General features: G+C 42.3%; 1 protein-coding gene and 1 pseudogene across 1 annotated transcript; one reads left to right on the top strand and one right to left on the bottom strand.

Annotated features, from left to right (window-relative positions):
• Positions 1 to 144,073: 144,073 nt before the first annotated feature.
• On the bottom strand, positions 144,074 to 145,019 carry LOC148018852 (uncharacterized; annotated as a pseudogene).
• Positions 145,020 to 156,607: 11,588 nt separating this feature from the next.
• Positions 156,608 to 281,296, top strand: LOC148018851 (putative transferase At1g60990, chloroplastic). Its single transcript, XM_087701267.1, has 13 exons — positions 156,608 to 156,640; positions 160,749 to 161,007; positions 213,926 to 214,095; positions 215,662 to 215,695; positions 215,942 to 216,015; positions 216,124 to 216,189; positions 216,338 to 216,402; positions 254,182 to 254,269; positions 254,366 to 254,431; positions 254,509 to 254,674; positions 277,665 to 277,748; positions 278,033 to 278,160; positions 280,876 to 281,296. The coding sequence occupies exons 1-13, from the start codon at positions 156,608 to 156,610 to the stop codon at positions 281,032 to 281,034; spliced, it is 1,392 nt and encodes a 463-aa protein (XP_087557393.1). The 3' UTR covers positions 281,035 to 281,296.
• The last annotated feature ends 7,062 nt before the right edge of the window (positions 281,297 to 288,358 follow it).

Below are 288,358 nucleotides of genomic sequence, written 5' to 3'. Positions count from 1 at the left end.
CTGAATCCTCATTGGGATGAATTTTTACTGGGATCAGGCCCCTAGAGCAGCCCTGGCCGGAGGATCGCATCTGGGGGTCTGAATTTGCATTGGGATGAATTTTTACTGGGATCAGGTCTCCTAAAGAATCCTTGGCCAGAGACAAATCTGTAGATTCATGCCCCCAGATGATGCAAGCCTCCGGTCAGGGCTACTCTGGGGGTCGATCTCAACAAAAATTCATCCCAATGGTCCCGATGCCCTAGAGGCACTACTGGTAAATTTTCATGTGAATTTGTTGTATATATCTTTAGCATAATCCATGCATAGTGAGTCTAACACTGAACTCCTGTGATGCGGGACATTGTCTATATAGATGAATTTTCATCTAGACAAGGTGGCCGATCTGGTAGCCAAGGAAGCATGCAGGACTCGGCATTGAAGGAGTATATCGGTCAGCTTATGAGTGACATTATTATATTTCATAAGACATCCTCTCTTGTTTTTGCTGTGAGGACTTCCTGAAGTTGAGGGCACTAATGAAGGTTGGGCCCTTCAAGACCATCCCCAACGAGCTCTAGCTTAGAGAAAGTAGTGTTGCTTCGACATTCAAAGCTCCTCTACTTATTCTCTAAAACTAGGTCTAGGCCACTTTTTTCCATGGTGGCATGTGGCATGGTTGATGGTGTTCAAGACCCCAATGTCATTATGCAGGACCTACTAGGGCAAAATGTATTGCTGCCTATGATCAAGAATAGCTTTGACCATGGGGAGTGTAGCTCAAAGAAGCCTAGGAGAGAGTAGATATACTTAAATTTTCCAAATGATATCTCATCACCAATGTAATGCACTTTGTAATCTTCTCTTGAAGTAATGAAAATTGATATTTCTTGGATTTGCATACAATCTAGTTTGTCATGCTCATCGTTTATTATTATTATTTACTTGAATGTTACATTTATTTATCAGATTTATACGCAACACAATTCTTACCCTAAATTTAATACATAGTGCTTTATCGAGTTCATGCGTAACATGTATTCACTCAAACACGTGTAACGATAACTCAAATACATAAATAAAACAAATAACAAGTGAATAAATAAAAATAAGACGTGCCAAAAAATCTGTATTCATATTCATAACATTTTACATGGCATCCATTACAACCAGGGTTTTACAAAATCTCTTTGGAAGCTTGTAGTGGGAGCTCACGCTCAACCGCCAAGACCCACGGATCACTTATTGCTTCAAGCGTTTCAAGCGAGCTCTAATGGCTATCTCTCACCTAGCCGATGCGCCGTCGATCCTACGAGTGTAGTGAGCTTACCTTGATGCCGATGTGAGTAGCCTTCTCCCTCGCACACCTCGGTAGCTCCACGATTCTTGATGCTAGCTCAAGCATCCTCAAGCCTCCTCCATCTCCAAGCTCCATCCTCCATAGCCGCACGCGCGAGAAAGAGAAGAGAAGAGAAGAGAAGAGAAGAGAAGAAGAGAAGAGGAGATGGTGAAGAGCTTCACCCTCTTGATCCCTCACTCCCACACACTCACTCCCTCACACTCTCACACTCCCTCTCTCAAGAGCACACACAAGCAAGAAGAAGAGAAGAAGAGAAGAAGAAGAGAGCTCTTGTTAGCCACACACTAAAGAATGAGCTTCCGTTCACTTTTTGAACTTTATATACAAGCCCTAAAATCCCATGGGCACCCATCCCCTTTTTTACATGACCGGCCATTGTGGCAAGGTCCTTTTTCCATTTCCCTCTTCTAGCCTTATGCCTCTAGCCTATGCCCGGTCTAATATTTTACAATTGGCACAGGAGGGAGCCTGGAGCTCTTTTACAAGAGTCTTCCAAGTTTTTTGAGGCGCCTTTCATTTAAAATTGCGCCTTTGGTCTCGGCTTAGCTTTTAGAGGTCACCTGCGTATCTTTGCTCTTCTTCCATGCTTTTTCCGCTTTTTTCTTCATTTTCCGCCATTTTTCGCCATCTCGACTTGGGGTTAACAAAGCTACATTCCATATATGTTTTAATAGTACACCCCTATCATTGTTGAACTTCATAATGATTATCCTTCCATCGCTAGAAGAACCTCACTATCCAAAAATCCCTATTGATGATGGTGACTCTCCTTGCATGCATTGTTACATAAACCAAGTCTCCGAACAAGTCGATGAGTTAAGCTTTGGCAGCTTCCTGTAGTGCAAGGAGGGCTTCGACAGTCCACTGATTGGGTTGTTGCAAGCATGATCCATTTGGGAAGTGCCTCCTATTGTTCTTAATCAGTATGCCATCCATAATCTTGCGCACTAGCTTCTGGAATGGAGCCTTTGGCATCAAGAGGTGTGTGGTCTTCTGGTAATGGTGGATCTCCCGAAGAGCCAATGTACCTCACCTCCATGACACTTGTGATGTTGGTGTGGTGGTGGTGGTGGTGGAGTTGGGGGAGATGGCCTATGCATGGGATTTCTAGGGGGTGTCTCCGGGCCTTGCTTGCTTGGTGTGTCCCATGTCTTCTAGGAGAGAAAACTCAAAACTCAAAAGTGAAATATGTAAAATGAGGTGAAACTTTAAACTTATAGCAAAACTTTTTAAAAACCCATAAACTTAAATTATTGTATCCAGGCTTTGGAAAAATATGACCAATGATCTTATTAACGTGAAATTTTAACATGTGGACTCCTCTAGGACAGATCAACTACTTAAAAAAAAGGTATCATCAGAAGTCTCTAGGCCACCTGTTTCGAGACTGCAACTTCTAGGGCCCTGAATCCCTAGATTTAAGGATCTCGGACGTGAGCCTTCAGATAGTATCTCAAAGGCTTCTAATGGGGCCAATTTTTTAATATCCATGAGTTTTTATGATGCCTAATATGTGAGTGAATTTTCACCAAATTTTGATTCATAAAATTGATGGTTCAAGCATTTTCTGAAAATGCATTAACTAGATTATACTTCATTGATAATAGAAAAACTCACCATCGAGTGTGTGCAATTGCATATAAAATGTGTTGCCAACCAAACTACATGAAATATTGAAAACTTAAAAATTCACAAAAAATAAGTCATGGGTCAAATGGAATATCGCATATCGGATATAGTGTTACCAAACCGCTAAATATAGTAAAGATATAGTGCATCAGCCCATGTACAACGGATCACTGATGTATACGTGATTGCACATTGAATTTATCCTCAACAAAAATACTTTCAAAATTAGAAACTTGGAAATACGCACAATGAAAATCATGGAAAAATAGAATATCAAATATCGGATTTGGCATTATGAAACGATGAAATACACGGTAGATAGTGCATCACACCAAGTACAACTAGAGCTAGGCAAAATTTAGCTCCATTTTGCAGGCCACTGCTACCAAATACTTGAAGGTCTACTGGAAAGATAACCCAAAACTAAACTCCTTACAATCTACAATCAAACTTGAGCTAAAAACATAGATCTAGTTACAAGATAGCTTCTCAAAGCATATTGTTGACATTAAGGTTAAAAGCATCCTTGTTGTTGCGGATCCTATGAACAAGAACCATATCTATAGGGTTAATAATGATATGTCGGGCATGAATGGCTAAAATTTGACAATCACTCATTAGATCAATCAAGTAACTTTTAGCTGCTTCTTGGAGAGCAAGCAAGGCTTGGCTTGACCATCACCCCACATTCCTTGCATGGTTTCTTGAAAAGAACTTGTGATGATGCCCTACTTGTATATCTTGCAGTATTTCTCGCACCAACCTAGAGAATGGTGCTTTAGGAATAATCAAGGAATTTCCTTATCTCATGTAGCACAGTTGTGCTTGGTCTCCATCTTCACTTCTTATGCATTGGAGGATGTGTATTACACCAGCTAGAGCAATAGTGGGAGGTGGAGCAATTGGAGCATATGGACCACCATTTCTGGACAATGGCAAACCATCATTATTGATCACACTAGGGCCACCATTGTTGGACATAGTAGCGCCACCATTATTAGCTGCAGTAGGGCCACTGTTGTTGGCTACTAGAGGATCTTTGTCACTCACAGTATGCTCACTAGATTTGAAAGAGTGTTTAGCTCTTGCTCTTGTAGGCATCTTCTTGAGAGGAAGCTTGGAACATGCCATGGTTGTGAATTTGATGAAGGATAGAAAGGTGGAGGGTAGAGTGAAGAGTAATGGGAAAAAATGAAAGGAGAGACTTGACTTAAGTATGGAACTTTTAAACTTGCTATGTGCAAATGAAATTTAAAAGTATCATTTCATTTCATTTCTCCACCCCATTTCTACCTCTCTCTGTCTCCTACCACCTCCCTCATGCCCCTCTCTGTCTAGGCCACTGAATGTTCCACCATTTGGAATTTTCATATCTTTGTGTTAGGATTTCGAAATCGACTTTTCATAATTAAAAGCCATAGTTCAAAATCGAGTTTGAAAAACATAGTGATAAACCTTCAAAATTTTAAACAAATTTGCAAGTTATCTCATGTTAAAGATAGCAGTATTGATGTGTCATATCCTTAGTACTTGTGCTCTCTCTTGGACTCTAAATGCATCAAAAGTATTATTTTTATCTAGGTCTCCATTTCTTGCCATCTCTCTCTTAGGTTGCCAACCATTCTGCATCGCATTGTCTAGTTGTGTTGTTTTCATATCTTGCTTTTCTCACTTCATATATTGGCCTACTTATAAATTTTTCTTGAGAGATTTTGGACTTCTTTTCTTTTTCCTCGTGTCGTATCTCTAATCTCCTATATCACCATTGTAATAATTGCCTCATAGAATTGGAATCATTGATGCCACCTCCATGATCAGTTGCCTTTTGAAAAGTATAGCAATCTTGCCAATAAGATCATTCCATGCCTTGAGTTGATCATACTGCCAAACTTCCTTGATTTGCAAAGTATGGACCATGTGCTTCAAGTATATGTTGCACAAGATGAGAGATTAGAAACACAAACTAATTCAATATGATGATATTTCTTTGTAATGGTGACAATACTGAACATGTAGTGCGTTATGTTGTTTATAGTCCATGCCTCCACCATGGACTTATGAAATTTAGCAGCTGTGTCTTTAAATGTATTGGCATCACCATCCCTAAACCTCAACTTTTGTAAGAGAGCCATTAATCTATCTATGTGTCCACCCCTTTGCCTTTACAATCCTCGTTCGTCCCCCATTGCTCCAATCCAAAACATCAAGGTGCAACTTTTTCCATGCTTCATACTTCTTTGGTTGTTTTACAAGTATATTGTCTTCCTCATCTCGAGGTGGAAAATTTAACTTCCTAGCCTTGGGTCTGCCAAAGCATGGTTACAAGGGATATTTCCACTCTTTCACGGTCCTTTTTTATTTCTACTTGGCCCTCATGCAATCCAACTTCAGAGAGGTCTTGTTCTATCTTCTTACATGTAACATCAGCTTCTCACAGAGCTACATCTTGTATGGAAAGCATATATATTCATATACTAGCTTCTCAATTATTCTAACCAAACAATGCAATGTGCAAAAGTGAATCTTTATTAGTGGTAATTCCAAAATAGGGCACCAGTTTGGATCCACTAGAATTAGCATTCCATTTCTCATGACTTTTTGATCACGTGTTGGAGCACCTTGATGCCCTACCTTAGCAAGCCATTCTTCCTTTCCATCTTTCTCTCTCTTCCTGGTTTGCATGTAGTATATGCACAAAAATTTCGCATTCGCTGCATTTAATAAACCAAACATAGACTTCAATGTTTTTAAATCACCCTTGCAAGATGCCATTCAACTTGATAGTCCCCAAACCCCTCGATGAGAAAAATTGCTCCATTATTTTGCTATTGAATAACACTGGGTATATTATTGAGGTTAAAAAATACTTTAAGTACTTCATGGTCCTCCTTTGGTACTTCAAATGTTGCAAGCCACCATATTTCATTCTCTGATTATACACTAAAGTATAAAGGATGGTTTTCATCGATGTTGGGATCCAATGCTCGATTCATAAGTGTTATACTCACACGTTCAAGTTTTTGCCCCTTAATAATCTCACTCTCATCAAGTTTGAGGAGAAGCCTCTACATTCTTCCATAGACATATTGTAGAACTTGACCATAGCAATCTGAACCCTACATATATCCAATACAAAGTTGTTGGATGCATTCAATACAAATGCAACTTCTTTGGAACCATACTTCAATATGTGTGTATTTTCCAGATGCATTAGCTCACCAATTAGTTCTAAAACTTTCTTATTTAGTTGTTTTTGAGCCTTCTTCACGTGAAATGGTTTTGGTAGAGGCATTACTCGCTTAGTTTTGAAGACTTGCTTAAAACCTGTATCCAATTGTTGATAGAGCATACTATATGAGTTAGAACTCATTCCCACTTTGTCACATAATCCCTGAGCTTCTGTAGTAATAAACAAGTTGCTCGCATCCCTAAGATGTTCACTTGTGACACTATCTACAATGTCCTTGAATTAATGATCTTCCAATGTATTTTTTACCATATCCTTGCTTAGGAATTTGGAAATAGTATCATTCTCTGCATGAGGGAACATATTTCTCATTGTAACAGATTCCGTCTATGATATTGTCCACTTCCTTTGGTTAATTGATGAATTGGTTTAACTAATTGGATGTGTTGACGTGCTTCTTTGGTTTTTAAAGTGGGCCCAATCTCCAAAGTTTTTGTGAGCTTCCTCTTTATGTTTCAATTCTCCTTCTCCAAGTCCATAACTTTAGATTGTAACTCCATATTATGCACGTGTGTAGCATGCATAGCATCTTCAATGACAAACATTTCTTATTGTAGGATCTGGTTCTCCCTATCCTTCTCAGTCAATAATCTATCATTTTCCATCAAAGACTGCATATTCCCTTGTAATCTTGTCTCCATATTTGTCAAGGCTTGATGAACCCCTGCTAATCCTTGTGTGATAAGTATGCATGTATCGATACAATCCTTCATTTTCTTCACAAATAAACTTTACAAATGATGTAAGCCCTTCAAATTGTGGTGGCCTTTGAGTGACTGGATTGTGTGGATAAATGCACTCATCAACCCAAAGGTCCACATTTTTTTCCCCTGTATTTCTTTCTTGTTGCATCATGTATCTTATTGCATCATCCCTTTCCATAGTTCTTTTGAACATTGGTGTATATTCATCCTCCAATTGAAAGTGAATATCTCTCTTTCTCTTGGTACATCTTGCACCTACATCCCGCAAAGAAAAATATATGCCAATTTAAACTTTGATTAACATTCAAGTCACATAATTACACCCCTTTGATTCACTATATCTGTGTTATTTTTTACCAAGTTGGATCTTGTCTCTTTCTCTTGATTTCAGTCATGATAGGCCCTAAGTAACCCCTAATCTACCGGTAATCTTAGCTTTTAATCTATCTCTAATTAGCATCTAATCTTATATTCTATTCTATCCAAAATATTCTCTCTCTCTCTCTCTCTCTCTCTCTCTCTCTCTCTCTCTCTCTCTCTCTCTCTCTCTCTCAACAAGAATTTATTTTATATCATTTTTTAACTTTCGCTCTTTTAAGAAGCAAAAATGAGAATGATTCTAATATATTTTCATGTTGAGAAGTCATGAGGGTATTAAAGGGTCGCATATTAACAATTGGCTCCATTTTTAGAGAAAATAGAATTGTATTTTTTTAGTTATGATGATTTTGAAAAAAAGTGATCTTACTCTACAGTTTGGGAATAAAATAATAGGTGAAATCTATTGAAAATACAAATATGAGATTTGCTTGATTGTAGAAGATCTCTTATTATAATATTATTTTGGAATCTCTTTTTAGAGAGAGAGAGCTGAGAGAAACCCTTTAAGGGGCAAAAAAGAGAGTCCATATTTCTCCTAATGTACATTGCATGTGATTGGAGAACATGCTAAAGGAGGAGACCTGATAAGGAGAAGCACAATGGAAACACATGGACAGGACACTATTTAGTTGAATGCTCAACTATACAAGCAAAAATATGTGAGGCATATTGTTCTAGGATGAAACTTGGAGTAGAGGAAGAGAGCATGAATGAGTGTATGTATTGTCCAAAGCAATTGCGAGTCAACAAAGCTACATAACCAACCAACTACTTGGTATCTCAGATAAGGACAAACATGAAGTGACGAGCTTTCTTAAAGTAAGCCCATAATATGTCAACCTTATGGCATGGACTGTTCAAGTATTAAGGGAGAAAGACAGATATAGGGGCAAAACAGTGAGAGCAATATACTCTCATATTCTCTTCATTATTCCATAACTCTTACTCTAACTGAGTAACACAAAGTAAAATGTACTACAACCTAAGTCAAGTAGTGTAAAGAGACTTAGTCTAACTATACTAGCTAAGTCTCACCGACTTTATTACACGTAGATGTCATCCAGCTAATCTATTGGATAGAGTCAGTAGAAGTAATTAGGAGACTAAGAAGCTTATATATCTCAACACTCCCCCTCAAGCTCAAGGCACTTCATGTATGCCAAGAAAAGATCTAAAATGAGTGAATTTATCTCTACCAAGTGATTTGGTATAATTATTTGCCACTTGATCTTTAGTCTTCAGTCTTCACATGAATGAGGTTGATCCTACCTCCAAGCACCATTTCCTTGATGAAACGGTAATGTACCTCTAAGTGCTTTGACCTGGCATGATAACTAGATTCTTTCCAAGAGCACACTGCTCATGTTATCACAATATAGCTTGATTGGTTTATCTACACGAATCCCCAAGTCATCCATCAACTTAACTAGCCAAGCAACCTCACATGTAGCTAATGTTGTACCCCTGTATTTTTCTTCTGTACTTTGAAAGAGCCATAGTAGGTTGTTTATTACTACTCCAACTAACCATGCTACTTTCAAGACCAAATGCATATCCACTGGTTGATCTCCTATCATACACACAAGCAGCCCAATCTACATCACCATAACCTGTAATCTCAATAATCTTACAATGCTCATAGAATAGCCCATAAGACAATGTACCCTTCACATACCTCAAAATCTATCTCACAACATCTAGGTGAGGTTTCCTTGGCTGCTGCATAAAATGGCTGATCAGACCAACTACATAACTCAAGTCTAGTCTAGTGATAGTCAAATAGATCAGACTGCCAACCATCTGTCTATACATAGTCATGTTCTCTATCACATTTCTTGTACCATGACCTAGCTTTAAATTCTACTCTAGTGGTGTATCCATGGGTTTGCATTCCAGCATGCCATACTTCTCCAACATATTCTATGCATATTGTTTCTGTACCATATCCCATGAGGTGTACATATAACTTCAATCCCTAAGAAAATTTTTAGCTCTCCCAAGCATGTAGTCTCAACTTCTTTCTACAACATAGCTTCTATGTCATCAATGCATTGTATATCATCACCTGTGATCACCAAATCACCCACATAGAGCACCAAAATCACATATTCCATGCTCATGGAGCTTGCTTTAAGATATACAATGCCTTCTTCAATCTGCATACATAGGATGGATAATCAAGATGCACATAGCCCTCTGACTAATCCATATGAACCTCTTCTGTTGAGAATAGAGAATGATGCCTGATAGAGGCTGTGGATGTGTGCCCAAGAGAGGCTTGGACATAAGTGGCTTTGTATGGAAGATAGACATATGATGTATGCTCTTCCATACAAAGCCACTTATGATGTATGCTCTAAGAAGAGATGACAAAATCCCATAAGCACAGTGAGGTACGGTGGTACTATCCAAAAAGCTATATAAGCATGTCCTTGACACTCATTTCAAAAATATAGTACAATCATTATGTGTCACTCAAGATTGTGTTTATGAGTCCAAGTTAATCAATCTTGGAACCTAATTCACTTGAGTTATAATTCTTTATCTCAATCATGTTTTATGTTTACAACTCTGTCTTCCATAGCTAGCATAGCTCTAGATCCGTGTTTCTCAACATGGTATCAGAGCCATGGCTGAGAAAGGTAGCTAGTGGTGTGATTGTTTCTTCTTTGCAAGCTCTACAATTTGCCACCTTCTTCATTATTCTCCTTCCACAAGTCCACTTCCATTCCAATCTCTCAAGATATTATTGAAAGGAGTAGAAGAAGGGTGCGACCATTGAAGGTCTGTTCAAGGTTCTTGGTAGTGTGTCCTTGAGGTTTGGCAAAAGGAAATTTGGCTCATCAAGCAGGGGGTTTTCTTGTTTAAAGAAGTAGGGGGTCAACTTTTTGGTCTAAGACAGAGAGAGAAGAGAAAGAAGAGGTGGTTCTAGGAAGAGCTCAAGCTCTAAATCTTAATGCATGGTAATGAAGTCTGAAGTAGCTTTGTAACAAATAGAGAAAAGAGAGGATACATGATATCTTCCAAGGTTTTGCGCATCTCTTGGGCTCGTAGCTTAGCAATATGCTTGTACAAAACTAACTCAGTTTCCTCTGTGGAAGCCTGGAGCAAAAGGCCGAGGCTAAGGATTCAACTCCGACAACAAAGATTGGATGACATGTCATTATTGTGGTAAGAGTGGCCATATAGCCAGTGAATGTTTCCACCGTAAAAGAGCACAACACATGTGCAAGATGATCACCACCAGAATTAGTTCATGAATGAAAGAGAAGAAGAAGAAGATGCTTCCACTATCAACAAAAAATTTGACAGATTATTTTGAAGAAATTATCTTTCCCTTAGTGGATTTTCTTTGTAAAACAAAACCCTTTTCAAAGATGTAAAGTTTCAAGCTTTAACTTGACTAGGCTGCCTATGAGCTAGTCTCCTAGACCATGTCATCATGTAGGGGGGGCAAAAGCCAGCAAGTGTAGGAACTCATCATTTGAGGGGGTTATTGAAAATAAAAAATGATGCCTGATAGAGGCTGGATGTGTGCCCAAAAGAGGCTTGCCCATAAGTGGCTTTGTATGAAAGATAGACATATGATGTATGCTCTAGGAAGAGATGACAGAATCCCATAAGCACATTGAGGTACAATGTTACTATCCAAAAAGCTATATAAGCATGTACTTGACACTCATTTCAAAAATATAGTACTATGAAATTGGGAGTTGGGTTGAACCTTAGGGAAGCCTGTAGTGTTGTCCCACACTTGAGGACCTAGTTTGTGTACAAGGGAGGTGTTGTAGGTGTGACTTAGGGAGATAAAGAATTCACTTCTTGAGCACAAACTCCTTAGGTGTATCCTTCCCTTCATGTGCCCTAAGTGTGAAGTGGGGGGACAGGAAGGTCTAGGGGGTTAACCAACGAGGCCATCGGATGCATCTAACTTGAGAACCCCTATTCCTGTCCTCCTTCATCTTTTCAAGTCGGCCTAGGATCTCCTGTACATAGTTGTCGTAGTTGGTCGTTGCCGGCATGGCTAATGGCATAGATGTTGTGGATGCTTCAACCTTAGACTTCTTTGGATCCTTTTTAGATTATGCATCCATGGCAATAGGTCTCTTTGTTCCTATTATTGGAGCTCTGCCCCACTAGGCATTGGGCCGAGCTGCTTCATCAAGCTTAGCAAGTAGTATTGCACCCATGCCACCACCTTGCTTTGGTCCACTCCCCCTTCTGAGGTCTCCTAGATGGTGACTTGCATGGCAATCATGGCCGATGGTGGTGGATTCATGGGGGCCTTTCTCTTACTTGGCACAATGAACTCTTGAACTCTTTCTTCTGTTACTATGCTGGAGATTGGGCTCATCACCTAGGCTTCTCCTTGTGAGCTCTTTGAGTCAGGGGCTTGCTCTACTGACAACTGCAAAGCTAGGGCCATTTGCTCAGCTTCTTGTCTTTTCAGTCTTTGCTCGTTTTCTGTTTTCTTTCTTCTTCGTTCTCTTCCTCCCTCCTTTAGGATTCTTCTTCTACCTTCTACAACTGTTCCTCCTCTTCTTCTTGCTTCTTCTTCTTGCTTGGCATTTTCAACAAGATTTTCTTATGCTCTCCCTCACTTGATGGGATTTAACCCTCCTTGCCTTGCTCACTCATAGTCCTTTCATTGGACTCCTCCTATGTGCTACTAAGCCACTCGAGGTTGAACTCCTTTCTTGAGGCTCACTCTACCTTCTCTTTTTGTGTCTTGCTCGCTTCTTTGTTTCCCGAATTTCTTGTTTTCGGAGATGTTGATGGGCTTTTTGAGATTGGGGAGAGGTGCCACTATTGGTTGGGAGATCTCTTGGAGTCTCCCCTACTTCATCTTCCCTTACCATCTCTCCCATGGCTTCTTGGATGATGGTGGTCAAGCACCCCCCCCCAAACCCTATGAAGGATGCTTTTGATGTAGGCATCTTTCGATCTGATTCGGTTGTGGTAGTTGGTGGCTCCCCTCCTATAGGTTTCTAGTTCAATGATAATGCATTGGCTGATGATTCAATCGTCTTGCAAAGATAGGCATTCAGGTTTACTTCATCTAGGGCCCTTGTGCAATACTTTCAAGCATCAGCATTAGAATCCAAGCCATGAGGGTATTGTATCGGTGGCTGGAAAATAGGGCATGCACCATCTTGGCTTGTAACTGGATGGTAGGGTTAGGGATGTTTGCTAGACTGATCCTATCATTGGTGTGCACCTTTGTCTTGAGCATCTTCAACATGCTATAAAAATCTCTTTTCAGTCTCTTTCCATGTGTGTTGCCCACCCCTAAGGCCTTCTCCACTATCTCGGGCTAAGCATAACTTCTATCCTTTTAGAGTAGCCTTCCTTCCTGATAGTTACCATGCCACTGCTCTTTCTTGTGTTGAAGGTTGTCAAGAATTCTGTGCACCTGTCATGGTTGATCTTCTAGCCCACCTTCTCTATGTATCTATGAAGATTGCACAGGTCGACTATTTGTCTCACCGCTCCTTCCATGTTTACCAGCTCTTCCAAATTGCTAATGTTGTGGTATTTTAGCTAGTTGTAGACTTATGTTTCAATGGTGAGTCGATACCTATTGTGCTCTTTCTTTGAGAATGGAAGTTGGCCTACCATCTCGAGTTCTTGTTATGGAACAACAGTTTACAATTCGCTCCTTTGAGAGTACTTTCTGCAAAAAAGAAAAAAGTTATAGATCAAACATTATGGAATGGTGCGATTGTTTCAGTAGGGAATGCAAACTTTTTATACTTCAAGCAATCCACACATTCCAAGCACGAATTTCATTCAAGTTTCCTTTATTCATCCTTTTCTGCTTTTAAAGATTTTTTGCTTTTGAAATTCCATTTGAAGTTTTAAGTTCAAGCCATGTTTTCTTTTTCATCTTATCCCCTCCCCAGGAATGATGAAAATCCTTCCTAGGATTGGAGGATAAAGGGTTAAGGGCATTTAAGTACATGCTTTTTGTGCTTTACTTTGTCATGAGCCAATCGTAGAAGTTTTGGTTGTTATACTCCAAGTAGACATGATGGCCATATCATGAGATCTAATGTCTGCGTACATCAAAACATCAGTTTGAGGAAGTCACCAGAGTTCATTTTGCTAGCAATGTATGCAATTCTTCCTTGGTCAGGGTTCAATTGAAATAGGGGTGGGACACAATATATTCCTCTAAAGGTCATTTGTGTGTGATGGCCAAGACTTTAAATGAGGTAGGAGCCACATTGGTAGGGTCCTACTTAGTAGTTTTATTTGCCGATATTGTTCAGAAATCATATCGGTATAATGCTTCATCATATCCTTAACTTCTCCAAGGACATTAGATGCACTCGACTCATAGCCTCGATCGTCAACCCATCGTTCCATTGGCCTAACAATTTGATTGGGCATTGGTTGTTGACTCACAGGAACAACATTAGGGTTCGGAACTTGGCCTCCAACATTTGGTGGAGCCAACTGACTTGCCATAGGCATAGTCACACTAGGAGGAGCTGGAAGCAAAGGTACATTTTGAACCATACTTCCTCTCCCATTAGGGTTAGTCATAGGCATCCCTTGACTTACCATTTGTCAATGGTAGATTGCCTCCAGGTACTAGACCCGCATTAAGGTTTATTCGAGAGGAGTAGGCCGTTTGTAATCGTGCTTCTACTCCTTCTGCCCGCGCAATGGCGGTGTCTATATCAGCCAAAGCCACACTGCTCAATTGTACCTGAATATTGAAATCCAATCCATGCAAGAAGTATTGCAATTGGCAGCCGCCGGCGGAATGGGAATGTAAGTTTGTAACTTACGAAACACTTCCTTAAGCTTCTTGGCATATGCGTTTACATTCTCGTGGGGATCTTGGCGCGTTACATTCAAGACATGCAACCAATATTGGCCACCTCTTTCAGGGGCATATTCTCCTCGGAAAGCTGCATAAAATTGGTCGATTGTGGTTATGGTTCCAGACTCTATGCTATGATACCATACCACAGCCCTTCCTTTTAATGTCATATTAAAGAACATGATAAGATGTCCCTCATCTTGGATGCGATAATTAAACATTAGTCTTTGGAATTCACAAATGTGAAACTCCGCATCTTCTTCAGCTAACCCATTAAGAATGGGCAAGGGAACTCCTAAAGCTGGCAAATCCGGCGTCCCTGTAGGAATTGCAATGGGTTGTGCCATGATGACAATCAGATTAGCAACGGGAGTTTGAACTGACGGAATCACACCCCCACTTGAAGTGGGTTGACTTGGTGGAAGAGAGGAAGAACTTACGCTTCCTCCTACATCATAAGGACTATGTGCAGCAGTTGGGTTACTAAGACCACTGCCTCTTATGCGTATCGGGCTACTCCTTTGAGAAGAATAACGACTTACGATCTCCAATTGCCGTCTAGCCCTCTCAGCACGTTCTGCTTTTTGTATTTCGTCTTGACGGTCCTTGTCAGAGGACATAAACCAACTTTCTTTTGGTTCCTAGGAATCCTAGATTCGAGAACCACCACTTATTGGCAGCTCGGCGGCAGATGCACCACTGATGGGACCTGAAATGGGTCGGCACTGGCTATGGCACTAGCCGGACCTCATGCTCATGATAGACAAACACACCCTCACGGCCTCGCAGACCAGGAGCGTCAATCTAATGCTAAAGGACAAACTGCCCTAAAGCCTAATTCATGCGTTTATAGTTTTATCGTTTTGTAGTCCAACGTTTCCCTTTTTCTAGACTCCTCAGAGGGAGAACCCATACACATTGGCAATGCCACGAACACATACATGGAGGCAACCTCTCGGTAGAAACACTGCGGCCCCACTGCAGCTCTTCTACATCGCAGGGATTAGCCCCCTGATGCGCTGCTCAACATATAAAACAATCGAACACGAACTCCTCTCTTTTATATTTCTCGTATTTCCAGGAGATATACCATGTGTCCTTACTTAACAGTCCCTTAGGAAACCGACCCTCTATCCTACAGCTGGGATAACCTTACGCTCTCAATCGTGGGTCAAAGTCCTAAGAAAACAATTGCTATGCAGTCCAAAAGCTTTTCCGTTGATACCATGAACTATGCATAGTGCATAATGTGAATGTTTTAGTACACACACAAAAGAAAATCAGCATTGTGCATCGTGCGAAACCAATCTTTTCATAATTTCCATGCTAACGTTTATATAATGAAACGAGGAGAGACACCGAGCCTTACGCTCATGCTGCCTTTCTCCTTTATTTTAAAACAACGTCCTATAGGCATGATGCAACACATAAAACAGATTTTAATTTATATTTCGATGCTCAACCTCCCCTCTCACCCTACCGTTTAATGTTTTGCATTCGTTGATAGGTGAAAGAGTCATTTTATGTGTATTTCCTTATAAAGGAAGCGATGAACACGGATGGAAACATAGAAATGAGGGTAAACCGAGGCCAACCTCGTGCTTTACCTTCATTATACATTGCACAAACACACATGTAATTTTTTGGAATTTTTCTTTTACCATTTCCTAAATTTTCCCCATTTAAAATCTATTTTTCACCATTTTTTGGTATTTTTCCTCTATTTTCTTCAACAAAAAATGACTAAAAATTAAGATTGATTGTGGGTTGTGGCCCTTAGGTTCCTTGACAGCAAAGTTTCATGGTTTTGTTGATATTATGTCTCATATTTCCCATTTATTTTGCAAAAAACCCCATTTTACCCCTTAAACGCATGTTTTACGGGTTTTATAACACTAATTTCAGCCATATCACTTATGATTTTCTAATTTTCAGATTGTAAACTATTGAAACTCATAGAAAAAAACATCATGATGCATAATCAGCCCATGGGAACAATGTTTCATCAACCAAATAGCATAAAAACTCATTTTTTCTTCATAAAAATTGAATTACCGCTTAGGCTCCATGTCTCGGGATCTTGGTTTTGATGCAGGACTACGGGTCAGCCCACATTCAATGTTCATCATTTTCACAATCAGCAATCTTCATGTTTACATCGATCCGGAAGCAATCCGGTTCCAACCGGACATGCTTTCCTTCACCATTCTTCATTTTCCTCTTGCACACAAGAATAGCCCCTTAGGGGAGAGAGAGGGAGGAGAGAGAAAGACTAGAATTAGAATTCTCCATTCAGGCCACCATTGGATGAGCAAAGGACGGTGATATGCTCAGCAGAGAGAGGGAAGATCGGGGGTAATGTCGATTGGGTGGGTTACTTACAGGCTAGAATCATGATCCATCTCCATATGGCGCAAATTTCGGTGCAAATATGGCGCCCTCTTCCTCACCCATCCCTCTTCATTCTCTCTCCACGTTTTGTTGCTAAGTTTCATATTGCATAAAATTTTTGGGCTCCCAAAGGTCACTAGTCATTTGGCCCAAATTTTGTCCACCTCTTGATATCTTGACCGGTTTCTTGGCCATTTCCCCGTCCGGGCTTCGATTTGAGTGCTGTAAATTTTTGCGTGTCCGGCTTGACATCCTGCATTGGTTGGCAACTCCTGATAACCCGCACGGCAGTCTGAAAAATTATCAAAAATCAACGAGTGTCGCTCGGGCGCCTTTTAAAAGTCGTATTTCACTTGGTGCTTAAAATCGGCCTAGCTGGAGCCGCCGTATTGATGTCAATTTCTTGAAGAAGCAGCAGAATCTGATAGGGAGTTGACGCCCTGAAGAAGGTGGTCCCTCAAGATTCAGTTGCAAGTGGCATGGCGGACAACATTTCCCTAGAAACTGTCCAAATGTTAAATGTGATATTTGTGGAAAGTTGGGTCATTTAGCCACTACTTGTTGGAGTAAGATTAGTTCCCTCCAACAAAGGAGTAAACAGCCAAGTCCAGCTAATCATAGAGCACAAGGTAATAACCTGCAGCAGCCAAATGATGGACCAAGACAAATACTGCAAAGGGGAAAGACCACTATAAAAGAGTTGCCACAGGGCAATGGAGTTAGCCTTATCGAGGCTGTACTCATCAATGATGCTGAAACCTCTACCCTAAGAGCCGTGACAAGAGGCCAAAAGGCTAAAGAGGGTGATAAAGATAATGTAAAACTGGTCGAGGGAAACCCTAAGCAAGGGGATAAGGGGACGCAGGTCCAGAATCCCAGCGTGGAAGGTGGACCTCTAAGGCCCATTGACAAAAAAGTCAATCCTAAGAACGATGAGGAAGTGCCAAGAAAGAAGGCAAGAGCTAAAAAAGAAGCACCAAAGCCGGTCCCGAGACCAAAAAAAATAATGGTGTGGCGAGAAAAGAGAGCTTTGGCTACCTATCATGATTTTGATTTAGCAAGTTCTTTTTGCGAAGTCAAACCAGATGTAAAACTTTTACAATTGATTAAATTATCTCCAGGAGTACGCAAGGAATTCAAAAAGATCCTGCGTATTGGGTATATTGTAGAACCTTTGGGCATAGCACGAGTAGGGGAAGATTGGTTTGATCATGCTGAAAAGAATTGCCCTAGGCTTCCAGCATATGTAGATGATGGAATATTAGTGGAACATGCTATTGTAGACACTGGATCCTCCATCAATATCATGAGTTCAGAGTTGATGGAGAGGTTGGGTCTAGGCATCCAAAAAGACAGCTCCACTCTTCTTAGAATGGTTGATGATAGTCTAAGACAACCAGAAGGTTGTGTTACTAGAGTCCATGTTACAGTCGCAAGTGTAGAATGCTTCTTGGACTTTAGGGTGATAAGATTTGCAGGACGTCCTAGCTATCGAGTTTTGCTAGGTAGGCCTTGGATCTTACGAACAGACTGTCAAGTCGATATACCCACCGGTCGAGTGGTTCTAGGTAGAGGTACTAATCGAGTAATAGTCGATGCTTACCTTGAGTCTCCTCAGAGTGAGAGAGATCCTTTATCCTCTACTGAATTAGAGACAGCAGATGATCCATCTAGTAGTGAGACATCATCCAGTGATGAATCTAAAGAGGGGTCCACTACAGAGGATATTTATCAGATAACTCTAAATGAGCCAATAGAGCCGCAAGATAGGATAAGAGATGCGGATGTGATTGAGTTGGACCTTGGCACGCCGAATGATTCACGGCCAATTAAATTAGGTTCCATGCTCAGTTCAACAGAAAGGGAGGACTATGTGTCCTTGATTCAAGAATTCCGTGACATCTTTGCTTGGAGTTATGATGAGCTGAGAGGCATTCCTCCCAGCCTGGCTGTTCGTACTATTCCTGTGAAAGAAGGCAGTCGTCCAGTGCGTCAGAAAGTAAGGCATATGCCTTTTGAATTGAGGGATAGGCTATTTGAGGAGTTGCAGAAGTTATGAAAATCTGATTTGATTTTCCCTGTACAACACACAGAATGGTGTTCACCAGTTGTTATCAGGAAGAAAAAAAATAACCAGATCCGACTATGTGTAGATTTTAGAGAGCTGAATAAGCAGACGGTTAAGGATTACTACCCGTTGCCATTTATTGAACAGATTTTGGATCAATTAGCGGGTAGGAAAATATATTCATTTATGGATTGCTTTACAGGATACAACCAGATGGCAATTGCAGAAGAGGACAAGTTGAAAAAAACTTTTATTACTGTCTTTGGTACTTTTGCGTACCATGTGATGGCCTTTAGTTTGTGCAATGCACCTGGATCATGGCAATGGACAGCAGCAAGACCTTTGGTGACATCTCCCCAGATGAGTTGAAAGTATTTATCAATGACTTGGGGGCAGCCACTGTAAGGGAAAGGATGTTGATTATCTTAAGAAAGTGCTTTGAGCGCTGCAGACAATTTTATATCGCTCTCAACCCACAGAAGTGTGTCTTTGGAGTGCCTTATGGGTTATTGTTGGGCCATGTGGTCAGTTCAGTAGGAATTGCAACTGACCCTAAAAAGATCAAGGTTATAGTTGCTATGAGTCCACCACGCACTCCGAAAGAGGTACATAGCTTTCTATCATCGATAGGGTACTATCGGAGGTTTATAAATGCCTTGGCAGAAAGGACGTTGCCATTAATGAATTTATTATCCTTTAGCTGTCTATTTGAATGGAGCGACCCTTGTAAGGTAGCTTTTAAGTATGTGAAACAGGAGCTAGTAAAAGCACCCATTTAAAAAGTACCTAAAAGAGGCGAGGTATTTTATATATTTTCAGCAGCCACCATGCTTAGTATCAGCTGCTGTTTAGCCCAAATCTTGGAGGAAAAGTGGTATCATTCGATAGCTTTTGCTAGTTGCAAATTGGGCATATCAGAAATTAACTACACCTACATGGAGAAGTTGTGCCTTGCGATGGTCTTTGGGACTAAGAAATTCAGGTACTACATCCTCTATGAGAAGGTAGTTTTCTATACAAAGGCAGAAGGGCTTAGATTGCTTATGAACAAGCTACAGCCACCTGATTGTTTGGCAAAGTGGTTAATCACTTTGCAGGAGTTCGATTATGAGATTAAGAGTAAGCCACCGAGGTTGCAGGGGATTGTGGAATGCCTTGTAGATTTTGGGGAGCCGAAAGAGACTTTGACTGAAGGAAGTGATATTGAAGAAATGTTTAAAATTAATACAGCTTCTATCCCATCTTGCTATGCTGCTATTACGCATTATCTATCAACAGGAGAGACTGGAGCTGGTTTATCAAAATCTGAAAAGAGAAAAATTAAGCAATAGGCTTTGAAGTTTTCCTTGATCGCAGGAACACTATATCGGCAGGGGGTTGATGATATCTACCGCTAATGTGTGATGCCTGACGAGGTTCCTTTTATCTTAGAAGAGTGCCACGATTCTGCATGTGGAGGGCACTTCCCGGGACGGTTGACGGCATAGAAAGCTTTAAGAGCTGGATATTGGTGGCTGTCCGTCTTCCAAGATTCCTTTGAGTATGTTAAGAGATGTAATACCTGTCAAAGACATGACAGCAGAGAGAATAGGAAACGCCCACTTACGCTTATCATGGCTATCCTTCCATTTGAGAAGTGGGGCATTGACTTTGTGGGTCCTATCACCCCGTCGTCTACTACCCAGAAGAGGTACATTATAGTAGCAACTGATTATTTCACAAAATGGTCAAAAGCGTGGGCGACGAGGTAGGACAATGCAAAAGAGACTGTAAGTTTCCTTTTAGAGCTGATTATCTGCCGTTTCGGTCCCCCGAAGGAATTAGTGTCGGACCTCGGAACTCATTTTTTGAATAAACTGATCAAAATCTTGACTGAAGCTTGGCAAATCAAGCATAATAAAACGACCCCTTATAATCCGCAAGCAAACGGGCAAGTCAAAAGTACTAATAAGTAGCTTGTGGGTATCTTGTCTAAGATAGTCTCTGAGAAGAAACGAGAATGGGACAAGAAGTTGTATGTGGCAGTATGGCCGTACAATACAACGTTCAAGCGAGCTACCGGCCATACTCCATTTAAATTAGTTTATGGAGAAGAGTATGTGTTACCCCTTGAAATCGAGTTGCCATGCAGAGCTTATTACACCAGGAGGTAGCTAAACGTCGGATGAAGCAGTTGCATGACCTTAAAGCAAAGAAGTATACCTTTAAAAAAGGGCAATTAGTTCTGTATTATGATGCACGTACGGAGTTGTTTCTAGGGAAGCTGGAACCAAGATGCGATGGCCCCTACAAGATTGTCAGGATAGGGAAAAATAGGTCTACGGCTCTACTACCTGATCTGCAGGGAGTAGAGTTTAAAAATAAGGTTAATCTTAATAAGATTAAACCTTATTATTTCTAAGTATGCTAACAGGGGGGAAATGCATTGCAAGTCCATGCTGGGGCTGATTTGAGACCTGCAAAAGAGCTTAAAGCTGGTTGATGGGTCGCTTAATTCCTTATTTGGAGCACCCATATCTGGAGCAGAGATACCATCAGGGAAACCTTATCTGGTGGAGCAAATGATACAAAGTGATTGAACAAGAAGACGGAACCTTTGTGTGGGAGATCAAAGTCTTCTGCCATCACTGCTTACGACTGTTGACAAGTATCCCTCTTGAGTTCAATGAAGGAGGTGGGATGGAGCCGTCAGTTCATCCTCTCAACATGTTAAACTTTGATTATCATAATTACGAATAGAGGAGTTCGTGATGGCAGGCTGTGTAAACCCATTGTGAACGTACATATTATATTTTGACGTAGCGTCCAGGGGCCCTAATAAAAAAGGGAGTGTTGGAGTAGTAATCCGAGATCCCCGATGTAGAGTTACAATGAAGTTAGCTGCTTATCTCGGGGTAGGATTCACTAACAATATGGCGGAGTATAAAGCCTTGATTATGGGATTGCATATTTCCAAACAAGGTGGTATTCAGCGGTTGTTAGTAAAAGGGGATTCCCAGTTGATCCTGAATCAGCTAGATGTGACATACACAGTGCAGAAACCCATTCTTTGTATGTATCATCAAACTGCGATGACCCTACTTGAGGAGTTTAGAGAGTGTCTTTTCAGCTGATTCCCTGTTAACTGGAATTAATTTGCGAATTCATTAGCAAATCTTGCTTATGAAGAAGACATTTTCTTTAACTGTGGTCCTAGTTTGGATATTGCTATCAATACTGAAACAGGACCCGGTCGCTTGTGGGGAATGTTATCAGAGCATGCAATATATGGTAGACGATGGTTGATATGGGTGATGCAAAGAGTAGCCGAGACCAATCTACCGTTGTTATCCTGGACCAATAGGCTGATTAGACAACATGTTATGCATACGCCTCTTGCTATATATGCAGGAGGGATGGGTCATAACCTTATGCATTTATTTTAGGGTTGCGAGCCCTATTTTTCCTCCTTGGAAAGGAGCATATTATTGTATATCTGTACTATTTCAGGGAGGGATGTGTAGATGCTATTCTGTTTTATCTCGTTAGACTAAGAGGACCAGTTTCGCGAGGTTTTGAATGTTCTATTTCATAAGGCCAAGAGGGCCGATCTAGTCATGTAGTTAAGTGATTTATTTCATTAGGCCAAGAGGGCAAGTTGTCTGTTTAGTACAGGTGCGCTTAATGGTTTCTTGTTTCAGTTCTTGTGCTAGACAGGTTCAAAGAAGAGCTTGGAAGGAGCCTTTGTTGCATGGGAGCTTCTCGTGGCCCTATCCAGGTGATATCTATCCTTTATGAGTATCGTCTTTTATGCTATATGTGTCTGTGTACTTGTTGGGGGATTTTCTTTTCTTATTGGGGACCGGGGTCCAAGGCATAAAGTCCCAGGTTTAGCTTAAGTATGCCTGAGGGAGGTCTGAGTAGTCGTTGGCCCCTGTGAAGACATTGCCAGACATCGAAAGATCTATTTTAGAAAGTAGTTCTAGTGACCCTGTTCTGCTAGCCTGCTAGGCAGCCGGTCTCGGAGTTCTTGTTAGTTGTGAGGCAGTTAGAGAAGCCTGCCGAAGAAAATAATGATAGAGAGAAGAATAAACCTTGAATATCTCAAAGAAAATAGATATATACAAAGGTTTGTAAAAAGGGGTTCTAACCCCTATCAAAGTAGAAAAGAAAAGAAAGGAAAAATCTATAAGCAGTTGCTCATCGCCTTGCGAAGGCCTGGTAGGTTAGTGGGGACGAGATGCCTTGTCTTCCTAGGGGTGGTGTCTTGCTGGAAAATAAGAGAACAAAGTAAGGAAGGTTGGAGCAAAAATAAAAGTGAGCATCAGAAAAGGATTAAGTGTCACCTTGCGAGGGCTTGGTAGGTTCTTGGGTACCGAGACAGGACCTGAGGCCGATGCCCTGTTCTCTTTGGGTCACTACGCTCAGCTCCCTCCTTTTTACATGCCCGAGTATGGAGATGTAAAACCCTAAAAGAAGAAATGTGCTGAAAGAAACTACTTCTTGCTCAGGCTATATGAGTCCTCGCCTAGTAGGAGCTCCTGGTTGTGTTGTCCTTAGTTAGGTAGGTAGTTCAGACTACCACTCAGGGTGACCTCTTTGATAGTTCTTTTTAGTTTGGCCATGTTGGAGCAGTTGGTTAGTGGCTAGCTTCGGACCTTTTCTTAGGTTATGCTAGACCTACTCCTTGTGGATGTCATGCCTTGGTTTTGTCAGGGGGTAGGGTGAGCATTATGCTATGTTTTAGTGTGTATCTATTTTCTATCAGCTTGATGCTTCCTTTGGTTGTTTTGTGCAGATCTATTGTGGGATTCGACGGGCTAAGTCGTCCTATCCCGTGGTCGCCAATGAGAGCGGAGTTTTAAGCCTGGGATGTGCCTGAAATTTGCCAAAAAATTCGGAATTTAGGGGAAAAATATTCCACATTGAAGGCGGTGGCTCCAGCTATCTAGGACGATTTTAAACACCAAGTGAAATACGACTTTTAAAAGGCGCCCGAGCGACACTCATTGATTTTTGATAATTTTTCAGACTGCCGTGCGGGTTATTAGGAGTTGCTAGCCAATGCGGGATGTCAAGCCGGATGCGTAAAAATTTACAGCACTCAAATCGGAGCCCGGACGGGGAAATGGCCAAGAAACCGGTCAAGATATCAAGAGGTGGACAAAATTTGGGCCAAATGACTAGTGACCTTTGGGAGCCCAAAAAATTTATGCAACATGAAACTTAGCAACAAAACGTGGAGAGAGAATGAAGAGGGATGGCGTGAGGAAGAGGGCACCATATTTGCGCCGAAATTTGCGCCATATGGAGATGGATCATGATTCCAGCCTGCAAGTAACCCACCCAATCGACATTACCCCCGATCTTCCCTCTCTCTACTGAGCATATCGCCGTCCTTCGCTCGTCCAATGGTGGCCTGAATGGAGAATTCTGATTCTAGTCTTTCTCTCTCCTCCCTCTCTCTCCCCTAAGGGGATGTTCTTGTGTGCAAGAGGAAAATGAAGAATGGTGAAGGAAAGCATGTCCGGTTGGAACCGGATTGCTTCCGGATCGATGTAGACATGAAGATTGTTGATTGTGAAGATGCTGGATACTGGACATTGAATGTGGGCTGACCCACAGTCCCGCATCAAAACCAAGATCCCGAGACATGGAGCCTAAGCGGTAATTCAATTTTTATGAATAAAAAATGAGTTTTTATGCTATTTGGTTGATGAAACATTGTTCCCATGGGTTGATCATGCATCATGATGTTGTTTTCTATGAGTTTCAATAGTTTCTAATCAGAAAATCAAAAAATCATAAGTGATATGACTGAAATTAGTGTTATAAAACCCGTAAAACATGCATTTAAGGGGTAAAATGGGATTTTTTGCAAAATAAATGGGAAATATGAGACATAATATCAACAAAACCATGAAACTTTGCTGTCAAGGAACCTAAGGGCCACAGCCCAACCACAATCAATCTTAATTTTTAGTCATTTTTTGTTGAAGAAAATAGAGGAAAAATACCAAAAAATGATGAATTTAAATGGGAAAAAATTAGAAAACGGTAAAAGAAAAATTCCATAAAATTACATGTGTGTTTGTGCAATGTATAATGAAGGTAAAGCACGAGGTTGGCCTCGGTTTACCCTTGTTTCTATGTTTCTGTCCGTGTTCATCACTTCCTTTATAAGGAAATACACATAAAATGACTCTTTCACCTATCAACGAATGCAAAACATTAAACGGTAGGGTGAGAGGGGAGGTTGAGCGTCGAAATATAAATTAAAATCTATTTTATGTGTTGAATCATGCCTATAGGACGTTGTTTTAAAATAAATGAGAAAGGTAGCATGAGCGTAAGGCTCGGTGTCTCTCCTCGTTTCAATATATAAACGTTAGCATGGAAATTATGAAAAGATTGGTTTCGCACAATGCACAATGCTGATTTTCCTTTGTGTGTGCACTAAACCATTCACATTATGCACTATGCATAGTTCATGGTATCAACAGAAAAGCTCTTGGACTGCATAGCAATTGTTTTCTTAGGACTTTGACCCACGATTGAGAGCGTAAGGTTATCCTAGCCATAGGATAGAGGATCGGTTTCCTAAGGGACTGTTAAGTGAGGACACATGGTATATCTCCTAGAAATACGAGAAATATAAAAGAGAGGAGTTCGTGTTTGATTGTTTTATATGTTGAGCAACGCATCAAGGGGCTAATCCCTGTGATGTAGGAGAGTTGCAGTGGGGCCGCGGTGTTTCTACCGAGAGGTTGCCTCCATGTATGTGTTCGTGGCATTGCCAATGTGTATGGGTTCTCCCTCTGAGGAGTCTAGAAAAAGGGAAACGTTGGACTACAAAACGATGAAACTATAAACGCATGAATTAGGCTTTAGGGTAGTTTGTCCTTTAGCATTAGATTGACGCTCCTAGTCCGCGAGGCCGTGAGGGTGTGTTTGTCTATCATGAGCATGAGGTCCGGCTAGTGCCATAGCCAGTGCCGGCCCATTTCAGGTCCCATCAGTGTTGGTCATGATTTGGCAGCCCTCTTGTTCCCATTGGAGATAGAGCATACCATTTTCACAGAAAGAAAGAGTCAGAGTCAGCTAACTTTGTTAGCTCTTCTAACTCGTGGCTTGTTGTAGAGACTTTGCTCCTATGATAGGATGTGATCAGCCATTGTGTGCAAGCTTGCTCTTGAGAGATCTCACTTTGTTAATCAATTCCTCGGCTACCTCAGGAATCTTGATGACAAACACAAACTCATAGTCCTCCCAAGTACATGGCAAGGAGCACACTTCCATTGCTAATGTCTCATTAAGGAGGCCTAAGTCTAACCGTTCATAGTTATTGGCTAGTGTGGTGAATGTGGCATCCAAATGTATGATGCAGGTAACTAAGTCATCCCCCATATTTGCAGCTAGATCTATGGCCAACGTAAGGATGGATCTCAACTTATAGTAGGGTCTGAGGCGGCTTGAGGGAGGTTGGGGTTTGGTTGAGCTGGATAGCTCAACTACTAATACCTGTCTCATGGGTGGTTCAATGGGGTGTCTGTCAGCCACTTGTGCAATAGATTGGTCTTGTGGCTTAGTTGATATGCTGATCTTCGCATGTGGGGCAGTTGAGACACTGGAAGTGTTAGGTTGAGATGTCCTAGGATCGTGTCCTAGGGTTGGTTGGTTGCAGCTTTGGTCAATAGGCTCGTTGAGGCTCTATGGATTTGGTGCTTTTTGATTCAATGGATTTCTCATTCCTACCTGGCTCATCGCTTTGTGGAGATGGGCTAGAGGGCTTGGATTGAGGGGCACATGTGCCATTCATAGTCTTAGGCAACCAAATCCAATCATTGCCTTCATACTAGCCTTAAGCACACGAGCATTCATCGTGGCTTGATTGTTCATCTGCTTTGATAGTGCCAGCTTTGCTTCTAGGCCTAGGATGTGATGTTCTATGGTCAGGGATTCATGAGGGTTGGATTTCTAGGCAATTGCGGTTGTTATTTGGGCACCCATTTGAGTTGCTGCTCAGTGGTCTTAGACGTGCCTCTTTTAGGTTGCAACCAATTTTTCTTGGTAGTAGGGTGGGAAAAGTTGTGACCCCCCTCCTTAGACCTTGCATTAGGTTACTCTACCAGTGGCATTGTAGGGTTATGTTGCCCTTGTTGAAAGCCATCACTATCCAAACATTGCCAATGGTGAGGTGAATGCACTGCAAGTCATAGTCGATATTGTAGTGTGCTTGTTTCTTAAATGTGCATCCTAGTAGTGATTCCTTACCAGGGGCGTTGGTGTTAGGCATCACATAGACGATCATAGATAGGCTTTCAGACTCAATAGAGACCATTATTTTACACTTTCCTAGCAGTGAGTAGGACTATCTCCCAAATGGGTTGAGTTTAGCGTTAGTAGGCTGAAGTTAGGGTAGACCAATTTGGGTCCAATTGTCATGTGTAAGGATATTACAGTCAGCTCCCTCATCAATAACTACGTCAAAGATGTGTATCTTTAGGGGGCAGTCATTGATATACATATGTAGGCAGGTTCTACCATTTCCTCATCCTCATCCTCTATCTCAGTGATGGTGGCTACTCTTACATTTATAGGGGATTGTAGCATTGGAGGCTCGTGGAGTGGATGTGTAGGTGTTAGTCAATTGCTAGAGCTCTTGACCATCATGCAGAGTGGTACTGATGGTGGGACCCTACTCTTTGGTGGTGGTTGAGATGATGTGAATTTTTTGGGACTCACTAGCTGCCCTGGCAGCCTACTTATAAACCTCCCCTTCATCTGAGAATGGCAGATCGAGGGTGGCTAGCACATGCATCCAATCTCACTCATCCTTGGGGCAAAGGATATACTTTATTAATGGCCCATAGGATTTGCTGTCTTGTGAGTCTCCTTTCAACATAGTAGAGATGGCATCTAGGTTGATCGTAGTGGTCTTCCAAGTACCCATCTCGACTCTTACAGCCTTTGATATGTTGCCTAAGAATATGAGACCTATTAAACTTCAAGCTCTACTTCTATGTCTTTGGTGTGAATGGTCCTATTGAGACCTTGGGTTGTAGTTCTTTTTTTTAGTTATGACTAATGCATATGAAAAAATACAAGGGGGTGTTAGCTCTCTGCTCAACACTGTTGGCTCCAACTACTCTCACACTTCAATCATGGTATCAGAGTGTGGTTTTGGCTTAGAGCAAGTATAACCAAGAGTTGAATATGGACTGTAGTAAATGGAAATCTCATGTAAGTGATATGTAGCTAAGATATCTTCTCATCAGGGCATGTGAAGCATTCAAGGGGTCCACAGTGTTAAGTGTTGAGCACCTAAGCACCAACTAGAGTAAACATGTGTACTCCTTGCATTCCTGATCAACGTGGAACAGCATGGACAGAAGTGTGGTTCAGTGTGGATAGTAGTGTGGAGTCAGAGATTGTGCTTATCTCTCCTGGCTGCTGACAGCATGGATAGCATTTGAATATTGCACTTATCTCTCTTGGTTGACAATGTGGGCACCTAGAACTAGTGTGGACTGCACCGTAGCTAGTCTGGAGTAGCAAGACATCAGCATGGACTGCATATATAGTGCACCTATTTTTTGTTCATAGCATGATCTGAATGTAGAGATAGAGCCAACACTGACCAAGGTCATGGATTGAAATGCATATGCTTCAAAGCTAAATCTGAGCTGGAGTATTCATGCCTGGAATGCTAAGTCAGTGGTTAAACTGTGAGCTGTAACAACATGCTTGCTTGAAGTTTATGAATCATTTTGAGGGCTGAATACCCTCTAAGTATACACTGTTTGCATCTCGGAGGTAGTACTTGTATTGTCTCCAATGTATGGGCAGCACTACTGTCAATAAATCAAGCTTCTCTTTGTCTGCAATGGGTATATGTGTCAATAGTTGGTTGGCATCATTGCAAGCCTATTAGAGCTCAATGGCTACAATTAAGGAGAGTGACATGATCAGAATCTGAAAGGTTCATCCATATTCAATGATTAATGCAAAAGAACTTGGAAGTTGAGCACAAATGTTGGCATTGAACTTGTCATGCAACTTATGTGGTTGAATATTTGGGCAAATAACTTGAAAGAATAGTTGCATGTCATATGCTGTGTAAAGAAGCTTGGATAGGTTGTTATTTTACTAGAAATAGCTCATTGTAGCATGTCTTGATGCTCATACATGCGTGAATGATGCTATATGATTATGCCTTGCTATTTGAGTTACTATGGGCACAAATTGTGAAATAAGTTTGTGTTGAATACTGTAATTTTCTGAAATTTTAGATTGCTGAAAGTTTTTTTAACATAAATATGGGAAGCTTGTGTTACTATTATGATCACAATGCTTAAGTGTTGATGTTCAACTAAGAGTTTACATGTTGAAACATGTTTGGACAAGTTTGGAAGCTTAGATAATGTGTATATTGTAGTGAATTTACTGCTGAAAACAGAGGACTGAAACTGTCCTAAACATACAGTGAGTAGAGTAACTGTTCTAAGCAGAGGGTGTGCTGAAAACTGTCATAAAAAGTTGCAGGTTGAAACTGAACTGTCAAAAAGGTTTGGTTTGTAGGTATCCAGGCAAGGTTTACACTATGGCAAATGCTGACAGGACAGACAATATTACCCAGATTGTGGGGGAGAAATTGGACAGCCATAACTATGCCATATGGAAGTTCCGCATGGAGAACTTCTTAATCGGGAAAGGATATTGGGAGCTGGTGACTAGAGTAGAAGCCAAACCTGAGCTCCCAGAGAGACCTACAGCTGATCAAAGATGACTACATCGAGCTTGGATAGAAAGAGCTCGCAAGGTGTTGCACTGGCTGTCATTATGTATATCAGATGCCATGGTAATGCAAATAATGAGCTGCAGCTGCGTGGGACATTTTGATCAGGTACTATGGCACCACTACAAGTGCCAGGAAGATATAGTTAAAGTAGAAATTTAACAACATAGAGAGAAAGGGCAGGTCCATACAAGACTATATGATAGAGATCAAGACCATTGCGGATCAGCGAGCATCTATTGGTACTCAGGTTGAAGATGAAGACATGGTTGCTGTGACTTTGAATGGCTTGGGTCTTGAGTATAATTCCTTTGATACTTCTGTGTCTATGCGGGCTGAAATGCCAGATTTCAACAAGTTCATTGCATTGCTTATCCATGAGGATGTTAAACTTGGCTTGCGTACAGGCTCTAGCGATACAAAAAGCAAGGATGCAATTTTGTATTCCAATCAACGTGGCCTTGATAGCCGTGGTAGAGACTATGGTTCTAATAGAGGAGGCCAGTAAAATGCATCCTATGGCAATAACAACCATCACGTATTGAATGCAAGAGGTGGTGGAAACCCTAGAGGCAGGGGGAGATCTAGCCCTAGAGGTAGACACATTAGTTTTCAACCAAGCATAGGGGCACTCTAGAGCATATTTGAGTGCCAATTTTCTCATCAACATTTGCCACTTGAACTCCTAGGTCCTATGATAATTTAATGAGAAAATATCTCAAATGATCCATAGCTAATTTGTTTACAAAACTGTGAGTGCCACCACTATCCAAAAGAATAAAAACATGTTTTCCACTTATGCTCCCTTGTATTTATAGCATGCTTGGACTCCTACATCCCATCCATGCATTCATAGAAATAGATCATAAGGAAATGGAATCATATGGGGGTATGGAGGAGCAATTTCACCTGATTCATGAGGCATGCATCTAGTCGAGTCAAAGGGAAAGTCATCCGAGGTGTCATGTAATATCTCTTAACCCATATCCTCATTATATTCCTCATGTTTGATGCCCCCGACCTATGCTACATGTATCTTGGATATCTAGATGCTATTCACTTGATGTATTGAGCTTGTTGCTTAGTCGGCATTTGATTTTTGCTTGAGTGGGAGCTATTTGGCTTTATGCATTGAGCCGCTTACTTGACATTGGATATTCTGTTTCGCGTTGGATTATAGTTGAGCTTGAGCTCCTTATAGTGAGACAGTGGGATCTTTGCTTCATGTCTATGCTCTATTCATGCTCTGTGTATGTAGTGGATGCCTAGTGGGCTGAATTGACATTTGTCTTTGGGTCAATACATACCTCTATTAAATCGTTGTCAATAATGCATACCATAACATATGAATCCTCATCTTCTTCATGCATATATTCCAAGACATTTATACAATTGAGCTTAGCCCTTTAATGAGCACATTTTGATGTATGATCCATGATTTATTTTTCCACATATAAAAAATGTAAGCTCTTTTCTTTATGATCTCTAAAGAGATCCACCAAGATGAGTTTTTGGTCTGCTTGCTTACCTTGGGCTTAAGTATTCTTTGGTCTATCTTTAGTTTGTTCTGTATTCCTTGCTTTCCTGAAACTTGTTGCTATTTTCAAGCATTAAATGGAGAATAACTAGGTATTTTAAGGTGGTTATACAACATGTTACTTCCCCATAAACACCTCCTCGAAGGTTTTGTCTGGGTACTACTCTTCGTTATCCGATGTTGGGTTGAAATCCAATCTCTTTCTTGTATTTTTGGGTATACCTTTCAGCCAACTCTATTGCTTGGAAAAGTGTAATAGGCTTTTCTACATCACACTAGCATGGATAAATTGGGTTCCAATCCATATATATACTTATGCAAGTTGATTCATGATTAGCACTTTCCACATACATTATCAAGTTGAGAAATTGGTGTGTGCAGTCTCTCATGGTTGGATAAGGTACATTACTTTTGTTGGTATCACCTCCTAGCCAACTACTTTGCCTCAAACAAAGAGACAAACACTTGCACAATGTGTGCCTTGTAAGTCCCCCCATCCATGGATAGGTTGATTTTCATGCTTTACATAGCACCACCAAGTATATGCAAAATTTTAGAGGGTTTATTATATGTATATCCTCCATATCACGTGCTCCTGGCAGTAGCAGCATCCATCTGACAATCCGAATAAGGATAAGGATTGTCATTACTGTGGGAAGTATGGGCATATTGCCAAGGACTGCTGGAAGAAGCAAGGCAATCAGAAGGGAAAAGAACATGGACATTTTGCTATGTCCAGTCAAGCTGATGATGCTTTAGGAGATAGATTGTTTGCCATGCAGTATGTGAAAGATAGGGCTGCTGAAAAATCCACTGGTGATGCAGCATGGTACATTGATTCAGGGGCATCGAACCACGTGACCCCTCACGGTGATTGGTTCACTGATATGGTAGCTGAAAGACATGGCTTTGTATGCACAGGTGATGACACGCATAAAGGCAAAGTGCCTCTTGTGGTTCATGATGGCAAAAAGAAAAATTTGCATGATGTACTACATGTCGCATTGATAACGAAGAACTTACTATTTGTCGACAGGAGCAAAACTTGCAAGTTAGATTTAATCAGCATGGTTGCTTTATTGAAGAGTTTGGAAATGGATGCAAGTTGATTGCTCGCGGTCACAGGAATGGCAGAATGTTTGCTCTTGATGCCACTTTGCCAGAGCTGAATTCACCTATGTTTGCCCATGGTTCTGGCACTGTCAGAGATTTGGAAATTTGGCATAAGAGAGTGGGACATGTGAATTTGTAGAGGCTGCAAATTATGCAGAAAAAATAGCTTGTTACAAGTTTACCCAAGTTCCAATACATAGACATTGGTCATGTATGCGATGCTTGCCAGTTTGGTAAGCAGTCGAGGTTGCCATTTGTTAGGCATGTAAAGCAGAGTACACGTCCATTGTAGTTAGTACACTCTGATGTCTGGGGGCCAGTCCATAATGCATCTATGGGAGGCTCAAAGTACTATGTGACACTCATTGATGATTACAATCGCTATACTTGGGTGTATATTCTACAGACAAAGGATGAGGTGTTTGCTATTTTTCAGCAGTTTAAAAAGCAGGTTGAAAAGGAATTTTACTACTATATCTCTTGCTTGAGATCAGACAGCGGTGGGGAGTATGTGTCAAATGAATTTGACAATTTTCTAGCTGAAAATGGCATATGTAGGCAGCTTACCTGTAGCTATACTCCACAGCACAATGGAGTGGCTGAACGTAAGAATAGGGTATTGATGGAAGCTATCGTGCCATGATGAACGAGAAGAAGATGCCGCTCTGTTATTGGGCTGAGACTATTATGATAGCCATGCATATCTTGAATCAGATTCCCACTACAGGTATTCATGAGATGACACCGTTTGAGAAGCTGTATGGCTATAATCCAAATGTAAGTCACATGGTTGTCTTGCTTATGTGCACATCCTAGATGAGAAAAGGAAGAAGCTGGATCCAAAAGTGCATAAGTGTGTTTTCATTGGATATTCGCAGGAGAAGAAGGCATACAAATGCTATGATCCCTCTACCAGGGAGACTTTGGTGAGCAGGGATGTTATCTTTGATGAGATGGCCTCTTGGAATATATCACCGGGTACAATGCCATCGGATATGCATTCTACTCATGTATCTACAGCTGATTTGCAGCAAAGTACTACTATGATAGGTCCTAGTGGTCAGACAGTATCTCCTTGGACAGGTAGATTGAGGAGCTCTGGCTCATCATCCACTGACACTGGTATGTCAGTGAGGGGGTGATATGATATCTTGGACAGCAAAGGAAAATAAAAAGCTATTGAGGATGCATATGGTATGATGACACCTGGTAGAATGACTTCTGGATATGAGTCTGTTGACACTTTAGACAATGAGCTTGGTATTCCGACTGTCTATACGCCTAGCATGAGGCAGAGCAGGTACAGTAGCAATGCACCACAACCTAGACGCTCGCAGAGGGTCAAATATCCTATTGACAAGTTGACGTATAGTGGCTACTCTACAAAGCATTATGCTTACATGACAAAAGTGATGGAGATCAAAGAACCAGGTAAACATGCTGAAGCAGTAAAAGATGAGACTCTGGTGTGCAGTTATGGATGAAGAAATGAATGCCTTGGCTAAAAATAAAACATAGGATCTTGTGCCATTTCCTGAAGGAAAAAAGACCATTGGCTATAAATGGGTCTACAAAATCAAATGCAAGTCGGATGGTAGTGTGGAAAGGTACAAAGCTAGGCTGGTTGCTAAGGGGTATGCCCAACAGTATGGACTTGATTATGAAGAAACATTCAGCCATGTTGCCAAGATGGCAACCATATGCACTATGATTGCTTTGGCTGCTATTAGAGGCTAGAAAGTATAGCAGATGGACATAAAGAATGCATTCCTCAATGGTGACTTGGCAGAGGATGTCTATATGGATCAGCCAAAAGGGTATGTACACCCTGATTTTCAACACTATGTATGTAGGCTGAAAAAAGCATTGTACGAGCTGAAGCGGGCTTCAAGAGCCTGGCATGCAAGGATCACTAACTACTTGTAGAGCTTGGGATTTGCTGTTGGTAGGGTTGATCACAGCCTATTTACGAAAAAGACAAACAATGGCTTGGTAGCACTGGTCATATATGTTGATGATTTGATAATCACTGGTAATGATGACTTGGGTATACATCATGTAATGAAGATGCTGAAAATAGAATTTGACATGAAAGACTTAGGTGATTTGAAGTATTTCTTGGGCATTGAGGTGGTCAGCTGAAAATAGTTTATGGCTGATGCAGAAGCACTATGCCATGAAAATGGTGAAGAAGTATGGCATGACTAAATGCAAACTACTGGATACACCTCTTGATCAGAATGTAAAGCTAGACATGAGCATTGGGGCTAAAGTTGAGGATGTAACTATGTAAATGCAGATGGTTGGCAGTTTGATTTACTTGACCATCACTAGGCCTGACGCGAGCTATGCTGTAGGACTCACAAGCTAATTTACACAAAAGCCCAGAAAGCCACACTTGGATGCAGTTAGATGCATTATGAGATATGTTAAGTCCATTGTAGATTATGGCTATTCTATGTGAGAGATAAGCCCTTGAAAATGGTTGGATACACAGATGCATATTGGGCAAGATGCTCATATGACCGTAGATCTACGAGTAGCTATACTTTCAGGTTTGGAAGCGAAATGATCAACTGGAGCAGCAAGAAGCAGTCTATGGTTGCTTTATCGAGTATTGAGGCAGAGTACAGGGGTGCTACATTGGCAACATGTGAGATTGCATGACTGCTCAAGCTTATGGCTGATTTGGACATACAGGTGGATGCTCCAGTGTTTTCGCTATGTGACAATCTTAGTAGTGTACTCCTGGCCATGAATCCAATATACCATGCCAAGACAAAAAACATTGAGATACATTACCACTTCATCAGAGAGATGGTTCTTGCAGGGAGAATTGATCTCATGCATGTGAAGACTGATGAACAGGTTGCAGATATCTTTACCAAGTCTGTGGGTAAAGATAAGTTCAATGTTTTCAGACAGTTGCTTGGTGTACACATGCTGTCTTGAGCTTGAGGGGGAGTGTTAGACTTCAAGCTCTACTTCTATGTCTTTGGTGTGAATGGTCCTATTGAGACCTTAGGTTCAGTAACTCTAGCTCCTATGTCTACAATTGTCTTCCTTGTAGCATCTCCTAATGCATTGACAGGCAAGACTACATGCATCCTTGTGTCTTCCCAAAAGGCATTTTGTACAAAGACTTAGGCACTAAGTTCAAGGTTAAGCTTGATATGTGTGTTACTACATCATGATCAGGAAAGTCAATTACTCCAAGCTCATCATATCATTCTACCCAGTGCTTCAATCCTATCCATAGCATCGGGGTTTGCCTAAGCAATTCTCCCAAAGGTAGGGTCACACGGGCTGATATCAACATTGTGAGCAAGTTACCAACTACCTGCTTTTTGTTAGGCTCTATACTCTTTTGCTAATGATCTTGGGTAGTCTACCTACATGTGCCATCTAAACTTTGTCTATGCAATGTTACATGGGGTGTGAATATGTCTCTTGATCTGAAATGAGTAGGCGAGACCGGCGTGCTCACATTAGAGAGCTCATTGATCTCATCTTTGATAATAGGTTCCACATCTTTTAGGTGCGCTTGGGCTTCTCTCACCCACTCCTTTACCTTATCAACCACTTCTAATTGATGCCTTGGATTGGGATATTCTCCAATCTTCGCACTTCCCTTTTCTATTATCTTAGGAGCAGATGTCTCCGATTTTGTGTCTGTGACGTGCTTCCCCTTTGGTAACATGGTGGCACTATTTGTCTTAAGCCTACCTAACCTCATCTCAACCTATTTTTTCTTTCTTTGTCTTTCCTATTGAAGCTAGATCAAGGTTTCTAGGTCTTGGTAATGAAATACTGGCCTACTTTGTATGCGCTCAAGTCATGACATTCAGTGAAATCGATGCCATCAAGTGTTTCAACTCTGAACAGTTCCAATGGTACAAATGGCATGATAGCCAACTAGTGGGTGGTTTCCACCTAGGGTACTCGTCATACAAGTGTGTGATCCACATTCATGGCATCTTAGGTCGGCCTTTTCTCAATTGTTTTACTCCCTTTTGGGGCATCATGATGAGATGTGTCCTAGGTGACTACATGTCCAACATGTAATGGGTTCTTGGTTCTGTCCTCCTAGACCTCTACCTCTTCCCTTGCTCAATGCCATCACTAGCACTACTTTGAAATCCATCAAGATGGGATTTCCCTCTTCATCATACAAGACATAAGGGTTCATGTATGTTTTGTCCTCGTTCAGCTCCTCTATGTAATGTATTGGAGCATCACTCGGTGGATGGGTCATCATGGGTCTAGGTGGTCTAGGTATCCCTATGAGGTTGATGTCCATCCTAGGGATAGTTGGCTTTGAATCATTGGGTGTTGGGAGAGCTAGTGGAGCCTCCCTTCCAAAAGTTTGTGGTCTATTCCCTAGGTAGTAAGGCTGATTGTATGGTTGTGAGTATGACAATCACCTTGGTAATCCGCAATGCATTGCATCATGGCCAAACCTACCATGGCACAAGGTTTGGATCTAGGATCTATGCACTTGGCCAGAAGGTGGTTTCCTCCACCATGCACACATTGCACATGAGGTTGTGTGGGCCTTCTCATCATCTCTTGAAGCCTAGCCAACTCTGGCTTCACGTTTGCCAGCTCTTGGCTCTCTGGTCAACACCCTTTCCCTTGTCTTGGGTGCTATGGTGGAATCTTTCACTATAATGGTCATAGCTCTTTCTGAGATTCTAGAGTCTGTGTTGTCTTGGGTTGTGGGTCTTGAGCTCCTCTCCTTGAGTAGGTCATCCAATCATATGGCTTCTTTGAAGACCCTAGCTAGCACATCCCTTTGCAAGGTTGAGTTGCTCACTAAGGCCTTGTAAAGCTCTTTGCTTCATATTCCACTTATGAACACAATGGAGACTACTCGTTCACTAGGTCGTTGTGCAGTCGAGATTATCTTAAAGAAACTTCATACATGGGTAATATAGTCTTGGATACCTTCACTCACACACTTCCTACCTATCTCAAGCGCCGGTTTGGGGAAAACCCTACTTCAATGCTTGATTTGGAGTGTGCAAGAACTCAAAGCTTGAATCCATTGATTTCGGCAGCAACAGAACCAAAATGTGAGAGCTTCTTGCTCGACTACCAAGTCTCATGGACTACTTAATGTTTCAAGCATTTCAAGCCAAGCGCAATGGCTGCCTCTCACATAGCCATGTGACGCTCTCACACATACGAGTGTAGTGAACTTATCTCCATGCTCGATTGAGTTTCTCGTCCTTCAAGCACTCCAGCAGCTCCATGATCCAAGGTGCAAGCTCAAGCAAGCACAATCCTTAAGCTCCAAGCTCCATGCTCCGTTGCTGCGTGTGAGACAAGAGAAAAGACAAGAATAATAAGAAGAGAGAAGAAGATGGAAGCTTCTCCACCACGGTCCCTCACCCTCACACACTCACTCCCTCACATTCCCTCTCTCAAGCACAAGCTCATGCAAGCAAGAAAAAGAAGAAGAAGAGGAGAGGAGAGATAGTTTAGCCACACACAAGAATGGGCTTCTTCATTCACTTTTTTCCTTTTATACAAAACCCTAAACCTAATCCCCTTTGGACACCCATCCCTTTTTTACATGCTCACCATTTTAGCCTAGGTCCTCTTTTCTTTTTCCCTTTATTTGCATTGTGCCTTCACCCATGCCCATCTACATTTATACATTGCAAAGGTGGGAGCTTGTGCTCTTTTACAAGGATTTAGAGTGTGCTTTCATATTTAAAATGTGTCTTTACTCTTTTGTGCTTGCACTCTACTTTTAAGGTTATCCTAGTGCTTTTGGCATTTTTCCTCCTATTTCTTCAAAGCCGGCCGGCCACCTTTTTCTAGTTTGCCCTACATCTTTTTAATTTTCTTTTTGCTTTCTTTGCACTAGGGTTGATAGTTCTCATCATTGATCCTAAAAATGATGAGCTAATTCCATCTAACTACCTTAGGGTCAACTTAATTGTAAAACGAGAGCACCTCATTGAAGCTCTCATTAATGAAGGAGCTGATTACAATATTTTCACCTATCATGCTTGGACTTGCATAGGACAACCTGAACTAATGTCCACAAACACCATACAATCTTTTAGGCAAATACAAGACCTTAATGACCTTAAACAATGAAAGTTTACCAGCTATGTTTTACATTCCTCCTAATTGAGAGGACGTCGGGAATGAGATCTTTCTTGGAAAGCCTTTCAAATGCATAACTAAGTGTGATGTTGACTATGTGATAGAATGGATACACTTGATTCTACCTAGAATCAAGATCATCATGATTTTTAGCAAAAGAAACTTTGCTATTACTCAATATTAGGGTAAGAAATCAGTTTTAACCCTAGGTTGAAACTTAATGGAAGAGAGTCATGAAGTTCTTAGAAAACTACTAGAAGCACAAGATTGAAAGCAAATGCCTCTTAGTGTGAAGTTTCCTAGTCCTAGTAAGAAATCCCAACCATCTCATAGCTCCCATCCTATTGCTATACTGCCAAACATAGAACCTCGTGCAAAAAGAAACAAAGATCCTGGGGATATCACCATGAACACTAACAAATATTAGCACAATTCCGCAAAGGGCCCCCAAAGCATTGCTATGTGCTCAAGGATGTTATGCAGGAAATCAATGGATCTGGTTACCCAAGCCACTTGCATCACCACCTCTATCATTCATAGCCTAAATGAAACAAGGAAAAATGCCTAAACTTAGACCATGGCCTAGGACAAAAGCCACTGCAGAAATTGAGCAAGCCAAGATAGAAACCAAGAAGCCAACCTTCACCCTAAGAGGTCTACCTTATAGAACATGTAAGATACCACGTGAGTTCAAAAGAAAGGGTATTATATTTAGTAAAATTTATAGTATTATATTTGCAAAAGGGATTTTTAAATTATACTTTAAAAAATCCATAATTTTAGTAATGTAAAAGGGGTCATTCTAAGGCCTTACGGTATGTAAAGAAAGGATATTTCTTAATATCCTTTGAATGCATGTTATATGGATGATTTCTTATATGTGGACTCCTTGAGAACCTTCACCTATTAGAAAAAGGAGAATCAGCCTAACATTGAGAAACAACCACTTACTATAGTTGTCAAACCAAATAAAAAGTTGATAATAACTCTTAATCCAACAACCACAAAAGGGGAAGCAAAGTGACCACTTCATGGTACTGCTCAAACTGCACATGACTGCCCAAGTGAGGAAAAAGTCACACCATCAACAAGCAATGAGCAACCACTAGAGACATCAAATTAGCCCACTTAGGAGTCCCAAGTCTCCTTAAAAAAAACTTTTCTTAAGAAAAAATAAGAAGCACAACAGTAGCAACCTTGTGCATCTGCTCAACCTATGCAAGGAAACCCACAGAAACCAGCCTAGGACACTATCACACCCAGCTAGGATAAAAATTGGACCAAGAAGTCAATCTCAACCAATGCAAGTAGCCAATTATTTGACTTAATTTCCACAATTTTCCAATGGGAATCTCAACAATCACAACCTTTGGCCATGAAAATGCCCTCACCCATACAAGAACAAGCCCTTGTAAGTCCACTCTTAGAAATTATGTTTCAAGAAACATCTTCATCAGCTCTAGAATCTCCCTACACACCTCAGGCCTATGCTCATAAAGAAAACTCTTGAGGAGATGGTGGTTGTTGAGCTAGTGCAACAAACTAATGAGCCAACAATGAAGTGTTTAGTTCAACTCGATGCAAAATTGACATCACTAACACGAGCATGCATTTGCACCAACGTTGAAAAACCAATGACCAAGCATGAACAGCTCTTAGAAAAGCAATTAAGATGGGATTAGTAGCAAACAAATTGCTCTCACTGCATGACCATTGTTGAGGAAATCATAGGTATACTAAAAGCCATAGCTAGAGACTTGCATCTAATTCCCTCCTTCTGTACCACCCTTTTGTGAGATGAACAAGGAAAAACTAGAAGTATTGGAGGAAAAGGGAAAAGGGCAAGGTGCCTTTGTACACAAATGGCATTCTAACCATAATCTACTAGCTAAAGTTGGCAAGTGACTAATGATCGTAACCGAGCATAGGAAAGCTCTTTGGACTTCCCAATATGACTCCACATATATAGCTCCTACATCCCTATAAGTGTTGACAATTATCCGTGATGAAGAACTTTCAGCCACCACCACCCAAAATCATCCCTTGTTCGATAAAATTCTTGTCGAAGAAGACCTATACATGGCTAATAGACCGGGAGTAGGAAGCATGGTGCTTGATGTCAATCCATAAGTTTTTCTCCTTACCCAAGACCCAACTATCCTAGACAGCTATGCTTTGCTTCAATACAATCCTAACTTCTTCAAGTGGTTTTATCTACGGTTGTGTGACATAAAACCTACTCTAGCTCCTATTTTTTCCCTAGTGCCATCCACTTCTTCATCCTATAGATCCAACCCAAGGATCCATACCTCCTAAAGGAACACTTAACAAAGGCTCTAAATGGGATGAATCGTGCCCTTAAAGACACATTCATAGGGAACCCAAAACACCTAAGAGCCCCTTAAACTCATGAATCCTTCTGAATAAAGCTAGGATCTAATACTGCACTTGCCCTTAACTATTACAACATCCAAACCCACTAAAACGACCTCTGTTAGAGCTTCCCTTACTCAACAACATCCTCACAAAAGAAGAGCCCCATGTTGTGAGCAGATTAAATTAAAGAGGGTGTCATAGTTGACATTGCTGCATATCTAACCCTAATGGAAAAATTGCCACAACTTCTTGACCATATACTACACTCTAATCTGATCTTGATTTTTATCAATGGCTCACACCTTGCCAAAGTAACCATGTACCATAAAAACTTGTATATTACAATTTTATACAAAATAACATTTATTTAAAAAATCCAAAAACATTAAAAAATCCATGCACACCATGCTATTAGTATCCCTCCAATACATGGAAGCATTGCAACATTTTTCATGTAGGGAGAGAGTAAGTAGAAGCAACTAATTATTAACAACACAAACATGTAAGTGATGTTAAACAATAATTTTACAAAAAATTTTAAAAATGTTAAGTCCTTGACTTCATATGCTCTCAATTTTTATCAAGTGAAGGTAGACACATAGGTAGCAAATGATATGCTTCAAGTAGCACAACGAAGCTACAAGTCAATGAAATGCTATTGCAAACCTTTGGGTGTCTTAGGAGAAATATTTGGAATCTTTTTGTAGATTCCTTTTAAAAATTCCTAAAATCAATACTATCGTGAAAATGTATATGTTTTTGAGTCATGGTTTTGGAAAATGATATAAAAAACCTTCATTCATGAAGATTGTTAGTTTTGTACAGTTTAAAAAGGAAGCTAATTTCAAGCTAATTTTAGATTTTTGTGCTTGAAAAGAACCTTCACTTTTATAAATGTGGTCCTAATTTGAGTTATTTTCACAAAATAAAATGTCAAACTTCTCTTCTTAACTATTGAATTCACTTTGTCATTTGCATTTTTATTGAAATGTTTAACCTATGATTTTACACTATCCATCAATTCTCTCAAAATTAAAAATTAAAAATTCCTAATAAAAACACACATATTACCGTTTGTTGAATGATCAAATTTGAAACTTTTTATGGTTGCTTGCTCATTCATGCATGCACACACACACACACACACTCTCTCTCTCTCTCTCTCTCTCTCTCTCTCTCTCTCTCTCTCTCTCTCTCTCTCTCTCTCTCTCTCTCTCTCTCTCTCTCTCTCTCTCTCTCTCTCTCTCTCTCTCTCTCTCTCTCTCTCTCTCTCTCTCTCTCTCTCTCTATACACACCAACAGGATTTTTGGGAAATGTATAGGCACACATTAGACATGAATAGATAATTTATTAATACTAATAAATAAGTTCACTACATGCTTGAAGTGATTAGCAAACAACCTTGATAATTGAACTATGGCTTTACTTTCCATCTTACCCAACACTTTCAATATGACTTGCCTTTTTGTATAACCATATCCCAAGAGACTTCTAAACTACTTCCCTTGAACATCTTTTTTGACTTTGCTTCCCAATTAGATTGAAGCACTACTATTTTAAACTTTTGGAGTACTACTACAAAGTTTAAAAATGCAAAACTTCATACTAATCAAATCACAGATGTTGGGGAACACTAGGTGAGGCATGATGTCTCCCTGGATATCAGCTACCAAGTAATCATATGAGAACACATAGTTGTTGGTTTCTCCATTTCCACATACATGATCTGTTAGCTCTCATTTCTTGAGTTTCAACTATGAAGATAGAACCCCTGTGACTACCCTCCAAGCAAAGATCTTTTCCTTCAATGGTAAACTTGAAGACCAAAGATTCCTCATCATCTCATGAAAGAGCCTGTGAGAGATAGTGATTCCCCATAATCTATTTGTTCTCTCAAATTCAAGGTTCTCATCATTGGGTCTCAACAAACTCAAGATCATGGAGTTTAGCGTCGTGCATAGAATTTTACCCCTTAGTGTCAATTGCTTGATAATGGGGCCTTGTATGGATATTTCTCCTCTCTAAAGGCTTCTAAGATGTACTTCTGCAACCTCCCATGCCAATTTACTTGTTCTATTGAAATGCTAGTTCCATTGGGTTGTCTAGAGGCCAAGATTTCGACCACTATTCTCCACCCAATGCTACACCTCCATGCATAATCTTTTTGCCAAGTATCTCCTATTGTGTCCCAACATTGCACCAACAAGAGGTGGCTTGAATGATCACATCCAAAAGAATTTATCTTTCTTAGCTATACTTGCCTTGCTAGGCTCCGAGGTTGTGGTTTTTAAGTATTTTTCTCTAATCACAAAATATTAGGTTAAACACATATTATATGTACTCCCTTGCAAATTTTGTATGCAACATCAATTTCAAATTAGCAAGACCAAAAAGTTATTTAGTTCAAAAATCTATCGTGACTTACAATTTTGATTTAATGAAGCTTTTAAAGTTTGAGTGTGTGCATGGTTTATTATCGTGGAGCCGTGGGAGGGAGAGGAGGAAGCAATAGCAACCGGAAGGGGGGGAGGGCTAGTAGCCTTGGCATCATTGTGAGGTAGCCCAATCCTAGGTTATGTCCTCTCGATGCTCTATGCCCCCAACCCACTAACACTACAATGAATCGCTGATATAAAGTCTGAGGTAGGACAATGAATCTTTAACTAGGTAACATCTCATGGACATGAACACCATAGCTAAATAATGAACATACTATGACAAAAGCCCAACATCACACGCACAAAAATATTAGGACAAGGATGGTCATGTGTCCTTTGGAGTGCTATTTGTCTTAAAATCCGATGCAATGCCATCCCATTTCTATATTTTTTTCACACCATTCCGATGCATTGCATCAAAACATCCACAAATTGTGTAAAATTTCAAATCTTTCTTTTCTTTTCTATAAATTTCTAATGGATTTGATGCAATGCATCAACCCTACAAAAAATAAAATAAAAGTTTAAAGTCCAGTTTTTCTTTTTGTTGCATGTCATAATGCTTCATTGGAATATTCTTAGTTTAATTAACTTTTATGTGGCACCCTCAATTGCAATTACATTCTAATTTTGATGCATTTCGTCTATTATCAAAAGTAGGTGTTTAGGAAAGATATATAAAAGTAGTGTTTAGGTAGTAGAACAAAGAACTAAAATTAAATTATTTACACTAGATCTCCAAGAGTACCACATAATAAAATATATGTAGCCGAGTTTGATTGAACAAATTGTATTGGCTAGTTTAAAAGCTAAGGCATTGTTTTCTATAAGATGATATAAAAGCAAAGAGATTTACCATTGTTTCACTTGTCAATTACATAGATGGGCCCAAAAATGCAACTATGGAATACTAAGCACTACATATAGGTGGTCTTGTCATTTAGATGTAGCCTTGGTAATCTGAGAAGGTGAATTTATAATATACATCAAAGTCCTACATGCAATTACCTTATGTGGTCCAACCTTACCATGATAAAATTTTATATCTTAAGTTTAACAAACCCATTTTCTATTGTAGTCCTCTCTTCCCTAAAATGTCATTTGAGTTACTTGCTCTTTATATATGCTTTATTAGAAGTATTTCCTAGCACCTTTGGTCTAATTATTCTAGTAACAGTACATTTTTAACCTATATTAGAGATAACTATGGCTAGATTAATCATACATTTATTATTGTACATTATGGCCTTGCCACTCCACATTCATGGGAAATAAATTTAGTAGAGCTTCCTTATTTGCAAATTATTGTCTTCTCAAAAAAATCTAGGATAGACCATTTTTTCCTAGAGTTTTTAAACTATTGAAGAGAACATTTCAAGTAACATAATTATGATTTCACACTCTTGAAGGCATTTACATTTTTATAGTAGAATTGAGCATGAGTCATTCATATAGAATCTATATATCCACATCCTTTTACAATGCAACCTTTTAGAAGTGGCTAATCACATGCTTATAAAAATATACATTAGTAAGGTTTAGGGTGTGCTTGAAAAGTACAATTAAAAAAGGTTTAGTATTTGCAAAAATCTTAAATTTTATGTTTTTTGTAAAATATTTATAGTTATTTTTTACTATTCTTAAAAAATTAGGTAGTTCTCAATCATTTTTTAGGGAATCTCCTTAGGCCCAAACATGCAAGTTAACCAAACGGTTTGGAATGGTGTTATGAGCTATGGAAGACCTAAAAGAAACAAGCAAGACTGAAGACTTCAATTTGTAGGATTCTCAACAAAATCCCATCGAACGTAAGAAGAATGTCAACACTAAGGAGCCAATTTTGTGGAACGAATCTCACCTGCTTTCTCAAGCTCTCTACCATTCCAACATGAAGAGCAACGACTACCTAAGAATTTCAACCATCTCTCAAGCTTCCAACTCTTCATTGGCAACAGGTTCTTCAGAGCTTCAAATAGAGACTGAAAGATTCCCGGGGAGGTATGTCATAAATATATATATGTATCATGTAGGTTTAATATAGGAGATTTTTTAAATATCATTTTTATAGATTTTTTACATATAGAAAGATCCCATATAAAGTAATTACTTACAGATTGAATAGAAAAGGGTTATGTTTTATTAAGGAAAATTTTACAAATAAGGATATTTATAAATGGGCCTTGAAGACATGTGATGTAGAGGGTATATATATATATAGTAAATTCCTCCGAGAAAGATTGAATAAATCCATTTCCTCAAGAGTAATCATTCTCTGTCTTTCGAGTCCAAAAATTTTTTCTATCTCTTTTGTAAGGCTAAAAGAATCATTATATGACATTGTTGTATTATTTAGAAGAGAGAGAGAGAGAGAGAAAATAAAATCAATATAAAAATGCACATACGCTCACTGCACTACGTCTAGGGGTTCTCAAATAAGGTACACTCGATGGCCTTGGTTGGCCGGCTCCATCCCTAATCCCCTAGCCCTTTTTTCCATTCCCCCATAATCACTCAAGGCATATAAAGGGTAGGACATACCTAGGAAGCATGCCTTGCTTACGGTTAGTAGACTTGTCACCTGGGTCACTTGCGTATTTCCTTATATATCCTTCTTCAACCTTAATCAAGGTATTCCACTTGGTTAATCTCTGAAATCTCTCAATAATCCACTTGCTTTAGCTTTTTCCACTTGTTGATGAGAGATTATGCCATACAACTACCATAGATGCTTATCCTCAAGCCATCCATCCAGGATACATCTTATCTAGCACATTAATGACATCTTTGAAATCTCCCTCAAGAACAATGTTAGCCACTAGCAACAATGTTGTTTTCATCTCTTCATCAACAACACAACTCTGAGGAACTAGAATGGTTGTCTTCTAGCTAAGTAATACCTATATATTCACATGTACTCACACAATATCTGTACCAAACCTATGCATACTTTGGGTCCTTAAGTGTGGGATAAGAAGATTCACATTGCCCCTTCGAGAGAGACTACACGAAATGTTTTTTCAAATTGCAGGTACACCTATATTTCCCACCTTTGACTCACCATGCGAGCTTACCAGGAGAATAATCAACATCGATATCCACCAAGAGAATCACATTAACTTTTGCAATTGCGACACATACTACCACTCCAACAAAAACTTACTTTACCATAAGAATCTTCAATTCCATCAATAGTTTGAAGCACTCCTCTAAGGATAGCACATGCTATCACTAGCATCTATGTCTTTGATGTAAGCTAAAGCATACCACCTGATGTAGAGTGCCATGGGATTGGCACTCATCTAGGAACGGGATAAAATGTTAACCGCAAGAAGTACGAAGCATAAAATATTCAACCAAGCACGAGAAGGAGCCTAAATTTTTGAAAATACTCTTTGGATTATTAGCCATAATATATTGTGCATGAAGCATAAGCATATTTTAATTGCCAAAAGGTCGCAACAATTGTATTGATTAATCATATAAATATACAAGCTAGGCATGATCCCATGGAAGTTGTAAGGATAACACATGCTCTCGTGGAAAAAATGCAAAGATTCTAGTTTATTATCACCATAGGAAAAGTATGTAACAAGAGATGACCTATCATGAGGTCTTAAAGTGGGCTAGATGCCTAAGAGGGATGGGAAAATCCTAACCCTAGAAATCATGTATAAAAGGAATGAGAATGAATAGAATAATCTATTCATGTATGTGTAAACTTTGTGCACCTTCCTTCCTACTTTCATTGTGAGAGAGTGAGTGAGAATGAGAGTGAGAGATTGAGAGCAAGAGACTAAGAGAGTGAGGGTGAAGGACCAAGGTAGTGAAGCTCTACTCATCTTCTCTCCAAGCACTCTCTCTTTCCATACCATGCTTCTCCTTCGCATGTGGAGATTGTAGACAGTTGAGAGTTGAAGGAGGACTCACTTGGATCATGGAGTGTGCAAAGTATATCCTATGTGTGATTGAAGGAAGGCCATGCCACTCACTACAAACAAATGCTTACATTTGTATGTAAGAGACTATGCAAGAGGTAGTTTTTGGATTCTCATGTGTTGAAGCTCTGAAGGAATAAGAGTGTGTCCAACATCCCACTACCTTGAGCTCGTGTAGCACAACACCAGTGAGATAGAATTTCCCCTTGCTTATGACTTTTCAAAAGGGAGGTATGTAAGAAATTCTTCATGACTTATCTATGCAGAATGCTTATGTAGTGCTGGATGCTACAACTTATGGACTACAAATAGAAAAGGCTAAAAAAGTAACAAAATCTTAAATTTGGACTCATGCCATGCAAACCGTGGATAAAGAAAAGATCCCTAAAATAGAGTTGAATAGTACCAAGAAAAAAATTTTAAAAAAAGACTAGATGGGATTCAACTGTGGACTCTTACTTAGTTTATACATATTTAGCAAAGGTGGAGAACACATATATTATTATTGAAGATAAGAGAAAAATAGAATATGAAAGTCTAGAGACTTTAGAGAGGGTTACTAGAGGGGGTGGCAAGACTAATTCGTAGTAGTCTACACCGTATGCTAAGACTATGTTAAAGCATCTCATGGAGGATGTTCAAAAAGAGAAAAATGAGAAAACATAGGATCAAATGCCAAAGGGGCAAATAACTAGGTTATAAGGTACTTTTTCATGTAGAAATTACCATAGATTTTAAGAAGATTTTTGGAAGAGTACATTTTGAATAGTAAAGTTGAATTTACTCTAAGGAAAATACTTGGAATCACCAAGATGGAGTTTCATGAGGATTTTCTCGCAGTAGTTTTTCCATTTTCTTGGTATTCCTCTTTGGGCTTCATATTTTTGGTGCACATTCAGGGAAAACTGCCATCAAGAAGCACCAGCTCCCTGAAGTGCGAGAGTATATGATGAAAGCAATGTTCCAAGTATAGATGAGGACAATATGCAGATAGAGGGGTTGATATTGCAAGGGATGGAGGTCGCCCAAAGCTTGGAGCATGTAGAGGAGGCAGAATCGGGTAACGATGATGGAAAGACAATAGGCCAAGAATTCTTTGAGAACAAGGTAGACTTATCCTTTTGTGGTGACCTTTCCATTGACCTTCTAGTGTATGCGGAGTTGTGTCAGGAGATTGACATGGGACCATAGGCTACATCATACTTGTAGCATTGGCCTACTCAATTTATTGATGAATCACTTACAAGGGTACTCTAGAATATGAATTTTAAGTAATATTATTTTTTTTAGAGTTATATTACCGTGCTTTGCTTGAATCTTTTACCGTGCTTTGCTTGAATCTTTTACCGTGCTTTGCTTGAATCTTTATATTGATTATGCTAACATCAATTTTTATCTATGTAGGTGATCTTTGTGGATATTTGGATAGCACGATGAGTGAAGGGATGAGCAACAATGAGCTGCAGGAGATCTTCACACGTACGTCTCCAGATCAGATGGCTTGATTCAGAGATATGGTGGACCAAGAGCTATCTCGGAAACCATCATGCCGTTTCTTAGATCTACTTTGGCACGCTTTAACGCTTTGGTTTCTAGTAGATGAGGTCGTCGCTCCACCAGACTTGGGCCGAACTGAGGGAGTGGTTCTAGGGAATGCTACAAATTCTCTAGGACATTGGAGACAACAGTGCGAGGCAACGAGCGCACGACTAGAGGCAAGAGTGGTCCATCGTCTTGGGAGTGGCAGCCAAAGGACTTATCTGGAGGACTTTGTAAGTTTTTCTTCTGTTCTTATAGCTTACTTTTTTGTAATATGGCTTGTACTGACAATCGTGTTTCTAACAGTTGTATTTTGTTTTCTTTGCACCACTCCATCCCACCGACCTAGAGACTCAATATGCAGAGAGACACGGTCTCATTGCATTGATCGATAGATTGTATGCATGCGGCGATCCAATAAGCCACTCATCTTTTTTGTCCATAGTTACTATTTTTAATTAAAATGCATTATTTTATGGTGAACTGATGTGTAGTTGTTTCTTTTTTTGGAAAGTCCATTCGATACTCCTTTGCGTCGGGATGAGCTTTTGGATGGCGAGGATCTATAGCTCGCGCTTGGATTCCTGGAGCACACGTCCTCTTCTTTTTTGGTCATGTGATTTATGTAGGCATTTTCTATGCACTATGTTATTAGTGTCATTTGTATCTTGCCATGATTCTATGAGGGTTTTCATTAAGCAATCTTATATTTATTTTATGTATCAGTCGTGTGAATTCAAGTACACTTTGCCACAAATCTATTTTTTCTCTGTAACTGCTATTAGCGTCACAAATTTACTGCAAGCATCGTAATTTGCATCGCAAATCATCACTATTGGATTTGCGACACCAATAACGATGCAGCTAGCAACACTAATAATGACGCCAATAGAGATGGTTCTATGGAGATGCTAATACCGACATGTTTAACGACGACGGGGGCAATTTTTTTGGTGAACATTTTCATCGCTTTAAACATTGGTATGAGTCCTGTATCTTGTAGTGCAAGAAGCTAAAAGAGGTCTTTCGCAAAAATTGCAAGCATCTATCCCTATCCCAGCAGTTGCCCAACTGCAATATTTTTTGCATGGGCTAGATTTTAATATTCAGGTGCAGTTGAGTAGTGTCACTTTTGCTGGATGTAGACATTGCCATTAGACAAGCACAAGAAATAGAATCCCAACTACAAGTAGCCTATGCCTCTCAAACTAATCTTAGTATGGGTCTAGTTTCAAGAAATAATCTGACATTGACCATTGGCAATGGAAGTCAAGGGATAGCTATGATTAACCCAAATGTGAGAGGAAGCATGGTCCAAAATGTTCCTTTATTGCCAGCTCCTCCCACTGTGACTATGCCAATGGCTAGTCAAATGGCTCCACCAAATGTTGAAGGCCAAGCATGAAACCCTAATGTTGTTCCTATGAGTCAGTAACCAATGCCCAATCAAATTGTTAGGCCAATGGAAAATGACGGATAGATAATCATGGCTATGAGTCAAGTGCATCGAATGTCCTTGGCAAAGTTAAGGATATGATGAAGCACTACACTGATATGATTTCCGAATAATATCGACAACAACATAATCTGATAGGAAGTAGATGCCATGAAGAGGATGCACCATCAAGATTTAGTTGTAAATGGTGTGGCGGCCAACACTACCCTAGAAATTGTCCAAATGTTAAATGCGATATTTGTGGGAAGTTCGGCCATTTAGCTGCCACCTGTTGGAGTAAGATTAACTATCTCCAGCAAGGTAGTAAGCATCCATGTCTTGTTAACCATCGTGCGCAAGGGAACAATCTTCAGCAAGATGACGGACCAAAACAAATACTTCAAAGAGGTAAGGCTACTATAGAGGAGTTGCCTAAGGGAACAATCTTCAGCAAGATGACGGACCAAAACAAATACTTCAAAGAGGTAAGGCTACTATAGAGGAGTTGCCTAGTGGCAATAGAATTAGTCTCATCAAGGCTCTACAGGTTAATGGCACTGAAGCTTGTAACCTACAGGCCATTATGAGAGGTCAAAAGGGTAGAGAAGGTGACAAAGATAATGTAAAACCTATCGATGGAAACCCTAAGAAAGATGACAAAGGGATGCAAGTTCTTAACCCCAACATGGAAGGGGGATCTTTAAAACCCATAGAGAGTAAAGTCAATACCAAGAAGGATAAAGAATTACCAAGGAGAAAGGCAAAAGCTAAGAAGGAAGCACCAAATCCAGTTCAACAACCAAAAGAGAGAATGGTATGGTGAGAGAAGAGAGCTCTAGCGAATTATCATGAATTCGATTTGGTAAGCTCTCTTTGTGAAGTTAAACCGGACATTAATCTATTACAGCTGATTAAGTTGTCTCCAAGAGTATGCGAGGAATTTTAAAAGATCCTACATACTAGATATATTGTGGAACTTCTGGGTATAGCGCAAGTAGGAGATGATTGGTGGGAGCATGCTAAAAACATTGCCCAAGGATTGTATCCTACGTTGATGGAATCCTAGTGGATCATGCTATCATAAATACAGGATCATCGGTCAACATCATGAGTTTAGAATTGATGGAAAGGCTGGGCTTAGCAATCCAAAAAGACACCTCCACAATTTTGTGAATTGTCTTATGAGAGTTTAAGGCAACCTAAAGGTTATATTACCAAAGCCCTTGTGACTGTTGCTAGTGTGGAATGCATTGTGGACTTTAAGCTTATTAGGTTTGTAGGATGGCCAAGCTATCAATTATTGTTAGGAAGGCCATAGATCTTGCAATCAGACTGTCAAGTGGATATACCTGCTGGTCAACTGATATTTGGTAGAGGTGCCAATCGTGTGGTAGTAGATGCATATCCTGAGTCTCCTCAAAGAGAGAGAGCTCCTCTATCCTCTACAAAATTAGAGACATTAGAAGATGTATTTTCCAATGAGACTTTGTCAAGCGATGAATCAAAAGAAGGGTCCACTATAGAGGACATCTACCAAATAAATCTGAATGAACCAATAGAGCCTCAAGATCAAATAAGAGATGCATTGAGCTGGATCTTGGTACACCAAATGATCTACAACCAATTAAATTAGGGTCCACCCTCAGTGGTGGAAGAAAGGGAGGACTATGTGTCCCTTATCCAAGAGTTTCACGACATCTTTGCTTGGAGTTATGATGAGCTCAGAGGCATTCCTCCCAGCCTAGCTATTCATACCATTCCTCTAAAGGAAGGTCTTCATCATGTGCATCAGAAAGTAAGGCATATGTCTTTTGAACTAAGGGATGGTTGTTTGAGGAGTTACAGAAATTGCAACAAGTTGGTTTGATCTTCCCTGTTCAGCATGTGGAATGGTGTTCACCTATTGTTATCAGGAAGAAGAAAAATAATCAAATTGGTCTTTGCGTAGACTTTAGAGAGTTGAATAAGTAGACAATTAAGGACTACTATCCATTGCCCTTTATTGATTAGATTTTGGACTAGTTAGCAGGTAGGGAAATATATTCATTCATGGATTGCTTTATGGGATACAACCAGATGGCAATCGCAAAAGAAGATAAGCTGAAAAAAACTTTCATTACTATCTTCCGTACCTTTGTATACCATGTGATGGCCTTTGGTTTATGCAATGTACCTGGTTCATGGCAACAAACATCAAACAAGACCTTTGGTGACATCTCCCTAGAGGAGTTGAAAGTATTTATCGATAACCTGAGGGCCGCCACCATAAGAGAAAGGCACTTGATTATTTTAAGAAAGTGTTTTGAGCATTGTATATAATTTTTCATAGCTCTTAACCCACGAAAGTGTGTCTTTGGGGTGCCTTATGGGCTATTGTTAGGTCATGTGGTCAGTTCAGTAGGGATCGCGGTGACTGACCCTGAAAAGATCAAGATCATAGTTGACATGAGTTTTCCGTGCACTCCAAAATAAGTACACATCTTTCTGTCATCTGTGGGGTACTTCCAGAGGTCCATAAATGCCCTAGAGGAAAGAAAATTGCCATTAACAAATCTATTATCCTTTAGCTGTCTATTTGAATGGAGTGACCCTTGTAAGGTAGCTTTTGATTATGTGAAATAGGAGCTAGTAAAAGCACCTAAAAGGGGTGAAGTATTCTATAAATTTTCAGCAGCCATCACGCATAGTATCAATTCTACTTATCCCAAATCTGGGAGGAAAAATGGTACCATCCAATCACTTTTGCTAGTCAAAAGTTGGGCATATAAAAAATCAACTATACCTACATGGAGAAGTTGTGCCTTGCAATGATGTTTGCAACAAAAAAATTCAAGCACTACATCCTCTATGAGAATGCATTTTTTTATAAAAAGGCGGAGGGGCTTAGATTTCTTATGAACAACTATAGCCGCCTGATCATTTAGCAAAGTGGTTAATCACTTTGCAGGAATTCGACTATGAGATTAGAAGTAAGCCACCGAAGCTATAGGGTATTGTGGAATGCCTTGAGGATTTCAGGGAGTTGAAAGAGACTTTAGTTGAAGAAAGTGAAATTGAGGAAATGTTTAAAATTGATATGGCCTCTATCCCATCTTGGTATGCTACTATCACGCATTACCTATCCACAGGAGAGGCTGGAGCTAGTTTATCAAAATCAAAAAAGAGAAGAATTAGACAACAGGCTTTGAAATTTTCGTTGATCACAAGAACACTATATCGACAGGGGGTTGATTATATCTATCGCCAATGTGTGATGCCTAACGAGGTTCCATTTGTTGGACGGTTGACAGCCCAAAAAGCTTTAAGAGCCGGATATTGGTGGCCATCCATTTTCCAAGATGCATTTGATTATGTTAATAGATGTGATACTTGTCAATGGCATGACTATAGGGAGAATAGGAAATGACCACTTACTCCGATTATGGCTATACTTCCCTTCAAGAAGTAAAGCATCGACTTTGTGGGTCCTATTACCCCGTCGTCTTCTACACAGAAGAGATACATCATCGTGGAAACTGACTATTTTACAAAGTGGTCAAAAGCACAAGTGACAAGGAAGGACGACACAAAAGAGACTGTTAGTTTCCTACTAGAGCAAATTATATGCAGATTTGGTCTGCCAAAAGAATTAGTATCAGACCATGGAACCCATTTCCTAAACAAGGTGACTGACGTGTGGCAAATTAAGCACAACAAGACAACTTCTTTATAACCCACATGCAAATGGGCAAGTTAAAAGTACTAACCCAAGTAGCTTGTGGGAATTCTATCAAAAATAGTGTCTGAAAAGAATACAGACTAGGATAAGAAATTATATGTGGCGGTGTAGGCATGTAACACGACGTTTAAACGAGCCACCAGCCACACCCTGTTCAAGCTAGTCTATGGGGAGGAGTGTGTTTTTCCCTTAGAGATTGAGTTTCCAACCATAAGATTTGCAGTCAAACATTCTTTGGGTGACGAAGATGCCTTTTTCGAGTGCTTTATGACTCTAGCCCACTTGGATGAGCTCAAATTGCAGAGTCTATTGCACCAGGAAGTAGCTAAGCATTGGATGAAGCAATTGCATGATTTAAAAGCAAAGAAATATAGCTTTAAGAAGGGACAATTAGTTCTATGTTATGATGCACGTAGAGAACTGCTTCCAGAAAAACTTGAGCCCAAATGTGACGGTCTCTACAAGATCGCAAGAATAGGGGAAAATAAGTCCACGGCATTACTCGCAGATCTTGAGGGAGTGGAATTCAAAAATAAGGTTAATCTCAATAAGATTAAACCTTATTATCTCTAAATGCACTAACAAAATAAATCCCTTGCTGGTCAATGATCAAAAACCTACAAGAGAAAATATTGGTTGATGGGCGGCCGATTCCTTATTTAGAACACCCATACTTTGAGCAAAGATATCATCAGGGAAAGCTTATCTAGTGGAGTAAAGGATATAAAGTGATTGAGAAAGAGGACGGCGGATCATTTTTCTGGGAAATCATATTCTTTTATCATAACTGCTTATGAATTTTGACAAGCATCCCTGTTATATTCAATGAAGAAGGTGGGATGGAGCCTTCAGTACATCCTCTCTGAATATGTTGAATTTTGATTATCATAATTACGAGTAGAGGTGATGATGGATAGCTGTGTGAACCCATTATGGATGTACACAATGTACTTTGATGGATCATCCTGGGGTCCCAACAAGAAAGGGAGTATAGGGGTAGTATTAGAGATCCCCGATGTAGAGTCGTGATGAAATTAGCTGTTTATCTCGGGGTTGGATTTACCAATAGCATGGCAGAATACAAATCTTTAATCATGGGCCTGAATATTGCTAAGGACGGTATCTGTCAGTTGTTAGTAAAGAGGGATTCCCAATTAGTATTGAACCAACTAAATGGGACTTACACAGTATGAAATCCCATTCTTTCTATGTATTATCACACTACCATGACCATGCTTGATGGGTTTGAGAGTGTGTCTTTTCAGCTGGTTCCACGATATTGGAATCAGTTTGCAAACTCGTTAGCAAACTTTGCATATGAAGAAGACATTTTATTCAACAGTGGTCCTAGTTTGGATATCTCTATTAATGATGAGATAGGACCTAGTCAATTATGCAGGTTTTTATCAAAACATGGCCTATATGGCAGGCAATGGTTAGTATAGGTGATGCAAAGAGTGGCCGAGACCTATTTGCCTTTGTTATCTTGGACCCATAGGTTGATCAGATGACACGTTATGTGTACACCCCTTGCTATTTATGCAAGAGGCATGGATCACAATTTGATGCATTTAGTTTAGGGCAAGATCCCTATTTCCTCCTTGGGATGGAGCATTTGGTTTTATATTAGCAAGATTTTACAAGGGGGGGATATATACAAGCTGTTTTGTTTGATACCATTAGGCCAAGAGGGTTGGTTCTTTTTCGGGTTAATACTTGATTTCCTTAGTCCAAGAGGGCCAATTTTTGTTGAGTTTAAATGTTTTATTTCTTTAGACCATGAGGGCCAGTTTTGTTAGGAGTGAACCGTGTTATTTCCTTAGGCCAAGAGGGCCATATGTATGTTTGGTATAGGTACATTTAATGGTTTTCTATTTTAGTGATTGCATCACACAAGTTGCCAAAGTCACTAGAGGGAGCCTTTGCTGCGGAGGAGCTTCTTGTGGCCATTCCAGGTGGTTCCGTCCTCTTTCTGAGTTTATCCCTTAAGTAGATAATGATATATGTGTATGTAGGGGTTACTTTCTTTTCATTTGTTGGGTATCGACAATCAATGCATGAAGTCCTAGGGTTTGGTTAGATATCTCTGGGGGCGATTTGAGTAGTTGTTCTTGAGACCCTGTCCTTCCTACTTGCTAGGCAGCTATCTTAGAAGTCCCTGCTAGTGTGAGGCAACAGCCTACACTTAAATATCAAGAGAAGAGCAAGTTTCGAATTTATCTAAAAATAAAAATTATAGAAGTGCATAAAAAGGGGGTTCTAACCCCTCAATAAGAAAAGGAAAAAAAAAGAAAAGGAAAAATTTTCCTACAAGCAGTTGATTATCACCTTACAGAGGCATGGCAGGTTTCTAGGGATGAGTAGACCCAGGGCCTGGGGCCGATGCCTTGTCTTCCTAGGGGTAGCAACTAGCTGTAAAGAAAGGAAGGTTGGAGTGAAAATAAAAGTGAGTGTTAGAAAAGGATTAAGTGTCACCTCGTGAGAGCTTGATAGGTTCTTGGGTACCCATTCAGGACTTGAGATCGATGCCATGTTCTCCTTGGGTCACTCTGTGCTTAGCTCCCTCCTTTTTACATGCTCGCGTATGAAACCTTGAATGGAAAATATGATGCCCATTCTATAGGAGTCCTCACCTAGTACGAGGTCTTGGTCCAGTTGTCCTCAATTAGGTGGATAGTTCAGACCACCAGTAGGATGACCTTTTTGATAGGCTTTTTAGCCAAACCTTGTTCAAGCACTTGGTTAGAGACTCGCTTTGGATTTCTATCAAATTATGCTGGGCCTATCCCTTATGGATTTTCCTACCTTGATTTTGTCAAGGGGTAGGGTGAGAGCTGTGGAATATTTTGTTGTGTATTTTTTGTATCATCTTGATGCTCTTTGTGGTTATGCATGTGCAGATCTGTTCTTGCGGGCTGAGTCACCCTATCCCATGGTCGCTAATGAGAGCTGGATTTTAGGAGCCAGCTTAAAGCATTTGAGACCTTTTTTGGAGCAAGAAGTGCTTGGGAAGCGCCAAAGACCAAATTTTCATGAAAAATCAAACAATGGCGGATGGCCAAGCTGGAGTTTCCTAGATGTATTTTGATGTTAGGAATCCAATGCAACTCTTGATTTGTCGATCGGAAGTCATTTCACCCCCCATTTAATCCCCATAGGGTTTGGCATTATAAAGTAACTACTGGATCCGAGAGCTGAAAGTGTGCGACAAAGGCCAAGTTTATAGATTTCGATGCTATGAAGCCGACTGTTCAGACGGATCTCGAATTCGAGTCCGTTTACCCATTCAAAATCGAAATATCCACTTGCGAGACAGTGTGAACACCAAAAAACCAAACTGATTAATTTTAAAGTTTTAACCTTAGGCTTAATAAAATCCTAAAACTAACAAAAATTTGACAAACAGTGTGGGGCACAAATTTTTTTACGCCCCTTCTAAATCTGCTAGCTACTGCTCTAATCTTGACCTGTTTGGAGAGAGAGAGATAGAGAGGAAGATTCTCGATTAGGTCATAGAGAAGAATGAGATGGCTATAAACTTTCCTATTTTAATGGAGGATTTCAAATTCTGATTTTTTAGTCTTTCTCTCCTCCCTCCTCTCTCCTCTTAGCATCTGTTCATACGCATCAATTCAAGAGATAAGGGGGAGGGTTGTGATGACGAATACGGAGCAAATGATGATGTTGGAGTGATGGAGGACATAGAACACACTAAGAGAGTGCGTCAACAGCAAAGAAAAAGCATCAATGGCCTCCCATCTACGAGATACGAGCCTCGGAATCATAGTTTCTATGCGTAAGTGACCGGTTCTTTTATTTTACAAAAAATAGTTGGAGAAAGTGTTTGATTTTGTTTGTTCTTGATTTCCCATGTTGCATTCTCTCTGAAATATGAAATAAAACTATAAAATATGATGATATAATAATTTTTTGCAAAACACGCAAAACCTGTAAGTTGCAGTTTTTATGAAAATAATAGAATTTGGGATTTTTGTTGAGTGTTTTGGGGTTATATGGGATAAAAAATAAATATAAAAATGATGCTGAGTGTCCTTCATTATTAAGAACTCATAATTTTGAAATATCTTATTTTTATGAAGAAATAAATGAGGATTGATAAGGAGAACTAGAAAAAATTTAGTTTTTACACCTTAAAAATTAGGAAAAAATACATTTTATGTCTTTGAGTGTATAACAAGGCTGGAGCATGAGGATCAAGCCTCACTCTGGCCACCTCTATATTATAGTGTATTTTTATCAATTTTTATATAGAAATTTACATAAAAATAAACCCTACACCTACTCAACAAAAGTAAAACCTAAATGGTAGAGGGGTGAGGGTTTGTAGAAGTGGTTAGTTTCTACAAATGATTCAATTCTGATTTTTTTTGTCTATGCATAACATATCGGACGGATTATCGTTTGAATTAAGGAGACTAGTAGCACGAGGAATCTCGGTGCTAGTATCTAGCAATGCCACAATTACGAGTACCTTGGAGTTCATTAAAGGATTGGTTTTGCACCTCACGTGGCTGGTTTTCTTTTATCATAAAGTGCTTGAGCACAATGATCATCCACATTTACGTTGAGCATGGCATGGTAACTCCTGGATACATAGTAATTGATTGCTAATTACATGACCTTCGCCGAAACCCAAGATGTAGGCTAGACGATCGAATCTTTAGAAAATTGTCAAGTGAGGAAATTTTATCTCCTGGATCGTTCGAAATATATAAGAGTGGAGATTGTTTGTATGTTCTTTATGTCAAAGCAGTGCATCGAGGGGCCAATCCTCTCGGTGTAGTAGAGTTGCAGTGGGACCATGGCATTTAGCCGCAGGGGTCCCTCCTTTATGTTTGTGTTACGTGGTATATTATACCAAGATGTGTGGGATCTGCCTCTCACGAGTAAGGAAGGGCAATTGTTGGACTAGGTTCTACTACAAATGCAATATCTATAGTAGCAATTAGGGCACTGTGTCCCTTAGGCACTCCTGCCGTGTGGGGTTGTCTTGTGAGAGTTACAGAGGCCCAGCTAGTGCCTATAGCCAGTGTTAGGCCCGTTTTAGATCCCAACATTTCTCAATGCTATCTTAGGGTCAAATATTAGTACTTTTAACTAAAACACTCTATTGACATATAATTTTTGAATGGAAAATCAAGTGCTTTTGAATAGACAAGACTAGGTGTGACAGTTTCACAAAAACATTAATGGAGCAATTTATGACACATTAGCCAATTTAGACTTTGACCATGTACACCTTCTTTACTTGTATTATTTGTTTTTTTTGAGTTTCTTTATGCTGCATATATGCACATGCACTTTTCATAATGCTAAAGAGGTGCTAGACCTCACCATTTGCTTGTGGCAATAGGTGGGTAAGCAAGTATTGTTTTATAATTGGGAAAATGGTGAGGCCATTGATGTACTTCACTTTCCAGCTCATCACAACTATGCGCTAGATGGCTTTGTCTATCCTACGGAGGTGCATAGGATTCCTACCAGGGTTGATGCAAAGAGATTGTTGTTTTTTTATAAGTGATTGTTATTGTTTATGGGGTGTAGTGGTTTGGCGTGGGCCAATCCAAAGGAGATGAGACATTACATGTATCTAGAGCTAAATGATGCCCTCTATAGGAAGCATTTTTTTAGCACAACATGTGGACCAGTATACCATGCTGAGAGGGAGAGTGTTTTTCTTGAGAGACTCTAGACATTTCATTTTGTTGCTACTCTTATATGTTTATTATGTACTTCATCATGTGACTATAGTTTTTCTTATGACTATGCCATGTGACTATGTAGTTATGTTGAGAATATGCCATGTTGGTTTAGTTTTCTTGATGTGTATTCATGTATTGGACACATGTAAGAAATAATTTTTCCCTAAATTGGTTGGTTATGTTGAAAGTATACCATGTTGGTTTTGATTTTGTGTTTTTTGGATAGCTTTGATCTAAATGCAAAGTGTCATACTCTTTTAATAATGGTGAAGAATTGTTAATCTCTTTTTGTATGCATGAAAATCATGAACTAGGATCTTTTCTATTTTGGTTGATCATGCTATGAATCTATTCATGAAATTCATGCATGACCTAGGATATTTCCATATGGGGATATGCTGTGTAGAGAGAGATATATATATATAGAATGGGTACATTGCACGAAAAAACTCGAAAAAAAATGATTAATTACAAAAGAACTAAAAGGAAAGCTTGCAGTAATAAAATCCCCCCTAGAAGCACTTACATAATCTGATCATAGCACCACTGATTCCTTAATTTTCTTTCTCCATATTACTCATCTCAGATCTGAAGTTGGCAGTCTAAGCATGAAGTTGCAATATTAGTCTTTCTCTCTCCTCCCTCCCTCCCCTCTTGAAGGCAACTCATGTGGGTATTCTTAAGAGAAGGCCAGAATGAAGACCACTTGTTGTCCACCTTGAATAGGATTCATGTGGAATTATGCGTTCATTGAGGACTGATGACCAACACTGTTTGGAAGCCAATGGTGGGTCTAATGGCTATCCAAAAATTCCATTCTTGAGACCCAAAATCTGAAAAATTGTGATAAGCCTCATTTTCATGGAAATTCAGATTCTTTTTTATAATTCATGGTGCAAATCTTGTTTATATGCAATGAAAATTTTCTTGAGGCTTGGTTGCAATGTCTGTTTGTACAGATGAGTTATTAATTTTTGAAACCTAAAATAGGTGTATTAAGAGAATAATTGGCATTTTCTTTTTAGGGAATTAAATCATGTTCATATAGGATAAAATTAAATATGATGATAGATTAGAGTGTGAATTAATTTCTTGACTAAGAAAAATTAAAATATGTAGCAATTTATGTAAAGAAAATTAAAAAATACTCAAAAATGTGATTTTAGGTTAAAGATAGGAAAAAAATACTTTGTGTATTTAAAAATGTATGAAAAATTAGAGATATGTTTGTGCAAGTATAATGGAGGTAAAGCATGAGGCCTCAGTTTAGCCCCGTTGTATGTTTTATGCATGTTTATTGCTTTCTAAATAAAAAAATATACATAAAATACCCGTTTAACCTACCCATCGAATGTAAAATCTTAGATGATAGGGGGAAGGGAATTGTGGGAGTTAAGCATCCTTTGAATTCCGATTTTATGTATCTTTTAGCATGCAAGATTCATTTGATCTAAGTCTTAAAAAGGCCAATAGCACGGGTTATTCGAGTGCTACCTTAGCAACGAAGCAATACTCTAGATTGGAAGCATGAAAGGGCTATTTGTGCACATCCACACTAATTAATTCATAAGTTTACTTGTCTTAGCACATACATCAATCACCTTGTATCCACACTTTCATATGTGGTATCAAGAGAATTATATTCTCGATGCATACCACTTGATTTTGAATGATTGACTACATTGAGTGTGGGGTTCCCTAAGCTGTAGGTCTAGTTTAATCGTTTCTTTGGGGATTGATGTGGTAAGGATTATCTTATCTCCTAGAATGTCTTATCAAAAGAGAGGACTATGTTGCATATGTGTTATATGTTGAAACGGTGCATCTTAGGGCTAATCCTTAGGGCATAAGAGAGCCATAGTGGAGTCACAATGATAAGCTAGTGAGGGGTGCTCCTTTTGTTAGTGTTACAAGATGCTAGGCATCGATATGTTTGGGTACTCTTTTTTCTTGGAGTTTGGAGGGCATCATGTTGGACTATAATTTAGAGATGGTATCTACAAACATGTTCTCTAGATAAATATGTTCATAATGTCTACACGCTCCTAGCCTCGTGAGGCCCTAGGGTCATTTTAGATGAGTGTAGGGGGCTCAACTACAACCCTAGAGCTAGTGTCAGAGGCCCATTTTTTATCTTGACACAGAATAACTCATAGTGCTATAAGTAGGATATATGCCTACTGAATTGATATACGGTTTCTCCTATCTTCCTAGCTTCCTTCCTACTGCCCATCTACATTTACAATTTGCAAGCGCTCTTTAAAAAAATCATGGTGCACCTTGCGCTCTTTTACAAAAGTATTGACTTGCACTTTTTCTTATGCATCTCTCCTTGATTTAGGAATTTTTCACACTTCTTGTGTTTCCCGATTTTTCTTGGCGTGCCTTTGTCCTCCATTCTACTTTTGCATTGGCCTTGTCTTCTACTTTAGATTTTCCACCTTGTTTGTCTCACGGTCAACATTACCCCCCTCCTAGTTGAGTGCCAGTCACATGGCACTTGCTGGGTGGTGAGTCGGATGGTGTTACTAGGGTAGCCAGGTGGATTTTTGAGTTTGTATACAAGGTGTGTTGGGGGGTGTGTTTGAGGGATTTATGGAACCGAAAGGCCCTTTGAGTTGGGAATGAACCCTAGTGTTGGAGGGATTTATAGACCTGTTGGAGGGATTTATGGAACTCAAATGCCCTGGAGTTTGGAATGAGCCCTGGTCTTTGTTTACCGTAGCACAGAGGAGCGGGAAAATGAAAAAAGGAGATAACCAAAAGGGCACAGGACAAAGGAAGGAAAAGGCGCCCCGGATGGAAGTCAGACCCTGAAAATTTTGAATGACGACCTCTCCAGAAGGCCTCAATGTCTCCTCGAGAAAAGAAAAGAGTAAAAGCGTACCAGTAATTGTGAAAGCGCTCTCGAATCTTGGTAAAAGAGTGCCAGCGCTCACTCCTGTGAAAATTGTATGCACTAGTTGGAAATGGGATAAGTTAGAACGGTGGGAAATAGGAAAAGAGGGCCTAGGCTAATGGCCGGCCATGTAAAAAGTGGGGATGACCACCCAAAAAGTAGGGCATGTATATAAAGTTCAAAAGTGAATGAGAAGATCATTCTTGTGTGTGGCCAAAGCTTCTTCTTCTTCTTCTATTTTTTCTTGCCTTCTTGCTTGTGCTTGAGTGAGGGATTGAGGGAGTGAGTGTGTGAGAGTGAGGGATCATGGAGAAGAAGCTCCCCATCTTCTCTGTTCATCTTCTCTTCTTCTCTTCTCTTCTCTTTTCTCATGCGGGTATGGAGGATGGAGCTTGACGGAGAGGGCTTGAGGTTGCTTGAGATTGCCACAAGGATCGTGGAGCTACAGGAGTGCAAGAGAGAGGAGGGAACTCGATCGAGCATCAAGGTAAGCCCACTATACCCATAAGGTAGGCATTACGCGTCGGCTATGTGAGAAGTAGCCATGGCCGCTCGGCTTGAAACACTTGATCAATAAGCGGTCCGTAGGTCTCGGGGTAGAGCTTTGTAGCTCCCCTTCATTTTGGTTCTGTTGCCGGGATCGACGGAATCGAGCCTCAAGCGCTGCACGCATCGAATCGAGCATAGAAGTAGGGTTTGTAGCCCGAACCGGTGCTCGAGATAGTTAGGAGATTTAGGAGGTTTTAATCCCTGGAGCAAGTAAGTATTTTGATTTGTTGTTGAATATTAGAGTAGGACCATCCATCTCCATCTCTGTTTTTGATTTTTGTTGCATTAGGTTAAGATTAGGATAGGAAAAATAAGGAAAATAGAAAGGGTTCTGCTGCTGCTAGAAACAGGGAAATAGGGGCACAAATTCAAATTTCTGGTTGGAAGAGTGTGAGGGATTAGCTTCTGAGGTTACAACAGGCTGGGATGGTGTAATAAGAGGCCCAGGGAACCAGGAAAGACCACATTTGACATTCTACTTTGTGAGAGAGAGTAAGTTTGAGAGCCAGGGAGAGAGAGAGAGAGAGAGAGAGCTGCAGGGAGATCCTTGGAGTGCCGTTCGATTCGAGCACCACAGTGATTCTAGGTATGTCTGGCATTTCCTTGTAGTGTTTTGCACCTATCTAGAAGGCACTGGATGATTCCATGGAGTAGGCACTGAGCTTGAGTCATCGCATGCAACCCGGGGGCTGTCGTCTACATAACACCAATAAAACCTGAAATTTTGCTGTCAAAGAACTTAAGGGCCACAGCCCATAATCAATCTTAATTTTTAGTCATTTTTATTGAAAATAATAAAGAAAAAATACCAAAAAATGGTGAAAAATGGGTTTTAAATGGGAGAAAATTAGGAAACGATAAAAGAAAAATTCCAGAAAATCACATAAGTGTTTGTGCAATGTATAATGAAGGTAGAGCATGAGGTTAGCCTCGGTTTACCCTCATTTCTATGTTTTTGTCCGTATTTATTGCTTTCTCTATAAAGAAATACACATAAAATGACTCTTACACCTATCAATGATTGCAAAACATTAAACGATAGGGTGAGAGGGGAGTTTGAGTATCAAAGTACAATCTTAAATCTGATTTATGTGTTGCATCATGATTATAGGACGTTGTTTTAAAATAAAGGAAAAGGCAGCATGAGCGTAAGGCTCGATGTCTCTCCTCGTTTCAATACATAAATGTTAGCATGGAAATCATGAAAAGATTGGTTGTGCACGATGCACAATGCTGATTTTCTATTGTTTCTGCACTAAACCATTCACATTATGAACTATGCATGGTTCATGGTATCGAAGGAAAATCTCCTGGATTGCATAGCAATTGTTTTCTTAGGAGTTTGACCCACGTTTGAGAGTGTGAGGTTATCCCTTGCCGTAGGGTAGAGGGTCGGTTTCCTAAGGGACTGTGAAGTGAGGAAGCATGGTATATCTCCTGGAAATACGAGAAATATAAAAGAGAGGAGTTTGTGTTTGTTTGTGTTATATGTTTAGCAGCGCATCAAAGGGCCAATCCCTGAGATGTAGGAGAGCTGCAGTGGGGCTCCGACTATTAGTCGGTGGAGTGCCTCCTATGTGTGTGTGACGAGGCGTTATGCCTAAGTACTTTGGGATCTCCCTCTGAGGAGTTTTAGGGAAATGTTGGACTATGAAATATAAACGCATGAATTAAGCTTTAGGGCAATTTGTCCTTCAGCCTTAGATTGATGCTCCTGGTCCGCGAGGCCGTGAGGATGTTTGTGTGTCATGAGCATGAGGTCCGGCTATTGCCATAGCCAGTGCCGGCCCATTTCAGGTCCCATCAGTGGTGTGTCTGCCGAGAGCCACTTATAAGTGGTGGCTTTCAGATCTAGGGTTTCTAGGGACCAAAAGGAAGTTGGTTTATGTCCTCTGACAAGGACCATCAAGCCGAAATCCAGAAAGCAGAACGTGCTGAGAGGGCTAGACGGCGGTTAGAGATTGTAAGCCGTTATTCTCCTCAAAGGAGTAGTCTAGTACGTATACGAAGCGGTGGTCTTAGTCATTTGACTACTCCATCTATTCCATTAGGTGCAGGAGGAAGCATAAGTTCTTCCTCTTCTCCACCAAGTTTACCCACTTCAAGTGGGGGGGTGAATTCACCCATTCAAGATCCTATTGCTAATCCGATTGTCACCATGGCACAGCCTATTGCGATTCCTGCAGGGACGCCGGATTTACCAGCCCATAGGAGTTCCCTTACTCATTTTTAATGGGTTAGCAGAAGAGGATGCAGAATTTCACATTTGTGAATTTCAGAGATTGATGTTCAATTATCGCATCCAGGACGAGGGACATCTCATGATGTTCTTCAATATGACGTTAAAAGGAAGGGTTGCCGTATGGTATCACAGCATAGAGTCTGGAACCATAACCACCATTGATCAATTTTATGTAGCTTTTCGAGTGGAATATGCCCCTGAAAGAGGTGGCCAATATTGGTTGCGGGTCTTGAATGTAACATGTCAAGATCCTCATGAGAATGTAAAAGCATATGCCAAGAAGTTGAAAGAAGTATTCTGTAAGTTGCAAACTTACATTCCCATTCCGCCGGGGCTGCCCAACTGCAATACTTTTTGCATGGGTTGGATTTTAATATCCAAGTACAATTGAGCAGTGTGGCCTTGGCAGATATAGACACCACTATTATGCGGGCAGAGGGAGTGGAAGCACGATTACAAACGGCCTACTCCTCTCGAATGAATGTTAATGGGGGTTTAGTACCTGGCGGCAATCCATCATTGACGAATGGAAGTCAAGGGATGCCTATGACTAATCCTATTGGGAGAGGGAGTATGGTTTCGAATGTACCTCTATTACCGGCTCCTCCCAGTGTGACTATGCCCATGGCAAGTCAGTTGGCTCCATCAAATGTTGGAGGCCAAGTTTCAAATTCTAATGTTGTTCCTGTGGGTCAACAGCCAATGCCAAATCAGATTGTTAGGCCAATGGAACGACGAGTTGACGATCGAGGCTACGAGTTGAGTGCATCTAATGTCCTTGGCGAAGTCAAGGATATGATGAAGCATTATACCGATATGATCTCCGAACAATATCGACAAATAGCCGTCGACGTTAATTTCTTGAAGAAGCAACAAAATTTGATAGGGAGTCAACGCCTTGAAGAGGGTGGACCCTCTAGATTCAGTTGTAAATGGTGTGGTGGACAGCACTTCCCCAGAAACTGTCCAAATGTGAAATGTGACATTTGTGGGAAGTCAGGCCATTTAGTTGCTACCTGTTGGAGTAAGATTAGTTCTCTCCAACAAGGGAGGAAACAACCGGGCCCAGTGAATCATAGAGCGCAAGGAAATAACTTGCAGCAGAATGATGCACCAAGGCAAATATTAAAGAGGGGAAAAAAAACTATAGAAGAGTTGCCACAAGGCAATGGAGTCAGCCTTATTGAGGCTGTACAAGTCAATGATGCCGAAACCTCTAACTTAAGAGCCGTGACAAGAGGCCAAAAGGCTAAAGAGGTTGATAAAGATAATGCAAAGCCGGTTGAGGGAAACCCTAAACAAGGGGATAAGGGGACGCAAGTCCAGAATTCTAGCATAGAAGGGGGACCGCTAAGGCCGGTTGATAGAAAAGGCGACCCTAAGAGGATGAGGCAGTGCCAAGAAAGAAGGCAAGAGCTAAGAAAGAAGCACCAAAACCAATCCAAAGACGACCAAAAGAGAGGATGTTTGGTGAGAAAAGAGAGCTTTGGCTACTTATCATGACTTTGATTTAGCAAGTTCTCTTTGCGAATTCAAACCAGATGTGAACCTCTTGCAATTGATCAAATTATCTCCAGGAGTATGCAAGGAATTTAAGAAGATCCTGCGTATCGGGTATATTGTGGAACCCCTGGGCATTGCACGAGTAGGGGAAGATTAGTTTGACCATGCTGAAAAGAACTGTCCTAGGGTTCCAGCATATATGGATGGAATATTAGTGGAACATGCCATTGTAAACATTGGATCCTCCGTCAATATCATTTCAGAGTTGATGGAGAGGTTGGGACTAGGTATCCAAAAAGACAGCTCCACCCTTCTGAGAATGGCTGATGATAGTCTAAGACAACCAGAAGGTTGCGTTACTAAGGTCCATGTTACAGTTGCGAGTGTAGAATGTTTCTTGGACTTTAGGGTGAAGATTTGCAGGACGTCCTAGCTATCAAGTCTTGCTAGGGAGGCCTTGGATCTTACGAACAGACTGTCAAGTTGATATACCCGCCAGTCAAGTGGTTCTAGTTAGAGGTGCTAATCGAGTAGTAGTCGATGCTTATCCTGAGTCTCCTCAAAGTGAGAGAGCTCCTTTATCTTCTACTGAATTAGAAACAGCAGATGATCCATCTGGTAGTGAGACATCATCTAGTGATGAATCTAAGGAGGGGTCCACTACAGAGGATATCTATCAGATAACTCTAAATGAGCCGATAGAGCCTCAAGATAGGATAAGAGATGCGGATGTGATTGAGTTAGACCTTGGCACGCCGAATGATTCGTGGCCAATTAAATTAGGTTCCATGCTCAGTTCAGTAGAAAGGGAGGACTATGTTCCTTGATTCAAGAATTCCGCGATATCTTTGCTTGGAGTTATGATGAGCTAAGAGGCATTCCTCCCAGCTTGGCTGTTCATACTATTCCTGTAAAAGAATGCAGTCGTCCTGTGCATCAGAAGGTAAGGCGTATGCCTTTTGAACTGAGGGACGGGTTGTTTGAGGAGTTACAGAAGCTAAGGAAAGATGGTTTGATCTTCCCTGTTCAACACACAGAATGGTGTTCACCAATTGTTATCAAGAAGAAGAAAAACAACCAGATCCAATTATGTATGGATTTTAGAGAGCTGAATAAGCAAACGGTTAAAGATTACTAACCCGTTGCCATTTATTGACCAGATTTTGGATCAATTAGCGGGTAGGGAAATATATTCATTCATGGATTGCTTTGCAGGATATAACCAGATGCCAATTGCAGAAGAGGACAAGTTGAAAACAAATTTTATTACTGTCTTTGGTACTTGATGATGGCAACGAACAGCAGACAAGACCTTTGGTGACATCTCCCCAGGTGAGTTGAAAGTATTTATTGATGACCTGGGGGTAGCCACTGTAAGGGAAAGGATGTTGATTATTTTGAGAAAGTGCTTTGAGCGCTGCAGACAATTTTGTATCGCTCTTAACCCACGGAAGTGTGTCTTTGGAGTGCCTTATGGGCTATTGCTAGGCCATGTGGTCAGTTCAGTAGGGATCGCAACTGACCCTGAAAAGATCAAGGTCATAGTTGCTATGAGTCCATCACGCACTCAGAAAGAGGTGCATAGTTTTCTGCCGTAGATAGGGTACTATCGGAGGTTTATAAATGCCTTGGCAGAAAGAATGTTGCCATTAATGAATTTATTATCCTTTAGCTGTTCATTTGAGTGGAGCGACCCTTGTAAGGTAGCTTTTGAAGATGTGAAACAAGAGCTAGTAAGAGCACCCATTTTAAAAGCACCTAAAAGAGGCAAGATGTTCTATATATTTTCAGCAGCCACTATGCATAGTATAAGCTGCTGTTTAGCCCAAATCTGGGAGGAAAAGTGGTATCACCCGATAGCTTTTGCTAGTCAATAATTGGGCATCCTATTAGGCCGACCTTGGATGCGCAACGTTAGAGTCATCGAAGACTGGGGTAACGACTTGATCTTCCTTGGCAATAGGACGGACGCCGTGAGAGTGGAGATGGGCATCTAGAAGACCTCACCAGTCGACTTAGATGCCATCTCTACTATGCTCAAGGGTAATGCTTGGGTCAAGAAGTCCTATGGGCCCTTGACTAAGTATACCCCATGCCCAAAGGACGAGCGGGATTGGATGCATGTCCTTGCTACAATCGACCTGCCATTCTCTCATCTCACGAGGCGTATGAGCAAGCCATCAAAACAATCGGCAAGGCTAACGACACACCCTCCGTACCAGTCTGCATGATGGTAGGAAGCCTTCAGGGGAAACCGAAGCCTGTCAACTTCCAAGTCCCAACCAACAAAAGGGAACTCCAGGAGATACTGGAATACCTAACGAACAAGCTAGCTGGCAACCTAGCTTCAAATTTCAAACCACTCCAGGATCTCTTAGATGAATCCAAGTGGCAATGGACCAGAGTGCATGGCTTAAACCTCATGTATAACTGGGCCGTGGTTCCTGACCAACGACCAGAGATATACCAAGCCTTAGGGAATGACAAGCAGTCTGATGAAGAGAATTCTAATTATGAATACGAAGACTACCAATCCTTGAGTGATGAAAGTGAGGGTGAGGTAGATACCGTGGAATATAACACTGAAGGACAAGAAATAGAGCAAATACGAGCAGACTCCAAGCGGCAGAAAAAGAGTAACTTCAGGATGGAGCGAGGAGTCATGCACATGGAATGGGATCGCGCCTGGTTGGAACACGTAGGAGCCATAGACCTTGAGTGAGCAGGGCTAGCCTAGCTTGGAACGACATCAGTGCTTAGGACTGAATCACCATCTGAACTGCGCTCACCAGGGGAGACCACCTCCTCTAGCGAAGACGGAGGATTCCACTCTGAATTGGAGGTTAGTTCAGATAGTGGCCCAGAAATCCCTAGGCTGCCCACAACCAGATGCACCAAGGGGGACCTACCCGTCCACCTAAGGCACAGAAGATTAAGGCAGGAAAAGGCAAAACAACCCAGGGATACACGAATGGAAGAACAGCGAAAACCGCATGACCTCCCTAAATGATTTACGAAATATAAAAAAGGGGATAGGGTAGTAGTCCTGTTAGGTGCCAAACGTGAAGCTCAGACAAGCGAACCAATTGAGGGACCAGCCAAGGTCAAGGAGGTGGACCTAGCCTAGGAAGGGGAAACACCCCGACCAGTCTTCATTGCCGATGACTTGACTAATGAAGAAGAAACGAGTCTTGTCGCTCTCTTGCGAGAGTACTCAGACGTGTTCGCCTGGTCCTTAGAAGAGCTTAAGGGGGTATATCCGAGTGTCATGACTCACAACATACCCTTGACGCCAGATGCAACGCCGGTCAAGCAGCGACGACCGTACCCTATGAATCCAAAACACGCTCATGCTATCAAAGAAGAGATCGATAAGCTGATGAGAGCAGGATTCATCTACGAAATCGAGCACACAGACTGGGTATCGCCCATAGTCATCCTGATGAAGAAGAATGGAAAAATCCGAGTATGCCTCAATTACAAAAAGGTGAACGCTGCTACCAAGAGGGACAATATCCGTTGCCATACACCGAGCACATGCTTGAGAGAGTGTTAAGCAAAGAAGCCTACAATTTTCTAGACGGCTTCTTAGGGTACAACCAGGTGCGAGTGCATCCTACGGACAAGCATAAGATGGCCTTCGCCACTGAGTGGGGGGTCTTTGCTTACATAGTCATACCCTTCGGGTTGACTAATGCCCCTGTCACTTTCCAACGCCTCATGTGCACCATCTTTAAGGACATGCTTCGCAAGGAGTTAGAAGTCTTTGTAGACAACCTCTGTGTCCACTCGACCTGGAACGAACACCTAGACAAACTCCGAGCAGTCTTTGAGCGATGTCGGTTATATCGTCTCCCCTTGAACCCCTTAAAGTGCCAGTTTTGGGTGAAGCATGAATGCATCCTAGGGAATGTGGTGTCAAAGAACGGCATTGCCACTGACTTCTCGAAGATCAGGGTCATTGTTGACCTTCCACCCCCAAACAACTACAAGGGAGTTCAATGCTTCCTAGGCCATACTGGATACTATCGGCGGTTTGTACTGAATTATGCGTTGATTGCCAAACCCCTATACAAGCTGCTTATTGTCTTCGAATGGACCGAAGCATGCCAACGAACATATGAAGAGTTGAAGAAGGCTCTAACCACAACACCAATCCTACGAGCCCCAGATTGGACCATTACTTTCCACGTGCATATTGATGCTTCTAAGTTTGCCATGGGGGCAGTGTTGGGCTAACCTGGAGAACACAAGTTAGACTATCCAATGAGCTTTGCTAGCAGACAACTCACTGAGACGAAAATTAATTACTCGACGACGGAAAGAGAGGGATTAGCCATGGTATTTTCTGTGAAGAAATTCCGGCATTATCTTTTGGCCACGCCCTTTACCTTCTTCGTGGACCATCAAGCCTTGCTCTATCTAGTAAACAAACCTTGTGCTACAGGACGCATAGCTCGATGGCTCCTTCTGCTTTTAGAATTCGACTTCTCCGTGGTGGTACGGAAGGGAAAACAACATTACATGGCTGATCACATGTCATGCATTCCCACTGGAGAAGCCGTTGGACAAGGTGTTGTTGATGAACTGCCCGACGCCCATCTGTTTAACCTTTCCAGCGAGAGAGATCTATTTAAGGCTGATCTAATGCCATATTGGGTAGATGACATAGTCCACGTGCTTGAGCATGGACTGCCTGACCGACCGATAGAAAAAGCCCGACTTAGGCAATTAATCCTTAAGATCCAGCTCTATCAGCTGATTGCAGGCCAACTCTATAGGCTGGGGCAAGACGGATTGTTGCGCAGATGCGTATGCGAATATGAGATGCATGATGTGCTCTCAAAAGCGCACGATAGCATTGCCGAAGGGCACTTTAGTGGAGACACAATAACACAAAAAGTGTTGCAGTCTCAATTGTGGTGGCCCACGCTTTTCCGCGACGCAACACGATTTGTCAAGCACTGTGACGAGTGCTAGTGGACGAAGGTCCCAATTTGCAAGAATCAAATGGAATTAACCCCATTTATTGCTCGACAACCCTTCGAAAAATGAAAAATTGATTTAATTGGACCCATCAGTCCTGCGGCACAGTATTCGCAGGCCAAGTACATCATTCTGGCCACGAATTACCTCACTAAATGGGGGGAAGCGAGAGCAACACGAAAAAACGACGCTAGAATGACTGCTAAGTTCTTATGGGAGCAGGTGATTTCATGATTCGGCTGCCCCATCGAACTGGTCAGTGATGACCAAGGCACGCACTTCATCAATGAAGTGATCGCGCATCTTCAGTCCACCTTCCTCATCATCCATTGCAAATCCTCGCCATACTACCCTCAGGCAAACAGCCAGGCCGAATCAACAAATAAGATTCTTGTCAATGTCCTAACCAAGGTTGTCTATGCTTCACGCAGGGACTGGGACAACAAGCTGATGGCAGCTTTGTGGGCTTACCGCACAGCTTATAAAACAGTTGTCGATCAAACCCTCTTTAGGCTAACATATGGAACAAAAGCGATTCTACCATTAGAATTCTTCATTCCTAGCCTGAGAATAGCGCTTCAAGAACGATGGGAAGGGAAGGAGGCATGGACACAACGCCTAGTTGAACTCGAACGCCTCTCGGAGACTCATCTTCTAGCCACCCATGCGTTGATCTATGAGAAAGCCCGACGCAAGAGCTGGTTTGACCAGCACGTCAAGCAGCGTGAGTTTGAACAGGGTGACTTAGTGCTCCTCTACTTAGTTAAGGGGCATAAGCAAAAAATAAAATTTAGAGGTCTTGGACCCTTCAAAGTTCGTGTAATCAGCCGAACAGGCAATGTCGAACTTGAGATCCTAGATGGTGAAGGGATAGGCTTCTTCAATGGCAGTCATGTCAAGAAGTACTACCCTCCTATGCACCCTTTGCATGAGCCACCGATGTTAGAACCGCCTGTCAATGTATGAGTAGCCACAATCACTGAAATCGATGACGAGGATGAGGAAGCCGTAGAACCCGCATACCTCCATATTACGGTCACGGTAAAAAAACATGCGCTTTCAATGCCTTGATCAACGAGGGAGCAGACTTCAATGTCTTAACCCACGATCATTGGACTCAACTTGGCAGACCACAACTTCAGCCGACTAATGCGAAATTAACCCCATATGGGGCCCATTCCTACGCACTACTCGGCAAGTGCAAAGCAACTGTTTCTATCGAGTGTGAGACTGTTCCAATGATTTTTTATGTGTTGCCAAATGCTAAAAACGCAGGCACAGAGTCACTGCTGGGGCAAACTTTCAAAAAGCAGAACCACTGCAATGTTGATTACGAGTCACAGTGCATCCACCTCGCAATAGGCAACATTCGCATTGTTACAGCTTTCAACAAGGGCTGCGCGATCTCATGCCGGGCCACAAAGCCACCGATAGAAACATATGTAGTCAAGTCTAAGGAGGGGGGTAGTGTGCGGCCGCCACTCCCCGAATTTCATAAACCACAACCCATAGCAACCAAAGCTAAGGCCCCACAGCCTCGCCTTCAATGGATGCCTAAACAGCCGCCTCAAAGTCGACGCTCCTACCCTCATAAGACCAGAAACTCTAAACCTAGGAGGCCCAAACGGAGTTACAGGAATAGACGCGTAATCAGTCAAAGATGGGTCCCCAAAGCCCTCTTGCACACATAAGGCTACTATGAGGGCAAGGCTTGGCTATGGATACCTAAGGCCCACACGGCCAAAGGCACCATGTTAACCCCAACACGAAGAAAGCAAAAGGAAGTGGAAAAGACGCAGGGCAAAGGCGGAAAAAAGGTAGCCCGACTGAAGAAAGAAAAGGAAAAAAGGCCAAAAGCGCAAGGGCAACTTTAAAAGTCCAAGGCAAAGGCAAAAGGGGAAAGGCGCATTTTAAAATAAAAAGGCGCACCCTGAAATCTTGTAAAAGAGCGCCGGGCTCTCACCCGTGCAATTTGTAAATGTAGATGGGCGGTGGAAAGGAAGCTAGGAAGGTAGAAGGACAATGGGAAAAAGGGCCTAGGCTACGGCCGGCCATGTAAAAAAGGGAAAAAGGGGATGACCGCCCAAAAGGGATTTAGGGCTTTGTATATAAAGTGGAAAAGTGAATGAGAAGCTCATTCTTGTGTGTGGCCAAAAGTAGCTCTCCTCTTCTTCTTCTTCTTCTTGTTCTTGCTTGCTTGAGCTTGTGCTTGAGAGAGGGAGTGTGAGAGTGTGAGGGAGTGAGTGTGTGAGGGTGAGGGACCGAGGAGGAGAAGCTCTCCATCTTCTCCTCTCTTCTTCTCTTCTCTTCTCTTCTCTTGTCTTGCTCGCGGTAATGGAGCTTGGAGCTTGGAGGTGGAGGAGGATTGAGCTTGCTTGAAGCTTGCGCTTGGATCGTGGAGCTACCGGAGTGTGCAGGAGAGGAGGTAACTCGAACGGCATCAAGGTAAGCTCACTACACCCGTAGATATGGATGGCGCGTCGGCTATGTGAGAGGTAGCCATTAGTGCTCGGCTTGGAACGCTTGAAACAATAAGCGGTCCGAGGGTCTTGGCGGTTGAGTGAAAGCTCCCACATTTTGGTTCCATTGCCGGGACCAACGGATTCAAGCCTTGAGCGCTTGCGCGCTTCGAATCGAGCATCAAAGTAAGGGTTTCCCTGAACTGGTGCTTGAGATAGGTAGGAAGCGAGGGGGTTGAAGATGGTATTCGATCTCCTTGGCAAGTAGGTTTTTGTTTTCTGAGATTTATGTTGTGGAATGGAGTAGTATAGGTATTTATTTTGTGATTTGGATGCATTTAGGATAGGAAAAAACAAAGAAAAGGAGGAAAAAAAGAAACAAACAGTAGGGTCCTCTGTTGCTGTATAACAGGCTAAAACAGGGAAATAGGGGCACAGATCCTTGGAGTGCCGTTCGATTCGAGCACCACAGTGGTTCCAGGCATGTCTGGCATTCCCTTGTAGTGTCTTGCACCTATCTGGAAGGCGCTGGACAATTCGGTATAGTGCACATCAGCCTAGAGGCATCACGTGCAACTCGCAGGCCGTCGGCCGCGTAGTCGGACCAGGTCGTCCGAGTCCCAGAATCGGACCAGACAGAATCGGACCACCCTGTCCGATCCGATTCCCAGAATCGGACTAGCTCGGAATCGGACGTGCCACGTGGCACTCGGACCAACCCGTCCGATTTTGAGAATCGGACGTTCGGACCAATCCGTCCGACTCGGACACTCAGACGAGTCCATAATCGGACCACTCACAATCGGACCAGACCGTCCGATTCCCAGAATCGGACCACCATGTCTGATCCGATTCCCAGAATCGGACCACTTGAAAATCGGTCCACTTTTTGATCCGAGTCCCAGAATCGGACGTGACCAAAATCGGACCACTGGTCCGATCGGACCCACCCAAAATCGGACGTCCGATTCTGATAATCAGACTCCTGAAAATCGGACATCTGAGAATCGGACCAAAAACTGTCAAAATCGGACAGGTATCCAGAACTCAAATTCCGACGCATCTAAACCTCGAAATTGACCCCAGAGGCTACGTAGAGCTGAAGGCACATCACAGATCCATAACCCGGCTAAAATTTAGAGCACGTAGTTCAAAATTTGGCTATACAAGGTCCTCCAAATTGCATATGGTGTCTACCGTAACGGCCCTGCGGGCCGGGGGGGACTGCCCCCCCCGGACCCCCGCAGAGGGGGCTCTGCCCCCTCCGCGCCTCCCCCAAGTAGGTTGGAGAGAAAACACGTGCCGTGACAGGTCCTCCAAATTGGACCCCAGTGTAGTAATGGCTCTACACGAGCATGGATTCTCACATGCAAAAGAGCAGCCAAAAGCCCATACCCGAACAGAGACAAACAGAGACCCTAGAACCTCAACGGGCCAATCTAGCCATCAAGGGCAAAAAGGCCACACCACGAGAACACAAAGACATTGTGTTCAAACCGTGCCTAGTCAAAGCGAAATGCAACATCAGCAAACTACAAAGGCCAAGATGACTAGACAGGACACTCTTGACGAGAGATGTACCTTGAATAGCACTGCACTGACGATCCAAGACAGCAGTGGAGAATCCACATCTGGTCGTGCAGTCGAGAACTCAAGGGCATCTGTCAGAAGGCTTAAATTTACAAGCCAGGACCCGGAAGATGAAGACATAGTACCACCTGCTTATCTTAGGGTCAAACTCACCGCAAAAAGAGAGCATACTATTGATGCTCTAATTGATGAAGGAGCAGATTTTAATATCTTGACCTATGAATCATGGACCCAACTAGGCCAACCAGAGCTCACACCGACTAGTGCAACTCTTCGCCCTTATGGGGGACACCCACAAGCACTCATAGGGAAGTGCAAAATCCTTGCAACAATTGAAACGGAAAGCTTGCCTATCCTATTTCATGTTCCTCCAAAAAGTGCTAGTTGCAGGAAAGAAACCCTCCTAGGAAGACCCTTCAAAAGGGTGACCAAGTGTGAGGCTAACTATGTAGCACAAAGGATACACCTGACATTACCGGGTGTGAGGATAGTCACCACCTTTAGCAAGGGTGACCTCATCGAACCTCAAGGGAAAGGCAAGGAAGGTGATGACATAACAGTCAAGCCTACAAACGAGGGCAAGGACTTGTTGAAAGAGTTGATACAAGCACAGGTCGAACAACGAGAACCAGTGAGTGAGGTCAGGCCTAAAACAAGAAGGTCAAGAGACAATGCCAAGGACGGGCTTTGGACTTACAAATATCGTAGAAGACCACGAAAGAAGCCCAAGCCTTATAGACGGAGGCGCCGATGGAGAGTCAGCACAACACCGCGATGGATATCCAAAGCGTTGCTACGTGCTCAAGGATACTACGCAGGTAACCAATGGATTTGGGTGCCCAAACTCCCTGCTAGGCCACCTCTATCAGAAGCCCAAACTATGTCCAAAGCAAAGAGGCGTAGGAGGAAAACTAAACGAACGGCCAAGTTCCAAACCAAACATATTGGAGTGATTGAGCCCATCACTACTGAAATCAAGAAACCAAACATGGCCTATCAAAAAGTAGATCCTCAGCCTAGTGTGCTTGACAAGCGGACATCAGATGCAGCCATTGAGCGTGCACAAAAATCATTAGTGTCCAAGGAGCCTTTGATTTCCCAAGGGGAGAACAAACATCATAGGCACAACATTGCTCAAGGCAAGGCTGATCACTCAACAAAGCAAATGGCACAATCATCTAGTAACCTCAAGCAGATCATTCAGCGAGTGCCCAGTCCACCCAAGAGTCCTAGATCTCTTATGCCCTCTTCTCCCAAACAGACACAGGAAGCACTACAGCAGTTGTCTAGGGCGACTGCTCAATTCCAATCTCTATCTCCATCTAAGCTTCCAACCGTCAAGGAGGTGGGACATGATGCCATCTGTAGCTCTCGACCCAAGGATACGCCTGCTGAGCCACCTAATGCGACTAGATCAGCTCATGTTCGATCTACACAAATGAGTGCTCAAAGGCTAACGAAGGACACAACCACTTCTGATCGCCCTAGGGACTTGACACCGCAATCCACCAAGGGTAGCCAGCCCACTAAACTAGCTGCTACTACTTCCAATCAGGGATCACAGCAGTCACAGCCCTCGGTCGTGACAATACCCTATGTGGAACGTGTCCTTAGAAGTTCACCTGTGGAGGAGGTGTCGCAACCGAATCCCTCGGCAACGCCAGCACTTTCAAAGTGCCTAAAGCCTAGAACGGAGGAGTTAAATGCAGGGGAGTTGGTTGAAAAGCTAGACTCTCCGAAAAGGGCGGCAGTTGTGCCCTCACAATCGGGCAAGGCTATTCAGCAAACCGTGGCTATGTCCCATAAGGACACACTAGAGAAGGGAAATGCTGAGGCCCGACCAAGCACATCAACGGTCGATATAGCCCAGGGTCCTGAGTCGTCGAGAGAGGCACCTTCATTGACCAAGAAAAAGAGGAGAAAGCATAGAAAACAGCAACAGTTGCAGGTGGTTGTGGACCCCAAGAACATTGAGATGAAGAGCGCCGAAGAGCAGATGAATAAAGCATCAAGTCCATCCACCAATGGACCCATTGATGCCTCTCCTAATAGCGGTGAAATCTCAGACACATCTGTGTATTCTGAGAAACCAAAGCAACCGTTGCCATCAACAGTTGCTTGCAACACTCTATCCACTGACAATAGAACTCACATTGATCAATCAAGAGTGGATACAATGCTGTCACAACAGGGTGACAAATCTATACCAGTCACATCCGAGAAAAACCAGGACGAAATAACAGCAAAACCTCAGGAGAAATGTGAGAACCCCAAGAGCACAAGGAATCCTAGCGTTGACCAATCTTGCTCATCTAGGCCTGAGCCCCCAGCCATGCTAAAGCCTAAGGAAACTCTTAGAACTTTGCATGAGATAGCAACCGAGCAAGCCCTCGCTGAACATGAGTTGGAGGCTAAGCTCAAAGTGGTTGCGCGTGTCTACGTCCTTGCAGACATGGGCACGATCCCCAAGGAGCAGCTTGGAGACTACTTGACCTTTCCTCTATCATGGGAAGAACAAGAACATCTTAACGGGCACTACGACAGGCTCCTGCATGAACAGATGCGACTCATCCCTGACGAGGAGGCTGATGAACTACGCTTAACCGTCACGTTCAATGAAGTGCTCTGCCGACCGAATCTCGTAGACCTAGAGCTACTGAAGCGACTGTCAGCAGGCCAGAGTCAATTTGAGCAGCGTTGGTGCGAAAGCCGCGTCGTAATGGCCGAACTAGGGGCTTAGATCATGACGGTCTCAGAAGAGCAATTGGCCAAATGGCGGTCTCAAAGAGACCCAACCTACGTGGCACCAACTTCCCTTCGAGTGCTCACTGACATTCGGGGTGCGGACTTGGCTGGGACTAGGCTACATGGCCCTTTGATTGATAAGGTTCTCACCGAAGAGGAGTTACATATTGCCAATAGACTCGGTCAAGGTTCCACGCTACTCGACGTGGCAAAATATCTATCAGTATTAAGTCAGCTGCCACGAATACTAGATGCGTGTGCCATGCTCCGGTACAACCCCGAGTTCTACACTTGGTTCTTATCCTCGTGAAGTGACATGGATTCATAGATATGTATATAAATAAACACTGATTTTTGTGTCACCTTGTAAAAACAATATCAACACACACAAGTAATGATAGTCAAGTGCAGGGAGAAGAGTTGGTTCTAACAGGCTAACCTCCTCAAGCCCTCTTCTCATCACACAATTACTTGTCATGTGCGCTTGATAAACCACACTAAAATCCCTTCCATGCGAACAATTGTACCCTGTATCAAGGTCTAACCCTTGGTTCACACCTTGCAGGTTTCCTTTTTTAGCGGAACGCATGGAGCATCATGGAGATTTGGCTTGCAAAGATGCTCTTCGCAAGAGACGGGAGCATGTGGCACGCGCCCCTCCACCAGAGCGCTATGTGCCCACCATCAAGAGGTATGCCAAGAAGCGGGGCCCTAAGCGACATTGCCCAGGGCGAAGGCCAAAGAACCCTCGAGTCAAGAAAGTCGAGACTCGAAACCTGCAACAGGCCGCAGCACTAGTGGATAATACGGGGCCTTGTGCGAAAATGTTCATATCCACTCACCGCAACACCCACAACTCCACAAACGAGCTACGGCAAAGCCACGCTGCCGAAAAGCACCCTTGCCAACTGCCCACATGGCATGGCCCACAAAACATTCCTGGACCACGCCCCCTTTCTGGGACAAGCTCTATAGTTGGCTCACGGCAGTCGTCACCTCAATTGTACCCACATCGCATGTGCCGCAAGGAGGGTTGCAATATCTCAAGTGTATCTCCCCCTTTCGCCAACTGCTTCTCTAACAACGAGGCTAGGGCACCATCATCATTGTACTAGTCATTTTTCTGAGCCTTCGAAGCTTGACAGTTTCCAACCCATTGAAAGGCTGATAGCCTCAACAGATTGTAATGGTTGTACTCAGGCAAAAAAAAAAAAAAAAAAAGAAGAAAAGAAAAGAAAAGAAAAGAAAAAAGAAATGAATGGAAAAATAAGAAGCACCCACAATCACAGCACAGCATCTAGGGGTCCTCAAAATTAGGTACGTCTGGTGATCTTGGTCGACCGGCTTCGTCCCTAGTCCCCTAGCCCCTTATACTCACCCACAATTGTTCAGGGCACATCAAGGGCAGGACATACCTGGGGAGCTTGTCTCGCCTAGGGTTAAACCTGTCACCCTGACCCACATGCACAATTTTCTTTTGCACTCTGCCTTCGTACCATTGCAATCAGTGGTGATAAGCATCGCATGATTGGCCATGAAAAGTACACCGTACTCATCAAGCGAGTCCAATAGTTTCCAGCTACTAGAAGTGCGGTGTCCTTGTATTTCATTATGCTACATCGTGCAGTCACAATGCAAAGGATGTCTCATATGCCTTCACGCGTACTCCTTCTCCACATGGACAACTTTGCTTCATCCACGAATTGTTATGAGAAACTAACCCACGGTCTTCTAACTATGTAATATCTAAGTATGCACGAGCACTTACATGATATCTGCACCACAGTATATGCACAGTTTGGGTCCTCAAGTGCAGGACAATACTCTCAGCTTGCTTAGAGTTCGACCTGTCTCCCAAACTAATCAAATATGTCTTGTGCACGATAAGAAGACTAGCACTACCCCTTAGGGAGAGATCACTCGAGAGGTTTTCAAATTGCAGGTATTGAAGCCTCCAACGAGATTTCAATCGCTCCTTCATCAACACCCAACTCTGAATGCTTATCCCTTACCATCCGACAAGACCGCAAAGAATCGTCATGTGCAGACTCCCCAACCAACCAACCCTCGTGTTGGCCATCAATGCAATCCCCAACACAGCATAGCCCTACCACCAACTCCAACAACCTTTCATCAGCCACCTTGGCCACCAACAGGCCCCCAGGACCTTCCCCCACACCACCACCAACACTCCTCCACGGAAACCACCGGCGTCCTTATCACCCATGTCTTCGGTGCATGCTACAGCCTGCTACCTACGACGGTGAGTGCCATGGGACTGGCACTCGTCTAGGAGGGGGGTAATGTTAACCCCAACACGAAGAAAGCTAAAGGAAGTGGAAAAGACGCAGGGCAAAGGCGGAAAAAAGGTAGCCCGACTGAAGAAAGAAAAGGAGAAAAGGCCAAAAGCGCAAGGGCAACCTTAAAAGTCGCAAAGGCAAAAGGGGAAAGGCGCATTTTAAAATAAAAAGGCGCACCCTGAAATCTTGTAAAAGAGCGCCGGGCTCTCACCCGTGCAATTTGTAAATGTAGATGGGCGGTGGAAAGGAAGCTAGGAAGGTAGAAGGACAATGGGAAAAAGGGCCTAGGCTACGGCCGGCCATGTAAAAAAGGGAAAAAGGGGATGACCGCCCAAAAGGGATTTAGGGCTTTGTATATAAAGTGGAAAAGTGAATGAGAAGCTCATTCTTGTGTGTGGCCAAAAGTAGCTCTCCTCTTCTTCTTCTTCTTCTTGTTCTTGCTTGCTTGAGCTTGTGCTTGAGAGAGGGAGTGTGAGAGTGTGAGGGAGTGAGTGTGTGAGGGTGAGGGACCGAGGAGGAGAAGCTCTCCATCTTCTCCTCTCTTCTTCTCTTCTCTTCTCTTCTCTTGTCTTTCTCGCAGTAATGGAGCTTGGAGCTTGGAGGTGGAGGAGGATTGAGCTTGCTTGAAGCTTGCACTTGGATCGTGGAGCTACCGGAGTGTGCGGGAGAGAAGGTAACTCGAACGGCATCAAGGTAAGCTCACTACACCCGTAGATATGGATGGCGCGTCGGCTATGTGAGAGGTAGCCATTAGTGCTCGGCTTGGAACGCTTAAAACAATAAGCGGTCCGAGGGTCTTGGTGGTTGAGTGAAAGCTCCCACACACCACTCGTATACTAGCCTCAAGCTTGATCATACCAAAAATCGTAAAACCTTAAAACCACAAGCCGCAAAGCTTCCCTGACCTGCAACCATCAAGTTCATCCACGCGTGAACCCAAGAGAGTCGCCCAAGCCTATCAACCCACGCGATAGCTACCGTCACAAGAGCCATCACCCGCCAGAGTCGATCTGCCTTCCCAAATCCATCCTGAAAGCAGCACGCCATCACTCAAGGCTGCTGCTAACCCAGCCATAGTCCCAGCGACCCAATCGCAAGCTCAAGAACACTCACAACTGCAACTTTTCGTTGCCAAAGGCTCAAGTCCTACCAAACCCCAACCAGCAGAGCAGGCCTTAAACCCTCTCATGAGAGGAAATCCTTTCTCACACTAGCAGCTGATTTAGCTTAAGAAACAAGGGATGACGTGGTGGATTGCATTAAGCGACTGGACGCCACTTTTGTGTCGCTAGCTCTGAGCTATGATCGCCTGGACTTAGGCCTATTGGACGAATCCTTCGCAACCGAAGTTCAAACGATGCCTTGTTCTTGGGAAATGTTTGAATTCGCATTCACAAAAGCCGCTACCTTCGCTGTTGAATTGCTCAACACTGAGATCTCCAAAGAGCAAGCAATCAAACAACGCCTCATCACGTCATATGATCAGTGAACCACTTCTGCCATCACTGACCAAGAAGTTGCAGAGCTGTCAAGACTTGCAGAGATGGAATCCCAGTTCTTAAGGCATTGGTACACTCTTAGGTTGCAATGGGAAGTCGAAGGATGCCGAATAATGACCAACGCTGAGCAGCGGTGCTATCAAAACAGCAGAGTACGACCCCACATATGTCGCGCCAACCTCATATCGAGTGTTAACCACTCTTCGGGGCCGTCCCATAGAAGAACACATCAAAGGACACCCCTACCTCAACCGCTTGTTGACCGAGGAAGAGTTACACATTGCTAGCTGAGTCAACTCTGGTGACTTCCTAACAGATGTTCTCACATACATCACCCAAGTGGGGATTAAACCCTCTGACCTGGACCACGAAGCTCATTTGGAATACAATCCCAATTTCTATACTTGGCTCCTTCACAAGTAACCCCTACACCCCCATGCCGAAAGCCCTTAACCTTCTGACCCTAAATCCTAGGAAGGATTCTTCTCAAGCTGGAAGGGGAGGGGGGTAAGGTGAATCAAATCAGAATCAGTAAATCAAATCAAAGTCAGTGAAGCACATAGACATATATTATGGAAAACGGATGGGGTAGGAAAAGGGCATGAAAATTTTGAAGTAAAGGGCAAAAAGTCAAAGTCTAAAAAGGAGAATCTACATTGGATCTTAATGAATCCATTCAAAAGCATAGAGTTTTTCTTTTTCAGCAAATTATTATGCCGCAAGCACTAATGAAAATTACGGTTTATGACAGGAACAAAAGATGTCGCAGCAAGACCGGGCCCACCGACTTCCGTTCACAGACGAGGAAAGAGAGCAATATCGCATCCACCTAGAAAACCGCGCCTTCAGCCAGCTTAAGTTTCGAACTGTCCGCAACATAGAAGTTGTGGTGGCTAGGGAGGAAGCAGCTAGGAGGGTGGTCGAGCAATGTAACCTCAGCAAGTACCTTGAAAAATTCTCACAGGAGCCGGACCACCTAAAATGTGTAGAGTTCCTCATATCATACGACCCAGACCAAGAATGCGGCACGGTGACGGTGGGTAGAGGAGAAAGTGCCAAGTAGGTGCAAGTCCATCTAGACCCAGCCTTGGTGGAGAAGGTGTTGGGATTGGAGCCAAACACGGAAAGAAAATAGAAGAGGGATGTCTATGCAATGCTGAAAATGAAGAAGGAGGAGGTGCTCACCAATGACGGCATCAGCATCCTAGACATCCCTGACGCAGAAGCTAGGCTGCAAGCAAAGCTAGTACATGTCCTCTTCTCCATCCCAGCACTACAACTCCCTGATGCATCGAATTAGCATGCCTGTGCTGGAGAACATAGCGGCCCACACTCTGGACGAAGTTGACTGGAATGGGTATGTACGAAAAACTATCGGCCAGGCAGCCAAAGCATTGGCCTTAGGAAGTGTGCCAACAAGTGGAGGGTCTCCAACCTCCAAGGCTACAGAGAGGAAGAAAGTTTCATCCAAGGCCTCTTACATCGGGTATGGAGGTGTCTGAATGGCGCTTATCCAGGAGGCTGTGAAGGAGGCATAGGAGGCAGAAGAGGGGGAGGGGGAAACACCCAACAGAGCACGTCCTCATCAACACCAGGAGAGGTCCAGTGATAGGACTGAGACCGAGGAAGAAGGGGAAGAATAGAAAAGCAAAACGCAGGTCAAGGAGACTGAGAAGAAGGCAGTGCAAAAGAAAAAGAAAAAGGATGACGAGGGCCGCAGGAAAGAGAAAGAGGACTTAGAGAAGGCCAAGAGAGAGTCCCTTAGGGAGGCCAAGGAGAGGGAAAAGAAGAAAAAACAGGAAGAAGAGAAGGAAAATGAGTAATTACAGAAGGCTAAGAAGGCATCAAAGCAGGAGGTAGAGGAGAGAAAAAGAAAGGAAAAGGAAGAAAAAGAGAAAAAGAAGGAAGAGCAGAGAAAAGCAGAAGAGAAAAGGCGAAGAAAGGCTGATGAAGAAGAGGAAGAATTAAGAAGGAAGAAGGAAGAAGGAAGAGGACCTGGCTGAAGCTACACGCCAGTCCATCGAACAACAATGCAGAGCCGATGAACTGGGGAGTTTGAATCCACATAGAGAAGAAAGGCCTGGGTCAAGCACACAGGTGCCAGAGATTGTGCCGCTCGCCGTCACTAAGGGCAAGGGCAAGGCCCCAATCCACCCAATTCCTACTCTATTGGTGCCTCCCACCGAGCCAACCACCATCACTCCCAGCATCCCCACCAATACTACAGACGTATCAAATCTTGTGGCATGGATACAGTATTTCATTAACAAGGAGATAGCCCAGGGGACGAGCAGCATTGAAACTACGGCTACAGGGCAAAAGCGACCGGCCACACAGACGTAGAGTCTAGGCAAGATCCTAAACGACAAAAGGTGGAGGCCTCAACAACACCCATCCAAACAACGATGACGCCGCCATCTAATTACAATGAATACGTCTCCGAGCTACTCTTGCAGTTGGAGAGAGCTAAGGAGGAACGCAAGGTAGTGGTGGCTGAGTTGGCAGCTGAGAAGGAATCAATAGCCACCTTCCAGCTTGACAAGACAAGGATGATAGCCATGCAACAAAGGGAGATCGCAGATCTCAAGCAGGAAATAAAGGCTAAGGATGACAGAGAAGAGCACTGGAGGCAACAGCTCGAGAATGAAACACAGGAGCTGGTGAAGATGCAAAGAGAACATAAGCTCTTGATAATGCAATATCAGGAGCTCATTACAAAAACTACTAAAGTTGAAGAGCTCATGGTTGAGCTCAACACTAGGGATGAGAAAAGAAAGCAAGACATGGAAGAGCAGCAAGAAGAGATTGAGCGCCTAACCAATCAGTTGAACTCTGAAAGAGAAGAACAAGAGAGGCTGATCAGGGAATTGGAGGACCAAGAGCAAAGGCTCATGATACTGACCCTGAAGCAAGGGGAGAGCATGGAGGAAATGAACAAGAAAGCAGAGGAGTGGGCGGTGCATAATGAAAAGAGGGTGACACTGGCACGGCGCCTTGCTCTGGTAGAAAAGAAAAAGATCATTGCAGAGAGCAAGGCAGAAGCCGCCCAAGTGGCCTTCAATGCCCAACAAAAAGCCTTCCTCGACACCATCAGGGACACTACCCGCTTAGAGGAGGGAGAGCCGTTGGAGGTGGCACAAAGAAAGCTCGGCATTGCACGTAGAGCCCTACACGCAGGACTACAAATGCCACCCCAACCTACAGAGGTTAGGCTGATCCTAGACGAGCAACAGAAGTATCTACTGTTGGCCGGCCTAACCCCCCAGGAAGAGGATGCCCTAGGATTTGAAGAGAGAGCACCACAGGGAAACCGGCAGGGGGAGGAAGCCGAACTCGAAGTCGATGTGAATAGATTCGCGGAAGATGTGATCCCACAACCCCCCTCACTGCACATTCAGGAATAGCAACCACTTGACCCGCCCCTAGATAGACAAGCCACGCTTAAGGAGCGACGGAAAAAATTGGTGAAAGAAGCCAGGAAAAGGCTACAAGCCAAGCTAGTCGTGCGGCCATCCGCATCCCTCCCACCATGCCCCGATGACCTCCCAACGCAATTCCATGCGGAGCTGGTGGTCTGGGAACAATAGGAAATCGAAAAGAACCCTTTCTCTTTCAACTTCCTTATGCCTAACAGCCTGAGAAGGGTCCTGCCGATCAAAGTAATGGAGGAGGTGATCGCGGCTGGCAGCCGACTAGGCCAAAAATGGCTGGATGACAGGGCAAAGACCCCTACTCTATGGGGCACGGAGGAAGCAGAATTTTGGCAAGACAAAGTGTACGAAGTGCCACACACCGTAAGGGGCTACAACTGCCAACCCCTCTGGAGAAGGCAAATATACAATACTAACATGCTCGCCTGGATCGCATTTTGCAACACCCTACCCTACGAGAGGAACGACCCCACATTCATGGCGTATCCTCATAGGGTAGGTGTGGATTTTGTCGCCACCCTCCATGGGAGGCATGGCTTCCCCGTCATCTACAATTCCAACGCCACCTCCTTCGAGGATGCTCTACTTTTTGATTTAGGAAGCCTAACTGACTCCATGATGCGCTTCCTTGTGGAATTCTCCTCTTGTCCTGATCTCACTTTCATAACTACGTGTAATTACCTTAGGCTCCTTAAGCTCCTACTCACGGCACCGCAGGAAAATGGCTTGCCTCCCCTCTTTTTTGATCCCAATGCTATTGATAGCTGCGCTATGGTACGCTTAATGATGAGAGCTAGTCTACTACCTTCCTTTTGCCTAGCTCTCCTAGAGGACATGAGTGATAGCCAATTCACTAGGTGTAATCACCCCTTCCTATCCATCACCTCTCTCCACGTCTGCATGAACCTGAAAGGGTACATGCAAAGCCATCAATTTTTGCGCAAATCCATCCGCCCTCCTTCCCCCCCTCATTCAGAAGATGAGAATTAGACTTGGCTGTCATACTCCTGATGTAATACTATCCCTAAATGTATCCCAAAAAAAAAAAAAAAGAAGAAAAGAAAAGAACAGAGGAAAAGAAAAGCACGAGCGCCATTCCACACTGAATGGATGGAAAAACTCACTTGCAGAACCACTTAGCACCACAAAAGCATGAACATTGCACCTAGGGGTCCTTAAGTTAGGCGTGTCCGGTGGCTTTGGTCGGCTAGCTCCGCTCCTAACCCCCTAGCCCTTTTTGCTCCCCCACTTCACGCTTAGGGCACATCAAGGGCAGGACACACCTAGGGAGGTAACACTCACCTATGGTTAGACCTGTCACCCTAAGCCACCGGCACCGTACCCCCTTGGCACAAATGGGGTCCTCAAGTATGGGACATCACCCACCTCCCCATTCCACTAGCACGAGCATAATGCACCAACACGCTGAGGAAGCACCCCCCTTAGGTAGAGCACTACACCTTCTCCTTCAGGCACCCCAAAAGTGCCAAACCACCAACTTTCGGAGGCCCTCATCAACCCATGACATCCCGTTAGCTGCTCCGACAAACATCATTCTTAAGCTTCCACAAGCTCCTGAGTTTACATGTGGCCCTCACCCTTACACCAACCCAGCGCCGAAGTGCCATGGGACTGGCACCCGTCTAGGAGGGGGTAATGTTAACCCCAAGTCGAGATGGTGGAAAAATGAAGAAAAAAGTAAAAGGAAGATGGAAAAAGAGCAAAGACATGCAGGCGGCCTCTAAAGATGAACCGAGGCAAAAAGCGCAACTTTAAATGAAAAGGTGCCTCAAAAAACTCGGAAAACTCTTGTAAAAGAGCGCCATGCTCCCTCCTATGCCAATTGTAAAATATTAGATGGGTGTGGGCTAGAGGCACAAGGCTAAAAGAGGGAAAGGGAAAAAGGACCTTGCCACAATGGCCGGTCATGTAAAAAAGGGATGGGTGCCCATGGGATTTTAGGGTTTGTATATATAAAGTTCAAAAAGTGAATGAGAGCTCATTCTTTGGTGTGTGGCAACAAAAGTCTTCTTCTTCTTCTCTCCTTCTCATCTTCTTGCTTGTGTGTGCTCTTGAGAGAGGGAGTGTGAGAGTGTGTGGGAGTGAGGGATCAAGAGGGTGAAGCTCTTCACCATCTCCTCTTCTCTTCTTCTCTTCACTTCTCTCTTCTTGCGCGTGCAGCTATGGAGGATGGAGCTTGGAGGTGGAGGAGGCTTGAGGATGCTTGAGCTTACATCTAGGATCGTGGAGCTACCAGTGTGTGTGAGAGAGGAGGCAACTCATATCGACATTAAGGTAAGCTCACTACACTCGTAGGATCGACGACGCATCGGCTAGGTGAGAGATAGCCATTAGAGCTCGCTTGAAACACTTGAAACAATAAGCAGTCTGTGGGTCTTGGTGGTTGAGCGAAAGCTCCCACAATGTGCATCAAGTATGTGTCTTTTGTAGACAAGCAAAAGACTTCACCTGTAGTATGCACATGCAAGTTATATGTTGAATTTTTTATTATAACAAGACATACACTATTGTATACCCTACTTTTACAGTCCTTTTTAGCCCAAAAAGATCCATAGAGACCTTCCTTTGATGCCACAAGTCCCTATCTATGATTGGGAGTGTATCAAAGAGTGAAAGCCTTCGGCCCCAAAGCTTCATGAATTCAAACAAGATAGATGAAGAAAGATCACTACTACTATAATTCCATGTTTTGACATGGTGGCCTACTTTGTTTTAGGCCATACCAACCATCACTTGGCTCTCACAAATCAAGCTTTGATGCTTCCTTCTTCTTCAGTTTTAGTTGCCTATAGTTATTGTCTTGCATGAAGAGTTTGTTGGAGCTTTTCCACATTAGAGATGATGCCTTGGTCAACACGCAATCTGTCCTGAATCATGCTCAAATTCTATGTTCTTTTCTCTCAATGACCGGCTAGAAATCAATCCATTTCTCCCTTTTTCTACTTACTCTTGGGCATGGTCACTATCTTGGACACTTTTGAACTTGTGCCATGGAAATTGGACATTGGATATTATCTTGGGCACTCACTTACTCTTGGTACCCTAGGTCACAACCCTGCAAAGTACATGGCCCCACTGACTTGACAGGTATAGAAAATCCTCTATTACTTATGTAAACACTGTCTTACGGTTGGAAAGTTTTTATGTATCCCAAACTTTCTACTATACAATCTTCAAGACATAATCAACCATCGTAATCAACCCTCATTTTTCCTACCAAACACTGGTCATGACACACAGAGTCCTCCTTTTCTTTGAGCTAAGCTTTTCAAGCAAGATAGAAAAACCAATCGATGCATCCCAAAGCACATGATATAGAGCAATTGTCAACTCTTGTTTATGCAAGTGAACATATGATTAATTGGATGAGATCATTGATGTTCACCTTTTTCCATGTGTGCATCATCCTTCCTTTGGTCCATCTTCATCTTCGTATAGATCTCCTTTTCTTTAGCAAGCATGTGTTAAGACTCTAGATTGATCCACCATGGGCATTGTTGCAACTCCCATCTGGATATTGTGTGCACAGGAGGGGGTACATACAAACCCCCTCATTTTTAGCCAAGAAAATCCATTGCCTAGCTCTTATAGGAATAGTTTCCATGTACCCCTATCCCTTCAAATAGTTGAAGTATCTACATCCACGTTCCCAAACAAAGCACCATAAGGAAAACCCTAAACCATATAAGTCCCACAACCACTAGCAAATACATAGACCAAGCACCTATACACAAGTCGCTCAGACACCATTTGGATCAAAGGCTTTGAGGTCCTCCCCCTTCTCTCTAGAAAAAAACATGGCCTCCAATGGGAATAGGAACCCCTACACTCAATCTTAATCTCCTCAAAGTAATCAACAATTGAGGATTTTTTGGGAAGGGGACAGTCTACCTAGAACATCAGTGAAATCTGCTAGCATATCCTTTGCCTTGACCAATATATGCTCAAGTATCCCTTATTGACAAAGCCAACATAAACATGAGAAATAGAAAAGTTTTAGCACTCAAGCAGCTCACAACTAGCCAAAACCAACATGATTGAACAAATGGTTAGAGCCAAATCAATGGCCAACGAAACATAGTACTTACTCTCGGAAAGTATGGTCACTTCGTGGCAGCCCTATCAAGTTCTTGGTGGCCTTTGTTTCCTCAAGAAATGAAATCTAGACAATTTGGTGGAAACAAACATATCAGTTAGAGCAATAAAATTCAGCTTCTCTAATGTAGCATAGCTTTCTAGACCCCACTTCAAAGCAAAGACATGCTCATGCCACACATTACAATGTTTAGGGTCCAAGATGTTAAGGATCCATATGAAGAATAAAAAACTTGTTGAGGAGATGCACTAACACTTGTATTAACTCATAAGTCCAACTAGGGGATCATGTACCTTTCCAACTCTATCACTGTATCTTGTGGCAAGCTCCCCTAGCTCCTTTTTCTCCAATGCACCCAATTGCTCATTTGAGATGCTTACTCTTGATACTTCAAGTTTGCGGTTGATAGCCTTAATATCTACAGTTGTAAGATCACAATGGTCAAACAAGATTCATGGATCAACATCACACTGACATACCATATTTAAATTCCAAATTCAACCAATAGAACACCATACCCACACCCTAGAGAAGCAAGCAACCCATCACTTACATTACATACAAGCTTTCCTAAGTGTCATCACATAAGCAGTTACCATGGAGCAGCTCCTCTTGAAAACTTCTTTATGAGGTGTGCAATAAGCTTCTGGTCCTTATCAGGGAGCTCCTTCATATACTTCTAGTGGTTTGCTAACAATAATCATCTCATCACAAAGTATGGGTGCCACAAGTGCATGTGTATTTAGGCTTTAAAAAATTACCTAACCATTATATTAATTGTTGAATTGCGTTGAAAAAAAGATAACAAATATAAAAATCTACTAGTTCTATCATTGGACACTAGACAAAAGCGCAATCTCACAGACCCTTGTGGGGTCAATGAGAATTGCTCTTGTATTCACAAAGCTCTCCACAATTGCAACCATCCAAGCAACGGTCATGTGATTCCCCACCTAGACATAAAACATATTTCTTGATAGAAAATGAAGCACATCCCTCCATTTGATCTCTTTCTCAAACTCTTCATTGATTTGATGCCAAATGGCATCCCATCACCCTGTTACATTGCCATCCACTATGGTCATTTTTCATTGATTTGATGCCAAATGTCATCCCAGCTCCCTCTTACATTGTCATCCGCTATGGTCATTTAATTAACACAAGTGCATTCTAAATCAATGAAAGCACCTTTTTCTAAAACATACTTCTCTTTGGAAAATGCAAACTTCAAACCTACAAATACAATCCCAAGGTGGTCACAAATCCAAATCAATGGGAAAACATTATTAAATCCAATATAAATGTAGACACAAACCTGAGGTATCATCTTGTAGCCCCCTAACATGAGCATAAGGAATCAACCTACATACTGTTATTGATGGGTAGTGAAAATAGCTCAATAATTGAATCTTTTTCATGTTCTCCCCTCTATCCATGTAAAGCTTAGCATCATTCGTCTCATCATCTATCAAGCCAACCTCAAGCTAGAACACATAAGGCATTATCTATAGGTTAGCTTTGAGTGGAGCACCTTCATCTTCATTATCATATGCCTCCTCATTTGCTTCATAGTTGATATGTTGGCTCTCATCCTCATTGCCCGAATCATGTGCTTTGGCATGCTATGCTGAGGCCTCCACCATACTGACTTGGTTAATTATCTCGTGTGATGAAGCCCAATCCTTCTCACTCTTACAACCAGGAGCTTGTTCGGCCTTGGGGGAGGGGTTGTAGCATTAACAAATCCATTACATGTGAAAAGGACTATGCCTAAAAAGGATTATAATCACGAACTCACCTAGGATGATGCCAAGCCCCTCTACGTTGATGACTAATCGATGACATAACTAGCCAAAAGGTGACTGACAAAAAACAACACAACTTAGTCAATTTGAGGTATTTTGGTGATCATCACAAGATACACAACTTTACAAAATGCACTCTTATACAAGCCAATCAATCAAATGCCTTTTCACCATGCCACAGTCAACACATCAACCAAAATAGTTTCAAAGCTAAATTGTAGGGGAAATGCTTTATGGCGCACAAAGAAATATCTACATGCGATAACCTTTCTAATCTGCAAACTCTCAAACACAATGAGAGCTTCATCTAGCTTTCTGCGCTTGCCACAAAAATCAATCAAGGAGTTCCCAATGTTCAACCCTCATTCTAGTCTACACCAAATGATGAAAGCATGTATCACACAGGCCCCCACTATAGATCCCAAAGTTCCACATGGCTTTAGTGGAGAAACTAGTGTGCCAAGGTAGGAAAGCATCAACTCAAACATGTGACCTTGTCAAGCAGTTATTGCATCACCATGCACAAAATTTCCCTTGATCTTTTATCACATCATTGCATTATGGAATGATTTGGGAAGAAACCATTATCCCACAAAGCACCAAATTAGCATTATAGACATTCCTTCAACATCCCAAACTCTTCATACATGTTTGATGGCATCATTGCATTACAGAATGACACACATGATTCAAAGGATTTGGTCCACCATGAAACTACTAATTCATTCCCCATTGGCATGGAATGATTTGGAAAGAAACCATTATGCCACAAAGCACCAAATCAGCATTTCATGCATTCCTTCAACATTCCAAGTTCTTCATACATGTTTGATGGCATCATCGCATTACGGAATGATTTGACCCACCATGAAACTCCCTAATTCATTCCACATTTGCACGGAACGATTTGGGAAGAAGCCATTATGCCTCAAAGCACCAAGTTCACCTGCACAACATCAATCTCCTAAGAAACCGTACCAAAGACACCATGATGCATTTACAAGTGCACAACTCTTTCTTTCCCTTTTCCATGCTCTATTGCATACCTTACATTAAGTGCACTCTCCATGTCGAGTTTCCTTACCCTCTTTGTTGCATGATCCATCATCATCATCCATGGCCCTTTCTCTGCAAGTGGGACAAACTACCTAAAGCACTTCTACAATGTGAGCTCCTAGAAGGAGTTGGAGAAGAAGATGAGTCTGTTTGTGGCTACGATGCCACCCATCACATCATCATTATTCATGGTTCAATATTTCATAAAAAATTTTAGTTTTATGTCTTGATATTTGCTAAAGACATTGAAATGGAGGCGAGATAGATAGTGAGTTGTTAAACACTAGCAACATGAATGATGGGTTTGCTGATGATCCTTCTATATATAGCAGCTTTTGATTCTCTTGATGCTAGCAACAACTATGGCCACATACACAATGATTATATGCCAATAGGTTATATACCAAGTACTATATTTGGTTACTCTCTATGTGAACATTTCCAATTGCTCTCCTTGTGGAGATCATTATGTTGCTACCATATTCATTTGGAGCAATTATCATCTTCCAATGATGGTAAACATTGTGAAGAGCCTAATATTTTGCCTTCCACATGATTGTGCAATTTCATGATAGTGACGTGAAGAGCCTACTATGTGCTTCATATGACACAATCTTTGCCATTGTTGTGCTATTGTAGGTTGCCCATGTGACGGCTCGATTGGTGTGGTGGAAAGAAGAGGTTTTTAGAAGCCTCAATTTTGAGGATTCATGGCCGATAAAGCACCCAATTGAATTGCCATTCACACTATTTACTTTGGAGGGGCAAAGAAAATAGTGCAAGAGAAAGAGAGAAGCTATGTATTTCATTGGGAGCACAGCATGATTATGCATATCAGTAGATGTTCAAACCCTCCTCACATGAAGATCATAAAAACTTGTGTCAAAAATGGAAAAATACATCATGTGAAAATGGTGCTACCATATGCAAGTATGAGCTTAGAAAGTTTTGGGCAACACAGCATGTAGTGGACAATGAGATCCCTGCCCCTAGAGACATAGTTGGCATGGTGGGACACAAGAGTGTTTCATTAGGGGGCAAGATTTGTTGCCCAAAATGATACTGGTGTTTTTGTGTTGCAAGCAAACCTTGCTAAGGCCAAGCATGCTAGCATGAGGGCTTCAATTGGATACTATGAGCATCTAGTTTTTTTTTAAGCATCAAGTCTGGACATGTCCTTCATTGTTGCAAAGCATAAGATATAATGAGTATCTGAAAGAAAATAGGTCTACCTAAGGGTGCAAGACATAGCAATAGATTTTATGCGTAGCATGTTTCTTCTACCTCTAGCAAGCACTTGGTGGAATTGGCACATGCTTCAATGGAGGAAATAAGGGTGGGTCCCCCTAAGATGCAGTTGACAACTGCGGGATTGTGTAGCATTTGCAAAAAGTGTTCGGACTAGATGCATCCCTTGATAATTCTAGATGAGGATACTCGTAGGTCAAAGTTTGTTATACAATGGTAGAGAGCAAACATAATACTCATCAATGTGCTTTCACACAAACATGTAGCAAGCCTACCCTCAAGGAGGCAAAGGTTCCAAGAATAGTGGGGGAAATTCGTAGAACTGAATCAAAAAGAAAAGTGACATATTTTGGTAAACATCCTTGACAAACTAGGCAATGTGGCCAATATATGTGCAACAATGATATGAATCATGGACATGGTGTGTCTGCAGTGTGCTTTTGGGGTAGATGAAAGTAATATCCAAGTGGTGTGGTTGAGGGGTTCATTTGGTTTTGCAACATCTCGAACACACAATCATGGGTGGTTGATGAGCAACATATTGTGTGACCACCAAGCCCAGCGCTTGGAGTGTGGCCATTTGTTGCTAAGGGCACAAGTTTTCTTCCTGCAGAGATAACAACGCTTCAAAACAATGGATTTCTATTGCAAGTTGCATCTCTTGCTCCAACTATTCTTGATGGATACCAATCAAAATATCAAGACGGTAAGGTGGTTAAATCGAGATCAAGATTGACAAAAGAATTTCAAGATAATATTCAAAAAGGCAAGACCCTTGATGCAAATATTATTCTTGAATCCATTGTATTGAGCAATGAGTCACATGTGTTATATGTTAATACAGAATGGAGCAAAGCTCTAGGCATTAGTTACTTTGTATTTGAAGGTCAAATGTGCATGCATGGTTCTAATGTATGATGGATTATTCTTTCATTAAAGATGGGCTTTCTAGTAGTCAAGAAATAGACATACATGCAAGCATTTTGAAGATCAAATTTAAGTGTGTGCTTCTTATAAATGCATCTGGTTCTTCTGTTGATTTTCCCAACCTGCCCTGGAAATGTGTTTAGTGTACTTTGGGAAGTGTGTTGATTTTCTCAACCTACCTTGGAAGTGTGCTTGATATGATAATTTGCCATGTGCTGCTCGACTTGTATTTAATGCTTGGGGGATTGCTCAAAAAAAGGGATTCCTTTAACACACAGATGAAATCATAGTATTCATATGTTACCTCTCCAATGGATCCTGCTTGAGTTCCCTTCCCAAATTATGGGGATATATTAGAGGTAGTTTTAGTTCGGATGCAAATATATATAATGAATCCACATATAGCAAAGCTTGCTAAGGAAGATCTAGATTGGATGCTTTATCTAGGGTTCATTGCTCTCGTAGAAAGGAGTGAGTGAATTTCCCCTATTACGATCATGTCTAAAAAGAATAGGAATCTATGAAGTTGTGTGATTTATAGGAAGATAAATGAAGCAACTATTCTTGATCATTTCTATAGAGATATTTTTCTTATTGGATGGTTTCAATGGATATAATCAGCTTAGGTTGGCCCCAAAGGATAACAACCTTCATTACTCTAAGGGGAGTATTCGTGTGCATTGTGATGTAGTCTGATCTCAAGAATGCACCCATATATTTCCAACATGATCAAATGTGTACATGGAACCTAATCAAATAAGTGTGATGCTAAGGGCTCTCTTTAACTTATAAACTTATTAGCATTCATCTATCCACACAAATAATATAAGCACCTTGTATAAAGGTCTAGCAAGTATTGAAGAACTAGCCATATCCATAGTCTCTCACAAGATCTAAATGGGGGAAAATTCATAAAATTAGGATCAACGGGTTCCATTTCAATGAATATATTTGCAGAATCATGTAAATATGAATGTTGTGAGTAGCATATATACAAGTCATAGAATAGATTATTATGGTAAGCAATTTTTGACAGTTTTGGTATTTTGGAATCTGGTGTTAATTGGGGGGTTTCAAATGATGGATAGTATTCACAGAGTGTACTTGCACACCTAACAAAGCTCCCTACCAAGTTTGGTAGCCAAGCAAGCAACTATTGGGAGATATGCGCTCTAGAATTTTAATATCTATAGTAGCCTGCATGCAAAAATGTGAAAACTATAGACTCTACAAAGGCTTTTTGGGACTAAATCTTTGTAATTCTACTTTGATGTCTCCTCACAAGTTGTAGTTTGAAACTAGATCTACTAGTTTCTTTGAGATAGCTTAATGATCTGCATTAAAGGTTAAAAGTTATGAGTACTTTTATGCCTAGGTATCTCGATTGACTAGCTTTTGGAAGTCAAAGAATGCATTTGCCATATGTGATTTGGAAATTCAAATAAAGGATTGTTCACACTTTTTCTTCCAAACCATAGGGGTAGACTGATCATGGTGTGTGAAAATCCTTTACTATGGGTATATCACGACATGTGGACAAACTAGATAAGTAGTGTAAATACCATTCATTTGACTTTTCAATGCATACCCATATTGGGAATTGTGTTAATGGATGGGAGTCTTAAGTGGTAACTCACATGTTCACAATGTGTCTTTTTCACTCGAGTCAATGGAGAATTTGAAGGATTTATGACAACAGAAATAATAAAATTGCATGTTTCTTTGGGAATGGAAAGACTTTCTCACGTGGCCATGTTTAATACTCGCATAGTCTAAAATCTTGTAGCTCTTGAAGCTTTATTGATTCTGAGATTTGTAGTGCTTTATCAAGTAAGAATATGCTAGACTATATACATTTTCACACTCAGATACAAATATGAAATCAAAAGAGGTGGTTTGCTACCTGCAACCCTACATTTTCCGCAATGATACATGCAATTCTATAGTAGGAGACCTACAATAGGACTTGAAGCCTTTTAGTGTTTTATCAAAGAAGAGTATGTTGCAATACATGTTTTTCTATGCTAAATATAGATTTGAACTTAAAAGAGGCAGTTCACCACTTGTAACCCCATAGTCTCTATAGCGGCGCTTGCATAGTGGGTTAGTGCTCCTAAAATTAAGAAAAAACTATAAATCTAAAATTTTGAAGTATTATAAGGCTAGAACGAGCTCTCAATGTTAAGAATGTGATATAGGGAACCTTGTTTTGCTTTTTGTGGTGTTGATTTGAGAACTTTTGTTAAGAGAGCTTATTGGCTTTTATCATGTGGTGTTGTCTTTAGAGTCGATAGAGGCTGACCATCCAATTCACCTACCAACACTAGCTACTGCTCCTAAGAGTTCTACTATTTCTTTTGAGGTCAATGCTCGCTTGTAAAAGCTCAAAAGGTCTGAAGAAAGGACTTGATTAGTGCTGGAAAGGGTGGCATTGATTTGAGAAGCAATAGAGTTGATGATGCATACCCCATTGAGTAGATGCCATGGAAGCTATGAATGAATTTCTCTTCCTATACTGAAGTGAATATTGTTGAATCTCTTGAAATGCCCACTCTGATACTAGTTGAAAGAAGGAGTAAGAGGTGAGAGCACAAGTGAAAGTAAGAGATATGGAGGTTCAAGCAAGAGAAAGCAAGATAGTATGTGGGAACTCAAATAGTCACAATGTGTAGTTGCCTTCCCTTATTCTATTTTCATAAAAAGAATAAAGAATTAAGTGATAATGATGAGCAGCTACCACTTGCAGTAGTGTACAAGTATGCAAGCAACTAGTATAAGAAAATGTGGGCACCTAGGCAAATGTGGACTTTAACCCCCACCAGAAAAGGGCCGAAAAATTGTGACCATCCTAGGTCGTTTCTTACAATCGTTTAAGCACTATTTTAGGAGTCCAATGTGAGACTATACCTTATGACAAAGCGATTTATGCTTAACTCCCCCTAGTTTCTCACTCATTGAACCAAGTGCGGTGCTTGTCTACCTCGAGTCTCTAATGACTCGTGCAATAGTGGCCATCTTGTTGAGGGTAAAGGCGCCTCTGCCTAGCCGCCCGTGTATTACTACATTGACAGTACCTACACTTGCACACTGCAGGCGGCGGGTTCCCATCACCATCACTTTATTATTTATTCTTTTAGTGGCAGATGAATAAAGGGAAGGCCGGTCAAAAATTGTGACTATTGGAGTTTCCACATTGTGAGTCTCTCTCTCTCTTACTCTTGCTCTCCCACCATAGCTCTCCCGCCATAGCTCTTCCATGCAAGCTTCAATCCTTCTCACCTTTCAACTGGTATAAGAACATGGTTGCTTGAGCATTCGAGCTAGGTCGGTGACTCCTTTAGCATTTATTCGAATCCCTATAGCATTGGTTCTCACTCTTGGCAACCATATTCGACTCCTTCGAGCTCCGATCACTCCTCGACTTCCAGAGCACCTACCCACCCCATTTGGGCACCCTCGAGGTATTCCTTCAGAGGTATTGGATCTCTCTTTTGTTATTTCACTTTAGTCCATAGGTATTGTAAAGTAGAGAAGCCATGTCCTCTTGCTTCTTGTGATACCTACACTCTACCGGTGACTTTGCCCTTCATCAAGAGGGAGCTCCTGGGGGTCCTTGACCACCCCACAACCTTGCCTTGGCATTGTCCAACCCTTCCACAAGCCCCAAATTAGTTTGTGCCATCTTGAAGGCCTATAAAAATTTGTTTTTTACTTCAACCCTCCCTTCGTACTCATTGGTAGCTTGAAAACACTTCATTTGACACTTGGAAACACCACCTTGATGCTTAGCATTGGTGGTTTATCATTGGCACTCATTGGCAGCTTGAAAACACTTCATTTGACACTTGGAAACACCACCTTGATGCTTAGCATTGGTGGTTTATATTGGCATTGCTTAAGTATGGGTCTATTGACCATATTTTGGTTGTGGCTAACATACCACATGTATCTTTAGGGCGTCATTGCCTGGACTACATGTCCTTGGAGTATCTTCTATCGCTTGACTATAAATGTTTTGATTCATGTTATCATTCTCTTTATGTAGCTAGAGACACAATTCTCATAAGAAGTTTGGCATTATACACGTGGGTATGCCTCTGGCTCTTGTTCATTCTGATGTATGTGGTCCCATGCCTTGCCAGTCACTAGGGTGGTGCGAAGTATTTTGTGACTGTTGTTGAGATTTACAATCACACCCAGTGTGGCCTCTTTGTATGAGGCAGTTCTCAGCTTAGGGCATGCAGGCAGACTAAATCCCATAGGCACACAAAGGGAAATTGCTACCCATCCAACAACTATAAAACATTGTACTTAACTACCATTGTTAAATATATGATGAATCAATATCACGATGCTTTTTCATTTCAATTAGTGTCTTGGTCATTGTCAGTCTTATACACAAGATTGTGTTTATGAGTCCAAGTCTCAATCTTGAAACCTAATTCACTTGTGTAATAGGTCAAGTCTTGTCTAGGTCATCATGAGCTTAATCTTCATCTTCGATCCATCATAGCCGTTGCCATGCTCTAGAACCCACGTCTTTTCACATGGTATCAGAGCGTAGCTGAGCATGGCTCAAGATCAGTGTATGACACCATTTTCAACTTCATCCTCACTTAACCTTGAGGCTCCCATAGGCACACAGCACCTACCCTACTTCGAGCTCCTCGATCTCATCAACCAAGCTAGATTTTGACTAGATTTCTTCTAAGTATTTGTCCCTCTGCTCCATGTGTAGCTCCCTATTAGCTCAATCATCACTGACCTTGACCCTTGTACAGCCTGGCATTGTTAAAATTTGTAGTCACTGCCTGTCTACAACCCGTCGTCTGGTCATATGATTGTTCTCCTTGTCCGCAGCGCGACGTTCATTCTAATCATAGGGCTTTGAAAGCCCACTACCCAAGCTTCCTTCTCATCAAGTCTTGAGCAAAATGATTAAGTCCATGAGCTGCACGAGTAGAAAAACCAGGGCTGCCCAGAAATCCTAGAGTTGGCAGCCATAGCTATGGGAGCTTTCGCTCAACCGCCAAGACCCACGGACTGCTTATTGTTCAAGCGTTCCAAGCCGAGCACTAATGGCTACCTCTCACATAGCCGATGCGCCGTCCATATCTACGGGTGTAGTGAGCTTACCTCCATGCCGATCGAGTTACCTCCTCTCTCACGCACTCCGATAGCTCCACGATCCAAGTGCAAGCTTCAAGCAAGCTCCACGCTCCAAGCTCCATTGCCCGCGAGCAAGACAAGAGAAGAGAAGAGAAGAGAAGAAGAGAGGAGAAGATGGAGAGCTTCTCCTCCCCGGTCCCTCACCCTCACACACTCACTCCCTCACACTCTCACACTCCCTCTCTCAAGCACAAGCTCAAGCAAGCAAGAACAAGAAGAAGAAGAAGAAGAAGAAGAGAGCCACTTTTGACCACACACAAGAATGAGCTTCTCATTCACTTTTCAACTTTATATACAAAACGCTAAATCCCTTTTGGGCAGTCATCCCCTTATTCCCTTTTTTACATGGCCGGCCGTGGCCTAGGTCTTTTTTCCCATTGTCCTTTTATCTTCCTAGCTTCCTTTCCACCGCCCATCTACATTTACAAATTGCACAGGTGAGATCCGGGCGCTCCTTAAATTAAATCATGATGCGCTTGCGCTCTTTTATAAAAGTAGACTTACGCTTTTCCTTGTGTGTCTTTCTCCCTTATTTAGGACTCTTCTCCTTGTGCGTCTTTGTCTTCCGTTTCACTTTGTCTTAGCCTTTGTCTTCTACTTTAGCTTTTCCAGATTTTCCACCTTGTTTGTCTTAGGGTTAACATTATTGCCTTGGCCTTTGTCTTCTGCTTTAGCTTTTCCAAATTTTCCACCTTGTTCGTCTGAGGGTTAACATTACCCCCCTCCTAGACGAGTGCCAGTCCCATGGCACTCACCGTCGTAGGTAGCAGGCTTTAGCATGCACTGAAGACGTGGGTGGCAAGGATGTCTGTGGTTGCCATGGTGGAGTGTTGGTAGTGGTGGGAAGGAAGGTCGTTGGGGGCCTACGTGGCTGGTGGTAGGGCTATTGGAGTTGGTGGTAGGGCTGTTCTTTGTGGGGATTGCACTGATGGAGTACAAGTGGCAGTTTGTTGGGGATTGTGCACATGACGATTCTTGGCGGGCTTGCAGGATGATAAAGGATAGGAATTCAGAGCTGAGTGTCGATGAAGAGTGAACAATACTTTCGTTGGAGTCTTCAATACCTGCAATTGAAAACCTCTCCTAAGTGGTCTCTCCCTAGCGGTAGTGCTAGTCTTCTCTATCGTGCACAAGACATAGTTTAATTAGTTTGGGAGACAGGTCAAACTCTAAGCAAGCTGAGAGTATTGTCCTGCACTTGAGGACCCAAACTATGTATATACTTCAGTGCAGATATTATGTGAGTGCTCGTGCATACTTAGATATTACGTAGGTAGAAGACTGCAAGTTGGTTTCTCATAACGATGTGTGGATGAAGCAAAGTTGTCCATGTTGAGAAGAAGTACACATGAAGGTGTCTGCGACATCCTTTGCAATGTGACTGCACAACGTAACATTGTTGAACACAAGGACACTGCATGATCGTAGCTGGTAGCTATTGGACATGCATGATGAGGACAGTGTACTTCTCATGGCCATTCGTGCAGTGCTTACCACAATTGATTGCAATGGTATTAAGGCAGAGTGCAAGAGGGAATCGTGTGAATGGGTCAGGGTGACAGGTCTAATCATAGGCGAGACAAGCTCCCTAGGTATGTCATGCCCTTGGTGTGCCCTGAACAATTGTGTGTGATGCTAAGGGGCTAGGGGACTAGGGATGGAGCCAGCCGACCAATGTCACTGACGCACCTAATTTTAGGACCCCTAGGTGCTGTGCTGTGATCGTGGGTGCTTGTTATCTTTTCATTCTCTCTTTTTTTTCTCTCTCTCTCTTTTCTTTCTTTCTTTCTTTCTTTTCTTTTCTTTTCTTTTCTTTTCTTTTCTTTTTTCCTTTTCTGTTTTCTTTTTTTGTTTCTTTTTCTTCAGCTTTTTTTTTTAACTTGCCTGAGTACAACCATTGCAATATGTTGAGGCTATCAGCCTTTCAATGGGTTGGGAAATGTCAAGCTTCGAAGGCTTAGGAAATGGATATTACAGTGATGATTGCGCCCTAGCCTCATTGTTAGTGAAGCAGTTGTTGAGATGGGGAGATACACTTGAGATCTTGCAAACCTCTTTGCGGCACGCGAAGTCGGTATAATTGAGGTAACAACTGTTGTGAGCCAACTGTAGAGCTTGACCCAGAAAGAGAGCGTAGCCCATGACTACGCTTTGGGTCATGCAATGTGGGCACTCGTAAGGGTGATTCTTGGCGTTCGGCAGCATGGTTTTGTCACGGTTCTTTGTAAGGTTGGTGGTCTTGCGGCGACTTGGGCATTGAACACGTTCTCACGAAGACCTGTGTCATCCTGCATCCGCTTGTCACTTCATGAGAGTATATGCAAGTCGCATGCATCAAGTACAACGAACAAATGCAATCATGTCAAGATATTACTTTTTCAAAATCCTATGATGCTGATTGCGATGCCCATTCTGGTGCTTGTTAAAGACTTGGCATATATTAGCAATAGGTGAGGAAATTGTGTACAAGTGGGGAGCCTGCCCCTTTAACCCTCAAAAGACAAAAAGTTATGGCAGGATGGCCTTTGTTAAGTTACTTGCATATCATAGGAGCTACTCTATTTGCACAAGGCAGGGTGAGTCCGGGTGGTTAGGCGACTGAAGCTCTGCTGGTGAGGGGCTCCTGTGAGATTGGGCAGGGAAGATGTCGTCCGGAACCTGAATGGTGTAGTCTCTGGCCGCAACCGTTTTCAAAATGCTTTTGAACAATGCATCGAATTCTTCCTTGTCTCGAGCTGCCATTTTTGCCTTTGAGCACCTGGTGCCCGATCATCTGCTGGGGGCTCGCACAACCGGTGTTACCACGCCTTGTGTGCTTCTTTGAGCTTCTATTTCCCTGGCCTGGGGATTCTTCGGCGTACGTCCGGGGCGATGTCGCTTGGGACCTCATTTCTTTGCATACCTTTTTAGGGTAGGCACGTAGCGCACCAGCGGAGAAGCTTGTGCTGCATGTTCCCTTCGACAACGGAGAGCGTCTTTGCAAGCCAGCTGCCCTGGGTGCTCCATGTCTTCCACGTAGGGGGACCTGCAAAATGTGAACCAAGGATTAGGCCTTGATATAGGATAAAACCATTCGCATGAAAGGGATTATAGTGTGGGTTATCAAGCGCATATGATGCGAATGGGAGGGGTGAGGCATGCAATGTTCGTTGTAGAGGGATGGCCCCCATGATGATGTTCATTTGGCCTCCAGCCATTAGCAGATCTTGGCTCATGCTAAGTTACGTGGACTGGTTGTCATGGAGTGGGGCACGGCTCATCCTCGGAAGGATAAATCGAAAAGGGGAAAAGGTGTATAGAAAGGGATGGTACCCTGTCTAAACCATCAGAGATGTTGGTCAGGGCTTCCTATGGTGGTAATGAGGGTTGCATGCCCTCCACCTGGAGGTGGGAATGGTCACACAACTTCTAAATGTGTGCTAAGAGGAGGACCTGAGGAGCTTAGACTGTTGAACCTAACTCTTCTCCCTGCGCTTGACTATTATTGCTTGTGTGTGTTGATAGTGTCTATACAAGGTCACAAAAGTCATTGTTTATTTATATACATATCCATGAATCCATGTCACTTCACGAGGATAAAAGACAATTGTAGAACTCCGGATTATACTGGAGGGTGGCACACGCATCTAGTACTCGTGGGGGGCAGCTTAATCAATACCGATAGATATTTTGCAACATCGAGTAGCATGGAACCTTGTCCGAGTCTACTAGCAACATGTAACTCCTCCTCAATGAGAACCTTATCAGATAGAGAGTTCTCTTTTCTAGTTTCAGCTAAGTCCGTACCCCGAATGGCAGTCAGCACACTCGAAGGGAAGTTGGTGCCACATAGGTTGGGTCTCTTTGAGACCGCCATTTGGCCAATCGCTCCTCTGAGATTGTCATGATCTGGGCTCCTATTCGGCCATTGCAACGCGGTTTCACACCAACGTTGTTTAAATTGACTTCAGCCCTCTGATAGTCGCTTTAGTTGCTCTATCTCTAAGAGATTTGGTTGGTAGAGCACATCATTGAATGTGACTGTTAAGCGTAGTTCGTCGACTTCCTCGTCAGAGATGAGTCACATGCGTTCATACAGGAGCCTGTTATAGTGCTTGTCAAGATGTACTTGCTCTTCCCAGGATAAGGGAAATGGCAAGTATTCTTCAAGTTGCTCTTTAGGGAATGCGCCCATGTCTGCCAGGACATAGACATGTGCAAACACTTTGAGCTTAGCATCCAACTCAGTTAAGCATTCTGTGACACTTCTATATTCAATGAGGGCTTGCTCGGTTGCTATCTCATGCAAGGTTCTAGGAGTTTGCTTGGGCTTTAGTGTACTGGGAGCTCAGGCCTAGACGAGCAAGTTGGCCAACGCTAGGACTTCTTATTCTCTCGGAGTTTCCATGTTTCCCCTGAGGCTTTGTTATTGCATCATGGTTTGTCAAGATTGTGGGAGAGAAGGAAGGAGTCTCACTTGTAGCTTTCTTGCTTGCATAAAGGGGGAATACACACAGAGGTGGAGGCTGAAAATAGTTTCCTCTCCTTAGTTGTGTAAGCCAAAAGAACTCTTATACAAAGAAATAGAAGAACCCTATATATGGGTCTCAAACCAAACTCAACTAACTAAGGTGGCATACTAACTGAGCCACGAACTAGAGTAGATAAGGATAGCTGTCATCTAGCTATTATTCATGGGCGGTGTACCAACCGCATCTGCAACTGACAAGTCGGTGACATAAATGCACAACGGTCACCCTGGCATATCACGAGTGGAGCTCGATATCTCAACACTCCCCCTCGAGCTCAATCCCAATTCCTGCACACCAAGCAGGTCTCTGAACTTGTGCAGCTTCTCTGCGCCCAATGCCTTCGTGAATATGTCAGCTACCTGATCCTCTGTGCTGACATAAACTAGATCAATAAGACCTAGTAAAACCCTCTCTCGCACATAGTGATAATGCACCTCAATGTGCTTTGTTCTAGCATGATAGACTGGGTTATTTGCCAAGTGTATACTACTCATGTTGTCACAATAAATGACAACTGGCCCATCTGTAGACTGATGCATATCATAAAGTAGCTTATGCAACCAAGCTACCTCACATGTAGCCATTGCTGCACCCCTGTACTCAGCCTCTGTGCTCGACAAGGCAACTGTAGGCTGTTTCTTGCTGCTCCAAGTGACTGCAGCACTCCCAAAAGAGAACACATATCCACTAGTAGATCGTCTATCAGAAATACTACCAGCCCAATCAGCATCAGTGTATCCATGCAACTGTATCTGAACCCCAATCTCATAAAATAGTCCATACTGCAATGTGGACTTCACATACCTGAATATGCATCTAGCTGCATCCAAATGTGGTTTCCTTGGAGCCTGCATAAACTGACTTACCAATCCAACAGCATAGCTCAAATCTGGTCTGGTAATAGTCATATAAATCAAGCTTCCTACTATGCGTCTGTACATAGTAGGGTCTTCCAGAAGCTCACCTGCATCTGTGCTCAGCTTCACATTCTGCTCCAAAGGAACTGAAATAGGCTTACAGCCTGTCATCCCATATTTGGACAGCATGTCCAATCCATACTGCCTCTGCAAGAGTTGTATCCCACTTGGTGATCTAATCACCTCAATGCCCAAGAAATAACGCAGCTCTCCCAAATCCTTCATCTCAAACTTCTGCTTCAATAGCATTTTCACATGAAGGATATCTTCATCACTGTCACCTGTTATAATCAAATCATCAACATAAATGACAAGTAGCATAATACTTTTCTCTGTTTTTCTCACATAAAGTGAGAAATCTGCCTTGGAAATCGGAAAGCCAATAGTGACAAGATACTGTCCTATCTTGTCAGACCATGCTCTAGGTGCTTGCTTCAAGCCATACAAGGCTTTCTTCAACCTGCAAACAAACTCAGGATGAATAGCATGCACATAACCTGGTGGCTACTCCATATAGACCTCTTCTTGCAAATCACCATGCAAGAAGGCATTCTTTACATCCATCTGATGTAAAGACCATCCCTTTGATGCAGCCATAGCAATGATTGCTCTTACGGTTGCCATCCTTGCAACCGGACTGAATGTTTCTTCATAATCAATGCCATATGTTTGTGCATACCCCTTGACTACTAATCTTGCCTTGTATCTGTTCACAGAACCATCTGCATTGTGCTTCACCTTATAAACCCACTTACAGCCAATTGCATTCTTACCTTTAGGCAAAGGTACCAATTCCCATGTAGCATTTGCTTCCAAGGCATCCATTTCTTCATCCATGGCTTTCTCCCATTTTTCTTTTCCCATGGCTTGCTCAAAAGAAGTGGGTTCTGGTTCCTGTATCACTTTGACCATATATGCATAGTGGATGGCTGTAAATCCATCATATTTCAGCCTATCCACAGGATACCTAGCTCTGGTAGACCTACGCAAAGTAGGCTCACTTCCAGGTGCTCTCAAAACATCCCTGGTCTTCCTTACTCTAGGTGTAACAATAGAGGGGATACCCAACTCATCATCAATGCTCTGTTTTGAGCCACTGGATTCACCATCCACATAAGAGTGACCTGTATTCACATCAAACATAGGCTGATCAACCTTCTCTTTTCCTTTTCGTGATACCTGCATACCACTATCTGCATTGCTTTGAGAAGATTCTCCTGATCTCAATCTGCCTGTCCATGGCGAAGAATGTGAACCACTGCTAGAGGACGCTCCAGGTCCACTAATATTTTGTGACTGCTGCTGTGAATTCTGTGCAGCATTACCATTTTGTGCATCTACATCATCAATCACATTTACTGGTTTATACCAGCTACTCATCTCATCAAAAACAACATCTCTGCTCACTGTAAACTTACGAGTAGAAGGGTTATAGCATCTATACCCTTTTTGCTGCAGAGAGTAACCAATAAAGATGCACTTCTCAGCTTTTGGATCCAACTTGGATCTCAACTCATCTGGCACATGTACATAGGCAATGCAACCAAAAATTTTCAAATGAGAAATATCTGGTTTCCTACCAGTATACCTCTCCTCTGGAGTCATCCCATGTATTGTTGCAGTGGGAGTCATGTTCATTATGTAGACTACTGTAGCAACTGCTTCAGCCCAATAAAAATCTGGCAGGTCTTTTTCATTGAGCATGGCACGAGATACCTCTCCAATATGCCTGTTTTTCCTTTCTGCAATTCCATTTTGTTGTGGGGTATGACTGCATGAATATTGCTGCTTTATGCCATGCTCCTGCAGGAACCTTGCAAACTCATTTGAGAGGTACTCTCCCCCTCCATCTGACCTTAGGCATTTTATTTGGAGGCCTGTTTCTTTTTCAACCATAGCTTTAAGGGTTTTGAAATGCCCAAAAACTTCACTTTTCTTTTTCATAAAATACACCCAAACTTTTCTGCTATAGTCATCAATAAAAGTGACAAAATAATGACAGCCTCCAAGAGATGCAGCTTTAGTAGTCCACACATCAGAGTGGATTAATTCCAATGGCTTCTTACTCTCTTGAACATGTCTAGGAAATGGTTTCCTTGCCTATTTTCCAAACTGACAGGCTTCACATACCTTATGCATTTCTGCAACCTTGAATTTTCGCAATCCTGCAACAATATTTTGGGCCTGCATTGATTTAAGTCGCTGTACATTAACATGACCAATGCGTTTATGCCAGATATCAATATCTGCAACTACACCGGTCCCATGTGCAAACATTGCTGCACTTAATTCAGGCATGTCTGCATCCAATGTAAACATTCTGCCCTTCTTCTTTCCTTTTGCTATCAAGCGGCCTTTATTTTTCATATCCTCAATAAAGCATCTATGAGGATTAAATTTGACCTGCAAGCCCTGCTCAACCATTTGACCAACAGAAACCAGATTCTTGGTGATATTTGGGACATGAAATACATCGGACAGATATTTCTTTTTCCCATCCTGCATAGACAAAGGAATTTTTCCAATCTGCACAATAGGATGTGCAGTATCATCACCAGTCTCCACAAATCCTGGTTTTTCTATTTTTCTTGCATCCTCCATCCATTCTGCATGACCTGTCATGTGGTTTGATGCACCTGAGTCAACATACCATACATCATTGCTTTCTTCTGCACTTGTCACAGAATTATTCATGTGCTGCACCATAAACAAATGCTCATTTCTGTCATCACCCTGTCTACTAGAAGATGCATAATTCCCTTGTTGCAATTTTTCATTCATGATGTCATTCTGCTTTTTATAGCAGTCTTTAGCCATATGACCCATTTTACCACAGTAGTAGCATTCAACATTACTGTTTGCATTTTGGCCTCTTTGCCATCCACCACGACCTCTTTGGCTCCCCCTGCCTCTAGAGTTACCACGTCCTCCTCCATAGGACTGGTTTTCTTGAGTTTGCTGCATATTCTGATTTCTACCACGGCCTCCAGATCGGCCTCCTCTACCTTTGCCTCTACCTCTTCCAGCATTTGAGTAGAAGACAGCTTCTTTTGAAGTTCCTCCTGAAGAAGATGCACCACCATTTCTCTGCTCCTCAGAAATTAGAAGAGCAATCAACTCCTCAAAATCAAGAAATCTTTCACGGACGGAAATGGATGTTCGAAACTGTGCATAATCCTTTCCTAGACCATTCAAGGTCACAGAAACTAAATCATCATCTTCCACTGGTGACCCAATGGAAGCAAGTGCATCTGCAATCTTCTTCACCTTCATGTGGTAGTCATTGATGCTCATATTTTCTCTTTGCACATTATGCAACTCTTGCTTGAGCTGCATTTTCCTGGCTTGAGTATTTGTGCTATACATTTTTGACAAAGTATCCCATGCCTCCTTTGGCGTACTTGCATCCTGAATATGCACAATCATAGAGTCTGAAATACTGATAGACAGCCAGTACATAACTTTCCTGGCTCTCTCATGCCATGCTTTAAATGCCTGTATTTGCTGTTGATTGGGAACATTAGGAAGAACTGGTTCTTCTTCATTTCCTGCAACAAATTCCCAATATCCTCTTCCCATAAGGAAATTCGTCATTCTAAACTTCCATGCTTGGAAGTTGTTCTTGTCAAGCTTTTCAGTGACAATCTGTGAGAGAGAATCAGACGCCATTACAGAACACTGCAAAAAGTTCTGTCACTACAAAGAACACAGCTTCAGCCTCACAAGCGCTAATCTGCAAAACTGAGAAAAGTGGTATTTGACTACACAGTCACTTCCTAGTGACGATTTTGCATCAACAGGCAACAAGGATGATTCTGTAACTCCCAATGTCTCTGCACACAAGCATATGATGCAATTTCTACAGTAACTTTTCACCGACCTGTAGAACAGTGGTCGCACAGCATAAAGCTGGGCCTTTTCCTGAGTGCGTGCAGAAAACTTCCGCCTCCAAAACAGGCCCCAAAATGGCCTCAAATCAAAAAAACAGGGTCGCCAAGGGCTAAACCCCTATCCCGCAGCATATACTGCCCTCTTGCTTCACCGCGAAGGGCGTCTCAACCTGAGACAATGCACTCTTGTAATTTTCGGCTGTGCTACCTGCAGAGATCTGCTCCCAAAACAGAAAATGAAAGCAACACTGCTCCTCTTACCAGAACACCGCGAGCTTGCCTTGCTTTCTTGAGCTCCTTACCACGAACAAGGCTCTGATACCATGTCAAGATTGTGGGAGAGAAGGAAGGAGTCTCACTTGTAGCTTTCTTGCTTGCATAATGGGGGAATACACACAGAGGTAGAGGCTGAAATAGTTTCCTCTCCTTAGTTGTGTAAGCCAAAAGAACTCTTATACAAAGAAATAGAAGAACCCTATATATGGGTCTCAAACCAAACTCAACTAACTAAGGTGGCATACTAACTGAGCCACGAACTAGAGTAGATAAGGATAGCTGTCATCTAGCTATTATTCATGGGCGGTGTACCAACCGCATCTGCAACTAACAAGTCGGTGACATAAATGCACAACGGTCACCCTGGCATATCACGAGTGGAGCTCGATATCTCAACATGGTTCTCCTTGGATGTGACTAGTATAGATTTGTCACCCTGTTGTGACAGCATTGTATCCACTCTTGATTGGTCAATGCGAGTTCCATTGTCGGTGGGTTGAGTGTTGCAAGCAGTTGTTGATGGTAACGACTGCTTTGATTTTTCAAAGCACATGGATGTGTCTGAGGTTTCACCGCTATTAGGAGAGGCATCAATGGGGTTATTGGTGGATGGACTTGATGCTTTATTTCTCAGCTCTCCAGCGCTCTTGGTGTCAATGTTCTTGGGGTCCACAACCACCTGTAACTGCTGTTGTTTTCATTGTTTTCTCCTCTTTTTCTTGGTTAGTGAAGGTGCATCTCTCAGCGACTCAGGACCCTGGACTAGGTCAACCGTTGATGTGCTTGCTTGGGCCTCAGCATTCTCTTTCTGTAGTGTGTCCTTATGGGACATAGCCATGGCCTACTGAATAGCCTCGCTAGGTTGTGAGGGTACAACTGCCTCTCTTTTTGGAGAGTCTAGCTCTTCAGCCAATTCCCTTCTGCTTAACTCCCCCAGCCTAGGCTTTAAGCACTTTGAAAGTGCTGGAGTTGCCAATGAAGTTGGTTGCGACACCTCCTCCACATGTAAGCTACTAAGGACACGTTCCGCAAGGGGCATTGTCACAGCCAAGGGTCGTGACTGCTGTGATCCCTGATTGGAAGTAGTGGCGGCTATTTCAGTGGACTGGCTACTACTAGTAGATTGCAGTGTCAAGTCCTTAGGGCGATCGGGAGTGGTCATGTCTTTTGTTGCCCTTTGAGCATTCACCTATGTAGATCGAGCATGAGCTGATCTAGTCACCTTAGGTTGCATGGGCATATCCTTGGGTCAAGAGCTACGGATGGTGTCATGTCCCACCTCTTGGACATTTGGAAGCTTAGATGGAGATAGAGATTGGGATTGAGCAGTCGCCCTTGACGACCGCTATAGTGTTTTTTGTGTCCGTTTGGAAAAATAGGGTGTAGGAGATCTAGGACTCTTAGGTGGACTTGGGACTAGCTGAATGATTTGCTCGAGGCTATTAGACGATTGTGCTCTTTGCTTTGTTGAGCGATCAGCCTTGCCATGAGCAATGTTGTGTCCATAATGCCTATTATCCTCTTGTGAAATCAAAGGCTTTTTGGGCACTAATGGCTTTCGTGCACACTCAATGGTTACATATGACATCTGCTTATTAAGCATGCTAGGCTAAGGCTCTTTCTTTTGAACACTCATGTTTGGTTTCTTGCCTCGAGACCTGGAGTTTCTCTTAGATTTCCTCCTGTGCTTCGTTGCTTTTGATGCAATCTGGCCTTTAGCTGATAGAGGTGGTTTAGCAGGGGTTTTGGTATCCAAATCCATCGATTACCTGCGTAATACCCTTGAGCACGTAGCAACGCTTTGGATATTCATCACGGCGTTGTGCTGACCCTCCATCGATGCCTTCGTCTATAAGGCTTGGGCTTCTTTTGGGGTCTTCTATGATATTTGTAAGTCCAAGGCCCATCCTTGGCATTGTCTCTTGACCTACTTGTTTCAGGCATGGCCCCACTCATTGGTCTCGTTGTGCTTGTATCAACTCTTCCAACAAGTCCTTGCTCTTGTTAATAGGCTTGATTGTTATGTCAACACCTTCCTTGCCTTTCCTTGAGGTTCGATAAGGCCACCCTTGCTAAAGGTTGTGACTATCCTCACACCCGGTAGTGTCAGGTGTATCCTTTGTGCTACATAGTCAGCCTCACACTTGATCGCCCTTTTGAAGGGTCTTCCTAGGAGGGTTTCCTTCCCATAATTAGCACTATTTGAAGGAACATGAAATAGGATAGGCAAGCTTTCAGTTTCAATTTTCGTAAGGATTTTGCACTTCCCTATGAGTGCTTGTGGGTGTCCCCCATAAGGGCTAAAAGTTGCACTAGTCGGTGTGAGCTCTGATTGGCCTAGTTGGGTCCATGATTCATGGGTCAAGATATTAAAATCTGCTCCTTCATCAATTAGAGCATCGATAGTATGCTCTCTTTTCGCGATGAGTTTGACCCTAAGATAAGCAAGTGGTACTATGTCTTCATCTTCCAGGTCTTGGCTTGTAAATTTAAGCCTTCTGACAGATGCCCTTGAGTCCCCAACTGCACAACCAGATGTGGATTCTCCACCGATGTCTTGGGTCATCTATGTAGTGCTGCTCAAGATACATCTCTCATCAAGAGTGTCATGTCTAGTCATCTTCGCATTTGTAGCTTGTTGATGTTGCATTTTGCTCTGACTAGACACGGTCTAAACACAATGTCTTTGTGTTCTCGTGGTGTGGCCTTTTTGCCCTTGATGGGGCTAGATTGGCCTGTTGAGGTTCTAGCGTCTCTTTTTGTCTTTGTTTGGGTGTGGCCTTCTGTTTGCTGCTTTGTAAGTGAAGATCTATGCTTGTGTAGAGCCATTACTACACTAGGGCCTAATCCGGAGGACCTGTCTCACGACACGTGTTTTCTCTCCAACCTACTTGGGGGAGGTGCGTTTGGGGTCAATTTCGGGGTTTAGATGCGTCAAAATTTGTGTTCTAGATACCTGTCTGACTTTGACAGTTTTCTGTCCGATTCTCAGATGTCCAATTTTCAAGAGTCTGATTATCAGAATCGGACGTCCGATTCTGGGTTGGTCTGATTCCTTGTGTCCGATTTCCAAGGTCCGAGTATCCTATTTTCAAAATCGAACGCAATCCGATAGACAAATGTGGTCCGATTCTAGGGCTAGTCCGATTTTGGGAATCGGATCGGAAGGGTGGTCTGATTTTCGGAGTCGGACATTTTTCGGAGAGGTCCGATTTTCGGAGTCAGACGGTCCGATTCCAGAGATAGGGCAATCCTATTCTGGGACTCGGACGAACTGGTCCGACTGCGTGGTCGACGGCCCACGAGTTGCATGCAACACCTCTAGGCTGACATCTACTTCACCGAATCGTGGCGTGCCGTCTAATTAGATGCAAAGCAACAGAGGGAAACGGCTGGTGTACCTAAAAATGGGGTGGCGCTCGAATCGATCAGCATGTTGATGGTCTCCCCGCAGCTCTCTCTCTCTCTCTCTCTCTCTCTCTCTCTCTCTCTCTCTCTCTCTCTCTCTCTCTCTCTCTCTCTCCCCCTCCCTCCCTCCCTCCCTCCCTGGCTCTCAAGCACACTCTCTTCTCAAAGGGCAAGATGTCAAATGTGGCCTTTCCTGGTTCCCTGGGCCTCTTACTGCCCCATCCCAGCCTGCTGTGACCTCAGAGGTTAGTCCCTCATACTCTTCCAACCAGAAATCTAAATCTATGCCCCTATTTCCCTGTTTCAGCTTGTTATACAGTAACAGAAAACCCTACTGTTTTCCTTCTTTTTTTCCTATCCTAACCTTAACCTAATGCAACAAAAATCAAAACCAAAGATGGAGATGGATGGTCCTACTCTAATATGTCAAGATTGTGGGAGAGAAGGAAGGAGCTTCGCTTGAAGCTTTCTTGCTTGCACAATGGGGGAAGACACACAAGGGTGGAGGCTGAAAACAGTTTTTTCCTCTTCTTAGTTGTGTAAGCCAAAAAGAACTCTAGTACAAAGAAATAGAAGAACCCTCTATATGGGTCTCAAAACCAAACTCAACTAACTACGGTGGCATACTAACTGAGCCACGAACTAGAGTAGATAAGGATAGCTATCATGTAGCTATTATTCATGGGCGGTGTACCAACCGCATCTGCAACTGACAAGTCGGTGACATAAATATACAACGGTCACCCTGGCGTATCACGAGTGGAGCTCGATATCTACACTCCCCCTCGAGCTCAATCCCAATTCCTGCACACCAAGCAGGTCTCTGAACTTGCGCAGCTTCTCTGCGCCCAATGCCTTCGTGAATATGTCAGCTACCTGATCCTCTGTGCTGACATAAACTAGATCAATAAGACCTAGTAAAACCCTCTCTCGCACATAGTGATAATGCACCTCAATGTGCTTTGTTCTAGCATGATAGACTGGGTTATTTGCCAAGTGTATACTACTCATGTTGTCACAATAAATGACAACTGGCCCATCTGTAGACTGATGCATATCATAAAGTAGCTTATGCAACCAAGCTACCTCACATGCAGCCATTGCTGCACCCCTGTACTCAGCCTCTGTGCTCGACAAGGCAACTGTAGGCTGTTTCTTGCTGCTCCAAGTGACTGCAGCACTCCCAAAAGAGAATACATATCCACTGGTAGATCGTCTATCAGAAATACTACCAGCCCAATCAGCATCAGTGTATCCATGCAACTGTATCTGAACCCCAGTCTCATAAAATAGTCCATACTGCAATGTGGACTTCACATACCTAAGTATGCGTCTAGCCGCATCCAAATGTGGTTTCCTTGGAGCCTGCATAAACTGACTTACCAATCCAACAGCATAGCTCAAATCTGGCCTGGTAATAGTCATATAAATCAAACTTCCTACTATGCGTCTGTACATAGTAGGGTCTTCTAGAAGCTCACCTGCATCTGTGCTCAGCTTCACATTTTGCTCCAAAGGAACTGAAATAGGCTTACAGCCTGTCATCCCATATTTGGACAGCATGTCCAATCCATATTGCCTCTGCAAGAGCTGTATCCCACTTGGTGATCTAATCACCTCAATGCCCAAGAAATAACGCAGCTCTCCCAAATCCTTCATCTCAAACTTCTGCTTCAATAGCATTTTCACATGAAGGATATCTTCATCACTGTCACCTGTCATAATCAAATCATCAACATAAATGACAAGTAGCATAATACCTTTCTCTGTTTTTCTCACATAAAGTGAGAAATCTGCCTTGGAAATCTGAAAGCCAATAGTGACAAGATACTGTCCTATCTTGTCAGACCATGCTCTAGGTGCTTGCTTCAAGCCATACAAGGCTTTCTTCAACCTGCAAACAAACTCAGGATGAACAGCATGCACATAACCTGGTGGCTGCTCCATATAGACCTCTTCTTGCAAATCACCATGCAAGAAGGCATTCTTTACATCCATCTGATGTAAAGACCATCCCTTTGATGCAGCCATAGCAATGACTGCTCTTACAGTTGCCATCCTTGCAACTGGACTGAATGTTTCTTCATAGTCAATGCCATATGTTTGTGCATACCCCTTGACTACTAATCTTGCCTTGTATCTGTTCACAGAACCATCTGCATTGTGCTTCACCTTATAAACCCACTTACAGCCAATTGCATTTTTACCTTTAGGCAAAGGTACCAATTCCCATGTAGTATTTGCTTCCAAGGCATCCATTTCTTCATCCATGGCTTTCTCCCATTTTTCTTTTCCCATGGCTTGCTCAAAAGAAGTGGGTTCTGGTTCCTGTATCACTTTGACCATATATGCATAGTGAATGGCTGTAAATCCATCATATTTCAGCCTATCCACAGGATACCTAACTCTGGTAGACCTGCGCAAAGTGGGTTCACTCCCAGGTGCCCTCAAAACATCCCTGGTCTTCCTTACTCCAGGTGTAACAATAGAAGGAATACCCAACTCATCATCAATGCTCTGTTCTGAGCCACTGGATTCACCATCCACATAAGAGTGACCTGCATTCACATCAAACATGGGCTGATCAACCTTCTCTTTTCCTTTTCGTGATACCTGCATACCACTATCTGCATTGCTTTGAGAAGATTCTCCTGATCTCAATCTGCCTGTCCATGGCGAAGAATGTGAACCACTGCTAGAGGACGCTCCAGGTCCACTAATATTTTGTGACTGCTGCTGTGAATTCTGTGTAGCATTACCATTTTGTGCATCTTCATCATCAATCACATTTACTGGTTTATACCAGCTACTCATCTCATCAAAAACAACATCTCTGGTCACTGTAAACTTACGAGTAGAAGGGTTATAGCATCTATACCCTTTTTGCTGCAGAGAGTAACCAATAAAGATGCACTTCTCAGCTTTTGGATCCAACTTGGATCTCAGCTCATCTGGCACATGTACATAGGCAATGCAACCAAAAATTTTCAAATGAGAAATATCTGGTTTCCTACCAGTATACCTCTCCTCTGGAGTCATTCCATGTATTGCTGCAGTGGGAGTCCTGTTCATTATGTAGACTGCTGTAGCAACTGCTTCAGCCCAATAAAAATCTGGCAAGTCTTTTTCATTGAGCATGGCACGAGATACCTCTCCAATATGCCTGTTTTTCCTTTCTGCAATTCCATTTTGTTGTGGGGTATAACTGCATGAATATTGCTGCTTTATGCCATGCTCCTGCAAGAACTTTGCAAACTCATTTGAGAGGTACTCTCCCCCTCCATCTGACCTTAGGCATTTTATCTGCAAGCCTGTTTCTTTTTCAACCATAGCTTTAAGAGTTTTGAAATGCCCAAAAACTTCACTTTTCTTTTTCATAAAATACACCCAAACTTTTCTGCTATAGTCATCAATAAAACTGACAAAATAATGACAGCCTCCAAGAGATGCAGCTTTAGTTGTCCACACATCAGAGTGAATTAATTCCAATGGCTTCTCACTCTCTTGAACATGTCTAGGAAATGGTTTCCTTGCCTGTTTTCCAAACTGACAGGCTTCACATACCTTATGCATTTCTGCAACCTTGAATTTGGGCAATCCTGCAACAATATTTTGGGCCTGCATTGATTTAAGTCGCTGTACATTAACATGACCAATGCGTTTATGCCAGATATCAATATCTGCAACTACACCGGTCCCATGTGCAAACATTGCTGCACTCAATTCAGACATGTCTGCATCCAATGTAAACATTCTGCCCTTCTTCTTTCCTTTTGCTATCAAGCGACCTTTATTTTTCATATCCTCAACAAAGCATCCATGAGGATTAAATCTGACCTGCAAGCCCTGTTCAACCATTTGACCAACTGAAACCAGATTCTTGGTGATATTCGGGACATGAAATACATCGGACAGGTATTTCTTTTTCCCACCCTGCATAGACAAGGGAATTTTTCCAATCTGCACAATAGGATGTGCAGTATCATCACCAGTCTCCACAAATCCTGGTTTTTCCATTTTCCTTGCATCCTCCATCCATTCTGCATGACCTGTCATGTGGTTTGATGCACCTGAGTCAACATACCATACATCATTGCTTTCTTCTGCACTTGTCATAGAATTGTTCATGTGCTGCACCATGAACAAATGCTCATTTCTGTCATCACCCTGTCTACTAGAAGATGCATAATTCCCTTGTTGCAGTTTTCCATTCATGATGTCATTCTGCTTTTTATAGCAGTCTTTAGCCATATGACCCATTTTACCACAGTAGTAGCATTCAACATTACTGTTTGCATTTTGGCCTCTTTGCCATCCACCACGACCTCTTTGGCTCCCCCTGCCTCTAGAGTTACCACGTCCTCCTCCATAGAACTGGTTTTCTTGAGTTTGCTGCATATTCTGATTTCTGCCATGGCCTCCAAATCGGCCTCCTCTACCTCTGCCTCTACCTCTTCCAGCATTTGAGTAGAAGACAGCTTCTTTTGAAGTTCCTCCTGAAGAAGATGCACCACCATTTCTCTGTTCCTCAGAAATTAAAAGAGCAATCAACTCCTCAAAATCAGGAAATCTTTCACGAACTGAAATGGATGTCCGAAACTGTGCATAATCCTTTCCTAGACCATTCAAGGTCACGGAAACTAAATCATCATCTTCCACTGGCGACCCAATGGAAGCAAGTGCATCTGCAATCTTCTTCACCTTCATGTGGTAGTCGTTGATGCTCATACTTTCTCTTTGCACATTATGCAACTCTTGCTTGAGCTGCATTTTCCTGGCTTGCGTATTTGTGCTATACATTTTTGACAAAGTATCCCATGCCTCCTTTGGCGTACTTGCATCCTGAATATGCACAATCATAGAGTCTGAAATACTGATAGACAGCCAATACATAACTTTCCTAGCTCTCTCATGCCATGTTTTAAATGCCTGCATTTGTTGTTGATTGGGAACATCAGGAAGAACTGGTTCTTCTTCATTTCCTGCAACAAATTCCCAATATCCTTTTCCCATAAGGAAATTCGTCATTCTAAACTTCCATGCCTGGAAGTTGTTCTTGTCAAGCTTTTCAGTGACAATCTGTGAAAGAGAATCAGACGCCATTACAGAATACTGCAAGAAATTCTGTCACTGCAAAAAACACAGCTTCACCCTCACAAGGGCAAATCTGCAAAACTGGCGAAAGTGGTATTTGACCACACAGTCACTTCCTAGTGACGATTTTGCATAAACAGGAACCAAGGATGATTCTGAAACTCCCAATGTCTCTGCGCACAAGCATACGATGCAATTTCTACAGTAACTTTTCACCGACCTGTAGAACAGTGGTCGCACAGCATAAAACTGAGCCTTTTCTTGAGTGCGTGCAGAAAACTTCCGTCTGCAAAACAGGGCCCGAAATGGCCTCAAATCAAAAAAACAAGGTCGCCAAAGGGCTAAAGCCCTCTCCCGCAGCATATACTGCCCTCTTGCTTCACCGCGAAGGGCGTCTCAACCTGAGACAATGCACTCCTGCACTTTCCGGCTGTGCTACCTGCAGAGATCTGCTCCCGAAACAGAAAATGAAAGCAACACTGCTCCTCTTACCAGACCACCGCGAGCTTGGCTTGCTTTCTTGAGCTCCTTACCACGAACAAGGCTCTGATACCATGTCAAGATTGTGGGAGAGAAGGAAGGAGTCTCGCTTGAAGCTTTCTTGCTTGCACAATGGGGGAAGACACACAAGGGTGGAGGCTGAAAACAGTTTTTCTCTTCTTAGTTGTGTAAGCCAAAAGAACTCAAATACAAAGAAATAGAAGAACCCTATATATGGGTCTCAAACCAAACTCAACTAACTAAGGTGGCATACTAACTGAGCCACGAACTAGAGTAGATAAGGATAGCTATCATGTAGCTATTATTCATGGGCGGTGTACCAACCGCGTCTGCAACTGACACGTCGGTGACATAAATGCACAACGGTCACCCTGGCGTATCACGAGTGGAGCTCGATATCTCAACACCTATTGTGCAGAGATTTCTCCCCAAAAAGTCCAGAGATTTCTCCCCTTTGTGCCCAAAAAAACTTGGAAAAGCCATGATAGGAAGATGTTGGCCTAGCTCAATACAAAATAAAGATGAACACGTCTAGGCCCAAGTCATATCTTATTAAGGGTAGAATAAATGGATTTACAGATGCATTAATCTCAGCAAGACGACGAGGGCCCAATAAGCCCCTTATAATATTTTGAAACCTGATCTTTGTGCTAACGATTATATGCACGGTTTGTCTAGCAAGTGGACGGATAGGTCCGTACAAGTCCCTATGGTTCATGGGATACACTTAGAGTAGAATGAATATGTGCACATTAAAGGAGATGTTATAATCCAAAATAGGGAGTATTATGGGATCAGGAGACAACAAGATCTCTCTCAACCTCTCAGCTCCAAAATAGAAGACCAACCTTTGCTGAAAATGTATCTTTCTACTAATGCACACATCCACCCGAATGTTTTGAACCGATTGAAAGTTGTAGAAAGTAGGAGTAGTCATTTATGCATTAACTACAAATTTACACTACAAACTTTCATGAAGCGTGTCGTTGAAGCTATGGCCTCTTAGATCCCACCATTCGAGAGATGCGAAGGATTTGCTCACCACTGATTAGCGTAGCTTTTGTGTGACCATCATCAGCCTTGTAAAGTTCATAGGCTTCGATAGCTATCTTTTCAATTACTTTGAGTCTTCTTGCTAGTAGTAGTTGAAGCGCATCACCATATGTAGCCTCTCGCCAATACCGTACACCATTGATGTGTAACTTACCCTCCAAAAACTTGTTAATCTCCGAATTTGAAAGCGCCTTCACCACTTGAAGACGAAGCTCCGTAGGGAGTGTCTTTACACTAGACACCAAGCACTCAACACAATGCCTTGACGTAGAGACTTGATGAGAGCAAGATTTCTCATGAAGCAAAGAAGGATGCGTGTAATTAACTTGCTTTACCCGCATACGTGCCGTTTGTCGATAAAGATCCTTCTTCTCTTGAGCTTCTTTTGGAGACCATTGCGGTACTCTTGAGCGCCGAATCCCTTGAATAGGGTTTGATGAAGATTCCTCCTTAGTGACTTCTTGACAAACACTCGTTGAAGAAGAGGACAACTCCTTAGATGTTTCTTTCTTCATGGAAGTTGTAGAGCATAGCTTGAGAACTCCTCAGCGGGGGCACCAAAAATGAGAGCTGAAATGATGAACGGGTTGCCTCTTACCCATCCAACCTCCAATCCTCACTAAGAGAACTCAAGAGGGGCACCACCTAGCCAAAGGAAGGATGGGCTAGGACATCCTCATAGCTTACCTCAAAGAGATGAGGATATTGTAGAGTGCTCTCATGGACTTGTCATTCTCCCTCTTCCCCTTCCTCCATGGGCTCTTTATATAGCCTCCATGAGGGATTAGATTAAGCTAATCTTCTTGATTAACATAATCCTAGATGATGTATGGCATCTTTGAAAATATGGAGCATAGTGGATGGGACAAGTCCCCACCTTGGTCATCATGCAAGAAGCCAAAGGGTGGTGGTAGACAAAATAGATAAATGGAGCTAGATTACAAGAGGTGGGTGGCCAAAGCACATTATTATAATATATTTACAAGAAGGATAGAGTGGAAAGTTGGTGTGGTGAAAGAGAGAAGAAAATTGCATGTAGCCAGCAGTCTGCGCCTTCGTAACTTCAAATCCGTGAGGAATTTGAAAAAAGTTTCTTCTGCAACTTTGTAGACCAGGTCGAAACCGATCGGCCTTCGCGGGAATTTTCTTGAAATTAGCTTTTTCTTGGGAGTTATTGAGATTATAAAAAAGGGCTTCCAAAAGTTGCTTTGACTTTAGTATCCCATATGTATATAAATACATATAAGCATGTGACAAAAGGGGTCCATGCTTGTAAGCTTTTGTGCAAGATCCAAATGACACCATGATGTGGATATTGACTTGTGTGCAAGGGTGAGGTGTCCTCTAATGATGGTGATAGATTCCAAATCTTAGTGATGCAGACGGGGCCCATGTGTAGTTGGAGGCTAGTCCTTTGAAAAATCCATGCATTCACTCAACTCCTAGGTGTAATCCTTTTTCATCTTCACTAAGATAACCATCCCTTTTACCCTTTACATTGACATGCCTCCTAAGAACTCGTTCCCCCCATTTGCTAGAGTTATCGTAATCGAGAAGCAATGTAGCATACCTAGTGCTTGAAGAGTAAACCCAGAGTGATATGGTAGGCTCTTGATAGGGGCTTTGGCCAAAATTTTGTGGTAGTAATCCGGGTTGTAAAAAACCCGGATCAGATACCTTCTCTGTCGTTCATTCAATACTTTAGCACCAAATTGAATTGCATATCTTTGTCCTTCCTCATCATCTTGCCCAATTGCCCATCCAATCCCAATTGGGCTTGTATCAACAGTAATAATGATAGGCTTTCTATGTGCATGATCAGTCTTTCTCAATGTAGGAGCAAATTTCAAGAGCTGCTTCAATTTCCACATTACTTTCTAATGCTTCCTTTCCCAGTGAAACCTTTGACCTTTCCTCAAGAGCTGATATAGAGCATCAGCTACATGTGCAAAGTGAGGGATCCAAATCAAATAGAACACACATGCTCCCAAGAATCTACGCACATCTGATACATTCGTGCATACATCTTGCATTCTATCAATCCCGTATATTTTTGCAAGTGATGGTCTTCACCCATAGGGCCCACACATATGCCCAACAATCAAAACCTCTTCAACTCCAAAGATAGACTTTTTTCCAGAAAGAATTAAATGCACCTCTTCTAGATGCGTCAAAATCCTCTCACAATCCACAATATGGTCTGCAACAAACTGTCTGCACCCATGAGCATCCATCTCTTCATTCTTTTCATCCATTGCACACCCTTTGATTGGAACATCATCCAAGAAGGGCATTATCAATTGTGATATAAAATCCTTGAGTACTCTATTCATAGCATTTGTCATGTGTGCCATTGAGTTTGTTGCACTCTATGGGAGAGTACACATCCGTACTAACCCCAAGGGAGTCTTTATGATTGTGATATCCCTGCTTTCAACTGCAAGCTAAAACTGAATATGCCCCAAGATCACCCAAAGAAAAGATCGCTCTGCCTACAAAAGCCTCTACAAATTCATCAACCACAGGACCTGCACCCACATTTCTTATGGTCACTTTATTGACCGGTTGCATGTCTTGAATAAATCTCAAAGCCCCATTCTTTTTGGGCATAGTAAACCAACGATTTGAGTACAGGGCTGAAGAGAGCTCCAAGATCTTCATGCAAATCTTTTCATTTAGCAAATCCATTAGCTTTGGCAAGTAAGCTTTAGGCACTGGAATAGACCTCAAGTTCCATGGTACATGTGGCATAGTAAATATTACCATAGGAGAGACAACATTTGGATCCACACAACCTATTTTAGTTGGCTAAAATGAAAATGCATTTCCATGCCTGGCCAACATCTGCATAAAATAGTCTCTTTCAGTAGGCAAAAGAAACCCTTCTATACCAACTTTCAATTCCTATAATGTTTCAAATGTAAACTGATTACCTATATCTTTAGGATCTGCATAAAACAATCTCTTTCAGTAGGCAAAAGAAACCCTTCTTTACCAACTTTCAATTCCTATAATGTTTCATATGTAAACTGATGACCTATATCTTTAGGATCCTATAAGCTTGGCTGCCTTAACACTTTTTCATATAGACCCTCATTTTTTGATGGAAGTGGCAAAGCAATTGGTTTTACCTTTTTGTCAACTTTCTTATACTTTGTCTCCACAAGTGCTTCAGCCCATTGTAATCCTTCCTACTAAGCAAACAATGCTATAATATCATACATGTCCAAAGAACATACTGACAACACTCTATTTTCAGCCTCATTTTCTGCATGTATAGTTGCTGAAATTTCAGCCATAGTATCATTAATATTCAACCCATCAAATATGCCTGAAATGTCTTCATTTTCAGTTTAACAGTCTCAATGCTCTTAGTTCCTTAGTAGCCCGTTTCATAGATATGCGTTCAGGCTTGCACATAGCTTCCATAGGCTTAAACCAACATGAATTGTTTGGTGTAAACTAAGAATAACCAATAGTAAATACATGCTTTATTCCATCAAGAGGCAAGTACATCCTCTGAATAGCACTACTATAGCCCCGCATTATAGTAGTGCTTAATGAAAATGTAGGTCTTTGAATTCCCTTACATTTGGAGGCAAAAAAGACTCTTGAAGTGTATCCCGATTCCTAGGATGATTAACACAAACAGTAAGAAATTGGACTACTTTCCTCTCATCCTTGCTTCTGACTCTTACATAAGCAAAACCATCATCAAGCATCTTTGTTTCCATATGCGCTCCTGTAATATAGGGCTGTCCCAAAATCATTGCATATGAGGAATTATCTTACACAAAGAAGTATTGCTCTTCTTGTACATCACCAATCGTCACTTTTACATTAGGACATGTAGCATAGAGCTCTCCCAAAGAATTATTTATAGCCCTCATACGCTAACCATGATCAGTGTCCACATGCAGGCCATGCACCATTCTCATACAATCCACGCTCAATGACATTAATCTCAGACCCATGGTCAAGCAAAGCAACATAAGGAGTTTCGTGTTCCCCTATTTTCACTACCATTTTAGTGGTAGCCCTAGCCCAATGATTTCTTGTGTAATGACTTCGAGAAATAAATCCTAGAGTCTCTTCCCCATATTGTTGCATCTGCCTTACTCCACCATGCATATTGCTACATGACAATGCATTTTCAACCACTTTCTTCTCTTTTCCACATGCTATCCACTAATTAGTAGCATCCTGCATAGATAATCCAGTACTTACTTCATGCTCATATTCAGCCCAAATACCCAACAAACCAGTTTCCTCTTCAAATTGCAGCAATGCACTAGTGGGATCACCAAGAAACTGACGCTTTCTCTTAATTATGTCAATGATCTCATCATGAAATTCTTGCTTGGTGATACCAAGCACCTCTCCCAATGTGAATTCCACCCGACTGTTTAGGATCCGTTCTTCAAGAACCTTCATAAGATCTGTGGCTATCTCAATGTCAGACTGCAACTTATATCCTGGCTACTTGCCCTTCTTTTTGCCCTCTTTTTTGCTATCATGTTTTTGCTCTTAACTGACCTCTTCCACAACATGCTCAGGACGTTGCTGATTTGTAGCTTTAGGCTGATCCACACTTCTTCTTGTCACTCTTTTAGATGTCCTTGCATTATCTTCATCTCTCTTTTGTTTCTCTTCCACAAGCACATATGTGTTTTGTACCTTTGCTAAATATGCATACATTGAATATGCATCTACCGGTGATTCCCAACCAGTTATGTCACGAATGTCTTGCCCTGCATGAGACATTTCACTATCAGTAACTTTTCTCTTTTTAGCTGCATGTAAAGCATGTGTCCATATTTCAGCCTTTGGACTGGCCATGCATTCTATCCAACTGTAGACCAAAAGTAGAAGTATGTATAGCCGCATAAGCATTTTGAACAGCCAAGTCTTCCAACAACTTCTGCATACCTTCCTTTCCAAAATTCAAAGCAAGAGGAAATCTTGTTTCTTGTGCATGGATCTTGCCATCTTTCCAAAAGATGAGCTGTCGTGCCAAGGCCTCCAGATAGGTAGCACAATCCTTTCTCTCATGCTGCAAACTATCACACCACATACATCTTTTTCCTGGCTTAGGGGTTGCTGCCCATTCCCTTTCCTCTTGTCCTTTTTCATCCAATTTTTCGACCTTCAATTGAAGATCCTACATGCTTTTGACCAATTCACCTAAACATCTTCCCTAATAGTGGGAACAATAGCAGGTACAGCCATTGGGTTAGCCACAGAAGTGGGTGGCTTATTGGATACATCAACTGTTTTGCCTGTAACAATGGACAAGCTAGAGACGTGCAATCTTTCTCTTCTTCTATGCTTTTTTACAAGTGCAATAATAGCTTCCTTGACATGTCTCACTCTGTTTTAAAACGTGTCTCTATAGTCTGATCCTTCAGCAAGTCATCAAGCTTCTCTTGAAGCTCAGGATCTACTGCTTGTAGAAACAATTCAATTTTTTGACTTGCAAGAGCTTGCTATTCTGCAAGATCTAATTGCTCAAATCAACTTTCAAATTCTCTTAATAATTCTGTAGTCACAAGACCCTTACTGGGTTGTAAAACCCACTCCTGAAAAGTCTTGCACGTAATCAAACTGGTATCTTCAATGTAAAATTCTTCCCTGAGTGTCTTCTTGAAAGCTACCCAATCAGCATCCTGCATGTACAATTCAGTAATTCATGCTTTCAGTTCATGTACAGTGATCCGAACAAAATACTGGCTCCATGCAAATTGAGCCACCCCAAAGAATTCCATCTTTTGAGCATAGGTATGTACATATGCAGATACATTTCTGCCATTGAATAACTTCATCTCACGCTCAACTACTTGCATAGAATTCATCACAATAGTTTCAGTTTGAGCATAAGCCTACATCACCTTTTGTTGTTGTTGTACCTGCACAAGCATATTCATATTCAGCACTAACTGTTGCAAAACATTACTTGAAATTGTCTTCGAAGGTTATCCCACCTTGTCTTTCCTTCTAACGACCTTTCACATTGGGTACACCAATGTCGAAGGAGTTTTTGTCGAAAGGTCATATTCACCAGGGATCAGAGATAGAAGGAAGTAGAGATAGGAGATGGAATAAAAGAAAGAGAATAGACAAGATGTAAACACAATAAAGATGAAGCATAATGAATCAAATCAATATGTATTGATAGAGCCTGGAATCCCTTATCTGGCACTACTCAGAAGCAATCTCCAATCATTAGATCTCCTAGAGCTCCCTTATAAACCAAAAACATGCATCAAAACAACTTCTTCTCTGTTGCTCGGAACCCAAATCTCATGGCTCCGTTGACTCCGAAAGGGGGGTAAAATTTTTGGACACTTTCTCCAGAATCTCCCGGTTTACTCCTTTTTCTTCTAGTTCAAAGTGATGTTTACTGCTTGTCAACTGTGATCGCGACGCACGCGATTTCGCCCATCTTTCTTTTTCATGAAAAATCCAAAAACTGACTGAAAAAGCAACTTGCTTTTTGCATGCCATCCTAATCTAAAAGTTTCCTTAGATTTTAAGGATATTTACAATAAATAATATCCAAAATATAAAAAATAAGCTAAAATTGTCCAAAAATCTAGTATTTTTGGACCATCCATGCCATAGACACTAGCATTAATGACTTAGATGACATTAACTCTCTAGATCAATAAGAAAGTCGGATGATGATGCACTCTAAAGTTTTTCACATTGTGTCTACGTAGTGGCACGACACCCTGTAGATGTACTTGGGCTAATTCGGTTTTGTATTCACTGAGCAGACACCGACTTGTGTTAAGTCTTGGCAGTGGTATGTATATTTTTCCCTGTTGACTAGGGGATGTACTGACTTTATTAATGGACTTTTTCTGACATGCTTGGGTGTTGGCTCATGTCAATTTGATTGTTACATGCTTGTTTATCCTTGCTTGATGCTAGTTTTGCATTGACAATCAATGATTGACTTTGAATATTGAGTTTTGCCTACTGTTAGCTCTCATTGTACACTGCTGTCATAAATTACAGCAAGCATATATCTCCAAATTGTCATGTATTTTTCATGCTAAATCATCCTATTTTGATGCACTTTTGATGGTACTTGGTGGGAACCATCATTAAATACTCGTTTCTCACCATGTTGCCTTGGTTTTTTGGTCATTTTTTGCAGTTTACAGCAAGCAGTTTTGAACTATCTGCACTGTTTCAGCTTGCAGTATGGCACAGTGCTATCTTCAACATCATTAAGCTTGATGGTATGAATTATACCTATTGGAAGAGCCAAGTTTGGCAGGTATTGGTGCAGAAATCGCAAATAAAGCCACTAAGGTTAAGTGGACAGCAACCTGAAATTATGACTAATGACGAATGGATGGAGCTTGATGAGTTATGCAAGTCCACCCTCATCTTGTCTCTCATTAAATAGGTGCATTACAATGTAGTTGAGGAAGCACAGAGTGCTTGGTAGCTTTGGGATAAGATCAAGAACCTCTATGATAAGCAAAGTCTTGCAAGTCAAATGTATTGGTTGAAATAGTTTATGGATCTCCACATGAAAGAGAATGTGACCATGTCAGCTCATCTGAGCCAATTTTATGCTATTCTTAAGAACTTGGTTTTTCATGGCATTGATTTCAAAGAGGATGTCACTCCATTGTTCTTGCTTGGAACTCTGAGTTTTGGGATGTATTTCGCACTGCCTTGTGTACTTATGCCACTACTCTGAAGCTATCTGATGTTGAGAGCTCTCTTTTGCAGGAAGAGAAAAACCGTAAGAATTTGGATGCCTCTCGTGTGTCTCATGCTTTAAGAGTTAGAGTTTGATATGATGGAAATGCAAATAATGGCTGTGGATGGGATTCGTAGAAATCTCGATCCAAGTCGCGTGGCAAGTCGTGCAATAAGCTGTTGCATGGGAGAAATGCAAAATCTGACTTCTTATCATTGTGGAAGAAAGGCTACATAAGGCCACAGTGTCATGAATTACGCAATGAAAGGTGCAAAGACATGGGAAAAGAGAAAGTCCAGGAAAAGTATTTTGATTGCAGCATAGTACCTGCTAAGTCAAGTGTTAAAATTGAAGAGATCAATGTTATGCAGCCCGAGAATAGTGGTGGGGATTATATCCTTGTAGCAACTTCATCTAGTGCTTCGCAAATGACAGAGATACACTCTATGTATACACAATGTTGGCTCTTAGACTCAGGTGTGTCCTTTCATGTGACACCTTGCCGAGAGTGGTTCCATTCATACCGTTCTGTTTCGGGTTCTGTGTGCTTGGGTGATGACATGTCTCTTGAGATTGTCAGCATTGGTGATGCTAGATTGAAGCTTCCTTTTGGCTATAGTTTTATTATGCACAATGTACGTCATATATCTACATTGACTAGAAGTCTCATGTCTATTGGACAGCTTAATGACACAAGATAACATGTATCTTTTGGAGACTTTGCATGAAAGATTACTCGTGGCAAGCTTGTTCTTGCAAGAGGTGCCAAGGTTGGCAGCCTCTACCCCTTAGTTGTTTTTGGATCTATAGTTGATCATGCTTTGTCTGTGGGGTCTTTACCTCATGTATCTCTTTAGCATGCCCATTTGGGGCACATGTCCGTTAAGGGAATGAAAATGCTTTCTAGTTTGCAATACTTACTGCCCCTTGACTATTCTCATTTTGATTCTTGTGATCGTTGTCTTTATGGCAAGCAGACTAGATCTACGCATAAGTAGTGTGGTATGTCACGCATGACTGAGCCCTTGGCCTTAGTTCATTCTGATGTTCTTGGGCCCATGCCATGTTAGTCTATGGGTGGTGTGAAGTATTTTTTTACTTTCATAAATGATTTTTAACGTAAAGTATGGGCTTATCCCATAAAGTAGAAGTCCGATGTCTTGGTAGTTTTTCAGAGATGGCTTGCTTTGAGTCTAGGCATATGCTGAAATGCCTTAGGACAAATAATGGGGGTGAATATGTATCACGTGATTTTGAGAAGCTATGTGATGAGAGGGGTATTAAGCGTCAGTTGACCACCCCTTATACCCCTCCCCAGAATGGTATGGCTAAGCGGATGAATAGGACCATCCAGGAAAGGGTTCGCAATATGCTTAGCCATGCAAGCCTACCCAAGCACTTTTGGGTTGAGGCAGTTACGACTGTTATGCATATCATTAATAGATTGCCATGTAGTGCCATTGATTTTCAGGTTTTAGAGGAGGTATGGACAAGAAAGCCTCCCTTTTATGTGCATTTACATGTCTTTGGATGTGAGGCATTCTGCCATGTGTCCAAGGACAAGAGTAACAAGTTGGATCCTAAGAGCGTTAAATACATATTCGTTGGTTATGGAGATGCAAGAGGGATGAGTTATCATCTATGAGATTCGTAGGCGTGGAAAGTCATCCACTGCCATGATGTAGTCTTCCATGAAGACAAGATGATAGGTAGCCTGAGAGAGTCGTGGAGATACGCAGGGTTATATTTCAGGAGGAGCCATGAGCTCCCATACAACCAACTAGACAGCTCGTAGCAGCAGCAAATGCTCATGGCCAGGATGTTGGACAAAATGTTGGGCAACTAACAGATCCTACAGTGCGAAGTTCTACTAGAGATAGACACCCAACTGACAGATTCGAGCCCTCCATGCACTATGTCTTGGTTACAGATGTAGGAGAGACTCTCAGCTATGATGAGGCTATGCGCAGAGGTGACAATCACTCTTGGGAGAGGGCTATGCAGTCTGAGATAGACTCCTTGCATAAGAATATGATGAGCCTATGCGCAGGGGTGACATCACTCTTGGGAGAGGGCTATGCAGTCTGAGATAGACTCCTTGCATAAGAATATGACTTGGGATTTGGTCTCCTTGCCTGCTGGTGGTAAGAAGGCTCTGCCATGCAAGTGGATGTATAAGCTGAAAAGAACCCTAGACACCTCAAGCCAACATACAAGGCTAGATTGGTAGCAAAGCATTTTAAGCAGGAGCATGGTGTTGACTTTGATGAGGTCTTCTCTTCTGTGGTTAAGATGATCACCCTGCGCTTAGTCTTGGCTTTGGTTGCACGGCTTGACTTGGACTTGTACCAGATGGATGTTAAGATGGCTTTCTTATATGGGGACTTGCATAATGAGATTTACATGGAGCAGCCTAAGGGCTTTGCAGAGCCTAGCAAGGAGCACCTAGTGTGCAAGTTGAAGAAAAGTTTTTATGGCTTGAAGCATACACGTAAGGAATGGTGTCATAAGTTCAATGCCTTTATGCAGTCACAGGGCTACAACCGTAGTGCTATGGATCCGTGCTTGTATACGAAGAAAACCCATGATAGATCTTTGCTTATTTTGGTACTCTATGTGGATGACATGCTATTAGTAGGGAAATCTCATGATGAGCTAAATACTCTTAAGGCTCAACTCAAGAAGAGCTTTGAGATGGAGGATCTAGGACATGCCTCTCACATACTTGGTATGCACATTAGACACGATAGGCATCAAGGACTCCTCTAATGTCACAGAGGGAGTACATTCATAAAGTTCTTGAGTGCTTCTACATGCAGGACATGAAGCCTATTGGATGTCCATTGCCTTCTTATGTGAAGGTATCACATGCCGATTGTCCAGAGACAAATGAGCAGAGGACCGAGATTCCCTATGCATCCGCAGTGGGCAGTCTTATATATGCCATGATAGTCACTCGTTCAGATATTGCCTTTGCAATTGGTATTGTGGCATGCTATATGGCTACACCTAGCAAGAAGCGTTGGGATGTTGTGAAGGGTATCATGAGGTACCTAAAGGGCACTGCAAATATATGCATATGCTATGGTAGCCAGGATATATGCACTTCTGGATATGTGTTCACCTATGCTGGAGGTACTGTCTCTTGGATGTCCAGGGTGCAGAAGTGTATGGCTCTTTCCACCACTAAGGCCAAGTATGTTGCAGCCACTGAGGCTTGCAAGGAGGCCATATGGTTAGGTCGTTTGGTTTTTTACCTTGGTATTGATGCTATCCCTACCCTGCATTCGGATTCTATAAGTGTTATTCAGTTAGCCAAAGAATCCAATCTTCCATGCGAAGACGAAACACATTAAGGTGAGGTATCACTTCATACGTGGGGTCATTGAGGACAAGTCTATTGACCTTGTCAAGATCTCGACTGATCAGAATCCTACAGATATGCTCACCAAAAGCCTCTCTATGGAGCGCTTTGCCTTCCTCAAGAGATTGATGGGCGTGGGATGAGATGACGTCTTTGGCATGGGATGAGATGACGTCTTTCCTCATCCTGTTGTACATGTGTACATGTTGTGATGTCCTTTCTTTTTCTTTTTCACTCCTCACTGGGGCAGATTCGCTTTAAGTGGGAGGTTGTTGGGGGTAAAGGTGCCTCCACCTAGCCACTTGTGTATTACTACACTGATAGTACCCGCGCCTGCACATTGCAAGCGGCGGGCACCCGTCACTGTCACTTTATTATTTATTCTTTTAATGACATATGAATAAAGGGAAGGATGGTCACACATTGTGAATATTGGAGTTTCCACATTGTGAGTCTCTCTCTCTCTCTCTTGCTCTTGCTTTCCCGCCATAACTCTCTCGTGCAAGCTTTGATCCTTCTCACCTTTCACATATAAGCTTAATACTAGATGACATTTAGAGACCTAGTTGTGTCTTTAAGAAACCATAGGTCTATCCTCTTGAGATGAGTACGGACGCTTCGCTTATAAGGTAGACCTAGGGAACACCTAGTTACCTAAATCCATATGCTTATGAGTAGCATGGACAGTGATGGCTAGGATCTAATCCTTGGACCACTACCAAACTATCTTTCATATGATTTAGGATTGGGTATATTTCAATATTAGACTTAAAATGTAACAGTAACAATGAGTTTATTAAAATTATAATTTTCCTCTAGTGGAGTTGATTGGAAAGGTTTCATAAAGATAGGTTGTTGAATCTCACAACATTATTTTCTCTTTCTTTTTGTTGATATTCTATATGCATCATGCTCAAAGAAAATAGTTGCAAATTTGTTATTGCAATAGTAGAGACATACAAATAATGTTTTACTCTAAATATATATTTTTACAACACTTCTAGGAGATCATTATGATTAATCCCAACTTTCGAAGTCACCCAAGAACCAATTATAGTAACCAACATTGCAAGAATTATAGTGACAACAATTTTAAAGATGTCTTCTTCTTTCTCAGAGATTTTGGGTACTTTGGCAGACTTAACAAATAAGTTTTATAGTTTGTAATATCAACATATACTTGAGAAGCAATATCTTTTTCTAGATTGACAACATGACATCTCTGCAATAGATTATAACAGCTACAATATGTCTAGTGGCATGAGAATATAATGATATTCAATTCTTTGGCTATAGGAAGATTACAAGTCTTCTTAATGATTCTCGAGAATTGACTATAAAGGTGGACCAATTCATATCATTTAGAGTCAATTTCTATCGTCTTCTTGTATACTATATGCTCTTCATCTTGAAGATGTTTAATATGCTTATAGTTCCAAACAGGCCATTGATGCACTTATCCTTTGAATTCAATATAATCAAGATGTGTCTCAAATTTAAAGAATTGCAAAATTTTATCAACACCTTTATTATGTTATAAACTTGACATGGCAAGTTTTACTATGTGTAGTGAGATTAGATAATGGTTGGATAGTGATTCCATTTTGTGAATGAAAGAGTTGTCTTAGCATAATTGTAGAGAGCAAGATCATTATAAGAGTTGTGGAGGTCTTAGAGGATGTATTCTTGGTGTCAACTTAGAGAGGTTAGGGAATGCTCTATCGTGCCCTATATTTTTCTTATCTTTAGGTGGTTTACTTATGTGTCACGTGACATGGAATACACATTAGATTCCTCATTACTTATTTTGAATAAGAGGACATTGATTTGTACTCCCACTCACAAACTCCGAATCAATTTGATCAAAAGCCCTCTTTCACAAACCTTCAAGTCCTGTATAACCTTCATTATCCTTGGATCAAAGATATGCTTTAAAATGTACATTGTGCTTTTGAGGATGTGTAAATCTATGCCTATGCATGTAGAAACAAGATGATTATTCAATAAAGGAATCTGTGACGCACAAAAAGATGGATGCAATAGAAGATGTGTGCTTAGCCTATCTACAAAGGTATTCCTTTTAATAATCATTTGACTTCTTATTGGAAATAAATAAAGAGAGCTCCTCTCAAACCTCGCCTCTCATAGACATTCATTAAATTTGAGGAGCACACTCCTTGCCTAGCTAGTAATGGAGACCATCATGTCCCTCAACATATCATCCTTCTCATGCCCCTCTCTCTCTCTCTCTCTCTCTCTCTCTCTCTCTCTCTCTCTCTCTCTCTCTCTCTCTCTCTCTCTCTCTCTCTCTCTCTCTCTCTCTCTCTCTCTCTCTCTCTCCGTATCTAATTTGCATGTAATAAAATGTATATGGAGCATTCAAGGTGCTCTTTGATAAGGTGTGCATGTATCTAATGCTTTTAAAGAAACATCTATAAGGAAATATAAATATTTTGAAAATTTAACTAAAATATCCTTCTTATGATATGTAGTCCAAATTTTTGTGGGTTTTTTCTCAAACCATGGTAGCCCCCCACCTCTAGTTGCAAAAAATGACACATGCATGTTGTATACTTTTCCCTTGGAGACATGTTTGAATATTTATAATATTTTTAAGAGACTTCGTAAGAAAGAGGCAAAGGAGACTCATTGATAAGAAAGAGTGAAACAAAAGTGTGAATGTATTTAAACCATATCTAAGTATCTTATCATGTAATTTCAAGTTCTTCCAAAGAAAACTATTATACCACATATTGATCTATTTGATAATTTGAATTCTTCCAAAGAAACACGTTAATAAACACAATGAAGATCCAAATAAATGCATATGATTATGAAATATGTAAGAATGATGTTCTTAATGTTTTCCCTCAAAGAACTCTACTAGGATACAAGTTGTCAAAAATTGGAACACAAAGCACATATTTTTTATGCATGAGATAGAGATAAGAAAATTTTGATGGTTTAGGTTGAATTCATTCTTGAAATTATGTTTGTTGCAACTCTCCATTGAGCTTTATACATTCTCATGTGAAGGGTAATTTGGGTGATACAACAACCTTTGTATAAAAGGATGGCTCTTGTGTTATCATTTTTACTACAAACTTTGACACTCTCATGTCATAGGTTTGCTTCATAATGAGACAAAATCTAGATCTTTGGAAACAATTGAAATATGTTACTACCCTAGATTTTTTGAAATGTTTGAAATATGTTACCATCCTAGAAAAGCAACAAAGACCTTGCACTAAACCTAAAAAATCTCTAGTACCATTCATTTGAGAGATGACTCCCTTTCACGAAAGTAGAAAAATCATACTTCTATTTTACTACCAAGTTCAAATAATCTTGAGTGTGTGATATTTACTTCAAAGTGAGATAAGCCTACACATATGAAGATTGTCCTAGAGGTGTACTTGGGATAGATCACCATTTTGGAAACGCAACATAAGTCTTCCACTCAACCAACAAAAGTTCTTGAATAAACATTATTGATATCATCCAATCATTCAAATCTTCCAAAGATCAATACTTTTTATGCAAATGGGTTAAAGCATGAACAAGTGGTTCCCCAAAATATAACTTTTATAGTATTCTAAGAATTTAGTTTTTTCACGAGTGAAACATTCAATTACCCATTAGGCTATATATTAACGGAAAGATCCCAGGAACTCAACCAGTCCTCAAAAGCACAAAGTTTGAGGTAAGCTTGTGATAAAATTCATTGGAAATCCAACATTTAGTGCAATCACAAAGTTCTCATCCACCGACAAGAAGAGAATTTTCTTGAGATATAGTGACTATCTTTCAAGATGTATTGTTCCCAACATCCATCCTTACTCTTAAAGCTGATCTCACGATGAAAGGTCCTATCTAAGCTAACAACTCAAAAAGTATTAAAGGATTGGATTCTAATCATCTAAATTATATTTTAATAGGGAAAGGTTAGGGGTTTGTGTTTCTCATTTGAAAAGAAATAATTGCGAAGAGTCCAAACATGAGAAGATTAAGAATCATGGGAATGGTGATGAAAGTGGAAGGTCAACATTTTAAAAAATGAAAAGATAAGATAATGTAAGGTCAAAGGTAATGATAATATGAGGTCAAGGATATGATGATGAAAGGTCACAATAAAGAAGAGGGATCACAAGTCATGATAATTGCAAATTTTTAAAAATGCATGCCCTGAAAATTGCATTCGCAGTAATCCATTGGAGCATGTATTTCTTTGTGGTGAAGTGAAAAGGCATAAAGATTCCATAATATTAATATCAACAGAATGCTGCTCCTCCAATTGTGACTTGTTTCCTATAATGGGCGCATATATATGAATAGAAAATATATTTACAATCCCATAAGAAAGTGCATCTTTGAGTTTAGATAACTATTGCCTACTCAAACATTTGCTAGCTATTTCAGAGGAAGTGGCTCTCTGATAGAAAGTGAGAGGTGCTAGAAAGCACAACATCACTTTAGAGTGTGATCCCTTGGCTTGTAACTTTATGTAAGATACTAATGTTATCCAAAATCTAAATCCTTAAATTGAAGGGCTTTAGTAAAGTTGCATTTCTTTGCAAAGAGGTTGGAAGGTATTGTACTACTACTTGCCATCTATACTTGGAAAAGATATATGGACAAAATCTTAATAGTCTGGTGAGGGGAGGAAGAAATTATTACAAAGTGCAACTAATGCAAAACAATGTTCACTCTCTTGCTTAAAATTTCTTGGCCGTTACAATTGAACCTTATCTTTCCATCTAACGACTAGTTTATTTGGCAAGATGTTACAGCGGTTGCTAAAGCCTCAATGGGTTTACAACTATCATCCCATGTGACTACATGTGCCTAGAATGAACATGTGTATCAGCTATCAACGGCCAAGAGTATGTGGGTCTTTGTAATGTAATTTTTGTGTCTTTTGGTGATATTTATTGATGGGAATAACACCCATTTGCCACGCAAAGGTTAAGCATCACGGAGCTACCCAATTGTGAGTTTTGAACCCTTGACCTCCTAGTCTTTAGAACCCATGAGAACTTAAGGTGCTTGTGTTTCATTAATCTAACCATATGTAAGTCCAGGCTACATAGGTCTCTAGAAGCAGAATTACGTGTGGTCTCAGATCATGTGTTGTCACAATACGTCCTTCAACATACACATGAAGCTATCGGGTCAGGGTACCACTACTATATAATCCGAATCTTAGTAACTATCCTAATCGTAGTAGTATATCACTCCAACTCTATAACTAGCGGTATAATTATGGCTAATCTGATATTTTCTTTTTGCGCTTTCATTAGCAGTATATAATCACATGCCTTCATCTCACACAAGTACGTGTATGCGAATCTAATGACGCACATTTGAAGGATGGGTAGTGAATCCATGAGCGGATTGAAATGTCGCACTATTATATTACTGTTATGTGGATAATAACGACCTGTCCTGCAAGGCTAACTGAACTGGATCATAGTAGAACTTGAAAGAATTCTTATGCTAAGGGCATAGGCTGGTATGATGTTCATAGTTTCCTATGTAGATACTAGATAGACGAACGAATGGGCAGTCGTATATGGGCGGCGGGGAGGGGGGGGATCTAGTTACTAGCAGTTCGTGTAATGTTGCTTTATCATAGCCCCGCAGTAAAGGGACAGGGCTTTAGTACAGAGGCTTCAGGCATGCGAGAGGCCATTTCCGTGTACTGATGGTCTGCTGTGGGTGTTTTAGTGTGAGGTGACTTGGGGATCAGGAGGGAGGCGATCAGGGAGGGGGCACTGAAAGTCAGGAGGTAAGGTTGTGAATTATCACACAAGAGAGGGCGGGGGTCTAGTCTCATCACCCGTATTGTAGGTAGCCGAGAGAGAGATAGATAGAGAGAGAGAGAGTCTGTGTGTGTGTATGTATGTGTGTGTTTGGATGTCGCCAGCATATTTGTGTATGCATGGCGCCATCGGATTGCGTGTAGTGATGTGAAGGCAAGTTCCCGCAGCTCTAAGAGACGACAAGACGCGCGAGAGAGGCACAGAGAGAGGGAGAGAGGACCTTTTGAAATGGATTGATTTAACCGTCCTGCAATGGCGTGCCTCTCGATCTCCTCTATATAAGCAAACCGCCTCAGAGATCATCTATCGATCTGTCTCACACTCTCAGAATCACTCCCCCGGCCCCCAACCCACCCCGCCTTCTCTCATCGATAGTGTATTAGTGCTGCTTTCGTCTTCGCCTTCTCTTTCCTCTTAGGGTAACTCTTCACGCATCACGATATTTGGATCTATTTGGAAATTCTTTCTTCCCGTGTCCGCAGCCGTAGGCATGCTCCCGTTGTTTGTCGTCTGTCTTTCGAACCGCCCTCCCCCACAAAAGTCGTCAATGTTGTTATCAGATTAGATAACACGGATATTGGATGTCTTTATGTGCAATGACGTATTTCGATTCTAACGATGTGCACATGTCGCTTGTGATCTGTTTGTATCTGCAGATTCTGCTTAGGTAGTCATGTGCCAGCGCGCCTGCAACTAGGGTTTTTCATGCCGCATAGCCGCAGTATATTGCGTTCTACGTCTGTGCTTTCTACTAGTGTATGAAAAGCCATGTGTACGCAATAGGGGTCGTTGTCTGTGTACTTACTGAGTCTTATATCATGTCAAGTTGTCTGTGTACTTACTGAGTCTTATATCATGCCAAGAAGACTGGCTGGAGCTTCCTTCTTTCCAACACCGGTAGGGGGTGTGACTGCATCAGCTGCCATTTCAAGGATTCACCTGCTTGGCTTGTCTCATGCTGTACTTATATGAATGCCACGAGAATGTGAATTTGTCACTTATGGCCGGAGCTTTTTGATGACATGACCAATAGACAGCCATGCGAGTGCTTGCTTGAAGTGGGAGCTGCAGCTGCTACCCCTTCTTTATTACCTGTCTTGGAAAGAAGGGAGCTCCCTCCTTTCTTCTTGTGCGATTTGATCCGGCCTGTCGGTCGGAGCGCAATACAGTACGGATGGCACGGATTAATATATCATAGCAATGAGGTCAGGCTCGGTGTCCTCTCCTTAAATTTGCCTCTTTTGGGGAGGTATATATACCTCTCTTTTGGATTGTTATGTGCTTAATCAGGATGGGATCACCATCAATATTTGTGTTTGTAAAGGGGGTCACTGGAAATGCATCACGCTAATATGGTTGTTGCAGGTGGTAATTAGGGTTTCCGCGAGCCGGTATTTCATGCTGGTTTTTCCTGCGCGGACATTCCATGCAGCGGGCAGCACACCCTTGGTACTAAAGATATCAAGGGGTTGGTTGTATAGCAAATTATGCTGTTGGTGTGGAAGCACCAAGGATTCTTTAACATGTAATTGCTTTCTTATTAATAAACTTGGTCGCACTTTTAGACAACTGTTGTATGAATGGCGCCGCATATCTGAGTATCAAAACAGTCGTGAATAAGTGGTGAGGCGTGGACTGCATGTCTATCGTGAAACAGTGGTGAAGATTATGTAAACTGCATGTCTGTCGTGTAACAGTATATATATAGTGAAGATTATGTAAAGCTCTGTCTTCCTCAAGACTCGTGGCCTGACGAGTGGTCGAGATAATCGACCACAGTGGCGAATCGTGATAGCCTGAGATATTCCTCAGGCCTCCAGGGTCAATGGCCGTGAAAGGGATAGTTTGTTCAAAATATATTTAAGCCAAAGAGAACCATCGTTTTATTTGCAAGTTCCAGCAGCTACGATGTGAGATATCACGTGCTCCTATATAATATTATATATATATATATATATAAACATATTCGTGCTCGTATATATAAATACATTCATGCAGCCTCTCGAAACATGCATGTGTACATATGCCACACACCATGCATGTATGTTTTTTTGTAAGAACTCTTGTGAGCATTGAGCAAATGATACAATCACGATGAACTAATATGGTGGTGGTCGTTTGAAATTTAGTCTTGTTAAACCTTGTCGTTTGAAATTTAGTCTTGTTAAACCTTTTTGAAGGTAAAATTGAACTAATTTGCATGTTGCTTTGTTGAAACCATTGTTGGGAAGGTTGAGAAAATTAAATTGTTAGTTGTGCATTTACCATTGGTAAGGTTCTTGTTAAGCTTTTTTGAAGGTAAAATTGAACTAATTTTTTGTCAGAACCATTGTTGGGAAGGTGGAGGAAAAGTAAATTGTTGTAGAATGTATTGGATGTGCATGTTGATTCTTTGAATGACATTATTGGAAAACAATTGCATACTAGACCTTAATGCATTAGGTTTCAAATAGTATAGGAGAGTTTTGAATTTGTCAAAATTGTTGACAACCAATTTGGAAGATGCTTGAAATTGACTCTTGTAAGATTTAAGATAGGACATAATTAATGTACATATTGCATCCTTTAGAGCCCCTATTGAAAAGGGATTTGATATTAATCCTTGATTTTTGAAAGATTATGCTCCCCCCCATGTTGACTTTACTAGTGGGTGAGGACTTGTTTTTAAAATTTGATGACCAATTCAAAGCCATGTTACTTGCTTTATGATGGGTATGTTGTTTAAGTACTTTTAGGATATCATAACTTCTTTGTTGTGATAGTATATAGTAAGAGAAAAATGTATGTTGTAATTTTGTGATTTAGTTATCCAAGTAGTTGAGGAATTAAAAGTTTTTAGATGAAGATTTGCAAAGTTTAGGATAGCACACACTTGTCAAGGAAAATTCTTTATCTTGAACTTTGCATGCTTATTTGAGTGAGGAAAATTCTTGATCTTGAACTTTGCATGCTTATCTAAGGGATTTGTGCATATGCAAGGCCTTTCCTTTGAGCCAATCACTCCTTTTAGTGAAGTTTTAAATTGTGATGTGTTGAGGCCTTCCAAGAGAGGGACAAAGAGAGTCTAGTCTTCTAAGGAGTTAGTATTTAGGAGTGGCTAGGTGTATATAAGGATCTTCCGATTACCTCACTCTTATTGATGTGCACCTCGAAAGATTTGAAGATAGAAGAGAAATGAAATTATCTTCATGTAGTTGCTTTTTTAAAGCCATTATTGTAAAATGTGATTAGTTTACATGAATGATGCCTCCCATTTTGTTAGTATGGGAAGAAATGTTGTTTTATTCTCTTCCCCCTCTTCTCCCTCTTATAAATGGATCTTAATTCTCTTCCCCCTCTCTTCTCCCTCTTATAAATGGATCTTAATGTCATAAGAAGTGGGAGAAAAGGACAAAGATTGAAGATGGTTTAATTGTGATTTTAGCTTAATTGTGTTGAGGGGTATAGTGTAAGTTGTTTTTGTGTTATATTGTGTATTTTCCTTTAACAGCATGATTCTCTATTTGAAAATTAGGTGCTTTGCATTTGGAAAATGAAAAATAACATTTATCTTTGTGAATGTATGCTTCAAGTTGAAGCATTAAGTTTTAGCCTTAGTTAGTCCTATCTTTTTGTTAAAGTCAATTTTTATTGTTTGTATTTTGAAGTGTGACTATTGTCATCACTATTAGTGTTTATTTGAACTATTATGTGCATCACTGCACACAAATAATGATGTTAATAGTGATGCAAATAAAAGATGCTAATGGTAATTCTGTATTGAGAAAAAATATATCAAAACCTAAGCATGGTATTTTACAGATTTGTAAATGGAGCACGAAAGGTGGAGAGCTCAAAGCAAGGAAGATTGAGGCTGAGAGAGAAATAGAGAAATAATGATGTTAATAGTGATGCAAATAAAAGATGCTAATGGTAATTCTGTATTGAGAAAAAATATATCAAAACCTAAGCATGGTATTTTACAGATTTGTAAATGGAGCACGAAAGGTGGAGAGCTCAAAGCAAGGAAGATTGAGGCTGAGAGAGAAATAGAGAAAATATATCTAACCCTAAGCATGGTATTTTATAGATATGTAAACAAGAGCAAAAAAGAGGTGGAGAACTCAAAGCAATGGAGGTTGAGAGATGAAAAATAGAGAAATTGAGGAAGGGGAAGAAATGTAGAGAGATGGAAAAAGGAAGAGAGGGGGAAGAGAATTAAAGGAAAGAGAAGCTAGAGGAAGAGCATATATATACGTATATAGGGAGAAATAGAGGGGAAGAGAGGAAATAGAGGGGAAAGGAAAAAAGAGAGTGAAGGGGAATAGAGGGAAACTAGAGGGAAGAGCATATATATATGTACATAGAGGGAAAAAGAGGGGAAGAGAAAATAAAGGGGAAAGGAAAAAAGAGAGGAAAGGGTAATAGTGATAGAGGAGGAAAAGGGGGAGAGAAGAAAAATAGGAGTTGAGGGGAGAGACAGATATACATGTGTGTGTGTCTGTGTGTAGGGTATGCAGAGAAGAAAAGGAGGAAAAATAGAGGGAGGGGGAGGGGAAGAGAAACATGAGAGACACAAAGAGAATGATAGCGATGAAGATAATAAGAGAAACGGATAGAGGGAAGGGGTTATTTACCTTAATACATAAGCCTAATTCGATCATTTTATTCTCTTGTATCCAAGAATGAATTGTAAATGTTAAGTATTTCAATAAGTGAATCACTAATTTGAATTGATAGGACCCTCCATCAATTCTCATTTTTAATTTTTATATCAACAATCAATGTATGCTTGATATCAAAGGTTGAAAAAATAATTTCAATAATGCATTTCATCTATGTTTTCAAAGAGTAGAATGCTCTTGCCATGTATAAACCCATTAAAGGAAAAAGGTGAATGTTAGGAGGGACCCCCCCCCCCCCCCCCCCCCCCCCCCAACTATTAAAGATCTTAAATGGGGTTTTGGCCTTTCTCTTGATGACTTGAAGCTTATGTAGGGAGCCTGACTTGTCGGCTTATCCCTCACACAGGTATTGCGAGTGGAGGTATTGAAAGCCTTCGGCGAAGAGCATTCAAACAAGGTTGGTCAAATTATAAGGATTAAAGATTGTTTTGAGGTTCCTTTAGCCTTTATTAGTAGAATATAAGTACTTGCAAAAGTAATATAACGCTTGGACATTTATTGGGATAAAATTTCAGCCACTTATAGGTATTATAGACTATTTTATGTCATTTACAAGTTTACAATTTGTTATAGAGAAAGAAGATATCAAGGTCTTCTTGGTAGTACTAATTCACTTTTTGTTAAAGATGTTACATGGTATTTTAGAGTTTGTATAGGGCTTACCTACGTGATTGTAGGTGGTATTCAATGCTTACGAGTCATATTTAGGTTTGATTTAGAGAGCTCGCCTTGGAAACACGGGTACTTGAGAAGTCAAAAAAATGAATTTACAAGGTATTGGACTCATCTATATAGCAAAGAATGTTTTCAAAATATTTTGGTTTTGATTTTTAAGCAAAGAAAGATAGTTCATCTCATTTTGAACCAAAAAGTTTCACATTTCAATATCTTGGAGAAAAGTTATAGCCATTTTTGTAACAAGAGGTATACTTGGGTTGCACTTTGACAATGAGTAGAACTAGCTGGAAATAAGGGAAAGAAGAAAGTCAATGAGGATATTTAGCAATAAATCAAAGAGGGATGTGAAACAATACTTGAGCAATAACATGATGAAGAGTAATCACATGAATACAGTGCATATAGCATGCTAAATGCAACACTTTGTAAACATGAGACTAGGCATTCAATTAGACATAATGATCTTATTGTAAAGTTAAATCAAGTGGTTGAGTAGATGGTTTAGTCAAATGTCCTAATCAAGAAAGTCAGAGTACATGGCCATGCTTGTGGTACCACAAATGCCTAGATCAAATTGAGTCTCTCATTAACCACATTCATCTTGTGCACTAATATTTCCTTTTTAAAACACACTAGCTAGGTCTTGACATAACATGTCACTCCATGAACTACGAGAATCATTCCATGCCTTAAAACATGACCAACAACCCATATGTGTAGCTTGGCTTATTGCAAAAGATAGCCCTCCTAATCCCCATAGAGACATGGAATGTAAAGCTTCTCTCTATCATGGATAATGGTCAGCCATAAAGCTTGCACAGTTCCCCAAACAATAAACATAGCTCTAGCTCCTTAAGCATTTTCATTGTCAACCTTCGAGCCTCATCAAATTAATTGACAATATGTAGGTTACAACACAACCCTCTTGAAAGCATGTTGATCCCTAGACACATAGGCAACCTTGGCATGCATAGTATCTCCTAGAAATCTCCCCAAGTTCTTCTCTCAGTTCATGCTAGTTAAATAGGGATTACAATATATGTAGGTTGACACAACAAGATGTCACCTTGCTCTTCCTTAATTCTCAAGCTGCTGCTGATGATATTTTACTTCACACTAATTTAAGGATCACCCGATAGCACTCAAACCCTCATAATGGAACCTCAATCTAAAAATTTAAATGTCACTCATCTTACAACAAATTGGAGATGTAGTATGCTAACCTTATATACGATGTTTTTGTTTTATTAATGTATATAGACCCTTCCATGCATGTATTTGCTATCTTTATCCTATGTAGGGGGAGTTTTTTCCCCCTTATTTAGTGTAGTTAGAGTTTACAAGAAAATGGGGGGCAATTAGGGCAGCCAAGTCACCTAGTGCAAATCACATTAGTTTCTTTAGGCTTCTACTACTAATGTGGTTGATGGAGAGGCACAATGAGACTCTTACAAATGCCCAAACACTCTCCTAGAAAGTCTTGGATAAGTTTGGAAGAATGGAGTAAGCAAAAGATCAATGTGATTAATGCATACCTCAAGGTGTGATTGCCATGAAAGTTTGAAGTGAAGCTCTTCTTCTTGGGCTTAAGCAAGTGATGAATAATCTCATTGAGTAGTACTTTTTCATATTGATTATATCTAGCTTTTGCAATCAATGGATTCCTTGTTTTTGGTGAATCCTGATGCACAATTTTTGAATGTTAGGTGTATGTTACATTGGCAAATGAATTATACATGAATATTTAGTCTATATAGCTAGAAGAGTGGCACGGTTGCTTGTCCTACCACCCTTTTTTTCCCTCTACAACCTTCGTTGTTTACATAAAAAATTTACTTTACAATGGTCATAGTTTGCATCACTAATTTGAATAGTGATAAATCTATTATGTTACTATTAGTGACGTGAATATCAATGAGGTAGACAATTTTTTCCACGAACAATTTTGTTACTTTAAATGCCGGTATTGGATTTGTAAGTTGTAGTAAAACATTTTTATAGTCCTATCCCATCAAACAATACAAAATAATTAGCATATTAGGGCATTGTCTAGAAGAATACATTATGTAACACCCATTAGTAATTTATTTATGTATAGCCCATCAAGATAATATCTAGCCAAATTCACAACCAAGTGCCCATCCATATCCAGGAAGATAGGGACGATACACGAGAATGAAACCTTTATGTTGAGTTCACAATATAATGATAATTTGATTATGACATAGTTATTAAAATATAGACACTTTCCAAGTTCATGTTTAAGTGTATATTTCACAAACACCTTGCAACCCAACATATATACATTTATGGAAATGGTCCAACCATGCATGGAACAACTCCCTCATCATCCAAGATTTTCTTGCATGGCCATGACTGCTCCCTCTTCACAATCTTGGATATAATTTCCACCAGCCCTTTGAAGATGTAGTATCCAAGAATTGCATTAACACAACATAAAATTGACATCCACTCCCTAGAGTCAGTGGTCATCCCATATACAGCTCTTGTGCCTTTCCATGCAAGCACTCTCATGCCTTTATCTCTAGAGTCTTGAAATCATGTCTCATCTGTATTCCATATGTTGGTTGGGGGGTAATTGTGTTGCTCATAAAGGGCCTTCAAGTTCTCATGGAAGGTCACTACAATTTTTTGGTCAAAAACTAATGGCCCTAGATTGCTCCAAGGGTTTGCTAACTTGAAACACCAAGTATGGATGTCGCTTGTGAAAGCATTCCCACCAACTCTTCCCAAGAATCCCTTGACTGAAAATTATATGTTTGGTCTAACATATTTTAGTGACCTTTAGCTTCACATCAAGAACATATACTCCATGGCTTGAATCACATTTTTTGAAACACCAGTCTCAAAAGAGTTGCCTCCTCTTTTGCTATTAGCATGGTTATTGGTCCTTTTTGCCTTCTTATTGGTTTGCCCCTCTTGCTAATTTAACATCGTTGAGGCACTCATCCCATACTTGTTAGAACACTTGTTGAGAGAAATTCTTGTCTCGTGATCAACAATTTCTTGAGTCGTGTCTTCAATGGTCCATTGCTTGGCAACTTTCTTTCTTTGTATCTTTGCAAGAGGTTCAATAGGGACTGGTTGAGGTAGTGCTAATCAGAGGGGTTTATGCTGAGCTCTTTTGGAGTGAGATTGCTTGCACTTGGCTTGTGGAGAGGAGGCATGGCACCATTGACTAGGATTGAACCTCCCCTTTGGGCATCTACTACTCCAAATAGTGGATCCAAATATCTTGTTTGATTTCGAGAAGAAGAAGAGGGTTGTTTCATTGGTGCAAATCCATCAATCGCTTTTGAAGAGTTTGATCCTACCCTAAGGGGGGCCCTCAAATAAAAGTGTTTAATTTATCGTCTTGATTTCGAGGCTATAGATTGTTCTTCCTCTCTCAAGGCAATCAATTTTGATTCCAAGGTCATTCCATTCCACTAGCTTGGTTTTTAGCAATGGTCATTTAATTCCTAAGATGAAAAAACATTCAATTCGTTTTGGGGAGGGGCATTTGAATGAAAGCATGCTAAGTCTATAAATGCATTTGATTCCAATTGGGCTATGCTTAGATGGTTGAAGAAGCCACCAAAAGGATACTATCGGGTTGCACTCAAATGGTTGAAGAAGCCACCAAAAGTGTACTATAAAAAGTAATAATTGTGCTACTCAAAGCATTATTGAGATGCTATAATGATTTTGAATTAAATTATGCACTCTATTCATGTGCTACCTTCCTTCAATGCTTTCTTCTTCCAAACACACTCCTTTTTCCAAATCCTCCAAATTTTCTCACCTTGGCTTTGCTACATTATAGAACCAATCTTCTCCTCCACTCTCTCTCCTTCTTCTTGTTCCTAGATCACTTAGGCCAAGTCCACTTTTGGATGTTTGCCCTTCTTGACTCCATTGCCTAGTGTGAGTTCAATTGTCAATGTTCAAGCATGCATTTGATGATACCATTTGATTCCCACTTTCTCCCATTCTATTGGAATAACCTTATTAAATAGTCACCTATGTAGCATATCAGTGCCATTGGAGCCTTGCTTTTAACTTATGCTCTCATGACTAGGTTGTGCTTTCAGTTACACTGTAACATGACAGCCTCTCTCTCTCTCTCTCTCTCTCTCTCTCTCTCTCTCTCTCTCTCTCTCTCTCTCTCTCTCTCTCTCTCTCTCTCTCTCTCTCTCTCTCTCTCTCTCTCTCGATAGTCACAACAACATTCCTTCCAACTTAGACCACTTCTTTTGACACCCGACCTTTCCAAAGAGATTTACCCATGTCATTTTCTATTTTCTCATGTGCTTTTTAAATTTTATTTTTTGTTTATCTTTTTAAGTTTTAAAGTTTCTCATCTCTTCCTCTCATGTTCTAATGCATATTGCCCTCGAGTTCCAATGTATCATAGCATTGGGCTCTTAATCTCCCTAAGTGTAGAAGTTAAGTGAGACTCTGCACCACAAAAAATGTTACAAGTTGCATGGGAGTGAGCCCAGCTCTCAGCTTTAATCGATCACATTATCTAGCTTACACAAATATCCACTGATATGGACAAAACAATTAATCCTCCCTTCTGTTGGGCACTCCCTTGCTTCTCTACTTGCTTTTGATGGGATCGATTTTTTTGGGAATTCCCTTGCTTCTCTACTTGTTTGTGATGGGCTTAACATTATTTTTGTATATTTTTAGTCTATTCATGTGCATATAACGCCCACAAGCAATGTAAATTTACGAGTGCGAGTGCAATGTGAATGATCCTTGGAATATTACATGATTGACTAGCGAAGGCCAATAATATGGTATGTCGATCGAGTTGAATGTTATGAAATTGAATAAGAAATGTATGGTCATCTTTGCAGGTTATGAACAAGGAAGACCTATGAGAACCATGATCATCCATTCACCTCAAAGTTCATCAAGCAAGCCTTAATATCTTCACCTATAATCTATTTAGATCAACATCTGAGCTTTCACTATGCAAGTATATGAGTAGGCAATGTCATGATTGTATTACTTTGCTTAAAATAGAAAAAATCTCAATTATGGTCTAATTTGCATATATTATGTATTGTTTGCTCATGTCATATAATTTTACAAGAGAAGCTTCATCTCTATTCTAGCATCAATTCTTCTTCCTCTTATGTCTCTAGTCTTCTTGGTGACAATGTGAAGGTATATCATATCAAATAGGTATCTTGAGAGCTTTAAATAGGCACACTCCTTAAATCATGAGGCAATCAAGCTCGTATTGATTAGGCCACAATAAGAAAGCTAAATCCGATGAGTTTACTACAAGCTTTTTGTGGAGGTAAAGGCATCGTGTTTAGGTTGCCATGTATTAACTTCACACACCATGACCATACACTTGTACATTGTAGGTGGAGAGCACCCATGACTATCATTTTACTCTTTATTATTTATGTGACTTGAATAAGGGAAGATTGGCCACACATTATGACTATTGGAATTTCCATATATGCTCTCTCTCTCTCTCTCTCTCTCTCTCTCTCTCTCTCTCTCTCTCTCTCTCCATATACCATAGCTCTTACTTTTTCTTGTGTGCTTTCACTCAAGTTTTACCTTTCAACTAGTATAGAGCCAACCATTCAAGGAGCTTCTTTATCCTTTGCTTCAACTCACTACAAGATATAGACCTTATAGCGACGTTTAAAGCGACGAAAATACAAACAACAAAAGTTGCCCCCGTCGTCGCAAAAAGCGTCGTTATTGACGACGCCATAGAATCGTCGCTATATAGCGACGGTTACAAAGAATTTGCGACGCTTATAGCGACGCCAATAGCGATGCGAGCAGTAAATTTGCGACGCAAATAACGATGGTAACAGAGAAAAAAAAATTTGTGGAGCACTGTGTGCTGTATGAGAGCCATACAAAATAGTTTCTGCACTGCTGTATACAAAGCGTTTGCAAACAAAAAGAATGTATACTGAAATCATAAAACTGATACATTAAATAAATACATGATCACATAAAATGCGATTGGTACAATCATGAAACGATATCACTAATACATAGAAAATGTCTACATAGATCAGGCGACTAAAAACTAAAGGTGTGTGAGCTCTAAGGATCCAAGGGCGAGCTACAAATCCTCGTCCCCCGAAAGCTCGTCCCGCTGCAAAGGAGCATCAAACGGATTCTGCAGAAAAAGAAACAACATATCAATCCACCATACAATAATACATTCAAATATCTCATGGTAACTACGGACAAGAAAGATGAGTGACTTACAGGGCCGCCGCGTCTATACAATCGGTCGATCAATGCCCTGAGACCGTGCCTCTCTGCATATCGAGTCTCAAGGCCTTGCGGATCGCGATTTGTAACATAGTGCTGCAAAGAAAACAAAATGCTAACTGTTAGAAACATGATTGTCAGTACAAAGAATATCTCAAAAAAACAAACAAGCAAAACAAAAGAGAAACTTACAAAGTCCTCCAAATATGTCCTATGGCCGCCACTCCCAAGATGATGCACCGATCCGGCCTCGATTCGTGCCCTCGCCGCCTCTCGCTGCTGACTCCAACGTCCTGGCGAATTTGTAGCCTCCTCCCTCAGTCGGCGCCAGTCGTCTGCATCTAACCACTCGGGCTTTGGAGCCCCACTCTTGATTGCCTTGCGTGCGTCGCATCGTCTATGTGACATGTATGCACGCATGCAATCCATCATCCAGCCCGTAGAGAATCTATCTACTGTGGCTGGCACCGGGAACTCCTCGTGCAAGGATGCTACTATGTAGTCCTTGCTCCCCTCCGGTATGTTCCTCCAATGATCCAGGACGTTGTGCCGAAAAACTTGTTGGCACAACTCCCTCATGCGAGCCATCACCCTCCTCCCCTCATCATTCATGATGATGGCTCCTGACCTGCTATCCACTAGGTATCCATAACCCCTAGGAGTCTGCCTAAGATGGGCCCTCTCCCATCTCCGTCCACGCTCCTGGGCATATCCAGGAGACCCCTGTACATCCGGTGTACCGACGGGGGTACCCTCTCCCGGAGTGCCACTCAAAGGGGTGCCACCAAAGGGGGTGCCACCAAAAGGAGTGCCACCAAAAGGCGTGCCATCTGCCGACGGCTGCGCAAAAGCCGGAGTAACTGGAGTGGACGTCCCCACAGGTGTGACAAATCTTGGAGGTGACGCAGCTCCAGCTGAATGACGAGACGGAGACACCACGTCCATGTCTCCACAGCAGCACCCCCCTGATCCTCCTGCAGTCGCAGTCCCTCCCTCTGGTCCAAGTCGCGAGCGTCGAGATCGTCTGCTCGAAGCTGAAGCATCTGATCGCGCTGAAGCTGATCTAGCAGAGCGCCCTGACGAAGAACGAGACAGCTCCTGATCTGCCATCTCTCTGAATCTCGCGAGCTGATCTGGAGACATGCGTGCCATCATGTCCTGAAACTCCTCGTCGCTCATCCCTTGACTCATCCTGAAAATGTCGATACCTGCACAGATAAAAAATGATGTTAGAATAATCAATTTAAACTATACAAAGCACATTAATATAAATCATTTTTGAAAAATCCCTCTTAAAGTGCATATCTTATCTACCTTTATGGAAGATCTAAACAACGAATTGAGTAATACAATTCTCCAAGAATGAAGTATTCTATGGTCCCATGTTAATCTCCTGACACAACTCTGCATACATTGGAAGGTCGATAGACATGTCACCACAAAAGAACGAGTCTGCCTCGTTCTCAAAAAATTCTACGACTTCTGTATTTCCATCATTGTTAGCCGATGCGGGCTCCAAGCTTGCGGTGGTCTCCACCCCTTGTAATATCGATCCCTCTATTTGCATATTTTCTTCATCTATGCCTGGAACATCGCTTTGATCATATACTCTCGCACCTCGAGGAGTTGAAGGTATAACATACCACCATCGAGGTTGTCGGGGGTTTGGATAGAAGATTACATGTTCACAAACACTTACAAAGCGAGTTCAAACCATTGTGACATAAACCATGTCGTATTACAATTAGCAAGCAAATGACTATTTGTACCTATTCACAATGGGCCGGCAACACAAAGGTGTCGCGCAAATCCGTCCATTTTTTTCGGAATCTATTTCGAGAAATCCAGATGGACCTCGTCGAACTGTTGCTCCAGCTCCTCCAAGTACCACTTTGAACCACTGCATATCGAATAGTATCATGGAGAAGCTACGGTAATCCACCGTAATAATACTTTGCAAGTTCCCAAAATATTCCATCTCATCCACAACCGTGTTCGGATCCGTTGCTCGTCGCCGGCTCTCTTGCTCAAACCTTGCCATGACACCACAGTCCATTGTGGAGCGCATTTTGTCAATACGCTCCACCCAAAAATGCCGTCCGCGCGACCACGATGCACTATATATTTTGTACTGCACATTGAAACACTCAAATTAGATGTAGTAAGCAAATTTAGATACGACACATTCTAAACCCCTCATTACCTTTGGACTACACCCCCTCGAGAACTCCCACTCCTCCATTGAGACCTCTGTCCCTTCGCTGGATGCTACGGTCAAGGCTCCATGCAACCATCGTGTTGACATAAACCGCGGCATCTCCTCCATGCCTTCGGGATATCGAATCGGTCGGTGACGCGTACTGCATCAGAATTCAGCTCGCGCTTCCTCTCGATCTTGCCTTGCAATCTGGTACTTGGCGAGCCACGTCTCCATGGAGGCATGGTGCAACATACAAAAGCGATTCACCTTCTCTTCCATTGAGGCATCCATTCTTTTTTCTACCCCATTTCCAACCACCACATCTCCAGTCACCCTATCATCGTCCTTCAGCGTCCATAGCATTTCATTGTCTGGTTCCACCGTTGGTAGCCATTGTGAGATATGCACTAACGCCTCTGACACCAACCAACCTTCCACCATGCTACCTTCTGGACGAGCTCGTTGTCGCACAAAGCCTTTCAGGGTTTTCATGAAGCGCTCCAGGAAGAACATCCATCGCGTATGGACAGGTCCAGCAATCTCCACTTCGTCCACAAGATGCACAAGAAGGTAAACTTGTATCGTGAGCATGCTAGTGGGCAGGTATTTCTCAAAGAGACAGACCGTCTCAACTGCTCCCCGCCTTGCGGATTCAATAGAGGACGTCTTAATCTCTTTCTGTGAGATCCATTGCACCAAAGTCAACGTGTAAATGGCCCCGCGAATTTCTGGAATAAGGCATCCTGCGATCGCGATCGGTAGGACAAACTGCCACAAATGAGAAAGCATTATGAATAATGGCCACTTTTCAAATTGCAAAATGCCCACGCTAATTACAATCCATTCTAATCACAAACCTGACATATCTTATGCCAATCATGGGATTTTAGCCCAGACATTTGGTCATCTTTAGAAAATGCGGACCTGAGAGAACGCATCATACCCGTCGGAGTGCGGATAGACTTGATTACTTGCTTCACAATGCGCTCTTCTTTGGTAGACAAAACCCAGGGAGCGCGAGGAAGCTGCACTCCCCCTTCAGCACTCGATTGTGGCCAAAGCGCCTCCATCTTACCTACCTCCTTTAAATCCATTCGTGACCCTATAGTGTCTCTCTTTCTTGTGATGTGGTCCCATAGCAAGCTGCCCACATTTTTGAAAATATGCATGGGATCCAACAAGTGGTTGATCTGTAAGTGGGTCCAATATGGCAACTCGTAGAAAACTGAGAGCCGTCGCATTCCATTTGGATGTGATTCCGGGTTTACCATTTTCAGCTCATACCAGCTTGCAGCGTTCATACGTGCTGGAGGTCGTCCAAGAAAACCTTCCTTGAGTTCATGATCCTCCGGCAAGAAAGCGGCGTGTCCTTGATATACCATCTTCTTCATGGTTCGTGACCTTCGGGAGTCTAACTGTGGCCCACACAATGGACATGCATGATAACCTGAGGTAACCAGACCTATAAGGCGATCCATGACCTAGTGAATACTTGATTGAATGAAATAAAATATAGATATTACCAGCGAGAACAAAGGTCTGCTCACCTGAGCACTCTCCCAATCCCGGAAAGTCATGCATCGTCTACATGAGAATGGCTCGAATGTTGGCTGACCGTCGACCATCGCGCCTGCTCATATCTTGCACCGTGACCCCCTCCTCCCACAAAATCTTAAGCTCATCGACTAATGGACGAAGATACATGTCCATATTTTTTACTTTGTAGCGGCCCGGGACGAGCAAGCTAAGGATGAGATGTCCTTTCTTCGTAGAAAGCCATGGAGGGATGTTGTAGTTGACAAGCACTATAGGCCACACACTGTAAGAAGTCGAGCGCAGACCGAATGGGTTCACACCATCCAAGGCGAGACCGAGCCGAAGATTCATTGGCTCTCGCGCAAAGCCTGGGAAGGTAGAGTCAATGTGGCTCCATGCGCGCGAATCCGCTGATATTCGTTGAACTCCATCCGTGGACCTATTCTGCACATGCCAGGTTGTCAAGCTTGCCATGGCAGACGTGCGAAACATGTGGTTTATGCGGGGGATGAGCGGAAAGTGTCTGAGAACTTTTTGAGGGATGGTTTGCCCTTGCAAGTCCTGTCGATACCTGTGAGCACCACACTTTGGACATGTCTCCATAGTCTCGTATTCATCTCGAAACAATATGCAGTCGTTGATACATGCATGGATGTTATTGTAGTCCATGCCAAGCTTCCGTAAAACATGTCGTGCATCATCACGAGACTCAGGCATGGTATTTGCAGGTGGCAATATATGATATTTCAATAACCTGAAAAAAATCATAACACCTTGAAAAAGCACAAATGTTTGCAATAATACTGTTTAAAAAAAAAACAATGAAGCCTGTGTGCAAGGTACCTGAATAACTCAGTCACACTCGTATCGCTCCAACCGTATTTTGCTTGCACACTTAAGAGTGCAAGCAATGTCTTCAACCGAGATACTCGGCACCCATCATATAATGGTATGGATGCTTCCTCTCTAAGCGGGTCAGATGTCTCAACATCCATGGGAATCAATGCATCGATCATTGCCTCCATCTCAGGCTCCAAGATTGTAGGCAGGTCGGGAAGGTTGTCTGTCTCCTCTGGCATTGACGGTATAGATGGGCCTTGCGAGTAGTCGATTGGCTCCTGCAATCCATCCATCGCACGTCCACGAACTCTTCTAATTGGCCGCAAAGGGTGCACTCCCCCTTGGGTCGAGACATCACCCCCCTGGATAGAAAATTTGCCAACAAGACCCAATCTTATTGTGTATGGTTTTCAATTAGCTTGAGAGTACAATGCATGATTAATATTAACTTCAAATTACCGTTTGCTGAAAATCCGCAATCGCCTGATCAATGATCTCAGATTAAAACTCGCCAAATCGTCGTACGTGTTCTATAGACAATCGGCGTTTTCGTCTAATTGCCAACTTGCATTGAGAGCAAGGACATGGGACACACTAATTAAGATATGTCTCGCGGTCTTGAACAATAAGACCTTCTTCGTTTTCCATCTTATCTACATTACAGCAAACGAGGCTTAAATGGATAGCTTTATGGAGATGTACGTCAAGTTGCAAGTTGACCATAAATCTTGCATTGCATATAGTAGTTGAGAGATATTCCGATGTTATATCTCGGCCTTGTATCATGCTCAAGGATTTGTTTGTCCCGGTAGATAATTATTTGTTATATCTCGGCTTTGAGTATAAGTAATCCATTTTAAAATTAATGCGCGCCATCTATGAAATTTAATAACTATAGTAATAAAATTTATTTCAATCAATTCTACTCATAGTCATAAGGCCTAAGAGAAATTATCCTATACTCAATTTAAGGGTTTTTTCTTCTATAACAATACTTTTGGGTTCATTTTGATGAAGTACCTTAATGACCATTAGCTAGGGTATCATTTTCTTTTAGTCCTTCCGTTGACTAGTTGGCATGATTTCTAATTTGGCATGCCTATAAAGTTAATACAAAAACAATGAATTATGCATATCACAATTAGATCCCCTACTTGGACATTATGAAGGAATTGACCATTTTTAAGCCATCTTAAAGAGTTACCAATGTACGTGGCCCATGGCAAAGCACATTGCATACCATTATCAATAAGTCTATTATCTTAAATTTCCTTCCCCTCCCTCTCCCTCTCTTTCTCTCCCTCTCTCTCTCTCTCCCTCTCTTTCTCTCTTTCTCTCACCCTCTCCCTCTCCCCCTCGTTCTCTTTCTCTCCCTCTCTCATTTCCTTCCTCTCCCTCTCCCTCTCTATCTCTCTTTCTCTCTCATTTCCTAAACAAGCAAAAAATAAAGTGATTTAAACATCCTCCAAGCAAAAGGGAGAGGGAGAGATACAATGCACTCTCCCTCTCTTTCTCTTTCTATCCCTCTCTCATTTCCTTCCCCTCCCTCTCCCTCTCGCTCTCTTTCTCTCTCATTTCCTCTCCTAAACAAGCAAAAAATAAAGTGATTTAAACATTAAACAAGCAAAAGGGAGAGGGAGAGAGAGAATCCACTCTCCCTCCTTCTCCCTCTCTCTTTCTCTCTCTCTCTCTCATTTCCTCCCCCTCCCTCTCCCTCTCCCTCTATTTCTCTTTCTCTTTCTCTTTCTCTTTCTCTCTTACTCTCTCGTTTCCTCTCCTAAACAAGCAAAAAAGAAAGTAATTTAAACATTAAACAAGCAAAAGGGAGAGAGAGAGAGAGAGAATGCACTCTCCCTCTCTTTCTCTTTCTCTTTCTCTCCCTCTCCCTCTCCCTCTCCCTCTCCCTCTCCCTCTCCTTCTCTTTCATTTCCTCTCCTAAACAAGCAAAAGAGAACGATTTAAACCTTCAACAAGCAAAAGAAAGAGAGAGGGAGACTCACCAATGAGATATGGCGAGCGTGGGGCGGCTTCTCTTTGCAATGAGGGCTCCTTCTCTCCTTCGCGAACAACGGCGATGGCGGCGGCGGTGGCGGCAGCAAGTCTTCTTCCTCTCCTTCCTTCTCACAAAGCCTTCGCTCTCTCCCTCGCTCTCGCTCTCAAAAGTCGAAGCAAAAGAAATGAAAACGGCGCTCGGGTTTCGGCCGTGCTTTTTTTCCTACGGCGTCGCTATTGGCGTCGCTATTTGCGACGCCAATATCCGCCGTCGCTAATCGGCGTCGCTAATTGCCCAATTCCTTGTAGTGACTCAGATTCACACAAAACAAAATAGTTCAGGTTTGGATAGCAAACAATGAGATCCATTATGCATAATTTAATCCCTTAATAATGCTATTTTGGTGTTGGGATGTTATGATTATGCTTTGGGATGCTACTTAGATTGGTTAAAGATCGATTGGCTCAATTTTGTAAAATTTCATTACTGTAATAATAGTATGGACATCAAGTTATTAACAATAACTTTATGCCTATTGAGACTTGATGCTATTCGAGTATGTCACTTATATGCATTGATGTATAACATTGATACTTGGACCAAATATGATTATGGATGGCTTTACCACTCAGATTCGAGCTATATTGGATGATTTGGAGCTTTGGCTTTACGCTTCAATTGCTTTAGGCATTGACATTACGAGTTTGAAGACTTACTTGGGTTTCATATTCCTGAATATATATTGGATTCTAAATAGTCATGTACTTGATATATTGAGCTTGGATTGCTCATTTGGTGTTTGGATTTGTATCAATGGGAGCTACAGATTTGGATTCTTTATGTAGTTGAGCTTAGTTTTTCGAGATAGTGGGACTCTTGGTTCATGTATATGCTCTCTTGTATGCTATTGGACATATTTTACCACTACATGTAGGCTAATTTGATTTAGTATGCTTTGAATATGGACACTTACATTTTTCAACAATTTGTCAGTGATGTATATGCTTATGGAATGCATGGTTTACTAATACTTTGAGTTCGTGACAATCATTGGTATTGGTGGTCTATGCTTAGTTCCTGCTAGTTACATTCTTTGTATTCCTATTGCTAGTTAGATATCCTTGGCAATGCGAGCTTGCTTTCTTGGCTGTTTGTCTACTGTGGCGATCATTACTATGGGAAGCATGATCATATTAGGCCACTGTGAGTCTCTACCAACAAACAGTAAGTCTCATGGTCATAAGGCCTCTCTTACATGCCATTACTGTGGGAAGCATGATCGTATTAGGCCATGATGCTGTAAGATATGCAATGATAAGTATAATGAAAAATGCAAGGATAAATTTAATGATCGAAGCATTGTGCCTAGTAATTCCAGCATGAAAATTATAGAGATATATACCTTGGAGTCTAAGCCCAATGATGATCACATCTTAATAACTTCTTCTCTTGATATTAGTCAGTTGGCTACTGTCTCGTCTACTTTCTCACTATATTGGTTGCTTGATTTGGGGGCTTTTTCCATGTTACCCTACATATGGATTTTCGTTTCATTCCTATCGCAACACAATAGGTTCTGTTAAACTGGGAAATGACTTAGCATTGGATATCATTGGCATTGGGGATGTTCGGCTCCAGTTTACTTTAGGCAGTACTTTTGTTTTGCATTATGTATGCCATGTTCCGTCAACTTTGACCAAATGCCTACTCTTTGCAACAGTTGTATGATGCATAATATCATGTATCCTTGGTGATTCCACATGGAAGATTACTTGTGGAAATCTTATCTTTGCTTGACGTGCCAATGTTGGCAGCCTCTATCCCTTGCTTAAGTATGGGTCTATTGACCATGTATTGGTTGTAGTTAACATACCATATGTATTTTTATGGCATCATCGCCTGGACTACATGTCCTTAAAAGGAATAAAAATGCTTTCTCATTTGGAGTATCCTCTGCCACTTCACTATAAATGTTTTGATTCATTTGATCATTGTCTTTATGTAGGTAGACACACAGTTCTCATAAGAAGTTTGGCATTACGCACATGGGTATGCCTCTGGCTCTTGTTCATTTTGATGTATGTGGTCCCATGCCTTGTCAGTCACTAGGTGGTGCAAAGTATTTTGTGACTTTCATTGATGATTATTTGCATAAGGTTTGAATTGCTATGGTGGGGCCAAGATACTACAATCATGGGTTACATTGACTCCAACTATGCAGGACATGTAGATAGTAGAAAGTTCGTGTTTGGGCATGTCTTCACTTTGCTAAAGGTGTTGTTTCTTAGATGTCCATTCCTCATCCTGTTGTGCTTTATGTACATTTGTACTTTGTCACTTTTTTTAATTCTCTCCTCACTAGAGATATATTTGCCTTTAAGTCAGAGGTGCTTGTGCCTATGCTGCCTTGCATTTACTTCACACATCATGACCACACACCTATACATTGAAAGTGGCGGGCGCCCATGATTGTCACTTTATTCTTTATTCATTGAGTGACTATTGAATAAGGGAAGGCTAGTCACATATTGTGATTGTTGGAGTTTCCATATACAATGCCTCTCTCTTTGTCTCTCACTCTCTTGCTCCATTTGCCATAGCTCTTGCTTTCACTTGTGTGCGTTCACTTAAGCTCTACCTCTCAGCTTTAAGCCTTGTTTGCTTTCTTGCATTGATGGGATTGAGTAGGAAGCATGGTCTGTTCAAAGCTATAATATGAGACAACAATGTGAAAGGTAGTTAGAACCGTAGAAGAGAGAGGATTATCTTGAAACAATATAGTTCTGCCAATGTTGCACAATGTTGTGCAAAAAAGCAACATGCAATGACTCCTTAAATGACCCATTTAAAATTTTTCTATTGTTTGAGAATTCACATAGCAACTGGGAGAATGAACCAATGGTGATAGCACGCAATGGTATCTTGAGAGCTTGAGTAGGCATGCTTCTTAGATCATGAAGCCATCAAGCTCCTTTGGGTAGATTAGGCCATGAAAAGAAAGGTAAATCCAATGAGTTTATCACAAGCTTTAAGCCTTCTTTCTTTTTTGCGTTCATGGAATTGAGTGGAGAAAGCATGGTTTGTTTAGATCAACAATACAAGGCAAGAATGTGAAAGGTAGCTAGAACCATAGAAGCGAGAGGATTATCTTGAAACCATAAGATTCTACCAATGTCACATTTTGTTTTTGTAGAGAAGCAACTCCAAATGAATCCTAAAATGACCTATTGAGAAAAAGTTCTATTGTTTGAGAATCCACATAACAACTAGGAGAATGAATGATGACAACATGCAAGCTTACAAGATCCAACAAATAATGAGAGTAGTAGGATACCAACTATAGCCAACGAGATTAGATATGTTAGTGGTAATAGGGATGTGCATGAACTTGTGGATCAATTTGAATGCAATACTGACACTACTAGTGCATTTGCTAGTCTTCCAAATGGCCAAAACCTTTTGGTTATGTCTAACTAGTACGGAAAGGAACCCTTTAATATAATAGATCGAGCCATTGCATTAGACTATAATGCGACCAAGCCACTCTTCACAAAATCGTTTTCCTTGTCTATTTGCAATAATATTCTAGTAGTAGAGTTGATGGATTTCAACAGAGAAATGATGAGCTAGTAAGGGACTATGTGTAGCAAAAGGTTTCCTATGAATGAGACATTGACTAACTGCGCCATATTTAAGTCCTTAATCCATGGGATTAGGAACATGAGCATATTCTTGCTATTTATTGCAAACTCTATACTCAATTATAAGGTCTTGAGCACTATGTTCAATGTGGCTATAAATATCAAATACAAATTACTTGAGATAAGCAAAACCATCAGCAAGCTTGGAAGAACCATAAGTATGATTTACTTGAGAGAAGCAAAACCATGACCAAGATTGGAGGAACCTTGGCTTCAAGGTGTGGAGATAAAGAGAAAGACGATAGAGACAAGAAGCTTTAGAAAATAGCTAGAGAAGAGATTTCAATAAGTTATGAGAGCCATCAAGATGCTCATCAATAAAGTTGAATAGGTGAGGATGAACCCTCACTATACATGAATAAGTAATTTAGTGGAAGTGCACACATAATCATTCATGGCATGAATGCCCCCAAGACATGGGGGGATAATGCTACATCCCAATTTGTAATGTGGTAGAAGATGGGGCACAAATGCCCTCAAGGCTAGGGGAGGCCACATTATATACCATTGTGTACTGTGTAAAAAGATGGTGCATGAATTTTTTAAAGACCTATAAAGGCAATGTAATATTGCATTTTGTACCAAGTCAAAAACAATAGGGCATAACTAGTTTAAAACTTTTTGAATTGAGCCCCTCTCAAAACTTTAGTGCTAATACTAAAGACACTCTATGGTGGGGAGGCAAGTGGGAAACATGTGATGATAAACAATATGAATTATATATATATAAAGAAATAAACCTATCCTTAGTAGCAAAAATAGCTTCAACAATGTGTCAATGCCCATATAGGAATCCTTCTTAAGCAAAATTCAAACCTATGGAAAGCCTTTAAGATGTGGGTAGAAGGCCTTGAAGCCAACACAAGTACATTTTGGAGCTCATATAAAAGACTTAAACATTCATAATTTGCAAGTTTTAGATCCTATGATAACTAGAGTGACCCTAGTTTTTGAAATGTGAAAGTCCTCACCAAAAGTTCCAAAGTTGCCAAAATGTAATAATTCACATGACACCAAACCTCAAATTTTAATGACCATTAGTCCCCTTGTGACCTCTTTGAACTATGATAGTTAACTTTCATAAGGTGAAGCTAATTGGCTTTGCATAAAGTTGTGGCTATTAGTAGACATCATAAAAATACACGAATTCGAGTGTGAAAGGATATAAGGAAGAAGACGATAGATATTGCCACCACATGGTGGAGAATCAAATGCATAATAAATGGGCTGGAAGAGGACAAGAGGTATCACCACCACATGGTGAATGTAGAAATTACATGACACAGCAAATAAAATATGAGCAAGGATTAGAGAACACATAGCAAATATGAGAAGAACAAATATTGCTTTAATTTCAAATGAATTGATACAAAGATGGCTCTATCCACCAGTGTGCTTCCACTGTGACGCTTAGATGGTGATCTAGATAGATGATAGGCGAAGAGGTTAAGGGTAGTTGTAAGAACTTTGATTGGGTGAAAGATAGATTGATGATGGCTTTAGAAAGGTTTTCCTTTTATAGATTGGGAAGGTAGTCTAGTCAGCATCTTCAACCATAATATGAATCTTTCCCAGCCAAGGAATATTCCCTTTATTGTCGGGGGTCATATCCTGCAACTTGATGCATTGTGCCTCGAGTTGCTACCAGCATAACTACTCTATCTAACCCAAAGGCTAGATCCACAAAGGTCACCTTTTTGCCATCCAATCACATAGACCTCATTTGACATACAAGTTAGGACCCACCCAATGTCTGTGCTCACAGATAGCTTCTCCTCATAACGGGGGCATTACAACTTAGAGCACCATGGATCAATGGTGGTGGCAGCTTATGAGGGTGGGGCATTGAGCATATCTAACAATAAAGAGTCACCACCACATGGTCTACTTGATGGACATGAGAGGAATAGTTAATGGAAGTGATATGAGGGGTCCCTTTTGCAACTTTTTAGACTTTGAAGTCATTAGAGTGGTACTTCTATAACTTGTTTCAGCTTCGACATCATTGGAGTCTATTGAAGTCTCGATTTCTTGCACCAATTGGATTGATTGTCACAACTCCAATAATCATGACTTTGATTTCCACCACCATAAATTCTATTTGACCCGAGTGGGGAGGGGCTCTAGTGACATATGGACAAGCCTCTTAGGGTATCCTTGTTTTTTATTCAATGTATGAAATTTGAGATTAATGGTGGGAGATTCGACCTCATTCACTTGAATGTGCATCATATTGAAGGATAAGATCCCAGAAAGCTGCCTAATTGTGGGTTTTGAATTAAGAATGTCCGACAACTTGCATCACTTTCCCTTGGTTTCATCGTTAGGTATCTCATCAAGTTTTTTCGAGTGTTTGACTCGAGTGAGCAAAAGGATGGGTTCCCATGAAGGAAATATTGGAGCGGGGCAACCACAAGGCGCTCCAGCCAGTTGTGTATAACACTCGTTGGCAACCCTGGGGTCCTTGTTACTTGCTGAAGAATAGCTCGCACGAGCCTCTCGACTACCGAGAGGTACATCTCTGCGCCATCCAGACAACCATGGAGGCGATGAGCGCGTCCCTGTGTTGCCTTCCGACTCCTGCCGCCTCCTGTACGCCCGGGGGCAGCAGACGGGCATTGCATTTTCGACTAGCAGACAGCAATGTCTTCCACAACCACAGTCCCCTCGTGCTGCACAAGAGAACCAGTCTAGTCGCGTCTCCTCTCGACCTTGCCTCTCCATCCATCGACTACGACCTGCACGTAAGTCCCTCACCCTCTCCATTCATCTACCAGCCCTGAAATGTGCAATATGAATAGTTTGGAGATGAAAGAGTTTTCAAGGTTTGCAAACCTGGTTTGTTGGCTGGCCGTCTTAAGAGCGCAGAAGCAAGCATGGATTACGGCTGAATGAGTGCCCGCTATCTGTTCACTTTTTGCTGTCCACCCTCTAACATACAATAACACTAATTAACCAAGAATTCAGAAAACAAAAGAGAGCAAGGGAATACGAGAGACAACAGTTCATTACAAGAGAATTGGTAGAGTCTCACACACTCTTAGCCTTAGAGCCTACCATGTACTTTTCTGTCATACACGTAGTATAGTTTTCTGTCATACACGTATACGGAAAGAAGATGGAAGAAGGTGATGGAGTGCTGGCATTGAAAGGGAAGGAATGATTAGAATGTGGGGGATGATCACAAGAGTGTTGGAAGGAGCACTCCCGACATGCCTCTATAATAGATTGTAGGGCATTTGGCCAAGAAACATGTGTGAAACTGAAGGAATAACACTTTGATCTGAAGGCAATACAAGGCTGCAAACAGCCACCCCTTGCTTGTGTGAATGCCATGGCAGTGAGGGCATTGAAGTGGTGGTAGGAAATGATGAAATTTGATGGAGGAAGATGACAAAGGAAATGGAATCCATATACCAAACATGAGACAATCACATACAATAGTGAGTTGTTTGGGCTGATGTGAGCACTGGTATGGCACTGACTCCTCTCCAACAGGACCTACTTTGGAAGATTGCAAGTAATGAATGACTATGTTGGAGAGGGCCAGACATTAAATATACCAAAACCAACAAAAAGTCTGCCATCATAAATAGTAATAAAATATGCAGGTTGATTAGGTAAAATGCCCAGACAACCATAAATTAGGCCCCAATAAATTAGACACCTATAGAAAGAAATGCATGATAGTATGTCCAACCCACAACACATGCATAGACTTACTGATGAGCTGACTAATCTACTAAAACCCTCTCTTAGATCATGAGTTATCTAACACAATACAATGATGCAATGATAAGGAACCATCAAAGTCCATACAACAGAGACCATTAGAATAGGACCATGGATACCCAAGTAGTGGGTGATCAAGCGACCACCAAGGTGCCTTGGAAAGAACATGATGTGGATGTCGATCATACCATCTCTTGAAAATAGAGAAGAATCATAGTAGCTCTCTATGCTTGTCAACAGTGCCTTGTAATAGTATACATGATTATCATGTCAATAATGCCTATGAGCATACATGACCATGGATTCCCTACCTCTGGCCAAAGTGCCAAAGTGTTCTCTCATGTGAGCTTGGACTAGGAGCCAATCTTGCTCTCTATCAAGAAATAGCCCATCATAAACTTGGAAGTGAACTTGAGCTCCGAGATTTCAACATCTACCAAACTTTAATCAATGTGGAAGGAAAGTCGCTCTTTGGATCCTTTGCACCTATATATTTATATAGACGAGGCTCACTTGGGTGAAATTCTTTCTAAATAGTTTCCAAAGTATCTTTTATCTCAAAGTATTCATCATCAATGCATCATCCCTTACTCCTCACAATAAAATGGAGTAGCGGAGTGAAAGAATAGATCGCTCATGGAGATGGCAAGATGCATGATGAAGGGTAAGAGTTTACCAAATTCTTTTTGGTTCGACGCTATTCTTTGTGCCACTTATGTCTTTAACAGGTGTTTCACAAGAGCTTTGTTCACCATCACTTCTCATGAGGTAGGGATTGACTCCCAACCTTCTCTCCCTTTGTTAGCAATCATGTTTGTGATGCATTGCCATCTCTTGCTTGTGAGCCTAAATTTGAGTCAGACAAGGACGTTAGGAGCTTTGACATGTCTATCATGTGTTTTGACGGAGGAGGCGAATGGCTGCGATTTGCCATAGAGGCTGCAATGTCAGCATTTTTGGTAGCAGTTAGAGCTGCTCATTTAGTTTTGATTAGGTCGATTGCATTTTTTTTTGCTTAAGGCTCCTAGTCGGCTAGTTTTGGCCCTTTTTGGCTATTTGTATCATTGATTTGTGTGGGGTAGATTCATTATTCTTTATGGCAGGTTTGCGCACATTCAGATTGCTATGTTTTGTTCCGACTTCGGTGAGGACTTCTGGCTGCACACGTTGTCCTCATCACTGTCACACAGGTGTTGTCATCATTATTCAGCTTGATCCGGTGCCATGCCCTCATTGATGCCTTGGGCTGCATGTAGGGATTGATTAGTCCTCGTTGTATTTAGCTTTTCTTCTTTGTTTAGTGTAAATCATTTCTTCTCTTCCTGCTTTCTCTCCTCCTTTCCTTTTCTCGTGATTCTCTTCTGTTGCGCATGTTCACATGGTATCACCTCCTACATGAGGACTCAGAGTTTCCAACCAAAGAGGAGACCGCACTGTTGTTGAAAACTCAAATTTCAGCCTACTGGTCGCTGTTGTAAATGCAAAATTTTTGTGTTTCATAGGTGACATTCCACAAAGGCAAGACATTCACACCCCTTCTTTGGCAGGTGTTGTTGATTTTCCCTTTGTTCAGGCAAAACGCAACATCTTTTGTGTTGTATAGAAATGTCTCATCACCAGTTCCAAGGCTTTGATGACTTAGATGAGGAGTCTATTCATACTCCATTTGAGAGGTTGTGTGATCATCGTGAGGATCGGAGGTCCCAGCGCCATTCTAAACAGAAGCCTCTCTTGCCAGGTCACATAGATTAGAGCAGCCATCTCCTCCTCCCTCTCTTCATGTCTCCACAGGATTGGGCACTACTCAAAGAATTGGCAAATTCAAATACCATCTTCTATGGAGGCAAAGTACCCAAGTACTTTATTCTACAGCTATGGAGGTAGTTTGGTTTAGTCTGATGTTGGCCGAGATTGGCTCAACATAGATAGGACCCACTCAACTATGCATGGATAACCAGAGTGCCTTAGCTTTGGCAAAGAACCCCGTGTTTCATGCTCGCATGAAGCACATAGAGGTTCTATATCATTATGTCTGAGAGTGGTCCAGGATTTGAGAGGGGTGTTAGCCTACCATTTTATTCTTTCAGTTTATCATCTTCTTGTTGTGAGCTTTGTCAGAGTTTGACGGAGACATTGGAGCTCTGATTGTGTTTTCCATTCGATTTTGTATGCATTTCTTTTCCTAAATCAGTGTTAGGTATGTTTGTCAGAGTGCAGCGAATGTGGACGCATATGGACAAGATAGAAAGACGATGAACGTGAGAGAAGAGGGAGAGAGAAAAGAGAGAGAAGAATGCAGAAATTTGCAATCAATGAATGCTGAAATGAAAGAGGGCAGATGTGTAAGGGCTATCGATGTATCATCTCGAGCTAGATCTCTCTCACCAGCACTTGAAATACAAGTCATGGAGGGCAATTGCCAAGGGGCAACATATAGCATAAAAAGAATGCAATAAAATATAGAGGGTGGTCAGCAAAATTAGTGATATGATGTTGGGCTGCCATGTGGCATTGCCCTTGGTGCCCAAACATTGTGACTACTAAAAATGCCTAGATACTTGATAGGAAAATGTGTAACTCCTCTTGAGGGAACTGACTGCAACAACTATAGCCTGAGAATGCTAGTCTAGGGGATGACTAATTTGTAACACCCCCTCAGATCTTGGACACAGCATAAGGCTTAGGGATTTGGAGTGCTGTTGAAGAACAACCTGAGAAAGCGCCTTCGTAAATAAATCTGCTAGGTTTATAGTCTCATCCAAGATCTCCTCTTGAATGAAATGGTACTATATCTCAATGTGCTTCGACCAAGCATGAAACACAGGGTTCCATGCCAAAGCAATGCAACTCTCATTGTTGCAATGAAGGGTCAAGTAACCTCTGAAGCCACATTGACTCACATGTGGTAGAAGATGTTGCTCTATACTCTGCCTTTGTGGAAGAAAGGGCAACTATGAGTTGCTTCTTGCTACTCCACGAGATAACACCTGCACCCAGAGTAAAACAATATCGTGTCCTTGACCTCTGTTGGTCAACATCTCTGGCCCAATTTAAATCCGTCTAGCCTATAAGAACCAAAACCCAATTTGTAGTACCTGCCAGATAATGAATACCAAGATTGGGGGTTCCTCTCAGGAATCGCAAAATCCTCATAGCAACTTTCCAATGAGCTACCTTAGGTTCACTCATAAACTTGGTCTACAAGCCTACAAGAAAGCACAAATCAACTTGAGTGTTAAGAAGCCAAATCAAGGACCCAATCAACTATGTGTAGTGGTTGCATGGGCCATAGCCTTCCAATTCGGATCCATAGGAGGAGAAATGGCCTTACATCCCTCCATTTCAAACGTAGCCAAAAGCTCTTGTACATATTGCTGTTGGGAGATAAAAAATCCCCCTCAGAGTCTAGTAAATCTGATAACCTAAAAAGAAATGGAGAAGGCCCATATCCATCATCTTGAACATCTTGTGTAGTGCCTGCTTCATTTGCTTGACCTTTTGGGCATGGTCACTTGTGAAAATAAGATCATCCACATAAAGTGCGAACTACGCATGCCCTCAAAGTGAGGTGTGGACATACTACTAGGGATCAGAAGAGGAATGCCCATACCCCAACTTCCCTTGGAAGAATGAGTCTATCTTCTTGTTCCAAGCATGTGGAGCTTGTTTGAGGCCTCTTCAACATGTATACCTTTCCATTTGATAAGGAAAAGCGATGAGGTTGCTCAACATAGATTTTCTCTTTTAGATCACCATTAAGGAAGGCAGACTTCATATCAAGTTGGTAAACTAGCCCAATGAGGAGGAGGTTGATACTCCCCTCGGCGCTCTCCTTTTGTCGAAGTTTGGAAGATCTATCAGGGCCGACTTTGTGAGAGTGCGCAACAGGAGAGAGAGAGAGAGAGAGAGAGAGAGAGAGAGAGAGAGAGAGCCTCTTCACATGATGGCTTTGTGTCATCATGTATCTTGTAATCAAGTAATCTTGTATTTTTTTCGTAATTAATACAATTACCTTTTACGAAAAAAAAAAGAGAGAGAGAGAGCCTACCGTCTATGTGTCCCGTCGCCCACGTCGCCTGCAGCACTATGCGCCCTGTTGCCTCGCCGCCTGTCGGCTGCGCGTTCCGCCGTCCATGCGCCAGGCTGCCCCGTCGCCACGTCGCCAGACCTCCTAACCCTGCCCCTGCTGTCGCCTAGACCTGCGCGTTCTGACGTAGCGTGCCGTTGACGCCTCGAGCTAGCCCGCCTGTCCCGCCCCTGTTTGCCTGTGCCAGCCGGAACTTGCTCGCCTGCTGACGACTGCCCGCCTGCGCCGCCAGTGTTCGTTTCCCCTGCATCAGCGTGCAGCGCCCTGTGGCCCCGTCGACGCCCGAAGACTCACCTCCTTCCGTTTGCAGAAACAGATCAGAGAACTAATTTGCTCCTGTACACAGAGAGAGAGAGAGAGAGAGAGAGAGAGAGAGAGAGAGAGAGAGAGAGAGAGAGAGAGAGAGAGAGAGAGAGAGAGAGGCCTGCGTGTATCTGCCTCCCGTGCTCTTCAATCGGCCTCTGCCCGACATACGTACTGATACAAGATGGCGGGCTTGGATCTGGATTTTATAGACCGAACGGTGGCAGCTCTTGGTCCGGATTCTGATACGGAGGAACCAGAGGATATGGTTCCGTGCACAGAGGAGCTGCCCCCTGCTTCTGACCTCCAGCCTGCGGGCAAACGTACCAAGCATACCTCGGCCGACACAATGGATCATCAGGATCGTTCCTATGCTCAGGTTGCTTCGGATTCTGTGGACTCTCAGAATGTTGACTGGGAGCATTTGCTGGAATTTGCCAACATTCTACTTGGCGATTATGTTCAACATAATCAGGAAGTCTTTTCTGACTCTGCAACAACGGAAGATGTTCTCGAAGCCACTGTGGACCCGAAACATGTCTTGCTCTCCTTTTCAGTGTTTTATGAACGTGCTGTGATACTCTTCTTCACTGGTCGGATCCCACTCCTTTCCCGTATTCGCCAGTGGCTGCACAGTTTGCTACAAGGGGAATGTGTTGAAGAGATTTTTATTGGGCCCCGGGGGTTTTTTGAGGTGCTGTTGAAATCTGAGATGCACCGTGCTGCTCTCCTGTCTAAACTGCCATTGTTCGTTGATCGCCGTCTGGTCCATGTTGTGCCATGGCGCCCAATGGCAGATTTTCAGCGTCTGCTGCAACCTGAATGCCCTGTGTGGGTTGAAGTGGAAAACTGTCCGGCTGTTTATTGGCCACTGTTAAAGGACGCCATGGCCGCTGTGGGCACTGTTCTGGTCCCCCCAAGCCTAAGGGCCATGAATCGCAACCGTCTATGCATGTTATGGGACACTGCTAGGAAAAGGCCTACGTGGTTACGTATCAATTGCTCTGGCATGCATCCTTTACATTTTCGTTTGAAATGGGGCAACTTTGCAGGCCATTGCTTTCTGTGTGGAAAATTGGGGCATTTCATGGCTGAACGCCCAGAGAAGCACCACACTTCAGATGCTGAGCATGTTGCGCTGCCTATGGAAGACATGGTGTGTGATGCTCCGCCGCAGGATGCCACCCAGCCACCTCATGTCTTGGACAAAGGGAAACAACAGGTCTCGGGTTTGGATTCCCGTGGCAATGACTGGGTGGATGTAGGCACGAAAAAAGGCAACAAGCTTGTTGATGGCATGGTGGATACTGTGCCTACTGCCTCACCAGATCCCATGCGTACGTATATGCGCAGGAAATAAATGTTGCCTTCAGAGCACTCTGCTCCTGCTATGGTTTCTTCTGCTCCCCGTCAACAGCCACCTGGGAGAGTGTATTTGGATGGCCCAAAGGGTCCACCTGCTAAGCTGGGTTTTGATACTAAAGGTAACGTCATTACCCCCTGGGATCGTCGTTATCCCCGTCCCAACTCCAAGTCAGCGGATATGCCATCTACCTCCAAAGCTGGTCGTCAAAACTCTTTTGCTGTGTTAGCCGACTTTTTGGATGAGGGAGTCCTGGATATTCTCGCAGAAAAGGTCAAATCGAGGCAAGCTGTGCCTCGTACCTGATTTTCTTTGGAATACACATGAAGATCGCCACGTGGAATGTGCGAGGGATTTGCTCTCGCCACAAGCAACATGCCATGTGGACTGTATTGCATGAGAATCAGTGGGATGTCTTGTGTGCTGTTGAGCACAAGAGTCACGGTGAAGCAGGGAAAGTTGTGGATTGCCATGGCTTTCGTTTGTTCTATGCAGGCACACATGCCAGGCAGTATTCTGGTGTGCTTATGATTGTACATGAAAAATATCAGCCGGTTCTTATTAAGAATGATGTACATGGCCGCTTTGTGGTCATTGAAGTTTTATTCGAAGGAGAGATCTTATGGTTACTCGGCCTCTATGCTCCGAATGATCCTTTATCTCGCCGGGAGCTTTGGCATACTTTGCAGACTTCTTTGTCTCTTGGCAGACGGGGTTTTTTGATGGGGGATTTTAATGTGTGTAGATTCTTCGCAGTCCACATTAGAGCATTCGGTAATGGATGGGCCGGAACGTCGTACATGGCAGGAGTTGGCTCTTGCCGTTCTTAAGCAAGATCTCTGGTCCTGGCTGCACCCGTCTTCTACGGGGTTTACTTTCCATTCTGCCCAGTATGCGACAACATGGTCGCGGTTAGACCGCATTCACATCATGCAGAATGATGATTTCCTTCCTGAGATGCTCGAAATGAAAGTGTTGCAACAATATGCCTTGTCGGATCATTTCCCTCTCCAGCTTGAGCTCCTTGCACAACCCATTGCACCTTTCAAGCAATTTTTGGATAGACTCCCTTTGCGTTTTAACTCGTCTTATTTGAAGCATGCAATCTTTCAGGGCTATATGCAGCAATTGATTGATCGATTCCTATTGGATTTCTCATCTCAGGGCACTGCTTCGTTTGAAAGATTGCTCTCTAATGTGCAGCGGGTTGCTCGGTAGTATGGGATTCATCATGCCTCTCTTTCTCGGCGGCGTCGACAAGCAACGGAGGACCTTCTGGCTTTGGTTCATTCTTTGCTGGCGGACACTCCAGATGATGTATTTCTGCAGTCACTGGCAATGCGTCTGGCTGATCTTAGTAAAGAGTTTCAGTTAAAATCTTATCAGCAGGTCAAATTGCAACATCTGACGGAGACTTTGCAAGATAGTGCTTGTCAGACTCATAAGTTCTTTCGAGTTCTCCATGCCTCTCCTGCCCGCGAGAATATGACTAGACTCCAGGATGCAGACAGGCAAATGGTCCTTGATCCGCAGACTATTGTGGATATGTGTAGGAATTATTTCCTCGACCTTCTTGGTTCCACTTCTCCTCCTTCAGGCCAAATTGCTCATGCTCGTTCAGTCTTTTATGATCTGGTCCGCAATCAGGTTCCGCAGGACATGCAATCTATTCTGGAGGCAGATATTTGTGAGGAGGAGGTTATGGACGTTCTGTTACACTTGCCCAAGGATAAAAGTCCTGGCTGGGATGGTCTCACCAATGAGTTCTTTGAGTTTTTTGCCACCCAGCTCGCGAAACCATTGACGGCTTTGTTTCAGCGGGTGTGGGAATTGGGGATCATGCCGTCCTCATGGAAAGAAGTCTTATTAAACTGCTTCCAAAAGTTCCTTCGCCGTCCATGTTGAAACAGTGGCGTCCAATTTCTTTGATGGGTTCTATGTATAAAATCTTTTCCAAAGTAATGGCGAACTGGCTCCATAAGCATCTTCCTGCCATTATGCATCCTCTCCAATATGGTTTTATTAAGGGCAGAAACATTTTGCACAATGTATTAAATGCACAACTGGCGATTGATTATGCAAGGCATTCTAATCAGGAGGTCGTACTGGTTCAATTGGACCTGGAAAAGGCTTTTGATTATCTGGATTGGTCTTTCATTGCAGAACTTATGTCTGCTATGGGCTTTGGTGCTCGGATGTCTCGTCTGATCTACACTATCAGTGATGCAGCGTCTTCACACGTCATGCTGAATGGAGGCGTTACCAAGCCAATTGTCCTTGCCCGTTCTGTCAGACAGGGGTGCCCTTTGAGTCCCCTCTTCTTTGCCCTTGCGACTCATCCAGTTCTTTCGATGTTATCTCACATGGCAGCTTCTTCTCAGTTGGCTGGATTGTCGCTTCCCTCTGGACAGCACTTCATTAGTCAATCCTTGGCTGATGACAGCTTTATGATTCTACGTGCGGACAAGGATAACCTTCGCAAGGCATTAGATGTTTGGGCTCTCTTTGGTCAGGCTTCCGGTCTTCGCATCAACGCTTTGAAATCAGCCATTCTCAGCTGCACGGAGTCGGATTTGCAGTCATTGGATTGGCAGGGAATGGTTTTTCCCCGTGGCTCCATTGTCAGGCATCTTGGGTACCCTTTGGGTGTTGATGTTCCCCCAAAGCAGCTACTACAGTGGATTTCGCAGAAACTGGTGGCTAAGTTTATGTATTGGAAGTCTTAGGCCTGGCCCTTCCCTGTTCGCCTCAAAGTAGCCCAGACAATTATGTTGCCAATGCTCACATATTTCTTGCCATTGCTGCCCTGGACTACTACTACACTGAATGCTCTTACTCAGTCTATTCGTTTCATGTTATGAAAGAAGGATTCTTTGCATGCAGGCATTTCCTGGATTTCTTGGCCGCATGCGTGCACCCCCAAACGCATGGGTGGAGGGGCTATTTTAGATGCCCAAACTCATATGCTGGCACTCCGCTGGTCTCTTTTTCGCGCCATGTGTTCGGATCATCATCCATGGGTTGTTATAGCCCGTTATTTTATTGAGGATCACGGGCTTCTGCATGGTAATACTCAAATCCGGAGCTCTTGGTGGCATGTTCTTAATGCCGATTCTCGCTTCTCCAGTTCTTCTTCGTCTCTGCTTGCCCATTTGGTGTGTTCCTGGAGACAGGTCCTCCGGAAGGCGCAGTGGCATCCAGCGGAGGATCGCTTAGCTACTAATTCTTTTCAATTGGAACTGTTGGCAGTCTCGCGGTTGATTTCGTGGGAAGGTAAACATGAGCTTTGACCAAAATTCAACCGCATGGCACGTTTGGGCTTAACTTCGGTAGCGGATGCCACCCTTGCCAGTCGCAATGTATTGATATCGTTTCGTTCAGCCAGGAGGCTTTTCAGGATCCCTCGTGGATACAGGTATTTATGGGAGCAGCTTTTGATGGTGCTCCAGAGCAGACAACCCTTTCCTGCCCTTGCTACGGATCGTCCCTGGCAGGACTGGGACTTTGAAGGCCGGCTGAATTTAGAAACGGCTTCAGCTAACCAGATGTATCATCTTCTGATTAAAGATCATCAATGGCTGGTTACTAAAGCTAATACTCTATGGGGATTGCATAAATCCAGGTCATGGTGGAGGGCAACTGTGATGGAGGGCTGGTTGAACAAGACACCCTTCAAATATAAGGTCTTTCTTTGGACGGTTATGATTGGTGGTCTTCCGCTTGCTTCAGCCCTTTCTAAGCGTCGAATCTCCAACGGCAACTGTTTCTTTTGCACCACCACTGTGAAATCTGCCCGTCATCGTTTTATTTCTTGCCCCATCTCTCAGAAAATCTGGTCATTCTTGTCGGCCGTTTGGCGAGCGGTGGTTGGTTTCTCGCTACGCCCGTTTGATTGGGTTTTTGCACGGCCCAAATATCCCACACCGACACAGCCTCATATGAAGATCTTGTTTCACTTTCTTCAATATTGGGGCTGTTGGCATAACTGGACCATTCGGAATGCTTTTCTTTTTGATTCCGCCTTTAATGTTCAGCGGCATATTGCGCGGCTTAAAGGTCTCTTGTATTGGCAGATAGATCTTCTCCGGCACTCTGACATGCTCCCTCGGGAGGACTTACGTCCCTGGCATATGGCAATTTCCTCTGTGTCTTTGCCATGACTTTGTAACTCTTTGGTTGTCTGGTTCTTGTAGAGAGTCAGTGTGTACACATGATGGGGTAGAGCCATCGTGTATCTTGTAATCATGCAAACTTGTACCTTTTTTCGTAATTAATACAATTACCTTTTACGAAAAAAGAGAGAGAGAGATGAAAATTTTTTCATCGAAAAGACTAGCATCTCATGGTAGCACTGTTATTCAAGCTTCTTGGTGGCATGTGCTTTATTCTATGAGGCTTGTTAAGGTCTCCCAGTCTTTTCTCCTCTCTCATTTGATTGCATCTTGGAAGGGGATGCTACGTTTTGCAATTTGACGCTCTCCTGATTTTTGCAAGGAGGAAAATTTGCTGCAAGGAGAAGTGCTGGCTACCTCCAGGTTATTGGATTAGCGTGATATAGATTTGTCGCGAGACAAGTTTAATCGAATGGCTCATTTGGGGTTGTAGACAATTCATGATGGTGTCATTCCTAGACAGCCTTGCCTATATTCTTTCCGGCGTATTCGTCAGCACTTTTGGGTGCATCGAGGATATCATGACATTTGGTCGTCCATACAAGACATGCTTTTGAGATTCTCTCCTTTACTTGCTTTACAACCATCCTCTCCCTAGCAAGATTGGATGTTTGTGCTTCCTCATGATTTCGAGAAAAGGTCAGCTAATTAGATATATCATTAGATGGTTGAGGACCGAGGCCAAGAGATGGGTCATTGGAAAGGCTAATAAATTATGGCATATTTGGGATAGCAAAAGGAAGCGGCAGGAAAGATTCATCCAACTCTGGAAGTTAAAGATTCCTTATCAGGGTAAAGTGTTCTTGTGGAGGTTGCTTATTGGGGGGTCTTCCGACTAGGGACGTGTTGCATGCTCGCAAGATCTCTGGTGGTCGCTCTGTATTTTGCACTACATGTGATAAGACATTGCTTCATCTATTTGTCTCTTGCCCTATTGCTAGACAGATTTGGTGTTTTGTTTCCTGTGTGTGGTCCTTTGTGACTTAGCATCAGATATCGGCTCATTCGTGGATTATGGGAAGAATGACATCTATGTCTACTTTGCATTCAGTTTATTCCTGCCTCTTCCATTTCCTTAGATGGACAGCTCTGTGGCATATTTGGCGTACTTGGAATGCCTTTATTTTTGATTCAGTCTCAGGCATTCATGGTCATGTGGCCCATGTTCGTGGTTTAGTGTTACAGCAAATCTCCCCTATGGTTTTAGTTGATTTGGTTCTTCCTGACATTGCTGCTCCTTTCCCTGGCTAGATATTGTTCGCTCCACACTAGTTGTCCTTTTTGTGTGTTAGAGTTTTGGTAGCCTTTCGTTTGTGTCAATTTTTTCTTAGCTGACCAGATGGTTTGATGTAAATATTGCTACTTAATTCAATTATCTTCACGAAAAAAAGAGAGAGAGAGACAATTGAAGATGAAGGAAGCATACTACACTAATTGAAGAAGAATACTGATAGAATGGAGATGGACTGATTAATCCTAGCTTGTAGCCCAAAGTGTCAGTGATGGTACCAGATCAAGCTGATGACGATGGCAACGCGAAGCATGGAGTATTAAAGTGTGCACTTGCAAATGGAAGATTGAAGAATGAAGAGAGAGTGTTTGCCAAGTGGGGGGGATGGCTATAAATAGCCACCATAAATGCCCAAATTTGGCCGACCTACACTAGTAGGTGCCAAAAAAGCTGGCCAACCAGCTTTTAATGCTGGTCACTGAAGAAAAAATACTAGAAAAAATAAGTGGGACCTTGGAAAAATGCTAGATGATAATGATAATGGTCGGTAGGTGTAGGTAGACTGTGGAAAGCAAAAACTGGCCTAAGAATTGCACACAGGAAGCCAACAAATAAAGAAAATGCATTTTAACTGCTAGAGCTCCTATGTCCCCATTAGACTCTGACATGAGCTCACAACCTGGAGATGAGAGATTGATAAGACTAACATAGGTACGCTAAGATCCCCTCCCAGATCTTGGGAGTGTCTGAAGATCCAACAACCTCATGTGATGAAGCATAGAAGCTTGGGGCAAAGGCTTTGTGAAGAGATCAATTGCATTGTCCTTTGTGGAACAGTAGGTCACCGCTAACTTGGAATCCACGATCCACTCTCAAACATAGTGATACTGAACCTCAATGTGCTTCGTGCGAGCATGAAACATAGGATTCTTGGCTAGAGCTAGAGCACTCTGGTTGTGGACATGTAGCTTCGTAGGTCCGGGGGTTGAGGAAAGCTAGTCTTTGCCAACATGCAATGAAGCCAAACTGCCTCCATAGTTGTAGAACATAAGGCACGATACTCTGCCTCTGTAGAAGAAAGGGCCACAGTAGGCTGCTTCTTGTTGCTCGACAAGATAACTCTCGATCCAAGGGAGAAGGCATCACCTGTAGTGGATTGGCGCAAATCCACATCACTTGCCGAATTAGAATCACTCCAACCAGAGAGCGTAAGCCCCTCCCCAAACATGATCCTCTAGGATTGAGTCCCTTGTAAATAACGAAGAATACGCAAGGCCGCTCCCTAATGCTTCTGAGTGGGAGTCTTCATGAAAGAAGATAACTATGCCACAACAAAAGAAACATCTGGTTGAGTGTGAATACGCTAGATGAGGGAGCCAACAAGACACTTATAACAGCTGGCATTTGTAAGGGGAGCTCGGGTTGCCAAAAGCTTGGACTCGAGGTCCATGGGGCAAGAAATAGGTTGATAATTGGCCATACCAAACTTCGAGGGAAGCTTGAAAATGTATCGTTGTTGCAAAATAAAAATGCCTTGTGCCATTTGATAGATCTCTAGGCCAAGGAAGAAATGTAGGATCCCAGGATCCGTCATGTCAAACTCTTATCGCAAAGTCTCCCGAGTACGATCAACCTCCCGAGTAGAGCTCCCTATAATGATAATCATCCATATACAAGACGAGCAAAACGTACCTGTCACCCTCAACCTTGAATTATAGATTGGGGTCATGAGCTGATTGATGGAAGCCACTCTGTAGAAATGATCGATCAATCCTTTGATACCAAGCACGAGGAGCTTACTTTAGGCTATAGAGGGCCTTTTGTAATCTGTAGACATGGTCCTCCTTTCCCTGCACAAGAAAACTTGGAGGTTGTGAAACATAAATCTTTTCCTTATGGACACCATTCAAGAAGTTAGACTTTATGTCCATTTGATAAACAAGCTAGCGGTGGTGGGCCGCAAGAGCCAGATAAGTTGAATAGTAGACATTCAAGCTGTGGGTGCAAAAGTCTCAAAATCGTCCAAACCTACTCTATGAGCAAAACCCTCGGCTACAAGCCTAGCTTTGTGCTTGTCCAAGGAACCATTTGCAAGGTACTTGGTCTTTTAGACCCACCTCACACCTATCACCTTCCGCTTGGGGGGATGCGGAACCAAATCCAAAGTTTGATTACGCTCAATAGAATCGAGCTCCTTTTGCATGGCTTGATGCCAAATATCCGGTGCAAGAGCCTCCTCAACTATAGTAGGTTCACTAGCATGAAGAATTTGTGACATAAGAGCATAGTTCATACAAAGTGAACTAGTCGGCTGGGCTTGTAAGCGAGCTGATCTGCGTGGACCTATAGGAGAAGCAAGAAAGTGAGAAACATTTGAATCTTGCATGAACTGTCAGTATCAACAAGGAATCTGAATAGGCTCATCCGCTTCGAGGGAGATTGAGTAGCCTCCCCCTCACTAAGGGGAGGTAAATCCTCCTCATCTGAAGAAGGTTCCCCATTCAACGGGTGATCAATGTGAGATTGCATGACGGAAGAAGAAACACGAGCGGATGAAGGAAGAAATACTGCATTGACTGAAGAAGAATGCTGAATACAATGATGAGGACTGATCAGTCCTTGCACGTAGCTCGGAGCATCAGCAAGGCACCAGATCAGGCTGAGATGATGAAGGCAGCACCGATGCTAGAGAGTGTTAGAGAGGAGTGTGTTGAAGATAACTTGCAAAAGTGAGAGAGTGATCAATGAGATGGCTATAAATAGCCAACACCCTCCAAATCTGGCCGACTGCTGTAGGAGGCCCTAAATTTGGTCAACTACTATAAATGCTAAAAAATGACTGCATTTAATGCAGTCTGATTGCTGAAAAAAATGGGGAAAATAATGACAAAAACAATCAGCAGTCGTGGAGCAGTCTGACACTGCCCAAAGGTGGAAACCTCCTAACAAACTAGGGAAATGCACAAGAAATATGCCTAAAATGGGAGAAATGCACACTACATTGTCAAAGCTCCCATGTCTTCGTTAGACTCTGACAGGAGCTCACAACCAAGAGATGATAGAGTGACATGACTAAAGTAGGCAGGTTAACACCCCCTCTCAGATCTTGGGAGTGTCTAAAGACCCAACAACCTCATGTGATGATGCATAGAAGCCTGAGGCTAAGGTTTCGTGAAGAGATCTGCAACATTGTCCTCCGTGGGACAGTAGGCCACCACTAACTTGGAATCCACGATCTGCTCTCGAACATGATGATACTGAACCTCAATGTGCTTCATGCGAGTATGAAACACTGGGTTCTTTGCCCGAGCAAGGGCACTCTGGTTGTACATGTGCAGCTCCTAGGTCCTGTCTAAGGAAAGCCAATCTTTGCCATCATACAATGGAGCCAAACTGCCTCCATGGCGGTAGAACAAAGGGCATGATACTTAGCCTTTGGTAGAAGAAAGAGCTACAATAGGCTGCTTCTTATTGCTCCAAGAGATAGCTCTCGATCCAAGGGAAAAAGGATAACCTATAGTGGGCTGTCTCAAATCCATATCACTTGCCCAATCAGAGTCACTCCATCTATAGAGTAACCCCCTCCCCATACCTGATCCCGTAGGACTGAGTCCCCTATAAATATTGAAGAACGCGCAAAGCCGCTCTCTAGTGATCTTGGATAGGAGTCTTCATAAAAGGAGATCTACCAGTGTTGAGAAATAAAAATGTGTTGTGCCATTTGATAGAGCTCCAATTCAAGGAAGAAGTGAAGGATCCCAACATCCGTCATGTCAAACTCGTGTCTCAAAATTTCCTGAGTCAGATCAACCTCCTGTGTAGAGCTCCCAATGATGATAAGATTATCCACATACAAAATAATCAAAACCAGCTGCCACCCTTAACCTTGTAGTAAAGGTGGGGGTCATGTATTGAGTGAAGGAAGCCGCTCTGTAAGAAGAATCGATCAATCCTTAGGTACCAAGTCTTGAGAGCTTGCTTCAAGCCACAAAGGACCTTTTGCAACTCGTAGACATGGGCCTCCTTCCCTTGCACAAGAAAATTGGGAGGTTGGGAAACATAAATCTCCTCCTTGAGAATGACATTCAAGAAAGCGGACTTAACGTCCATCTAGTAGATAGGGCAATGATGATGGGCAGTAATAGCCAAGATAGCCTGAATAGTAGATATTCGAGCCGTAGGTGTGAAAGTCTCAAAATAGACCAATCTTGCATGTTGTGCAAAACCCTTGGCAACAAGCTTGGCTTTGTGCTTGTCCAAGGAACCATATGCAAGATATTTGGTCTTTAAAGACCCACTTCACACCAATCACCTTCCGCTTCCGACGATGCGGAACCAACTCCCAAGTTTGATTGTGCTTGATAGAATCGAGCTCAGCCTACATAGCGTGCCTCCAAACATCTTGGGCAAGAGCCTCATTAACTGTAGTAGGCTCTCTATCCTGATGAATCTGTGACATAAGAGCATAACTTACATAGAGTGAACTATTCCACTAGGCCTGTAAGTGAGTTGGTGTGTGTGGATGTGAAAGGGTAGCAAGAAAGTGAGAAACACTATAATCCTGCATAAGCCGGTGATACCACAGAGGAATGTGGAGAGACTCATCTTGTTGCGAGGGTGACAAGGATGTCTCTGGTACCTGTAGTGCACCCGTTCAAGAAAGGGACTCCCCCTGTTGTAGGGAAGGGACATCCTCTTGATCTAAGGAAGGCTCCCCCTGTGGCGATGAAGGATCCCTAGAAGACTCTGGAGAGGAGGCTAAAGGGATGGAAATACTTGGTGAAGAAGGAGCATCCGTCAAGGGTGGAAGGGAAGGAGGCGTAGATGGAGGAGTAGGAGGGGGAGGAGCCAATGATGAGGGTGTTAAGAAATACCCTTACACAGAAACATAAATAGAAACAGTACGACAAAGCACATACTGATAAAAGAACACAGTTAGGGTTAGGGTAACTCAGAGACAATGAACACAGTGAATAAATGAAGTGATACAACTACTGAATAATACGATGCTCATGCAGGAAACACACCATGCAGTGAATGAATATTGAACCTCGAACTCTTGTATCTCAAGGATCAGGGCAAGGGTAGTGAGCTGGAGAGAGTGTTGTACTTTGAATGGATCCCGAATTGCAGCAAGGCAGCCTCCGGATGTCGAACACCAGTAAATGCAGCAGTGAGAATCTCGATCTGATGTTGACAGCAGTGAGGAGAGAGAAAGACAAAAAACGCACGTAGCAGGTGAGAGAAAGACTAAAAACGTAGGCAAGACAGTTTGCAGGAGAGAGAAAGATTGAAAACGCAGGCAACAGGTGAGAGAAAGACTAAAAACGTAGGTAAGACAGCCTGCAAGAGAGAGAGAGAGACTGAAAACGTAGGCAACAGGACTGTGATGATGTGGCAGGCTGTACGGCAGCAGGTCTGCCCAGGAACAGCAGTCGCTTGACTGAAATCAGCTCCAAACTGCGTGAAGAGGGCTGGAAATCAGGTGCCAACTGATGGAGACAGCAATGGACAGCTTCGACTGAGATGTCCTCTGCGAACGGGGTGTGGGCAGCAAGCTGAAACACCTTAAATCTGCAAAAACGAGATTGAGGGAAGAGTGGAGAGCTGGCTGCCAATTTATAGAAAATTAGGATTCTAGATCCTCTCCCACTTAATTCTCTCGATCCGCTCCCCATTTTAGGGTTTTGGCTAAAATAAGCCTAAAATAAGCACGTTTTGGGGCTGTTTAAGTGACTAAGTGCATTTCTTAGCACAACACCCCCTCTCAAGCCTAAAATAGGGCTAGAAAAGCGGGCTAGCCTAAATTTTGATTTACCCCAAGGCGTCCCATCTCAAAGTAGCCAAGGCATCGGACGAAGGGCGCACGTCGGTTGCCCAATGGCCTACCAAGACTACAGAGGCGATGGTTATCTTACCAAGGGAGCCCAAGTGATCACCCCAGAGAGGCTAGGGCATCGGACCAAGGGTGCTCGTTGGCTGCCCAACCAAGTCCTACAAAGGCGGATGGAGACAACAATGGACTTGTTTGTTTTGTTTTGTTTTGTTTTGTTTTTTTTTGGTTTGAAAAGTGTTTTGAAAATACATAAGGAATGTAGAGGAAGCGACCGATTAAGTGACAGATAGGAAAGGATAAAGAGAGTTTTAAACCCAAGTCATTCACAAAACTAGCAAGCCAATCCCTCACACTGACTAGGATAAGTGCCTAAGGATGATAAAAGTATATGTGTGTGCCAATCATGTGGTGAATATATGTAGAGGCAAAAAAGATGATGGTGGGCTTAGCAAAACAAGCAAAGCAAGCAAGGGTAGGGAAACTGCCTTTTAGGAGAACTGCCATGTGTTGTGCCACGAATATGGTGGATCCTAGAGTCGACCACTCCAAAAGATCGAAGAGGGATAAATGCGCACAAATGCATGTTTACATGAACAGAATGACAATGCATGAGGTAATGCAAAGGGAGATGCAAGATGACATGCTCATGCAATATGCTATGCAACGGTGCCACTTGGACAGTGTCCTCGCAAGGGAATTGTTCACTTGTCCAAGTGCCCTTTTACAATCATGTAATCTTGACAGTGCGGATGAAGTTACAAATGTCCATAATACAATACAAAAGAATAAATGAATGTAATGCCTAAAAAATGTAAGCATAATCACTGTCACTATCAAGAGTAGAAGTCGCCCCCTCTCAAATTGGAAGGGAAAGCAAGAGGAAAGCACTCTCTCCGTGTCAAGTTGAAGAAGTAAGGAAGGGTGTACCCAAGTCGATCTTGGGTAGTAGGTACTGAAGAACCGGCCGGTTGACCGCTTTGGTTAAAATATCTGTAAAATTATCTGATGAAGGCACAAACTCTAGGCGAATAGTGCCTAGCTCAACCTGCTCCTTGGAAAAGTGAAAATGGACTCCTACATGCTGTGTCCATGGTGTGATGATCGGATTGCCCACAAGGGCAATGGCACTTTGGTTGTCGCAGTAGACAACTGTGGGAGAGTCACATGGTAAATGAAGTGCTACCAGTAGACTCCTCAGCACTAAGGCCATCAAAGAGAGCCCAGTACTCAGCCTCGGCCGTGGAAGCCACCACCGTCTCCTCCTTACGGCTGAACCTAGAAATGGGAGCCGTGTCCAAGGTAAAGAGGTAGCCGCTATGGGAATGGTGGGTGTCAGGATCTCCTGCCCAATTAGAAATAGTGTACCCCTGCAAACATAAACTAGAACCATATGTCAGGCCATAAGAATAAGTACGCCATAAATAATGCAACACACGAAGACATGCAGTCCAATGTGATATCCTAGGTGCTGTGAAATACTGATTGAGTATGCTAACTGAGTAAGTTAAATCTGAAGGAGGAGGAGGGGGAAAAGATGGGTAGGCAGAAGTAGGTTGTGAGTGTCCAATGAGTGTCAATTGAGGCGGAGGCACTGGAATATGAATGTTTCCATAAGGTGCTGGTGTATGTGAAGGCATTGGGACATGGAAGCCCTGTCCAAAGTGAGGTTGGGACATAACAATATGACCAGAAGATTCACTAGGGAAAGGCATGGAGGCAAACTGTGGAGTCAACTGATCCACACTCAGGGGAGACTAGGGGAGATACCCAGCTTGCAATGATCCCAAAAGTGTGTGTGAAGTAGGTGGAACACCACTTGGCAGAGGTAAGGATGAGGTCCTAAAGGATGTGCTTATGTTTCCATAGCCCCCCGGTGTGATGTGTGGTGCGACATAAGGTGTCTGAAATGGAAAAGTGAATGGCGTGAATGGATGTGGAGAAGCAGTGGATGAATGTGATGGGATAGGTGGGTTTTGAAAATGAGGTGTATGAGACGCAGATGCATTTTGTTCATTTTTATCATTTAATGATTGGAAATGAAAATGTGAAGATGATGCACCATGCAATGAAGAAAAAGAAACACTAAATTCATTTTGATTTTGTGAAGTAGACTAAAAAGAAGGAAGGGCAGAAGAAGAGGTACCTGGCTTTTTCTTATAATCCCTACAACGTGTGTTAGCATACAAGAATTGGTCCTCAAGAGGACCTTTTCCATAGTCAACAAACTGTACTCTTTTTTCCACGTGATCTTTATTAGAATATTGCAAAGCAGAAGTAAAAGAAGAAGGCACAAAAGATGAATCTAACGTACCTTGCTTCGGAGTGGATGAAATAAATGAACATACTCGGAGTCTTGTTTTTCAAGAAGGGGGTTCATCCTTGATAGAGGTCTCGACGACCTTGCAACATCATCAGAAAGACGCGCAAAATCTGAAGAGAGAGATTCATGCATACCTTCATTTAGGAGATTTTCTTGAATGGCAATCCTTTGATCGAGCTTCTCAATCTTCTTTCGTCTATAAGCTATGATTAATTTATATTCTTTAGAGGTTAGCTTGCCTAGCTGTTCTTCCACGTAATCTGAAGTGTCATCCACTATGTCGGAACTTTATGGAGCAAGTTGATCGGCCCACTCTTGCTCGGTTCTCGGCATAGTTGGTTTTGGAGATTGAATCGGTGTTGTTGTGTTCGAAGTTATTTGAATCTACTATTGTTCTTGCTTCTTGTGAAGAGCTTTCAGATCAAAGGCCTAGGTTTCTTAGAGAGTACCAGGCTTTGATACCATGTTAAGAAATACCCTAACATAGAAACATAAACATAAATCGTACGACAAAGCACAGACTGATAAAAGAACACAGTTAGGGTTAGGGTAACTCAGAGACAATGAACACAATGAATAAATGAAGTGATATAACTATTGAATAATACGATGCTTATATAGCAAACACACTATGCAGTGAATGAATACTAAATCTCGAACTCTTGTATCTCAAGGATTAGGGCAGGGGTAATGAGCTGGAGAGTATGTCGTACTCTGAATGGATCCCGAATCGCAGCAAGGCAGTCTCCGGATGTGGAACACTAGCAAACGCAGCAGTGAGAAGCTGGATCTAATGCATACAGCAGTGAGGAGAGAGAAAGACTAAAAACGCAAGCAAGACAGCTTACAGGAGAGAGAAATACTAAAAACGTAGGTAGCAGGTGAGAGAAAGACTAAAGCCGCAGGCTGTACAGCCTGCGGGAGAGAGAAAGATTGAAAACGTAGGCAGAAGGATTGTGATGATGTGGCAGGCTGTACAGTAGTAGGTTTGCACAGGAACAGCAGTCACCTGATTGAAATCAGCTCCAAATTGCATGAAGAGGGCTGGAAATCAGGCGCCAACTGATGGAGACAGCAATGGACAGCTTCGACTGAGATGTCCTCTGCGATCGGGGTGTGGGCAGCAAGTTGAAACACTTGAAATCTGCAAAAACGAGATTGAGGGAAGAGTGGAGGGATGGCTGCCAATTTATACAAAATTAGGGTTCTAGATCCTCTCCCACTTAACTCTCTCGATCCGCTCCCCATTTTAGGGTTTTGGCTAAAATAAGCCTAAAATAAGCATGTTTTAGGGCTGTTTAAGTGACTAAGTGCATTTCTTAGCACAACAGAGAGAGGGGTGCTAATAGGGAACCTGGAAGAAAGAAGAGGAACTGAGGGTGAGGTATCATCTGCACAAGAACCATTAACCGAATCGTCAAAGACGGCAGCCTCATTGAAGATCATATCCTGACTCACCTTAACCCCCTCCGTTGTGCCGCTACGCGGACAAAGTGTGAAAAACTCTAGAGTGCGGCTTTCTTATTGATCTAGAGAGTGAATGCTATATTAGTCATTAATGTCAGTGTTCGTAGTGTGGATGGTTCAAAAATACTAAATTTTTGGACAAGTTTAGCCAATTTTTGATATTTTAGATATTATCTCTTGTAAAAATCCAAAAATTGTAGACAACTTCTAAAATAGGATGACATGTAAAAGAAAGCATGTAGCTTTTAGTCATTTTGGGAGGATTTTATGTAAAAAGAAGGATTGGTGAAATCGCGTGACATGCGATCACAGTTTTCAGACAGTGGACAACACTTTGAAGTGGGAGATGAAGGAGGAGTGATCTGGCAAAATTTTGGTCAGGTGTGCTAGTATTTTACCCCCCTTTTGGAGCCAATGGAAGCATCAGATTGGCGATCTGAGCAGCATAGAGGAATGTATTATTTTATGCACGTTTTTGTCTACAAGAGATTTTTCTTCTCATAATGCAGCAATAAATTGACAGGCTTCATCTCTGTGAGTGTTCTTCTACATCTTCTATTTCTTTTTGTGAGTATTCTTCTATATCTTCTATATCTTCTATTTCTTTGAAGCCCTTCTCTTCTGTCTACTCCTCTCCTTGAATCTCCCTTCACCTTGTTGTCTCTTATCCCTGCGGTAGACTTTGGACCCCAAACGCTCCGATAGTGGTGAACCCGACGTAAAAGTCGGCAGCAGGTGTCTAAAGATGGGGGATTCTTCGGGTTCAAGTAGTGGTGATGCTTTACAACTGATGATTGCTTTGTTGCAGCAATAACAACAATAGTTGTTACAACAGCAGATGCAAACTCGGCAGGAAGTAGAAAGAATTGATTCCTTAGCTGTGAATGCATTGCAGGTAGTGGGACAAGAATTGAAGCAGTTTAAATGTTAAAATGTTTCGGCCTTCATCCGGTTGTATGAAGAAAAGATGTTTCATGGGGTTCGCAGTATGTATGGAGTCGGTATTTCTCTTGTTTGGCCATGCATGCATTGTATGATTGGATTGATGAGTTACATAGAAGAGATGCTGATTGGGCAGCTTTTAAGAAAGCTTTGAGAAAATAGTTTTTCTTGGAAGATGCAAGATTGGTAACTAAAAAGACATTTACAGATTGGATTGAAAAGCCCAATAAAGGGTTGGCTGCTACAGCTTTGTTCCGTGAAATTGAAAGTCGGTATGCGCAGTTGGATGCCGATGAGCAACAATCATTGGAGAGTCAAACATTGATTTGTTTTTGAAGGCTACAGATCGTGTCTCGCAGGAGAAGTTGACTGATCGTTTAAAAGATGCCTCTTCTGAAACATGGCTGAAATCAGATTGGGCTAATGTAACTGAAGTAGTGCATATGTTGGTAAAGAGAGAGCGGATGAAATTAAGATGAGGGATAGGTACCACACTTACCAGTTCTCAGAAGGGGTTTGAAATTGCAGCCAAGGCGCCTATAGCTATAGTGGAACAACCGGCTATACCTATTGGTCCGGCTCTTAAAGGTGATGCTGTGGATGAATTAATCAAAGGCATGTGTGATTTGAGGTTGAATTTGACAGAAATCTATGCAAAGGTCAAAAAGTTGGATGTTAAGGTAGAAGAGAAGGCTCGGGCAACAGCCCAAAGACCGTACAAAAAAGGATACAAGAGGAGATGCATTTGGTGTGACAGTTTACGGCATGAAAAGCGAGACTGTACAACTTACCGTGAAGTGGAAGCAAAAATGTTAGTCTTTTGGAAAGATGGTAAAATACATGCAACAGAAACTGGTTTTCCAATAGAGCCAAATTTTGGAAATGGTGACATGCAGAAGAGGTTGGAAGATATGGCTACAAGGACATCATTTGTTGCCATAGATGCAGCCACATATGGGTTTAGAATTGAAAGGATTGATGAAGCTCGTAAAGGAGGCATGGCTGAAGCAAAATCTCGTGTTTAGATGCAAGCATTAGATTGTATGGAAAAGGGCAAAACAACAAAGTCTGCATTGGCTGATGCAAGTTAGAGTATACGAGGGAGAACATGATGGAGTGCACTAGTGGATTCATTTTCAGCCTATGCTTATTTGACTGAGGTTCATAATCAAGAAGCTCTTGTGGAAAAAAAGAGAAGAAGAGATGAGGACATTGCTGGTCCTTCCTCTTCAGGTCCATCTAAACGCATAACACGAAGTAAAATGGAGCAGCAGAAAGAGGCTGAAAAAGCCATACCTGAGCATGTTATGAAGGATGCATCTTAAGAGATGAAACAAGAAGGAAAGAAAAGGGGCAAGCAGCCCAGCTATTGGTTACAATCAGATCTTGAGACTGCCACAAACCTTAAAAAAGTCTTGGAAGATCGTATACTTGGCAGTAGAGTAGAATTCACACTTGGCGAAGTTCTTGGAATCGCAAAGCATGAATTTCATGATGCAATCATTGATATGCGTAAACGAAAAATGCAATTTGATGGTGAAGTTTTGCAAGCATTGATGCAAGTTGACAAAGACATAGAGAAACATCTTTAGAGGGAATATGATGATGCATGTAATGCTGTTTTGGAACAGATTGATGCTGAAAATAGGTTAAATGGAAGTGTAGATAGCAAGCTTGTGGCTGAAAATGGTATTATGGGCAGCACTAAGCATAGAGAGAAGGCTATGTATAATAGGGATGTCCATCAACAAGTGCATGAAGAAGAAGATGCTCATTTTATTCCAAGTAGTCATTATTCATGAATGCATTGGGCTCGTGCTACAATAGAGACAATTGTTAAAGTGGGAGATGGAGTGAACTGGCAGAATTCTGGTCAGGTGTGCTGGTATTTTACCCCCCTTTCGGAGCTAATGGAAGCATTAGATTGGCGATCTGAGCAACATAGAGGAAGCTATTATTTAATACACGTTTTGTCTACAAGAGATTTATCTCTCATAATGCAAAAATAAATTGACAGGCTGCACCTCTGCGAGTATTCTTCTACATCTTCTATTTCTTTCTGTGAGTATTCTTCTACATCTTCTATTTTTTTAAACCCTTCTCTTCCGTCTACTCCTCTCCCTGAATCTTCCTTCACCTTGCTGTCTCTTATACCTGCGGTAGACTTTCGATCCCAAACGCTCCGACACCGTATAGATGGGTCGTAGAGTGGATAGCCCTTTGTGGTCATGTTGTATTCCACAAAGAGAAGCTTCCGCGGGTTTAAATCAAGCTTCGTCAGCCTATTCTTCTTCTTGTCCACATGGACATGTGCCTCACATCCGAAGATATGAAAATGGGACACAAAAGGCATCTTCCCAAAGAAAGCCTTGTAGGGGGTCATGTCCGCCAAAGTAGAAGTCGGAGAGTAGTTGCGGATGTGAATTGCTGTAGCCATAGCCTCACCCCAAAGGGAATGTGGGAGGCCCCTATGCTCCCGAGCCATCTCTAGCATGGTCCGATTCGCCCGCTCTGCCACACCATTCTCAAATGGTGTGTTCGGATGGGAGTACTCCACCCGAATCTTATGATCCTTGCAAAACTTAGAAAAGAGGTCAGAAGTAAACTCACTTCCGTGATTTGCTTGTATGCCTCGGACCTTGGAAGTTGTTTGTGTCTTCACAAACACCTTCCACTCATAGAAGCAGGAGGCTGTGCCCATAGGGCCACAAAGGTCGATATGAACCAACTCAAGCAGTGAAGAAGCATGTAGTGTGGCAACTTGGGGATGTGGCTGCGGATGCTGCTTGCCTCTCAGGCGGCTAGGGCAAAGGGTGTGAATAGGAGGAAAATCAGGATGGCCCTCCACCGTCTTCCTCCGAGAAGCCCATTGTAGTGTGTCCATGTTCAGATGATCATAATGAGTATGCCAAGTCAGCCCAAGCTTGTGGGAAGATCTTGTGGCTAAGGTTGTGAGTGTGTAGAGCCCACCTTCCTTTGTACCGGTTCAAAGAGTTGCTCCTATAGACTTATCCTTCATAGTCACTGCATCTCTAGTGAAGATCGTGTGGGTATCTAGCTGGGTAAGACCATAAACAGATAAGAGGTTGAAGCGCAGCTCCGAAACATAAAGAATTCTTGTGGAAGAAGATTGTTTGTTTGGTAAGAGAGGGATGGTCCCCACTCCATGAACTGGAACCGTAGATTCCAATGGTGACGGTGCCTCCTCTGGATCTCAAATCTTGAAGCCAATCATGTCTGTAAGTCATATGAGAAGAAGTGCGACTATGCACGAGCCAAGGCTTCTCTTGGGAAGAAGAAGTAAGAGCTGTTTCCTCCTCGGCAAGTATATGCACAAAGATAAACTCTGTTGTAGCAGGGGTCGCCTTCGAATCCTTCTCCTTTGGCTTCAAATGGGGGTATGCCAACACTTTTTCTTGAGATGAGTGCCCTTGCCATAGTGTGGGCATTTGGGCTTCCTCTCCTTCGAATCTGTCTTGTCCTCTTCCTTCTTTTCCTTGGCCTTCTCCTTTCGCTTCTTCTTCCCGCCTCTTGTACTTGATGTAAATGCCTTGGTGGAGCCAGAACCATTGGACGCCACCTCTCTTTGTCGCTCGTTATGCTCTAAAATAAGCGGTGAAAGCTCCTCCCATAAAAGTATCTCATGGGTCCTCAAGGTGATAAGGCTGGTGTAGAAGACATCGAACGAGGGAGAGGGCAGCTGAGTCAAAAGAATCATAGCCATATCCTCAGAAGAGATCTTTCGTTCAAGAGAGGCAAGCTCGCCTCTCATATCCTCGATTTTTGTGATGTGTTTCTTCATAGAAGGAGAGTCATCAAGACCGAGCATCTGTAGCTTCTTCTCAAGGGAGATCTTGTGGGAAAATATCTTGTGTTGATACAGAGACGCAAGCTTGCTCTACACTTCCGTTGCAATCTTCAACTTGCGAACATGCACTAGAATAGAGTCTTGCAGACTCATAATGAGAAAAGGTCTAGCTTGAGAATTCGAGAATTGAACTGATCCGATAAGGTAGCACGGTCCATAGAAAGCCCATCAGCTGGATCCTCCTGGGGACGAGGAATAGGTGAAGAAGCAAGCTCCTAAAGATCAAATGTGTCCAGTATACACTCCACCTTGTAGGACCACAAGGAATAGTTGGAACCATCTAGTTTGTCTTCTTTGGGTAGAGGAGGGAGAATAGACACCTGAATAGAGGGTATTAAGGAAAGCATCTTCACTTTAGATGGGGCCACTGTGATAGATGAGCAGAAGGATGGGTTTGAGGAGACTCCTCCCATCGTTGGTAATCACAAAACTCCCAATAATCAGGTCTCCGCTCGAACGAGTGATGTGAGATAAGCTCCTCATCTAAGTCATTAAAGCCTTGAAACTAATAAGACATCTTCGAAATTTGTGATCACCCTGAAAGCTGCAACACAAGACAGGTAATGGAATGTGCTGCCCTCACCTTACCAAAGAATGTCGCCACCTTCTGAATGATGTCGCCTCCTCATGTAGGGCTGTTGTCTCCTCCTGTACGACTGTGTTTGTAGCAAAACACAAAATTTGCCACCAAATAGGTGACGTCCCCTCCATAGAATGCTGCATTTGCAGCAAATGCAAGGGCCCAAAACTACGTTTGATGGTTTGGGGTCCTCCTTTGCTAGGGATCTCACCTCCGTGCCCTTAGCTAGGCTCTAATACCATGTGAGAGTGCAGAACGGAAGAAGAAACACACACACACACACACACACACACACACATAGAAGGAAACAGAAGATGAAGGAAGAAATACTGCACTGATTGAAGAAGAATGCTGAATACAATGATGAGGACTGATCACAGCTTGTCGGAGTGTTAGTGAGGCACCGAATTAGGCTGAGATGATGAAGGCAACACCAATGACGGAGAGTGTCGGAGAGAAGTGTGCTGAAGATAACATGCAGAAGTGAGAGAGTGATCAATGAGATGGCTATAAATAGCAACACCCTCCAAATTTGGCTGACTGCTGTAGGAGGCCCTAAATTTGGCCAACTGCAATAAATGCCAAAAATGACTGCATTTAATGCAATTTGACTGTTGAAAAAAATGGGGAAAATAATGACAAAAACAATCAGTAGCCAGTCTTGGAGTATTTTGATACTGACCAGAGGTGGAAATCTCCTGACAAACTAGGGAAATGCAGAACCATCAATAGGATTCTCGGAGGCCAAAGCCTCCTTGAAGATCACATTCCTACTCACCTCAAGCTTCCGTGTTGTTGGGTCGTAGAGTCGATAGCCCTTCGTGGTGGTGTTGTAGCCCACGAAAATGGGCTTCCTAAACTTCGAGTCAAGCTTCGTTTTCCTCTTCTTCTTGTCCACATGGACAAATGTATCACATCCAAAGATGTGAAAGTGAGACAAAGATGTGAAAGTGAGACATGGAGGGCTTTAGACCAAAGAAAGTCTTGTAGGGAGTCATATCCTGCAATGCAGAAGTTCGGGACCGTTTGCGGATGTGAACTGTAGTAGCCACCGCGCCACCCCAAAGGGCATGACGAAGACCCCAATGGTGCAACATCGATCAGGCCATCTCTAGCATGGTCCGATTTGCATGCTCCACCACACCATTCTTGGAAGGTGTGTTCAGATGATTGTACTCCACGTGAATGCTGTGATCCTTGCAAAATTGAGAAAAGAGCTTACAAGTAAACTCTCCACCATGATTGGCTCGTATGCCATGAACTTTGAAGGTAGTCATGCCTCACTCTTGTACTCCAGAAAATAAGGCCACACATAACGATTGAAGTTGTCTACAAGTAACACCAAATACTTGGCCTTCCCAAGGGAGGCTGTGCCCATAGGTCCGCAAAGGTCAGTATGAACCAATTCAAGTGGGGTCTCCTAGTAGCAACTTGGGGATGAGGTTGTCTATGCTGCTTGCCCCTCAAATAGCTAGGGCACAAAGTGTGAATAGGAGGAAAATCAACAACTCCCTCTACCATCTTCTTTCGAGAAGCCCGTCGTAGTAGAGCATCAAAATTTAGATGACCATGACAAGCATGCCAAAGCAACCCAAGCTCGTGGGGAGAAAACGTCACAGCTAAGGATGTGAGCATGTAAAGCCCATCCTCTTGGATCATGTCCAAAGAATGGCACATGTAGAAGCATCCACCATTGTCAGTGCATCCTGTGTAAATACCATGTGGGTACCAAGTTGTGTAAGACCATGAACAAACAATAGGTTAAAACTTAAATTTGGTACATAGAGAACTTTGGCCGAAGAAGACTACCTGTCTAGCAATCAAGGAATAGTTCCCATTCCTTGAATGGGAATGGTAGAGTTGTAACCAATGGTGATTGTGCCCTCGTTGGCACTTAGATTTTGAAGCTAATCTTGTCTATGCGTCATGAGAAGAGACTCCACTGTCATCAAGCCAAGGCTTTTCTTGTGTGGAAGAAGTAAGAGTTGTATCCTCCTCGGCAAACACATGCACAGAGATAGACTCTGTCGTTGCCAGGGCCCTTCGTATCCTTCTAATCCTTTTCCTTTGGCTTCAAATGGGGGTACTTTTGCCAACACTTCTCTTCGAGATGAGTGCCCTTCCCATAGTATGGGCACTTGGGTGCTTCTCCTCCTCCTCATCCTTCTTGTCCTCGTGCTTCTTGTCCTTGGCATGTGCCTTCTTCCTCCTCCCTCCACTTTTACCTATAGTAAATGCGTTGGTGGAGCCAGAACCATTGGCCCCAACCTCTTTGAGTCACTCGTCATGCTCTAAGACAAGTAGTGAACGCTCCTCCATAAGAGTGTCTTGCAGGTTCTTGATGTGATAAGGTTGGTGTAGAAGACATTGAATTGAGAAGATGGCAGTTGAGTAAGAAGGATCATAGCCATGTCTTCAGAGGATATCGTCCAACCAAGAGAGGCAAGCTCACCTCTCATGTCCTTCATCTTCGTGATGTGCTCCTTCATAGAGGAGGAATCATCAAGACTGAGCATCCACAACTTCTTCTCAAGGGAAATCTTATGGGTAAATATCTTATGTTGATACAAAGACATAAGCTTCTTCCACACTTCCGCCGCAGTCTTCAACTTGTGAATATGCACAAGGGCAAAATCTTGCAAACTCATAAGGAGAAAGGATCGGGTTTGAGAGATGAGCCGATCCCACAAGGTTTCTTGGTCCATAGAAGTCCCATTTGCTAGATCCTTCTTAGGACGGGGGATAGAATCTGAAACAAGAGCCCAAAGATCGAAGGTGTCGAGTATACACTTCACCTTACATGACCACAATGAATAGTTGAAACCATCGAGTTTGTCTTCTTTGAGTAATGAGGTAAGACAAGCACCTGCACCGAGGGTATCAAGGACGGCATCTTTACTTTGGATGGAGCTTGATAGATGAATATAAGGGGGATGGGGATGAATGGGGGACTCCTCTCTTCGACTATAATTGCAATAATCACGTCTCTGCTCAAAAGAGTGTTTGAAAAGAAGCTCCTCCTCTAAGTCATAAAAGCTCGTGAACTACTAAGACATCTTCAATCCTGCAACCACCCAGAAATTTGCATTTTGATGGAAAAGGGAGAAGGTAGTTTGCTATAGAGACTATGGATGCATTGTTTGTTAGGGAAAAGTTGTTGCCTGTCACTAGGAAGTTGTTGCCTGCATAGAATGTTGTCGCTAGCACTAGGATGTGGTCACTTGTAAAACACAAATTTGCGTTTTTTTGCAAATCGCAAAAATAGATGCTGCTTGATACCGGGATGCTGTCGTTGGGTCTTGGATGTTATTGCCTAGCTGTCATGAAAGTCAAATGAGTAGTTGACCACTTGTATAGGCTGTAAATGCAGTAAATGGAGTTTGAGAAGTTGCGTGTTGAAGATTTGGGCTGCTTCTCCGCAATGATAACATGCACTTTCGCAAGAAATCTCCAGATTGTGTTCACTTAGGCAATGATACCATGTGAGAGAGCGACACGTAAGAGAAACACGAACACACACACACACACACAGAGCAGAGAATGAAGGAAGAGTACTGCACTAATTGAAGAAGAATGCTGATACAATGGAGATGGACTGATCAGTCCCTGCACATAGCCCAAAGTGTCAGTGAGGGGACCAGATTAGGTTGATGACGATGACAACACCAAGCACGAAGTGTTGGAGTCTGCACCTGCAAATGGAACACTGAAGACTGAAGAGAGTGTGTGTTTGCCAAGTGGGGGGATTGGCTATAAATGACCATAAATGCCCAAATCTGACTGATTTGCACTAGTAGGTGCCAAAAAAGCTGCTTGACCAGCATTTAATGTTGGTTATTGAAAAAAAAATGCCAAAAAAAATGGGGGAGACCTTGGAAAAATCCTAGATGGCAATGATAATGTTTGGTAGGTGTAGGTAGATTGTGAAAGTAGAAACTAGCCTATGAATGCACATAGGAAGCTGGCAAATAAAGAAAATGCATCTAAATTGCTAGAGCTTCTATGTCTCTGGCCGTTAGACTCTGATAGAGGAAGAAGATATCCCAAAGACAGCCTTCAACACAAGATATGGGCACTTTGAGTTCCTAGTTATGTCATTCGGGCTTACGAATGCACCTGCCACTTTCAACAGGTTAATACAGGATATCTTTAGGCCATATCTTGATGACTTTGTGCTCGTGTCTTCTTTGACGACACTTTAGTCTATTCTAAACAGGAAGAAGATCATGAACCCCAACTTTGGATTGTCCTTGAGACAATGAGGGTGCATAAGTTGTATGCTAAGATGAAGAAGTGTGCATTCTTCACGCATTAGATTGAATATCTGGGATTCATCGTATCAGCGAAAGGAATCTCAATAGACCCACATTGAGGGTGGAGCCTCAATAGGCAAAGGCTTTGAAGGCATTAGAATAGGTGCCCAACTGTCACGTGGATCTCCAAGAATGGGATGCTTGACACCCCTCTTTGTAGTTGGAAACTCCACGAACCAAACATTTGGACTCATATACATCTCCTAGGGAGTTGTGAGAGTACACAATGGAAAGAAGAAAGTGAACACAGAGAGGAGGAGACAAAGAGAGAATGTAAGAGAGAGGAGGAACAATGTGACTGCAATGGTTGAGATATAAGGCTGCAACAATTAGTCCCAACACGCGGCTCTATGCATCATTGTGGGCGCCAGAGGGTAGTGAGGGATAAGAGAATGGGGAGGGCTGGCTGATCACGAAGGATCAAGGATGGATAATGGATGATGAAAGTGGGAGGGCAAGCCTCCTATACATAGAACAAAAGAGGCAAAATCCTAAATGTGGTTAAACCCCTAAAAATGGCCAAAAGTGCCCAAAAAGAAATGCACTAATGTGCCCTCCATCTAAAGTGTATACAACACATAAAATGATAGACAAATACAATATCAGAGCTCCTAATTTCCTTATCTGACTTAGATTGAGGTTCGTAGGTAGGAGATGACCATACAAGATACACATGACTGCTAACACCCCCTCTCAGATCCTGGATGTGGCAAAAGGCCAAAGGATATGCAGATTTGAGGGTGGTAGGAAGGGTGCCAATGTTGATGAAGTTCGTTGATAAAGAAAGCCAGCCAAGGAGCAAGACTCCCTCTCCATTGAAAAATCCGATCAAACGGAAGTTCCAAAGAGAGATGGAAACTTAGAGGCTTTGAACTAATCACTCTTGAAAACTCGAGTTAGGGATGGATGAGCCAAGCCTCTAAACCTAACTATGAGACGATAGCGAGGAACTATTGAAGGCACCATAAGCTGCATAGAGACAACAAGGACCAAGGGCCAAGTGGCAAGGGATAGTGGCTTGATGATAAAGAAAAGAGGTCGTTGCATAAAGGAAAGGCCCAAAGTAGACAAAAAACCGTGAAGAAACTCCTCACGATCGTGGGAATCCCCCTCTGAAACACAAAGGGCTAGGAATTCCACAACCGCATCACCAATAGTGTCCCCCTTTGAATGGGATGGGAGGTACGAGGGCACCACCAAAGGAGATGGTGGGGGATGGGATGGAACCTGTGGGATAAATAGTGCATAATCAGGAATGGGTGCGGCAATAGAAAGCTGGCTCGGAGGGCCCTGCACAATGGAAAGGAGGTGGAACATAGATAGTCTCCTCTTTGACCAACTTGTCGCAAAAGTGGCTCTTGTAGAAGAATCCTCAACAAAGATGGCTAGCTAGGGGAAGAAAACACGGCTCCTGAGTTTAGGAAGGCCATAAATTGAGAGGAGTGAGAAGCCCAATTTCAGAACATGTAGGGTCTCTGAAATGGAGCTTGATGGGCGGTCAAACAATAGAGTATTGAACTTTGCAGGACATGGGGCAAAATCAGAGATCAATATGCATTGATTTTTCTTGATTCAGGGGCACAGTCAAATTTCATCTCTCTTGATATGGCATCCCTTTTAGGCATCAGAGAGGATGAGATGGGGCCCATGGGTGAGATTGGTATGGCATGCAAGGGACATGCAAAAGTTGGCCACTCCTATCATTGGAAAGCTTCGTTTGCACATTCAAAGTTATTTGGACAACGAAGAGTTCTTTATTACTCCATTGGAAGGATGCGATGTCTTTCTTGGTATGCCTTGGTGTCATCGTGTGCATGCAGTGATTGATTCTCATGATAAGATTGTGATTCTCTTCCATAGAGGCAAAGTTCATACTTTGGATGTAAAATTGAAAGGGGAATCTATCGCTGTTGTAAGTGTTGGAGAGGATCAGTGATGCATGCTATAGGCTGAAATTGCCTCCACACTGGCAGATACACAATGCCTTTCATGTGAGCTTGCTTAGACCTTTTCATGGTGATGTGCCGGAGGATATGTCTGCTGAAATTCAAGTTGAGGTTGAGGAGTTGGATGAGATTTTGGTACCTGAGTAGATTTTGGCACATAAAGAAAGGTCAAAGGTAAAGTTTACAGGAGATACTTGGTGAAATTTTAGAATTATTCACCCATGGATGCCAAATGGATGGAAAAGGATGGCTTGGCAAACCATCCTCAGTTGTTGGAGCTTTACCTAGATGCCTTTCAGTTAGAGCGGACTTTAGTTTGGGCTCAATTAGGTTCAGTAGAGCAGAGGTCCAGAGTATTACCTGATGCTTGTGAGGTAGCTAGCACCTCCGCTCCTCAGTAATGGACAGCTCGCGTATGTAGTGGATCTCGGATGTATTCAGCATGCATCCAAGGTATTGCGCTGACATCATGTTTGCCATGAGGTCACTAGTTAGTGTACTAGTCACTGTGAAATGTATGCAGATGAGTATGCATCCAAGGTATAGGCTGTTTAGACAAGGCAACAGCAATAAATGACTGATTTCCTTCAGTTCTTTGTATCTACAAGCTGTTGTGGCAAGGCAGTAGTTGCATTTGATTGATTTTCAGTCATTCTTCGCGACAAAACTCTGAATTCTCTCTCTCTACAGCTTTCTCTCTCATCTCCTAGCCATTTCACAGCCTTGCTCCGAAGATCTCAGCATTTGGACCCTTGGAGGTTGAGAAATTGCAAATTTCTTTGCTGTAAACCCTAATTTACAATAGAAATTAGGGTTTGGCAGCAGCCTCGAGAAGTGTGCCAGAAATTGGAAGCTCCAAGACTTAGATTTTTCAGGGCTGAAGGTGAATTTCAGTTAAATTCAAGTGGAGGACTAGCCAACCATTGAATTTGGGGCATTTCCATTGTCCATGAAGTGGGTGAAGACCAATGAAGTCCTCGAAGCAAGGGGGAAAATAGTTTGAAGACTTGCTGGTCACTTTGGACAGCAAGGGGAGTTTGGATTGCGAAGGGGATCGGGAGGATCCCATTGTAAATCAACTTCTTCTTCAATAAAGCTAAAGAAATACTGAAAGGGGCGCCAATTTTGGGGCTAATCGGGTGTGCATTGTCTAAGATTAGTAGGTAAATTTGTATTTTCAAATTTGCATTTATTGTTTATTGCTGTAATTAAGTTGTAATCAGGCAATTACCACCCATCCATGGAAGGAAGGCTAGTTACACCCGTAGTCCTCGTTTGACTCAAATTGAGGCTCATAGATAGGAGATGACAAGGCATGACAATCATGATTGCTAATACTCTACTCATCTTCAAAGAGTTTCAACCCTCACAGGAGATGAAAACTTAAGATTTGCTTCAAAAGGCCGAAAAAGTAGCCTTTTGTCCTTCACTAACTTCAAGAATCTGCAAAAAACTTCTTCTTCACTCCTTCGAACTATACTTGTCATTTCAGCCTCCAAAGGCTGAAAACACAAACTTTTGTTGTGAATAATCCTCCTAATTAGGTCACTGCCCACGATCAATCAACCCTTCTACATTGCATTGATACCATGTCAGAATGTAGCGAATGTGAAAGCGTATGGAGAAGATTGAAGGACAATGAGCACGAGAGAAGAGGGAGAGAGAAAGGAGACAGGAGAACACAGAAATCTGCAATCAATGAATATGTTGAAATGAAAGAGGGTAGATGTATAAGTGCTATTAATGTATATCCTTGAGTTGGATCTCTCTCACCAACTCTTGAAACACAAGTCATGGAGGGCAGCTGCCAAGGGGCAATATATTATAGGTTTTCTTTACGAGTATATAGATAAGATAGGAGAGGGTCTCAAAAAGAACAACTTTTACCCGTGGACAAGTAAGAAACTTTTTTGTTGCAAATTGATATTATATATGTGAAATTTGATAACCATTCTTGAATTGAAATTTCACATGTTTGTTCAATGTTAACATCTTTAGGATTGCTTAAATTATAGTTGTGGGAGAGGAGATAGAATTGGTTTCATAGACCAATTTATGCAATGGCCTATGTCTTGCATAATCTTTGGCAAGATAATAAGCAATGTAAGAGTGAGGAGCTAGAGGAGAGATTCATGGAGTATATGACAAAGGTGATAGGAGGTGACGTGTCCATACTTCAAAAGATTGAGGATTATCTCTTAATATTCCACAATGAGAGCTTGCATTTTGGTAGAGAGACTGCAAAGCTAAGAGAGGCTCAACTTCAGTGTGTCTCATGTATGGGACTAGTATGGAAATTGTGCACCGACACCGGTAATTTGCAAACCCAAGAATTCTTTATTATACATAATGTCATATGTGTAACTTATTATCATTGTATAATTTGATTCTTATGGCTCTATTTATGTTTCTATTTGAATGATGATATGAAGAAACGTATTGCTATATGAGTGCTCTCACAAAATTGTAGCTCGACCCTTTGAGATAGAAATTCGAGTACTTGAGCTCTTTTCCATACAAAGAAAATGAATAAGCTTACCATTGCTTAGTTGGAGAGGTTGGTCTTTTGATATTGTAACCTCTAATTACTTCAAAAAGAAAAAGAAAGAAAGAAAGTTATATTGTCTACAAAAGGCCAAATTGGCCTGTGAGAACAAAATGTTACATTTGAAAAGTCTAGGAATTTTTGATGTCTCAAAAAAGCTATCATCTAATGCTTTGACTAGCTAAATGGAAAATAACACAGAACAATATATTGTTGATGAGTATAAAATGATATCCAAGCTAAATACAATGTGGAACTGCTGTGGGTACACTCTTATCTCAGGATATCTCCATTATCAAAAGGCACTCTTATCCCAAGATATCTCTTATGGGTCTGTCTAGCATAGAGAGGTTGAAGCGGTGAGGTAGGGAATGCATGGGTGACGGGCTCTACATCTCTGTGTGATTGTGTCTAGGGTGGTCCCCCGTGGTGGGGTCATTGGTTGCGGACCGATGAGGGCTCTGTAGTGTAGAGAGTAGTCGATGCTCTGTCTTTCTAAGTGCAGATTGGTGTGTGCTCCGTGTATTTGCTGTTGGGTCCGTAAGAGGTGCTCTTTGTGGTGGCGTTGCTCCAGTAAAAAGAGCCCGAGACATCTTTGATCCGGGAAATCCATAACCTTGGATTGTGGCCCAAATCCCTCTCTGAACAAGCAATGGAAGCACCCTCAGATCTTATAGTATGCTGGGCATCTATATAAGCAGTGCTTCTCTGTCTTTGGCTCAAACTAACAAAGTTGGCAAATCTTGTCCTCCGGAGGGAGGGAGTGTGTGCCATATCCACCTCTCTTGATCCGGAGATGGTGTGAGGATGTAAGTTGTCTAATGGCATATTGTACACCATGAGATAGGTGTGTATCCATGTATCTTAGGCAGGCAACAAACCATCGGGTGATGTGTAGAAGATGCCATCTTTGTCCCCATATCCTCAGTAGGTGTCACCCATGTCTTGGTTGTGTATATTTGAATAATGTCCATCCTGATGATGTGGTTCAGCTCTTCTCAGCTGAGCTCCAAGTGAGGACACTCCAAGTTGTATTGTAGTGGTGGGAGGTGACAGTGAGTTGGGAGTATCTCTGTCTTGGCAAGGTCTAGAGACTATGGAGGAAAGTAAGTGTCTAGAAGAGAGCCTCTGCTACTATGGGTGGTGCTCCCATCTATGCTCTGATAATCTCTTGTGGTACCAAGGGCTTACTTCAAATCATCTGTGAAATCATCAGTACCAAGGGTCTCTCCATTTGCTCCCATCCCTCATAATCTTCTCCCCTTTGGGTAGTGGCTGATCGTGTGTGACTCGTGTGGTAGAGGCTCAATCCCCATATGGGGCCCCCATATAAAAGTGCTGGTGTGACCAAAGTGTCAAAGAGCTAGAGCTTCGTCTGAGGCTCCTAAAATTGTATGTGTGCACGTCGACTCTCCATCAACCCTAGAGCTGCATAGCCTCATGTCAAACTATTCTCTGTTGTAATCCTCAAAGTGAAATTTGGCCATGAAAATGTAATCCCCAAGTAAACATATATTTGGAGCACCTCCACTATCTCCTCTCCATAAGTGAAATGGGGCCTTGATCGCCAAATCCATTGGAAGTACTAAACACCATAACCTTGGTTTTCCCAAGGTTCACTATTAGATCCTTGTCTTGATAGAAGGCTTGTAGTGCATCTAGGTGGCACTGCAATCCCTCAGGTGTGCTGGAGATGAGGACTATGTCTTCGGCATACTGTAGTATGGGTATCAATGTCCCCCTCCCCAGCCAGCTCCCTCCTCTCCAAGTCCATCAATGTGTTAGTATTTGAGTCATCCCCTGGACAGGCTGTGTTAGCGTTTTTGCACAGTTAGGGTTTAGTACAGTAGACAGATTACAGAGCCATGTCAGCAGCAGACAGAGTACAGTGCCACGTCAGCAGCTAGCCACGTCAGCAGACTGCGCAGGTGCCACGTGGCAGCCTGCAGTGCAGTCAGACAGTTTTTTTGGCATTATTTTATTGCAGTCGGCTGCAGTTGACCTGTTTATTTTATGCCTTTTATTTCTGCTTTATATAGCAGTCCTCCAGCACATTGTTGGTACATTATTCAGTGATTTCAGATTCTGATCTTGAGATCTGTTGGCTGAGACAGACTGTGCTCGGGCTGATGGAGATCGAGGTCATCAAGTCGGAGACATACGCAGATATTTCCTCTGCCCCCTTGTGTATTTCTGCACTCTTATACAACATACTACACCGCAGATTTTCTGCGTTTACACTCTCCTCTCTCTTTTTTTTTTCGTAAAAGGTAATTGTATTAATTACGAAAAAAAGTACAAGATTACATGATTACAGGAGTACAAGAGACACGAGGGCCCTAGGCCAACGTGTGGGAAATCCCCGGACTAGTATACTAAAAAGGTTACACCAATCATGGCAAACACTCTCCTCTCTCTCCTCTCTGTGTTCACTCTCTCTCAGTCTTTGTCCTACGCTTCTGCATCACTGCACTTTGATATGTAGTTTGTTATCTCATCCATATAAAGGCCGAATGGGGTAGGTGAGAGTGGGCATCTGTGTTTCATACCACTGGTGCTAGTGATTGCCTCGGACTACCCTTCTGGTGCTCGTACTCATCGTGTAACAGAGACATACAATGCTAGTATCCCCCATTTGATCTCCATTGAGACCTCTAGCTCGTTTAGTGTTTGGATGAGCCTAGCACATGGTATTGTGTTCTTATGGAATCTACAAAGCAGCAATATACTCTGGCATGTGATAGGTGCTTTGCTACTAGTCCATCATGACCTTGGGCTTGACCATTTTGGAGTCTAATCGGAAAGGAGTCTAATAAGTGAATTTGCTGCAGGTTATTGCTGTTTGAAGTTGAGGAAGGCTGCGTTTGAGGCTTTCCATTGTAGATTTTACCTTTTCATCGCCTCTGGTGGGTGAAGAAGGTTTCGGTAGTGGAGGAATCAGTCCTAGAAGGCTGTGTTTTCACAATCAAAGGGGGCTACTTTTGCGTTTGTGCAAGTATTGTAGGTTAACATGTCTTTAGAGATTGATTTGGAGTTCCAGGCAATCATGGACAGGAAGGTGCTTGTCCTACCGGCTCTTCCAACGGATCAAAAGCTTGATGGTGACAATTACTGCATCTGGCGGGTGATGATGTTGGCCATCTTAGAGTCTTATGATTTGGCGGAACTGGTGATGGAGGAGATTAACAGGCCCTCGGTGAGGGATGAGTGCAAACTCTCTTCCAATGCTCATGCGGAGGTTGACCAAGGCCGAGTCTCATTGGGACAAACTGAATTCCAGGATTCGATCTTTTGTGTTTTTGTCTTGCACCACAGTCGTGATAGCTCATATCGAGTACTTGACTGTGGCTCGTGAGATATGGCTGGAGCTCGATCAGATGTACAATCGGATGACCCTGATGAAGAGGGTTTCTTTGGAGGTGCAGATGCGGACTTTGTCCGTGAATAAGTCTTCTTCGCTTCGGGAATACATCAACAAGCTTCGGCAGCTTCAGATGCAGGTTCAAAATGCGGGGAAGCCTATTTCCTCCGAAGACATGGTGATCACTTTACTATCCTAGTTGCCGCCATGATTTGGTACTTTTTATTCCGCTCTTATTGCTTTAGGGCGGGAGTCGACTCTTCGGTGGGAAGAGTTGGTTTCTATGGTTTTGGACCAGGAGGAACAATTGAAGGGACAGAATGCTTCCAAGTTGGAGGCATTGGTTGGTTAAGCCTCTCAGAAGAAGGGGAAGGATCAAAAGAAAAAGGAGGAGGACAACAAATCCAAGAAGGACAAGGAGAAGGAATCAACTTGCCATATTTGTGGCAAGACCGGTCACTGGAAGAAGGATTGCCCCGACAAAGACAAGAAGGATACCAAGAAGAAGGATACGAAGGACTCCGGAGCGGTGACTGCACCCTCATCAGCTGCTTTTCTACACTTAGCAGTCATTGAGGACTCTACACGGACAACTTCTGATGCTGCGATGACAGCTCCCCAGGCTCGAGAGTGGATTGTGGACAACGGTGCCTCACGGCACATGACTCCTTCCATTGGTGTTGCCCATTTGCGACCTTCGCGTGGGCAGATTCTCATTGGAGATAGCTCTTCTGTATCTATTGCTGCACGGGGTGAGATGCGGCTTATTCCAAAGGGATGTTGTGATACCCACATCTCTGAGGTGTTGCATGTGCTAGGATTGCGGTATCATTTACTTTCGGTTTATAAGATTTGTGCTCTTGGCATCCGGGTGGAGTTTGATAGTGATACTGTTCGAGTCCTTGATCGTGAATTGAGGAAGGTTCTCTCTGCAGGGTATGAGGAGAATGGCGTCTCCAAATTGAAGTCTTCTGTAGCTCTTACTTTTCTTTTTCTTACTTCTCAGACACAGTCCGAGCTATGGCATGCTCGGTTTGGCCACCTGAACTATGAGTATCTTCGGAAGGCGTCGAGGGTCATTTGTCCAAGGCTTGCCGGACATAGTGGTGAGCCATCAGCCATGCGTCTCCTGCATTCGTGGGAAACTGCATCGGGATGCGATTCCCAACAAAGCTTCTAGGAGGTCTACTTCACCCATGGAGCTTGTATCTACGGATCTTTGTGGCCCGATGAGAACCGAGTCCCTGAAGGGGAGCTTGTACTTCATGTTGATCGTAGATAATTGTAGTAGGATGGCTTGGACCTATTTCTTGACTTTGAAGTCTGAGGCTTTCTCTCATTTCAAGGATTGGTTTCTCTTTGAGGAGAACGGTTCTGGCCGGCGACTGAAGACCTTGTGTTCAGACAAGGGAGGTGAATTTATGTCTAATGAGTTTGCTCATTTTTGTGCAGATAGGGGCATTCACCAGGAGTTTACTAACACCAACACTCCCCAAGAGAATGGCATTTTGGAGCGGAAGAACCGAAGTGTGATTGAGATGGCACACACCATGATGGAGCACCGCAAGACACCTCAGTTTCTATGGGCCGAGGCAGTGGCTACCGCAGTTCATATCCTTAATCGATCTCCCACTTCGGCCGTTGATAGGATGACACCTTTTGAGGCTTACTTTGGGACTAAGCCTGATGTCTCTTATTTCAGGATCTTTGGGTGTGACGCTTATGTGCACATTTCGAAGACGCAGCGTGATAAGTTCGAGGCGGCTTCCCGACGACAGGTTTTTGTTGGCTATAGCTCCCAATCCCAAGGTTATCGTTTGTTTGATCTCGTTAAGCGGATGTCTATACGAGCTGAGATGTACAGTTCATGGAAGTACCGGCCATAGAGGGGGGTGAGGAGCACCCCGTCCTTGGAGATCTAGGGGAGAGTTGGGCTCCTGAGACAGTTCTTTGAAGCCAGAGCCTCTTGATGGAGATTCTTCTTCGGATTCAGAGTCTTTTCTTCCACCGGCCACCCCCGAGGAGCTTTCCCCGGTGGATGTTCTTGAGTCTTCAGCAGATGGAGAGCAACGGGGAGAGGTTCGTCCTCCTCCTCGTTGGGCCCGTGACACCCTTCGAGATTCAGGGGTCGAGGGGGTCCCTGAGGAGTGGGAACTGTAGGATGGACCGTGGAGGTCATGGAGGAACTAGGCACATTCTTTGGAGCTTGTTTGCTCCAACTATTGTTTGCTGACCCGTGTTATGCAGGATCGAGAGCCCACTTCAGTGAAGGAGGCTTTGCAGCCTGATCATTGGCAGAAGGCCATGGAAGCCGAGTTGGAGGCTATTGAGAGGAATGGCACTTAGTCTCTTGTGCCTCGTCCCTCTCACAAGAAGGTGATTGGTGTCAAGTGGGTCTTCAAGACCAAGTACCTTAGCGATGGTTCTTTGGACAAGCACAAGGCTCGCCTTGTTGCTAAAGGTTTTACTCAGCGCCCAGGCATTGATTTCCATGATACTTTTGCCCCCACTGCTCGTATAGTGACTATTCGAGCTGTTCTTGCCTTGGCTGGCCATAGGAGATGGCCTGTTTATCAGTTGGATGTGAAGTCGGCCTTTTTGAATGGTGACTTGCAGGAAGAGATCTATGTCGAGCAGTCTCCTGGCTTTGGATCCTCGGATGGGAAAGTTTACAGGTTGAAGAAGGCCTTGTATGGCCTCAAGCAGTCTCTGCGTGCATGGAACGAGAAGATTGACTCGTTTCTTCAGTCGAAGTTGGGATATCGGCGCTCCAAGGCCGATCCGCAGCTTTATGTGCACACTTCCGAGGTTGGTCGTGTGTTGTTCGTGTTGTATGTTGATGATTCGATTTTGACAGGGGATTATGCACAGAAGGTCCGAGAGACCAAGATAGCTTTACATCAGGCATTCGAGATGACAGATTCGGGGCTTCTTAATTTCTTCTTGGGTCACGAGATTTATGAGTCTCAGAGGGGGATTTTCATCTCTCGGCGGAGGTATATTTAGGAGCTCTTGGTTACTTTCGAGATGGAGACTTGTCGGTCCATTACTACTTCTATGGATCCGAATTGGAAGGCCACTTCACACTCAGATTCTCCCGTGATGGATGTTTCACGCTACGGTTAGTTGATTGGATCTTTGATTTGGCTTCTCAACACTCATGTTGATCTTTGTTTTGCTATGGGTCTTTTGGCAGGGTTCATGACGGAACCCAAACAGGTGCATTGGCAGGCTGCCCTGAGGATTCTTCGGTATTTGAGGGGGACCTTTGACTTAGGGATTTCTTATCTCGCAGGTACAGATGCTTCCGTTCTGGTTCTTGCAGGTTGGAGTGACTCGGGTTGGGCTGGAGATATGGACCATCGACGGTCTACTACAGGCTACTATTTTATCTTGGGTACAGGTGTTATCTCTTGGAGTAGCAAGAAGCAGCCCACGATAGCCCTTTCTTCTACTGAGGTGGAGTATCGGGCTGCGTCTTCCACCACATGTGAGGTTGTGTGGCTTTGGAGATTGTTGGAGGAGCTTGGCTGTCCCTAGACTTGTCCTACTCTTCTGCGGTGCGACAATGAGAGTTGCATTGCCTTGGTACGGAATCCAGTATTCCATGCCCGAACGAAGCACATTGAGATCCTATATCACTTCATTCGGGAGAAGCTTTTGGATGGTACCATTGATGTGGAGTATTGCAAGACGGAGGATAATCTTGCAGATTTGTTTACGAAGGCGCTTCCCCAAGCTCTTCTTCGGCAGCATTCCAGATCCCTCAGTCTTTTGACCCGTCCAGGATCTGAGAGGGGATGTTAGACAGTCATTTCTTGGACAGCTGGACTGTACGGACGTCAGTGCCATGTCAGCAGGTGCCACATCAGCACTTGCAGTCGGACATTATTTACTGCAGTCGGCTGCATTTAATGCAGCGGACCTGCTGCAATTATTTCCTATTTTTTGGCTATTTATAGCCGGGTTTTTGACACACTTCAGCATTCATTACTCAGATTCTGATCTTGAGATCTGTTGGCTGAGATAGACTGTGCTTGGGCTGACGGAGATCGAGGTTATCAAGTCAGAGACATACACAGATATTTCCTCTGCCCCCTTGTGTATTTCTGCACTCTTATACATCATACTACACCGCAGATTTTCTGTGTTTACACTGTCTCCTTCTCTCTCTCTCTCTCTCCTCTCTGTGTTCACTCTCTCTCAATCTTTGTCCTACGCTTCCCCATCGCTGCACTTTGACACTTCCGACCATAGTGATAGCAAGTAATGTCACTCTTATCCTTTCCTTTGCTCTTGCTCCTGTTTCTGTGTCTTGCATTTGTATTTTTCTTTTCAGCCCTGCCTCTTACATTATAAGCTGAGTTGCTGCCTTCTCCACTAGACATACGTCTAATTTCTTCATTCAAGATAGAACCCCTCACCCCATCATATGAGAGATTGGGGTTATTGCTGAGTGAAACCACCAAGGTTTCCCAAGAGTCAAGCAGTGTAATGATAAAAAAGATTGCCCTCAACTTATCATCAAAGTCCAAGTTTGCATCTTTGAGCTGATTTAGAATCCCTGTAAATGCACTCAAGTGCTCAGCTGTAGGCTTTGACTCATCCAATCGCATATTCACCAACTTGCGCATTAAATGCACATGATTAACAGGTGTGGTGATCTCATAAGTAGGTTTCAGCTTCTCCCATATTGCATAACCTGTGTCTAAACCCTTAATGTCTGTCAGAATGTCATGAGTGACACCCATCTTTATGTAAGCCATAGCCTTTTTATTCACTGTGGCCCAATCTGCATCAGACATTAGTGCAAGTTTATCTTCCTGCAAAGCATTCTCACAATCCTTCAGGAACAAAATGCCCTGCATACGGTCTTTCCAAAGGTCAAATCCATGACCATCAAACCGTTTAATCTCCATCAAACTCTTGATGTCTCAACTGGAAGAAGTTGCAGCCATTTTATCACGAAAACAAGAGTAAATGCACTAATTTGCGAAAGCATAAGCTGAACCAGCAAAATACCCTGCTGTTTTTCCTCAACCAGAAATAAATCTCTGGTGTATGTACATTAACCAGCCACTATACGGGCAAAAGATGCAGAAATTTACTGAATTCTGCGATTCTATGCAAATCCCCAAAATTTCAAGTCCAAAATTGCATGAATGTTAGTCAATCTGACCTAGTTGAGTAAAGCTTTGCCAATACATGAAAAGCCCCAAATTTATGGGATCCAATGTCAGGAAAATTTGCCCAAAAGAGTGAAAATCCAATAAATTTGGTAAAATCCCCAAATTAATTGAGGTCACTGCTCGCAATGTCAGCAATTTTTGACACGAGTATCATTATCAGGCCTAGATGAGATCAAATCTGGGAAGCCCCAAATTTTCTGACTCAAATCCTCACAGATCTGTGATCTGTGCTTCTGGCGTGTGAACTCCCGTCAAAGCGAAGTGGTAATGAGGGGATTAGAGAAAAATTCAATTAAAAAAAAAAAACAAAGGAGCTGGGGGGGGGGGGGGGGTTTCTGTTTACCCGGTCATGTCACATCACCCTCAGATGTCGCTCGCCTATCCATTTGCGAACCGCTCGTAGAGGTTGCCTGCTTGTTGTGTGGTTCCTTGTCGCACACCGCCCGGAGAAGTCGCCTGATTGTCGCGTAGTCACCACCCGTTTGCAGTTCAATGCTCGTCTGCAGTTTGCCCAGCTATCACGCCTTTTGCCTGCCGTTAGCTACACGCCTGCTTGGTTACTTCGAGCAGTATTCTGCTTGTCTTCTGCACGACTGCTCGGTTGCTGGTATTCTTCACGAGAAGTGTGCACAAAAGTCGGCTCTGATACCAGTTGTTGGAAGCGATAGGGACACAGCTCGAGCAGGAGTGAACGAGTGAGTGTGACGGCTTGAGAGAGTGTGAGCAGAGTAAAAGTACGAGACGATAAGAGTGTACCAACAAATGTGTTGGTACACAAATAATAAAATGTATTTATACTTAGGGCACGTAAAGGGTACGTTCACAAGTACAATGTGTGTGTACTATACACGGAGGTTACCGGGCCTTTATATCCCAACAGGCTCTAGGGTGACATGCCATCTCTCATCTATAGCCTCTCACATTTGGCAAGTGTGTGATTGGACTCTGGTGTATCTTTGTGTATAGGATGATGTCCCTATTGGTAAAGGTCTCTTGGAGTAATCTTGCATCCATCCTCATGGCTCCATTACAGTTCTACACTGTGAACTTCAAATGTGTCTCATAGACCGTGCCTTGTCATTGGCGCCTATTTGTGATAATGATGCACATGTCTCTATCCATTTGCTCACTTTGTGGGCCTCCATAATGTGTGGTATGCACTCGTTGTGGTGGGCTATCTAGATGGGTGTGAAATCATTCTTGAGGTACACTTTTTCTCCTTTAAGAGCCTTTCCTTTTGGAGAGAGAGGCTTGTTGTGATTCCAAATAAGAAATTTTGATGATAAGGGGCCAATTGTTTTCTAGATCCTTCCCTACTTGCCATGCACTTTTCACCGTTGAGGGATCCTCCACTCCCATTTTTCCACATGTGTTCTAGGCATCTTCTAGAGGGATGCCTTTCTCTTTCCATCTGACCACCCAGATGTGCAAGGCTCTAATTTTCCTTCTCTTCTCCTCTTCAAGCGCTGCCTTCACGAGCTCTTCCTTCTTTGTTAGTGTCTTCGGTGCCACTTTGATCCACTTGGAGTTTTCAGCCACCTCCGCTTGTGCTTGTTTCACTATGGTTGTCGATTTATTGATCTCCTTCGTCATGTGTGTCTTCAAGTCATCTATTTCAATTTGCACATTGTTGGGCATTGCTTTGGTGATTTCCCTCTCGTCCCTCTTAAAGAGATTAAGCTAGTTCCAATATTCGGTGATCTCATGCCGGAGTTTTTCAATCACCCTATTCATCTTGAGCTAGTGCAGGTGATTATATTTATATTTTCCTAATAGCTTATAGTCTGTGACTTGAATGCCAATTCTAAAGATGACATACTTTTTTTCTCCATGTTAATATAAAAAACATGTAAATATTGTAGATCATCTCATGGGTTGTGCGCTAATGCCCTTTGATCCATGATCTGGGCTCTGTAGGCATTTAAATTTTCATTGAATGCAATTGTTGCTCCTAGTGTCCTAGGCACTAAGTGAAATTAAGGTTAGGGTTTCCTATTTCGGTTAAGCCTCTAGGGTTTTATTTTATTTTAAAAAGATACTTTGTGCCTCATTAGCACATAAGTGTGGCTTTATTCATTTTGATCACCACGACATTGTATGCTCTCTCTTATTAATACATCGCCTCTCTTTTGTGATTGAGTTATTGTGCATCGATCAATTCATTGATTATCTTCCATTCAATTTCAATTAATCCTGCAATTACTTCAGGTGTGGACCAACAGTGGTATTAGATTCCTTATCGCCATCACCATTGCTCATGACCGCCTTTCTTACAGCCATTGCCATTGAGCACCACACCTCGGCTGGCTTCCACATGAAGTCATTGCCGTTGCGCCGGCTTTCATTACCTCGACTAAGTGGTACCGACAATCACACATTATCGTTGTTGCCTCCACTTAGTCTCTTGAGTGCACAAATTCCATCAACATCAGGGTTTGATAGCTCACTGTCGCTTGTAGCTTGTGTGTCTTCTTCACCATTGCCCAATTGAGTGCTTTAATAGGGTTCTTCAAGTTTGCAGCCCCCATGGTTGCCATTTGCTGCCCTCTACCCATGAGCGTGTTTGCCTGCCTTAGTCTCAAGCTCTCGCCACCTAGGTTGTTTACTTGGACTTGTTGGCTATCCTTTCTCTACTTTACATCATGCTAATTGTAACCTGACAGCCAATGCGCTAGATCTACCGCCTGGGCCAATAACGGTTTAAATGTGCCATGTACGTGCTGTGGACCAGCTTCCTTCAATGCAACCTGGTCGACCAACATGCAACTTGTCTCCCGTCACTAGCTTTATTGCCTTGGCCCACAGACGAGCTGTCGATGGACATGCTACTTGCCAGTTGCCTCGTCACTACCCATGCTGCCACATATGTGTCGTGTCATGCTCTGTTTGTTCACCATCTAGTCGATGTGCTACTTGATTGCCGGCCCTAACTTGCTATGCGTGCTTGCCACCAGCACTGGTTTCACTAGTCAACTGATCTATGTCACCGAGCATGTCGCCCTATTGTCTTTTGCATAACACGTTAGCCGGCTACTTGCGTCTTGTAGCCCAATAGTGCCGACAACAAATTTTATTTAAAAATATTATTCATTTAAATGAATAAAGCCTCAATTCACACTAGAAAGCCCTTGTTCTCCCACAGTGCCCTTCACAAGCACATTTTGCGGCTAATTGAGGGCTTTTCATGAAAAATGCCCAATTTATTCAATTTAAAGAAAATCTTGGGGCTTTGCATTTTTTACTCTAGATTCATCATTGAATTGAGGAAATTGAGGTGTGGCCTTCATCAAATCTGGGCCTTTTCATCAATTTGATCAAAATTTGCCCAAATATTATCAAAAAATTTGGGTCTTTTCAAGAATTTGGGATTCTTCATCAACATTGAGACTCAATTCATCATCGGACATGACATTTGGCATCATTTGGGTAAAAATGTCACAAAAATCTTCGACTTTCTCTTCAATTTCCCAATAAAATTTGGGTTTTTTGTCATTCGAGCTCAACTTCACCCCAATTTCTTTGAAAAATTTGGGTCTTTTCTGAATTTCATCAAATATATGAATATCAAGGCTCAATTCACCTTGAGGTGATGCATTCGACATTAATTGGGTTAAAAATTTATCCAATTTCTTCAAATTATCTTACTTTCGGTTCAAATTTGGGGCTCTTGCCCAATTCCTCTCCACCTCCGAGGCACTCGAATTTTGTTGTGGTTTCGGTGTGCTCAAAGATCATATTATTTGGCTGCTGGCCTTGTTTTTCCCCAGTATTGAAGACAAATTTATTATTTTGGCACATTTATTGGGCAAATTTTCATCCAATTCTGCTGCTGTTGGCATTCTTGGAGCACTTTCAGCCATTAATCTCTGATTTCAGCATATTGCTGATTGCCGCATTGTTGATAGCCCTCTTGTAAATCATTGGCAAACAATGAAGAGTATCTTCACTTACCTCAAGGACACCAAGGATTTAAACTTTTTCTTCAAGGCTATTCTTCACTCATGCATGGATTCGTGGATTGTGATTAGGTTGGTTTTTTAGAAGACATTTTGACAAATCTTTTAATGAAGGCTATTCCTCCATCAAAGTTTTGAGCTATTCAGCTATTTCTACTCATGATACCTTTTAAAACATGGTTTGTCATTCATTGTAGTGTATCTAGTCTTAATTCTTTAGATTGCCTATTTTGATGTATCATGTATCTACTATGATCTATTGCTACTTGCATTGTTATGAGTCTCATAAACTTGATTTAAGATTACTTAATACTAAAGAATCTTGCAAGTTGCAACGTGTAAAACTGATAACTATGTGAAATTGCGCAATGTGAATCATGGATATTGGATTCTTGTGTTAAAGGTTAAGATTGTTCAATGACTATAGTCTCTAGTATGCTTAGTATGTATACATATGTTTATTTATATGCTTAAACACATATTATTATTTATAATATAGTATATTAGATAATTAAAAAATTTGGATCCACTTCAAATGGTCGAAACTTTGAAACTTTGTTTCTTTCAATTTTTGAAACTCATGTTTTCGAAATGCATTGAAACACTGCTCCCAAGTCTGATTACATTTAATAGCATTGAGCTTCTCCTACATAGCACAACACCAAGTATCTTGTGCAAGAGTCTCATCAATTGACAATAATAGTAGACTCATGGTCTTGTGAAATCTGAAATGTAAAAGTATAGCTCATATAGAGAAAATCACCCTATCTGGTTTAACTAGCCGTGGCTTTAGAGCTCAATAGATCCATCTTGACCTTGTAAACCCATTTGCAACTAATAACTTTCTTGCCTTCAGGTAAGGGTACTAACTCCCATGTGTCATTATTCTTAAGTGTAGTCATTTCTTCATCCATAGCACGATCCCAATACTCATTACCCACTGCATCCTCAAAATAGGTGGATTCCACATCGTGTAGAACCTTATCCATGTACATATAGTGATAAGCTACATAGTTGTCATATGTCAATCGTTGCATTGGCTTTCTCACTCTACTTGACTTGCATGGACTTCGATCACTACCAGGTGCTTTACCATCCTCTTGTGCCTTCCGCACACTAGGTGTTTCACTGTATGCTGGCTGATCTAGTGGGCTTGACGGTATAGCGGAATAATGAGTTAGTCTTGCATCCTGCATGAGCTGCATGTACCATTGTGGAATAACAAGAGTCTCACCTTGCTACAATGGAGACCAAGAGGTCTTTGGTACTTGTAATACACTTGTTTGGCATAGGGACTCTTCTTCACTAGATAAAGGTACATCCCTCTCTTTTGAAGAAGAGGGCTCCTATCTTGATGATTAAATACTCTCGGAAGACACTCAAGGGGATGGGGAAGGAGTGTAAATACTCAATGAAGAAGTAGAAGAAGGAACGATCAAGGGTGGAAGGAAAGCAAAAGGTGGGGAAGAATGGGCGTGAGTCACAAATGAAGAAGGGATACTGATGGGTAACTTGGAAGCAAAAGGGGGAAGTGATGGTTTCTTGTTGGGGGGGGGAGTCCATGAGGGAGAACTTTGGAGTAGAAGCACCATCAATTGGATTATCCGAGGCCGCAAACTCATCAAATACCACATTCTTTCTCACCTCTATCTTTGTTTTTTCAAGTCATAGAACTTGTAGCCCTTCGTGGTCATGCTATAATTAATGAAGATAATTTTGACTTGGGGTTGAGCTTGCCCTGCAATGCCTGCGACAGTAGAATGAAGAGACTATGGGGATCTACCAAGATTTGCAAGTTGAAATGAAGAAAATTACTAAAGCCACAAAAGAACTAGAGGAGCTGAGGGAGGAAAGAGCTTGCTGGTACAAAAGAGAGGTGGAAAAATTAACCTAAGAGGCTGCCTCAACACACACGAAGAGTAGCAGAAACTAAGGGGAAAAATGGAAGATCAAGAAAGAAGGCTGACAATGCTAGCCGTGCTCACAGTGTGGGCACTTGGGCTTGGACTTCTTCTCATCCTTCTTTTCATTTTGCTTCTTATTATTAGCCTTCTTGTTTTCCTTCTTGTTTCCCCCTCTTGCACGTGTAGTAAAAGCCTTGGTAGACCCGGATCTACTAGCTCCAACTTCTTTGAGTCTTTCGTCATTCTCCAAGCAAGCAAAACTAACTTCTCCCAAAGAAGAGTTTTACATACCGTGGAGGTAAGCAAATTGGTGCAGAATACTCTGTACTTAGGAGAAGGCAATTGGGCAAAAGAAGCCTTGCTATGTCCTTTGAAGATAGCATCGGATCCAAGGATATAAGCTTATCCCACATATCCTCCATCTTGTTGATATGGTCCTTCATAGGAGAGCCATCAATAGAGAGCAACTTGAGTTTCTTCTTGTGAGTAACATGGACCATGACGGGCAAAGATCTTTTGATGGTAAAGGAAAGAGGGATTTATCCACACTTTCATTGCAGTTTGCAACTTGTGTACATGAACAACGACAACATCTTGTAGACTCATCAAAAGAAAGGACCTAGCTTGAGAGTGGATCTGATCCTAGAGAGTAGCTCAGTCCATCATAGAAACAATAGCAAGATCCTCTATGGGTCAAGGAATAGGAGTAGTAATATAATCCCAAAGATCAAAGGTGTCAATAATGCACTCGCTTTGCATGACCAAAGAGAATAGTTCGATTTGTCAAGTTGATATTCTTTGGGTAAGGAAGGAAGAACTACCACCTGTACAGAAGGTGCCATCATAGCGATGCGAGGGCCAAAAAGATGGGCCCTATGTAGGACATGTAAATGAGCGGGAGGAGGAGAAAGCCACACGGATCTTCGAGACTTGTGAGAGTGATGCTTCCTTTCAGAATGAGGCTTTGCTCTCCATTCTTTGCGTCGCTCTTTGTGGCGTTTATACCTGTGAGAACACCCATCTTCGGAGGAATAGGTAGACTCCTCATTGGAGTCATCAAACACATTGAAATGGTGGTGCTCCATCCTTGTAGTAGACTTGCAAACACACTAAATCTGCTGCATTTTGTTGTAGGGGAGCCCAAGCAGAGGGTATGAGCTTTGTTGAAATCACACGTGCAAGAAGACAGTGGTAGATGTCTTGCCTTTGTTGAAATCACACGAATAGTGCAGAAAATCTGTGTTTTCTGTAGTAGACAGCAGGCTGAAATCTGCATTTTCAGTAACAGTGTGGTCTCTTCGAGCTGAAGTCTCTGTGACATGTGTCCTCACGTAGGCGATGATAACATGTGAGAGTGCATAATGTAAGAGGAACATGAACACAAAGAGGAAAGAGAACAAAGAGACAGCAAGGAAAGAAGGCATTAGTGAGGGCATTGGATCAGGCTGATGACTGTGGCAGCACCAGAGACGGAGGAAGGTTGAAGACGAAGTGTGCTCAACTTGCAAAAGGAAGAAGATGATGTGCCAAGTGTGGAGGCTGGCTATAAATAGCCAAATCAGCCTAAACTGGCTGACCTGACGTAGGTGAAAATGTTGATGCAATGGGCCAGCATAAAACTGGCTGATCAGCTGCTTCTGCTGCAAAAAGTGCTCGTGCAAATATCTATGCAGGCTGGGCCCCCTATGGCAATGAAAAATAGGCTGAGCAGCCACTGAAAAAGAAATGCAAGTGGGCTGGTTCTAGTGTGAACACATCCTACACTGAAGTAGAAATGTATGCAAACAGAATGGGATGAAATAGTCAGAGCTTGTGTGTCTCTGTTAGACTCTGACAGAGCTCACAACTAGGAAATGATAGACTTGACAAAATATAGGCCAACACACACTCGTGGGTATGTGCTAGATATGGTGTTTATAAGTGACATTCCCAATAATAACAGCCAAAGGTAAGTTAAAAATGCATTTCAACGAGAATGAAAAATTTGTAACATTTCATTTTAATCACTGAAATGAAAGGTTTCAGTTCAGCTTCTGAAGTCGCTCCATAGTTGCCGAGGGTTTCTGAAACGGGAGGTATGAAATGGGTTTCATATGCTTCATATGAGTTTCCTAAAACATTAGAAAGGAGTTTCATTCAAGATGGAAGAAAACTATCATGAGACTTTATAAGTAGAGAGTATGACTCATATGATGTGATTTATCATAATTCATAATCCTATCCAATACAATTGGAGATTTAACATAGCATCAACATATACATGCATCATGGCCCATTGTCCATGACAGCTTTCATTATAGAAGAAGCGATCAATATATTCATGCATTATAGACAACAACTTGTTCTTGCAAACAATGTCAATGTCCATGTTAGAGTGTCAAATGAATCTGTGACAAGATTACGAAAGTTCAAACACATCTTTTAGGGTAGGGCTTTTTGGAACTTTAAAACAGGTGTTTTGTAGGTTTCTGAAATGCCCTGGCTTTTTTGTCCATACTTTTTCTTTGCTGTCTGCTTATTGAAATGTTTTGTTGTGTACTGTTTCAGATTTGAAACAATTTATTGTGACCTCTATCCTGGGATTGAATGTTGCAGTATGGAACTGTGTGTTGCAGTCTCTCATGAGAGATATGGGAGCAGAGTTTTCTGAGGATGGTGTGGTTCAATCCTTTGGCAATGATGAAGAAGCTCTGAAAGCAGCTGATGAAGGTGCTGCTGTGGGTATATCATGTCATTTATTCTTTTTCTAATAAAGCAGTTCTTATGTTTGTGCATTTTGTTTACATTGATGAGATCAAAGCGAGCATAATTTTTGGATCTTCTAGAACCTTTGTACTTAATCCATCTTAGCTAGGTCACACAGAATTTTGGAGGCTTTTGTTGGGTATATTTTTGCATCATTAAATTATGGATGTGGTATCTGTTCAGTGCTTCTGTTTTGCTGGCCTTGGTTTACAGTCTATGCTGTTGGTGTTGTCCCGATGTCCAGACTTACTTGAAGAAAGGCATCAAACAAGTGTCTTTGCTATTACATGTTATTGGTGAATTGATATCTAGTTTATGATGCGATTTGATAGTCTTCAATTAATTTTTAGGCTAATGTGAATGATGATCATGATGACATGCCATTCGCAAAAGGTGGCCTTGACAATTTTGAAGTCGTGCAGTTGGAACTTGGAAGTGAATGGCACATACTAAGTGGAGCCTTCTTCCCTCTCTCTTAGCTTTCTGGTGTTAACTTTGATGGTATGCTCAACTGCTATAAAGCACACACGATTGCATGAGGATTTTCTCAGATCGGAAATGTTTCTTTTTCATGTACATTTTGCCCAGTATTCTCCTCCCACCCTTTATTCTCCGGAAAAGAGATTTCTGAGGCCTGAGAATGGCTACAAATTTGCTTATTTCCTATTCACACTTCTTATGCTATCTTGTCAGATATAGTTATGTGGCTTGCAAGTTACATGCATGCTATATTTATTTACAAGACCCCTAGGTCATCATGAGGTATGTACAACTAAACATTAGGGGAACCTTTAGTCCTCTCTCGTTCTTTGGTCTAGCTTGTAGCTGCCAGCTATTGTCTTGCATGAGCAGCTTCTCTGCATATCTCTTGCATCTTCCATTTTGTATTGGTTTACATAGTCAGGCATGTGGACAGATGCAAGAATATCATGTACTCATTGTCTCTCTCTGCAGGGGGTAGAATCCAGGATATCCAAGTAGCTCCCTGCACTATCTGATTTATGAGCAAATCATTCCAGTATGGCAATTTCTGTAAAGCCAGAATTGTTTATAGGGGAATGTTTTTGACGAGTTGACTTGTCTCTTTGCATGTATAGTTGCAGGCTGATTCAGCCTGAGATAAAAGGAGTGAGCACATGGCCTCAGGTACAAATAGCCTGCACAGGCTTTTGTGATCTCTGTGCAGATCTATTTTGTTCTTTATCTTACCTTACTAGTTCTGTTCATGAAAATTTCATTTGCCATGATTGTATGCCATTTTTTTGTCTTTTATCCACAGCTGCTTTGATATCTGTCTAAAGTTTTCATGGTGTTGTATGTTGTTGATGAGTGTCCATACGCATGGCTGAAGTGGCCTAACTTCTTTGGCATGTTGTTAGTGTATTTTGTTGTTAGTGTATTTCTAATAGATGGTTAGCTACATCTAACTGTTAGCCCTTTGTTCAAGCATATTAGATGTGGGACAAAGGGCTTTTGCTCTCCAAACCAGAGGAACAACCTATTTCCTTATCATCTCATGTTTTTAGGTTTTGTGACAGGTGGTTGAAATGTCCCACATTGGCAGGCTAAGAGGTGACACACCTTTCTTGCAAGACTTCATAAGTTCATTATTGTCAACTACTCTTGTCAAATATCACCCCTAGCATGTGCCTACTGCTGTTCCAATTTGGAATAAGTATGCTCTTTCTGGTTCTGTGTTTATGAGTTGAAGTTGTGCAGTGTGCTCCTACAACAAGTCTGCATCTACAACAGAATGTTTCTATAGCACTTTGAAGCAGTTATATATGATGTCTAATTGCAAACAAACTTGTATTTCAGTAAGTGGGGATGATCGGATTCGATTTTTGCACAATCAAAGTACTGCAGATTTTGAAACCTTGAAGGAGGGCCAGGTGTGTTATATATGGACGTTGAAAATATCTTAATTCTTATTGTTTTTTACCACCTAATGTCAAGGCCACTTATCTATATAATGGTTTAAACTCATCTTTTGACTTTAGGGTTGTGATACTGTTTTTGTGAGTCCTACTGCTAGGACCATCGACCTTACATCAGCTTGGATTATGGTATGGTTGATGTTTCTTAACTCTATTTTCAGAAATTGCTCATATCAGTTTCATTCAGCTCAATTTGTGTTATTTGAGGCCAAAATCAGGCACTTGTAGCTCCTATGCAGCAAGCTCAATAAGTTTTCTTTGTTCATATCTTTTGCAGAAGCGATCAGTTATACTCTTTATATCGCCAAACATGCGACAAGGTCTTTCCCAAATGCTGAACAAGTATGATCGTCTTCTAGCTTGTTTCAGCTGATTAATAGTTTCATACTCTAATAGTTCATCCTTGTGAAGCTCATTACTTGCACTCGAGTATTGTTTCTTTACAAAGCTTAGAAAAAAGCATTTAATGTTTTTGCAATACAAATGTGTCCATTCACGTTATCCTTGTACATTGATGGCATAATTCAGTTTGAACTAAATTTTCTCATAAAAGATCCACATTTTCTCCAAGAGTCTAATGCAACTGGCTGGCCAATTTGGTGTCACTTTATATAAGGATCTCTTTTTGGGCATAAGGTCAAGTAGTGGGAACAGTGAACATTCTACAAGTACTGTTTCTGAAAAGCATCGATCATGTCGAGGTGGTTTTCGTATGACAAGTTCTGAGAGCTGGATCCTTGAAGCCTTAACTTTCAGAAAAAGTGGAGTGAGCTATGGTGGATGGTGAGCTGACCCTCAATCAGCTGTGGCCAATGGTCATGCAGGCAGAGGACAACCGAACAATGTATGTGTATAAATAAAGGATTGACCTATGCTAAGGTCTAGTCAAAGGATTCTAGGTCTAGTATGGCTGCAAGAAAATCACAAGATAGTAGAACAGGACCTTCTTCATCTTTGCAAGCTTTCAGAGGGCTATGCAGCTTATGGTGCATGTAAACAGGCTGCCTGTTCACTTATCATCACATGTGACATTTTTACCACTCAATCGGGCTGACACAGCATAATATGAGGAGACTGGAGACCTTTGAGTGAGGTAGCAGAAGATGAAAGAAAGAAAGACAGAAAGTTATATTAAAGTCTACAAAAGGCCAAATTGGCCTATGCGACCAAAATGTTACATCTGAAAGTTGGGGAATTTCCCAAATCCCAAAATAGCTATCATCTAATGCTATGACTAATTGAAGGAGAATAATAAATACATAGCTGATGAATACAAAATAATGTCAAAACCAGATACAATGTGGAACTGCTCTGAGGGTACTCTTGTCCCAAGATATCTCTCATGGGTCTATTTAACATTGAGAGGTTGAAACAGCAAGCCATGGTTCCCTGATGATGATGTAGTATCCTCTGTATTTGTAGAAGATGCCTCTTGCATGAGCGTGGACGATGGGCTTTGTTGCTCTAAGCGGCTATGTCAGGGTGACTCCCCAGGGTGGGGCTACTAGTCGGTCGGATGGGGGCTTTGTGGTAGTGGGAGTGGTCAATGCTTTGTAAAACTCTATGAGTCCACATTGGTGTGTGTCTCCATGTGCTTGATCTTGAGTCCATAAGAGATGCTCTCTATGCCGACATAGCTCTACTAAGAAGAGCCCGAGACATCTCTAACCCGGGAAATCCATCACCTTGGATAATGGCACTAATCTGGCTTCGACTAATAGAGCTAGCAAATCTCGTCCTCTAGGGGGAGAGAGTCTACAATGTCTCTACTTTTCTCGATGTGTAGCTGGTGCGAGGATGCATGGACCTGTCCAATGGTGCATCATAAACCACGAGACAAGTATACATCCATGTATCTCGAATGCATAATAGATTCGTAGCTAGTGTGAGGATGTATGGAGCTGACCAATGGTGCATCGTAAACCACGCGACATGTACATCCATGTATCTCGGATTGATAATAAAGCCATCGAGGGATATGTGTAGAGAATGATTTTGGTAGAAAGCGATCTTCGTCCCCAGATCCTGAGTAGATGGCACCTATGTCCTGGAGGATGCATGGAGCTGTCCAATGGTGCATTGTAAACCACGAGACAAGTATACATCCATGTATCTCGAATGCATAATAGATCTGTAGTTGGTGCGAGGATGTATGGAGTTGACCAATTGGCAATGGTGCATCGTAAACCATGAGACGAGTGTACATCCATGTATCTCAGATTGATAACAAAGCCATTGGGGGATATGTGTAGAGGATGTTTTTGGTAGAAAGCCATCTTCGTCCCCAGATCTTGAGTAGATGCCACTCATGTCTTGGCTGTGTGTAACTTAATAATGTCCATGTTGATGATATGGTTCAGCTCCTTTTGGTTGAGCTCCAAGTGAGGGTAATTCAAGCTTTATTGTCGGGGTGGTAGGTGATCCATGTGTAATCCATGTAGCTGAAACCAACATTTCTTCTCAGATGGGGTGATAAATAACCAGATTTAATACTAATTACAGCAAGTATAAAGTTCACATAAACTGAAAATGCACAATCTACCACTTTAATCTTGGACAATGGATAGCCCATTGGGCCCCAAAACTGATGCCCCTTCAAGTATTTCTGTAGCTTTTATTGCAAATGGATGGAGTACAATTGAGACTCTTTGATCTCCTCCACTAATCCAAGTGCCTCTTGTTGTCAAAACTGACCAACAAGCCTTCAAACCGAATTTCCCCTTGGTTTGCTCGGGGATTGGCCTTTACCTTGCTCCTTGAGAGACAAATTAAGGCCCAAATCTGATATGGGCTAGCTAACCTCTTGAATCTTGCTAAAATTCTTTAATTTCAGTTGCTAATTTTGAGCACGCATTTTGAGGTGGCTGTCAAACCCTAATTTCTATTGTTGTAAATCAGGGTTTACAATAGAAATTTTCCAATATCTCCACCTTTAATGATTCAAGTATCTAGATTTTGCTGAGATAACTTGAAAGATGGCTGCAGGATGAGAGAACATGCTATAGAGGGAGAAATTTTAGAGTTTCATCTCGAGAAAGGTTGGCAAACAAGTGTCTACTGCCTTGCTCAAACAGCCATGGAAGCTGCCACCTACCGCTTAGGACCATCAAAAAGGCTACTACCCTCTCCTGTATATTGTCACATGCACCAGAAGGACCTTGGACTGTTGTCATTTGCACCTGGAGGGCTCCAAACTGCTGTCACCTTTTGTAGGACTAGTCCTTGGTAGCTGCAAATCACATTGGCGGCAATCTCCTTGCTCTCTAATAACCTTTTTCTCTTTCACAATGGTTGGAATAGACTTCCACTAGCATTCAAAACGATTTTTTCCACTTGCATGGGCAAGTTTTGCCAGCTCATATGAGAGTTAGTTTAACCGCTTTAACAATGGCCAAGTATTTTCGAGATTCAACAAACAAGATGTATCATTATTCATTTTTCGCTTTGTCCAAGCGGGATTAGAAGTTTATGCTCATATTTGGGGAACACCCCATAGGAGAAGGAAAGGAAAGAAATAGGTTCAACATATTCCTCCTTTTGCTAAATCAAAAGATGTTGAGGCAGAAGCTGAATCAAAAGTAGGGCAGTTAGGATGGCCAACACCATGTGGGATGCTGAAGACAGAACAAGCGGGTTTAGGCACCGATTCGTGTACGTACTAACTCTTAGGGTAGCCCCGAAGAGAGACCCATACCTGCTAGATAAGCTCAAAGAAAAGATAGAGCACTCAATGGGCTAGCGTGTCCTCAAGCCCAAGTCAAAAGACTCTTTACTTCTCACTGATAAGACCTGTTGCAGCTTTCTAATTCCATTTTCCAGCATTGTTCAGCTTATTAAATTAATTTTCAGAATATTAAATTTGAAAACTAATTTGATAAGTACTCTAGTGCTCAAAAATTAATTTCACTAGCCAATAATTAAATTGGCTAGAGCAACTTGTTTTCCAAGTATCTCTAAGCACTTATTGATCTATCTCGAGGTCTTGAGTCCCACACTGTGAAATAATCGACTTGTATCTCACATGTGCAAGTCACATTTGCACATTTGATTAACTTACATCAAATGATAAGCAAAGCAATAAAATTTCACATCCTTATGATAGTAGTCATAACCGTGTCTTTGTTGAAGCATACCAACACTCAGTATCCCATTATAATAGTAGCTGTCTAGACGACTCTAGTGTGAGCTGGGAGTATCTCTATCTCTGCAAGTTTCAGATATATACAGGAAAGCCACAGTTTGGAAAAGGGCCTTTGCCACTATGGGTATTGCTCTATCTTCGCTTAGATGATCTCATGTGGTATAGAGGGCTTACTTTGGATCATTCATGAAATCTTTTTTTTTGGCAAATAAAGTGTGGCTAATTATTGTTGGGAATAAAGGCCCTCATGCCTTTTAAATGTGCTCGTGTGTGAACAGACCCTTAGCACTTGTACTTTCATGTACATATCTATCTAAAAACCTAGAGGTTCACTCTCGTTATTGTACCCACAAGTCGTGCTCACTTTCACTCTCAACTCTGCATTCTCTCTCTTTTTTTTCCGTAAAAGGTAATTATATTAATTACGAAAAAAAGACAAGATTACTTGATTACAAGATACATGACGACAATCTAAGCCATCATGAGAAGAGGTTCTAAGTACTACAAGTTACAAGGTCAAGGCAAAGGCGCGGAGGAAATTGCCATATGCCAGGGACGTAAGTCCTCCCTAGAGAGTAAATCAGAATGCTGGAGAAGATCTAGCTGCCAATACAAGAGGCCCTTAAGCCTCGCAATATGTCGCTGAACATTACAGGCGGAGTCAAAAAGAAAAGCATTCCGAATGGTCCAGTTATGCCAACAGCCCCAATATCGAAGAAAGTGATACATGAGCTTCATATGGGGCTGTGCCGGAGTGGGGTATTTGGGCTGCCCAAAAACCCAATCAAAGGGACACAGGGGGAAACCAACCACTCCTTGCCAAACCGCCGATAAAAATAACCAGACTTTCTTAGCGATGGGGCAAGAAATAAATCGATGGCGGGCGGATTCCACAGTTGTGGTGCAAAAGAAACAGTTGCCATTGGAGATTCGTCGCTTGGAAAGAGCTGAAGCAAGCGGAAGACCACCAATCATCACTCTCCAAAGAAAGACTTTATATTTGAAGGGTGTCTTGTTCAACCAGCCCTCCATCACAGTTGCCCTCCACCATGAGCGGGATTTACGCAATCCCCATAAAGCATTCGCTTTAGTAACTAGCCATTGATGATCTTTAATCAGAAGATGGTACACTTGGTTAGTAGAAGCTTTGCTTAAATGGAGCCGGCCTTGTAGGTCCCAATCCTGCCAGGGATGATCCGAAGCAAGGGCAGGAAAGGGTTGTCTGCACTGGAGCTCCCTCAAAAGCTGTTCCCATAAAGGCCTATATTCACGAGGGATCCTGAAAAGCCTCCTAGCTGTACGAAATGATATAAGCACATTGCGACTGGCAAGGATGGCATCCGCAACTGAAGACAAGCCCAAACGTGCCATCCGGTTGAATTGTGGTCTAAGCTCATGTTTATCTTCCCATGAAAGTAAATGCGAGACTGCCAGCAATTCCAATTGAAAAGAGTTAGTAGCTAAGCGATCCTCCACTGGATGCCACTGAGCCTTCTGGAGGACCACTTTCCAGGAACATACCAAATGAGTAAGCAGTGATGAAGACGAACTGGAGAACCGCGAATCAGCATTAAGAACATGCCACCAAGAACTCCGGATTTGGGTATTACCATGCAAAAGCCCATGGGCCTCAAGGAAATAACGGGCTATATCTACCCATGGATGATGATCCGAGCACATGGCGCGGAAAAGAGACCAACGGAGTGCCTGCATGTGAGTTTGGGCATCTAAAAGAGCTCCGCCACCCATGCGTTTGGGGGTGCACGCATGCGACCAAGAGATCCAGGAAATACCTGTGTGCAATGAATCCTTCTTCCATAGCATGAAACGAATAGACTGAGTAAGAGCATTCAGAGTCGTAGTAGTCCAGGGCAACAATGGCAAGAAATATGTGAGTATCGGCAACATAATTGTCTGGGCTACTTTGAGGCGAACATGGAAGGGCCAGGCCTGAGACTTCCAATACATAAACTTAGCCACCATTTTCTGAGAAATCCACTGCAGAAGCTGCTTTGGGGGAACCTCAACACCCAAAGGGTACCCAAGATGCCTGACAATGGAGCCACGAGGAACAACCAGACCTTGCCAGTCCAAGGACTGCAAATCCGACTCCGTGCAGCTAAGAATGGCTGATTTGAGCGCATTGATACGAAGGCCGGACGCGTGACCAAAGAGACCCCAAACATCCAATGCTTTTCGAAGGTTATCCTTGTCCGCACGCAAAATCATAAAGCTATCATCCGCCAGGGATTGGCTAATGAAGTGCTGTCCTGTAGGAAGCGACAGTCCGGCCAACTGAGAAGAGACTGCCATATGAGATAACATGGAAAGAACTGGATGTGTCGCAAGGGCAAAGAATAAGGACTCAAAGGGCACCCCTGTCTGACAGAGCGGGCAAGGACAAATGGCTCAGTAACACCTCCGTTCAGCATGACTCGCGAAGACGCCGCAGTGCTAATGGTGTAGATTAGACGAGACATCCGAGCACCAAAGCTCATAGCAGACATAAGTTCAGCAACGAAAGACCAGTCCAGATAGTCAAAAGCCTTTTCCAGGTCCAGTTGAATCAGTACTACCTCCTGATGAGAATGCCTTGCATAATCAATTGCCAGTTGAGCATTCAATACATTGTGCAGAATATTGCGGCCCTTAATGAAACCATACCGGAGAGGGTGCACAATGGCAGGGAGATGCTTATGGAGCCGATTCGCCATGACTTTGGAAAAGATTTTGTAAATTGAACCCATCAAAGAAATTGGGCGCCACTGTGACAACTTAGATGGCGAAGGAACTTTTGGAAGCAGCTTAATAAGTCCCCCTTTCCACGAGGAAGGCATGATGCCCGTTTCCCACACCTGCTCTGCATTCTCTCTCTCTCTCTCTCTCTGTGCTGCTAGCAATCACTGCGTGTCTCGATCTCCGCGCTCTCTGAGCTTGATAATCTAGCAAGTGTTCAATACTCCATTAGTAGTGCAGGAGTGAGACGGCAGAGTCCTAGTTGCAGGTTGGGCTGCAGGCACCGCGGGCAATAGGATTGACGAAGTCCAAGTCAACGGACTGCTGGACGGCGTGCGACATGTCGTGAATAGGCGACACTCGCTGCAGGCATCGTGCCAGTCGGACGGAGCAGGCGACATCAACTGAGGAGATGGTGGGACTAGCGGACCAGCAGGGACTGATGGACGTTTGCGTCACACGACTGACAGGCGTTTGTCCTGCGTGATAGGATTGCGTGGCATGCGTGGTGGGCCGATAGGGCTGACAACTAATGCGGCAGCTGACTGGCGCAAACAGGTGCTGTCAGCCCCGACGAGTCAACGGATATGTCATTCAACAAATTTTTTTTCCTTCCATTTTTTAAAACAAAAAATTCCTCTTCCACTACTAAGGGTTCGCGCATGCAAGCACAGTGCGCAGATTTAGGCCCAGCAATTTGGGGTTTTTCGAGATTGAGTGCTGTTCATGCAAAATTGAGGCATATGCGTTAGAAATCGGAGACATTGTGCGCATTTGAATTGGGGATTTCGCCAAAAGTATTGAAATTTTGCTCATCCGAGTGAAATTTCTCAACATTGGATCCATAAAATTTGGGGCTTTTACTGTATTGGTGAAATTCTTTTCAGCTGAGTCAGATTGACTGACATTGGTGCACATTTGGACCCCAGAAATTTGGGGCTTTTGCAAAATCTTGTGAAATTTTACTAATTTTGCCCGTTTTATGCTTTCGGGAACATGTATTAATGCAATCGGGATAGATCGGTTAGTGAAATTTGGGGTTTTGCTGAAATTGCTCTATTTTAGCAAAATTGGCCTGTTCTATGCATGTCAGAGACAGTGCAGATGTATGGTTGATGCTTTGGGTACAAAATTTTGGGCTTCTTTGATTGTGCGTGTCAAATTTTATGCCCGTGGGTACATGTATAACAGAAATTGCAGCTAAAATTTGGGACTTCTCATGTAATGTGATGTATTTGCCCTTGGAAGAGCTATAATTTGTTGTGGAATGCTGTAGCACATGGTTTGGTGCTTCTGAAAAATTACTTACAGATCTGAAATTTCTGCTTCTATGTGGTCATTTATTGCTGGTTGGTACTTGTTTGTAGCTTGGTCACTTGTGTGACAGTTTGGGCTTGCATTTGCTGAATTTTTGGTCACATTTGGGCTGAAAATCATGGCTGGCAGCGGTGACAGCAGTAATCTCATGCACATTAAGAAGCTTGAAGAAGCACATAACTTTGCAGTCTGGCATAAACAATGCTACAATATCCTGTTGCAGAAGAAGCAAGCAAAGCCGATTAAGACCAAAGGGGAAAATCCCGCAGACATGGAACAGGAAGATTGAGATGAGTTAAATGAGCTTGCATGCTCAACCATCGAGCTATCGATTTCTGATGCCTTGCTGTTTAACATTGAAGATTTGGATTTTGCATATGCTATTTGGACTCGATTGGAAGAATTGTATGTACAGAAGAGTGCCGCAAGCAAAGTGTATTGGCTGAAAAAGCTTATGGATTTGCGTATGAAAGAGGGTACAACAATGTCTACTCACTTGAGTGAGTTTAACTCCATTTTCAGCCAGCTGGTTGCCTTAAAGTTCTTGATTGACAAAGAATTTAAGGCTATGTTCTTGCTTTGCACTCTGCCATAGAGTTGGGATACATTCAGGACTGCTATGAGCAACTCTAATGCGATTCTTTTGTATGCTGATGTAGAGAGTGCTCTACTCATGGAAGAAATGAATCGGTAGAACAATGCATCCGATAAGTCTTCTAGTGCTTTGCATACTAGGGTTAAATCACAACAGAAAGGCAAATTTGATAGCAAGGGACGCAAAAAATCACGTGGTAAGGATGTTGAATGCCATCATTGTGGCAAGAAGGATCACTTTAAATGTGGCTGGTACAAATGGAAGAAAGAAAAAGGAAAGGGCAAGAAGACAAATGATAGCAAGGAAGAGAAAAAAGAGAGTCAGCCTAAGAAGAGCAGTGTCAAAATGGAAGAGCTGAATGTAGTTACTCATGACAATGATAGTGGGAGTGTCGTACTGTTGGTCTCTTCACACTTTAGTACACATGCTTTACTTACAGATACGGATGATGACATGCATACTTGGATTCTAGATTCAGGTGCTTCTTTTCATGTCACCCCTCATCGTGAGTGGTTTTCAAACTATACAGGGGGTCGACATGGTGTTGTTCATCTTGGGGATAACTATGCATGTGACATTGCAGGTATTGACAGTGTGCACTTGTAGTTTCAGCATGGTTCTGTCTTCACACTTCAACTCTCAATCAACTCTAGCTCTTGCTCCATCACTTTCCGCCAATGATCATGCTGCAAAGTCTCCTTCACAGCCTCCTTCACAGCCTCCTTCACGGAGATGGGCTTGCAATCTTGCATGCCACGAGTAATCAAATAGTAATTAGTGTAAATAAGCTCAGTTTGGTGTGCTTCGTTCCCTGAGAACACCACGGGCCATTCTGCGGCTGCCACTTTTCAGGGACCCCCTCAATCTTTGTATGACAAAGAGTGTCATGAGCCCAACGAGGAGACTGGATCTCGCCTCTTTGCTCTCCATCTATTGAAGTTTTTGGAAGTTCACGGATGGTGGGGAGCAATTGGAGAATCCAGTGGCTAAGAATTAAGCTCCTCATTTGAAGAAGAGTCCTCAAGAGGCACATGCTCTAGAGAAACATTTGCTGGCACCAGGCTATTATCGGGATCTCCAAGAACAGGGTGTTTCTTAGCCCTCCCTCTAAGGTTGGAACTTCCATGAACCGCACATCATGGCTCGTGTAGACATCCCCCTTAACGGGATCATACAATCGGTAGCCTTGAGATTGCAAGCTATAACCCACAAACACCTGTCTTTTGGTAGCCGCTTCAAATTTGTCACATTGTGTCTTTGGGATGTGAACATAGGCATCACACTGAAAAACCTTGAAATAAGAAACATTTGGATTAGACCCAAAGTATGCCTCATAAGGGGTCATACCGACAACAATGGAAGTAGGGGAGCAATTAAGGATGTGAATTGCAGTAGCCATAGCCTTAGCCCATAGACACTAAGGTGTCTGACGATGCTTCATCATGATACGGGCCATCTCGATCACACAATGATTCTTCCACTCCAATATGCCATTCTATTGAGGGGTCTTTGTATTGGCAAACTTCTGGTGTATACCACGATCTGCACAAAGACGAGCTAGCTCATTAGAAACAAATTCTCCGTAATCTTATCCAATCGTAAGGTCTTCAGCTTTTGGCCTGATTGGTTCTCCTAAAAAAGCAAGCAACCTGCTGTAATCATCCACAATTAGCATGAAATACAAGCTCTCTCTAAGGAACTTTGTCCTCATCGGTCCACAAAGATCGGTAGAAACAAGCTCCAAGGATGCTGAAGACTGCCTTGAAGCCTTGTTGGAAACAACATCATGAGTTTGCTTCCCATGGATGTAGGATACACACAGGCTCACCACAATATTCGGCAAATCTTGAACAAGCTGTCCCTTTGATGCCTTCCGAAGGTAATCATAGTTGAGGCGGCCAAACTAAGCATGCCAAAGCTCGCACTGAGTTTGTGAGGTAAGTAGAAGAGAAGTCAAGGCAGAAGAATTCTGCAACTTATAGACGCCATTATCCTAATAACCTGAAGAAAGAACTTGTCTCAATCCACGAGCAAGAATCTGAAAAGAATCCACATCAAATTTGATCAAAAGGCCGAGGGCACAAATCTTGTGTACCGTAAGTAGATGGTGCCCCAAGGCCAGCACATACAACACCTCAAATGTATGGGCACCACCTCGCCCATCTGGGATAAGATGCATGTCTCCTTGTTTGTGTATAGGAATAGACGAACTATCACCAATGAGAATCTCGCCATGCGAAGGCCACAAATGAGAAACACTTACTGAAGGAGTCGTGTGCCGTGAGGCACCACTGTCAACAATCCACTCCCAAGTGTATGGGACCGTCAATGCAACATTAGAAGCCGTCAGAGTTGAATCCTCAACCACCTCCAAGTGGAGGAAATAAGTTGATGAGGGAGTAACCACCGCTCTAGAATCCTTTGAAGATTTCTCCTTTTTCTTCTTGTCGGGGCAATCCTTTTTCTTTGTCCTTCTTGGATTTGCTCTTCTCCTTTTTTTAGGCCTTTCTCTTCTTCTGAGAGGATTGACCAACCAAAGCCTTAGATTTAGAAGCATTGGTCCCTTTCAACTGCTCCTCTTGGTCCAAGACATAGAAACCAACTCTTTCCATCGAAGAGTTTTAGACTGCTTTGAAGCAATCAAAGGTGGAATAAAAACCATTGAAACAAGGCGGTAACTGTGAAAGAAGAGTTATCGCCGTCTTTGGAAGTGATCACCTTCCTTGCATTTTGTACATACATCTGAAGTTGCCTTAGCGTGTTAATATGCTTCCGCATAGAAGATGACTTGTTGACACTCATGGTCCTCATCTTCACTTCCAAAGAAACTCGTTTCATGATGGTCATACGATTATACATCTAATCAAGGTCCAGCCATATCTCTTGGGCCACCGTCAAGTGCTCAATATGAGAGAGAACAGTTGTAGTATAGGAGAGATACAAATGAGCGGATGGAGCATTGAGTTTATCCCAATGTGCCCGAGCCTTTGCCAACTCTACCTTATCATTGGAAGAGAGTTTGGACTCGTCTTGTGAAGAAGGACAATGAATAGCCTTCGTAACAAGCTTCGCCAAATCATAAGACTCCGAAATGGCAAGCATCACGACCTGCCAATGTGATAATTCTCGCCATCGAGCTTTTGATCTGATGAAGGAGCCTGTAAGGCGGTTCATGATTGCTTGAATCTCTATCTCGGCCTCAGAAGACATCTTTACCTACAATGTCTGTATAAAGCACAAAAACAGCCCCCTCTGAGTGTGAAAATACAGTCTCCTAGGGCTCTTTACCACTCGTCGTGCTCCTGCTTTACTTGTTGGAGGCAATGAAAAGGTAAAATCTGGATTTGAAGGCCGAACATGCAACCTTCTTCCTTCTATAACAGCAAAAAACAGAGCAGCTTCAGCAAATCTTCTCCTTTCTTGCACGACCACGCCCACGCTTGGCTCAGCCTTGTTCTGATGTTCAGCCCTCCTACTGTAGGGACCTATTAGGCACGGAGATCGAGGCAGACAATCGTCATGCGCAGTGAGAGACAAAGTGAGGGCGAGAGAGCAGAGTAGAGAGTGAGCACGTTTTCAGGTACAATGACGAGTGTGTACTTTTAGGTTTTTAGATAGATATATATGTGTAAGTACAAGTGCTAAGGGTGTGTTCACACCCGAGCACATTTAAAAGACACGAGGCCTTTATTCCCAACAACCTCCCACCTAAAGGCAATGTTCCTTAAGAGGAGAAAAGAATCAGCTAAGAATAGGTATGTACAAAGATAAAATACATATATCTATCCAACTCCCATCATCTGTCGGCAATGAGCAAACCACTTTGCTGGAAGACCCTTCGTGAGAAGATCTGCAGGGTTATCATCTGTATGCACTTTGACAAGCTCAAAGCTCTTGCCGTTAAGTACATCTCTAATGAAGTGGTACTTCACTTGTATGTGCTTTGTCTTTGCATGAAAGATAGGATTCCGTGCTAGAATGATAGTACTCTGACTATCACAATGGAAAATATGTAAATCTGAGATGTGAAGCTCTCCCACCAGACACACGAAAGCCATAAAGCCTCCTTGCATGCCTCAGTGGGGGCAGCCACCTACTTTGCCTCTGTAGTAGACAACGCAACACACTTTTGTAGCCTGGAGATCCAAGAGACTGCTCCTCCTGTGAAAGTAAATACATATCCAGAAGTAGACTTCATGTAGTCCGCATGACCAGCATAGTCTGCATCTGTAAAGCCAACAATAGATACCTTCTGCTTTCCAAAGCAGATGCACAACTCCTTTGTGCCTTTGAGGTATCTCATAATAGCTTTCACTGCATCCCAATGCTTCTTGCCAGGGGTTGCCATGTATCTGCTTACCACTCGCACTGCAAAGGCAATGTCAGGACATGTAGCAACCATAGCATACATCAAATTGCCAATAGCTGAAACATATGGTATCTTGGCCATTTCAGCCTTCTCATCATCAGATGTAGGGCTGTCCTCTGCATTAAGTTTCACATATGGAGACAATGGAATCCCAATTGTTTTCCCCCCCTCCATATTGAAGCGCTGCAAAACTGTGGAGACATACTCCTGTTGAGATAGAAAGAGTAAGCCTTTTGATCTATCTTTGAGTATGCACATGCCAAGAATGTGATTTGCATCACCAAGATCCTTCATGTCAAAGCTGCCATGAAGACTTTGCTTCAATGAATCCAAGGCATGAGTATCCCTGCTAGCAATCAGTATGTCATCAACATACAAAAACAAGATAATCAGGCTACCATCTGCTGCCTTCTTGGTGTACAAGCAGTGATCTACTTGACTTCTATGAAAGCCTTGGGACTGCATGAATTTATCAAACTTATGATACCATTCTCTTAGTGCTTGTTTCAGCCCATACAGACTCTTTAATACCATTTTTTCCTTCTCTTGTTCAACAAACCCTTCAAGCTGCTACATATATATGTCTTTATGTAGATCACCATGTAAAAACATAGTCTTTACATCCATCTATATGTGCTCCATATCCTCAACTGCAACCAAGCCCAAAATGGTTCTCAATGTATCCATCTTGACCACATGAGAGAAATTCTCATCAAAGTCAATTTCATGCTCCTGCTTGTACCCCTTTGCAACCAATCTTGCTTTTACTTTGGTGAGGAACCGGAAGTGACCTTCATGTTGTAAACCCATTTGCATGGAAGGGTTTTCTGCCCTTTAGGTAACTGCACCAAGTCCCAAGTGCCATTTTTTTCAAGACTGATCACAACTTGCAAAAACTGATCAAAAAAGTGACCATAAACGGTTCTCAAGCTGATAAAAAACTGAGCTGAATTTGATTATAATTTTTGTCTTAAAATTGAGGCAAAATTCATGCCAAATTGATCATAAGCTAATGCAAGAGTATAGTTCTAGTACTCGGGTGAAACTCATACTCATCTACATGCATCTCATAGTGACTAGTACAATAAATAGTGACCTCATGTCAAATATACTATCAGCGTAGTACCTTGGATACATGCTAAATACATCTGAGATCCAGTACATACGAGAGCTGTCATAACTGAAGGAGTGGAAGTGCTACTTTCCCCTCGAGCATCAAGCAATATTCCGGACCCTTGCTTTGCTGAACCTAACGGAGCCCAAACTAAAGGCGGCTCTAATTGAAAGACATCTAGGTAAAGCTGCAACAGCCGAGGATGGCCTGCCAAGTCATCCTCTTCCATCCATTTGGCATCTATTGGTGAATGATTTTGAAATTTCACTAAGTATCTCCTGGAAACTTTTACATTTGACCTTTACTCTAACCCCAGTTATGCCTCACATGTTAAACATTTACTTAACCATGTGATTAAAAATTAATCCACATGTTAAGTGAGGTTTCAAAAATACATGTCCTCATGACAAGCCCCTTGGTAGGATTGGGTGATTAATGGTTGGTTGCATTTGGGGCACGCTTTAGCCAATCAGATATACCATTTGCCTATACCTGATAAGGATTGGCTTGGCTAGAAAGACAACACCACTTGGGGTCTTCAGAAAGGTCAAGCATGGTGGACACTTGTGGTAATGATAGACTAGCTTTACAAAACACCTTTTTGATCCAAGGTCTTCATTTGGCAAATGTTGATTGGTGCTCTTCTTTTGCCTTTGCACTCTCCCAGTAGAGGATTTTCAATGGTTGCTACTTCTTTTGTGAGATTTTTCTTATGCTTGTGGGTTGTTGGTATATATGGACTATGAGGAATGCATTTCATATTTGATGCTTCAGCAAGAGTGCAGTCATATAGTTTGCTTGAAAGGACTTCTTCATTGGCAGCTTGACTTGATTTAGTTGGCAAATATTCTCCCTAGACGTCATTTGCTTTCTTGGCATGCTGCAGTTTCTTTTGCCCCCCTCTATTCCATTTACTTCCTTTGTATTTTGATTGTGATGTCTCATAAAGTATTTGTTGAGTCTGTTGTATCTGATTTATGCTTGATGGCCTAGAGCCATCTTGCATCTTGTAATCCCCTCTATTCCCTTTACTTCCTTTGTATTTTGATTGTGATGTCTCATAAAGTATTTGTTGAGTCTGTTGTATCTGATTTATTCAAGATGGCCTAGAGCCATCTTGCATCTTGTAATCTTGTATCTTTTTTGTGATTAATACAATTACCTAATATGAAAAAAAAAGAAAGAGAGAACCTTGTTTCTCTAATATCCAATTTCCAATTTGGCTCCTTTGTGACATTTGGCATGTTGTGGTGGGCACCAAGATGCATCCTTTTGATTGGGTTTCTAGTAAGCTTAAGCATCACGGTCTAGCATAGCCCTACATGAAGATTCTATTTCACTTTCTTAGATTCTAGGGTTGTTGGCATATTTGGGTTACTCAAAATGCATTCATTTTTTATGTTGCCTTGGGTATCCAAAGTCATGTTGTGAAGCCCAAAAGACTTGTTCAATGGCAGCTTGATCTTATTCAGCATGCTGATATTTTGTCTACAGAGGATTAGTATCTTGGCATCGGGCTTTCTCTTTAGTGACCCCACCTTGATTTTTTAATTCCTTTGTGTCCTTTTCTCATGTGCCTTTTGTACTTTTTCAGTCTTTTGATATGTTGTAATCACATGTTATGTGTGTGTGAGAGAGAGAGAGAAATGAAATGATATATTAACATCTACAAAAGGCCAAAATGACCTATGAGACCATGAGTTACAATCATGTGTATGATGGTACAATTGTCTGGGCAAAATATGTATGTAGCAGAAAGCAAAATAAGAAAGGAAACTAACTATGGCTATGTGTAAAACATAGAGCTCTATTAGTAACAATGAGCTCCAAATGGTACAATCTCATGTGGGTATGGAGGATCTAGCTCTAGCCCGAGCAATAATCCCCTGTATCGGTCTATGAAGGTGTCGTCGATGTTTGTGCCGAGGCCTAGGATGTCTGGATCAGCTAAGCTGAATGGCTCGATCAATCAGTACTTCTTGCCTATGTGTGGATTGTGGCAGTGAGAGAGGCTCTTGTGTGGACTGTGGCTGTATTGAAGTCCTCTGAGTCTCCTTTGCAAAGAAGTCTGTGAGCTGCCTCTGTGAAGGGCCTTGATGTCCTGGAGCAGCTGTACTCCTGAGGCAAATGTCATGAAGCCGTCGTATCTCAAGAAAAAAAGGCCAAGGCATCTGTGGGAGCTCACACTCAACCGCCAAGACCCACGGACCGCTTATTGCTTCAAGCGTTCCAAGCGAGCTCTCATGGCTATCTCTCACCTAGCCGACGCGCCGTCAATTCTCTCGGGGTGTAGTGAGCTTACCTTGATGCCGAAATGAGTTGCCTCCTCCTTCACACAAGCCGGTAGCTCCACGATGCTAGATGCTAGCTCAAGCATCCTCAAGCGTTCTCCATCTCCAAGCTCCATCCACCATAGCCGTGTGTGAGACAAGAGAAGAGAAGAGAAGAGAGAAGAGGAGATGGTGAAGAGCTTCATCCTCTTGATCCCTCACTTCCACACACACACTCACTCCCTCACACTCTCACACTCCCTCTCTCAAGAGCACACACACAAGCAAGGTGAAGAGAAGAGAAGAAGAGAGAATTTTTGTTAGCCACACACCAAAGAATGAGCTTCCATTCACTTTTTGAACTTTATATATACAAACCCTAATGGGAGATTTCAATATGTGTGTTGACTCTTCTCAGTCCACTTCAGGGCATTCGGTAATGGATGCGCTGGAAAGCCAGGTGTGGAATTCCTTTGCTTTGCGCGTACTTAAGCAAGATCTTTGGTCGTGGCTTCACCCTTCTTTTTCAGGGTTTACTTTTCATTCCGCACAATATGCAACTACTTGGTCGCGGTTGGACCGAATGTATATCATGCAGGGGGATGATTTTCTTCCCGAGATGCTGGAAATGAAGGTCTTGCAGCAATATGCATTGTCGGACCATTTCCCTCTCCAGCTTGAGATGCGGGCATAACCTATTGCACCTTTTATGCGGTTGCTGGATAGGCTCCCTTTACGTTTCAACTCCTCTTATTTGAAGCATCCAATTTTTCAGGGCTATATGCAACAATTGATTGAGAGGTTCTTATTGGAGTTCGCCTCTGAGGGCTTGGATTCATTTGCATGGCTGCTCTCTAATGTGCAGCGGGTTGCTCGGCAGTATGGGATCCATCATGCCTCTCTTTGTCGGCGACGTCGACATGCAGCAGAGGACTTACTAGCTTTGGTCCGTTCGTTGCTCGTGGATACCCCAGATGATGATTTTCTGTTGTCACTGGAGATGCGTTTGGCCCATCTTATTCAAGTGTTTCAGTTGAAATCTTATCAGCAGGCCAAGCTGCATAACTTGACTGACACATTGCAAGATAGTGCCTGCCAGTCTCATAAGTTCTTTCGCGCCTTGCATACTTCTCCTGCTCGCGAAAATATGACTAGACTCCAGGATTCGGAAGGTCGCATGGTCACTGATCCGCAGACCATTGTCAATATGTGAAGAAATTATTTTATGGAACTTCTTGGTTCTTCTCCCTCGCCTTCTAGCCAGGTTACGCATGCCCACTCGGTCTTCTATCATCTAGTCCGCCAGTAGGTTCCACTTGATATGCAAGCCACTTTGGAGGCGGATATTTGCGAGGAGGAGGTTATGGATGTTTTGTTACACCTGCCTAAGGATAAAAGTCCTGGTTGGGATGGTCTCACTAATGAATTCTTTGAGAACTCGGCCACGCAGCTGGTGAAGCCATTGGCGGTTATGTTTCAGCAGGTTTGGGAAACAGGGGTCATGCCTTCCTCATGGAAAGAAGGCCTTATCAAACTGATTCCAAAGGTCCCTTCGCCGTCAATGTTGCAACACTGGAGACCAATTTCTTTGATGGGCTCGATGTATAAAATCTTCTCCAAAGTGCTGGCGAATCGGCTTCACAAGCACCTTCCAGCTATTGTGCATCCTCTCCAATATGGTTTCATTAAGGGCCGCAACATTCTGCATAATATCTTAAATGTGCAAATGGCTATTGACTATGCGCGGCACTCCAGTCAGGAAGTGGTATTGATTCAATTGGACTTGGAAAAGGCTTTTGATTATGTGGACTGGTTTTTCATTGCAGATCTCATGTCTGCTATGGGGTTTGGTACTCGGATGTCCCGATTGATCTACACCATTAGTGCTGCGGCTTCTTCAAGAGTTATGCTCAATGGTGGGGTTACAGAGCCATTTGTCCTTGCACGCTCGGTCAGACAGGGTTGCCCTTTGAGTCCTCTCTTCTTTGCCCTGGTGACTCACCCGATCCTTTCAATGTTATCCTCAATGGCGGCTTCTGCTCAGCTGGGAGGATTGTCTCTTCCTTTGGGGCAGCACTTCATTAGCCAATCTTTGGCTGATGACACCTTTATGATTTTGCGGGCGGACAGGGACAACATTCGAAAGGCATTAGATGTTTGGACGCTCTTTGGTCAGGCCTCTGGTCTTCGCATCAATGCCTTTAAATCAGCCATACTCAGTTGCACGGAGCTTGATTTACAGTCATTAGGCTGGTAGGGCCAGGTGGTTTCCCGTGGCTCCATTGTTAGGCAACTTGGATACCCATTGGGGGTGGATGTACGGCCAAAGGAACTACTGGAGTGGATTTCACAAAAACTGGCGGCGAATTTTATGTATTGGAAGTCGCAAGCGTGGCCATTCCATGTCCGCCTCAAAGTGGCTCAGACAATTATGCTACCAATGCTAACGTATTTCCTGCCATTGCTGCCGTGGACGCCTACTACTTTGAAGGCTCTCACTCATCCCATTCGTTTCATGCTATGGAAGAAGGATTCACTGCAGGCAGGTATTTCGTGGATTTCATGGTCACATACATGTACCCCTAAACGCATGGGTGGTGGAGCTATTTTGGATGCAGAAACTCATATGCTGACTCTTCGTTGGTCTCTTTTTCGTGCCATTGTGTGGATCATCACCCGCGGACCATTATAGCCCGTTATTTTCTTGAGGACAGCGGGCTACGCCATGGTAATACACGACTTCGGGCCTCCTGGTGGCATGTCCTTAATGCTGACTCTCGATTTTCCAGTCCTCTTCCTCTCTGTTACTGCACTTGGTCGGCTCTTGGAAAGTGGTGCTCCAAAAGGCCGGTTGGCATCCAGTGGGGGACCGCTTGCCAACTGACTTCCTTCAGCTGGAATTGTTGGCAGTATCGAGATTATTTTCATGGGAAGACAAACATCAGCTCAGACCGAGATTTAACCGCATGGCCTGTTTAGGTGTGACTTCGATTGCGGATGCTACCCTTGCCACTCGCAATGTCCTCGCATCGTTTCGGACTGCTAGGAAACTTTTCAGGATCCTGCGCGGATAACGTGATTTATGGGAACAGCTTTTGTCGGAGCTTCAGGGTAGGCAACCCTTTCCTACCCTGGCTGTGGATCGTTCTTGGCAGGACTGGGACCTTGCAGGCTGGTTGAGTCTGGAAAAGGCCTCTACTAATTAGGTGTATCATCTTCTCATTCAAGATCACCAATGGCTGGGTGTGAAAGCTAATACTGTTTGGGGACTGTGGAAATCGCAGTCATGGTGGCAGGCAACGGTGATGGAGGGCTGGCGGAATAGGGCACCTTTCAAATGCAAGGTCTTTCTTTGGCGGGTAATGATTGGTGGTCTTCCTCTTGCCTCGGCCCTTTCCAAGCGTAGAATCTCGAATGGCAATTGTTTCTTCTATACCACTACTGCAGAATCGGCCCGACATCGATTTCTTTCTTGCCCGCTCGCCAAGAATATTTGGTCACTCTTGTCGCAAGTCTGGCGCGCAGTGGTGGGGTCCTCACTAACTCCTTTCGATTGGGTTTTTGTGCGCCCAAAGTACCCCACACCGCCACAGTTGCATATGAAGATCTTATTTCACTTTTTCAGATACTGGGGATGCTGGCACATTTGGACCACGCGCAATGCTTTTCTCTTTGATTCGGCCTCTAATGTACCGAGACATATTGCCAGGCTTAAAGGGCTCTTGCATTGGCAGATAGATCTCATCCGGCACTCCGACTTGCTCCCTCGGGAGGATTTGCTTCCCTGGCATATGGCAATTGCCTCTGGGTCGTTGCCATGATTGGTGTAACCTTTTTCGTGCATTAGTACGGGGATTTCCCATACGTTGGCCTAGGGCCCTTGTGTCTCTTGTAATCATGCAATCTTGTACATTTTTTCGTAATTAATACAATTACCTTTTACGGAGAGAGAGAGAGAGAGAGAGAACTCTGTTCGCCATCGCCCGCGCCTGCAGGCCCTGTCGCCCGCGCCTGCAGGCCCCGTCGCCCTCGCCTGCAGGCCGCGCCGCCTGCGCCTGCAGGCCCCGCCGCCGTCGCCTGCGCCTGCAGGCCCCGCCGCCGTCGCCTGCAGGCCCCGCCGAAAACACCTCGCCCGTGTGCCCCCCCCTGCCCCAGCTCCGCCCGCACATCCTGCAGAGGTGCGCCTTGCCAGATTTCCGCCCCTTTACAAGTCGCCTCTGTCCACCATCGTCGAGGGCTGCATCGACGTCTGTTGCTGACTGTCGCGCTTGCTCCCGGAGCTGTCCAGACGCCCTGTTTCCCAGCTCCTGTGAAACCCTAAACCTGACCTTCGTCAGAGAGGCAGCGTCCGGAATCGCGTGCCCTCTGCTCTGTACACAGAAAGAGAGAGAGAGAGAGAGAGTGTCGGTCAGTCCTTCTGTGAGATCAGTTCGTCATACACGATGGCTGGTTTGGATCTGGATTTCCTAGACCAAACGGTGGCAGCACTTGGCCCGGACTCTGATGCTGAGGAACCCGAGGATATGGTTCCGTGCATTGAAGAATTGCCCCCGGGTCCTGACATCCAGCCTGCGGGCAAACGTACCAAGCACACCCCGGAAGAGATTGGCGTTACTCCCGATCGTTCCTATGCGCAGGTTGCTTCGGATCCGGTGGACTCTCAGGAGGTGGACTGGGAGCATCTGTTGGAATTTGCTAACACGCTGCTTGGTGAATATGTTCAACACAACCAGGAAGCCTTCTCTGCCTCTGCTCCAGACGATGTTCTGGAAGCTACCGTCGAGCCAAAAACTGTCCTACGCTCCTTTTCGGTATTTTATGATCGCGCGGTGATACTCTTCTTCACCGGTCGCATCCCGCTGCTTTCCCGTATTCGCCAATGGCTGCAGAGTCTGCTACAAGGGGAATGTGTTGAAGAGATTTTTGTTGGATCCCGGGGTTTTTTTGAGGTCCTCTTGAAAACAGAGATGCACCGTGCTGCTCTTCTGTCTAAACTGCCTTTGTTTTTTGATCGTCGCTTGGTTCATGTGGTTCCATGGCGCCCGATGGCAGATTTCCAGCGCCTCCTGCAACGTGAATGCCCTGTGTGGGTAGAAGTGGAAAATTGTTTGGCTGTTTATTGGCCGCTATTAAAGGATGCTATGGCCGCTGTGGGGACCGTTCTGGTCCCTCCCAGTCTCAGGGCTGTGAATCGCAACCGCTTGTGCATGTTATGGGATACTGCACGGAAACGGCCTGCATGGTTACGCCTCAATTGCTCCGGCATGCATCCGTTACACTTTCGTTTGAAATGGGGCAATTTTGCTGGCCATTGCTTTTCCTGTGGACAGTTGGGGCACTTTATGGCTGAATGCCCCGAGCAACAACACGTTTCAGATACAGTTCATGTTGCTCCGCCCATGGAAGATATAGTGTGTGATGCTCAGCCGCTGGATCCTACCCACCCGCCCCAAGTTCTGGCCAAAGGTAAACAACAGGTTTCGGGTCTGGATTCCCGTGCTACTGATTGGGTTGAAGTACGCGCCAAAAAAGGCAACAGGATTGGTGCTGGCATGGAGAGTACTGGGCCTTCTACCTCACACGATTCCATGCGAACATATATGCGCAGGAAGGAAATGATGTCGTCAGAGCGCTCTGCTCCTGCTATGGTTTCTTCAGCTCCCCGCCACCAGCCCGCCAGGAAAATGTATTCGGAACGTCTCAAGGGTCCACCTGCACAGCTGGCTTTTGATACCAGAGGCAACGTCATTACTCCTGGGACCGTCGTTACCCACGTTCCAACCCCAAGCAAGCCGATATGCCCTCAACTTCCAAATCTGGTCCTCAGAACTCTTTTGCGATGTTGGCAGATTTCTTGGATGAGGGAGTCCTGGACATTCTCGCCGACAAAGTCAAATCGAGGCAAGTTGTGCCTCGTACCTGATTGTGTTTTGTATACACATGAAAATAACCACGTGGAATGTGCGAGGAATTTGTTCTCGCCACAAGCAACATGCCATGTGGACTGCATTGTATGAGAATCAGTGGGATGTCCTGTGTGCTGTTGAGCACAAGAGTCACAGTGACGCCGGTAAAGTTGTGGATTGCCATGGCTTTCGTTTGTTCTATGCAGGAACACAGGCCATGCATTATTCGGGTGTGCTCATGATTGTACATGCCAAATATCAGCCAGTTCTTATTAAAAATGATGTTCATGGCCGCTTTTTGGTGGTCGAAATCTTATTTGAAGGGGAAATCCTATGGTTACTTGGCCTCTATGCTCCGAATGATTCGTTATCTCGCCGGGAGCTTTGGCAGACTTTGCAGACTTCCTTGTCACTTGGCAGACGCGGCTTCTTCATGGGGGATTTCAATATGTGTGTTAATTCTTCCCAGTCGACATCGGAGCACTCGGTCATGGATGCGCCACAAAGTCGTATGTGGCACGACTTGGCTCTTGCTGTTCTTAAGCAAGATCTTTGGTCCTGGCTACACCCGTCTTCTCCAGGCTTTACTTTCCATTCGGCCCAGTATGCCACAACATGGTCGCGGTTGGACCGCATATATATCATGCAGAATGATGATTTTCTGCCTGAGATGCTTGAAATAAAAGTGTTGCAGCAATATGTCTTGTCGGACCATTTCCCTCTGCAGTTCGAGTTGCTTGCACAACCCATTGCCCCCTTCAAGCAATTTCTGGAGAGACTCCCTTTGCGTTTCAACTCCTCCTACTTAAAGCATACAATTTTTCAGGGCTATATGCAGGAAATGCTTGACAGATTCTCCTTGGACTTTTCCTCTCAGGGCACTGCCTCATTTGACCGATTGCTCTCTAATGTGCAGCGGGTTGCTCGGCAATATGGGATCTATCATGCCTCTCTTTGTCGACGCCGTCGACAGGCAGCGGAGGACCTGCTGCTTTTGGTTCGCTCTCTGCTGATGGACACTCCGGATGATGCATTTCTGCTTGCACTGGCCCTGCGGGTGGCCGATCTTGTTAAAGAATTCCAGTTAAAATCGTATCAGCAGGCCAAATTGCAACATCTAACAGAGACTTTGCAAGATAGTGCATGTCAGACCCACAAGTTCTTTCGAGCCCTCCATGCCTCTCCTGCTCGAGAGAATTTGACCAGACTCGAGGATGCACAAGGCCACCTTATCCTGGATCCACAGACTATTGTGCATATGTGCAGGAATTATTTCCGTGACCTTCTCGGTTCCGCTTCTCCTCCTTCAGCCCAAATTACTCAGGCCCGTTCGGTCTTTTATGACCTGGTCCGCAATCAGTTACCCCAGGACATGCAAGCTACTCTGGAGTCAGATATTGGTGAAGCAGAGGTTATGGATGTCTTGTTACACTTGCCCAAAGATAAAAGTCCGGGTTGGGATGGTCTCACCAATGAGTTCTTTGATTCAACTGGACCTGGAAAAGGCTTTTGACTATCTGGATTGGTCTTTTGTTGCTGACCTTATGTCTGCTATGGGCTTTGGTGCTCGGATGTCTCATCTGATCTACACCATTAGTGCTGCGGCGTCTTCGCGAGTCATGCTGAACGGAGGTGTTACTGAGCCATTTGTCCTTGCCCGTTCTGTCAGACAGGGGTGCCCTTTGAGCCCTTTATTCTTTGCCCTTGCGACACATCCAGTTCTTTCCATGTTATCACATATGGCTGCCTCTTCCCAGTTGGCCGGACTGTCGCTTCCTACAGGGCAACATTTCATTAGCCAATCCCTGGCAGATGATACTTTTATGATTTTGCGTGCGGACAAGGATAACCTTCGAAAAGCATTGGATGTTTGGGGTCTCTTTGGCCAGGCGTCAGGCCTTCGTATCAATCCGCTCAAATCAGCCATTCTAAGCTGCACGGAGTCGGACTTGCAGTCCTTGGACTGGCAAGGTCTGGTTGTTCCTCGAGGTTCCATTGTCAGGCATCTTGGATACCCATTGGGGGTTGATGTTCCCCCAAAGCAGCTTCTGCAGTGGATTTCTCAGAAGATGATGGCCAAGTTTATGTACTGGAAGTCTCAGGCCTGGCCTTTTCATGTCCGCCTCAAAGTAGCCCAGATAATTATGTTGCCAATGATCACATATTTCTTGCCATTGTTGCCCTGGACTCCTACGACCCTGAATGCTCTCACTCAGTCTATTCGCTTCATGCTCTGGAAGGACTCATTGAAGGCAGGTATTTCCTGGATCTCGTGGTCGCATGCGTGCACCCCCAAAACCATGGGTGGCGGAGCTATTTTAGATGCCCAAACTCACATGCAGGCACTCCGTTGGTCCCTTTTCCGCGCCATGTGCTCGGATGATCATCATCCGTGGGTCGCTATCGCCCGTTCTTTCCTTGAGGATCATGGGCTTCGGCATGGCAATACCCGACTCCGGAGTTCTTGGTGGCACGTTCTTAATGCGGATTCGCGGTTTTCCAGTTCTTCTTCATCGCTGCTTACTCATTTGGTGTGTTCCTGGAAACACGTCCTTCGAAAGGCTCAGTGGCACCCAACGGAGGATCGCCTGGCTACTAACTCTTTTCAATTGGAATTACTGGCAGTCTCGCGTCTACTTTCGTGGGAAGGTAAACATGAGCTTAGACCACAATTCAACCGGATGGCACGGTTGGGCTTGTCTTCAGTTGCGGATGCCACCCTTGCCAGTCGCAATGTGCTTATCTCCTTTCGTACTGCTAGGAGGATTTTCCGGATCCCTCGTGGATATAGGCCTTTATGGGAACAGCTCGTGACGGTGCTCCAGAACAGACAACCCTTTCCTGCTCTTGCTTTGGATCATCCCTGGCAGGATTGGGACCTACAAGGCCGGCTGCCTTTGAGCAAAGCTTCTGCTAATCAAGTGTATCATCTCCTGATTAAAGATAATCAATGGCTGGTTACTAAAGCGAATGCTTTATGGGGATTGCGTAAATCCCGCTCCTGGTGGAGGGTCACTGTGATGGAGGGCTGGGTCAACAAGACACCCTTTAAATATAAAGTCTTTCTTTGGAGAGTGATCATTGGGGGTCTTCTGCTTGCTTCGGCTCTTTCCAAGCGACGAATCTCCAATGGCACCTGTTTCTTTTGCACCACTACTATGGAAACCGCTCGCCACCGATTTATTTCCTGCCCCGTTGCTAAGAAGGTCTGGTTATTTTTGTCGGCCGTGTGGCGAGGGGTGGTTGGTATCACACTGCGCCCCTTTGATTGGGTTTTGGGCCAGCCCAAATACCCTTCTCCCGCACAGCCACATATGAAGCTCATGTATCACTTTCTTCGATACTGGGGCTGTTGGCATAACTGGACCATTCGGAATGCTTTTCTGTTTGACTCAGCCCATAATGTTCAGCGATATATTGTGAGGCTTAAGGGCCTCTTGTATTGGCAGTTAGCTCTTCTCCATCGTTCTGATTTGCTCTCTACGGAGGACTTCCGTCCTTGGCATATGGCAATTTCCTCCGCATCCTTGCCATGAAATTGTAACTTGTAGTACTTAGCACCTCGTCGCATGATGACTTGCATTGTCGTCATGTATCTTGTAATCAAGTAATCTTGTATTTTTTTCGTAATTAATACAATTACCTTTTACGAAAAAAAAGAGAGAGAGAGAGGCCTGTGTTTGTTGCTACCGCCCGTGAGCTCCTAGCTCTGCATCTGACCTGCACAAGTGGTGATACAACATGGCTGGTCTGGATATGGCTTTTATCGACCAAACGGTGGTAGCCCTTGGTCCGGATTCTGATACAGAGGAACCAGAGGATATGGTTCCTTGCACAGAGGAGATGCCTCCTGGTGCTGCCTTCCAGTCTGCGAGCAAACGTACCAAGCATACGTCGGAAGAGACAATGGATCATCAAGAACGTTCTTATGCTCAGGTTGCCTCGGATTCTGTGGATTCTCAAGATGTTGATTGAGAGCATTTGCTGGAGTTTGCCAACACTTTGCTTGGCGATTATGTCCAACATAATCATGAAGCTTTTTCTAACTCTGGAACTGAAGATGTTCTGGAAGCCACGGTGGACCCGAAAAATGTATTGCGTTCATTTTCGGTATTTTATGACCGTACTGTTATACTCTTCTTCATTGGCAGGATCCCAATGCTTTCCCATATTCGCCAGTGGCTGCACAATCTACTACAAGGGGAGTGTGTTGAGGAGATTTTTGATGGGCCCCGAGGCTTCTATGAGGTGCTGTTGAAATCTGAGAAGCACCATGTTGATCTCCTGTCTAAACTGCCATTGTTCTTTGATCGCCGTTTGGTCCATGTTGTGCCATGGCGCCCAATGGCAGATTTTCAGCGCCTGCTTCAACGTGAATGCCCGGTGTGGGTTGAAGTGGAAAATTGTCCGGCTGTCTATTGGCCACTGTTATAGGATGCCATGGCCGTTGTGGGCATTGTTCTGGTCTCCCCGAGCCTAAGGGCCATGAATCGTAACCGTTTGTGTATGTTATGGGACATTGCTATGAAAAGGCTTGCTTGGTTACGTCTTAATTGCTCTAGCATGCATCCTTTGCACTTTCGTTTGGAATGGGGCAACTTTGCAGGGCAATGCTTTTCGTGTGGAAAATTGGGGCATTTTATGGCCGAATGCCCAGAGAAGCAACCGACTTCAGATGCTAAGCATGTTGTGTTGCCCATGGAAGATATGGTGCTTGATGCCCCGTCGCAGGATGCAACCTAGCCATCTAAAGTTTTGGATAAAGGTAAACAACAGGTTTCGGGTTTGGATTCCCGTGGCAATGACTGGGTAGATGTACGTGCAAAAAAAGGTAAAAGGTTTGATGTTGGCATGGCGGATACTGGGCCTAATGCTTCACAAGATTCCATGTGCACTTATATGCGCAGGAAATAAATGTTGTCTTCAGAGCACAATGCTCATACTATGGTTTCTTCTGCTCCTCGGAATCAGTCTACTAGAAAAGTATATATGGGCGGTTCAAAGGGCCCACCTGCTAAGTTGGCTTTTGATACTAGAGGTAATGTGATTACCCCATGGGATCATCGTTATCCCCGTTCCATCCCCAAGACAGTGGATATTCCGTCTATCTATCGTCCATCCAAGACAGTCTTCAGAGGTTCTTTCCTTTGCCTGCGTTACAGCCATTGGATCCTTGGCGTGACTGGATGTTTGTGCTTCCTAATGAGTTTGGGAAAAGGTCAGCTAATCCGATATATCATCAGATGGTGGAAGCCAAGAAATGGGTCATGGGGAAAGTGAATAGGTTATGGCATTGTAGGGACAGTAAAATGAAGTGGCGGGAAAGATTTATCCAGCTTTGGAAGTCTAAGGTCCCGTATCAGGAAAAAGTGTTCATGTGGCGGCTGTAATAAAGCAATTTTCATGCTACTTTAATTAGGCCAATTAGTCTATTTTAGGCTAGAGTATAAAAGGCAAGAGAGTGCCAATGTAACACATCTTTTTCAATTCATTTCTTGAAACTCCACTTCTTGGAGCTAGAAGGTTTTTTCCTTCCTCACCATTGCAAAGGGTGTGTACCTTGCAGCAGCCATCATCATAGTATTCTCAACAAGCAACCATGGCTTCAACATTTGTATTTCTTCTTCTCATTGAATATGAATGGCAAGCTATGGTTTGTTTCTAGCATTTCTTGGAAGCATTTCTTGTTAGCTTTCTTGTATTTTCTTGGATATGGCAAAGTATCATTTCATTGGTATCAGAGTATGGATTTTGATCCATGGGAAGGGTCATTTTCCTGGTGAAATTTAGTCACAGACTTGTTACAGGGTAACTGGGAGGACAAGATTTGGTCACAGGCTTAGTTACAGTTCAAACTGTGACTAGCCATGGCTATCTGCATCAAGTCGTCACTATGTTTGAGGTTCTTGGAGGTTCTATGGTGAAAATAACAGCTTGTGGTCAATTCATAGGTCATTTTGGAGGGAGATTGGACTAAGTGGAGTTAAACAGGGATTAGGGAGGAGTAAACAGGGTTACTTTTGTTAACCAAGGGATTCTTCTTCTCTTTCCTCTTTCTCTCAAGCTTCCCTACAAACTGCCATAGAGATCTTTGCTCATATCTTCCTCCCATGGCTTCTATCCATCAAACGGCTTGGTAGGAGTCTTCCTTGGGTTATAAGCTTGCCATAGAATACCTATATGGTATACTTTTCATCGATTTACTCACGTTGGTAGAGGAGTCTGTGATCAGCAATTTTGCGCCAGTTTTCAGTATGTCTTCTTACCACGTGATCAAATCGATTGGATGCTTCAAGCATTGAGCACTATGGCATGGCTATTTGGAGCATTTTCTTGAAAACCTTGGCCTCAAACACCTTCTTCTTCACGACATTGGAGTCTTGAAGCTTACATGAAACCCTAGCTATGGCAGATTTCAGGACAGCACTCAAAATTTTTAGAAATTCTTGAAGAGATCAAGGGGCTTTTATTCCATTTTACTTCCTGGAGCTTCCTCAACACTCAAAAGACCGACATTGAAGCATTCTTGGACTTGAAGCTTCAAAGAGAGTTGGCTATGGAGTCAAAACAGGGCAGCAAGCTATAGGCTTCAAAATTTTGGTCTATTCTCTTCTAATTCATGGGGCTTTGGTCTTAAATGACTTCAGGGACCTTCCTACTACTCCAATCACTCAAGATTTTGAAGGCTTTAAGCAATGGATTCAAGATTGAAGGCCAATCTTCTCTTGGACTTCAAGCATGACAGGGATTGAAGAATTTCTTGGAAATCTTAGTCAAAGAGGTACCAATTACAAAGGATCTTCCATTCATTTGGCTTCTTGGAGTTGAAGATTCACTCAAGGCATCATCCTTGGATTATACTTGGAGTTATTGCTTGGAATTTTTATGTATTACTCTCTCTTGATCAATTGGAGGACTTATGAAGATGGACTATCTCTCTTTATGGCTGAGGTTTGAGACAAGCAATATATTCTTCTTCAAGCATTGAAAGAGGTATTTCTAATGCTCCCTTTAATCTTTCCAATCATTAATCCACTTGATGACTGCATCTCCTATTGTTGAAGGAGAGCTTAAGAGAGTAATCAAGCAATGACTTGCTTCATAGACTTAGCCTTCAGCATTGATTGATAATGGATCATCAAATTTCATACAATGAGCCTTCAATTTGGATTGTCAAGCATTGATTGAGTGTCTATTCAGTCATTCAGCCACTCATTGATTGAGTTTTGATCATCCCATTGATCTATTGCATTTGATTGATTGAAGACTTCAAAATTCATCATATAGTCCTTCGTATTTTGATTGAGATTTACCTAACCCTAACCCATGAGTTTGTGTTGACCCAATCTTTGAGAATTTCCCAAAATAAATTTGTAAAGGTGAGCATAGTATGCAGTGAGTCACTGATACTATTGGTAAGCCTATCTCAGCCCATTTTCATTCATGATACTTTTCCAATTCATGCATATCATGAAAGGATCAATGTCTTGATTCGGTCTTGCATATCATACCTTGTTTGCTAGAATACTAGCTCTGTCATGTTTAATACGGACCGAGGAAAAAGGTCGAAGTTGGACGAGATAGCAAGACAATAGTGAGGTGACCCTCCCTTGCTATTGATGACTCTGTAAGGGTGCACAACCTGGCCCGGAAGGAACTTTGTATACCTTCCGGAGTTTCAGAGCCCATTTAGGTGCCTGTTCTGCCGTTTTATCCCTCACCACAGGTGGTGGACCACGGAAGACCACTCAGGATGAGAGTGGAAAAGATTTGAAGACACTGGGTACAAACAGGGGAAAACATGGCAATTTAGTCACAGTTTTGAACAATTTGATAAGTCTATAGGTGCTACAGATTTGATTCCAGGTGGTGATTACAGCCTACAGGTTACCTTTCAGTGCCCACATGAGTTTTACCATGATCTATATGCATATGGAATGAAACAGTGCTCAAACAATGCTTCTACAGGATTTTACAGGGTGTAGTCCCAGTCTGGACAGTCATAAAGAACCTATTACAGGAAAGGCATTTTTAATTCTGCAATAAGGGTTCTTGTGCTCAGTACGTAGAGCTCGAAGTTCTCTTCGATCCTAGCTATAGCACGCCTCATTTGGAGTTGCGGAGCTCAAGTTATAGCCCATTTTGTGGCACGTGGTCACTGTAGACTGCACTTTGAAGGCAGGCAGAGAGACACTGTTTTGGTTTGGAACCATTATTTACCTTTTCCAAAGTGCTTATTTCAGTAAATCCGGTATACATACATATTGTAAGCTTCGTTTGCAGCTATAAAGCACTTGGATCGGGGAAGCATAGCTCAAGATATAGACCAATCTTTGACTGACAGTGCTGAAATTACAACATGGCAAGGAACAAGAAGAAAGAGCAAATGTTAGACCACATTGAGGAAGGCTTGGAGGAGTATCATGCTGAGACAAATGACAATAATAGAGCCACAAATCAGAGGCTAGAATTCATGGGAGTTAGTACCACCAATGACGAAGTGCAATGGCCAAAGAACCCTCATCTCACGTGGAATGAAGTAAACATCTCACGTGATTCTAACGACTTCCAACAAATGTCTAAGCAACTTGGCAACATGAATGATGGTTTACTTCAGCTTACCCACTCGATGGATGATAAATTTAATAAGATGATTTCTCATATGGAGCAACAAAGTAATAGATTGGATACCAAGTTTGATCAGTTGATCACTATATTCAGTAATTTGAGAGATAGATTCCAAAGTAAACCGCCATCCCATGTTGAAGAAGTGCCACTTATTCATGGGAATGTGAGATCTACTACAGCTCATTAAAATATACCATCGACTTATGAACATGGTGGTCTTTCTAGAGTCAATGAAACCGCTCAGCCACATGCTAACTCATGGAATAGAGGCAGGCCTAAATTTCCTATCTCGAGAACATGGACAGCAAGGTCATTCACTGCATGAAGATGAAAAAGAGTTTATTCATGGATGTCACCCCTTTTATAAAGAGTTTGATACTCATCATGCTCAAACTTCTAATGTAAGAGAACTTAATGTGAGAAAAGATCATGGACAACATGTACATGGGGACAGTTTTCAGCATGTTAATGTTCATGAGGAGAGAATGCCGCATAGTGTTTCTAATCATACCCAATCACATGGAAATTCATTGCTTGGCCATCAATCTCATGGAAACCATGGCAATGGGTAGCAATCATATACTAACAATCATGGGCATCAACCAAGGAGTGACTCTTTTCATAGACAACAATCTTTTGGCTTCAACAATCATGGTGGGCAGCAATATCACTATGATAAAGAATACAAGGATAAGATCAATATAACAAATTTCAAAGGAGATAACCCTTCACCGACCGAGCTTGAGGAGTGGATCAATAAATTGGAAATGTACTTCACTCTTTATCCTCGCAACGAACAAGCAAAGATTTGTTTTGCAGCCCTACACCTAGAAGGGTATGCACATACTTGGTGGAGATACATGTGCAAGATAGGGGAAAATTTTCAATCTTGGGATGAGTTTAAATCAGCCATGACTCAAGTATTTGTGTCACCCATGGAAAAGGAAAGACTTGAACGAAGATGGTACGATCTTAGGCAAAGGGGATCTTCCGTAAGGGATTATTCCAGCCAATTCTTAAATCTTTCCATATATGTCGAAGGTATCTCCGATGCAGCCAAGTTAAATAAGTACATCTTTGGTCTTGATCCTAACCTTTCAGTTGAAGTTGGAGCAGCCAAACCAACTAGTGTACATGCAGCCATACAATATGTTGAAAGGTATAGCCAAAAGTATAGAAGAGAGTTGACTGCATTTCAACCCAAAACAGGGACACATTATCAAGCAAATCAGCCCATGAGATTTGGACAGCAGTTCAGCCAACAAAGAGAAGGAAATAGAGTTGAAAATAGGTTCTCAAATAATTCCAGCAGGGTGCCTATATATCCTACAGCTTATGCTTCAAGGCAGGGCACTAATTTTAGGAGTAATGCTGATTCAAAAGGGGATTTCAAGAGGATTGAAGCTGCAGCCAAACCATATCCCATTGCCAACAACAATAAAGCACTTCCCAATGACAAAACCAAGGGCCTATGTTACAAGTGTGGAGAGAAGTGGTCTCCTGAACATAAACAGAAGTGCAAGGGATACATAGCAAAGTCAAACATGCTGAATATAAAAGAATTTGAGGATGAAGAAGCAAATGAAGATGCTCTTTTGCAAGTGGATGCAGCCCCCACATATGAAGACATGCATGATCAAGAGGACCAAGATGTGCAGGAGGATTTAGAGCCGGTCAATAGCTTTCCCTATGATCCAGGTGGTTCTATGGTTTCTTGTCAACCCATGTTATGTTCCATATCTCAGGATGCATGGATGGGTTGTAAGGGTGAAAATACACTTCGGCTCAAAGGCACTATAAATTCAAAGGTTGCTCATATTCTCATTGATACAGGCAGCACACATAGTTTTGTCAATGCTAAGTCATTGTATGAGCTGAAGTTATTACCACAAGAAATGGATTCCCTATTGAAGGTACAAGTGGCAAATGGAGCTCAAGAGTTGAGTAAAGAGATATGCCGGCAGACTCCTATTGAACTATCACAGTCTTGCACTATTATGACAGACTTGATTGTCCTAGATATGGGTCCTACTGACATCATCATTGGCTGCGATTGGCTTAAACAGCTTGGAAAATTTTCCGTGGATCTTAACCAGATGTTTATGGAGTTTACTTGGAATGGGCAGCAAGTAAAACTTAATGGCATTGAGAGGAAACAAGTGGAAATAATCAGTAAGAAGAAGATGAAGAGGGAAATCAATGCTATGTCTTGCATTTTCACACTTCTTCTATCAAAGGCAGATGAAAATCAGCAATCTACTTCACCTAAGGAGCAAGATCCATGTCTATGTAAACTTTTGGAAGAGTTTAAGGACATATTTCAGCCACCTACATCGTTGCCTCCTCAGGGAGAAGTGGATCATCCTATTGATTTAATGCCTGACACTAAACCCATCAACAAACCTCCTTACAGATTATCCAAGTGTGAGAGAGAAGAAGTAGAGAAACAGGTTAAAGACTTGCTGGAAATGGGATTTATTCAACCTAGTCAGTTAACTTTTGCTTCTCCCGTACTACTTGTCAAGAAGAAAGATGGGTCATTTAGGATGTGTATTGACTATAGAGATCTAAATAAGAGCACTGTGAAGAATAGGTACCCAATTCCCCGCATAGATGATTTGCTGGATGAACTCAAGGATGCAAAGGTTTTCACCAAGATCGACTTAAGATCAGGGTATCATCAAATAAGAATGAAAGCAGGGGATGAGTACAAGACAGCTTTTAAGAGGTCTCTACCACTTCCTAGTCATGCTATTCGGACTTTCCAATGCACCTGCAACCTTCCAAGCACTTATGAACAAGATTTTGCAGCCATTCTTGTATAAATCAGTCTTGGTATTCTTTGATGATATTCTCATCTATAGCAAGAATAGAGAGGAACATTTGGAACATGTCAGAGAAGTTTTCCTTACTTTGAGAAGACACAAGGTTTTTGCAAAGGAAAGCAAGTGTATTTTTATGGCTGATGAAGTGGAATATTTGGGTCATATTGTTGGTGAGAAAGGAATCATGGTCGATCCAAAGAAAGTACAGTGCATCAAAGATTGGCCCATATCACAAAATTCTACTTCATTGAGAGGATTTCTTGGATTATCTTTCTTCTATAGGAGATTCATCAAGAATTATGCCCATGTAGCAGCTCCTCTTATTAAGCATCCTCCAGCCTCCTCCACCTCCAAGCTCCATCCTCCATAGCTGCGCGCGCAAGAAGAGAGAAGAGAAGAGAAGAAGAGAAGAGGAGATGGTGAGGAGCTTCACCCTCTTGATCCCTTACTCTCACACACTCACTCCCTCACACTCTCACACTCCCTCTCTCAAGAGTACACACAAGCAAGAAGATGAGAAGGAGAGAAGAAGAAGAAGACTCTTGTTGCCACACACCAAAGAATGATCTCTTATTCACTTTTTGAACTTTATATATTCAGTTTTATGCGAAGATCATGGTGTTATTGCTTATGAAAGCAGAAAGTTAGATGATAAAGAAAGGGAACTCCATGTCTATGAGCAGGAAATGTTAGCCATTCTTCATGCTATTAAGAAGTGGCATCACTACATCTATGGCAGCCATTTTAAGGTGAAGAGTGACCATCGAGTGTTGAAGTATTTTCTTTCTCAGCCAAAGCTCTCTCCCAAACAAAGACGGTGGTTAGCTACTCTTCAAGGATATGATTTTGAGATATCCTATATGGCAGGCAAGGATAATGTAGTGGCTGATGCCTTATCCAGGATGTGGGCATGTACCGTTTCTACTATCTCTACCATACATAAAGATTGGATTCAGGACATTCAAGAAGAATATCTTTTGGACGAACACACTGCCAATATTATGAAGAAATTACAGCAAGACAATGGATCTGAGTTTCCCAATTTCAAGTGGCAAAATTGACTTCTTTGGTTCAAAGGAAGAGTCTATTTGACCCCTCAGTCATCATTTAGGCCACGTATTTTGCAGGAGATGCATTCTTCTCCTTTGGCAGGACATATTGGCTTGTTTAAAACCTTTGATAAGATCCACAAATGTTTTTATTGGAAGGGACTTTGGAAAGATGTCAAGGAGTATATCATGCAGTGCTTACCATGCCAGCAGAATAAAGATTCCAATTTATTGCCTAGTGGTTTACTTCAGCCTTTGCCTATTCCTCATGGTAAATGGACTGATATCAGTATGGATTTCATTACAGCACTTCCTACCACCAAGCAGGGCTGGAATAGCATTTTTGTTGTGGTTGATTGTCTTACGAAATCAGCCCACTTCTTACCTACCAAAGTCCAATATTCAGCCAAACAGGTGGCAGATCAATTCATGGAAGGAATTTTCAGACTTCATGGATTACCTATGAATTTTCAGACTTCATGGATTACCTATGAAGATTGTTTCTGATAGGGATTCCAAGTTCATGAGAAATTTTTGGAAAAGTCTCTTTACTTCCATGGGTACCAAATTAACTCCAAGTACTGCCTATCATCCACAAACAGATGGCCAAACTGAAAGGGTCAATAAATGGTTAGAGGTCTATTTGAGACATTTTTGCCATGATACACAGAATGCATGGGATCATTGGATTCATCTTGCGGAGTTCTGTTATAATAATACTCATCATATGAGTATTGGTATGTCACCATTCGAGGCATTGTATGGATACAAAGTCCAAGTACCTTTAGTATTGTTTCATGATGAAGTGAATCCTCTTGCTCGAGAAGAGTTGGAAAAGATGGAAGCCTTAATGAAGCAATGCAAAGAAAACATCAGGAAGGCACAAAAGACAATGAAATCATATGCGGATGATAAGAGAAGGCATGTGGATTTTGAAGAAGGAGAATGGGTATTTTTGAAAGTACCTAAGTCTCGTTATGCTTCTCTCAAGGGCGGACACAATAAGCTTGCTCATCGCTATTATGGTCCATATCAAATCACAAGAAAAGTTGGAGATCTTGCTTACCAACTTGATTTGCCTTCATCCACACGCATTCATAATGTTTTTCATGTGTCTTAACTTAAGAAGTATATTGGCCCTGACATACAAGTTCTTGAAGAACTACCTCCTCTTGATGAAGATGGCTTAATCATCTATGAGCCCGAAAGGATTATTGGCAAGAGGGAGAAGGTTCTAAGGAACCGTATTGTTATGGAACATCTTGTCAAATGGAAAGGATTGCCTATGGAAGAATCATCTTGGCAGCATGCTTCATATTTGGATCAATATCCATGGCTTCTTCAAGAAGATACTTAGCTCATTACACAGTGGACAGCTTGCTGTTATAAATTTCTGTCATGAGAATATAGTTGACCTATCGACATTAAAATTGGATTTTGATGACATGGATGGATACCTTATGAAGTAAACTTCATTTTTATACCTCACATGCGTCACTCCGACATTTCTATCCAAAGTTATGGGTCATTTACTATCACTACCCTGTTCAGGACAGCATTCCAGATTTTCACTGTTTTGAGTTTATTTTCAAGATTCTTTTCATGGAAGAGTATCTTCTTCAAAGGACAACTTCAACAAGGAAATTCAGCATTGGTCTCTCATTCCTTTACATTTACCATCCACTTGTCATTTCAGTTTTCAAAGTTTTGAGGACAAAACTTTTGGGCAGGGATGGATTGTAATAAAGCAATTTTCATGCTACTTTAATTAGGCCAATTAGTCTATTTTAGGCTAGAGTATAAAAGGCAAGAGAGTGCCAATGTAACACATCTTTTTCAATTCATTTCTTGAAACTTCACTTCTTGGAGTTAGAAGGTTTCTTCCTTCCCCACCATTGCAAAGGGTGTGTACCTTGCAGCAGCCATCATCATAGTATTTTCAACAAGCAACCATGGCTTCAACATTTGTATTCCTTCTTCTCATTGAATATGAATGGCAAGCTATGGTTTGTTTCTAGCATTTCTTGGAAGCATTTCTTGTTAGCTTTCTTGTATTTTCTTGGATATGGCAAAGTATCATTTCAGCGGCTGCCTAGTGGGGGTCTTCCAACGGGTGAAGTGCTCCGTGCCCAAAAGATCTCTGCTGGGCGTTGTGTTTTCTGCACTACGTGTGATGAGACATTGCTTCACCTTTTGTTCTTGGATTATGGGAAATATGTCCTCTATGCCCTCTTTGAGTTCAGATTGTTCCTGTCTATTTCATTTCCTAAGATGGACAGCCCTGTGGCATATATGGCGTACTCACAATGCCTTTATTTTTTATGCAGCATCGGGCATCCATGGGCATGTGGCCCATGTGAGTGGAATAGTGTTATGGCAAATCTCCTCTATGATGTGAGCGGACTTGGTTCTTCCGGATATTGCTGTTCCCTGGCTGGCAATTGTTCGCTCTATTCCAATTGTTCCTTCTGTCTGATCTATTAGTACTGTTCATGTAATAGGTGGTTGTGGTTTTGAGAGCTTGTAGGCCTCATGTACATAGTAGTTACACACACACACACACACACACACACACACACACACAGAGAGAGAGAGAGAGAGAGAGAGAGAGAGAGAGAGAGAGAGAGAGAGAATCATATTGGAGGCATTGTGTGAGAGAGAGCCTAGAGACATGTGCTAGAGCCGTTTGGTTGCACGTGGGAGGATTTGGCAAAAATGGCCAAGAAAACGGTGGTCAGCTTTTGACCTGCGACATGTTCGATCGGCCCAATTGGATGAGTCCGTAGAAGGTCGGATGAGTAGTATAGGATGGGACTTATGAAACGGATTGATATGCCATCAGATGTGGACAATTGGGGGCATGATACAAGCCATACTGTCACAATAGACACCTTGGGTACATTACTACATGTTCGCCTTTCAGTTAGGATGCTCTAGTCACATGGTTGCAATGAATAGTGGTCACTTGTGTTAAGTTTCTAGTAGCTAGATCTCAGAATATTTATAGGTAAGCCCACTTACTCCTATGCATCAACATTAACACTTGAAAAATATGCTGCTGGTGCATACAAGATAATGCAACTTTTTGCTAGTAATTACATGAATTATGTTCCTTTTGAAGTTATGGTGTTGCTCCCTTTTTAAGCTTTCTTTATTGTAATACTATTGCAGGTATATTTTTTTCGCAGATAAGGTTGAAATTGAAGATATTACCGACAAAACATTCTTCTTTACGATTATGGGCCCTGAGAGTGACCTTGTATGGTTGCATACTTATTGGTTTTGTCCTCTTTCAACATTATGTAGAACTGGCTTTATGGATGTGTAAGCTCTTTTGTGGTTTATTGTGAAACAGTTGGTGGAGCGGCTCAACATGAAGGACATAATTGGAAAACCCTATGGGACTCATCTGCACTACGCAGTGAGTTGATATTTATGATTATAGATCACAAGCTAAGCCATGTTATGTGCATTGGCTGAATTTTTGTCACCTTTCAGATTGAAGGAACGCCTGTGACAGTTGGAGTAGGCAATCTGCTTTCAAAAAGTGGGTACTCATTGATGCTGTCAGTTGACACAGCTGGTCTCATTTGGGAAGCATTTCTCAAAGCTGGTGCTGTGCCCATGGGTGCAAAGGCTTGGGAGCATCTTCGTATCAAGAAAGGTATTATTTAGAAAAAGTCCAACTTATTGGTTTTAAGAAAGGCATAATTTTGATAAAGTCCAACTTATTTTGCACCCTGAACATTTTAACTTGTGATCCAACCAGTTAGTCTAGAATAAAAAATAGCACAGGTTATGTCATAACAAATGTTCAGGCATCAAGGATGCCCACATCTGCATTTGGTTGCAGCTGTTATTGCCATCACCTCAGCCTCCTTCACAACTCCTCCAGGCCCTGTCTGACTGATTCCAGCTGCCACGCTGATTTTTATGCCTTGGAGGACTGCCATGTTTTCAACTGATCAGGCTGCCTTGCGGCTGTTCATCCAGGCGACAGCTGCTGCAGCAAAATACGGCTGCAGTGATGATGTGCCAGGCTGTATGCCCAGGCTGAGCAGTAAACACAGGTTTGGATGATGATGTCAGCAGCTGGTGGCAGCAGATCAGGGTCAAACACAGGCTGGAATGTGGTCACAGCAGTAAACACAGCCTGCAGGGTGATGGCAGCAGGCTGAGAACAGTCATCAGTAGGTACAGAGGGCTGGACAGCAAGCACCCGGTGCAGGACAGAAGTAGACAGAAGCTCGAACTGAGATATCCTCCATGAGCAGGTTGTGGACAGCAGAGATAGATGCTAGCAATCTGCAAAGCAAGATTAGTGTTGAGTGATGGGCAGCCTGTCCATTTATAGATGTGTGGATCCTCCCCAGTTATAGTTTGGCTTATGGGACATAAGCACTTTCTAGGAACATGCACCATTTATTGAAACTTTGGTAGTAATTGAGATTTGGGGTGTAGCAAACAGCTAATCAGGTTATAATGTATTTTTTAGCTCAACACACCCTCTCAGGCCCAAAACTCGAACCATGAAGGGACTGCCAAGATAGTTCAAGCCCATGATTTATTTACCCCAAGGCGTACCCGAAAGTAGCCAAGCATTGGGCTAAGGGTGCTTGTTGGCTGCCCAATGACCTACGAAGACTACAAAGGCCATGGCTATTTTATCAAGGGAGCCTAAAGGGTCACCCCAGAGAGGCCAAGGCATTGGACAAAGGGTACTTGTCGGTTGCCTAGTGGCAACCACTTTAAACTTATTTTCTTTTAGCAACAATTTGCACCCTATTAAGTAATTGTGTCGTGGCGAAAAATGGGAAGGAATGTTTGTAGAAAAGTTGGCAAAGAGAGATTGCCTAGGGAGCCTACCATGTGAGTAGTGAGCTGCCCTGAATATGGTGTATTTAGAGTCAACCACTCTTTGACCCGAAAAAGAAAAGTATGCATAGATGCATGTGTACAAGAATAGACTACCAATGCATGTGGTAATGTAAAGGGCACTGTAAAATGTCATGCGTATGCAAAATATATGCAATGATGCCACTTGGACAGTGTCCTCATAGGCAAGTGTTCACTTGCCTAGGCACCCTTTTACAATCATGATCATCCTAATGATATGGATGTTGATACAAAGTACAACAATAATGTCATGTAATCAAAACCCTTTAATTGCCAAGAGAAAAAGCTGCCTCCTCTTACCACTGGACGGTGAAAGGAAAAGCTAGAGAGAACCTCTTCTTGTGTAGCAAGTGCTGACGAATCCATCTTGGTGAATAGATATGCAAAATTGTTTGATAAAGGCACAAACTCTAGGCGAATTGTGCCTAGTTCAATTTGTTCTCTAGTGAAGTGGTAGTGCACTTCAACATACTTTGTTCGTAGACTTGTCTGTAGACTAATGGTGGGTTTACTAGCTAGTGCTATAGCACTTTGGTTGTTGTAGAAGATCAACGTTGGAATGTCACATGGAAAATGAAGCGCTGCCAACAAGCACCTCAAGTAGATGCAACAAGCACCTCAAGTAGATGGGCTTTGTGTTGCTAGTATATAAAGCCTTGTACTTTGCCTCAGCCATGTAAGCAACCATTGTAACTTGCTTACAGCTTAACCATGAAATGGGAGCCGTGCCAGGGATAACATGAACTTGCCATGGGATGTCTGGTGTCAAGATCTCTTGTCTAGTTAGAATTAGTATAACCTCGCAAAATCGAACCATGGCCATAAGTCAATCCAAGAGAATAGGTACAATAAACATATTTGAACATACGCAAATAAGCAATCCAATGTGACATTTTAGGTGCATTGACGAAGCAAAGAGATAGAGTAAGCTAAGCCGAGTATAGAGACATTGCTATGGTAGCATGTGAGATGGTATGACTGCAAAGGTTATTGGGTGATTTAGATATACAGGGAGATGGTCTAGTTGTTATCACTGTGACAACATGAGCAGCATATAGGTAGCTAGGAACCCAGTGTTCCATGCTACGGCAAAATAGGTTGAGGTACATTACCACTTTGTGAGAGAGAAGGTACTTGCATGAAAGATTGACTTGGTAACATTAGCACATAGGATCAAATAGTTAACATTTTCACAAAAGCATTGGTTACAGAGAAGCTTGGAAAATTCTCGAAGCTTACTTGGAGTTGCAGAGATACAATTAAGCTTGAGGGGAAGTATTAAGATGGTAAGCTCAGCATGTATGGACATTGATGATAGTCCACTTGGGTAGATGGATCCGCACGTCTACTCTTAATACGTTGGTGATCATTATGATTCTAACAGGGCCACAAACTTATCACTTATTATATTTAGTTTGATGTACCTACCTACAACTTATATAGTTATAGCGCCACTCTATTAGTATAGTCAGTTATGCATTGTTTGACTTAGTAAGTCATTTTCCTTTATATTGTATCTTATCTATCATTTGTGTATATTGTAAGTGTGTGAGCTTACTCTTGTGTGTATGTTGTGTGTTTGGCGCAATAGCCAAGCAAGTCTGCCCATCACATGATTCGTGACAGGAGGTCGTCCACTCATGAAAGGCTTGGAAGGCCTCAACTATTGTTGAGCTGATGTAAGGCTTCTTAGGCTTCATTCTCAACATTAGCATTTTGATTTAGTATCCGAGCATTGGGCACACTTGAGCGATTACTATGTGGCTTGGAAAGGACCCGTCGCATAAATCTTGACCATGAGCTCCAAAACTTCAAAATCACTAGTAGGGATGACTTGAAAGTCAAGTTGGTTGAGTATGTGTGACTTTTTGCGGAGTTCTCTACCATGGAGGTCTCCAAGTTCTTGGATGATCAAGTTATATTGTTTCTTAACAAAGATGCTACGTAAATATTTTCACTTTGTGCAGTATGTGATCTCATAGCCCACCATGCTTACATTCTATAAATTTGTGTGTCACTTATTGTGTTGTGGTCGATTGTTCGATTAGTTTTATAGCATGATCTCCTCAAAGGAGACTCTCATTCTTAGAAGGGGCAGCAAGGGAAGGGCAAGCAAAATCAAAACTCAAATCAAAATCAAACTCTAAATCCAGCAACTGAGACCCTAGTGAACACCTAGTCTTTTCTTAAACCCGGGTGGCAGAATGTACCTGAAAAGAATAATTATTGTCTAGTAATGTTAGAAGGCTGACCACTTTGACGATGAGTGTCGATCAAAGGCAAGAGGTACAACACCAAAATCCAAGACTCAGACCATCGCTCCCTAGTTGGGCGACCCTGAGCAGAGGAGACAGGGTGGTAGCAAACCTTAATAGGGGCAATGGTGAAGCTAGATCCGCATTGCCATCGGTTAACCATCATAGTCTACTTTATTCTCAATGCAAGAGGGCGTACCTGTCTGGTTGGTAGAGATCAACATCCTCTCCTTAGAGACATTTAAGGATGCGAGTCTTGTCCATATTTGCAAGTTGCTTCTCGATGAGGTGATTGTAGAGGCTCACTTTTCATAACCGAGTACTTCAGCTACTCCTTGGATTGTGGACGGTGCAACTACTCATCAGATGACCCCCATCTTGGATATTTTATCTCTCGAGCCCCTGCAACAGGGATAGTTCATGTTGGGAACAACTCCTCAGTCTAAATTCCGGCTCAAGGTTCATTAGTTTTGCCATTGACGATGGCCCGAATCTCACTATGCTCAATAATGTATACTAATAGGTCCCCCAACTCCTTGAACTTATCTGTACAACAGCTTTGTCGGTTGGGATGAGTAGTTTTCTTTATAGCAACCATAATCGAGCTCCTTGATTCTCAGACTAGTTTAGTGATTGCTTGCATTGAAGTAGAGTCTAGTGCCTTGTACCACATGACCAAGTTCCTTTTTGAACTGACAACCAAGGGCTCCGAGTTTCATTGCTTTGAGGCTTTAGCCACCACATGAGAGTCTACGAGCATGGAGGGTCTCTACCATCTTTGCTTAGGACATATTGAATAGGACTCTCTTTTTCAGTTGTCGCATGGTGAGATGGTTGAGGGCCTTCCACACCTAAAGCTATCTTGAGATATTTGTAAAGCTTATTGACTTGGACAGTAGCATTGTTTCTCATTCCCTCAACAATTCACACTAGAGCTGAGGTGCCTCTGAGATTGATTCATGTTGACCTTTATGAGCCGACGTCCATCGTCGTCTTGAACAACGCATGATATTTTTTTATGGTGGATGATCACACTAGATACATCTAGGTGCACTTTCTCCAGCATAAGTCCGATGCATTTACATGTTTTCTTGCTTAGGTACAGTTGGTTCATAACTAGACTAGTCGTCGTATAGAATGCGTGAGAAGTGATAGTGATGGCAAGTTTACCTCACACAAGTTCTTCGAGTTTCTATAGAAGTATGCCATCTCTTGCTAGGTTATCTCTAGCAACTCCCCTTCTCAGAATGGAGTCATAGAGCGTAGGAATTGGACCATCATGAACATGGCATGCAGTATATTGTTTGCAGTAGAGCTTCCTGAATGCCTTCATGTGTTAGACTATTAAAAGTTCGGTGTACATTCTCAACCGTTATCTGTGATAACGGTTAATGATTGTCCCTCAAAGGACTCTATATGAGGCATTTTTTGGCTCTCCACCTATAGTTTCCCACTTTAGAGTCTTTGGAAGTTATGCATATACACACACGTTTGATGATAAGATAGAAAAGCTTACTCCTCAAGTTGATCTCTTGATTTTTGTAGGTTACTCCTATGAAGCGAATATCTATCGTTTGTTCGATCCTTGGACACGATCCTCGAACAAACAAGGTGATTGTTAGGAGAAATGTAGTTATTGATAAGAGGGATATTATATTGTCTTATGCACCGAACTCTAAGCCGATTTCTCTATATATTCCATCAGAGATAGTGCCTTCTGAGGCGGGTCTATTGCCTGCTCTTGACCTTCTTGCCGATTCTTCTACTCCCAATTCCTCTCTACAAGACCATTACCTCGTATTAGCAGACCATGTGGAATTCAGGAATGCTTCCATCGGATTCCACTCTTGAGAGTCCTAGAAGATTTGCTCAGATCGCACCTTAGACTTCATTTGCATCGTTGTTTATAACTGATTACATAGCGCATTCTAAGCCGGGTAATTGATAGGAGACTCTTTAGCATTCCCTATGGTGAGAGGCCATGGAGGAGCTAGAGAATATTGATTGAATGAGACTTGGACTTTGGTGGATCATCTGAGTCATAAGAAAGTCACTCGAATGAAGTGGATATTTAGAACCAAGCTACCATCTAATGGGACTTTAGACAAGTACAAGGCTTGACTTGTCGTGCAAGGGTTTTGACAGAAGCAAAGGTATTAACTATGAAGAGTCCTTTACTCTTGCTGTGCGGTTGACACAATTCCATTTGTTGGTTACGGTAGTTGCTCACCATGGTTGGCTTATCTATCAAATGGATGTTAAAAGTGTATTTTTGAATGGTTATGTGGAGGAGAAAATCTATATAGAGCAACCACCTAGATTTTATTCTTTTGATTGAAAAGGTAAGGTTATTTGCTCATGGAAAGCTCTTTATGAACTGAAACAAACTAAATATAATAAGTGATAAGTCAATAGCCATATGAGAATCATAATGACCGTCGACGTGCTAAGTGTAGATGTGCGGACCCATCTAACTAGGGGGTCCATTATCAATGTTCGCATGTATGGAGCTTGTCATCTCAATACTCCCCCTTAAGCTCAACTATATCTCTACAACTCTAAGTAAGCTTCGAAAATTTCAAAGCTTTTTTGCACCCAATGTGTTTGTGAAAATATTAGCTATCTAATCTTGTGTGCTGATATAGGCTAAGCCAATCTCTCTTACAAGTACTCTCTCTCACAAAGTGGTAATGCACCTCAATGTGTTTTGTCCTAGCATGGAACACTGGGTTCCTAGCTAACCATATGCTGCTCTTGTTGTCACAGTGAATGACAATTGGACCATCTCTGTGCACATCCAAATCACCCAATAACTTTTGCAACCATACCATCTCACTTACTACCATAGTAATACCTCTATTCTTGGCCTCTACACTCGATAAGCAATGTAGGTTGCTTTTTATTGCTCAACATAACTGTTGCACTACCAAGGGAAAACATAAATCTGCTGGTAGATCTTCTATCAAACATGCTATCGGCCCAATCTGCATCTGTGTATCCAAACACTTGTATATCCTTAACTGCCTCATAGAAAAGTCCATAATGCAAAGTAGACTTCACAAACCTCAACATGTGTCTAACTGCATCCAAATAAAACTTTTTATGCATCTCCATAAATTAACTAACAAGGCCAACAACATAACTCAAGTCTGGCCTTGTGATAGTCATATAAATCAGACTTCCTACTATCCTCTTGAAAATAGTATGTCTTATATCTCATTCCCAAAATTGGCACTCAACATCACATTTTGCTCCAGTAGTATTGAAAGAGGCTTACATGCTGTCATACTTAGAGAACATATCCAAGCCATACTGCCTTTGGGACAACCATATATCATCATCACATCTTAAACTTCTTCAAATGGTTTTTGACTTTTGCGATTCCATTGTCACTGTCACTTGTAATGACCAGTTATCCACATAGATGACTATGATAACCAAACTTGTATCTCTCTTTACAAGATACTTTCCAATCTTGTCAGACCATCCTCTAGGTGTTTACTTGAGCTCATAGAGCACCTTCTTTAACCCGCACACATATGTGTAATGCCCTAAATCCTCATAACCTGTTGGTTGCTCCATATACACCTCTTCTTACAATTCACCATGCAAGAAGGCATTTTTGACATTCATTTGTTGCAACCTCCAAACTTTCACCATTGCCAAAGCAATCACACATCTAACAGTTTTCATCCTAGCAATTGGACAGAATCTCTTCATAATCCATGCCATATGTTTGAGCATGGCCATTTGCAACCAGCCTAGCCTTATACCTACTAATAGATTCATCTACATTATGCTTAATTTTGTAGATCTACTTATAGCCAATAGCTTTCTTACCAACAACATCCTCAAAGCAAGTGGGCTCAACGTCTTCAACCACCTTTACCAGATTAGCATAATGGTGAGTTGTATAACCTTTAAGACTAAACTTTTAATAGGGTATCTAACCCTACTAGACCTGTGTACCACTATATCACTCAGTGGAGCCTTTACATTACCATGTACTCTCTATACATCTGGTGTCCTGATTGAAGGAATACCAAGCTCATCATCCAAACTCTCTGAACCATTGGAATATCCATTAAATCCCAAATGACTAGTAGATGCATCATTACCATCCGACACTTTTTTCTTTCCTTTGTCTATACTTGTAGCATTTGTAGATGCATATGAAGATGTGGGGTTACTCCTTCGTCTGGGAAACTAAGGGTTAATTGTAAATATAGTACAAGATGATGTTTCTAGTCCACTCAGGCTTCATGATTCTTACTTTGCTTTCTGTATATAACTATTATGATTATCATTATTATCATCCAATGCATCACCACTAGATGCATATCAACTGCTAATCTCATTAAAAATAACATCCTTGCTCACTCTGAACTCCCTTGTGACATCTGGAAATTTGCAGATTTCCAATCCATACTGCTTTGACATTGCTCATTTTGTCTTTGGAAATTTGTCATCATGGCAAATCAGGGAGGTGATGTCTTTACGTATGTATCCAAGGAAGATAGATTGGACGGAAACAACTATTCGCTTTGGTCATTCATGATGAAGAATGTATTAGTAGCCAAGAATTTATGGGATTATGTCAGTGGAGAGGAAACTCGACCGGGAGTTGTAGCTCCCGTTACTCCTCCTCCCCATGGTGCACGTGGACAACGGGGACCTCAGCCCGCTCCACCTCAGCCACTTCCTCCAAGAACTGCAGCTCAAAAAGCTTGGGATACAGTGATGCACAGGCCTTGTCGCTGATTGCTCTGGCAGTTCAGTGGTCCATCATACCTCACATCTGTTCGGCATCTTCTTCACGAGATGCATGGTTGACTTTGGAGCATATGTTTGCAGGAAAGAATGAGACTCGGATCTCTTTCTTGAAGAAAGAGTTGGAAACTTTGAAGATGCATGAGGGTGATTCTATGCAGGATCACTTAAATAAGATTCAGGACTTGAGGGAGCAGCTCATGAATGTAGATGAGTATTTTTCGGATGCACAGTTGATATCCACCACCTTGAATTCCTTACCTCCTTCGTACTTGTCTTTTCATACTGCATTGAACCTCACCATGAGGATTGCTGAGCACCCACTCACTTTTATTCAACTGGTTAGTTTGCTTCTAGAGGAGGAGCAAATACGGAAAAATAGTGGTGTGGATGCTATAGTCTCTGAGCAGGCTTTTGTGGCAAGACAGAAAGGCAAAAACAGCAAGGTGAAAAATGCTCCACAGAGTTCTGGCACTTCGGGCACATCGCAGAATCAGACACAAGGGGGGACGCAAGCTAAAAAAGGTAAATGTCATTATTGTAAGAAGCCCGGCCACTATATTACTGAGTGCAGGAAGCGCATTGCCAAAGAGAAGAAGGAGTCAAGAATGTCTATTTCTACTACTCCTTCCACTGTTAGTGAGTCCACGTCCTTTGTTGTGGACAGGGACTATTGTTTTTACACTTGCAGTTATGGCATCTCTTGGGCCGATAGAGCACTTAGCTCTACAGAGGATGCTGACACTTGGTTCTTTGACAGTGGTGCTTCTAGACATATTACATCTCGCAGAGATTTGTTTGCTTCAGTTAGTGCACCTCCTGTTGGGAAATCGGTACAGTGTGCCAATAATGCATCATACCCTGTTCGTGGTATTGGGGAGATTCAGCTCACAGCCATTGATGGCTCAATTCTCCGCCTATAGGATGCTTTGTTTGTTCCTGGAATCAAAAAGAATTTGCTTTCTATTTTTTCTTTGGCACGTTGTGGTTTGTAGGTCACCTTTGATGATGACCGTTGCATGGTTAGAGATAAAGAACGCATGACTTTGGTCTTGATAGGATCTTTATGTCATGGTTTATATGAGTTGGATGCTCTTTCAGTAGATCAAACAGCATACTTGACATCCACTCTTACTCCTGCTATGATATAGGCGGAGTTATGGCATGCTCGTTTGGGGCATGTAAACTTTGGCAGCTTGATGCTTTTGCAGCGTACTCAGATGCTGGATGGCTTACCTCTCTTGGAAAGACCTCCTGAGCACTTATGCGAGGGATGCATTTTAGGGAAAATGCATCGTTTCTCATTTCCTCGTGATGTTGCTTTCAGAGCAACAACCAGATTGCAGTTGGTGCATTCAGATGTTTGTGGGCCTATGCAAACCATGTCATTGGGCGGTTGTTATTATTTTGTGACATTCATTGATGACTTTACACGTTTTTGTTGGGTCTACTGTTTGAAAAAGAAGTCAGAAGTGTATGATGCATTTTTGGCTTTCAGTGCACTTATTCAAAATCAATCTGGATGCAAGATTAAGACTCTTCGTTCGGACCGAGGGGGGGAATACATGTCCTCTATGCTGAATTCCTTTTTGCAGCAGAAGGGCATAGTCCATCAGTATACTACAGCCTATACTCCACAGCAGAATGGGGTAGCAGAGAGGAAGAATCGGTCACCCATGGAGATGGCCAGATGTATGCTGAAGGCAAAAAGCTTGCCTCATAGTTTTTGGATGGAAGCAGTCATGTGTGCTTGCCATATTTTGAACAGATGCCCTACCAAAGCCTTGAAGACCATCACACCTTTTGAGGCTTGGAACAGCCGTAAACCTTCTGTTGGTCACTTTCGTACCTTTGGGTGTCTTGCCTATGCCCATATTCCACAGGTACTTAGAAAAAAGTTGGACAACAAGGCTGTTAAGTGCATTTTTATGGGATATAGCAATGAAAGCAAAGGCTACAGACTCTATGATCCCGTTACAAAGAAGGTTTTTGTCAGCAAGGATGTTGTTTTTGATGAAAAATCAGAATTATCCTTGGCTGGTTTGGATACATATCAGGCTGCCCGTGATGTTTTTGAAGGGCTGCTGCCCATTACTTTTGGTGATTCAGCTGGAGCTTCAGAAAATGAACCTAATGTTCAGCCAGCTGCTCCTATGGAAAGTGCAGAAATTCAGCCATTGGCTGATCGGAATATTCAGCATCATGCTGAAACTGAAATTCAGCAAGAGCTTGCACACAGTCAGGATGCTAGACAGCTACCTAGATGGTATTTGTAGACTATGCAAGATAGTCCTTTGGATGCACCCATGGCTGGTCGAACTAGAAGGCAAACTCGTTTGCATGATTCAGCACATACCATGGAGTTTATTATGGCAGCAAGTACTTTTGATAATGAAGAGCTTGAATGTTATGAGGATGCACAACACAGTGTGCATTGGATGGCAGCTATGCAAGCTGAATTAGATTCTATTACTAAGAATCAAACTTGGGATTTGGTGTCCTTGCCATTTGGGAAGAAAGCCATTGGAACGAAATGGGTCTACAAACTGAAAAGGAAAGCAGATGGATCCATTGATAAATACAAGGCACGGCTTGTAGCTAAAGGCTACGCACAGAGAAAGGGCATTGATTATGAGGAGACATTTGCTCCTACTTCCCGTATGACGACCATCAGGTCTATGATTGCTTTGGCTGCACATTATGGTTGGACAGTGCATCAACTAGATATCAAGACTGCATTTTTACATGGGGAACTTCAGGAGGAAGTTTATGTACAACAGCCCATTGGTTTTGCAGTTGAAGGCTCAGAACATTTGGTATGCAAGCTCAAAAAGGCACTATATGGTTTGAAACAAGCTCCTAGAGCTTGGTATGCAAAAATAGATGCTTTCTTGCTTGGTCAGGGGTTTCTAAACAGCTCATCTGAGTCTACCCTTTACGTATGTAAAGAAGGGGGATCTATGCTGATTATATGTCTTTATGTTGATGACCTTTTGCTCACTGGAACACATGCTGATCAGATTTCAGCATTCAAACAAAATTTGCAGCAAACTTTTGACATGTCTGACTTGGGAGTTTTGCATTACTACTTGGGCATTCAGTTCATACATAATGCTCGAGGTATTGGGCTATCACAGTCAAGGTATATTGGGCAGCTTCTTGAGAAGTTTGGCTTACAAGATTGCAAGCCAGTTTGTACCCCCATGGAATGTGGACTGAAACTGTCATTACATGATGATAGTGATTTGTTTGATATACATACATATGCTCCTGCAGTTGGATGTCTTATCTATCTATGCAACACTAGGCCGGACATACAGTTTGCAGTTTCAGCTTTGAGCAGGTATATGCATCAGCCACGTATGTCACATTGGCAAGCTGTCAAGCGTGTTTTTCGCTACTTGCAGGGTACTCAATCTCTTGGGTTGCTTTATGCCAAGGGGGGACCACTGCAGTTACATGCTTACAGTGATTCTGATTGGGCTGGTGATTATGATACACGTCACTCCACTAGTGGCAATTATTTCTTTCTTGGCTCTTCTTGCATTTCTTGGCTTAGCAAGAAACAATCCACTGTTGCCACATCGTCATGTGAAGCTGAATACAAGGCAGCTTTCACTACCACAGTTGAATGCGTATGGCTTAGACGCTTGCTAGCTGATTTGGATGTATCTGTTACGGAGCCTACTCCTTTGTTCACTGACAGTCAGAGTGCCATTGCAGTGGCACGGAACTCAGTGTTTCATGCCCGCACGAAACACATTGAGATCCATTATCACTTTGTCAGAGAGAGGCTACATGCAGGTGATATCAGCCTTGTCTATTGTCCTACCACCAGTAATGTGGCAGACATCTTCACCAAAGCTCTTCCTCGTGACAAAATTTGAAGCATTTCGCGATGCTTTAAATTTGATATCCTTTGGTGGCGGATGATCCTTGTACTCTTAATCACTCTTCACTCCAGGGGGGTTTGTTGGGTATTTGACTCACGCCTCACTTACGCCTACGCTCATATGGGAGTGTCGGTGATCAGTAGGACACTGGGGCACTTTTTACTCTCGGTAGGAGAGGTTTTTTCCCCCAGACTTATGGTCTTATTGTCGTATGTACTTATGTGCTTATGTTACACACTTATGGGCACTTAGTGTGTGTCGGGTGTGAACACCCCCTACAACCCTAAGGTTTAAGGGTTGTACTTTGTACTTTCATGTTACACTCTTTCAGTCTATTCTCTTGGGTGTCGTGCTTCACTCTGTCTCTCACTCTCACACTGTCTACTGAATCTCAGTTGCACCTCGATCCTTCCATCTCACTTACGCCTACGCTCATATGGGAGTGTCGGTGATCGATAGGACACTGAGGCACTTTTTACTCTCGGTAGGAGAGGTTTTTTCCCCCAGACTTATGGTCTTATTGTCGTATATACTTATGTGCTTATGTTACACACTTATGGGCACTTAGTGTGTGTCGGGTGTGAACACCCCCTACAACCCTAAGGTTTAAGGGTTGTACTTTGTATTTTCATGTTACACTCTTTCAGTCTATTCTCTTGGGTGTCGTGCTTCACTCTGTCTCTCACTCTCACACTGTCTACTGAATCTCAACTGCACCTCGATCCTTCCATCTCACATGTTCAGCCAGCTGCTCCTATGGAAAGTGCAGAAATTCAGCCATTGGCTGATCGGAATATTCAGCATCATGCTGAAACTGAAATTCAGCAAGAGCTTGCACGCAGTTAGGATGCTAGACAGCTACCTAGATGGTATTTGCAGACTATGCAAGATAGTCCTTTGGATGCACCCATGGCTGGTCGTACTAGAAGGCAAACTCGTTTGCATGATTCAGCACATACCATGGAGTTTATTATGGCAGCAAGTACTTTTGATAATGAAGAGCCTGAATGTTATGAGGATGCACAACACAGTGTGCATTGGATGGCAGCTATGCAAGCTGAATTAGATTCTATTACTAAGAATCAAACTTGGGATTTGGTGTCCTTGCCATTTGGGAAGAAAGCCATTGGAACGAAATGGGTTTACAAACTGAAAAGGAAAGCAGATGGATCCATTGATAAATACAAGGCACGGCTTATAGCTAAAGGCTACGCACAGAAAAAGGGCATTGATTATGAGGAGACATTTGCTCCTACTTCCTGTATGACGACCATCAGGTCTATGATTGCTTTGGCTGCACATTATGGTTGGACAGTGCATCAGCTAGATATCAAGACTGCATTTTTACATGGGGAACTTCAGGAGGAAGTTTATGTACAACAGCCCATTGGTTTTGCAGTTGAAGGCTCAGAACATTTGGTATGCAAGCTCAAAAAGGCACTATATGGTTTGAAACAAACTCCTAGAGCTTGGTATGCAAAAATAGATGCTTTCTTGCTTGGTCAGGGGTTTCTAAACAGCTCATCTGAGTCTACCCTTTACGTATGTAAAGAAGGGGGATCTATGCTGATTATATGTCTTTATGTTGATGACCTTTTACTCACTGGAACACATGCTGATCAGATTTCAGCATTCAAACAAAATTTGCAGCAAACTTTTGACATGTCTGACTTGGGAGTTTTGCATTACTACTTGGGCATCCAGTTCATACATAATGCTCGAGGTATTGGGCTATCACAGTCAAGGTATATTGGGCAGCTTCTTGAGAAGTTTGGCTTACAGGATTGCAAGCCAGTTTGTACCTTCATGGAACGTGGACTGAAACTGTCATTACATGATAATAGTGATTTGTTTGATATACATACATATGCTCCTGCAGTTGGATGTCTTATCTATCTATGCAACACTAGGCCGGACATACAGTTTGCAGTTTCAGCTTTGAGCAGGTATATGCATCAGCCACGTATGTCACATTGGCAAGCTGTCAAGCGTGTTTTTCGCTACTTGCAGGGTACTCAATCTCTTGGGTTGCTTTATGCCAAGGGGGGACCACTGCAGTTACATGCTTACAGTGATTCTGATTGGGCTGGTGATTATGATACACGTCACTCCACTAGTGGCAATTGTTTCTTTCTTGGCTCTTCTTGCATTTCTTGGCTTAGCAAGAAACAATCCACTGTTGCCACATCGTCATGTGAAGCTGAATACAAGGCAGCTTTCACTACCACAGTTGAATGCGTATGGCTTAGACGCTTGCTAGCTGATTTGGATGTATCTGTTACGGAGCCTACTCCTTTGTTCACTGACAGTCAGAGTGCCATTGCAGTGGTATGGAACCCAGTGTTTCATGCCTGCAGGAAACACATTGAGATCCATTATCACTTTGTCAGAGAGAGGCTACATGCAGGTGATATCAGCCTTGTTTATTGTCCTACCACCAGAAATGTGGCAGACATCTTCACCAAAGCTCTTCCTCGTGACAAATTTGAAGCATTTCGCGATGCTTTAAATTCGATATCCTTTGGTGGCGTATGATCCTTGTACTCTTGATCACTCTTCACTCCAGGGGGGTTTCTTGGGTATTTGACTCACACCTCACTTACGCCTACGCTCATATGGGAGTGTCGGTGATCAGTAGGACATTGGGGCACTTTTTACTCTCGGTAGGAGAGGTTTTTTCCCCCAGACTTATAGTCTTATTGTCGTATGTGCTTATGTGCTTATGTTACACACTTATGGGCACTTAGTGTGTGTCGGGTGTGAACACCCCCTACAACCCTAAGGTTTAAGGGTTGTACTTTGTACTTTCTGATCACACTCTTTCAGTCTATTCTTTTGGGTGTCGTGCTTCACTCTGTCTCTCACTCTCACACTCACTATCTACTGAATCTCAGGTGCACCTCGATCCTTCCATCTCACACTTATCATCCTTTTTTTTACCCTGTTTCTTTCTTTCTTGCTCTTTCTTGAAGTATCGGCAATCGGGCTTTTTATACCCTTTACGCCCACACCGATAGCATGTGACATCCTGCTATTTGCCCTTGCTTTTGCTTTTGCTTTTGCTTTTACCTTTACTGGTTGCATTACCCCTCTTTTCAAACCTACCTCTTACATGGTAAGCTGAGCCATTGCTTTCACCACTAGACTTTCTTCTGATTACTTCATTGAGGATTGAACCTCTCACACCATCAAAAGTCAAAGTGGGGTTGTTGCTAAGTGACCCAACCAAAGATTCCTAGCTGTCTTGCAAAGTCATCAATAAGAAAATAGCTTTCAATTTATCATCGAAAGTTGCCAAACCACAGTCCTGTAACTGACTCAAAACCCATGTGAAAGTACTCAAATGCTCAGATCCTGGCTTAGATTCATCCAACTCCATGTTCACAAGTTTATGCATAAGATGCACTTGATTCACATGAGTTGTATTTTCATAAGTGTCCTTAAGCTTTTTCCATATGGCATAACCTGTGTCAAGACGCTTGATGTCTGTAAGTACATCATCAGACACTGCCATCTTAATGTATGCAATGGCCTTCATTTTTCAGCAATAAACCAGAAATTCGATGCTGCAATTTATGACAGCAAAAAATGAGCCAAATATTCAGTTGATTTCAGCCCATTTTTTCAGCAAATAATAGCAAGATTCAGTCCAAGTACATGTACAGCAGTAGAAAGAATGACTTTCAGTGGTATGACTGCAATTTCAGCATACATTAAATGCATACACCACTGCCAAGTAACTCCCACTTCAGCAATATCACCAAAAATACATATGCACCAATCCCAGATCTGCAAATGATTACTAAGACTGCTGCAACATGAATAATCAGCAATACATTAACTCAATGGGAGTTGTTCAGTAGGTGTACTGCATATGTATGTGATCATATCTTTGCAATTTCTCTAAAACCGCACAAGCGGGAGATAAAAATGCTCAAATTACTTTGCGTATAACCACAAGATTGCTCCAGCAATATTCCCAAAGTGCATTTCATGCATTAACTTTGCCAAAATCCACATATTTTAGCAAAAGCCCCAAAATTTCGCTATCAAATCTGCCCCAATTGCATTAATACATGTTCTTGAGAGCATAAAACGGGCAAATTTAGCAAAATTTCACAAAATTTTGCAAAAGCCCCAAATTTCTCGGGTCCAACTATGCACCAATGTCAGCCAGTCTAACTTAGCTGAAGAAAATTTCACCAATACAGCAAGAGCCCCAAATTTTATAGGTCCAATGTTGAGAAATTTCACTCGGATGAGCAAAATTTCAATAAATTTGGCAAAATCCCCAATTCAAAGCGCATAATGTTTGCAATTTTGCATGAGCAGCACTCAACCTGGAAAAGCCCCAATTTTTTGGGCCTAAATATACATAAATTTGCGCACTGTGCTTGCGCGTGCAAACACCCGGAAGAGAGGAGATAAAAATAATCTCAAATATTTCTAGAAAAAAAAAAAGGCGGATCAACAAGCGTTCAGGTCCATGACCTATCAGGCGACGTGGTGCTCTGAACTACCGCCCGTGGTGGTCGCGTTGTGCTTGGGGACTGGCGAGTCGCTACTGGATGCAAAGTGCCCATGCTAGTCACGTTGCACTTGGGGGCTGGCGAGTTGCCACTGGACGCGAAGTCCACTACCTCCCGTCACGCCCGTTGCTGCCCAACTCCCGCTATCACGCACAGACCGTTAAAGCCCGCCAGTGCCTACTTCCCTCTGGTCATTGTACCTACTGCACGCCCATTGGACCACGCTGGTCACGTTGGTCAGCAATTTGTGGAACCCATCTCCAGTTTGGTCAAGAACTCCAGCCGACTCCCTACTCGACACAAACTCGAGCCGTGTGCACACCTGATGATCGTCTGCACCGTATGCTCTGATATCGGTTTGAAGGGGTGAGAGTGCGCAATGGCGTGTGAGATGACGGCGTTAGTTGAAGAGCAGAGCTGAGCTAAGCTGAGAGTTAGAGAGAAGTGAACGCAGAGATAGGTGTACCATTGTGATGGTAGACAAAGAATAAAAGAATGTATTTATATGTTAGGGTACATTAAGGGTGTGTTCACACCCGTAAGTCTATTTACACGGGGACAAAGGGACTTTACACCCAACAAATATAACATTAAAACTTAGAAGAGAATCGAGATTTGACAAGTTAAAGTAAACACGAATTATGATTCAATTTAAGACAATAAACTATAACTTGTCATAGACAGTAAACTCAAGATTGAAGACTCAAAATTGAATAGTCGTAGACTTATATTATGTCATGTAGACTAAAAAAGAGAGTACTCATGAGTCATAACTCAATAAATAGTGCATGAAAAGAAATACAACTATGATGTATAATCTATGGTGTATCACATTATATCGTGAGTCATGAGTCATCCAAATTCCACTAAACGATAAACATAAATCTACATAATCAACTAATAGCAAGTTTGCAAAGTATAAGTCTATGAATCATCATATCATGATATGTCATCTAATGACTCATGAGAGTCACTCAGCATCATCCAAAGCCATCTCTATCTTAGCCTTCTCAGGGCTACTAGCAGGAGCACTAGTACTATTACTAGAGGAAGAGGAGGCATCATCATCATCATTTGCCATTGGAGCTATAGAGATAGAAGCAACTCCATGTCGAGGTTAAAATCCTCTCACTCTAGCTTATGTACGCTTGGACCATGTCCGATGTGTAGGTGCAGACATCTCCTCATATAGCATATTGTAGATGTCTATCTCCTCCTTTGGAATGTGAGGAATGTCCCTCACATTCTCTATGTCAATCTTATCTATATTTACTTGGTTTAGCTCAGGTGTGTTACTTGAATTCTCAATCAAGCACAAGTTACAATGGCAAAAAACTAATCTCTCAAGTTGAGCAGTCTTTAACTTATTTTTCTTTTTGGTGTGAAACAATGTCTACGTGTTTCAATTTCTCTCAACAGGACCACTACCACAGTCGTGCGAGAAAACATAGACAGCCATCCTTTTCTACCTAATTCCAATAAAAGAATTAAAAAATTTTCAACACAATTATTTATATTACAACTTACATGTATCATTGTATGATGTATCATGTCACATGTTTATTATTTACACTTGCTACCTTACTCACCAATGTCAAAGCACAATTACCATACTTCTCCCACCAAGACACAGACTGGAGATGTGTCTCGTGGAACTTTGTTGTGGGCGTGCAAATAAGAGATTGTGATTACAAAACTCGAGGACATCATCCTCAAGTTGCATAATGATGGAAACATCTCCATCAGCCTACTTACTAAAATAATCTTGCAGCCCCTCTTCAAGCTTCTCACTTACATATTGATCCTTGCTGCACCAAAGAGGATGCAAGCAATATGCAACAGCATGGATTGGTTTGTTAAACCAATCCCATCTCCTGTTGCAGAGTGTGCGAATGTCCTGCACTCTATAGCATGTATAAAAATTGTTAGCCACATAGCAATATAAATTATGAATCATAATAGATCATAGATTCATACATATGATTAAAAAGGTGAAATTAGAATGAATGGTCATTGATTCACTTATCTTGAGAGAAGAAGATGTTTTTGTTAAGCGCCTTTCAAATTTGATCCATGTTCTTGTACAAAAGACCTAGAGTACTATCCTCCATATCAATGGTCCTCAAAACTGTGTAAATGGGAGTCAAAGATTTTACCAATGTAGTTGCATCCTCCCAAATAGGCCTCATCCATTACATTTTCTATAAATGTCAAGGCCTTAGGCTGCTCCTTCTCATCCATGCAGCCCACTCTCTAGAGACAACCGTCCTAGAGGCCCGGGCGGACTCTAATAAGTTCTCCACAACAATAAACATGTAAGCAAAGCGAGTGACTGATGGCTTCAAAAGATCCAAATCACTATTTTCCTTAAAAATGGCATGCACTCTAGGCCTCTTTGTCACAAACTTTACTACGCTTCTACCTCTCTTGAAGAGGTTATCTATCTATCCAAGCTTTTCCAAATCCTCCATGAGTAGATCTAAACATTGTGATGCACATGGAGTCCACATGATCTTAGAGAACTCACTCTCTAACAAAGCACCCATAGGCTCATAGTTACTGCCATTGTCAGTGATGACCTATACTGCATTCTCTACATCAATCTCCAAAACTGTAGCCTTGATATGCCTATAGATGTACTCACCTGTAATCAATGTCCCTATTGCCGATGCATCTATGGTACGCAAGAACATGGTCCCTTTGCAATAGGACACCAAGATGTTATACACATTACTCCTCACATCCGTCCATCCATGACACAAAATAATGCAACCATACTTTCGCGAAGTAGTCTTCAAATGTTGCATCTCTAGCTCTACAACTTGTTTCTCTCTAACAAGCTCACGTGTGAGCAAATCCTCATAGGAGGGGCTCTCCCACTCACATCCAATCCGATTGATGACCTTGATGGTCCTTTTTCACCTGTTTGTATGTGCAACATGAAAAGGGATGGCACACTATCTAAACGATCTCACGAGTAGCCTTTGCCTTTGCTTGCTTTTTAAGGGCTGTTGTAATACTTGCCCTTTCCAATGATTCTCTTACAGCTCTTGCTGCCCCAGTGGTACATGCACCTGTTGACGAGCTGCTACCACCTTGTGCACCCCCAAGCTGTGGCAAAGGGATCCATGAAGGAATTGTGCTCTCAATGGAAGCACCTGCGCTTGCTTGAGTGGTCTCTACATGTATATCCATAGAGATGTTGCCACTAGCAGAAGCACTGCCACCAACATTCATGCACACTCTACTCCTCTTTGGGGCACTACCACCTGCAGGAGAAGGTGGAATGGTGGGATGTACACATGGTTGCGAAGTATCATCCTTATGTGGTGCACTAACCACAAGGTGTTGCCGCCTGCAATGCTCTACACTAGCAAATACATCATTAGGCACATCAGGGCAATTATCAATATGCTTACCACTAACATGGGCAGGATGATCCTTCACTCGTGTAACGCTCCGCGTACATATGACACGGCAGTAGTTGCATTTCCATCGCTTTAAGTCATCGCTACCTCTATAATTGCAAAAGAAAGCTTGTGTGGCTCCAAATTGTGTCCTTCAATAGGGCTGTCCCTTGCTGAGAACAAGGAAAATTAGGAGCAAAAGTGGGAAAAGTTGCTCAAATCAATGTGGATAGTGAAGAACAAAGAGAGGGGAAGGATTGCTTGCTGAAAACAAAGAAAATCAGCACCAAATCTGAGGAAAACAGCTAGAAATAGTATGGACATGAAAGGAAAGGCATTGGGTAGCTGAAGGATGAGAAATCCAGAGTTTCAAGACTGGGATGTGAAGCAGACAGCAGGTAGGGAGGATGATCAGCTGAGAAAGAGGGTGGACAGCAAGGGAAAGAAGGTGGAATGCTCATGCAAGAAAGTGGAATGCAGTCTACGACCTGAAATTGGGTAAAACCCCTGTTAGCGGAAATGCTTGTCCCAAAACGTGTTTCTAGACCGAAATGTTTCCATTTAGAGCAGCCTAAAATGCTATTTCGGGCAACTATGCTTGTGACAAGGTTATAGCAATAAGTCATTAAACTCAATAGAGAGGTACTCTCTCTCTCCATTTGACCCAAACATTTAACTTTCAAGCCTGTTTCCGTTTCAAGAGCAACCTTGAAAGTTTAAAAGTGCTTAAATACATCACTCTTTTTCTTCATGAAAATATATCCACAACTTTCTTAAACAATCATCAATAAACGTAATAAAATATTTACTGCCACCAAGAGACATGTTTTGTGTAGGTCTCCAAATATTTGTATGCACAACATAAAGTATATTCCTACTCATATCTGTATTATCTGAAAAAGGTTGTCTAGCTTGCTTACCAATCCTAAAAGCAGATCAAGCAACCCTATAACCATAGTTGCATTCATACTATGTACGGACTAGTTCGTTCCGTACGGTTCGTACCGTACGGTACGGTTCGTCTCCTTCACTTAAGCCTTCAAAAGGAGCCTCTCTCAGTGGTACTGCTTTGATGTCATGTCATGAATTGGGTGGTGAGGGGATTTGCTTGAGCTGTTGCAGCAAACACACAAGAAGCTTACTCAAGAACAAAAGAAGAGAGGTGGAGGCTAAAACATCTTGTTGCCAGCTTTTTTTTTTTTCCACACAATACAATGTATATAAAGTATAGATAAGATACAACATAAAGGAAAGTGGCTTACTAAGTCAAATAGTGCATAAATGACTACACTAATCAGCTGGGGCTATAAGTATGCCAGCTATAGGTAGGTGCAACAAACCAAAAATAATAAGTGATAAGTCAGTGGGCCAAGTGAGAATCATAATGACCACTGATGTGCTAAGTGCAAATGTGCAAACCCATCTAACTAGGTGGTCCATCATCAATGTCCGCACGTGTTGAGCTTGCCATCTCAACAACTTCCTGGTAGTCCAATTTCTCTCCACCCATGTGGAAACCTTGCAGAGCAAGTTGTGAGGTCCACTCTTGTAGGTCTTTGCATAGAGGGATCAAGAGACTAAAGTGGTGTGGAAGTATTCAAAGCCATCTTTTGTATATGAACTTGTTTCTAATATGTGTTCTCTAGTCGAAAGCATGGGTTTCTTCAGTGAGAACCTAGCTTTGATACCATGTAAATAAATACTCACCTATAGATAACAAATACAATTGTGTGACAAAGTTCAGACTAATAAAGAACACAATTAGGGCTAGGGTAAGTTAGAATAATGAGCATTGAAGATGAATAATGAATGAGGAATAAACACAATACTCTATGCAGCAAACACACTATGCAAAAGGTGAATACTGAACTTCTCATGTCTCTAGGATTGGGGTAGAGAGTATAAGCTGGAGTGTGTCTTATATTTTGATGGATCTCAAAACACAATAGACAACCTCCAAATATACTCCTACAGCAGCAAACGCAGATCTAGGAGTGTTTGGATTAGTGCTAGATGAAGTTGGACAGCTTGAATAGTGAGCAGCAGGAACAAAACAATCCAGAATTGCCAGACAACAGCTGTTGCAGCAAAACACAGCTGCAGTGATTATGTGGCGCTCTGTATAACCAGGCTGAGCAGTAAATGCAGGTGTGGATGATCATGTCAGCAGCTGGTGGCAGCAGATCAGGGTCAAATGCCTGCAAGGTGATGGCAGTAGATGGACACCAGTTGCCAGCAGATATAGAGGGCTGGACAGTAGGCGCCAGGTGTAGGACGGCAGTAGACAGCAGCTCAAATTGGGATATCCTTTATAAATAGGGTGTGGACAGCAGAGATAGGCACCAGCAATCTACAAAACAGGATTAGGGCTAAGTGGTCGGCAACTTCTATTCGTAGGAGTGTGGATCCTCCCAAATTAGGGTTTGGCTTATGGGACACAGACAATGTCTAGAAATGTGCATCGTTTAATGAATCTTTGGTAATAATTGAGTTTTAGGGCTGTAATAAAGAGTAATCAGATTTATAATGCACTTTTTAGCTCAACAAGGCCTCTAGTGTCTCTTGCTGTCTTGATATTCGTAACTTTTTATATTAGCTTAGACTTCAGTAGTGTACATCATGCACCTTTGTTCTCGACACATATCCTTCTGATTGACACATGGAATTTGATAGTTGTTTTGGAGATTTCAGTATTTATGTTTTCTCATAAGTTTGTTAAAATATGTTTGAAAATTAGGGTCATGTATGATTCACCTCAAGGGTTTAAACCATACTCAAAGCATACTTTCATAGCCATTTCAATTGAAATTTGATTGACATATGAGAAAACTATGATTTATGATGGATGAATATTTGGTCTGAATGATGCATGAATATAATGTGCTGAATAGTATGTCTTAACAGGACGTCCTGCAGCTGGCAAGGAGCTCACAGATGAGTTTAATGTGTTGGAAGCAGGTCTCTGGTCTACTATATCTTTGTCAAAAGGTGATTTTGCAAATTTAGAAATTTTTGAACATGCAAGAGAAAAAGTTTAAGTAGTAAAATGCAAAAAAGACAGCGAAAAGTATTTTCCATGATCAGTAGTGTTTTAGACAAATGAAGTAACTTATCTAAAGCTAAAATGATGAAATAAAACTCTCTCTAGCCTCCAGCCATATTCCTGCTGTGGCCAACCAATAAATCTACATTTGCACTGCTTTGCTGATGTTTTACAAGCTGTTCTAAGGTTTTCATATTGCCAGTTTTGAATGGGTGTTGGTGCATTCCAGGGTGCTATATTGGACAGGAGACAGTAGCAAGGTTGATAACATATGATGGGGTAAAGCAACATCTATGGGGACTTTCTTTGGATGGGCCAGTGGTGCCAGGAACTGCAATCCTCTTAAATGGAACAAAGGTATGCACATTTTGAGTTACTCATTGTTGTTCCTTGACCTGCCGTGGTCAATTATAAAAAAGAGTCACTAACATCGTGACCAGTGTACAGTTAGAGTCCCAGACTGTTGGCATGGCAGATGCTGTCATTGCAGTGTCACTATGCCGGAGCAGGAGCAAGAGCAGCAGTGCAAAGACACAGTCAATACCAGCACGACCACACAGGATGGGGCATCAGGACATGGCATGTGGTGGGTTGTAATGAAATAATGCAGGTTAGATCTGCTGCACAAGTAGGACCTATCAGCAGGTTGGCCAGATTCCAAAAGCCTTTCTATAAATTGGCTCTCTCCAGCCAGTTCAACAGATTGCTTTGAGGCTTTGTATCCTAGACATTCTCGCTTGCATTCAAGCATTTTCAATGGTCAGATCTTCAGACTACCAGATGGTCTGCTAATTACACTAGGCCATGCCCTCGTGCCCTCCTCAATCCCTTTGATAGGATACACTGATCTCAACCAGGCTGAAGGCCAGACATCCACAAGAATTATGACTAGTATTCATCTCATTTAATCATTTGTATGTTTGTTTTCCCTCAAGCAAGCTCTAAAGATCCCATTAAGATGAGATTAAACATTGTGGATCACCTCTGGTGTGGCAATGAGTGAATCCACCAATGAGGGGTGGCAAAAGGTGCATTTTTATAGGCACAAGTAAGTCAGAATGGATGAGAGTGGACAAGGCTCGCTATGAGTATCTCCCTAGGGGAACCATAGAGTATCAAGAAAACACAATGACATAAAGACGTCACGACGAGTGCTCTAGTCTTGTGCATGAACTGGATGTGCCTCAGAGATAGCATAAAGAAGACTCCTCAACGATGCAGCATGGGCCAAGCAAACAACTGCCCACAAGTAGTAGCTCTCTAAAGTGCAAGATAGTTCAAGTGAGAGTTGTTCAAAGCTCCAAGAAGACTATCCAGCGATTGCAACCACATGTAACATTGTTGGGGTCTTTTTGCCAGCCTAAAATAGGCTCTTGTATATGATGTATGGTATGCTTGCCACTGGAAATAGTGTGCACAGGTACGTAGGAACACAATGATAAGCATTGTTAGGAGCACTTGAAAAGAATTCTAGCACTAGATGCTGACTTTAAGTTGTACTTGTCTTTGTCATCAAGATTTTGACACTAGGTACCACCTAGTACCTATCAGACATAACTTATTACAACTTTTGCCTTTGGCATTAACTGATAATTTGGGATATTAGGTCCCGCATTGTGAAATAATTAACTTGCACCTCACATGTGCAAGTCACTTCAGCACATTTGAATTTGATATGGCATGTCTTGGTTTTACAAGACCATTGGGACCTTGCATAGGGGTTAGAACCTTAGCCAAACCCTTATTGCTTCTTGTACAAGGCTGTTCGCTTTTGGAAAAGCTGTTAACACTACAGCCATAGTTGAGTTGATGCAAGGCCTACTCCTTGAATTTCACCCTCAATCGCAACACTTTGACTTACCACTAGACTGGTGGGCTTAGTTGATGGACTGCTATGTGGCTCGTGATAGGATCCATCAAATAAACTTGGACCATGAGCTCCAAGAGTTCAAAATTACTAACTAGACCAACCTCAAGGGGAAGCTAGCTGAGTATTAGCATTACTTGCCAAGTTTGCCACCACTAGACCTCGAAAGTCCGAGATGACTAGGTCACATTGTTTTGAAATAACTTGCCACCCAAATATTTCAATTTCATGCAACAAGTGATCTCACAATCTATGTTGTCTACATTTTTTGAGTTTGCAGGCTAGCTGTTGTGTTCCGCACAGCTGTTTGATCAGCTCATAAGAAACCCTTGTTGCCATCTTCAAAGTGGATCCTTGTTTCCACATCTCAAAAGGGAAGTAGGGTGGGTAAGACAAAAACAAAGATAAAGACTCATCCACAAAGACGAGGGATGCACAAGGGAACACCTAGTCTCGATCAAAAACTAGGACAGTAAATCTAAGAACAAGCATTGCCAACATTGTCTCCAGGCGCACTTGTGTTGCATGTGTTGAGGTTTTTGCAATATGAGCAGGTATCTGCCTTGTCTCAATATACTTGTATCATCTGTATGAGTCTCAATATACCTTTATTATATGTATGAGTGTTCTTGACATTGTGACCATCAAGGAGATGAAAGCATCCCTAATGCACTGCTAATTTTGATCTTCAAAGTAAGACAAAGTGAGCAAGGATGCTACTTGTGCATTGGCATATATAATGTCTCAATTGAGGGTGGATTGGTTGGAAGTGTCCTGAAGTATAGCTAGAGAGTTCCAAACACAGACCTGCCATCCAAACTTCTGCCCTTTTTATGGATCATACTTGCCAAAAAAATCATTCCTACCTGTAGGAAACATATGAACTGTGGTTGCCTGTTTGTCATGCTGTCCTAGTTTCTTCTAACTTGATTATTGCAGTTTTACTCTCAGTCCACACCCTTACACTTGAGCTTAGTTGGAACTGTACCATACAATTTTGCAATCCAATAATTTATTAACTGAACTGTAAACCTGATCAATTGAACATGAATACAATAATGGGCTATATCATTGTCAGAGTGAATACTGAAAGTAAAATTTTAACAGTTTAGGGGATGATAATGCTGATCTTGAAGCTCCAAATATTTGCCCAACATAGAGGCCTTCTTGATCTCAGATTGAAGTATTCTGTTGGCCGCTTTCAGGTTGGTAAACTTACAAGTTGCACAACAAGAAGTGATGAATGCCGTGGCCTTGGATATATTAGCAAAAAGGTTGGGTTGTCAGATCTCGAAGTGCAAGTGGGTGACAGGAAAGGTTTGGTAGTTGGTGTACCTTTTGTGTCACATTCTTTGGAAAACTGATAATTGTAAATTGGAATGCTACTTTTCAGTACATATTTACTTTTCATATTTTTCCCATCTACTGTAATTCTTCTTAAGCCCTGCACATGATTTTCACTGTTGGTATTGCACTCTCTATGTTCAGCATGCTTACATTGCATTGACAGAGTCGCTCTGTTGGTATCGTTCGGCATTTGGGATATCAACTGGTTTAGGATGTATCATTTCACAAAATCCTTTTGATGGGTGTCACGAAAAGACCCATTGGATTAGAACATATCTTGGTAGCATGCACAAAATCCTTTTGATGTTAATCAATATGTTTCAAAAAGCATTGTCTTTTGAACTAGGCAAGAATATAGCAGACTCAATAGCAAGAACTGTTCAGTTGCTCTTAAAATGAGTGAGTTTGTTGACCAGAAATGCGTATGTGTATGTTTGTTCCATCGTCCAAGTAAATACAAATCAGAAATATGATTAAGCCTATGAAATAACTATGCCCAGTTCTAAACCAATTAATGATACGATCAAAAGAGGGGCAAAATGTGCTAATAGATAACATGGTCCAAGCAAAGCCAGTTAGGATCTTGACCAAACTGCCATCATATTGACAAATATTGTGACTCAGCAAGAAAAATCACCACGCTTGACATCATCATAGTAGAAGATTGGATAACACAGAGTGCAAGTATGATTTGAACCTAGAACTAACATAATTAGGATATCAAATTAGAAAATATTGCATGGATGTCCTTCATGTCCACATATAGTCTTGGCAATTGCCTCATTTTCAGTGGTTTTCTAGACGATTAGAGATCCTCAAAAAGAGCTGAGTTCCAATGACAAATTGTCCACACAAAGATTTCTAAGTGTCTAGATTGGCTATTTGTGGCTCAATTGCGTAGTTGAAGTTTTTTTACTCTCTAATTCTAAGTGGCTCAATCAAGATTCTAGAGAGATTCAAGTCAGAGCACAACAAGTGTGTAAAGCATCCAAGGTGGGGTTACATTTGATCTAGTTGCTTTGCTCTTGAGGAAATGAAAGCTTTGGATTCTCTTTGATAAAGAGTCAACTTAGTTGCTTTGAAAAAGCGTGTACTTAGATTAAATAATGAAGTGCATTAGCAAGGCTAGACTTAGCTAGCTAACTGCTAGTTGATAAGACGCTTACTTTGAGTTGGTCATTTATTTAATGCAATGGCCATAGGTGATCAATGAAGAATTGTGGCTTCCATATATTTGAATCAAGTTCTTCTAATTGAAAGCTAGTTGCTTTGCACACCTATGTGTGGATGCATTTATTGATCTACTGCAAAGTCAAAGATTCAAGTCACACCTTGAAGCAAAGAACTTGAAGTTGAGATATTGTGAATAGAGGATGATGAAGAAGCAAGGTATCCTCCTTTGCCTTCTTTCTTCTTATGCGAAGACTTTTTTTGACACTATTCAACACTTTTTAGAAATTATATAACCCAAACATAACAAACACACAACATACACATAAGAGGGAGAGGCGTCAAAGGTGTATAGGAAAAAGAGATATGAGAGATGCCTCAAATGCATACATGACAAAGAGGCATGAGAGTCATCTCAAAGGCGTACAAGACAGAGACATACATCAAAGTTTTTAGTTATAATCCACTTCAAGGTGCCATTGGTATGAAAAGAAACCCATAACAAGGTGCCATTAGCACGAAAAGACAACCAATTCATATGGCCATCAAAGTTACTAAATGTATCATGAACCAAAAGTAAGGCAATGATTATGGTTTTTTAATTGCTCTAATATGAAATCATTGAGATAGAAGGCTAGATAGGCAATTTATTGAGGTGGCAAAGTCATCATCGGTCATGCTTTACGTTGTGCCAGTGTAATTTCATCTATGACTTTAGTATTTGGCTTATGAACTCCAAAGGTTGAAAGTTTACATTTTTTTAGTTCAATATTGTTATGTATCCTAGTACACTCATTTGTAGTGGGTTTTTTCTTGTTACAGTGGTTTGTAACTTAGTATAGCCCAAAGACATGTCTAGCAATGAATTACTAGGCATTTTTGTGCTTGGTATGTTGCTTTCTAGCCTATGCATGTGGCTTGGATGGAAGTACCAAGTAACATTATCTTTGGCATGCATCCTTAGCCCACCCATAGTAGCTAGATGAGGTTATAAAGCAAAAAAAGTACATAATGGATTTTGCGCTCATCATGCAACATTTTGCAACCACACACTTAGCCTACATATGCAACTTGTATGGCCACACGTGCAATATTAAAATTCTACTATATTCTATAAAAAATGTTAATACTATCCTTGGAAAATCAAAATTCATGCAACACTTTTGGTGCCGTACTTAGTTCACACGTGTGGTTATCACAAGAATATGACAAAAACATTAAAAACTAATAAAAAATTCTAAATAAAGTTCAAAAACTTGTAGATAATCTCCCTTGAAAGTGAAGATTTTTGTATCTTGCCTCCCCCCAAATTGAATATTTTAGTATGAATCATATTCATAGAAGTTTCCTTAAAAGTTGTTCAATCCAAAAAATACAAAAAAACATGGCATTCTTGAAATCCATATTTAAGCAATAAATGGATGCAAGAACATGGTTTGCATATACTCATTATCCTAAGGATACCAATTTCTATATGCTATAATCAACCAAAAATATTGTAGAATTGAGCCATGAAATACTCTGATTTAGTAAGGTGACAAAGTATTGTCAAATCATTATTTGAAAGTGAAATCTTCACTTGGCTTGGTTTGGTTCCTTGCACTTTGATTTATTCGTGGTAAAATATAGTGGCCAATTGATGTTAAGATGATAATATTTCCCATTCTACTTATTGCTCTACAAATATATGTATGAGACATTATCACATGATTTGCATTAATATTGGCTATTATATTATATATGGCACCATAGCTTTGTTGACTAACTTATAGATGCTATTTGCATGCCATTCATTGGAAAACCCCAAAAAAATATCTTACGAACTTCATCATCAATGTATGTCGTAATGCATCTAAGACGGATAATGCAATATACAAAAAGTAAGTATATTACAAGCTACATATTGTTGCTCTATATTCCACACTTGTAAAACACAAAGATTGAGAAATTTGGAACAAAATTTTATGATACCAAAAAAATGTGATAGAATACTCAAATTTTAGCTAGAACAATAGGAGTAGCATCTATAATACCATGAAGAGAAGCAAGCAAACGCACTATAGATATTGCCTGAATAACCAACAATAGGAGTAGCATCTATAGTACTAAATAATAGGAGAAGCAAACAAACAAGCAAACACACTATAACAAATTAATGTAAATTTACATTGATGGTTGCCTTGAATCTGTAAGTACCAATACATTTTTCGTGCTCCTCAATATCTTACATAGTCTATTTAGAAAAACTATTATCAAGCATATTTACGAATTCTCTAGCTCTAAATAATATCCTTGTTTTACAGTAATTTGTGCTTACATTACTCTAATGTCTGCCTCAAAGACTCAAAGAGGCATTCTCCTTCTCTAACAAATCTCTTTTTAACTTCTGTACATTGCTGATGGCATCCAAATGTTGAGTGCACCCTAAAAGGCCATTATAACTATTTCCAACGAATATCCCTCAACAGAGGCACATAGTTATGCAAAGGATCTTTTGGATACAGTTTCCCATGAGTCCATAGATGTATATTCCTCTTTCCTTGCAACCTACAGAGTTATTTGGATGTAGAAGACATGAGATAGGGTTTATTTTTCTTACTTAATGGCTCATATTGATTATCAAGCTTGACATGGAGGTGATATGCCTCTCTCATGTATCTCTTTGATGATGATTCGGACACCACTGTCTCCCTTTGTGATGTTGATTCTACCTTAGCCATCTCCAGTCGTGGTGTTGATTTTGCCCCAACTCTATCCCTGTTGATTCCATCCTAGCCATCTCCATTTGTGATGTTGATTCAGCTTCATCCATCCTTGTTTGCGATGTTTGTGAAGTTGCTATGCCATTAATTCCAATCGATTCATATACGAGCCATCAAGTTTTGAGTACTAGGCACTTAATTCCAAGAATTGATCTCTTAACTCTTAATGCTAATTGACAACTTAAAGGCCACGTGCTAATTTGTGTATTTTGAAAAAAAAATCTTGAAACTTTTCAATTTTTAGCTATTTTTATTGATTTTTAAATTCTCTTTCTATGCTAAGGTGGAATTTCTTACAAGGCCCAAAATGGAGTCTGAAACTCCCTTAATGAAGGTAGTCAAGAGATGGTTTGGATCTTACAGAGTGAAGCATGCCTAGGACAATGCTACTTATTCACTGATGGAGCCTTGTGGATACCCATTGTGGATAAGAGAATCAAAGTATTCAAGATAAGGAATGAAAAGACATATGCACTGGAGAGCTTGGGTGAAGAAGGACATGACGACAAAGAGGATGAAGAAGAGAAAGTGGATGATATAGTAGATAAAGTAGAAGATCTAGATGCAGAGGAAGAGGAGTTTGAGTTGACTATGGAGCTCGAAAGAAACGACAATTGGTAGTTGTGGCCCATCCGAAGGATGTGTAGGTTTGGAGGGTAGATATTGTATGGTTACACATTCAATGAAGGGAAATAAAGAAAAAGACATCCATATAAATATTTCAAATATATGTCTATGGGATACTTTCTCATAATCTTGACATATTTTCTAGGTTCAAAAGTAATCTCCAACATAGTCTGAACATTCATTATTGAGCTCTATTAACATAGTCTGAACATTCATTATTGAGTTCTATTAACTTAATGATAATTTTGGATGGATACATTTACAAGGAGTTATGTTGAGTGCTACAAGGCAACCAAGCCTAAAAATACAAAAAAGTAAAGTATTTTATGAAAAGTAGCATTTTTTACTTCAAAAAGATTATTTTTGTACTTTTTTCCACGTTAGCTTGTAGACTAGGTCTATTTTAATCAATTCAAGTACCCAAATGACCATATTTTGAGTTCAAAGGAGAAATTTTGAGTGAAAGCAAGTTGTAGCAAGTTCAAGATAGGACTGTTGACCTCAGGGTTTTTATACATGGTTCCTTTCTTAAAGCTTCTACTTGCCTACTATTGATAGATGCTTTGGGCTATCAAAAGAGTATTTATAATCCAAGAGGGTATCTACAATGTACAAAGTCTTTTGAAGAGTAATATCCTAATGTCTAATCTCTTGAACCCCTATGATTTGTGGCTTGACACATACCCCCCTCAATATCCTAATATTAAAATGTAAAAAATTCATATATTTAAAATCAAGCCATTTAACATTGAAGACATGAAAAATTAATACCAAAGATATATTTGTCTCAAAAAATTAGTCACTCTATAATATTACAACATGTTAACTTATTGAACCATTTGCCTATGTGCTGGATCTAGACAGAATGACACATATCAATCATGCGCTCTCTCAAGTCAAGTTCGCTCATGGTCTCCAACCCTGTGAGGTGTTCTACCATCGTGTCACACTCTCTTGAATTACCACGAATTATAGATTCAAAGCCCGCCAAGCAAGAAGACAACTCGAGAATATTAGTTGGGGCAAGAGAACTCACCTCTTATAGTCTAGAAATTCGTGTGAGCTCCCAAGCTCTGATGACTCCACCAACACACGATGTGACAAGCTTTGCGCTTCTCACCCTTTATCCTTTTCGTGCAAGGATACGGCCTCCGTCGCTTGTTCCTCCAAACTCCCACTAGTTCTCTCTCTCTCTCTCTCTCTCTCTCTCTCTCTCTCTCTCTCTCTCTCTCTCTCTCTCTCTCTCTCTCTCTCTCTCTCTCTCTCTCTCTCTCTCTCTCTCTCTTTGTGTGTGTGTGTGTGTGTGTGTGTGTGTAATACATTTTCTACCTTTCCACCCGACAAACTTAGAAGATCCCAAGAAGGTGAGGGGAAGCAATGGACCAATGCAATAAAGATTGGGAGCAAGCTCATAAGCTCTCCTATCTCTCGAAACTTCTACAAGTGTGAGATGGCTACACAAAGATGGAAGCAAAGATAGTGGATAAGAAAGAGATAAGTCTACCTTGCATTAGTCATAGTAATGATTTACAATAAGGTTTTCCACCATATATATGTGGCCTTTGAATTTAAACTTGGGTTAGACCTCTTTTCTCAATGTGCCCACCATCCATAATCTCTTGATGCTCGCTCTTCAAGCCCAATGTCCCATCTAATTGTCCAAAATCACTCACTCGTGTGCCATCAAATGCACATTAATTACAATTTGTAGGGGAGTGAGCGCAACACTTGAAAATGATTTTACAAAATTTATTTGGTCCTCTTTCTTGTGCTTGATACTTTTGTGTTATTTTTGTCTTTTTTTCAACTTGATGAGTGCTCTTCTTCTAGGCTTTGAATTTTTGTCAACTAGATGTCGTCATTATTTCTTCAAGTCATCACTCTTGAATGCTCCTCGAATTTTTCTCTTCTTGCTTTTTTAATCTTTGGCTTCTCTCGGTGTACTCTAATAGCTTGTTGTTTCCTGTGTCTTGTGGCTTCTTTGCATAAAAGGTTAACATTAACCCCCTCCTAGACAAGTGCAATCCCTTGGCAGCACTGGTCAAGGTGCTTGAGACCTGCATGGGGAGTTAGGAGGTTATTTGCTGATGTTGAAGGAAAGGGTGGTTGTTGATTGTGCTTCTAGGCCTTCAAGTTACCTACAGGAAAAAGTTATGTGGTGGTGGGGCATTAATGGGTGGATGCCGATTGGAAGATGGGTTTGTGCTAGGAGAATCGAGATTCCCTAGGCCATCCCACACTTGCGGACCCAATTGGTGAGATGTTTTGGTGCAATGAGGTGATATTCAAGGAGACATGTCTGTCAATTTCTTGGGATGTCCTACCCTTGAGGACCCTAAATGAATGTAAGGGAAAGTGGGGAAAGTGAAGGTTCCCTTTTCTTTTTGGGTAATACTAAATAACTATTCCCTTCCCCTCCTTTGATCTTGGGCTGACAGGAGTAAGGGTCTCATGAAATTTTCCAGGAAAGCTCTACTCATCATGTATCCCTTAACAGATCGACAGATATTCACCATTATTGAAGGCAAGAATGGGTGGTTACAACTAGTGAACTTGCTCTCGCCCATATCCTCCAAAAGATGATCAACCAATGTGTCATGTGAAAAATGTTCTTTCAATGAATTCCTTTCTAACCCATTATTGCATTGCTTAGAAACAATACCAAACTAATCCGTGCTTTGTTCCTTTAAACTTAAATGAAGCGAGTTTTATATGTCATGATATGCATAGAAAGCAGAATTTAAATAATACTTAACTTTTCACAACCCCTTTTCTCCTACCC

Source organism: Lygodium microphyllum, chromosome 20, assembly GCF_053477565.2.
Source record: "Lygodium microphyllum isolate KBCC chromosome 20, Lygodium_microphyllum_v1.1.10, whole genome shotgun sequence".
Taxonomy (NCBI): Eukaryota; Viridiplantae; Streptophyta; class Polypodiopsida; order Schizaeales; family Lygodiaceae; genus Lygodium; species Lygodium microphyllum.
Note: the sequence above shows the minus strand (reverse complement) of the source record. Positions and strands in the feature narration are given on the sequence as shown.

Coding starts and splice junctions, on each gene's coding strand:
- LOC148018851 (XM_087701267.1), top strand. CDS start 156,608: ATGGGTATGCCTCTGGCTCTTGTTCATTTTGAT. Junction 214,096..215,661: donor CAGCTGATGAAGGTGCTGCT/GTGGGTATATCA, acceptor GTTTTGTGACAG/GTGGTTGAAATGTCCCACAT. Junction 216,403..254,181: donor CTTTCCCAAATGCTGAACAA/GTATGATCGTCT, acceptor ATACTATTGCAG/GTATATTTTTTTCGCAGATA.